The sequence below is a fragment of the Pteropus medius genome, unplaced genomic scaffold (assembly GCF_902729225.1).
Source record: "Pteropus medius unplaced genomic scaffold, Ma_sr-lr_union100, whole genome shotgun sequence".
In the NCBI taxonomy this organism is placed as follows: Eukaryota; Metazoa; Chordata; class Mammalia; order Chiroptera; family Pteropodidae; genus Pteropus; species Pteropus medius.
This window is the reverse complement of record NW_024344378.1, coordinates 31,816,767-32,105,124: the sequence shown is the minus strand read 5'-3', so window position 1 is coordinate 32,105,124 and position 288,358 is coordinate 31,816,767. Positions and strand designations below refer to the sequence as shown.

The 288,358-nt window shown below is 34.2% G+C and overlaps 1 protein-coding gene, 1 long non-coding RNA gene and 2 pseudogenes across 2 annotated transcripts; 2 read left to right on the top strand and 2 right to left on the bottom strand.

The window, feature by feature from the left end:
- The first annotated feature begins 63,841 nt into the window (after positions 1-63,841).
- Positions 63,842-68,377, top strand: LOC120609705 (uncharacterized). The gene is made up of 3 exons (XR_005654817.1): positions 63,842-63,902; positions 65,542-65,648; positions 68,206-68,377. It is a non-coding gene; the product is annotated as an uncharacterized LOC120609705 (long non-coding RNA).
- A 955-nt stretch (positions 68,378-69,332) lies between these two features.
- Positions 69,333-174,931, bottom strand: LOC120608950 (sperm motility kinase-like). Its single transcript, XM_039870911.1, has 3 exons — positions 174,590-174,931; positions 69,881-70,012; positions 69,333-69,635 (listed from the first exon to the last, which is right to left on the bottom strand). Exons 1-3 carry the CDS (start codon positions 174,929-174,931, stop codon positions 69,333-69,335), a joined length of 777 nt encoding a protein of 258 aa, XP_039726845.1.
- On the top strand, positions 97,410-97,527 carry LOC120610151 (uncharacterized; annotated as a pseudogene).
- On the bottom strand, positions 110,600-110,718 carry LOC120609857 (uncharacterized; annotated as a pseudogene).
- Positions 174,932-288,358: the final 113,427 nt, after the last annotated feature.

Genomic DNA, 288,358 nt, shown 5'->3' with positions numbered 1-288,358 from the left:
TGCCTTAAAATTATTTATTATAGATCAGGTTACAGGCAAGTTTAGACAAGAAAGATAAAAAAGAGTGAGAAGACAGGTTTTGTGCCTTAGTAGATACTATGTACTTTACATGTATTTTCCTATTGCATGTCCCTAATAATCTTTTTAAAAAATTGCAACAATTATTTCTGTTATAATGGCTTAAAGACTTTAAGTAAATTGCTTAAAGTAACAGAGCTAGTAAAGGATGAGCTAACTTATAAACTATAGCCTGTTTGACTAAAGGGCATAGAAAGCCAATGTTAGTTGAATGACTAAGTAAATAAATGAAGAAAGGAATATTTGTAACTATAATTCCTTAGTAACTTTATTCCTTATCTCCAAGGAAATTTGTAATAAATTCATCTTGAAAATGCTTCCCTGTACACTTTTTTTTCTGACATATGAAATTATAGGAAAGGTTTCCAACAAAATTAGTGACTTTACAGGATGTTAGCACGTTTCATGGGTTTTGACACAGTTAAAGATTTCATACTACAGTTCTTTGCAAAAATTCTGTTTATCTACTTTGCCTTACCTTTATATATGAACAATTTCTAAGATGTTCTTACATTTGACCTCTTTTGATCTTTCAGGCACTAAGAGCCCTAGAGAAACACGCGAGGGGGCAGTTTGGGCTCCTGAATTAGACTTCACTTCAGAATAACTCAACAAGTCTGGGACATGTGATCCAAACAAAATTGGAATAAATGCTCACACGGAAAAGAAAAACAAACAAGAACTAGCTGATTGTTTTAAAATGTTCTAATGCAATGATCATTCAAAGATAAAAATATTTCATTGGTAATCCCAACATATTGCATGAAGCTGAACTTCGAGGCATGATATAACCCATTCATTACAGTATATATGCCAGATCTAGACTATCTAGGTTTAGATATCTGTATAACCTTGGAAAGTCACCTACCCCATGGGTACCATCTATGGAATGGGAATAATAACAGTATCACACTCATAAAGTCTGAGAGTATTAAATTAGTAAATATAGACTGCTTGATACAGTGACGGGCACTAAGTAAAGCTATATAAATATTTATGATTGCCCATTATATTTTAAGTTTTAAGGTACCTGGATTATCCTGGGCCTTACAATTTAAATAATAATAATGATAATCACAAACATTTACACTCCAAGTTCCAAAAGTGGGATTGGGGCAGTGTTGGCAGAGGAACTGCATTACCTCTTATTTTCTGTAGTATGTGTATGACCCAGTGCCTGAGGGAGAAACAGGTTTATCTAGAAAGTAATTTCCCCAAAGGAGCCCAAATCATACTTCAGGTACTTGAGCTAAATCTTATGGCTTCACTAAATCTTATTTGTTCCTCATAGAAACAGAAGCTTGAATCCAGCAATGCAAACAAAACTCAGAGCCAGTCTCTGGCAGGATGGTTATAACAGAAACACTTCTGCTATTGTTCAGAGGAGCTATCAAAGAAAAAAAATCTCACTAACGAAACTAAGCCCCAGGAAAACATTGCATGCGCCTTAGTTTAGTCCTTGTTCTCAGATTTCTCTTCATATTCAGTAGGTTAGAATTTCAATTTCCCTTGAAAATCTGCTTTTTTGGAGGAAAGTGAAAAATTACTATAAAAGATATATTACCCCTAGTTCAGGCCTTCAGCGAACTAATAGAAGAGATACAGTTAGTGAATTTCTTGACATTTTGCTATAAAATTCTTCTCCAATCTGTCCCAGACTCATGAGGCCAAATGATTTCAAATGAAACAATATAGCAAAAGTATTGAAGTGCAGAGGTAACATATGTTGAAATATTCTTATTCTGGACAGTTTTTCATTATCATATTTCTTCATTAGCATACCTCTTCAGATGTACTAGTAAAATCTGGGGAATAAAGAGCCATTTTATCTGGGATAAATGTTTATACTACCAATTCCTTTTTAAAAATATCAGAGATCTTTTGGGATAAATCTTTAATATTTAAAGTAAAAATCTTTAAAATAACATTTGACTCACAGGTGAAGCAAAATATATAGTGGTGCTACAAAAATTTTTACCAGGATACACCAGTTGTAGAGATGTCCTGCCAAAGGTGATATAAACTTGCTCAATTTTTGCTACGAAAGATAACTATATTTAAAAAAAGTTATAGTATGTAGAATTTGAGAACATATAAGATAGCACTTTATAATAATTGGAGTTTTCCCACAACTAGTAAAAAACTTAGATTTTACTTAACACTTACTATATATTAGATTTGCGTTAAATGTTTTATCATTATCTTGTTCCTATGGAGAAAATGATATATTATCTTCCTTTTACAAAAGAAAAAAAACTAAGGCATGAAAATATTAATAAACTCACTCAAATGTCACATAGTTTTAATAGCTACTTTGCGATGGAGCCAATATTTGAACTAAGCTGATTCCAAGACTAAGCATGACTTTGTCTCTGAGAGCTAACTTTATGTATTAGGCAGAGAAGAGTCACTGAAAACTTCTGAAAAGACAACTAGCAATGAGGAAAAAAGTGTTCTGGAAGGTCAGTGTGCAGGAGAAAATTGAGAAGGAGAAAAAGAGATACATCTTGAGGTCAGGTTGGTCATTACCAAGGCTATGCAATGATGGAGGTTTGAGGGGATATTGAATAATAATAACACTTTATACTCCTACGAGATTTTGATAGCATCTCTTCACAACCACCTTATGTGATAAGTATATTGTTATCCTCACTTCACAGATAAAGAAATTAAAGCTTTTATAAGATTCAGTAGTTATTCAAGGCTGACAGCTAGTTAAGAGATGAAGCTGGATTTTAAAGCCAGGCCTATCTGATTCTAGGGCCTGTGTAAACATCAGGCTATTGATCACATAATTTTATGTACATAAGCTGTTCTGAGTCTCACAACATCTTTGAGGCACACTGAGTGTTGGAGAGGTTAAGGGACAACTCAATGTCATATAACTGGAATTCAAATCTAGGCTTGTTTATGACGATAGATAAAGTTATATAAAATATGCAATTGAGGTAAACAACCTTAAAGGAAATGATTGAGCCAAGAAAGTATCTAACCTTCTGCTTCATGAAAGATCTGTTTCAGTTCTAAGACCAAAAATTCTTTTAGGGTGGTTTCAATAATGAAAGAGTTGTTTTGTTTTTGTTTTTGTACTTGTTTCCCCTTTTAAGACCATTTTCTATTTATCATCTAGAAGTTCTCAGGTACTGCCTATTGTTGAGTTCACTGAGGGTAGAGTTTCTGAAAGGAATTAATCAGCATTGGATCTTTTTGTGTTTTGTTTTGTTTTTTCAATAAAGGAAAAAAAAATGCCACAAAATCTATACTGTATTTCTCATGCTGTTTTTCTATGAATTACAGTTAGGATTTCTATCTAAGAAGCTGCAACATTAAAACCAGCTTACTTAACATGGCATATTTATGCTATCCTTCACACATTGAAAAAGTGAATAACCATGTCATGTTACAGGAAGACCCAGAATCAGTTGATAGATTTACATAAGGGAAAAAGAGAAGTGGGAGCTGAGATTAGAGATCAAGGGTAAATCAATATTAGAAAAAAAAATGACAACGCTTCTGCTTCTTGGATGTTGGTGCTTGACAACTTAGGCCTTTCTTCCTTTTTCTTTCTTTCTTTTTTTTTTTTCTCATGGATTTGGAGTTTGCGTGGCAGTTTCTTCAAGCACACAAGCTGTGGCTAACAGATTGACCTGTCCTTCCATCAGATAATAATGGATTTTGGCTTCCTGCCTACTAACAGCTGCAAGTATAATTTAGAATCTGACCCCAACACTTGACTCCAAGTTTCCTTGATTTACTTTTTCCCAGAACAGTAGAATTTTTTGTTATTCCTAAACTCACATTTCAAATACTCCATTGCAAGGTTAACCAGTTTTAACTTATAACTTTTAAGTCTTGTTGAAAATTGTAGAATGGTTATAAAACTACACATGTATAAAACTTATTGAAATTTCTTTCCATAAATTAGCATTTCTTCTAAATTCCTATTGAGCATGGAAAATACTCTCAAGTTGCTCCTTGCCTTTTTCAAAATTATGTCAGATATCACAATGGATCAGATATCAGTGGTTTTCCTGAGTTTGAACTTGGCAGTCATGTCCAAGTGGCTAATTCTGAATCTATTTATTATTCTTGCCCTAGTTCATAGAACACCCAATACAAATAGCAGACATGATATGGCTAAACTGAAAAATCTCAGGTTCTGAAATCTTGGAGGAAGAGTTAGCTATATAACTAGAATCACAGAGAATCAGTAACTTGTACACCAACATAACCTTTCCTTTTGTGTCAAGACCAAAAACACTCCTAATGATTCTTCCTGATGCAAAATTACCCAGGTATATGGGTTTATTTCTGGATTCTCAATTCTATTGAACTGATTTATACGACTATCCTTATGCAAGCACCACATATTTTATTACAGTTGTTTTTCAGTGTTTTGAAATTGGAAATTGTGAGTCCACCCCTTCAACTTTGATGTTTTTTTTCAAGGTCATTTTGGCTATTCTGGGCCCCTTGCCTTTCTTTATAGATTTTAGGATCAGCCCGTTAATTCCCACATAAAAGCCAGATAGGATTTGTAGCGATCACATTGTGTATTTTCCATTTTATAGATTGCCAGATATGATTTTCAGTTTTTAAAAGTATATTTTTGCATTTATGTTTTGACGTATATTAGTCTGCAGCATCTTTTTCTTTAATTTAGTCTATTGGGTTTTGTTATCATATTCACACAGACCTCATAAAACTTACTGGGATGTATCTCACTTGTATTTTCTAACATTGAGATTGGCAATGTTTCCTATTTTAAATATTTAATAAAATTTATCAACAAAACCACATGGTCTTGGAGACTTTTTAAGAAAAACTTTGACAACAGATTCAAATCACTAATACATAATGGGGTTATTTCAATTTCCTATTTCATCTTGATTTTGTAAGTTATATTTTTCAAGGAATTTGCCCAATGCATTTAATATCTCTATGATCTGTAGTGATGTCCCATGTTATTACTGAAACTGATAATTTATGTATTGAACATTACATCAATGCTTCAATGACTTTTATTAATTTTATTTAGTAATAAAAAATGTTTGGTTTTGCTAATTTTCTCTATTGTTAATCTGTTCTTTAGTTCATCCATTTCTTCTTATATGGTTATTATTTCCTTCTTTCTACTAATTTGGCTTTAATTTGCTTATTATATTTTTAAATCTCAGTGGAGAAGTTTGGATAACTAATTTTAAACCTTTCTTCTTTTCTAATATCATCATAATTTTAAAAGTTTCCTTTAAATACTATTTTATCAGCATCTCCAATATTTTGAAATGTTCCTTTTTTATTTAGAGAACCATTGATTATTCAGACATGTGTTATTTAATTCTCAGTTAGCTGAGGCTTTTATATTTATTTTGTTTTTGTTTATTTCTAATTTCATTCTATTAATTGGTCAGAGATCATCCTCTGTATGTTTTCAAATTTTTAAATTTAATTCTAAAATATATCAGTGTCTATTTCATTAGAAAAAGGATACTCTTACAAACTCACAGTACTTCTATTAACACCCATAAATAACATTGATACAATAATATTATCTAATCTTAAGACTGTATTTATATTTTACCAGTTATCAATTAGTGTCTTATAAAACAAAAAACAAAAAAAAATTGGATGCAATTTCTATCTAGTATCACACATTATAATTAGTTGTCATGACATTTCAAATGACTACATTCAATTATGAATTTTGGGTAAGGAATATCAAAAAAGTGATGTTATCTTTTTCTCAATACATCTCCATCAGCAAGAATACGTTACTTTTATCTTATTACTGAAATGTAATCTTAGCTATTTTTCTAGGTGTATTACCACCTCTATACTAAAGCCCTTTTTAAAATCTCTAGTTATTTCTTTTGATGAACTATGATACTCTCTGAATATTCTTATAAGAATTATTACATAATACTATTATTTGATCAACCACGAAGTCCTATGGTGCTTAGGGAGGCAAAATGTATAGAACTAGTGATTAAGAGAGTGTGGCCTGAAATCAAATTTCTGCGTTCGATCCCAATTAACATGTCTAACTATATATAAAGTCTTGGTTGCTCTTTCACTTCTCTGTGCTTCATGGAAGTTACCTAACATATAATCTTACATCTATTACAAGCATTAGGTTTTAAGAAATCTTTTAAAGAAGTTAGCACAGTATCTAGAATAGAATAAATGCTCAATAAAAATGAACTATAATTTTTATGATTTTTCTGTCTTATTAATACCTTACATGATCTCTCTTCACTACTTTCTCTCTGCTTTCCTATTCTGACTTTCTTATTTGATGATATATTCTCAGCACACTTTTCTGAACCACTTGCTGCCCAAGTTACACTCTAATCTTTACTGATGTTGCATTGGTCTTTCTCAAGTACAAATCTCATCCTCTTTTTCAAGTACTCTCTTGCTTAAAAGCTTTTAGAGCATCTGCATGGCTCATAGAATAAAGTTCAATTTCCTCAGCATGACAAATTATTCTTCCTGTTTTCACTTTGCTTTTTCCTTGTAATTATATTACTGTTGTCCAATTCCTGTATTTTCTATGATGTTTTACGAGACTTATCTTTGCTGATGGATCTATTTGTGCAATGCCATTTTAGAATCATTTTTTCTATCTCTCTCTCCTATTAAATCCAATGGAGGAAGTTTCAATGAAACAGCACCTTCCCAATCATTTCTTTTGAATATGTGAAGCTAATCACTTGTTCATGTTTGCATGCCATACCACACCTCAACTGCTAACAGAGAACCTACGACTTTACTGTTTACTTATCTGTCCATCCTTATTAACTAGTCATATACTTGAAGATAAGAACTGTATCTAATTCAACTTTGTATTCCCTGGTCCTTACTACACTAAATATGGTGGCTTGGCCTGAATGCTCATTAAGAATTTGCTGAATGAATAAATAAATAAATATTATAGCTAATGATGTTATTATTTTTTGGTCAAGATGGACTTAAGAAATTTGATTTTCCTTTGATCAGGAGGGGGATATGCTTGATATCCTCACTTATAGATTCAGGTTATTGAGGTTCCTAGCTCTGAAATATCACTGATTATCAAAGAGGAGGGAGCATGGTAAAATACACATGTGTATTTAAAGGCTGTCAGTGAAGGTCACGGGCATCACAGATGCTCACATGTCACTAGAAGAATGCAGTTCTACTATGTCCCAAAAGGAAGAGAACTAGAATGTTGTAGAACAGAACTATTCACCACAAAATCATCACCAACTCTTTTAGACTGTGAGCTCCTGAAGGGCAAAAAATACATTCCATGAATCAGTGGATATTCTTTTAAATGTTACCCATAGCATTTATGCAGTAAATATTTTTTAAATGAGTAAATAAATGATCTCATACTGATCTTAAAGAGCAATGCAAATAATGATGGTAATTTCAGACAAAAATTTATCAATAAACTAGTTCAGAAGACTTACCTAACTAAAATATTTGACTCACTTAACTTTGATTTCCCATTTAAAAAAAATCTTAGTAGTTTCAAACTAGAAAACATTAATTGTATTATCTAGAACCTATACCCTAGAGTGCAATAAAAATAGTCCCTGGGATTTTACCCAAATTCTTCCTCTGTTATTAATCTTTGAAGAGTTTTACTCTCTATCGTAGAACACTGTCATCTATAGATATTAATCATGTGTGGGGTGGTTTAATAGCACTTACTTTTTCCTGTGAGAAAGTAGGTGTCTTGTTCTCATACCATACTAATTATCTTCAGTATATATGTTTTAATCCTTTTCCATCCTCTCTGAACACAAACCTTCCTCTGATCTAACATTACCTTTGTGCTTTCAATTACATAGCTGTAGAAAACCTACTCTTACTGAATTTCTACTCTGGAATTTTTTCGTGGTTGTCAGTCTTATATTTTTGGCCTCAATGAATGAGTCATGAGTGGGCAGAACCTAAATGAAAGTAGAATGAGAGATTTTTCAAAGTATTAAGCCTAAATATTAATGATGGATAATTGCTGTGTTGTGACAAGGATCGTCTTGGTTTAAAACACTAAAGATATTCAAGTTATTCAGAGGATATGAAAAATACAATAAATGAAGAAAATTACAAGACTTTTCTCAAATGTTACGTGTGTGTCCTACATTAAAATATAGTAATGCAAAGAGAAAACATATCTAAACATTTTTCCTCCAAATTTATAATGCCCTATGAGAGTCTCTTCCCTCTGATATTTTATTTCAGTAATTCAAAATTAAAATGACATACCTGCCACATAATTACTGATTCTGCTACCTAAGTAATCAGGCTATACACAAAACCAGTTATAACTAAAGAATATTATGATTTTTGTCTCTTTACAAATTTATTTTTAAGTATTTGTAGATAAGTTATAGGTAGTTCAGTACATGAAAATTTGAATAATAGAAAGTTCTTCATTCTTTCCGAGTAGCGTCCTCTTCTCCATTCGATGACATTAATACCTTCCTTTTCTTCTGGGGTCTTGTACTCTGCTCCAAGCTCCCATTCGAAATGGGACACAACACAAATCATATACTTGGACAAAAGGACATACATAAAATTTATCTCTCGATATCCAGAGAACAGATATTTTCAAGCAAAATATGACATTTAGAAAAACTGACTTAAGTTGCCCAAAAATGAAACTCATTAAATTTTACTTAACATTACGGACTATTTTCTCCAAATACAATTTTAAAAACTAAAAACTGCAAGTAAGAACATTAATTTTGTGAATCCCTATATATTAGAAACTATAAATGGTATTAATCAGTACCTCTTAAGTTAAAAATCAAAATATTACAGATACTACAATATGATTAAAATTAAATATTAAGGAAAAATTTCAAGCTGAAATCTGTGAGACAGAACAGAATTAATGTTTACATTCCATTCAAATTTACTCCGTTGTACTCATTTATCAGAAAATAAATTATTAAAAAATAAATGAAGAGCTAAGTACTTTTTTCCAGAGCAAGTGGACAAATGTCAAAATCAAGGAAGAAGAAATTAATAAATAGAAAACTTTCATAAAAGAAAGGATAAATAAAAAAGGAAAATACATAATATTTAATAAAGAGAAATAATAAACCAGAGCTGGGTTTTCAAAACGATTAATTAATAACTAATATGGAAAATTCTCTTATCGATCAAAATAAAATATAAATATGCAATAAATTAGTAATGGAAAAAAGAACAAATCCAAAGCTAATAGTCTAACAGAAGAATAAAATATTACCAACTATATACCAGTAAATTTGGTAATATAAAGCCAAATGGATACATTTCTGGAAGAGAATAAAATACTCTGATTTTTAAAGAACTGGGAACTTTTTTAAGAAGACCAATAATCTTTATAGAAATTGAAATCAAAGAATATATCTCTACCTCAAAAAAAAATACAGATAATTTTTCAAAGAGGTTTTCTCGAAAATTCAAGAAATAGGAGCTCTAGATTATAGAAGACATTCCAGGGTACAAAAAAGAGATGAAAAGTTGACCCATTCATTTTATGACTCAAAAATAAAATTATAGCCAATCGGTCTCATGATAATGGATGTAGACATTCTAAATAAAGAGTATTTTTTATAAAATCTAACTGCCTAGTACATTAGAATCAAAATAGTTTCACAGCAGATATATAAGAATGACTCAGTATCAGAGAATCTATCAGTAGAAATCATGTCAATAAAGTAAAAGATAGCATTTATTATCTAATATTTCCTGGAAAATATGCTATAATATTATTTATCTCTTTATGATACAACTTTCAGGAAACTGAAATAATAGGAAAACTCAATAAACTGACAAAACAATTGATACTGCAAACATCCTCATGATAATAGAGAAACTAAACTTATTTCCATTAGCATTCAGGGATGCTATGGTCTAACGTTTGTGCTTCCTACAAATTTGTATGTTGAAATTCTAATCCCCACAGGAGATGGTATTAGTAGGTGCAGCCTTTGGGAGGTGCTTAAGTCATGAGAATGGAACCTCCAGAGAGATCTCTAGCTGCTTTCACCATGTGAAGACACAGAGAGGAAATGTCTGCTATAAGTCACAAAAATGGTCCTCACCTGTTCATGATGGTACCCTGTCTCAGGCATCCAGGTCCCAGAACTGTGAGTAATACATTTCTGCTTTCTATAAGCCACCCAGTCTGGCATTTTATATCAGCAGCCCAAAAGGGCATGACAAGAAGGCTCACTTAAGTATGTGGCTCTACTTTACAACCACGAATGGTTAAAATTAACATAGTAAACATTTTATCCCTACCCCAAATAACTTATAAATTCAATGCAATAACTTTGAAAATCCCAGTGTTCTTTTTAAAATCAACTCAATACAATTTATGAAGAAATAAAGGTCTATAAAGAGATATAATAAAGGTCTAAATGAATAAAGGTCTAAATTTTTCAAATTTCAAATCAAATTTGAAAAAGGGCAAAGAAGAAGAAATGACATATTCTTTTCATATTCAAAAATCCATTGCATTCCTATACACTAACAATGAAATTTCAGAAAAATAAATTTAAGAAATATCCTTTTGCAACTGCAACAAAAAGAATAAAACACCTAGGAATAAAGTTAACAAAGCATGTGAAGAACTTATACACTAAAAAGTATAAGACAATATTAAAAGAAATTGAAGAAGACACAAAAAAATGGAAATATATTCTGTGTTCATGGATTGGAGGAATCAACATACTGAAAATGACCTTACTACCCAAAACAATACATAGATCTAATAAAATCTCCATCAAAATCACAATGGCAAAAAAGTAAATAAATAAATAAATCAGAATTGTATAAAATCACAAAAGATCCCAAATAGCCAAAGCAATCCTGAGGGAAAAGAACAAGTCCAGAGGTATCATACTACCTGACTTCAAATTATAATAAGCAACAATAATTAGAACAGCATAATAGAGGTGGAAAAACTGACACACAGACCAGTGGAACAGAATTGAGAACCCAGAAATAAATCCACATATATATGGGCAAATAATTTTCAATAAAGTAGACAAAGACATACAATGGAGAAAAAAATTCTCTTCAATAAATAAATGATGCTGAGAAAATTGGAATGTCACAAGCAAAAGAATGAAATTGCTGTCACCATACACCAAAATTAACTTAAAATGGATCAAAGACCTAAATATAAGACCTGAAACAAAAACTACATAGAAGAAAACATAGGTACTAAACTCATGCACCTTGGTTTTAGAGAACATTTTATGAATTTCACCTCAACAGTAAGAGAGATAAAAGTAAAGATAAATGAATGGGACTATATCAAACTATAAAGCAAAAGAAACCATAAACGAAACATAAAGGCGACCAACTGGAACGAAAGAAGATATTAGCAAACACGGCCTTTGATAAGGGCCTAATATTTGACACATATAATGAACTCTTATAACTCAACAACAAAAAAACACAATCCAATTAAAAAATGGGCAGAAGATACTTCTCCCAAGAAGATATATAAATGGCCAACATACACATGAAAAGATGCTCAACTTCAATAGCTATTAGGGAAATGCAAATCAAAACTAAAATGAGCTACCACCTCACACCTGTTAGAATGGCTACCATCAATAAGACAAGTCATAAAAAGTGTAGGAGAGTTTGAAAGGGAAAAGGAACATTCATACACTGCTAGTGGGAATGTAAATGGGTATACCACAATGGAAAACAGTATGGAGGTTCCTGAAAAAACTAAGAACAGAATTACCATATGATCCTGTAATCCTTCTTCTGGGTATCTTCCCCCCAAATTTGAAAACATTTATCCATAAAGATATATGCACCCCAACGTTCACTGCAGCATTATTTACAGCAGCCAAGACATGGAAACAACCGAAGCACTCTTTGATAGATGGTTGGATAAAGAAGATGTGGTACATATATATAATGGAATATTACACAGCCATAAAAAATGAAATATTGCCATTTGCGACAACATGGATAGATCTTGAGATTATCATGCTAAGCGAAGTGGCAGTTAAAGATTGAGAAGAATATCTTGGCTGTGGAGGTCCCCCACTGAGGACCGAGGGGTCTTAGTGCCACACCAGGCTCCCCAGACCAGAGTTCCAATGCCAGGAAGAGAAGTTCTCACAACCTGTGATTGTGAAAATCAGTGGAGATTGTGGCTGAGAGATAGAGAGCAGCTGGAATTCCTCTTAAGGGCCACACATGGACTGACTTACTGACAAACTCACTGGCTCTGAGTGCCACCACTGGGGAAGCTGCTCAAAAAGCACCAGGGACATATGGAGAAAAAATGAGTTGTCTGGCTTCAGGGCAGGGACTAGAAGGGCAGCTTTCTCCCAGACTGAAGTGCTGGCAGAACCTATTATTTCTTTCTCAAGGCTTCCCCCTTCCTGGCATGCAGACAGAGGCAGCCGCCATATCTGAGCTCCATTAATCGGCTAACACTGGTCACCCTTCCCTGGTGATTTCCTGAGACCCCACCCTACCCAGCGTGTGGTCCAACCCAAGCCATTTCCAGATACTTTTCCAACCAAACCGTCCGTCTTTGCACAGGCTGCAGACTTTCCTAAAAATCTCTCAAAGGTTCACAAAACCAGTACATGCCCAGTGGCCAGCTTTAAACTGAGCTGGAGCATCACCCAGGGCTGGAGGATAACACATCCCAAGGGCAGACTGGGCAGGCACCTAAGTCCTGTTAAAGTGAATCCTGTTCTATAGAGCCAGCCCTTCACTGGCCAGTCCTCATGACCAATCAGTCTGAGGGTCAATCCCTCCCACTGATGTGCAAACAGCAACCAAGGCTCAACTGCAAGAGAGGAAACATAAAAATAGGTACAGAAAACATAAAAAAGAAACAGTCAGAAATGAAGAATACAATAACTGAAATGAAGAATACTTAAAAGGGAATCAACAGATTAGATGAAGCAGAGGAGCGAATCAGATTTAAAAGATAAGGTAGCAGAAAATACCTAATCAAAACAGCAACAAGAAGAAAGTATCCAAAAAAACGAGGATAGTTTAAGGGGCCTCTGTGACATCAAGCGTACCAACATTTGCATCATAGGGGTACCAGAAGGAGAAGAGAAAGAGCAAAGAATAGAAAACTTATTTGAAGAAATAATGACAGAAAACGTTCCTGGTGAAAAAGTAGACATACAAGCCCAGAAAGTGCAGAGAGTCCCAAACAAGATGAACCCAAAGAGGCCCACACCAAGAAACACCATAATTGAAATGTCAAAGGTTAAAGACAATGAGAGAATCTTAAAAGCTGCAAGAGAAAAGCAGTTACCTACCTACAAGGGAGCTCCCACAAGACTGTCAGTTGATTTCTCAACAGAAACTTTGCAGGCCAGAGGGCTTGACACAAAATATTAAAAGTGATGGAAATCAAGGGCCTACAATCAAGATTATTCTACTGAGCAAAGCATTTATAATTGAAGGACAGATAAAGAGCTTCTCAGACAGGAAAAAGCTAAAGGAGTTCTATTACTTCAAAGAGACATGTGAATCCATTTGTTCATTACAGCATTATTTACAATAGCCAAGATGTGAAGGCAACCTGGGTGTCTATCAATAGATGATTGGATAAAGAAGAAGTGGCACATATATAGAATGAAATAATACTTGGCCATAAAAAAAGAAAATTAAATGTTGCCATCTGCAACAGCATGGATGGACTTAGAGTGTATCGTGCTAAGTGGAATAACTCAGATAGCAAAAAACAAATGGCCATATGATTTCACTTACATATGGAATCTAAAGAACAAAATAAATGAAAGAAAAAAAAGAAAAATAAACTTATAGATACAGAGAATATGTTAAGAGTTGCCAGATGAGAGGGAGATTGGGGGAGCAAAAAAAAAGGGGGGAATTAAGAAGTACAAATTGGTAGTTACAAAACAGTCATGGGGATATAAAGTACAGTATAAGGAATAGAGTCAATAATATTGTAATAACTATGTATGGTGTCAGATGGGCATTAGATTTATTGGGGTGATCACTTTGTAAATTATATAAATGTCTAATCCTTATGGTGTATGCCTGAAACTAATATAATATTGCATGCCAATACTATGTGAAAAATAAAAAATATATATATTTTAAAAAAAAAGAAACAAAGTTTTGCTGACAGAAATGGAATTGTATTGGTAAAGCCATTTTGGAAAGTACTGAAATTCAGGATGCATATACAAAATGAGTCAGGTTGTATATATAAAATGTCTCCTGGGTATAAATATTAGAAATATCCTGCAAAAGTATATAGAAAGACCAATACAGATAAAAATATATCATCAAGACATTATTTTTGATAGCAGATAATTTGATGCAATTTAGTTTGCCATAACTAAGAAATGGATAATAAATAATTATAGCATATGGACTCTATGAAATGCTTCTGTAAAATGCAGCAGTAAAAACAATAAAGAAGTTGTACACACAACAATATCGATAGAGTTTAAAAATAAAGAGCTGAATGGTTAAAAACATATAATCACAAACACCACCACCTAGGCCACAAGAATGTCCTTCCATGCAAGGCATATTTGCAAGCCATTGCAGTGATTTGATCACAGCGGACTGGGTAATGTCTTGGAGAAGGAGCTGTCGTTACCAGGTTGGCATGATTCTGCTCAAGCTACAATCTGTTCCCAGAAATACCAGAGCTATCCGCAAAGGATCCAGGGCTATAGACTGATGAACTAATGTATCCTGGTTCCCAGGCCAGATGGGTTTACCAGACTTACAAACAAACTACAATAGCAATGGCCACTGCTAAGCATAGAAGGCTTTATACATTTCTGTAGCTCCAGCCACTGAAGGATGCTCTAAATAGTACTCAGATTACTCTAACAAAATTTCTCACCAGAGCACAAAAAGCTATACCAAAATCTCACCAAATGAATTCTAATGGAATCTAACTAAACGGATCCTGTATCTACAAATGAAATCCCTACACTACAATCCAACCAAAGTCCTCTTCTACCATCTAGTGACAAAATTGGAGAATGCAGACTTGAATCAACATAAATAGACTGTTTGATAGACTATGTTAAACATGGTATTTTAAAAGTTCAACCCAAAAAGATGCAGTCAGAGATCTTGCAATAATTTTATCTTTAAAATACACAATAAAAATTACTTCTCATAAAATGTTTGCCTAACAATGGATATTCCAGAAATTGTTTACAACAAATCATTGAAAATGCCTGTAGGTACCACAAGAACTGGTTTAGCAAAACAAATCTGGAAGCATAATGGGATACATACACTTTCTTTTCACCCAGTCATTTTTATTTTTCTTATTTTGATTTTTTCTTTTCTTTTCTTTTTTAATAAAATAAGGTCTTGCTGAGGATAAACTGTGCAGAGCACTCTAGTTGATCATTCTCAAATAGGCTAAATCTAGAGCTTTCTTTGCAGTAGTTCTATTGTTCTTGTCAATTCACCCATATCTTCTGAATCTCTATGAAAATGAGTCAGCTCAGATTTTAACCTTTGTCTAAATGGTCGCTCTAATTAAGTGGAGTCCTTTCATCTAATAAGTCTCTATTATTGAATAATAAGTAGTGTGCACTAACATTAATATAGAATGATATTCATCACAATCTTTTTTTGTAATTATAAAAATCTAGAAGCTTAATAAAACATCAGTAGCTGTTAAATAAATTATGCTTTCCATACAATTAATAAAATCATAGAATTGTATATTTTTATGTAACATGGGAAAATTCTATGTACATATAAGTATTTAATATATATTAGATATTTAAACAAGGTGGATTTGCTATATGAATCAATTTTATAATATGCAAAATATATGTATGGAAAATATGTTTATGTTTATCAAATATATGTATGGACTTATATAATGTGTAAAATATAAAATGTAAAATATGTAACTGAGTGCTATACATTTGCATAACATAATAAGGAAAAGTAAACATACAATAATATTAATACACTGATTCTAAGCTGTGTTATTATGAGCGATTTTAGATGTTTTGGTACTTATATTTTCTAGTTTTTCAATAACTGGTATATATTTATTTTAGAACTGGAAAAAAGTAAGGGAACTTAGATGTCATCTTCTGCAATCAATCCATTTCATAGAAGTTAAGGATTAAGGTCCAAAGTCACGTAGACATTTATTGACACAGCCAATGCTTGTATTCAGACCTACTGACACCAGTGCTCTGCAGGATTTTTACAGCCAAAACTGGGCTGTGAAACTCAAAGTTAAAATGTCTGACTTTGTGATCCTCTTCTGCATCCATTGACAATTTGACTTTTTTCCTGAAATATTAACGAATGTTGCTAATTTCTGCATGCAGCGGCTGTTCTTCAGAGGATAGAATAAAAATTGTAACCTTTCGCGAGTCCATCAGTCATCAGACATTGACATCTCTTAGAACTCCTACAAGCTTAAATCATACATAGTCACCTAAAAAGAAGAGCTCCCTGGAGACTTTCTTACAGCTTTGAGATCCATATTTCACAATTATTTGAGGTATTGTTAACTGTAGAGTGCAAAACAGTTGAAAATTCACTTGCTGTTTTCAATATATTATTTATAAAAGACAATGTGTAATTTGAAAAAAGAGAATCAGAAATCTGAATATTTTAATACACATATCTCTGTTAAAATTTTTAAATATATTTTTTTCGCATCTTAACCATTATTAAATTGAGAACTATGAAATGAACTGACAGGGTCGGAAGGACTGGGAAAGGAAACATGTACAAAGACTATTTTATCTTTCTTTGCTCTAAGAAAGAAAATCTCTGTTTTTTTTTTGTTTCAGTACTTTACGCTACTGGTTCTAAATGTATGCTAGTACTTGTGGTACATTTTCAGGAGTTCCTATATTTTGATACAAAATCTTCTCTTATGCTAAGATTATAGATGCTAGAGTTGAGAAGTCCCCCAAAATACAGCCTATTCTCAATTTCTAGTTTAAGGTAATATTATAACATTTTGCAGATGAGGCAACTGTTTTTTTGTTTTGTTTTTTTTTGTTTTGTTTTACAATTATATATTATCCACTTATGGTGGATGTTCTAGTCAAAACAGTCTAAATACTTGACAGTTATGTAGAGATGTGGGTGAAAAACCAGAAGCTGACATAGAGTTTTCCACACTAAAGTGTTCTTAAGGTTTCCAATTGTATCCAGGCTTATAGAGGGAATATGACTGGGATAGAATGATAAAGCAGCAAAAATTATACTTGCATAAATACTGGGATCAAAAGAGGACTTGTGTGGTCATAATCCTGATGCCAAGAACCTGGAGAAAATAGGTGAGAAACAGCTAACTGAAATGACAAAATTTGACCATGAATAAGAATTAACTTTTTCTAGTAGATGCTACAATTATCAATTCTTTGTAATAAGAATGAGAGATGTATTTTCTAATGGAGATATATTATTTAAAACTATCTGCATATGTATCATGTCTACCTATTATAATCTCTGAAGACATGTTTATTTCCTCTAATACTGCTTCAGTACATACTACATACCACCCAGTGTGCCCATCATAGGATATAAAGAGGCAAACAAAACAGTCATAGCTGTTATGTTATGGAACTTAGATTCTAAACAGAGATATATTAAACTAATAATGATACACATGTGTAGTAACACAAAATAAGTACTCTGAAGGGGACACGCCGCTTTCTATGAGAGTGTACAAGACGGAACCCAAATTTAGATTTATAAGTAAGTGTAGGCACCTAAGCATTGAGAAGAAATTAGTTTGAAAAGAGTGTGTGTGTGCATGAGTGTGTGATAGGTTGGGTTGGAACAGTTTGAGCAGAGATAACAGCATTCCGTGAGGATGCCTAGCTCAAGGAGTTGGAACATTGTCTGCTAGGGAAATTAGCTGGAATTCCCAATATCCTGAGGCTGAAATGGGCAGAGACCAAACTGTGCAAGACCTTGTGGACCATAGATAAATTGCTTAATGTTATTCCAATTAAAAAATTTTATTGAAATATTTTTAAAAGGACGGGTTATCATAGGGTAGGTAATTATAGAAGTGCACATACAGACTTATTTTAGAGCAGAATCAAATTCCTTGGTGAGAAAGCAAATCAGGAAGAAGTCTGTAAAATATGCAGTCACCCCCAACTTCACTTAAGGAGAAGGGAACCAACCTAAACCCAGGACACATTTTGTCACTAGCGGCCATCGACCATGCCCCAGGAATCTCTGACTCCCCAGTCATATTAGCAATTGAACTCTGCTGTTCTACTCAGTGTATCTTTTGCCCTGTAGAGATTTTTGCATTTAAAAACCACACTGTTAATAAATATTCTATATCATTTTCAAAAAGACTTTAATTATGACTTTCCCCAGAGCCGATTTGCTAGTCCCCACCATCCTTACTTTATAACCTAGAACCTACAACCTCTTCCTTGAGTTTCAAAATATTTATTTTTCTTTTCTGGAAAACACTGAAAATCCCAGCACATAAAAAATTTCAAAGGTCTGTCAAATGAGATAAGAAAAATTCCTGGAAAATCACGGTATTTGGAAAGTCCTACAACTATATCTGTGACAGATGAATTTTCACAGTTGATAAAAATTGCTCCATCATTTGATTCCATGAAAAATAAAATACAAAATAACTTCTACTAACTCACTCAAGGTACACAATAGTAAAATTGTAAAATACGATTTGCTTTATTAGACTAGAACATTATAAAATATACTATTTTGAGGTAATAAGAGAAGGGTGGATAATCAGATTTTGAATGGTGATTAGGAAACTACTTTTGAGTCACATTTTTAGTAATAAGTAGGATGACCTTTTTTTTTTTGCTTTTAAATTTCAGTCTTTTTTTTTTTTAATTGAAGTATAATAGATTACTCGTTTTGATTTGCTCAAGAAATTCCCAGTTTATGCCTGAGGTCTTGGCATAATTATTAATAAAGCCTTTATTCTCTAAAGTGTTCCAGTTTGCACTATAAATTATATGCTTGCTTTGATGGTGAATTATGTGTCAACTTGGCTAGGCTATAGATATATAGATATAGATATAGAGCTATACAGATAAAGAGATAAATATATAGATATAGGTATATATATATTATATATAGAGAGAGATATAATATGACATAAATGACAAATGACATATTGGTTCTGTATTGGTTCTGTTTATCTGGAGAACCCTGACTACTTACCACAGTTATAACCATATGAGCATTTGGATAATAATAATACTAACTATAACTGTTACTACTAACTGATGATTCTTAGTTGCCAAAGTTTTCATTTACAAAATGATGAAAATAATTCCTACCTCATAGTTTGTTTATTATGAGTGTTAAATTAGATCCATTTTGTGTCTGGCCATTTTATACTAAAAAAAAAAAAAAAAAAAGTTATTCTTAGAAAAAGCCTAAATTAAAAATGGTTCTTTTGCCATTTATATTAAGGCCAGATATACTTCTTTTGGGATCGAAGATCAGCCTTTAGTTTATCCTTCTTACAGGGGCTTTTCTCATAGAAGAGACTGTCTCTTACTTCTGGTGGAAGTGAAGTGGTGCCTTGTGCCTCAGCTTCTCCCCCTAGTTCTCAGGAGAGGGACTTCCGTTCACAGATGTGACTGAGAGGAGGAAAGAGTGAGGACTGTTGAACAATTTCCTGCACATTTCCTCAGGTGTTCCATTCTCTTTGTGCTCCTCAGTTCTAAAAGCATTAGATGCTATACTCGGCCTTAAGAAGCATGTCTCACAAGTGCCGGAGAGGTTCATTTTAGTTCTTAATGGATTTTGAACTAAGAGTAGCAATAAAATCCTCAGCTAAAAGCTCAAACACAAGCCAGAAAACAGTATTTTCTTTAAACCATGTACACTTAAGGCTGTTTCTCCCAAGTCTATTTGTAGAAATTTAGCCAATTGGTGAATTGAATTGTAATTGGTCAATTTCATATAAAATATTTAATTTCAAAATAAGTGCTTATCCTCTACCCTGTAAGAAACACTTTAATACTAAAGAGAAAAAAAACCTCAAGTCATAGTTCTAATTCTGAGCCTTAAGTTCAAATAGGGTCGATAAAGAGTGGTAAAAATCACTGTGAAATGAATGTCATAGGAATTATGAAGATAACATTTAGTGCGGCTGAGTGAAAGAAGAGATTACTTCTTGCTGAAATTTCATTAAGGAGATAGCATTTAAGATGTGCCTTTAAAAAGTGGGTGAATTTTAACACGTGATGATGAAGAAGAAAGGTATCACATTCGGAGGATAATTATAACCAAATCTTGGAGTTGGGAAAATGAAGAGAACTTACTAGAAGAACTGGAAGAAGCTCAGTTTCATTTAGAACTTGGAGTACAAGAAAGTGAGTAGCAGAGCATAAAGATATCTCTGTCCCAGTATAAATTTGCAAGATAAGTCTTCAAGAGGTGATAGAAGTCCATTTGAGTTTTTGCTTTTATTATTGCTAATACTATTTAAGTGACTACAGAAAGGTAAATATGGCAATAGTGTTCAGAATGGTGTAGTCATTTAAGTCTTATTAAAAAATTAATAAATTTTTTTTTTACTATCAGTGTGAGAGAAAAGATAATCTGAAATAGGGAAAAGTCAGTGGAATGGTGAGAAACACAGTGGCTTTTGCAATGTCATAGAGATTAAATGGAAAGGATATGAAAAGAAAGAGAAATTCAAAGATGATTTCAGTGGTTTAAACTTCAACAACTGAAACAATCTTATCTGAAAGAAGGCGATCAGGACAATGAGCAGAGGTCATTTCGTTCAGAGAGCTGGAGAATGCGTTCAGTATTGGACATGTTGTTTGAAATGCTTGTACAAGGAAACTCCAGATGATGCCCTCCAGACTATTTTATTTCTATTTTCTACTTTTATTTTTTTTTTATTATCTAGAAACTCCTAAATGACATTAAATAGCAAAGGTGATAGTAAGATACTTGCCCCACCCCCTCTAAAAAAAAAGAAAAAATATGGTTTGTAAATCATCATTCCTAACAAAGATTTTTATTGATTCTTCTGTAGTACGTTACCATATTTTAATTTTTTCTTTTTATTTTATTTACTTGCTTACTTAGACTTACTTTTTTTAGAAATATATGTGTATGTGGGTCTAGAGTTCTTGGAGTGAGGATATAAGAGTTATTACTTGAAAAAGGGAGTGTTGAACTTATGAGACTAAATGATAGTGAATGAGGCAGAATGTGATCCCTGTGGGGTTATGATGAAGAGAAAAGAAAAGAAAGCCAGGAAAGGCACTTAATCACTGCTTTTACAAAGTGAGAGAGAGAAGAAAATACATATAGTTTCAATAAGATAATTATTTTTTTAAAGAAAGATAATGATCTGTAAATGTCTGGAAGTGGAAAGCTTAAAGAGAAAAACAAGTATCTGCATGTGGTTAAATGAAAAAGGGAGTCATTTGACTATGTTTTTTTAATTTTTTAAAAAAATTTATTTTATTAGCTTTAAGTATACAGTACCTTGGTTAGACAATTATATAGTTTATAAAATGATCCCCCTAATTGCTCTTTCTCTCTTCTGGCTCTCCACCTAGCCATTACATTAATACTAACTGCATTCCCTATGCCGTGCTCCCCACCCCTGTGACCATCTATCGACTACTAATTTGTACTTCTTCAATCCTTTTTACCATATTCTCCCAGCCCCACTACCTCCTCCCCTCTGGCCATCACCAAATTGTCCTGTATATTTGTGAGTCTGCTTTTGATTAGCATGTTCTTTTTGTACCTTAGATACCACATGTAAGTGAAATGATATGGTATTTATCTTTCTCTGACTTATTTCACTCAGCATAATAACCTCTAGGTCTATCCATGTCATTGCAAATGGTAAGATTTTATTTTTTTTAATGGCTGAGTAATATTCCATTGAATACATGAACCATAACTTCTTTATCCAATCGTTTGTTGATAGGCATTTAGGTTGCTCCCATATTTTGGCTATGGTAAATTGTGCTGCCATGAGCGTAGGGGTGAATAGATCTTATGAATTATTGTTTTGGTTTTCTTCGGATAAATATCCAGAGTGCAATTACTGGGTCAAAAGGTATATCCATTTTTAATTTTTTGAGAAACCTCCAGACTGTTTTCCATAGTGGCTGTACCAACTTGCAATCCCACCAACAGTACATGAGCGTTCCCTTTTCTCCATATCCTCATGATTATTTTTTTACTCTTTATTAAATTATTTTGTTAATCAATTGTTTTACAAAATGACTTCCCAACAGTGAATTTATATGAAAATAAGTTCAAGTCATCTAAAAATCTTGAAGTGGCTTTTTAGAAGGTATTATTCTCTTAAATATATTTTAATTTTATATATTAAATTTCAAATATTTCATCATTTCTTGACAAATTATAATCCAGATTAAAATGATCTCTTCAGATGTTTTTAGATATGTAAATGTGGAGAGAGATTTGTCTCTTTTCTCTAATATTTATAGTTTATTTTCATTATATTATCTGGAACTTTCTAAATAATGTTAAATATCAATGGTAATAGTAAGATATTTGCCTTGTTTTTCATTATAATGGTTTGTAAGTAATCATTTGCTACAAAGGTTGCTCATGGCCTTTTTCTAGTTGTCACTAAATTTTAATAATTTTTTCTAGACTTATTTTTTCTAGTGATTTTATTAAAGATTGTTCCTATTTCTTTCAATTCACTCAATATCTGTTAATATATCATGATATATTATTTAATATTAATTATAATAATATTTTGATAGATTTTGGCATATCTTCCCTATACACATAGTTCATGTTACACCATAGTAGTTCCCCCTATTCAGGAAATATCATAGATATTCTAGCTTTACTGCTATAAGGATAAAAGAACCAAATGTAGAAATCAATGACATCAACATTTTGTTCCTGTATTTCAAACATCTAAACTCAAAAGACCCAGGGCATAAGCAATGATTTTTAAAAATTAGACAAAGAAACAAGCTATCTCACTCCATGACTAAACTAAACTCTCTGGAATAAGGGAAGCAAAAGATTTTTCTGGGCAACACTAAAGTGTGCCCTTGGGAGAGGTACCTGACTTATCCTGCTGACTGGGTCCATCGATACATGTATGGGAGGGTAAAGGAGGCTAGAGGACTGCTAGACAGTGAAAAGCCCATAGGGGTTTCAGTTCTACTACAGCAGAGGGAAAGGGTGCCTTCTTTCTCAAAATGTCTCTGAATACATATCTGACTACCTCTGTTTTCTTTTACCAAGTATTCCATAAACAAAAGCGATAAACAACTAACAGTTTACAAAAATTTATGCATATGTGAGAAGAGAAAGTCATTTTATGAATAATCAAAAGGTATCTAGAATTCGATGAGGCAAAGACAAACATTGAACTTTTAAAAGAACCTAGACAGGCAACAGAGGTGAAGTGAAAATGTATAATAAATCTATAAAAAAATATACAACACTGGAAGTGAGGGCAATGTAAATTCATCAACATGAAATATAACTACGGAATCAATACAGATAAAAATAATTTTTTAAAAAGCATAATGAGTTTTACCCCTATTAGAATTGGAGAACAGACACTCCAAAGGCCTTACAAAAAAAAAGATAAACAAACATCAGTGTTGCAATCAGAATATTGAACCTCATGCCAGCTACAAATCAGAGAATTTACACTGAGTTGTTGATATCAGAATTCTGAAAGAGAGTTGATTTGATCCCAGATATCTTGCAAACCCAAATCCCCCTAAGACAAATTTAAATTCTCTGTGAACAAAACGATCCCTTATTTACACTCAATTAAAAGACCAAAAAAAAAAAAAATCACAGAAAAATCTCAATTGAAAGACATTGTGTAAAACAAATGATCAATATTCCTCAAAACTGCCAAGGTCATCAGAAACAAGGAAAGTCTGTGAAATCCCTAGTCATGAAGAGCCTAAGATGTCATGATGGCAGATATAAATATATTGTGGTATCTGGAATGGAGTATTGGATCAGAAAAAGAATACTAGGTAAAAACTAAGAAAGTTAGAAAAGAGCATAGAATTTAATTAATAATAATTTATCAAAATCGGTTCATTTGTACTATACTAATGTTAGATAACCCTTAATAAGAATGTGTGGTACATGAGAACTGTCTGTCTCCTTAATTTTTCTGTAAATTTAAAATTGTTCTAAAGTTTATTTTTAATTACCCACACTTTCTTTTGAATCTATTAAAAAAATAAAATGAGTTCTACTCAATAATTCAGTCACTGATATCATAAATCTATATATGTTTGAAATCTTTGAAATATTATTTTTTTGAACAGTGGATTTCTGGGATATGCAGAAATCCTGGAAAACTCTACAAAGGAATAGTTAGTATCTACTGAAAATATAGGACATATTTTAACAGTAATAGTTTCTCTGCTTTTAGAAGACCTGGAAAGAAAAAAATGGTAATAGCAGTCTGCTCTTTTTTAATAGGAACAAGAGATAATTTTCATGATGAACTCACCAAGTCTCAAGCACTGCCCTACACACATTATCTCATTTAATTCCCACAGCAACTTTATGAGAGTTCATTCATTATTTCTGTCCTTTTATAATGTGGCAACAAAGGCACAGAATTAATGCACACAGAAATTCTCATATCTAAGAAGTGGAGAAGCATGAATTGTAACAAAGTTTGATCTAACTCTCAGGTCATTTGTAGTCTTAATCACATCATTACCAGAAATATAAACACACACACACACACACACACACACACACACACACACACACACGAATGGCAATTTAGCATGTGTTGTAGTTATCTTTTGCTGTATATCAACTTTCTTAAACTTGGTGGCTTAAAAGGAATGTTTTAATGAACACCATAATAATTCTGGAAATATGAGTAAAATCAGCAGTGAAGCCAAGAGAATGACTAGTTTAGGCATACAGTAACAGGGTAATGAAATGTTTACATATAACCAATAAACCATTTATTGTCTACTTGACTTTCCATCAAGTCTGTAGATATCAAATTAGTTCTGCTCTGACTTTGTACAAAGTTAGTTACCAGTGGATTTTTAATTCAAAACCCGTAAAAGAAACTACTTTCTTGGCTTTTATTGCTTTAAAAGCTAATCTAACTTTCCTTGGTTCTTATGCTTCAAAATGTCTAGTTGAAATGACAATAAGGTAAGAGGTGATTCGTTAAGCAATAGTGTTCATTAGTTGCTTAATAATAAGCAGTTTCTTGAAACTAAGCAGTTTTCAGAGGGTGCTCATCAGGGCAGAGAGAATACATCTGGCCAAGAGAGCAGAGAGATGGCTCAAGGAGAAAGAGCTGAAGCATCATATAGCCTGTCTTGTAGAAAAGAACAGATAGCCAGTATGTTAAAAACTATATTGGAAGGAAGCAAGTCCTGCTGAGAAATCAATTTTTCAAGAATGTGCTAAAAGCACTTACTTCAGGTAAGTCCATAACTACTAACGACATTTGACATCTAATAAGACACTAGAAGCAGGTGTTGGTTTTGAGGACAGCTCAAATATGTGGGATGCACAAGAAGATAGAACCCAGTTCAGAGTCAAACATAAATTGCCAAATCAATCTCTAAGAGGTAAAATTCTATTTTGAACAGAGTGGAAAAAAAAAAATCAACAACTTAATTTGTATGACCTATGCTTACTATGGAAAACTTTTAAATGAGGAGACAAAGCAGGGGGAAAAAGTTGCCAGTATATGAAAGGACCTACAGAATCCAGGGAAAAAGCTATTTTCAACTTCTCAGATAAATTATTCTATAGAAATTCAAGGTAATTATAATAGCTATATGTTTCAATTCATTGTATCTCAATAAATAATTTAAAAATTTAAAATTTGTATTCCACCCTTTCATAAACTATTATATTATGGCATTACTTAGTGTTTCTTGCTGTTTACTGCATGTTTTCAAAATTTTCTATCACTAGAGCCCCAAAGTGGAAAATACAATCAAATGTTAGTGAGGTAATCATGTTCTATTGCTGCTATGTTTTCAGAATGTTACCAGATGCACAATCATTCCAAATGACTCTTCAACATGCATTGGGACATTTCACACTTTGTTACAGTGTATTTGTGTTAATCATAAACAGTAGTATCATGTTTAGGCTTCTTGAAAATCCAATTTGTAGTTATTACCTTGTGATGTCTCTCACAGATACAAATAGTATAATTACTCCAGTTAGTCCATGCTGTTTCTTTGTACCATCAAGCACCAAAATGAGCCAGAAACATGTCTCGATTTTTAAAAATAATGTATTCTTACCTTTATGTAAAATGTGAGATATATATTTACCTTTATTAATTTATCATATATAAATGTAGTTCTATGTAGAGTGTGAGAAAATAATAAAACAGAGTTTTGACAGTGCCTAATGATTATTATTATATAAAATATATACATAATTACATAATAATAATGGTTTAATATAATATATAATATTTTTGCATGATTCTAAGCATTTTACATATTTAATGCTTTTAACAAACCTATGATACATGCAATTTTATTTTACCCATTTTACGATGTGGCACTGGAAGCACAGAAAGATTTAATGGCTTGCCCAAGGTCATACAGCCAGTAAGAAACAGAATCAGGATTTACTGAGTCCGTTTGTAGCTGGATCTGTCCTCCCAATTATTACCTTACACTGCCTTCTCTGATGTGATATGCAGTCATTAACTTCCTACACCTGAGATGATATAAATTATCATATTTCCTCTCTAGCAAAATGCCATCAGTTCAAAGGAAAACCATAATTTAATAAGATCTTTCTTTTTAGGCAGGGGAGGGAGAAAAGAGAAGGGAAAAGGAAATGAAAAAGAAGAGAAGAGGAAGAGAAAGAATGACAAGTTTCCTTTGACATCAATTAGGAAATTTAAAAATTGAGTAATTGAATTTAGTTAACTAGTTAATCAAGCTAATTTCTAAATTGAGTATTCTCCTGTGAACTCTAGAGGCCTTCTAAGACACTACAGCAGGAAAAAAAAAAAAAAAAGTATTTGCTGATGAAGCCTAACGTATGGTGAAAAGTATTCTTTGAAATTTCATTCTTTGTTTGGGTAGTCAGCATTCACACATCTAAGGGCCACTGTTTTCATTCACCCAGCATCTATGTTCTCCTGTATTAAGGGTACCTCCAGAGTGTCCTCAGTACTGTCACCTGACACTGAAATTTCCACATGCACATTTTTTTAAAGAATTACTTCTCCTCCATCTCTTATTTCATATCATTTTGATGGAGCTCAATGCACGTCTGTAACAGACTGCAATAATTTCCCCACCTCATATAACTTCACATAAGGAAAGGTTTTCTTCAGTAAAAGAGTGTGAGACAATAGCTAGATAAGAAGAGAGGCAGTGATAATTTCTTAAGTTCCTATTTCATATCATAAATTTTAATCCATCCTTGAATGTCTATAATTACACTGATTTTAACATCTGGCTCCATCACTTACCTGAGGGAGTCATTTATCTCTCTAAATAGCTGAAGTTAACTCATAAAGTTGTTTTGAGTGTTAAATGTGATATTACATATGATGCATATGGTATGTGTATAACTGTTTTTCTATTTTTGTTTTTAGTTCCCTAGAACTTAAAAACTGTCCAGTCCCTCACATTATACCACTATACTGTTACATTTTATTGTAACACTACAAGTTAGTCTGAAGCTAAAACAAATAGGCTTTATATAACTTTAACATATTCTTCATGTGACTATCAACTTAACAGGTACCAACTCTAGCTTCCTAAATTTAAGAGTTGTGACTTGTTCCTTGTTTGCCACCTTAAAGAGGTGTTTCACTGCTGCTTATTAAATATGTAGATCCATATTTAATACTATGCAAAGAGGAAATTTAATAGAAAAGTGTTTAGTGCCAAATTTATTATTAATTTAGAAAATCTAGGAATATATATTTCTTCAATTTATACCTATAAAATATTTTTAAACTCTGATTCAGCTGAATACTACCCCCAATATTTTAATGCTTTTATTTGCTAGAAGTGAAGGGTTTTAATTATATGTTAAAAAACAGATTTATCTGGTGACAGCCAGAGAGAAGGAAAGTGGGGAGGGGGTGCTGGGAGAAAGCAGTGGAGGGTTAAAGAAGTACAAATTAGTTGAAAAATGGTCACAGGAATGGGTAGCACAGCACAGGGAATGCAGTCAGCAGTAATGTAATGGCTATGTGTAGAGCCAGAAAGAAGATAATCAAGGGGATTATTTCATAGACCATATACTGTAAACTTAAAACTAATAATAAAAAATTAATTAATTAAAAACAGATTTATCAATATTTTCTTAAAACTATCATTTTAATGTGGCTATTTGACTGCTGTTATTTTATTTCCATTCTTAATGTTAACGATTATATTAAATCTAATATAAATATAATAGCTCAAAACCTGGATCAAAGCTTAATACAGGCTACTCGAATAGTTTGTCCTTGTAGTCATCCACATGGTTTCATCAATTCAACACTGCTTCAATAGGTGTCACATCACTCAGAGCTGTGCATGTGTGATTCATCCCTAGCGTTATAAGACTCATTTTAAAGGGAGAAAAAAAGTGTTATGTGGTTTTCTTTCCTAATCTGCTAAGCTTGCTCTACAGAACACACTCAAATTAACAATTTATTTTTTTAATTGAAGATTTTCTATAACAATTAAATTTGGAGAGACAAACACTAAACTAATAAACTAAAATTTAAAAAATTAAAAAAAACAAACAAACAACATTTGCTCCTCTGCAGAAGAAGGTCTATTTGTATTGACTACACTACCCATTTAAAATTATTTTTATAAATTCATAAACCTGAAACTCTGCAAAATAACTCATTCCAAAGAAGGTTCTCAAACTCCCAGTTTGGATTCTTTGGTGATCTTAGACTCTTAAAATTTTTTCTTATAAATATGTTTGTTTGCAATATATATTATGTAAATACAGGCCATAGATTATGGAAAGTAGTTTCGCCTGTATTTATCAGTTTATGCATTATTTGACATCTAACCTAAACCCATGCAGACATAAGAAAGAAAGAAAAACTGTGATTAGACTAGAAGAGCTTAAGGCGTCAAGATATTAGAGAAAGAACTATATGAGGAGAGACCATAAAGAGTTGGACTATTGTCAAATGAAATGGATACTGATAAAAGATCAATCCAAAGCCGATAAAGCATGACAATGTAAATATAAATATATGGGTGGTGTGGCCCTGCAAAGACAAAGATTTAGAGTTAGCTTTGGACTTATTGGAGCCAAGTTAGTATTTGGGAGAACACCAATTTAGGAATCATGAGACTGGGATTCTAGGTCTATCGTTAGGACTAATTAGGAGTTTAAGCTAAGCTACTTGTCCAGAATCCACACCCATTAAACAAGTGACTTGCATCTGATATCTTGTTCTGGGATAAAAGGAAAAACCACAGAGTTAAGTGAAGTCTAGTGTGGGGGAAAAAAAAAGCCAACAACTTTCATCAAATTCTAATGGGTCTATGACTCCCTAATGCTTAAGAATCACTTGATACATGATTAAATGGCTTCTTTCGGTCCCCATAGTAGATGAATTGACCTAATGAAAAAAGATCTGATTAATAATATAAAAATATTTAAACTTTTAGCTATATTGGACAATGAAATTCATTGATGATAAATAAACACTGCATCATAAAGAAAAAGCAGGGATGTTTAGATCTTTCATAACCTGTATGTATATTATAAAGGACAATAAATGTGCCATTCTGGAATTGACCCTTTTTTGCTACTCTATGAAACAATTCAGTTCAATAAGTTGTATGTTTTCATTAATAACAGAAAAAATACAAATGCATCATAGATCTGATTAACTTAAAATATGCAAATAATAGGCATACCATGGGGGCCCCAAGAGAACTTTAGTGAAATTTCAGTTTTCAGAAAGCCAAACAGGATTTGTAAATGCCTAAGAGAGTTTAACCAAATCTACACTCGCCAGCATACGAAGAGTCTCTGGCACTGTCCTTAATTTAAGGCATCGATTCTCAAGTGACTCTTCGAATACTGGTTTCTTTTAAGAGGTATTTGACTACTTGGATGAGGCCCCAAATCAATGATGTTCATTTAAGCTTACCTAGTGATTACTTCTAAAGGTAAGAAATTCTGCAAAATTATTTATATGAAAACTACTAGAAAACAATGATTTGTCATTTTTCCTAATTTGTACATAGAATTGACATTAGATCATTTCAGTATAGTTTTCAGATATGACCTCTCACTTTCACATCTTCAAAATTACTTACATTTTTCATATAACTTACAAGACTCAATAAATTATGGAATAGGCTGCTCCCGCAGGTAATAAAAAAAGGAAGGCGTTTGATCGCTCCTACTATTTCACCTTCAGCTTTTCGCATATACATAACCACTAAAATTACTAATTTTTGACAGTAGATAGCATGAAATATATATTCCTCATTTAGATGAAATTTGCCTTTTTATAGTAATCTATATGAGATGGTTTTCCTATGATATCAAAGTGAAACTTTTAATTACTGAACATTGTCTTATTATTTTTCAACTACATTTTAACAAGTACATTAATTATTGCTTAATTGATTGCTATTTTAGTATATTTGCTTCAATCAGAAACAAAGAAATTTCTTTTATCCATAAACTTTCTTTCAGGACATTGGTATTAATAATCTATGTTTTGCCTGGATTACAATATGTGATCCGCTTATTCAAGAGGAAAGCTCACGAATGTCATGCATGGCCACACGCTGGAGAGCTCCATGGCTTAAGAGAAGAGTTGATATAGGTGCCCTCTTTCCAGAACCTTATTATTCATTGGGTACCCACATTTCTCACACTGTGCCAAGACCAATTATGAAACATGTTCTGCAACCAATGACCCTGGTGCAAAAATAACTTTTTGACTATGAATTACTTCATTAGAGCTTTAAGAGCTGTGAAGGTGATTTATTTCAACAGTAAAGGGATTTTTAGTATAGGCTTTGTTTTCTCTCAGAGAATTAAAGAAAGGTACTGAGAGAGAAAAAAGTTAAATGAAGAGAAAATAAAGCATGAAAATGTTGCTTTAAGAATAAAAGGATATTATCCCAGTACAGTGTTTATTAAAATATTTTCCTTCACATTATAATATTCTCTTTATGAATGAAGGAAGTAGTTTCCTCATTGGTTATAATTTGACCTTGTTAACATGTCATTCAAGGTCCTCCAAGAAATGTCCTGATCAGCATCTAGAGTTTCATTTTTTTAAATTTCATACTCGTAAATTGATGTATATATTCTATGCTATGAATGTTCATGTATATGTCTCAGTTTATGGAAAAATAAACAAATTTTTTTTTCAGTTCTTCTGAGCATTTCATGTCTTTCACATACTCAATTTCTTCTCTCTCTACTCGATAAATCTTGAGAAGTCTTCTTCTACCTTGTCTACATGTAAACATGGCCACATGACCACCTTTCAAGACACAGCACAAATGTTACCCTCCCTAGGAATTATTTTTAACCCCTTACCCATTTTTCCCTGAATAAAATGGAAGCACGTATTTATGCATCTTTTTATCACAACATCTGCAATTATTTAGTACATTAATATGCTTCCCCTAACTAGAATATACACTCTTGAAGTCAAATGTACTTCATTATTGTATCTCAGGGCCTATCACAGTGCCTGAAGTAGAGCTGATATTCCATAATTCCAGAATGAATAAGGATAACACGAATGCAATAAAGTCATAAAATGGGCAATTTGGTTTTCTTCATAAATTTTCTTTTTAATATTTCTACAAATTTGGAAAGTCCTACACTTTACATGACATTAAAAAAACTTAGGCTAAAAAAAAGAATTGCCCAAACACAAACCTAGTAATTAACTGTGATTAGAACCTACGATCATTCACTTTCATGTCTATGTTATCTGTAACATTATACTTCCTCTCTACAGGAAAGTACATTTGGATGATCTCTAAAAGGCCATGGCTCTGACAATTCTTTTTATTGTCATTTTGTAGAATAATTCAAATTCTAAAATACAGAATCATCTTTTTTTTTTTTTTTGAGATATTATTGAGTGGTAAGCAACAACCGAATAAACTAAATGTCTTAAGCCTTGGTCTTTAAATACAGGAAAGTTGCCATTCACCCAGTGTAGGATAAATATCCTGCCTTATGGTTTAGATTTCAGTCTCCCTGCCCCTAGCCATACCAATAAAATCTGGAAAGATAATTGGGATATAATTTCTTATAAGGGAATAGTTCACAATACCTGTAGATCAGTCTCAATCATATTCACTTGTAAAGGTTGTTTGCTATTTATCATTGTATATTACACCAATAAAAATATAAAAGTATGGCCATAATGCAAGATTTTGCACAAGAATTTTAAAGTTTCTGTTTTTTCCTAGTTTTTTTATATATATTATGACATTAATATTTCTCTATATTCTACTTTTTGGTTATAGTTTTTGATTTGGTAAAGCTTATTGGGAGATGCTATCAGTGAAAATGCAACTGAAATTAATGTATATTGCCTAAAGTCAGCAGAAGGAAAGAAATAATCAAAATTAGAGCAGAAATAAATGAAATTGAAAACAAACAAACAAACAAATGATAGAAAAAATAAATGCAACAAAGAGCTGGTTCTTTGAGAAGGTTAATGAAATTGACAAACCCCTAGCTAGACTCACTAAAGAAAAAAGAGAAAGGACACAAATAAACAAAATCAGGGATGAAAGAGGGGAAATTACGACTGACATCACAGAAATGCAAAGGATCATGCAAAAATACTATGAAAAAGTAGATAATACCAAATTTAATAACCTAGAAGAAATGGATCAGTACTTAGAAAAATACAACCTTCCTAGACTGAATCAAGAAGAACTAGAAAATCTAAATAAATCAATCTGCAGTATGGAAATTGAAGCAATCATCAAAAATCTACCAAAAAGTAAAAGTCCAGGACCAGATGGCTTCACCAGTGAATTCTTCACCAAACATTCAAAAAAAGATTTAATACCTTTTCTCCTCAAACTCTTCCAAAAATCGAAGAGGAGGAAGTACTTCCCAACTCATTTTATGAGGCCACTGTTACTCTGATACCAAAACTTGGTAAAGATAACACAAAAAAAGAAAACTACAGACCAATATCTCTCATGAACACGGATGCAAAAATCCTAAATAAGATACTAGCAAACCGAATACAGCAACATATTAAAAAGATTATACACCACGATCAAGTAGGCTTCATCCCAGAGGCACAGGGATTGTTCAACATGTGCAAATTGATTAATATGATACACCACATAAACAAATTAAAAAATAAGAATCATATGATCATATCAATAGATGCAGAAAAAGCCTTCAACAAGGTACAGCGTCCATTTATGATCAAAACACTTCACAAAATCTGTATCGAAGGAATGTACCTTAACATAATAAAGGCCATCCATGACAAAGCCTCAGCCAACATTATACTTAATAGAGAAAACTAAAAACCTTCCCTCTAAGATTAGGAACAAGGCAAGGGTGTCCACTATCACTACTGTCATTCAATATAACATTGGAAGTCCTAGCAAGTGCAATCAGGCAAGAGAAATATATGAAAGGCATCCAAATAGGAAACAAAGAAGTCAAATTTTAACTATTTGCAGATCATATGATTCTCTATGTAGAAAACCCTAAAGACTCCACAAGAACACTACTAGAAACAATAAGCGAATACAGTAGTCTCTGTATACAAAATCAACATTCAAAAACTCATAGCTTTCCTATACTCTAATAATGAAGTGTCAGAAAAAGAAATGGAAAAATAATTCCTTTTGCAATTGCAACAAAAAGAATAAAATATCTAGGAATAGATTTAACAAACAAGTGAGGACCCATATAATGAAAACTATAACACCCTATTAAAAGAAATTGAAGCATATACAAAGAAATGGAAAGATATTCCGTGTTCTTGGATTGGAAGAATCAACATAGTTAAAATAACTTTTTACCTAAAGCATTATACAGATTCAATGAACTCTCCATCAAAATCTCGTCAGCATTTTTCAAAGAAATAGTACAAAAAATTATCAAATTTGTATGGAAGCACAAAAGACCCCGAATTGACAAGGCTATCCTGAGAAAAAAGAACGAGACTGGAGGCATCCCTCTGCCTGACTTCAAATTATACTATGTCACTAAAGTGACAGTAATCAAAACGGCATGGTATTGGCAGCAAAACAGACACACGGACTAGTGGAACAGAATCGAGAGTCCAGAAGTAAACTTATATTTATATGGGCAAATAATTTTCAATAAAGAAGCCAAAAACATATGATGGAGAAAGGAAAGACTCTTCAATAAATGGTGCTGGGAAAACTGGAAAGCCACCTGCAAAAGAATGAAACCAGACTGTTGTTTGTAATCATACATCAAAATTAACTCAAAATGGATTAAGGACCTGAATATAAGACCTGAAACAATAAAATGCATAGAAGAAAACATAGGAACTAAACTGAAGGACCTTGACTTAAAGAGGATTTTGTGAATTTGACCATAAAAGCAAGGGAAGTAAAAGCTAAAATAAATAAATGGGACTACATTAAACTAAAAAGCTTCTGCTCAGCAAAAGAAATCGTCAACAAGGTAAAGACAGAACCATCGAATGAGAAAATATATTTGCAAGCAACAACTCCGATAAGGGCCTAATAACCAAAATATACAAAGAACTCATACGACTCAATAACAACAACAAAAAAACAAACGATCCAATCAAAAATATGGGCAGAGGACCTGAACAGACAGTTCTACCTAGAGGACATACAAATAGCCAACAAATATATGAAAAGATGCTCAACATCGCTAGCTATTAGGGAAATGCAAATTAAAACCACAATGAGATACTATCTCATACCTGTTAGAATAGCTAGAATCAACAGGACAAGTAATAACAAATGTTGGAGAAGGTGAGGAGAGAAAGGAAACCTCATACACTGCTGGTGGAACTGCAAATTGGTACAGCCATTATGGAAAACAGTATGGAGGTTCCTCGATAAACTAGGAATGGATCTACCATATGATGCAGCAATCCCTCTATTGGGTATTTACCCCAAAGACGTGAAAACCCATATCCTAAAAGATGTTTGCACATCGATGTTCATAGCAGCATTATTCACAGTGGTCAGGACATGGAAGCAACTGAAGTGTCTTACGATAGATGATTGGCTAAAGAAGCTGTGGAAAACATATACAATGGAATATTACTCAGCCATAAGAAGAAATGAAATACTGCCATTTGCGACAACATGGACGGACCTTGAGATAATTATGCTAAGAGAAATAAGCCAGACAGAAAAAGTTGAAAATCACATGATATCACTTATATGTGGGATATAAACCTAAAAGCAACAAATGAGCAGAATAAACAGAGGTTCATGGACATGGACTATAGGCTAGTGGTTACCAGAGGACTATACTATAGACTAGTGGTTACTAGTGGGGCACAGGAAGAGGGGAGAGATAGGCGGGGTAAAGGGTGTCAAATACAGGGTTTAGGGGGAGGATGAAGTGAATAAAGAGGACCAAATATAGGATAGCTAAAGGAAACTGGACTTTGGGTGGTAAACACACAATAGAATATACAGATGTCAAATGATAATGTACACCTGAAAAATATATAATTGTATTAACCAATGTTACCCCAATAAACTTAATTAAAATAATAAAATAAAATTAATGTATATTTTTGCAAATTTGGAAATTCAGAGTAAGCAAAATTAATTAATCATACTGATTTTTGTTGGTCTGTTCTAGTATTTCATTTACATGCACATTTTCTCAAATGATTTCTTCCAAGGTATTTAGGAAGTAATTAAGTTTATTAACTTAAATCAGCAAATATTACCATAATGTTGATTACAAAATATAGTAATAAATGACTTTCTCTAAGAAACATAAGAAACACAAAAATATACAAATTGGTGAATTATGACCTCCAAACTCTGGAGATATTTGAGACAGTAGTAGCACAAAGAAGAGAATGATGTTGCCAAAATCACTTAGAGGAATAAGATTCATAAGAAAAATAATTGAAATTTGAATTGCATTTTCAAATACTCAGTAAGGTGTATGAAATATATATACATATATATTTATACACACATTTTTATATATTTATACACAAATTTATATACACATAAATTTTAGTATGAAATATGACTATTCTTAAAATGGAGAATAATGTTTTATATCATTCATTTGAAATTACAAATATTGCTTATTTCCTAGGCCATTTCCTTAATATACATATAATGTAATATAAGATAATATAATATGTTTCTGCTGGAATATTGAGAAGCCAATAATCATTGTCTCCTTTTTAAGGAAATTTTATATTTATCCACAGTTGGATTAAAATATCTTGGTTATATATCAGGTTTCTCAAGTACTACCCTCCAATTATAGTCTGGAATATTAATTCAGCTAACTATTCTATAAATTCCTAGTCAATTTAAATTAAAAAGAAAACATAGTTGAAGTGTTTATCTTTTAATACTGTGCAGCCCAATACAGTAGACCTTAGACAAGTGTGGCATTTAACTTTTAATTAAATTAATAAAAATTGAATAAAGTTAAAAATCCATTCTCTGATTTGAATTAGTCACATTTCAAATACAAAGTAGTCACATGTGGGTAGTGACACCATATGGGACAGCACAGATATAGAATATTCCCATCCATTCTATTAGGTAGTTCTGGTCTAATAAGAGAGATGCATGCCAACAACTAATTACAACATAATATGGCATGGATATTACAAACAGGTATAAGTTGCTGAAGTAGAAAAAGGCACTAACTTTGAATAAAGTATATGAATGAAGTCAAGAATAACTTCAGAGATGAGATAAGCTTAAAATTAAAAAAAACAAACACAAATCGCTCTTTGTTTTAGGTTGTATGTTCTTGAGATGGCTAATCATCACTACTCTGTATTGATCTAGATTTTGCTCTTTTAGGAAAAAAGGGCAATCCTGAAGTGGAGAGAAGGAAAATTCATGTAAATTATGCAAAAATTGCACCAACATTGTAACAATAAAATGTGCCATTGGCAGAAGTCTGTTGTCACAGCAACATAACATGAATGGACATTGTTTTGCTCTTTTGTATATGAAACATCTCAAGAGGAAACAGTATGTAAAATTACCAAATCAACAAAAATAACAACAAAAATAAGTTTTTTTTTCCTGGTTTCAAAGTGTTACATAATATACAGGAACTACATATTTTACCTTATATTTCTAAAACCTGCTTTATAGCATCAGCTAGAACCAGAAAAAAAAAGTTCTCTAAAACAAGGTGTTTTAATTATATTTGCTTTGTTAAATATAAAGTGAAAGTAAAAATCATGAATTTTGGGGTTTTTTTTTGATAATTACTTTCTCCTCCACTACACAAAGATTTGTTAAATTGAATGGAATTCTATCTGCTTTTATTTTTCAGAGTACTTGTGTTTTTAAATATGTTCTTCTACCTAATTACACAAAGGTTATAGACGGCCAGGTTCTCTGAGACAAGGGCAAAGTACTGTTTCTGTTTCTTCAAATGTAAAATAAAATGTCATTCTCTGAAGTGATTTCCTTTTCAAAATCATATGAATTTTCCTAATTTTCAATGCCCTATTTCAAATATTCATGAAATCATGAATTTCATTAACAGTTATTAGTCTTCTTAATAACTACCAGGAACACAGTTGGTCATATGAATGCAACATTAGATTGAAAGGCTTGCTCCATATTAAGTGTACCTTATTATTGATTTATAAGAAAAAAGTAAGTAGAAAGATTTAATGTGTAACATGTATTCTGAGTTTGTCCATTTTATTGGTAGATATGTCAGAGCATTATTTTTAAAAAGAATGTATTTCAATTGTAAAAATATCTGAAAAGATATAATCTAAGCTGTTGATTTTTCCACCTGTTGAATGATCGGCACAGTCAAAATCACTTGGAAAAAGCATTTCAATTTTACATGGCAAACAATATAAAGTTTTAAAGGTATCCAATATAGTTGAAATAGATATTAGTTCACTTATTTTTTAATCATAATCCGAATCCTCGCACTTTGTGTGGTCTTAGACAAGTATGTTGGCCACTAATTAATTAATTTCCTCCATTTCCAAAATTGGTGTAATAATGCTTCTTAGACTTACTGAACAAGGACACTGTGGCATTAATATGGTAACACTGTCTTTTTATATTGGAGAAAATCGTTCTAAAAAAAAAAGGCATAACTTCAACTTCTCTTTTCACTCTGGAAAAAACTGGTGAAATTATTTAAAGAAAACTTTTCAGCTACTGTCATTTTTCATAACAGCCCTTTGTAATTATTAGTGTAGGCTTTGACAGACGATAACTTGGAGTGGGTAAAACATGTACCAAGTTCCAAAATATATATAATAGTTTTCCTGGTTTCCCTGTCTGCTCACTCACCAGAACCAAACCCTTCCAAACACTGATGATCTTATCAATCTTGTGCTTCAAACCCTGCCTTCAGAAAAGTATTGCAAAGCCGCATTCTGTTTATTCATGTATTTTATCTTGATACTGTGATGTTGTTTTATAAGCATATGTCTGCCTCCCTAGCTCTATTTCTTTCTCTCTCAGACAATACAGACTATATCTTGTTTTGTTTTGTTGTGTTTAAATTATATTACTTAGCCTAGTATTTACACTAATTAATTGTTCAGTCAATATTTATTGAACTAATTCAGGAATAAGTAACCTTTTACCAAATAATTCCTTTCATTTAGTATCATGGTCTGAAGTTAAAAGAACAATGCTCTAACTACCAGAATAGTAATCAATAGTCATACAACACTCTGTACATTTGTACTCATAAGACAAGCTTTGTCTTACTAATAAAATGTATTCTCTTTGTTGTGGGGAACATATTCACCAGTACTTTATGAGAAAATGTACATGAGAAATTGGGAATGTTTTTGAGACACTGTATGAAAATATCTTCTTTCTGTACTGAACTTAAATACAGTTTATGTTTATGTTAAGGGAACAAGGGCAAATAGCCAAAGAGCTCTCACACTAGACTTGTGGAAGCTCTATTCATTAGGCAAAACTCATGAGGATGAGAGGTTCCATGTAATTCATTGCTTTTTATCTCCACATATAGCAATAAGACTAATGTGGACCTCAGGCTCTGAAAAAAGACTCTGACCCTTTGAGTATGAGGCTTTTAAGCAGCATTATTAGAGAATTATGACTCCACCCACATTGTAATCAAGGTAGGGTAAAGCAGCACAATATGGAATAATCTTGGCTTTATTCCTTTCTGTGTTCATGGAAAAAAGCAGCACTAAACCCTCACATGACAGGATCAGGGCACAGGATTTTAATGTCAATGATTGGCCAAGATTAAGCACTAATCAGTAATACAATGGGTCTTTACTCGAGATCTGGTCCTTTTGGCAGGTGTCAGTTTAAGATTAGGTATAGGTTAGTCCTTATTTCTCCATATTCTTCTATGATCCCAAAAGATGTTCTCTGAGCAAGGTATACAATTTTCAACCTGTAAACATTATTGTGAGAGGAACTGGAAGGTGGATATGGTCAGATTGGCACTGCCTGTGTAAATCATGGTCTATTGAGGCAAATTGGGAGAGAGCTGTTCATAGGAACAGCTATAGAGGCATAAATTGCTCAGTCTGGAAAGTTTTCAGACTGTCATTTATAGCTGCTGTATGGGATCAAGAAAGTCTACAAACAAGAGAATGTTCTTAGGAGACATTAAAATGGCTTCCAGAGCTCCTCCTATACATTTAACTCAGTGGGATATCTATGAATATTAAGAGAGGAAACCATCACCAAGAAAAAATACACTATGTAGTGAAAAATAGCTATATAATGGCCAATAGACATATGAAAAATGCTCAACATCACTAATCATCAGGGAAACTGAAATCAAAATCACGATGAGATACCACTTCATACCAGTCAGAATAGCTATGATCAAAAAGTCAACAAATAACATGTGTTGGAGAGGATGTGGAGAAAAAGGAACTCTTGTGTAATGTTGGTGGGGCTGTAAATTGGTGCAGTCATTATGGAAAACAGTATGGAGATTCTTCAAAAAATTAAAAATAGATGTACCATACAACCTAGTCAGTCATTCCACTTCTGGGTATTTATTCGAAGAAAATGAAAACAATAATTTGAAAAGATATATGCAACCCTATGTTTATTGCAGCACTATTTACAATAGCCAAGATATGGAAGCAACCTAGGTGTCCATCAATAGAGGAATGAATAAAGAAGATATGGTATATATCTTATATCCAGATAGATATAGATATATATATATAGATATAGTGGAATATTACATAGCAATAAAAAGGACTGAAATCTTGCCATTTGCAGCAACATGGGTAGACCTAATGGATATTATGTTAAGTGAAATAAGTCAGGCAGAGAAAGATAAACACTGTATGGTTTCACTTACATGTGGAATCTAAAAAACAAAACAAATGAATAAACAAAACATAAACAGACTCATGGAAATGGAGCCTAAAGGGATGGTTGCCAGAGGGGAGAGATTGGGGAGATGAGTGAAAAGGTGAAGGAGAATATAGTCAATACTATTGTGATAAGTTTGCATGGTGACAGATGATTACTAGAATTGGTGGAGTGATCACATTTTACAATATATAATTGCCAAATCTCTATACGGTACACCTGCAACTAATATGACCAATATGATAATTACAAAGAAAACAATAAAAAATAAATAGCCATCTGAACTCATGAAGAATGACTTACTTTTGCAGTGCAAGTACAGTGAGTGGTATTCTTTGACTATTCCCATGGTGTCTAGATATTCTTCTAACACTAGAACAGTTTGTAAAGGAATCTTCAGTTGGACAGTTAGTGCCTCTGTCTGGGCATTTCAATCAAGAGATGACTGTGAGGTTTCAGGAGAGTGATAGTTCATCCCACCAGAATAACTGTATTATCATCTTAATTTCACTGGGAATGGGTACAGTTTTGAGAACTTCTTCATGTATGTCTTCCAGATAAAATGTGTCCTATCTTAATAGTCTCTCAAACCTATGTTCCAGGTGGTGAGTCTGAATGCACACATTCATAGATAATCATGAGGAGGGCATCCAATATCCTGGGAGTGTGTGTGTGTGTGTGTGTGTGTGTGTGTGTGTTTGAGAGAGGGGAAGGAGGGAGGGAAAGAGAAAGAGGGAGAGAGAGGGAGTTCAGGGGAGGGGAGAGGAAAGAAAGGGGAGGTGAGTGAGATTGATTTTATCATGACGTCTGGTTTACCTTCCTTTGATGGAGGGAATGATTCCATCTCAAGTAGTTTTAAACAAGGAATTTTGTTCCATTTAACTAATTCCCTGGTTCTTGTATTTCTTGAGAACAGTGGAAGCTAATTCCTGTGAACAATGGCTATACACTTAGCATCTAACAGACATTACCAATATCCATTTTTTTTTTTTACTCTGATTCCTTAACTGGTTTTCAGAAGTCTATCTTGGGGTGGATAGCAAAAATCCTTTCTCATTGTGCCAAATGCCATATATAAAAACGTATAGCAATGCATATCAGATGTGCAAGCAGCATTTCTTTTCTCTTCTTTCTTTTTTTTTTACTTTAAATGACACAGTATATCTTTTTAAATTATTTTTTAAATTTATTGGGGTGACATTGGTTAATAAAATTATATAGTTTTCAGGTGTACAATTCTATAATATGTCATCTGTATATTGCATTGTGTGTTCACCACTCAAAGTCAAATCTCCTTCTGTCACCATATATTTGACCCCCTTTACCCTTATCTACCTCTTCCCTTTCTCTCTGGTAACCACTAAACTGTTGCTTGTGTCTACGAGTTTTTGTTTGTTTGAAGCAGCATTTCTTAAACAAAAATTCATAGAGACAGAAGAATGAATAGGTGTATAAGTCTCTAACTGCCCATTGCTTTCCAAGGATCACCCAGGATTTAATCTGGCCTGGACACCAGACATGAAAAAGGGAACCACTCCTTAGGCTGTGGGACTCAAAGTTACATGATTGGGAAACACCAGCCACACATCTGTTGTGATCAGATGCCAGGATACAATAGCAGTGTGATGTGGCTAAACCTTAGCTCTAGGCATATACCGCCAAATGAGCACTCGTGGTTGGTGAAGCATCAGTGTTTCCTCTGATGTAACTGAGAGATGGAGTACAAGTCTTTAGGAAAACTAAGAATCTTAAACCTTGGGCCATGGAGCTTTTCAGGAAGCTTCCCGCCTCTGCACCCCGCCCCCCCGCCCCCCGTCCCTGGTAGGCATGCCATCAGGGGATCAGTTCTGGACAGGTTAATCCTTATTTAGCAGTAGAGAATTATATGTTAGAAGTCATTTTTCCTCAAAAATCCAAAGGCTTTTCCATTGTCTTTTCACAATGTTGCTTTTGAGAAGTCAGAGGCTGTTCCGGTTCTTAATCTTCTTTTATCTGGCTTCCCTTCCTTCTTTTTAAAAGCGTATAAGATAGTTTTCAGAGATACTTTAGTCTCTATTAAGTTTCACAATAACATATTTTACTATAAGCCTATTTTCTACCGATGTGCTGGATAAAAATAACTTTTCAATCTGAAACTCTAGACTTTCAGATTTTAGAATTTTACTTGAATTTTACTTGGATAGTTTCTTTCCCTCTAATTGTTTTCACATCCCCTAATACTCAGTAATTACACACACTGAATTAGTCCTCTCTTATTTTACCTTTTTTTGTCCTATTTTATATCTCTAGATACCCTGAGAGATATTCTCATTTCCTCTTTTAATCTGCATATTGATAATTTCAATTTTGCTCTCATATTTTAATTTTCAAGAACTTTTTTGTTATGTGACTATTTTATACAGAATATAGGTTTTGTTGACTGCAGTTTCTTTTTATGTATATAAACATATTTTGTAAGATTTTCGAAGTTTTCTTTTTCTTACATTATGTCAGTTTCCTCCAAATTGTTATGTCCACTTATCTGTCTTTCTAATTCCATAAATATCTAGTGATCTTAGGTTGTTAGTTCCTATTTAAGAATTGGTTAATTAAAAGTAGTTTGAAATATCTGTGTCATAGGTAGGGCTAACTGGCTGAATGTTCTGTTTCATTGAAGACTCGATATTATTTACTCTCTTCTAGAATAATGAGGTTCACTCCCCTACTTCAATCATCACCAATTTTTTTTTTTCCTTTTCCTACATAGAAGACAAAAGTGTGCACTACAACATTTGGAAACTAAGTGAGAAGAGATAGTGTGAATGTGTCAGGCAAAGGGGAATCTCAATATTCACAATATGAACGTTTGCTTTGTCCTCTGGTTTTCAATGTGGTCTCTCTAACTTCAATCATAACTTCTTTCTCCAGCCCAAGCATCTTATGTTTATGATCTTTAGAAAATAAATCTCCAGTTTTCTGCCAGGTTAAGAAAGAGGCCAACCACAAGGTTCTCAGAGTGCAGAGGGGATCTACGGTTCCATGAGATCTTTAATCAGGCTTTAAAACAATACTCTCTTATCCAACACAGAGATCTTGGATGCCACCGTTTCTGAGCCTTCTGGGAGTTGTATAGTTAACTCACAACTTTGCTCACCACCAGCCTAGAATTCAGCTTTCTTAGGCTGAATCAATCAACACCTGCTTAGCAGTTCCAAAATATTGTTTATAATTCTCTATACATATCTGCACTTTTTGATGAGCTTGTGGTAACTTTTCTCTTGTCAAAATAGATCATAAAAAAGCCCACTTCTCTCACTTTAGTGAGGTAATTGGAGAAAGCCAAGATGAGAGTATCTGTTAAATTCATCACATTTGTCTAAAAATATTACCAAAAAATCCACAGTAACAAGCCTCACAATCTTTACAAAGAAGATTTGAGGCTTAAATCTTTGAAATTATAACAATGTGCATCAGAAAAGCTGCATAGGTGCAACCATGCATTTATCAAAGTATTGCAAAAGAAAGAAGAAATACGATCACTTCTGAAATGTATATGTAAATCTCCCGTTGAAACCATTTTAATCTATCTCTTTCGATCTGTTAATTTGAATGGTTTAATAGAAAGCCTAAAAAATGCAGATACCTAGGTCTCTTCATACTAGCAGAAGTAAGATTATTAGAGAAGAAAACCTGAGTCACAGGAGAAATGTCAAATCCTATAACATATAGTATTGATCTCTTAAAATTAAAATTATGAAGTGCCAGTTGTTACTTCAATTTCTTATAAAATGAAAGAGCATATATTCACAATTTTATAGTACGAAGTGCTATAAAATATAGAAAACAGCTGATAGTGCATAATTCACATGAGTTTTGAATATTTAATTCAGTACAAATTGAAACGTCTTATGAGGTCACATGTTTTGGTCAATATCATTACTTCCGAACTGTATGGTATAGATTCTGAAATAATGTGCTAATAGGACTTTTAACCAAAAAAAAGCAAATATGAAATTGGATTTCAGCTATGTGATCTTTAAAATTCTAGTTAATTCAGTGAAGTAGAAGTGTCAATGAAAATATAAATTTATTTTTCTTGTGTAGCAATTATGCAAAAAATTTAATTTTTTTCATTTTTAATTGATTGCTCTGATTTTGTGAAAACAGCATAACTAGCTTATACAAACTGTAGACTAAAAGATGCTGATGCTTCAAATTACACTTTATTTCTTCTACTATATATCCTATTCATTAGCAACATTCCAAATAACAAAAGGTATGACTTTTTTTTTTTACTGACTATGATTCTGTGATAGGACCTAAGCAAGTATAAATATTTACAAAATACTAAAAAAAAAGATCGATGTATCAAATATTCTTTCATTTACAAAAATTAGTGTCAGTGCAAAGTGAGAAGTCTCAGAAATGGAAAACTTGTCATTTGCTTTTACATGTCTGATATTAAAGTCTATGAAGATAAATAGCAATCCAAGAATTGTATGTAAAACTATAAGAATTTATGAATGTAATCTCCATGGGCCATTTTTTTGTTATCCTTCAATCATGTAGTATTTTGTGATGTACCAACTTGGCTAAGTAGGAACCACATTCCCAAGAATCTCCTCTCCTTTATGTTTTAGGTATTTGACCAAAAACAAAATTTATGAGACTTAGAAGGAGAAAGTGAATTGGTAGATTTTACTCTCTGAATATCATCATGATCAGAGGTGGTAACTGTCAGATGCAGATGCTGGTAAATTCTATTCTGTCCTCACTCTCCCATGCTCCACATTAAACTCTTCTTCCCAACTGTCAACCTGATGACAAAAGTTACCCCAAGCCTATCAAAAAATGCAGAGGCAACAACCTTCTAGAGACTTCACTACTCATTCTTCATATTTCTGTTCTGATATTCAGATGTACCTGGTTTTGGGAGCTCTGCTTAGTTGACTTTCTCTAATTTTCAGATTCCAATTTTGGACCCATGCTCCCTGCTTTTTAACTACAATGCGTCAGCCTCATTCTTAGAATAAATTTATTTTTCCATAATACTCATAATAGTTCTGTTTCTCCAGTAGAAAACTAACAAATACAAATTTTTAAAAAGATCAAAACTATGCTTTACTCTAGTTAGGATTTAAATAAATCATATATTAACAAGTAACATCATCTACAAATATCATGGGGAAAATGTTGTGGTACAGTCTGTAGTGTATAAGTGTAGGACTCTTCAAAAATTTCAGAATAGCAAACATGCTGACCCTATCCTTTTACTAATTATCAATTACCATATATTTTATTTGATCTGTCCTTTATTTGCTTTTATATCTCCATTTTTTGCTACCAAAATGGTCATTCTTTGTTATTAATTTTTTACTGTAAATGCCTATAGCCTCATGTCAATGTTCCTTTAGAAAGGCATTTTCCTTAGAAAGGAATCATGCCATATGATACAGTCAGTTCATATTACCAAGCCAAGTTAATTTTAATATGAATAAAAATATATTAACATAGAAATTTTAGAACACAAAATAAATTACAGGTGTGCAACAAAGCACTATGTTGCCAGAAATCTTCTAAAACCTTTACTACTTAGCTTGCCACACTACTGTTGCTTTGGCTACATTTCCTTGAAATTACTGATTAATATGACAATTACATGGTCTTGCTTTTATTTTTTTTTTCCTCTCTTGCCTTTAACCACTTTCATATTTTGGCATAACTATGATCTTTTCTGAGCCCCTGACCTTCTCTCCTTCATTTCTGTTTAATATTCGAAGAACTATTCCTGCTATATGCTGCACCACTTTATTTCATTATTTTTACAAAGTTTTACATGTCTAAAAGACTCACGTTTCCTAAGATTTTAAAACAAAATTTACATTTAAGTGCAATTCAATAAAAGAAAAAATATTGAAAAAAATACTGATTTGTCTCTAGCCATAAAACTAGAGCTATAAGATTATATTAGGCTCATAAATTAAAGCATTGAAATTAAATACAATAGATTTTTTGTGAAATGTTAGCTATACACAAATAGAAAGTGATTACTTTTAATATATGATATATCAAACTAAGATCACTTTTTTATAAATTATTATCTGTCATAAAAGGAGGAGGGGGAGAACCCACAAAAAATTATACCACATAGAAGATGGACATTATCTTAAACTTTTGAGTTTTTAGGGAAAAAATAAATCTTTTGGATATTATAGATGTAAAATGACTGATTTTTATTCTAATTTTGCCTTTATAATTTGTCAGCGACAGACTCAGAAAATATATGTATGTATACCTACACTTATGGACAGTGGACAGACAAGATGCCACACCACCAACCCTTGATGTTCATGCCTTTGGGTATAAGCCCTCCCATTGAATGTGGATGGGATCTGTGAATTGTTTCTAACTAATAGAAACATGACAAAGAAGTCACTCCCTTGATTATGCTACATGATATAAGACTCTATATTGCTTGTAGACTTACTTTCTTATTCTCCCTCTGGCCTTGAAGAAGAAAGCTGCCGCTGTGAACTGGCTATGGAAAGTCCACATGGCAGAAAACTATAGGCTACCTCTAGGAGTTAAGGGTGACTACTAGTGACAGCCAAGGGAAAAAAAGAAAAAGAAAAAAGAAGAAGCTCTTAGAACTATAGCTGCAAGGAATAAATTCTGCCAATAACTCAAACGATCTAGGAAGCAGATTCTTCTCCAGCTGAGCATCCAAATGAGAATGTATTCTGCCAACACTTTGACTGCAGCCCAGTGAGACTTTGAAGCAGAGACCCAGCTAAGCTGTGCCTGGACTTCTGATGTACAAACTTGAGACGATAAATATTTGTTGTTTTAAGATTTAAGCTTGTAATTTGTGACACAGCAACAGATAACACACTTGTTGCATACACACGTTTCTATTTCTATGCATGAGTTCATATTAATATCTTCTATTCCAATCCAATGAGATATAATATTCTAACCTTTTTCTTTTTCTTAATTGTATTTCCTTTCTTCTATAGTAAGAAATTTGACCCTTATTAAAGCATATTTTATTTGCCCAATTTTATTATACACATGAAGTAGTTTCAGAATGTCTAACAATCAATAATGTAAAATGTAAATTTACTAACTATAATATCTACATATAGTTATTTTTATCTTTTCCTTCAAATATACTATCAAAATACTCTTTTAGGAAGTTTATTGTAATACGTTCTTGCCATTCTGATTAGGATAGAAATTGTGTACCTATATTGTTTTAACTTGTATATTTCTAATTGTGAATGAGTTGAGATTTTTTAATAGGGTTGAGGGACATTTTTATGATTTTTTTAAAGAAATATCTTAAGTATTCTTGCAATTGGGTTTTTGGTCCTTTGTACTTCAATTTTAACATAAAGATAGAAGTATGCACACACATGCACATGTACACACATACACACACATTGATATTGATATTAACCTTAGTCTAAGTTTTATTTTGCAAATTTTTTTCTCCCAGTTCATCAGGTTTGTTTTTTCTTTTGTCTTTTAATTAAGCTGATTTTTTGTTATGCAAAATTTGTGTCACTTTTATGTAATTAATCTTATGTTGACTTAAGATTTTGAGGTATAATAGGCAAGGTTTACAAATACTAAGATTACAGAGAAATTCAGTTTTCCTCTAGAACTTGATGATTTCATATACTAAATTTAAAGACCTACTATATTGTTTATTCTTGTGTATAATATGAAGAATGGAGCTACGTTTATCTTTCCCTGAAAGGTTACTCAGTGTCCCAGCACCATTTTTAAACAGTTCATTGCCTCAGTGTTGGGAGATGCCATATTTATATTAGGATCTACAATTTTCCATCTGTATATTGAGTCTATTTCTTGGCTTTCTTTTCTATTACACTGTTACATTTATCTATTTGTGAAACAGCATCACAATGTTCTAACTACAGGGGTTTATAATATGCTTTAATGTATGGTATGACTAGTCTTTCCATATAATTTATCTTTTCAGTGGTTTCCAAGCTATCTGTACATATTTGTTTTTCCATATGAACTTTTGAATCAACTTGTCTAACTCCATAAAAACTACTTGTGCATACTAATTAAGATTACATTAATAAAAAAAAAGCACTTTTGTGTTTATAATAGTAATTTGTCCTAAAAACAAAGGATATCTTTCCATTATTTAAAATCTAAAGTTTTTCAGTGTGTTGTGAAATTTTCTTCAGATTTTGCAAATTTCTTATTAAATTAATTCTAAAATAGTTAATCTTCTTTGTTGCTATTGAAAATTGGTCATTATCTGTGTAAATAAAGGCTAATGATTTTTTGTTTTTACTTTACCTGCTCACTTACTTAATTCTTTTATTACTGAGGCTAGTTTTACCATTAACATTCTAGGACTTCAGGAGCAATAATTACTCCTCTAATTGATTTATCTTATGTGATTACATTGGTTGATACCTCTGTGAAAATGTTGGTGCTTAGTGGAGAGAGTAGGTGTCCTTTACTTGTCCCCAGTCTTAGTGGCAATACCTCATGCCCCAGTATGTTTCTTCAATTACTAAAATACTAGCTTTGAGAATATATATATATATATATATATATATATATATATATATATATATTTTTATATATATTTATCTTTCGATTCATATTTTGTTGAGTGTTTTTATCAGAAATGGGTGTTGACTTTTATGAATGGCTTTTTAGCTTCTATGGATATAATCATATGAATTTTTTTTAGATCTCTTAATATATGATACCAACTGATTTCCTAATATTAAATACCATTCTAATAATAAATACTACTTGGTCATGATTTATTCTCTTCTTGATGTACTACTGACATATATGTATAGTATTTTATATACTTGATGCACCTATTGCTTTCTAATATCTTATTTAATATTTAAATTGATATATACGAATGATAATTACAGATTTATTTTTATATTGTATTTGGGTAATTGTATTATACGGGTAATTGTATTTGACGAGGTAATTCATTAACAATTTTCTCCTTTTGAAATTAAAAAAAAAAATTCTTCTATGATTATAATATCCTCTCCTCGGGGCTCTGAATACAAGTTATTTAAGGATAATAAAGATATAAAAGGCAATATGTATCACAGATAGTGATGTATTTTTAAATGTTACTTCACTATTATACTGAATTGTTACCTTTACATATAATTAGAGCTAATATATTTTGTCTTTTCTGAAGATAAATTTCTTCTTCATTTAAATATACAACATATAGCATCCTTCATGTATGCTTAGTTTATGAATTTTCAAACTAATCAGTGTTTAGGCTACTAAATCTCTCAATGAGTCCGTTGTTGGCTGTATTCTCAGAGGCTGTCACAGGTAGTCTTGTGGGAGTGTGAGCATAAACAAATGGAGGATGAAGTAGAATGATGAAGAATATGGCATCTGATATTACAACTCAAATTTAAAAAATTGAAAAATATATTTACTATCTCAACCAATCAGTAGGTTGAGTGATCCATTCTTTCAAGCTCAAAAATCTAAGTTCAAACTGAAAAAGTTTTTTATAGATTTGGGCTCCATTTGGAGTGCAAACAGAATATGTTACATTTTTTGGAAGTTGTTGTTGTTATTGTTGTTTTTCTCTCTCTCTACCTGAGAGTATTTCCTTAAGAGCATAAATCACTTAGGATATTATTTTATTTTATTGGAGGAAAAAACAAGATGAATTGCCTATATCTCTTATTTGCAAGTTGATAATGTCAAGCAAATACTAAATTATCTTAGGAAAAAGAAAACATGATCATCATCAGAACAGAATCACTAGGATTATTTACATGAGGCAGTAGCAAAAGGATCTAAGGACAAATTTTTAAAAGTATGCAAATGCTACAGATCATAATAGATGGTGCTAAATGTCAACCACATGATAGGTGAAGATTTCCCAAACTTTACCACTGACTCCTCTTGATAAATACAAAATCTCAATCTCTTGTTATTTAAAATTCTAATCTATATCTTAAAAGCAAAAATAAATAAAAGCAATAAGAGGGATATTATTTTGTTTTCCACCCACATCTTTATGCTATGATTCCCTAGAGCTGAGCATGACCTCATGACTAATATCTGAGATAATGTTGTCTTTATTCATAACAATCACAGAGAGAGAAACGTTTTGGAATTGAGAGAGCTATAAAAGCAAAAGAAGCCAGAGATAGGAGCAATATAGGTTTAGAATTTTCAAACCAAAATACTGTGTTTTATAGGCACTGAAGGAATAATGTTGAAGAACAAACATACTCTGTGTCCCCCACCCCAGATCAGTGAAAGGGCATTGTGATGCGTTGCCACGAAGATCTAAGTCACTAGCATTCCTATTCTTTAGGAACTTTTATTAGAAGGTGTTAACTAAACAAAGTCTACGAACCCCAAACCCACAAATCTCTATCCAAATGTCAAGAGCTTAGAAAGAAGTTAGTTCCTCCTCATCTGCTCACCTGCGTGAATTCAATTTTTTCTAACAAAGATCCTGCCCTCTGAGGAAGTTGTTTTTAGAACTAAGTATAAATAAAATGGAAACATTTAGATAATAGGAGGAAATCAATATAGAGTGCAAGAGATTATGCAAAAACAAACATAAGGAATAAACTGGACAAACATCCTCTACAATAAATGAAGTCATAAGGTATTAATTCTATAAATTGTTTCATCCTTTCATGGAAAGTGAATCAATTACCTGATGAAGTGAGAAGGAAATTTTTAGCATTTGACAAATCTCATTTTAAATCCTGGCTCTTCAACTTAGTAGTTGTTGGCAAATTACTTAACCTGGTTGAGCTTGAGTGTTCTCATCTTAAATTTGAGTTAATGCTTATGTTATAGCGTTATTGCAATGTTTAAATATTAAAGTCCAGACAACTGTTTCACTCTTAATACTATTATTAATGTCCACATTCCTAAGCTTATATGCAGTTTCTACAGTCAGTGAACTTAGTGATTAAAGACAACTTCAAAGAAACAGGCAATATCAAGGTGATTATACATTAGTAAAAGTAAAGAGAAAAAAAATATCTCTATACTTACAATATCATTACTTAAATGTCTATGCTAGGGGATCCAGAAGCAATTTCAATGCTCTCATAAGTATGTTAAAGGGAGAAATGACTTTGAAAGCCATAAAATGAATCTATAAAGTTGTAAAGAGTTCACCCTACAAAAACCCAAAGTTGTCGCTTCTTTGGCTAAGTCCCTAAGCCACCTGATCCCTCTGGCGGTTGTACAGCTGGGATATGGAGGCTGCCACTGGTTCATTTGAGTTGTTGATGTGACAGACACTGAGTCAGTGCAAAATATCATTTTACTACTGCATGTGCCCCCAGTGGCCTCATTATCAATATATGGAATGTCAAAGTAGTTTTTTTTTTTTTCATTCTGTTAAATTTAAAGTAAAAAGCAAACAGGTTGACATTACTATTTGTAATTAGTTCTAAGCTTGTCAAATTTTATCAAACTAGCGTTTCATCATCATGCCAATTTAATTCCTTCCCCAAATACATGATTGATGTCGCAAAAGCAGTTTTTTCTCATGAGTATATGAGAAAATTAAATAGGCATTCAGAATTTTGGCCTTGCTGTTTTAATACCATGCCTCTCTTTAAGCAAATGTAAACTATCATTTGTTTAGTTTTATAATCATAAAATGGCATCCACTCTTGCTAGTTTCTCTAATTATAGTTCATGGTTGATGTGTAATGTGATGCCATTTGAAATACTCTACTGGTTCTTGACTCACTCTCCTAAATCCGAACATCTGTTCATATAGGCCAGTCCTTCCCTTTGAGGCAGCTTGGCTCATTCGTAGATTTATGGTTAAGAAGGCTCTTCCCTTGTTCAAGATTTTACCTCACTCCTGATAATTATTTCCTGTGGTTATTGTTATTCAGCTTTACCTTCAGTATTCTCTAAAACAGTTCTTTATGAACTTAAGTATGCACTCGAATCACTTGCAATTTCTGATTCTTTATGTCTGGGGTGGGACCTGAGTCTGCTCACTTTTAGCAAGCCCCAGATAATTCCAATATTGCCAGTCCAAGGATCGTATTTTGAGAACAAAGCTTTTTCCCTTTGGCCCTTTAAACACCTGGCTGCCTCATGTAAGCTTTTGTTTTCCTAGAATAGTCCCCATTAGACATCTCCCTATTTTAAATGAAATGAAAAGAGAAAAAAAAGACAATATTTTGTTCATTTGGTCCTTTCACTCCCAATTCTGCATTTTCAAGTTCAATATTGTCTTCAAGTCCAGTTAATTCACTTCCAACACCAGTACCTGCATAGCCTTATTCAAGTAAATGAAATTAATTAGGATCTATGAGCTATTAGTTTTAAATCTGAACAAAATTTATATTTTCTCTTTCATGTGTGGTAATATAGAAGGGTAAAGCGTACAAATTTGGGACATTTCATTCCTGACATCACAAAAAATTCAAATATATATTTCCATATATAATGAAATATGAATATTATAATTCCATATATATAATGAAATATGAATATTATAGAATGATTCTATATTAGACAACTCATGAATATTTGAGCTAATTTTTTAAAAATTTAAGTTAGCACAAGCTAATAAATGGTATGGAGTAGATATTTACTTACTTAATTCAGATGTTAGATTGGAAAGTGAATGTAATTTAAAGAATATATAATAAGGGTATAAGCTAAATATTGAGATATCAAGTGACATAGTTCTTATTCTCTCTTCTTACTTACAGACATTAATTCTGGGCTACCTATGACAGAAAACTCCCCAATGACCACCCCAAAATCCTCTCAATTAAGTAAAATTAAGTTTATTAAACTTAATGCAGTAAGGGAGAATACCAGAATGACTGAGTTTTATAAGAAATCAAAATGAATAAATTAGGGAAGAATATTTAAAGGGTCTTAAAGCTTGATGTGGGTAAAACTTAGGCAAGTCTTGCAAGGTAGATGACAGGGCTTAATTTATAACAAAATAGCTCTTGATTGGTAGGCACAGTAGATGAGGGTCTTGAATCAAGCATAATGACCACACTGTTAAGAATATTTTTGTCATAAAATCTTTTAAAAAAAATGTTTCAGTTAATTCTCTTTCTTATATTCCAGGAGCAATTATTTCTTGGAGGAAGTATCTAAGTTATTTTTGTTTGGTCTCAGATTGTTTAACATAAGGATATGAAAGTATGCTTGATATTGTATTATTTAACAGAGGCACGCAAAAATATTTCTGATCTCATTATTGTTAGTTTTTATTATTTGACAGCTTTATGAAGATTTAAATCACATAACATAAAATTATCCTATTTTAATGTGTCCACTTCAATGGTTTGTTGGTCTAGTCATAGGATTGTGTGGCCATTAACACAATTTAACTTTAGAATATTTTATTCACCCTCAGAACAAACCAAATAATGCCTTCGGATAGGGTTTTCCTCCGTCTCTTCTTTGATGTATCATGCTCGTGAGTAAAATTTCTAATGGTAGTCTTTCCAACCTCTTTAAGAATTACATTTTTTTTGCTTTTTATGTTAAAAAATTAATTGTTTGATTTTTGGATGGGTCAGAGATTATGTAATAACATTTGAGATCACACTGAAACATAAAAATACTAAGAAAAAGATTATTTTTAGAGTGTGTAATTCGATTCTAAGCCAGGTGCCTTGAATGAATTATTTAAATTAAGAACAGAATCCCCTCTTCCTCAATATAAACGGGATGCATTTAATATAGGGGTAGTGACCATATTACTATGTTTCATGGCTTCTTCCTAGTTTTTCATTTTTTTTAAAGTAATAATGGTATTAGAAAGGTGTGCAGTGGTTTAAGTACAAAATTTCTCCCCTAAGGCAACATATGTTGCACCTCGAGTGGCCAATATTATATTAAAAGACATTCTACTTTAAATTTCCACCCTTCCAAATTCATAAAACACTCAGGAAAGAAGTTTTATGGTTTTCATAACATGGTTAGCACTCTTGCCATTTTATAAAATATATTGTCCTAATTTGTCATGCTGCTCGTAAAGCATAAAATTAAGAGGCTCCAGGACAAAAGAAAGAAAAACAAAATCCTCCTTAAGGCATTACAGTTATTGCAATTAAATTGTGTGACCCATTTTCTATTCTTGAATTAAATAATCTTGGAATTTCTCTTTTCCAAAGAGGAAAATATGAAGGTCCAAAATATGCCCTAGGTTATATCAGGAACTATCCCAATTATAAGTATTCACCCCTATCTAATTTGTGGGTAGTAGCTAATAGCTTTTTGTACTAAAATGTAAGTATTATCATAACGGAACAAGCAGTCATTTTCAGATTAAAATAACCCTATGCAATTATTAAATAGTGTTGTAATATTTTGCAATGACTCATCGAAAGTGTATTCTAGTATCAGGTAATAAAATATGTAAAAAAGATATCTAATTGGTTAGATATAAAAATATATATATATTTTGGAATTGAGCCTAGATAGTGAGTCTTTATTATAAGATCTATAAAATTGAGAGAGCCTCTGAATATGCTCCATCTGTTTTTCAGTTCTATTTTGGTGAAAGTTTGATTACAATGGCTAGCTGCCAGAAAAGGTCCCCTTGTCCTGTTTATGTGGAAACTATAATCTTTATTTCTACATATGTGATGTTAAAGAGTTTTAGACTTTTTAATATCTGGATTATTGCTTTGTTTAACATCTAAAAAGTAGCTAGTGATTGAGTATAACCACCAATGAAACTAACTGATTACAATAGGGAACTAGTGTCCAAGAAAACTGTATGGTTCTCAATAAATGGTGTTGGGAAAACTGGAAAGCCACCTGCAAAAGAACAAAATTAGACTGTTGTCTATCACCACACACAAAAATGAACTCAAAATGGATTAAGGACCTGAATATAAGACCTGAAACAATAAATTGCATAGAAGAAAACAGGAACTAAACTCATAGACTTAAAAAGGATTTTATGAATTTGACCTCAAAGGCAAGAGAAATAAAAGCTAAAATAAATGAATGGAATTACATCAAACCAAAAAGCGTCTGCACAACAAAAGAAATGGTCAACAAGGTAAAGAGACAACCATCTGAATGGGAAAATATATTTGTAAGCAATACCTCCAGTAAGAGCCAAATATCCAAAATATACAAAGAACTCATACAACTCAACAACAAAAAAAATAAACAATCCAATCAAAAAAATGGGCAGAGGACCTGAACAGACACTTTTCCCAAGAAGACATACAAATGACCAACAAAATGAAAAGATGCTCAACATCACTAGCACATGAAAAGATGCTCAACATCGCTAGCTATTAGGAAAATGCAAATCAAAACCACAATGAGATGCCATTTCACATCTCTTAGAATAGCTATGATCAACAGGACAAGTAATAACAAGCGTTACAGAAGATGCAGAAAAAAGGAACCCTCGTAAACTGCCGGGGACACTGCAAAGTGGTACATCCACTATGGAAAACAGCATGGAGGTTCCTCAAAAAACTAAGACTTGATTTACCATATGATCCAGCAATCCCCCTTCTGGGTGTTTACCCCAAAGACTTGAAAACTCATATCTGAAAAGATATTTGCACACTGATGTTCATAGAAGCATTATTCACGGTGGCCAGGACATGGAAGCAACCAAAGTGTCCTACGATAGATGACTGGCTAAAGAAGCTGTGGTACATATATACAATGGATTATTACTCAGCCATAAGAAGAGATGAAATATTACATTTGTGACATGTATAGACCTTGAAATAATCATGCTAAGTGAAATAAACCAGACAGAAAAAGTTGAAAACCACATGATATCACTTATATGTGGGATATAAACCTAAAATCAATCAAAAAAACAAAAAAAACAAACAAAGAAAAAAACCAAGACAAACAGAGACTTATGAACATGGACAATAGACTAGTGTTTACTCGAATGTTGTGGAGGGAGAGGGGGGACGTAAGTAGGATAAAAAGGCTCAAAAATGTGGTGACAGAAAGAAATCTAATTATGGGCGGTGAACACACAATGCAATATATATATGCCTTGCTATTGAATTGTACACTTGAAACTTATTGGATTTCATTAACCGATGTTACCATTAAAAAAAAAAAATGAGTAAAAACTCAATAGTAGGTTTGATTGTGTATTTTAGCCAAATTGTAAGGAAATTAAAGTCAGGTGTATAATTCCTACCAAGGTGTGACTAGGGGTGCACAAATTAATAATAAAATATTTATAGCTATCATAATTAAAAAGTAACAAATGTCTGTTAACATGTCAAAATTATAAACCAGCAAAGAATAAGGTAAATTTAAAAAGCTAAAAGATAGGCACTATCTTTGGTTATTTGGTTATTGTTTTGTGGGGCCTGGGTGAGAACTATCTACTTCATGTCATTGTCTACTTGATCAAAAAACCTACTAATACTTCTCCACTTGAATTTTCTGGTAAGAAAACTTTTCCAGAGATAGGAATGTTGCAAATCTCTTTAAATGAGAGTCAACATTTTGGAGTTTTACTGTTCTGTCAATTGTTAAGAGTACCTGATAAAATTATTTCCATTGGGGTTTGAGTGATGTCTTTTAATAACGTCTCTAGACATAAGGAGATGACATCCATACCTGTGATTAAGACTAGGTATATTGCCTGAGACTTCTTGCCTTTAACACTGACTGCATACAAAAGCATGGAGTTCAAAATTTAGATAACATCCCTAGATACATGGGCTCACTTGTCATTAACTCATAAGGGGAAAGATGATGAACTATAGAAGGAACTGATTTCTTTGTCTTTAAGCCCAAGGACAAGACTTAAGTTATAAAAATTCAAGTGGTTCTGGTAAAGTATTAGGGGCACAGTATTTTTATTCTTGCACAACTTACTTTCTCTTGGGAGCTTTTCTTTTTTACTGAATAACTCTTGCCTGTCTAGTGTAGGAAAGATCTTTCTTCAAAGTAAATTTCTCAGAGCTAATCAATAGGGGGAGCAGATAACATAAACACATATATTCAGTAACCACTGTATTATATTATAACTGTATTAAACAAAGTTATGTTAATTTTTATTAGGATTTTTTGTAAACTGAAATATCCCAAATTTCATTATGATTATTAAGGAGATGAGAATAAAAGTGTTTCCAAAATATAATGACCATAAAATATTACTTTTCATGGATAATCCTATGAGATATATAGTACATGGAAAAAGATGAGAAAACAGTTTTATAGTTTGATAGATACCTTATCCTTACCTGACCCACCATCAAGGCCAGTCAAAACCTCCTTGAAGTCTTTTTCAGATAATCCTGGTCCACATTGACCTCTCCCTCCTCTAAACTCATCTTACTATTATCACTTAGTTTATTCTTTCCTTGTAATGTTCCTGAACTAATTAACATGTGTTCCACTTGTTGTAAGATCTTTGAGACTATCTTGTATTGTTTAAGATGGTTCTCACTGACCTGGATACCTATGGCACACATTCTACCTCTCTTGTCTTCTGGATTCCTTTATCTGGAATTCCCTATCTCCACATTTACCTTTTTACCCCATCTTTCACCTTTCCATTTTAAGATGTTCAAATTTCATTCATTCTTCAATGCCCAGCAGAAATGTACTTTGTATTTGAAAGTCCCTCTTACCCCCAGAATCTCTATTCAGAAATAAACTCCTCTACCTATGAAATGGCATAGCAGTTTCTTCTTTCTTAGGCACTTCTCATTTTTTCCACTTTCCTTTTTGTTGGATGAACGGAAACTCTCATTAAACATACTTGGAATTTGCAACAAGAGGAAACAGTTTGGCCAACTGCTGTGATTTTATTTTGCTCTGGGCAAAGTCTAAGTTGGTCTGGAATAGAGAATGCATTTGGAGGACCTGGACAGGAGACTGTGTTTAGCTAAGGGGACCAAACCTTGGAGAGAAGACAAATGACTGAGTAGTTTAATTGTCCTATATACATACATATGCCAGATAACATTTTTCTCCATTTCTTCAGGAAAACTGAAGTGAAATCCACCATAATCACTACTGCCTTTGCAATTTGATGTGGACTAGGGGGAAAAGAAATATAGTAAAGTACTGAATCAATCCCCAAGGTTAGTATGAGGCCAAACTAACTGGCTAGTCACATCAAGATTATATGTAATTATTTTTTGTCATCTGTACATAATTTTTTATCATCTGTATATAACTATTTTTTATCATCTGTATATAAAAGTGCTGGAAAGATAAATTTCATGTCTAAAGAAACTTTGAATTCTTCACATCTTTAGCACATTCTTTTAGAAAAAAAACATAATACCTAACATATATTAATACTGAGAGTATGCTAGGTACCATTCTGAATATACTGTATAGATTAGTCATTGAGGTTTGAAATAAAATTTCCCCATTTTACAGAATAAGAAAATAAGGCTATAAATCACTCAAGGTGACTTATCTAGTCAGGAACTGGTGGAACAGGGGTTAAGTACCCAAGGAACCAGAGTTTATCCACTCAACCACTAAGTCATATGGAGACTCACAGTGGGTCATCAGCAGCTAGATAAGTTAAATAAATATATCTAATTTATATAGGTACTTTTAATGAGTATATTAAGGGTTTATCTTTTAGCTTTTGAGCTAAAATCATAGAGAAAAATTGGGACTTCTTCCCAAAACACTTTTATGTCAGAGATAGAACACTGGGCTGGAAAGAGCTATGGGTCAGAAAAAGAATCTTTACATTTATCTTTTGAGCTGGAATTTTGAATTCAGCCTCACCAAAATGACCACATTCACACTCAAGTTGTCACTAACAAGAGGACATAATTAGCAGTGAAAGTGGGGTGATAATTTAGTGTTTGGCCTAAATGAGAGGACTAGAACAAATTCAAAGATTCTGGAATACTGGCAGCACCAGCCTGGACAACAATAATAATTAGGCTGTGTGTTACACTGAGAAAATTGGGTGACAAAACTCTGAGGTATCGGTGATAGGTGTAAATTATCACCTTTCTTTTTCAGTTACACCTACTTAAATATTTCTGAGAAATGAAGTATGAGAGCAGAATGCATCTAATAGACCAAAAAAAAAAAAAAAGTCAGTTTAAGAATAAATCAAATAGAAAAGAAAGCAAAAAATTTGGCAGGGAACAAAAAAAGATTTGGTTTAGGTCTGCAGGACCAAAATTAATTTAATAAATATACAGTTCAACTGGAAACAAAGCCTGCTGCTTTCTCTAATTGAATTACCTAGTCCATAAAAGGCATTATAACAAGAACATTTAAAAAGTTATCTTATTTGGGTCTACTTTAATATGCCTACAGGTAAAAATATAGTTTATTAACAAGCAAAAATATCAAGTCTTAAAATCATGGAATTATATGATCCTGGAAATAAGAATAGAATCTAATAAAATTTAGAACTTACTGAGCCCTACTTTCTAGATTTACATCTATCAGTCTTGTATCCTAATATTTTTCCAGACTTTCATGCTCATTAATGATTCATTTCCAAATGAATAATTTTTATTTTCTTGATGTAAAGTCAAACTATAGCAACAATTTTTGAAACATGTTTTCCATAAAATTCAGAGCCACATATTCAGAGAAGCAGCTATTTGTAGAGAATTCAAAACTGATAGAAATAAGAAAATAATTGACAAGAAATATTAATTATTGATGGCAAAGCATTTTTGTTTCATCTTCCTAAAACTGAGTAATAATAAAGTCTTGTTATGCACTGAGTTATTCAATATAATATACAATACTGAAGGGACAAGAATACAGGCTGGAGGTAATGAGACAGTCTTATTCATGATCAGCCTTAACCAGAAAGACCTGCAAAGTCAGTGGAGTTGGCTTCTTGTGCAGGTTGGCAGAGCTTTCCATTCTCAGGATGCAAGGGACAGGCCCCCGTCACAGCTTGGAGATAATGCGGGGCCTCAGTCACGGTGACAGGAGTTTGGTTTCCTCAGAACCCACTGAGGAGACACCACGGAGGGAGAAAAAGGGGAGGGAGGATAAGCTTACTGTGCTGGCAGAATGCTGAGAGGGGTGAGGGGAGAGGGGGTAGATGGGTATCAGTCTTTAGAGGACCCAGAAAAGGAAGGGCTTGATGTGGAATATTATTGTTTTTTTAAGTAGTTTTTTGTGTGTGTGATATAAGATAGTGCCCAGTGTATTTTTTTTTTCTTTTTTCTTTTTTTTTTCTTTTTGCTGTCCAGTGTTCCCAGCATCGTTTAATCATGCTCGTTTCTGGGCTGTCCATTCTGCTCCATTGATCCATGTATTTGTTTTTATGCCAATATTACACTGTTTTGATTACTATAACTTTATGATACAGTTTGAGGTCAGGGAGCATGATGCCTCCAGTCTTGTTCTTTCTTAAGATTGCTTAGGCTATTCGGGGTCCTTTGTGTTTCCATATAAATGTCAGGACTGTTCTATTTTTGTGAAAATGCCATTGGAATTTTGACAGAGATTTCACTGAATCTCTGGATCATTTCATCTGGAATGGACATTTTAACAATTTGACTGTATTTAATAAATACCAATTCTTTCAAGGGTGCTACTCAATGTTAAGCAAATTCTTGTCATTGTGTCTTTTCTTAATCAATAGGTGGTAAAGATACAAAATACTGTCACAGGGAGATCTGTGAAATGCTGGGGTATTTTAAAGGGGACTCCTGTTTGAAGAGGTTCTGAGTGCATCTGTCATTTGGTGTTACTGACAGGCTTCAGGCACACCCAGGACCACCCCTTCCAGCAGGGCTTGGCCTCACCTTGGTTTTGAAGCTTTCCTCATCATCAAAACTTACTCACTGGTTACCCTGGAAGGCATAGGGCACCTTCTGGTCCTTGATTCTGTGCTCAGCACCTCCCTTCCAGGAGCAGATCTGCAGTAACAGAGGGCAGAGTTGGGGAGGAGGCGAGAGGCACCCCAGGCAGCTATGTTTCCTTACCAAGAACGGACCAGAGATTTTCTTCTAAAATTCCATTCTCTATGTCATTGGCCACTCTGAAATTCCCCAAAAGCTAGAACATGATTTTTGCATCGTATCTTTTTTGCTTGAGAGTGTGAGTGAGTGGAATTCTGACTTGGCTTGGTGTGTACATTTTCACATAAAGTCCTAAGGAAGAAAAACTGTTAAGGAACTTGGGGAATGGGGAGGCAGGTGGGCAGGTGTGAAGCTTCTGGTGAAATGTGAGAGACAGTGTGAAGGGTCACTCTGGAGCACTGTACATATCTTTCAGTGGATACTTTGGAAAATTTTGTGGAGGTTTAAAATTCAATCCAGAATTTCTAGTTCTTCGGGGAACCAGGGGTCAGCAAGCTATGGACTGTGGACTGGCTGGCTGTTTTTGTAAGCAAAGTGATATTGGTGAACAGCCATGTCATTCGTTTACATATTATGGCTGCTTTTGTACTATAGTGACAGAGTTGAGTAGTTTAGAGAGACCTGATGGCCACAAAGTATAATTTACTATCTGGCCCTCTATAGAAAAACTTTGCTGATCTCTGATCTCAACAAGAGTATATGAGGGAAATAAGAGAGAGTCCAAAGAAGGAGGGATAGACTTTTGGCTATTAAAATAATACTCTGTTACTCTAAAGTTTATTTATAGAATGTTAGTAAAAACTTCAAAAGCTTTAAAAACCACATTTTCTCTGAACGCCTACTTCAACTAAACTTGTTAAAGTTATAGAACCCATTTACCCATGATTTCTACCTCCATCTTTTCAGGTAATTACTTTCGTGGCAGGGGAAATGGAGAGAAAACGATGGATTTAAAAGATAGGAGAATCTAATGATGTGCAAAGAGGAGGAGAGATGAGTGACTCTGGCCTGGGCTAAAAATGGAGCTGACTGGGTTTCTCGGGTCTTAGCAGATGCTGGCTCCAGTCTTTTGAAAAGTCCAGCTACTCTGGTCTCTGTTTATCCTTGCATTTCCTCTGTTCTCCTAATAAATCTCTCCTCTTGCTTTAAAAAAAGAGGCATGAGCTAAGTGAAAGAGGGAAAAAATGAATTAATAAGATGATAAGCAGCTGAGGGAACTGATAAATGAGGAACAGAGTGACCAGGGCAATTGATTCATATCCCCAAATGATCAAAGAATGAAGAAAAAGAAAGCCCTCTCCACTGAGCATGCCTCAGAGAGATCTCCCATCCCTACCAACCCCTACCAAGATCACAGGTCTCTGTTATTTTTCCAAGGAGCCAGGACCAATTTTAGCAGCAAGAGAAAGAAAGGGGGTGGGCAGGAGGGAAATAGGGGAGGGAGAAGGAGGCAGAGGATGGATGGGCTCCATGGAAGCTCTACATCATCTTTTCTTCTCCTCTATGTGGCCTCCCTACACTTCCCTTTCAGAGTCCCAACCTCGACTTTCAGTGGTGGGAGGGCTGCGGATTTACAAATATCCCGAAAGAGATTTTCTGTAGCAGCAGTATCAGCACCACTCAAACTAATACTTAGGGTTCTCACTTGCACAGAAAGCTCCAGATCCAACTCTGTCTTTGGCTGACTCACAGCTGGAGAGACATGTTCAAGGCCCAACACAGCATGTCAGAGCTGAAGGGGTTTCAAGATCCTAGCTATCTTCAGTGCCTTGTTTTGCAAATGAAAAGGCAGAAGCCCAGAAAGGAGAAGGTAATCTCTCAGGGCCCCACAGTGAGTTGGCAGAGTAGGACTGGAAGCTACCCCCAGATGTTTGCTCAGACAAAACTCATTTCTTTGGCAGATTCCTGGGCGATGGCCACTATCAGAATAATTGCCAGTCCTGAAACTCACAGTAGCACACAGTCAGTGCTCAGTGGACATTTGTGGACTGAATAAATGAGTATAATAGGACACAAAAAGCAGACCTTGAAGCTGGGAGTAGACCCCAAACCCTGTCCGCAAACAGGAGGTCTCAATCCTTTTCAGTCTGAGTGAAACAGAGCTAGACATGGACCCCTGCTCTCTTGGGCATCACACTATGTCCCACTGCAGAAACAGGGTGAACAGCTCACAGACTTCCTTAGAGAAGGTAGTCACATGACCTTGAGCTGGCCAATCAGCATATTATATTCTCTGCAGCCACAATGATTGGCTCAGGGCTGGGCCCAGGGGTCAGCCCACAGTGTTAGAATCATGGAGCGAAAGAAGTTCTATTTCCGTTGGGATCCTGAGGGGATATAACATCATCCTGTGGCTGTTGGTGGCCATCTTACTTTCATAAAGAGAAAGTCCAACTGAGAACGACAGCAGCACAAAGAGAAGTAAGCAAGAGTCCAGGAGAGATGATGAGAGCTGATGCCATTTAGCATTCAGGTAAAGCCTTGCCTGAAGCTATGTGCCTTTAGACTTCCTGGTTACATAAATTATTTCCTCCTGCTTTGACTGTTTGCTTGACTGTTAAGCCACTTTGGGATTCCTGTTACGGGCTATCAAAAAAATTCAGACTGTTCCTTCCAGCTGGCTAAATGGAGCACCCTTGAACAGCAAGTATATGGATTTAGGCTGGCTTCAAGGAAGGCTTCCAGATAATACTGTAAGACTCCAGTCTAATGAGCAGCTCCATATGAATTGAAGCAGTATTTTTTGAGGGCTAGCTATAGCTACATTACCCCTGTTAAGGTAGCAACTGATGTCCCCATTTTAGAGGGCAAGACTGAGGCTGAGAAAAGGGAGATAACTGGTCCATAGTAAGAAAATGTAGAGCCAGACTGCACACCCAGATTCTGCTGCTTGTACTCTGAGAAGCCGCATGATATATCTTATCCATGTGATGGAGGCTAAGGTACTCAGCTTCACATCTGAGGTATTGTGGGTGCCTGAGACTTGGTAACTGCCATGAGGCCAATAGGAGACTTCCAAAAGCAATTGCCACTGAAGGGACAAAGGAGACTTTCCTTCACCAACATCACTCTACCCTCCCAGCTCCCTCATACCCAGTATCCCTTTCTCTTGCTTTGCTTGGCAATTACGCAGTCCTGTTCAAGTGACCACAAGGGCAGTCTCCCATTCACAGGCTTACACCTAGAGCTCCTACAAGAGCCTTTTCCCCCACTACTCTTGGGGACATCACCTTCCTTTGGGCTTTGGGGGGACCCTACTCTCTACTTGCACACTGCCAGTCCATTTCAGAACATGCAGAAACCTCATTCAGTTTGGAATGGGATATATTCATAACTGCCCTTTCCACAGTTCCCTTGAAACTCAGCTCACATATTCCTTTCTCCAGATGATGGCCTCTTATGGCCACCAAAGGAGAGACTGAGCTGACAATAAATCACCAGCTCAGCACCTGAAGGCACATGTGAGGTGATATCTGAGAGCTGGGACCTCATGCTTCACACTGGAGAGGCTGCAGAAGCCCTCAGGGTCTGGAAGTAGTACTTGGGCCAAAGTGGATCCACAGGCCCTTTGATGGCTGCAGGCTTCTGGCCATAGTGGGGGTGGTAAGAGGTCCCTGAGATGTCCTGAAGGTCCACTGTGTGCAGACTCAGAGTGCACAGAACAGAAAAGGTAGACGACTGCCTCAAGGGTGCTCACAGATCAAAAGACAGACAAGCCAACTGCTTTCATGATTGAAGGATCAGAAGCAGAGACTCAAATCTGCTGGGAACTAGTCAAGGACAGAGAATTTTCAGCTGAGTCTTGAAGGCTGTATCAGATATGTGTTTGACTGGAGAAACAGAAAACCCTATTTAGAGTGGCTTCAATTACAAAGACACCTAATGTTTAATGTTCAAAGATGTGAGAGATGGGAGATCGAGAGGTGATCTGGTGGCCTTGAAATGTCATCAGTGATTCAGATGCCACCTACCTCTTCGCTTCACCATTAACAGAATTTTGGTATCAGTTGCTAATGGTTGCTGCCTCCACTCCAGCCATCACATCTGCATAGTTAGTGCTCAAGCTGGAAGCAAGGCGCCACCTTCTTCCCTGCCCATCTCTTTGTTTTCAGTTACAAAAATCTCTCACAGTTCCCGCCACTTCCTCTGCTTCCCGAACGACTCTGGTGCTTCTCAGTATGGCCCTGTGAAGTGTGTTGTGCTGCCTCCTCTGGAAACTGTGAGTAACAGACTGTCTTCACTGGCAGTCATTTTCTGATCTGTTGGCCTTACTGAACCTCAAATTTTCTATTACTACATTCTATTTTAAACAAGCCCTACAAGATACTATGTAGACACTTAGAGTAAACAAATGGAGAATAAACTATAAACCTTTTTTACAAAATTCTGAACAACTTTAATATTTCAATATATATTAGGGTTCCTTTTTCCCTATTAAAGTGCAGGTTCCACAACAATGAAGTGCACATAGGAAATTATAGAAACAAGACGAGACACCTAGGAAGTCCTAAATATCTGTCTTCCCAAACTGAGAGCTCAGGCCAAAGCTTCACCAAGTCCTATTTTCTGTCTTCATGCTGTGAGTGGAATTTGGCTAGTTTTTGAAATCAAGGTTTTCAACTTGTCAGCTTCGCAGGGAACTTGTCAGTTCCAAACTCACATTTCTAGCAATAATCCTGTTACACCAGGCGTGAGACAACTGGTTCCCTGAGTTATTTAGTATCTGCAGATATTAGCAGGGAGCCAGCAAAACATATTTCTAAAGTAGCTACATCTTTGGGTGTGGGTGGGGAGTGCACAAGTACAGGCAGAAGAACAGACAACATCCTTGGAAGGGTTCACTCCAGACTTGTTTAGTTGGGAGCATCGATCTCTATGTTAGATTTCCAGAGGAACATCAGGAGAAGAGAGTGGGCTGGAGTTGGGCTTGGCTGTCACTCCATGGAAGAGGGGCTGACACTTTCAGACAGCTATGGTTCTTGGAGCAGCCTGACAGAAGGGAACCACACGGAAAAGTTCCCTCCAAGACTACTGTCTTAGTTAGACAGTAAGAAAGGGCTCCACATGAATGTGACAGAAGTTTGCATCTCTCTCCTGCTCTCTGGAGGCAGACAGTCCAGAGCTGGCACAGCTGCTCCAGAAAGCTCCTCTCCCTGATGGCTTGTCATCCCAGGGGAGTTGCCCTTGTTCACACAGGCCAGGATGCAACTGCATTCTCAGAGCTTGTGTTCCCAGCAATAAGACAGAGGGAGAAACAGAAGGACGGGCCTGCTTCTCTCTCCTTAAAACATCCTAGAATTTCCCCAAATTGCTTTCCTTCCCATCCTGGAAAGAGAGCCTGGTAACATTGAGTCTAGCTGCAGAGGAAGCTGGGAACTCTGCAGTCTTAGATGGCCATGTGCCCAGCTATTAAGTCAGGAAATGGGTTGCTCTGAGAGAGAAGTGGACAAGGCTATTGGGAGTCATCTGGATGTCTCTGCCACATCCCTTTAAATGTTCCCTCCTACTACCCAACTACCCCGAGTTACTGCTTTATGAGAAATTGTCCATCGGATAAATTGCATTAAGTAATTCATAATTCCAGAACCAGCTGAAAATCATGGACAAGTGAGTGGTTTTCATTTGATTTGCTGGCAAATCACAGGTGGGACTTCATTACTGACTCTGAGGCTCTCTCCCAATCCAAGCCCACTGTGTACAAGCAGCCAGAGGCCTCTTGTCTAACAGCAGTATATCATGTCCCTCTCTGCTCTTTAGAACAAATCCAGAGCCCTTCCTGTGGAACTGAGCTGGGACTAATGAAGGGAGATCAGTCGCTGGCCCAGTCAGCAAGGCCAGAGCTCACAGGAGGAGAGTCTCCTGAGCAGAGCATTGTCATAAAAGCTGACTGGTGTCCAGGCCCTGAGATGGGGGATGTTTAAGTATAGAGATGCAGAGCAAAATGGACCAGTGGGGGTGGGTCCTGGAAACAAGGAGTACTGGTCCAAACCCCCTTCCCCAGTCTTGCCCCCTATCTTGGTCCTGTGTGTACCTAACACTCCGGCTTCCTCCTGCCCCTGGACCTCCTCTCCATTTCTCAGTCAAACCCATGCATCAGGGCCCCTTCCCGATGGGCCAAAGGCAAGGCCTGGCTTCTATCTTATCATCAGGAAACTCAGCTGCACAAGTAAGTGACCCCTAAGCCACTTTGGGGCCCACAATACCACCACTTCTGATGCTCCACAAAGGCTGGTTCATAGTACTTTGCTATCCTATTATGGACCTCTTGGACCTAATTAACGCAGGCCACAGGACCAAAAGTTCCCCCTTGATCCTTCTGAAAACATGAGGCAATGAATGTAGGAAGGTAACACACTGCCTTTCTGCATTGCAGCATGGTTCACAGGCCTTTCCCCCTTGGAAACATATTCATTGCTATTGGGAGTTGCCAGGATAATTCTCTTCAGTAATATTTCTATCAGTTGTTCTGATAAGTCCCAGTACTATGTCACTACACGCTTGTCAACCTAGAGGATACACACTTCCAATTCTGTGGAGGAGAATGCAAAACAAAGTATCTTATTTATCTGTGCGGAGTATCCAGTTTATTACAGTATTTGGGGAAAGTCAAGTACTTGAATAAGAACTTCCCCCATCCCCACTAACATTAAAGAAGAGAGGAATAGGGGCAGAGAGAACAACCCCAAGAAAAACAGTCTAGTCTCTGAAGTTTCACCCAAGTGGGGACCAAGGGGTGGATCTGCAGTGAGGGTGGCCTTTTCTCTCTTATCCTGCAGAGGGCTCCAGGCTTCCTCCAAGCTCACCTGTACGATGCTTCTGAAGGCCACAGAGATGCCTGGTACCATCCCGATTTGAATCCTGTGCAGAGAACGCTGGAGCAGTTTGCACACCTCCATTGTCCACTGGACCAAGTCCTTCACACAGCGTGTACTCCTTGTACTGCTCCCACCGGCATTGTTTGCGTCCAGTCTCTGGCCGATCTCCCGCACCACACAGCCAGACTTCCTGGAGCTCAGCATTTTCCAGTTCAGCGATTAAAATGCAGGAGAGTGACGTGAGCCCCCAGTCTTTGGCTTCAGCCCTGTTTTGGCTGTCCACAATTTGCTACAATGGCTTCACTTTGCCATGCCACTTTTTAGTGGATGGCCTATTGCAAAGGTGCTGCAATACACAATCCAGAACCTTCTAGCCATGCCTTGATGGCCCCAGCGATGGCCAGAGGAAGAGGCTGAGGTCTCATTGTCAGGCTGCCCAGTATGGAGGCAGTTTTCCTTGGTTACCCCTGGGTCTCCGCTACTGCTGTTGCTGCTGGTGCAGTGGGTGGAGGGGGAGCCCCAAGAGCCATGCCGTGGGGGCTGGACTGAGGGTGGCGGTCCTTGACTCCAGTCCAGCTGCGGGAGTGGTGGTCTTTGAATCCTGTCCGGCTGGGGGAGTGGTGGTCCTTGACTCCAGGCTGGCTGGGGAACTGGCTGGCTCTTTGGCCTTCTGGCCTGATGGCTGATTGCTATGGGTCAAGGAAAGACTTCAGCTGCCAAGGAAGGGCTTTACGGAAGGGAAGGGCCTTACTATGCTGGTGTGGCCCTTCCCCTTAGGTGCTTTGTGGCTCACAATGACGTATGTGGCCATTGCGGCATTGTACTTCTTGCTTCTGACTGCCTCCTCGATTTGTTCCTCTTTAAATCCTAGGTCTGTCATTGCCTGGGTCACCTGGGTTCATGCTGTCACAGGACAGCTCCCTATATGGCCTGAGTTCCTCTTCCTGCTCCATGTTGATCCACTGATCTTTCATCAGTTCTTTGAGAGTTCCTTAGTCTCAGGGGTCCAGAGTCAAAAGTTTTCTTAAGATATTCTCCAACTCAAAGGAGATGAAATAGGGGATATGGTACTGCCCTCTTAGGATCTTTTACCATAGCTCCCTGAAGTCTTCTGGCATAAATGGCAATTTCCCAGTCACCATTTTATACAGGATGACTCCCAGGTTCCACACATCGACTCCGAGGCCATCGTAGCCTTGTTCCAGGAAGACTTCTGGGGCGACATAAGGGAGGCTGCCACAGAAAGTACTCAGCTTATGGCCAACACACTCATTACTGAGCCCAAAGTCTGCAAGCTTTATGTTCAGCTTGGAATCTAAAAGGACGTTCCTTGGCTTCAGGTCTCTATGGATGGCGCCCCTCTGGTGGCAATACTGCACTGCTGATATCAGCTGTTAGAAGACACCTCGAGCCTTGTGCTCCATCACATGGCCATGGTCTTCGAGATAATCAAACAAGTCCCCTCCATCCACATGCTCCATTACGAGGAACAGTGTGTTTTTGGTGTCAATCACTTCAATGTCATGATATTGGGGTGGTTCAAGGTTTTCATAGAGTGGACTTCTCGAAAAAGTCTATAGGAGCCCTGCCGATTAATGACTGACAGCCACCTCTGTCCCAATCAGATGTGCCTCACCAACCTCGCCTTGGCAAAGCTTCCTTCACCATTGGTGTTCAGGAACTCGTAGTGGCCAATACGGCGCTCCTCATCAGTAGGGATGGCTGCAAGGTCATATGACATGGTGACCCACTCACTACACTGATGATGCTAACAATGAAAATTATGCTAGCAAACAATATTATGTGCCCTAATAATTAACAATGCTAACTATGCTCACTAACTGTGCTGCTAATAAATAATACTAATAAACAATGCTAACTACATTAAAAATACCAATACTAACTCTACTAAATATACTAACAATGCTAACAATAACTTTAAAATTTTAAGAAAATAAAAGAACAAAGAAAAGAAAAAAAATATGAGAAAACAAAGGAAAAAATGAGGAAAAGAAAATGAAAAAAAGTGAAAACAAAGATGAATGAGAGCAAAGAAAATAAGAAAAAAATAAAAAAGAAAAAACGAGAATCAGAAAGAGTAAAGACAAAAGGAAAAATAAGCAAAACAACAACAACAAAAGGGAAAAACAAGCTAGCTAGCCCAAGTCCAACAGGTCACCAGAAATCAGCTTCTTGGGCACCGAGAACAAAAACCTCAGCCCAGCCAGGGACTTTTATAGGAATTTTTGGTAATTCCATCAAAATGGTGTCTCATGAGGACAGAGCAAGACATGGACCAAACATGGCTGGGGATACCACAGTGGTTTTCTCATGTCTTTGTCTCAAGACTTCTTTATTGTTAAAAAAAATGGACCCCAAAGAGCTTTTTGTTTATGTAGGATATTGAGGAATAATATTTATTTTATTAGAAATTAAAATCTATAGGATGCTTCAGTACCTTTTCATTTATAATTTGAAAATCTGTAATAATTTTTGTCTTTTAAAGAGAGTGTCTACAGTTAAAATATTCAATTCCTTTTTCTTAAAAATGATGCTGCAAATCAACACAATATTGTAGGAACATGTTCTATTGTGTAAGACAAGACAAGGTACATTATTAACATCTATAAAGCTGAGAGGAGGTAACTTTCATCATATTTTTGCCAATAAGATCATGAGCAGATTTCTCATCGGAAACCTTGGAGACCAGGGGCCAGTAGGTTGATGTATTCAAAGTGCTGAAGGATAAACGCTGTTAACCAAGAATCTTACATCTGTCAAAACTATCCAAAAATGGAACTTTAAGACATTCCCAGATAAACCAATGCTGAGAGCATTCTTTACCACTATACCTGTTCTGCACATAGCACATCCTTCAGGTTGGAATGGAAGACACTGGACAGAGACTCAAAGCCTTATGAAGAAGAAAAATCTCTGCTATAACTCAATGCATGGACAATTATAAAAGCTAGTACTATTGTGACTTTGGTTTGTAGCTCTACTTTATATTTTCTACTTGATTTAAGAGACTAATGTGTTTTTATAAAAAAACGATTTATGTTTTTGGACACATGATGCATAAAGATGTAATTTAGTGACATCAATACCAAGGTGAGGTCAGAGCTGTGAAGGAGCAGAATTTTTATATGTTCTTGAAGTTAAGCTGGTATAGATCCCCATGAGTGTTGTAACTTTAGGATGTTAAGCCATTCAGGTGATCAAAATATATTTCTCATATATATTTGGTCTTCATGTGTTGCTTCTGGCTTATGGCACCCAAAACCCTTGGAATGTCCTAGCAATAAGAGCAATGAGAGCATTTTTAATTATAATGTTGGGTCCTGAAATCATAAAGGTGAAACAAGTTTCTTGTTAATCATAAGCCCCTTTCCACCACAACTGGGTTTCTAGTACCTAAGGATGCAGGCTGGTTGTCAGGGGAACCAGTTACGAATAGAGGGTTGGAATTTTCAGTCCCACTGCTTGACTTCTGGGAGGGGAGAGGGGCTGCGATGGAGGTCAAATCCATCACCAATGGCCTGTGAGTTAATCAACTATACTAATGTAATGAAGCCTCCAAGAAACTCAAAAGAGGAGAGTTTGAGGAGCTTCCATGTCAGGGAACCAGAATGCTTCTATATGCCACAGTGCCAAGCCCCAAACTCCACAGAGACAGAAGCTCCTTTGTCTGGGACCTCGCCCTATGTATCTCTTCATCAGGCTGTTGATTTATAGCCTTGAATATCCTGTATAATGAACTGGTAATTTAGTAAGCTTGTTTCTTGAGTTCTGTGAGCCACTAGCAAATTCATCAAACCCAAGGAGGAGGGCATGAGAACCTCTGATTTACAGCCAGTCCATCAGAAGCCCAGGTGACAATCTGAATTTATGACGAGTGTCTGAAGTGGGGACAGTCTTGAGGGACTAAGCCCTTATAAGATCTGTGGGATCTGAGGCTATCTCCTGGTAGGGAGTGTCTGAATTAGTCGAATTGTACGACAACCAGTAGGTGTCTGAGAACTGTCTGGTGGTGTGGGACTCCCTACCCCCTTCTTGAAAATTGGGTACCAGAATCTTTACCAGGTGAGCTCACAGTGAGAAAACTCACTCTGCCGCACACATAGGACTATTCACTATGTGTGCTTTTGTATAAAGAAATTGAAAAAAAATAATATGAAAACAGGAAGGAGGAAGGGGCACAGATGATATAGTTTAGTGATGAGCTGATAATTATTGAAGTTGGGTACACAGGGCATCATTATACTGTTTTGCCTATTTTTGTGTATGTGTTTGAAGTGTTCCACAAGGAAAAGTTAAAAAAACACAAGAGTAAGTGAATTTGGGTGTATGCATTCCTTGCCACTGGATTACCGTTAAGTGGCAAGCAGGGCACATGATCAACTGTGGTTTCTCTGAGGCTGACCTGGAGACGCTGGGCAAACCGGTCACCTCATGAAGCCACATTACAGGAAAGGGATTCAATTTGGATCTACTGGCATGATCATGGCACCACTTGTCTGGATGAGAGACTCATCAGAGAATCTGATCAAAGCCATGGACCTCATTTCAGAGAAAAGTACACACTCAACTGCAAACTCAGTCACGGAACCCCTATGCACTGGCCACAGAGGAACAAGCCACATACAATGACATTTGAGACAGGTAGCCATGGCTTTTACAGCTTTTTGGTGCTTTTGCCAGGTGTCTTAACTGTTTGGGCTTTTACTGGTTTGGCAATCAAGAGCTGGCTAATATGTGCTTCAAGGGCAAGGTGATATATAGTCTACGAGACGGTGTTAAACATAAAAGGTGGCAATGTTTATGGCAGCACCTGGCTAAGAGAAGATAAGGAGGATGTGAGGAGATGTTGGTCAAAGGGTAAAATGTTGTAGTTATGTAGGATGAGTAAGTCTAGAGAGCTAAGGTACAGCATGGTGACTATAATTAACAATACTGTACCATATACTGGAAATTTGCTGAGAGTAGATTTCGGGTATCTACACCACAAACAACACACAAATGGTAACTATGTGAGGAGATGGATATATTAATAAGCTTGACCATAGTAATCATTTTGCTATGTATGTACATACAAAAACATCATGTCGTACACCTTAAATATATCATTTTTATTAAAAAATAAAAAGAATCTGAAAAGTAACTGAACTTCCAGGGCAATCTTTTTTTACCTCGATAGTCCTGCCTTATTGGGGGGAAATAAAGGGAGCTAGTTAGTCTTTATCCAGCTACATGTTCATGGCTGCTAAACCCATGGAGAAGGCAGGCAGTCCTTGCTGTATAATAGCCATCTACTGTTTTAGTGCTGGATGAAACCAATTGCTTATTACTGGTCTTATACCATCCGTCCCTCCTACCCAAGCTGATTGCAAACCTTATTTCTGTCTGTATTATGACTCCCACATGGTTTACAAAATCTGGAGGCTGTTTCTATCCTGTTATTGTAACCATATTTCTATCCACGTTCTCTGTTCAGTTCAGATGCATGAAAACAAAACTCTGTTTGCCAGGTGGAACACAAATTTGCCCTTGTTTGAAAACCTGGCCTTTCTAGACTTCAGGCTACACACACACACACACACACACACACAAAATCATGTCTCAGTCATTGTTTTGAGCCAATGGAAAAACTGGTACCTTAGCCTTAGTGACAACAAAAGGAGTCCTCTTCAATCAGTAGCATGAGTACTTCAGATAAGCGTTACCAAGCAGTCATCACTCTTGCAGTACTTCATGAGAAGTCACCTGCCTGGTATACATTAAAGATGTGTATTTCTGGGTCTCCACCCAAACCTACCATATCTAAATGGAAATATGGTCAGTTTGTTGGAATTCATGGACAAATTGAACAATTTTGTATTTATGCCTCGACTATAAGCAGGACACTACTGTGTGGAAACAATTGTTTTCTATGAACTGAAGAAATTAAATGATATCCAGGAAAGCATAAAAGAATATCCTCTAACTACACAGGCAATGATATAGATTATTCAACAATACTAATGAAAGAGAGAGAGAATGTACATTCTGAAGGTAGTGACCAGCATAAGGATGGCATACTTGTTAAGAAATAATGCTAATTAGGTAGCATGCTAATCTCCACGGTATGAAAAGAAAAAGACTGAAGACTTGCCATTCAGTTTATCAACTTCCTAAGCCCAAGGCTAAATTTGAATCTGAAGCAAGATCTCAGATTTTGGCTAAAAATATCAAGGCTAACACTCGTTGCTCTCCAAATAATTTATTCAGCTTCCCTTATAACAATGCTAGAGATATTATAGTAAGATAGAGCAGGCCCTTGCTCTCATGGATTATATGATACAGTAGACAAACTATAAATAAATGAAGCAATAATTAACTAATAATTAGCAATACATAAATAATTATAGACTGTGATAAAGGGTAAAATTAAATAAATTGAGTACTGGAATAGAAAATACTTGTGGTTGAGAAACATATTTTGGGTTGGGTGGAGTAAGGGAAGATCTCTCTGAGAAGAAGAGGCCTAAAGGAAAGGCTAAAACCTGAAGAATGAGAAGCCAGCCAGTATTATGGAAAGAAGGTCACAGACTATATATTTTTCAAAAGATAACATGACATTTATTAAAATATCTGCATGTGGAAAAAAATGAGGACAGTATCCTTCAGCCAGAAGCTTAAGAACTTCCATTCCTTACGTATCGCTTTCATGAATTCTCTTGTATACATGAGAGGAGCTCAAGATCCAACCTCACTCACACACTCATCTTTCAAGAAATTACTCTGAAACAAGTAGGCAAGGAGGCTCTCCTACTCTAAAATAAGCTTCTAGAATAATAATCTAAACACATTTACATTCTGTAAACAAGAACAATAAGAGTAAATAAGTTAAAATGTAAATTTTAAAAGATTGAAATATATATTATTCAAAACAGGAGGAGTCACTGTAAATAAGGCATTATGTCTAAAAGAAAATGCAGATAAACATTTGAAAAGTAAGGGATATGTATTTTTAATTCATAGTTTTTAAGTTTTACAAAACCTGGCACATAGTATTTTTAATTATTATTATGGAGGAAGAACTATAATTTTCTTCATCATCCCCATGACTCTCAGGGACATGCATATAAATGTATAAACTTTTACTTATATATTTATATTATTTATATACCTACTTATAAATTTACCAAGCTTTATGTATACATTCTAAGGACTATATGAAAAACTTGGGGTAGAGCAAGGTGTGAGAAGGTAGAGTAGAGGGCTTTTATTCTAGAGAGACTCAAACTACATCTTTGTCTTCTACCATTAATGTTAGCTTAGCAATTTTTCATTTATTACTTGTACTCCTATTGGTATTTTTCCTGTACTCCATGCAATTTTTAAGGATTCTGTTATGGTATTCACTTAGTTTTAACTTCTTCATTTTAACTTCTAGTATAAAGCTGCCATGTTTTGAAAATAGCAGCTCTTTTCTAAACTTTGGCAGTTTTCAGTGGTTTCTAAAATATAGAGAAAAACAAAACTCATCATGTTTTGAGGCAGTAATGTTTTGTTACCCACAGGTTTCTGGCACATGGTGAAGAGCCATCTTGCATGGGGATGCAAGCATACAAGAGAATGATCAAGAGAATTTCACCATGTAAAGAGTTAGGAAACAATTTGAAAATCTAGGGGGAAAAGAAATATCAGTACAGGTCCTGAAGCAAGACAGAAAGTAGCATATTCAACAAAAAAGGACTAGTGTGACTGGAGCACAGTCAGGGAGGTGGAGGCCTGCAAGAGACAGGGCTGTATCTCTTCATTCAGGTTGCGTAGCATGCAGGGCAATGACAAGCCAAAGCCTGATTTTTTCCATTTTCCAATGGAAAGCCAAAGCCTGATTTACACATTAGACGATCCATCTTTATACCCTTTGTGGACTTCACTAAAGGCAGACAAGAGTGGAAGATAGTTGGTGTCATTTTTTTGAAATCTCTCCAATCCCCCACCAGCGGCAGCATCAGCGCCTCACACTACACACACACACACACACACACACACACACACACAAAATAGATCAAGCAGAGTAGCAAAACAAGGCAAAGCAAACAAACATGGGCAACGACAACAAAAATCTAAATGACAAAGATCAACTATGTGACAAGATATGTGACAAAATAGTTTCTCGAATCCCAAAATATGAGCAGGTAAAAGACAAAGAACTTGTGCAGAATCACTACCATCTTCAGGAATTTTTCCTCCTCTTTTTCTTCTACAGGTTGCGTCAGTAAATACCATACCTAGCTAAACATTTACCAGTGATTCTGCAGAATTAACAAGATAAGAGGAGTATAGGGTCTACCAAAGACCTTTCTGCAGAACAGTTTTTGAATATGTCCTTAAACTGGCCCAGAAAACCACCTGAATAGATTGCCTAAAGCCAAACAGACTCAGATGGGGGGGCAGAACATTATCTCTTTACTATAAACCTGAAAAAGAAATCTAAAATCAGTCCTTTAATGCAGTGATCCCCAACCTTTTTGGCACCAGGGACCAGTGTTCCTATGAGAATCTAATGCCTGATGATCTGAGGTGGAGCTGAGGCGGTGATGCTAGTGCTGGGGAGCCAGAGAGCAGCTGCAGATACAGATGAAGCTTAGGTTTCTCATCCGCTGCTCATCTTCTGCTGTGCGGCCTGGTTCCTAACAAGCCAGGACCGGTACTAGTTTGTGGCCCAGAGGTTGGGGGACCCAGCTTTAATGTACTTTCTGGTTCTAGCTGCCTGATTTGAAAGCTCATACCCTAATTGCTTGGAAGAATGAGTCAAGAGCCACGCACTTGGAAAAAATCTCAAAGGGAGGTATTTGCCAGAGGAGAAGGGAAGCTCTCAGGAATGTGGTAAAGGAGGAGGGCAACTTTTCTTTCAGATTTCCTTTCTTTTTATTACCTCCCTATAAATACTTCCCATTTGGTACATTACATAAAGCAAGTTTATCTGATAAAAACATTCCTGTGGAAGATATTTAAAAAGCCCCAACACAAAGGAAAAAATAAGTGAAATTTCTGGCATTTTCTGTAGATATTATTTTTAAATTAAGTATTATCTTTGGCATTAATGACTAAAAATAAAGCTCTTCTGGAATGAAAGAGACCTTCCTATAAATATTAAGAAAAGGGAAAAACAATTTCAGCATCTGGAACTTATCAATGAAAAGTTGTATGTGGTCTACAACTAGACTAAGCAGCATAGTTCTGGGTCTGCTGTGCATTACAGTGGTACTGAATCTATCAGTTTTGTCATCAGTAAAGTCAGAACAATTACAGGATACAATTCATAGTCATTTATGAGGATTAGATGACATCACATTAGTAAAGGGTTTAGAATGGTGATATTGTAGTTAATGGTCATAATATCAACTGAGTGACCTGATGTTGGCTAAAAGAACTAGCATGAGTTTTAGCACCTCAGCAAAACATTTTTTTTCACTTCAATATAAAAGCAATTATCTCAAATACTGCATCTCAGTCATGATTTTCCTATTGAAATTATTAAAAACCATAAAGGAATTTTGCTTACAACACTACCAAATATCCAAAGAACAGTAGAATAAGAATCAGAGACCATAGGTTTTTCAAGCTCTATGCTGATCATCTGTTCTCTCTTGAGCAAAACCTCAGATACCTTACCTGTAAAATAGAAACTAATAATTCTGACCTTCAACTCCCCATAAGACCACCAGAATAACTTGATAGTCAAATAAAGTTGGGTTTATTATCGACTGCAATCAATGGCAGCACTACTTGAACAGAGTCGTAGATTTTAAAAAGGATAGAGGTCAGGGACAGCTAGTTATGAGTTTGAGGACTAGACTCAAATAGTTCAAGTGAGCCTTTCGGTGGGTATCTAATAGGATTTGGCAAAAAATCATGTTATAATAGTTTTAAATTGGTTGACAATGTAAGGTAAAGATCTTGAAATGAGTCTTAATAAGCTAACAGCTTCTTGATAGGCAAGCAGTTTGCCTATTAGAGCAATCTATTGTCCTGAGGAGGAGGCTGTTTGCCCAGATGAACTATTGTCCTAAGAAGAGTACTGCTTAAGCAGTCTATTATCTGTATAAACTGGTTTTTAGCAAGTTCTTGCAGCAAATAAAACATTTACTGGTTTACTATTTTATCTTCTCTGGGAAAGAATTTCCTGAAACAAAGAATAAAGTCACATTGATGAAGGCACCCTTAGTTGTTAGTCTCATAGGTAAGCTGTACAAATGCAGACAGTTTCAACTCTCACTTTTTAAAAAGGAAAATACCTTTAGAAAGCAGAACCATATAAAAAATAATAGCACTGTGTAGTGAAATGGCACTTTAGAAATCCCCTCATTCACATCAGTCTCTTCACTACTCAGCTGATGGATGAAGAAGCTGAAATTCAGAGAAAAAGCAAATGATTTCCCTCATGCTGCCTCTAGAGTGACACAGTCATGTCACCCCTTGGTCAAGACTCTACTGATGGATGCCTGACCTTCTTATCTAAACACATCATCTAAATCCAAGCTCACCACACAATGATGCAGCTCTTAAAGTTTCATCTCTCTCTAATTTCCATCCAGAGACAAGCTTCAAACTATGTAGAAGAGAGCTGACCAAAAGTAAAGGAAAATACACAGCTGTGTGCAAGTGAGGCCATAGGCGTACACACACGCACATTCGTAAACACACAAATTCAAAAAGGCAAACAGAAGGCAAACAGAAATTCAGATTAGTAAAATTTGCCTTCGAATTTAACAGGTCAATATTCTCAAAGTTTTCATCATTTCCTCACCAACTATAGAGAGCTGACAGCATGCAAAAGTGCCGTATATTAAGGAGTTTCCTTTAGCCCCAAATCGCATGCCAAAAAAAAAAAAAAAAAAAAAAAAAAAAGACAAAAAAAAAGTAATCTGCTCTTTAGAAGATTCTTTTACAAAGTCATTACAGCAACTAAAAATTCAAACCACTAAATTATGCACAATAACCTAACAGTTAAGTTCTCATCTTGATGATATTTATGCTGATTATAATTAAGCATCTGCTCTTAAGTGTATATTTAAGGAAAGCCTAGATTTTCTTACATAATTCTGTTATTTAATTAGACCAGAAATGCACTAGATTCTAACCAGTTCTTCCTTAGATTTCTACTTTAGAATCTAACTGTGGTAAATTTTTTTCATCTGAGGTGCTTTTTTTTTTTTTTCTTTTTTTAAACTTTGAGTAGATGATCAGGAAGTATTGAACAAGAACCATCTCATTGATTCTCCCATTGATTCTCCAAGGAGTTCACATACTAGTAGTTACACATGAGACTCTAGAGTCAGTTGGCATGCTGCAATTTTTTTTAATTAGCCAGGTGACCTTGGAGGAGTTAGTTTCTTAGTTTCCTCATTTGTAAAATGAGGCTTCTGTGAAATTTTACATGAGAAAATGCATGAGAAACACCTAGATGCCAAATAAATAAAAATCATTGTTATTATACATATCAAAAGCTTTTGTAGCAAAATGCCAGTAACTCTATGGAAAGCAGCATTCCCTAGTTATACAGCATATTATATGGTAGTACTATAAGTTTCTCTTCTTTTGCAAGGTCTACAACTGTTTCCTATAATAGCCTGCTTCTGATTCCCCACTCATAAATGAAGTACTGACATGTATAATTAAAATTTATTCTACGGGTAGCTATGGATTAAACATAATATCTATTTTGTTGAGTTCTACATATGCTTTCTTAATTGCTTTCTTCATTGTTCAAAGTGTCTGACATCATGGGGGTGCACAGTTTTGACATCACCTACACCTACAAATGCCTAACTTCCTGATGAGCTTGTGGATAAGGGTGAGGTCCCTGGTTTAATGATCTTATAAGGCAGGCTGAACTTTTCATCCAAGCATTACTATGCGGCATATATCAATTATACCTTTTAAATGATTTCAACATAGTATAAACTATAAGAGCACATAAGAATAATAGCTATAAAATATTTTTTTTATAAAATCAGCTAGTCCATTTTAGTTTCTTTTCACTCCATATTTTAGCCTGTGCACTTGGCATACACATACACAAACACACATACACACGCTTTGTCAGATACAGCATTTTTACCCGAAGACATAGAAAAAAAAATAAGCCTTTTCTATTAGAACTATTTATTTTAAGGCAGAAGAGACTATAATACCTTTAAGAAATAATTTAAAGCCTATCATAATCTATTCTCTCACCATCCCTCAACTTTCTCAACAGGACTATAGACATACAGTTTAATATATCCATCAGTACAGTTAGACCATGGATTTTAAAAAGGCCGAGGTTAAAAGCAAATAGAATAAATGCCATCTCTGCAGTAGAATTATTAGGTAGTTGAAGAAGGCTTTCTTTCCTGAGTCTCATATTGTGCCCGAAATTCCAATCACCAGAGTTGTATTCTTTGACATTCTAGATAAAACCATTTTAAATTTCTATACTTCCTTAACTGGTAAGATGTGGTATCATTTTAAATCATTATGTTCTTAGTGGGAATGAGTATAAAATGCTATTTTAAAAGCATTAGAGCAAGCTAAGAAGCAATAGTGTATATGGAGAAATTTAGAAGGCAACTGCTTGCCAAGATCAAAGTATCGCATATGGGGATTTAATTAGGATGAGCGATTTTAGGGGGCAGCCAAAATGGCACTCGCCTGGGATCTAAAATATGTGGATGGAGGCGCTTCCCCAAATGGCCAGATTATTTTAAGGAAAAAGAAAGCAGTAGCCATATACCTACTTTGCCAACTAAACCATTCTGCCTTTCTATGTAATCAGTATAATGTGTATAACTCAGAAAAAAAAAAAAAAAAATCACAGTGATATGTGAATCCTATGCTTCCAGCAGTTTCATAGTCTCATGAGTAGCCTCTGATGGCACAAAAGCACATGTGTAAAGAGAGAATCATTTTTATTATAAGGAATTTATTGTATTGGTATATATATTCTGTAAAAAATAAAAGTTTAAATATCCACATTATGTTTTCCTTAAGGGATATTTCAATTGCCTCTTGAAATGTTTTAAGATTTATAAGATGCCAATAAATGTCAGTCTTCTGGACCTAGGAAGATGCATATTTACATAAGATTTCAAGAAGCTATAACTTTTAAAGACTTAACATCTTTGAGTTTCATTTTAGAAGGAAAATACATTTTCTTGATATGATAAAGTGTTTCAAGGTCTCAGCCATAACACTCAGGATTTAGAAAACACTAGCAGACTCATTTTTAATGGGTTATTTTAGCCCAATTATCTTCCTCTCCTTTTCATTTCCTTGTTGCCCTCCCGCTCATACTAATAATCTAGGACTTCGGTTCTAAAGTTCTCATTTGATTCATGCTAAGAAAATGCAACTTAAGAGAAATACAGCAGGCTCAAAAGACCAACAAGAAAGAATACTTCATACAAAGGCTAAATTACTGGTGATTTTTCAACCATATATTTCATTAAAGAAATATCAACATTATACATGTTTAATATTTACATAAAAAAGTAATCGTGTTTAAAATAAATATTAATTTCCTCATATGAAAACTCAGTTTGTGTCAGATCTATGAATTTGACCAAATGAGAATGCTGAAAAGTTATTGCACCAAAAATAAGTAGACTAAAAACAGCTTATCAAATGGCAATTCCTAATCATTCATAAATGAATATCTTCAATATTTCTATTTTTAGTAGAAAGCACTGCCATTTCAACTGTTTCCAAATGAGTCCCCAAAAGGTAACCATTCATTATCCTTTGATTATATCAAAGGTTCTTTTAACCTGGGTCATTTATTCAAACACATTAAACTCTATTCCTTGATGAGCCAAGTAAGCATTTTTTTGGTAGTATTTTATATTCTATCTGAGGAAAGACTTAACTGAAAAAAAAGGAACAGCTAGGATTTTACCAAAAATGAATATTGCTTTTCCTTTTTCAGGAGTCTTTTATTTTAACCAGTGAGTATGAAACATTTATCTTGAAAAGTTCCAGCTGAGTGGGCTAATCTCTGCTCAGGGGAGAGGAGGTTTCTGTTCAGTGAGAATATCTAGAAAGGATATTACCCCAGAGGAAGAATATTTATTTTATTTGAAACCCTAAAGCCAAAATCCTACCCTAAACAATAACCACAGTTAAAAAACACAGTTATCATCATGATTTCTCAGTTTAAAAACTATTCTTAATCCAGAATTTTAATTTCTTCTTCCATTCTCCAGGTCCCCCATTTTGAATAACGATTTGAATTAGGTCTGAAGATGAATTTGTTCAGAATTCTAGAGCAATCATTTAAAACATACTATAACTTTCCCAAGTGTAAAGCACTATCATTAGTTTCCCTCTGCTCTTAGACTAAAATCTCAATTCCTCCTTACTATAGGAGACAAGGCTTTATGCAACCTGGTTCCAGCCTGCTTCTACAGCCCCATCTCATTCCATCCTCCCTTTAGCTCATGTCCTCCAGCCACACTAACCTTATTTGGTTCTTCAAACATGCCAAACTCATTCCTTTTTAGACCCTTCACATTTTCTATTCTTGTATGAACTTTGGGTAGTTGGCTTTTTCTGACATTGGTAGTTTCAGTTCAAATGCTATATCCTTCAGGGAAGCCTTCCCCAAGAGTCTTCCTACCTAAAGTATTAACTTCATCCTAGTTACTCTGTGATTTTTCCCTTTACAGAACGAATTAGAATCTCAAATTCCCTTGTTTATTGACTTATTTTACCTGTTCATTATGTCCTTTTCAACCTAAACATAATTTCCTTAGGAGCAGTGTGGAGATCTGGTACTTAGCTCTATTGTTCAATGTGACCTCCTGAGCCAGGAATATGAAGTGCCTTCACTAAATATCTGTTGAATGAGTGATGAACTATGTAAGTGAATGAATAAAAGAAATGCTTGAGACTGCACTGAAATCAAAAATCTATGGCCTATATGTTGCATCTGTACACACCAGTTATCTTCACAGTAATATCAAGATAATATACTCCCTTAGACAGATGTTTGTATTAAATGAGGCGAGGTATGTAAAATCCTCACACTGTTATTAACTCACATTGGTCTGAACCAATGAAATGTCATCTAAATTGTTACGATTTCTAAATAATCCTCTCCCTAATAAATAATTGAAAAATTTGATATTGCAAAGGCATAATCCTCATCATTAATTCTACATCACTATTGAAACTCAAGATTAAAAATAAAAATATTGCCAATGTAACAGCCTCTCTTTCCTCAGGAGATCCAGACTGTGAATTGTGCCTACTAAATTCTCAAGTACATAGTGGCAAAGGATTTACCTATTTAATTATTTTAACATTGTTACAATTTCCTCTCTTGCTTTCTCTCCTCTCTTTCTCTGTCTCTTTCTTTTTCTTTCCCTTTATCTCTATCCTTGGTATAACTGTGAAATTCTGCTGCTTTCTTCTCAGTTCTGACATTGCTAACTTCTAAATTTCTATTGTCACTGCCAAAACGATTAAAATGTAGTATTGAAAACTGTGGAGGAGGTAGGCTCACGTGATCACCCTGTGTATATAGTTCCTTAGGGGAACTGAAATAAGGTGTTCGAATTTCCACTGAGTTTGACTGCTTTGCATTTTAAAAATCAGTCTTTAATACAGAACCTCTATTTTAAGAAGATACTAAAGAGAGAAATTAATGGAATAACTCTTCTTTCCCAAGTGGAAGTGTGAATGCATATGCGTGCGTACGCACATGTGCGCACCCGTGCACGCACACACACACACACACACACACACAAACCTTCACATTAGAATAATCTCCTCTTCACTCAAGCTTATCTCTCTCATATCACTACAACTAAAATTATCACTATAAATCCATAAAAGCCAATATGTCAAAGCCCAAATGAACCACATATTTTTCAAGGCAAAATGATCGTGTTTTTCTTTACAGTTCCTAGCTTTTCAAACTAATTATGTATTATAGATGTGCCTGTAGCAAGTTGAACTATAAATAACTCACTTCTTGTAGCTCTCTTTTCATTGCATCCTTTTTCCTGTGAATTATTGTCAAAGTAAAGTCCAAAGAGAAAATGAGTTTATGTATCTGAGAAGAAAGTTAACCACAGCCCATTCTCAATTTTTTAAGGGTCGATTATTAATTTGGGATCATCATAACTTAGGTTTATTTGTATTTATCCTAAAATTGCTCATATTTGGACCATGTTGATAGTCTTAAACCAGTCACATAGTAAGCAGGAGAATAAAAGAAGAAAGAATTTTTTCAAAATGTAAAAAATGTTAAGAGGAATTAAATAAAATTAAGATTTAAAAAGTGATAGAATCTTAACCTATAGTATTTTAGCTCAATCACAAAGTGTGTGGTCTAATCAAAAAATTTACATAATTGTGTCTCAATTTATCTACCAAAAGATACATCCTGCTTCAAATGAAATGGTGTTTATAGAAGTAGTAGAATATAAATAAATTTTTTAATTCTGGACCTACCATTAAAGAAACGTAAACCTAGTATAAATCCTTACTACTCTGAGTTTCAGTCTCTCCATGAAATTACAGAGATATGGATGATCTCTTCCTATTCTAGTGACATTTCTCTAACATGAAAATATAAAGTGTTTGTAAATTATCGATCCAGCTATACTAGACGCTGTCCCTGTTCCCATAAAAGGTCCCTTTTAGAAGAAATGACCTCTCAAGACTTTATTGAAACTGAGGTGTGGCATAGGAAGCCATTTTAAATTATGTGACTCTCAGAACCACAGCTTTTAAAACATGTGGTTCTGCTTTTTGAGCATTCCGTCCATAGTTAGCCAACAGCTATGGCCTGATGAAGATAGATAAATCTAACAAATTCCTTCTCCTAATCATACAATCATAAGATAAAGAATTCTCAATTAAAAGTAGGATAAGAAAAGGAATCACTAGGTTTTCGACTAGACACAATAATGTAACAGTATTAGCATTAAATCTTAATCTTTGCTACTGCAGTATTTTCAATTTCCTCAAATTGAGACCAGCATCCAGCTTTGGTATTTGAGAGATGCATCTTTGTTACATCTCTCTCCTGATTTTCATGAAATTCTGTGGTTATCATTATAGTAAACCCACTTTATTTATCTAGTTTGGTGGGTCTTAGTTATTTGCCATTAAAAGAGCCATAGATTATTCCACAAAAGTAAGCTATTTTCAGGAGCCTGTGTTATTATTTTACATTGAAATGGATATTTGTAATATGAATATAAAGTTATAATTTTTCTTATTTCCTATGTTTTTTCCTCTCCTCAATACATTTGTGCCAAACTCCTTCTCCATTCAAAACAAAATAGTCTCATAACAAAAATTTGGGAGCTTACCTTTTTGAGAATAGAGGTTGGTCAACAAGCCCTCAATGAGGTAAACTATGGAGTCAGTGGTGAACTCTAAGTACTCAGATACAGATGTGGAGGAGAATCATCTTGAACTTTTTATTACTACCACAATTCCCAAGAATATTTCCTTTAATTGAGACTGAAGACATGCTAACTAAAGAGTTAACAGGAATCTCATGAGTGTCTAATAAAGAAAAATGGTGAAATTGGAAAGTAGTTGAGAAAAAAAATACAAGGCACAATTATGGTAGAATTTGGCTAATAATAGTGTTCACAGCAAAAGTGGAAAAAAAACAAAAGCTAATTTCAAACTGAAATTTTTCAATAGAAATAGACACACATACACAGGGGGATCGGTGGGGGGTGTGGGAGAGGAGTTAGGATAGGAGGGGAAAAGAGAGAGAGACGGGGCGGGGGGGTTGGGGAGAGGAGGTATTTCATTCACTATTATAATAAACAGTTGTGTTCTACTAAGAAAAAACTGAAAGGTGCTGAAATTCTCCAGAGAAATAACTAGTGAAGTGGTACATATATTTAGAAGAATATTATATAGTCTGTTCTAAAGGAATTAACATCTCGTCAAATACAAGACATGAAGCCAAACAAATCCAAATTGTACATCTGTCACTAAATAAACATGTGATCACGATCAGTTTATTTACCTTTATGGCTCCTAAATATAAATTAAGAATGAAGTCTATTCCAATGACTATTGTGTCAACAACTGGAAATATTACATAACAAAGCATTAACCTAGGATTCAAAAGACCTGCATTCTAGTCTTCTATACATCTTTATAAGCTATTAAAACTTGGGCAATTAGTTCATCTCTCTAGCCCTTGGGTTCTTTATATATTAAAAAGAATCTACATACCGAACTTTACCTATCTCATGAAATTATTCTCCAAAAATACAGTATAAATTAATGTATGTTATTTTAGATTTAGTTATTATTATTGTTATTGGATTAGAAATTCCTTGAGGGGATGCATTACATGAGTGTTTATTAAGTATGTTTATTAAGAGTGTTTATTAAGACATTTAGCATAATATCTTGATCAATAAAAATGTTTCACATAAGTTTTAAATAAGTTCCAAACAATAATAATAAAATTAAAATACTGAAAATAGAAATTGAGTTGTGTTTAAAAATTAAAAGCCCCATTTCAGGAGCGCTTGAATAAAATTTTAAACACAGAAGGAAAATTAATAAGGTCTCATACGATGATGATATAATACACATGAAATGTTCTGTATTTTAGTAAAATTAAAAATACATTTTTGGAAACAAGACTATCAAAATATTTTAACTAGACCCTTTCTTAAAGATAGTAAAAAGAAAATAATTAAAACAAAGCTGGAAATCATTGTATTCAAAATAAAAGATTTTTTTAATCCTAAATAGTGAAATACATATTCGGTATATTTAAAAACATTCTCAGAAATATGTAGGTAAAAGGTATAGAATATGGTGTTTGTTTTATGTCCCCATAGTTGTCTTTGTAAGTAAATTTTAAGTAGTCTAAAGAATGAGTGCATTTCCTTTCTTAAATATACAAAGGAAAAAAGAAATGCTGCTCCTATCCCAGGCCCAATTCAGCATGCTTCTCCTAAAACTAGAAATATCCTTTGCTGTAGTGAGCAAGATATGGTACTAGTCATAGTAATAAATATGTCCTCTATAGGCTATTTTCCACCATTATGTTACTTAAAATTATTAAACATTTTCTTGGACAATTGTCATTAATTATTTACATCTTATAGATGGAGAAAATGAGATCTTAAGAGATTTAGTAATTTGTCCAAGGTCACATAGCTGGTAAGTGTAAAATTCAGAGTTCAAACTCAGTTCCTCCTCCCCAAAGGTCGTTTACTTCTTAGACCATATCACAACTCAAAGAACAGAAATAAAAGCACATTCCAATGGTGATTCTTTCCTGAATAGTGTTCTAGAATTAAATGAATGGCTCTAGGATCCCAACTAAATATTATATGAACAATTTGCCCAAAGAAAAAGAAAGCTATTCTCTCCAGAGCACTTTTTATTTTATAATTGGAAAGGACAAGCGCACGTTCATGTTAATTATTCTATACTTTGTCAATTCTTAAAAATGCTTTTTGGATTACATTTATACTGAAATTTTACTAAAAGTAGTTCTCATTGGCCTTAAACAAAATAGATTCTTTACGGAGTGGAGCTGGTTTCTTTAAAGAGAATTTTCCAGCCTATTATTTCTGTTCTTTAGTTTTCTGAAAATTGTCTACAGCCAAATAATAATAATAATAATAATAATAATAATAATAATAATAATAATACAACTTATATCCATTCCATCTCTTCATTCCAATACTTGGTTTAAAGGCCTTGTAGGACCATTCACATATGATCACTGAAACACAGAAGTTCATCAGTGATGGGGTCACTTCCAATAAGAAAGCAAATCGCATACAATAAGATATACAATAAAAGTTTTACCCTTGTTGTAGAAAGGAAATAGAAGATAAATAAAACAAATGACACTTCACTCAGGTAAATGCTGGAGAGTACTAATGTCTGTGAGGCTATAGGATAGCATGAGAAAGTACTGTTTTGTCAAAGGGATAAGAGTAACATGGTTCCAAAGACATTGTTCAGCTCAACAAATACTAAATAAGAACATACTTCTTCGCCCATTAAAAGGTAGAGTATTTGCCTTCCCCTTGATTATGGCTGGCCTTGTGACATGCTTTGACCAATAGAATGAAGCAAAAGTGAACAACCTTGAACCACTACTTCAATTGTTTAGCAGGTAACTGTACTTTTCTTTATCTCCTTAACATGTGTTGACTTTATACACAATTCAGCACTTGTGTGATTCATCTTTTCATTTTGAAAATGATAAAAATATCAACAAAAATAGTACTTAAGTTATTACAGATTATTTCCTACTGTATACTTTGCAAGTTCATTTACATATGTAAAAGTTAGAAAAAAGTTAGTTTTATAAACAACAAGTTTTAGAAATTGCTATTTCTCAAACAGAATAAAGAAAACATCTAATTTTTGTGCTATCATGTCGTTACCTTGTTCTCAGAAATGCTTCAAAGAAATATACCAAAAAAGATAACTAAAGTAGAAATAAAAATAAAATAATCAAAAACTCACTTAATAAAATGAGAAGTATCGAAATGAATAATCAGACTTAGAAGAATCAAATAATTAGGATTAGACAACTGATATGCAAACACCTGAAAATGAAAGTAAGTTCACAGATGTCTATCAGGGTATAAAGGACAGCATTTTAATGAATCAAAGGCAAAGTTGAAGAGCTGCAGAGATTAATTAATCTTTTGGAGATCTCAAAATTTTGGAGAAGTAAAACAAAAGTAACCTGCAAACTTAGCTATCTGATGTGTACTCATATTCCACTATCTGCCACCATTATTCCAGAATGATAGAAATTTTTTGATCATATTTTTATTTGCAAATGACTTTTGTATTATTTCTATGCATTACCCAGTTAGTAATCACAAATATTATTTCCATATCACTGATTAGGTACATGAAAAATACTTGTTTATGGGTTCTCTGAATTCCAGTCCTTCAAGCGCTGAGTTCCCTTGGGACCAGAACTCCCCAAGTATAAAGAATATTCTATGTATGGACTATCAGAGCATTATCTGAAACAAATGCTTCAGTTACTTCCAAAAGGCTTAGCTGTAATTTCAACAAAAATAAACACCTCTCAACATTTTCCAAGGATTTGGACCATCTGAATTATCTCTCTGCTTCAATGCCTATCTCTAGCTTCCTTAATAAAGAGAAACTGCTTATTATACAATTCCTGTCCAATGGGCCCCTTATCTGAACTTTATTTTGATTCTCAGCTGAGTTTACTCCAACTCTAAAATAAATCTGTCTTCAGAAGAAGGTTCAGGCAGTTATTTTTGAGTCTACTTTCCATTATTCAGCCTGCAACCACTGTTCAATTTTTTTCTCTTTGTTTATATGCCATAAGGTAAAACTGCATTTTATTCTCTGATTGGCCATACATTTGGTCAAAATGTTCACTATTAATTTTCAAGAATTTTGCTCAAATCCTGTTAATTGGTAGTAAGACTTTCATTCTTCTCCTTTCAAAAAGTCATGTTTCTGTCATAAAAAGCATCACAAAAACTGTCAAGAACTTTAAAGAGTTAGCATTTTACTCCACTTGCAAGTTAGCTCGCCATCCTTTCACGGATGCCGATAAAAAATATTAGACTCTTGGTTCAGAGACAAAACATAGTTGATTCTTTTCAGTGTGTGGTATCTATAGTATTAGTAATAGGTAGCTAGTCAGATATGAGCAACATTGGAACAAAGGAATAGGGATCCAGCCCAGAGACCACCCAAAGAACACTCTATTGGTAATTAGAAAATTCCTCCTGCATCCAGAGACAAAAGACAGGAAGGTCATAGTCTTATCTGGCTTAATTTGGCTACAGAGCCTGCACAGAAGGTACTACTCTAACTTGTCTACAATTTAAACTTCATTATAATACTATGTTTATGCCTGGAATTTCATGAATCTAATTATAACAGACTGAATTCTGGGTAAGTGCATGCTCACTAGGCAAAGTATTATACAGCAGTCAAGGGTCAATCAGAATGACCTCACTAGCCAATCACCTAGGAATGCCTTTGGAAGCACTCATCATGCCCCAAATATAATTCAGACATTCCAGCTTCTAGGTTGTTACAGCTTTCTTCGCTAAAACCATGTTCCTCCTTTGAGCATGCTTTGCCTTTCTAAAATATACTTTTAATAAATCATCTCAAAATCTCACTGACTTGTGAGTCTTCACTGCGTCAGTGAAGAAGAACTAAGGAAAACTGCTAATTATACTTCCGCACCATTATCACCCCGCCTCACCATTGGGGAACTCCGAAGTTCAAATCACCCCCAACAGTAACATTAGCATTACAGAGGAAAACATTATCTCGATTTTTTATGACTATATTTCACTTTACAAGTATCCTTGAAAAGAGAGTTCAAACAAGAGGATATCAATACCTTGCTCAAAAGAGGTCCAGAAATGTGAGAAATCACTGAGAATATATATATAAAACATATATATAATATATATGTTTTATATTTTTTTTCATTACTCAGTAATCACAAATACTATTTCTAAATATATATACTTTTTCTGGGTATATGATCTGGAAAATTAACTTCCACACTTCTGTTTCCTGATTGGTGAAATGAGGATAATAATATTATCTACTTCACTGAGTTACAGTAAGAATAAATGTAATAATGTATATAAAAGTTACACTGGCCCATAGTGAAAACTAATAAATGTTAACTATATTAAGTAATAGTACGAATATTATTGCTGTTATTATTATTCACTTATTACTATTATTTACTTGATGACTGACAAAGAGAAAACAGAAAGAAGCACATATGGTAAAAGTGTCAAATTTAAGAACCTCATACTATTCTCATAACTAATTTAATCATAATGCACATTACTTATTTTGACAAGCAGGTCAAACTCCTTCAATCAATAATTTGAAACCTTTTATGCAACGGTGAAATAATATTGTATACTTTTTGGGTTTTGCATCTATAAAGCTATATGTAACATATATCCACTTTAAAATTTACATTAAAATATAAAATTCACTAAGCCAACAACATTTAAAAGACTTGCTAGAATCCAATTATTCCTTCTGATTTGAAGATATTAAACTCATTATTATAAGCCTTGATCCATTTGTAATAGTATTAGAGAAGTTCAAAATTCTATCCTGAAGCAAAATTCTTCCTGATGACAGTTGAAGTTTATTGAAGTCAAAGAGAGTTGGGTGTGAGTCAAAGCTGTCAGCCTTTGGTCTCAGATAAGATTCCTTCTATTTCCTCTCCATCCAGGAAAGTTTCTTTCCTGCTTTCATCTTAAGGTAGAGTGCTGACTACTGATGAGACAAGTTTTCATCTAACCTCAGTGATTAATGTATAGACAACTCACCTGGATTTTAAACCCAGAGTTTGTATTTCTATGGAGTCAGTTAATCTGTCAAAACTAATAACAATTTTCTCTCCACAGATAGTACAAACCAGGTCCCAACAATTTGCCTTATTGTGACTTGTATATGTTTAATGCTACTTTAACTCCTTTTTATAAAGACTGCATTTTGAAGATGTTGACAAAGAGAAAAGGGACAAAATTGAATATCATTGATGAAGTACAAGGAACAACAATAAATGAAGGTATTATCATACCTGGAGAGGTGGTTTCAGGATGCTTTTTGTCTTATAATTTAGTTTCCTTCATAAACACACGACTCTTACCAATAATGTGGATTTTTTTTTACCTCATTTAATAGAAAATTTCTAAAATTTCCTCTTACATGATTCATATTTTTACAGAGAAATACAGTTACAAGTCTCTAAATAATACTTTGTTGTTGAAAATAGCCAAAAGATAGAAATTTATGGAAAAACTGAACTGCATTTGTGTCCTGCAAGTAAGGTAAGCAGGTGTACTGATGTTTAAGAAATGGATGGAGAAAAAGCAGGGAGAGAATATATGTACCTATATACTCATCTCAAAGGCATAATTTTTCTTCCTTCTTTTTTTTTAATCCTCTGGGTCCCTGAAGTAGTAACATAGGAACCTACTGAGTGCTCATACACATAATCTCCAGAACATTAAACACGATTTCTTCTAGCCATTACCCATTATACCTCAAATGTACTCTGTCACCAAACAATGAATTTCTTAACCCAGGAAGGGAAAAAAAAAGAAAAAGAAAAAGAAAAAGAAAAAGAAAAGAAAGAAAAAGAAAGAAAGAGAGAGAGAGAGAGAGAGAGAGAGAAAAGAAAGAGAAAGAAAGAGAGAGAAAGGAAGGAAACAGAAAAGAAGAAGAGGATAAAAAAAAAATCCTTTTTAATTTTTTTCTTATGGATTTTTTTTCAGTAATACAAGTGCATTGCCCTTGGCCTTCATAAGCCCTGCAGAAAACAGTTATCATGGCATATAGCAGACAACAAAATCTATGCACCTGTGTTAAAGCAGACTGGATATATTTGATGTGTGAAATTTAGGCTCTCTTGCCTTTCACTTAAGGCTCTTGTTTTTATTTGAATTATGAAGAAGCAAATGAAAATTTCAAAAATAGAAAATTAATTACAAAAAAGTTAAATTGCATTTAATAACCAATAATTATTTCCTGTTCATAGCAAGGTAATTTTCAGTTCTATTTCTTCCATTTTGAGATACAACATAATTAGCTAATAGCATTTATATATACTTTATATAACTCAATATTTATGTTTTTATATATAATGTATCCATTATCCAGTAGAATTTCTCTGTAAATAAAAAAGAATGCAAAGAAAAAAATGGTATTCTGTATTTTATATAGAAAAGTATACCCCTTTCAATAAATTTCTTTTTCCAAAAGAAATCACTACAAAATTTTTTCATAATAGAGACAGATGCTGGTGACACCCATAATTAAACAAAGTACAATTATGTGATCTCATATTTCATGGTTGATTCTAGAAATGCCTTTTTTCAAGGAGTCGACAGTCTCAAGAATACTAGATTACAAACTTCTCTAATTAAATGTGTACTTGATTCACAAAGCAGTTCCCATTCAATGGACAGAAATTAAATCCTTCTATAATTTTTATCTTCTTTAAATACTCAGAAAATCTTTGGCCTTAAAAAAAGCTCATTTTTGCTGTGAAGCAAATGTACTATTTATCATACAAATCTAGTTCTAAATCCCAGGCACCTCTGCTTCTCATTGCTCTGCGCCGTGATGTTCTGTACCAAGGGCCAGCATTTCCAAAGGTGTTGGAGAGATAACACTTGGGAACCGCTCAAACTGTTTTTTTTCCTATACTGGGAGATCATCAATACACATCAGCATATAAAAAGCTCTGACCCATTTTAAAGTAAAGGAAGTACTTTATTTAAATCAGGGTTTTCCAAAACTAATTGGCCATGAAAACTTTTCTATACATAATAACTATTCTTATCCTGAAAATTACCATTTTATGGAACACATTTTGTAGAATTATGCTTTCAACTTTACCTTCATTCAATTAAAAAATGCCTGCCTCACACTGAAATGAATGGCTTTTAATGATTTAATACAAAAATGCCCCCAAAGAGATTTGTAAAAATGCCCCCAAAGAGATTTGCAATGGACCAAAGCCTTCTAAAATACAACCCAAAGGATGTACACTTTAATGGCTGAATTTCAGACCCTGGGGCAGGACCATAATTTCATTCTATAAGATGCCTTTCAGTGGTACATCTCAAACTCACTAAATCACAAAAGAAAAAGCATTAACGTTTTGTGCCACCAGCTACTACAAAATATGCAAAACAGATATAAGATGCAAAAAACATTTTTAGAATGAGGTATAAAATTCAAAGTCAAACAAAGTTCTACCTCATTTACAATCATGGAAATATGCAATATCGTTGTGCTAACTTGATATGAATTATCATCCAATCAACAAATCCATATTTCTCAGTCTTCACCCCTCCTTCCTTCCTCCCTCCTCTCTCCCTGCCTCTTTCTCTCCCTCTCTCATTCTCTCTTCCCGCTTCCTTTCTCCTTCCCTCCTTCCTTTTCTTCTTTCTTTCCTGCTTTCCTTTTTCCCTTCCTCTTCCTGTTAACATAAACTATCAGAAGGCAATAATTAAGAAAATAAAATGTAAAAAGAGATAATAAAATAAAATTCTTTGGGGGATCAAAATTTCAAATTGGCATGCAAAGATTCAGGTAGCAATCCAAATAGTGTCCCAAGGAACAAAAGTCAGAAGTTTTTAAAAAGCAGAAGGGAAGGTTTGTAAAGTCATTCACAAAGAATTTTAATTGGTGCTGGTGGCAGAAAGCTAACCTTGGCAAAACATGATTGATGACCAAGTTTATGACTAAGTAAAAGTTTGTCACTGCAACAAATTGCCATAGTTTTTGCAGTGTTCTCAAAATATTTATGGTTTTGTTCAGTTCAAAAGTTTATGTTCTGTCTGACAAAGAGGTGCTAAGACCCACTTCCAGAATGGCCTCCTGGCTCCATTTTAGGGACACACTCCTCCTCTTACCAGATTAAGAGAGGAGAAATTGAGCCAGTATTCTCTGTAACTGGTCTATCTCTGGACTTTGTTGCAGCTTTAGTTCAATTCCATTCACCCCATTTTGAGGGTAGAATTTAGACTTTCCCTTCTTCAGGGCCCAGGATCTAAGCATTGGTGAGGTTCTAGCAATGTGCTTTATGAGGTGTGAGCAATCAGTCCCTGCTTTATAGGCTGATTGACAGCTTTCTTTCTTTCTTTCTTTTTTTTTTTTTTTTAGGTCCCTTGGAAGTTCTCTTTGATCTACACTCCTTGTGCCAACTTTCTGTTCTGTGGGGTGAATGCTCTCTTTGCCCTGCGGTCCCATGCTTGGCCCTGAGAGGGCTGTTGAGACTGTAAAGCAGATCCCACTCCCTGAAGGTAGATATTTCCTTTGAGATGCTCCACTCAGGTAGTTCTTCCCTCTCTCTTCTTTAACTCATAGCCCAGAGTATCTACAGGAATTTCCTTGGGATCTCATTCCCTGCCCCTATGTGAGGGACACCACCCGTCTTCACCCAGCAATCACTGAAACCTGTAGGAAAGTCAAGTGTTGTTTTATGCCCAGCCCTCCTCTGGATTGTTTTCTGTCACACTAGCCCATATGCCAGATTCTCCTTGGTCTGGACTATCTAGATGACTTATCTCTTTGTTTCTGTCAGGACTGAGCATAATAGTGGATTTCTTCTCTCCTGAAAGACTTGTTGCTTACCAAGTTTAGTTCATATAAATTTATTCTTGTCCTCAGCTCTCTGTTGGTTTAAGAATAAACTATCAATCACACCTACTTCTTATGCACATATCAAGATTAAAAATATCTAAAAAATGAGTGCTTTGTGGCTCATGGCAGATTTCCTCAAATTGTGATTTTTGTGTTCAACACTCACTTGAGCTAATGATGAGTTTATTGAAGTAAAAGAATAAAAGGGGATAAGGCAGATAAGGAGGAGAATGGAAAAAAGGAAAGAAAAGAGGAGAAAGAAGTTATGGTTTAACCTATCATAAATTTGGCATAGGTTTTTTTTCTTCTTTTGTATCTTGAGCCTGGGATGAGAATAAAGGCCACGTGCTCAGATGCACATGGTTTCTATTTTACCATATCCATGAAGTATATGACAAGCACTATCATTGATTCATACAATTAAACATATACTTGGCTCTAAGCTTTTATATAGTTTTATATAAACTTTTGACATTCTCACTCTCTGATCTTTAGCAGACCTTTCTGTATTCACAGGATCTAAGTGGGTAGGAAGCAAATCCTTATATTTCATCATTATACCAACTGAAATACATATATGGGAGATAATTTATTGTAGTTACCAACTGAGCCAGAAATACACCAGTGTGACATTTAATGAAATAAATGTTGCCTACAAATGCAGATGGTAGGTGTGAGTCAATTATATATAAAATGGCAGGAATTAGTTTAGAAATGCAATGGTAAAAAAATCAAACTACATCACTCTATGGAGGCAGGCACACAGAAAGGTCCTTTTCCTGCTGTTTCTTGTCAAATGTCAAAAGGTCAATGTGACATTTTACAGCTATATTTTCCTTCTATCACTTATCATTTTTTTCTCCCTTAACTAATATGACTCTTTTTGGAACAATATAAGATGGGAATGGGGCCCACGTCTGACATCCTGACCGTAAAGCTATCTGCCTCACTGCTTTTAGTTCCTATTGTCCAACATAGAAATGTAGATTACTGTTAGTGTCAAAAGATAACTCAGTCACAAGGACACAAATATTTGGGAAAGGGGTAACTCTCTTAGGCCTCAAGTTGGAGAAGCAATCTCAGTTTTCCTTCCATACTATGGAGATTTTTCAGTTTCTCAAGAAATATCTTTAAATTCGGCGAATTGTCTTTGTCTTAATTTTCTATTAACTACAATAAGCTAATTAAGTTAATTCCATATTTTTTCATGGCTTGAGTTCTCATTTTTTTTTTTTTTATCACCGAATAATGTTCCATTATCTGGATGTTACATAGTTTATCCATTCACCTACTGAAGGACAATCTTGGTTACTACCAAGTTTTGGCAATTGTGAATAAAGTCGCTATAAACATCTATGTCTACATTTTTATGTAGACATAAGTTTTCAGCCCAAAGGCGTAAATACCAAGAAGAGAGATTGCTAGATCGTATGATAAGATCACGTTTAATTTGGTAAGAAACTGCGAAATTATCTCCCAAAGTGGCTGTATCATTTTGTATTCTACTAGCAATGAATGAACGTTCTTGTTGCTCCATATCTTTACAAGCATTTGGTTGTCAGGGTTTTGGAGTTTGATCATTCTAATAGAAGTGTAGTGGTATCTCATTGTTGTTTTAATTTGTAATTCCCTAATGACAAATGATGCTGAGTATCTTTACATATACTTATTTGCTGTGTGCATATATTCTTTGGTGAGGTTATTTCTTCGTATCATTTGCCCACTTATTAATTGGTTTGTTAGTTTTACTGTTGAGTTTTAAGAGTTCTTTGTATATTTCAGATAATTGACTTTTATCAGATATTTGTTGTAAATATTTTCCCCCAGTCTATGGCTTGCTTTCTCTTTCTCTGACAATATCTTTTGCAGAGCAAAAGTTAATTTGTGTTGTTTTAAGATATTAAGTTTGTAGTAATTTGTTACAGTAGCAATAAAAAACATAGAGCAAGTGATTATAAAATGACTGAATTAAAAGCCATATATTCTGCACAAGCCTGATCCCCTCTGATCTCAGAAGTTAAGCAGGGATGGGCCTGGTTAGTACTTGGATGGGAGACCACCTAGGAAGACCAGGTGTTGTAGGTGTAAAAAATAAAAAATAAGGGATTGTAAACTGACAAGGTCTTTGCAACCTGTGAGGTCAACCAAGGGTTACCTCGCCTAAAAAAAAAAAAAAAAATATATATATATATATATATATATATATATATATATATATTTAAACACTATAATTACATCAAGTAATAAACTCTTAGCACATCCAGATAAAAATGTCTCCATATTTTTGGTTATTTCTCAGATAATGATGCCGATTTTACAGTAAGATGTTATTTAGAAGGGTAAATGCTTTTTTCATTTATTTCTGTCTTTCCTTTGCTTATCTGGGCTACATTCATAAATCACTGACCTTTGTTTTATTTCCAGTAGTTTTTGGAAGTTCTCACTGAAGATGACACTTTTTAGGTGATATCATTGTTGATATTGTCAAACTCAATTATAGTACAGAGGAGGAGAGTCACCTAGTGACATTTAAAGGTATTTGGATAAACTATTTAGACTGAGCAGGGTCTGTGCACCCTACAAACAGCAGCAAGTGGAAGCTGCATATTCTGTACATATTACAGCCTGAATAAAGAAATTTGGTGTTTGAAAGAAATTAGGTAAAATCAAAAAAGAAAAAAGGCAAATTGGACATTAGGAGACAAAATAGTATGTTGGCCTAAGCAAAAGGGCAGAATTTCCATTGTTTTAAAAATCAAATAGTTCACTAATTTCCATTAAAATTAGGACTAAAGATTACTGAAAATCCAAAAATTATGAAAGATTATTTCATAATTAATTAGTATCCTTTTGAACATTAAATATTCCAGAAAGTTTGGAAGATGAGCCTGAGAAAGACAGTTAGAAAGTTACCAAACACTTCACAAGAAATATGATTTGCTGAATTGTTAACCCTTGGTGGGTTTGGAAGAACCTTATTATCCCCTGTAACTCTATATCTTCACATTCCTGGTTAGGATATGCTGTTTCCTTGGGAAATGAGAAATGTTACAATTTTAGCCAATCTTCTGTAACAAAGATTACATCTCATTTAAGCTGTTCATTTAATCTCTCCTCTCTTTGACTTTATGGAAATGTAAAGGTCATTGGTTAGTTGGAGGATTTTCATTTCATTCAGTCTTTTTACTCACATCTAATTTTCATTTGATTTACACATAATTCTTTCCATTGTTAGTTTAATGGAAATATTGAGAATTTATACAGTAGCTGTTAATCTTTTTGTTTTGTATTTTATTATTATTTTTTCAATTACAGTCATCATACAATATTAGATTACTTTCAGGTGTAATTTTCAAAGTTGTTTTTATCCTCTAATATTCTGCTAAATGTTGAAATCTCCTAAAATGTTGAAGAAATTGTTGCTATTACAGCATGTCCAGATTCAATCTTTCCTTCCAAAATCAACCCCAGTCCATTTCAATCCCCTTTTGAACGATTTTGAGATATCTGAAAAATATTTTGGGCAATGCTTCCATTTTTAAGATGGCATTTATAGTAACAAAATAGTAAAATGGAAATAAACACCTTGTCTCAAAAATTAGACACTTTGTCAAAGTTAGTAGAAAATTAAACCTTCAATCACATTCATTAGTTGTGAAAATACACAGTTCCATTGTTCTATGGAAGTCTTGAGAGTAATTTCAAATAATTCTCTTAGAAAAAATGATATAATCATTAAAATTATTTCATATTTCCCAATTTTTTATGTATCTTAATTGTTCTTAGAAGTTATGTGATTTCCCTTAATAAGTTGTGTGTTCATGTGTGTGAGTGTGTGTGTGTGTATGTTCATCACAAATGAACTGAGTTTAAATTTGCCTGTTAGCCTTTTTTTTTTTTTTAATTAATTTATTTTGTATGACATTGGTTAATGAAATCTGGTAAGTTTCAGCTATACATTTTAACAGTAAGGGATACAAATATTTACATTGTGTGTTCACCTCCCATAGTTAGATTTCTTTCTGTCACCACATATTTGACCCCTTTCACCCTAATTACCTTCCCTTTCCCCTCTTCCATCTGGTAACCACTAGTCTATTGTCCATGAGTCAATGTTTATTTGGCCTGTTCGTTTGTTGCATATCATGTGATCTTCAAACTTTTCTGTCTGGCTTACTTCGCTTAGCATGATTATCTTGAGGTCCATCCATATTGTCGCAAATGGCAGTATTTCATCTCTTCTTATGGCTAAGTAATATTCCATTGTATATATGTGCCACAGCTTCTTTATCCAATCATCTATCCTAGGACATTTTGATTGTTTCCATGTTCTGGCTACTGTGAACATCGGTGTGCAAATATTTTTTCGGATATGAGTTTTCAAGTCTTTGGGGCAAATACCTATTGTAGGATACTCGAACAGAGAGACAGGACACTGAGGCAATAAGCAAGAAGTAATGTTGATTGGTGCTGGCACAAGCTCAATGGATTCACATCCAAAGGCTGAGCCTTGATTGCGACAAGGCTTTTTATTTTATATACATAAGTGTATTTTGATTGGTTGGCGAGCTGTTAGGGGAGTGACCGACAAGGGCCTGTGGTCTGTGTCAGCTGTGACACTGAAAAATCCCTTACCTATTATGGGAAGGGAAGTGAGCTCGGCCTCCACTACCACATACCCATGAGAGGTAACAGACAACCGTCTAGTTCCATTTTTTTACAGGTGGCTTTCCAGATTTCCCAGCACTATTTATTGAAGAGGCTTTCCTTTCTCCACTGTATGTTTTTGGGTTTTTTGTTGAAAATTATTTGCCCATATAAACATGGGTTTACTTCTGGACTCTCGATTCTGTTCCACTGGTCTGTATGGCTGTTTTCCTGCCAATACCATGCCATTTTGATTACTGTCACTTTGCAGTATAATTTGAAGTCAGGCAGAGTGATGCTCCTAACCCTTATTCTTAATCTTTCATTTAGCCTATCTTTTTTCAGTAACCTCTCAGTTAGCTTCCACCACAACAACTGCTCTCAAGTAACAAATAATGGTAGCAATCATTCATATTGCAATTATTATGTGTCAAGAATATGTTTGCTTTACATATATTTACTCACTTAGTCCTCACAACTATTGTAGGTGATGGGTACTTTTATCACCCTCATTTTATAGATGAGGGAAGTAAAGCACAGAGATCTTAAGCAATTTCCTTCCTGAAATTAATCTTTGTTTTACTTTATTTTCTGTCACAGGCAAAGTCTATTCATTATAAACAGGCAAAAAAAAAAATTTCTTTCAAATGGCACTGTCTTTAGTCACAACTGGGCTGATGCAAACATACTGTATTTAATGCTATGATTGTAGTAATACTGATTATCAGTCCTTATGTTTGCTTACATGGATAATCAGAAAGAATTCATGAATTTTTTTAATTACATAGTTTTTAGCCAAAAACTAAATAAGAGCATAGTATCATCAGAAAATATGCTATGACATTTTTTTTTTATCCATGTCAATGTTATATACTAACTTTGAACTTTTCACAATTTACTTTTAGAATTTTCAGGATTTACTTTTATTTCTCAGAATTTACTTTTAGAATTCTCTTTCTTCTAATTCTCAATAAAGATGCCTTTCAATATAACTCCTTAGGAGGCCACTTTCTTATATAGTCTGCACTTTGGGTATTCTATTAACTTAAGAGGTGTTAAACAACAAAATACAACTCTTCATTCTATTCTTCCTTTACTTAAATACATCATCTCCATCTGAGTTCCTGCCATGCCTAACATCAGAAAATGTCTCTATTACTCCCACATTATACTACATTATATTTTAAATATTTCCTCCTTAATGCTCACTCCACTGCTCAAGCTTTTGACTCATCTCTCTAAGGATCCAGGAAACCACTGATCACTGTCACTTATTTCTGACACATATCATTATACAGCTACTAAGGCTGACAAGAACAGAGTTCAAAAAGAAAATAAGCTGAGTCGAAGGGATTCAATTCTGACATCTATATGGCTAGCAACAGGCCCCTCCAAATCAAAGAAAATGTAAGCAATCATCTCCTTTTAATTCGACCCAACAAAAATTCAGTGAGCAAATTCTATGTGTTTTTTTAATAAAGGTATTAAAATGGGATATCAGAAAATTCAACATATCATAAAGAAGCACTCAATTACATTCCAACTCTCTCTTGAAAAAGCCCCACGATTCTCTAAATCTGTTTTCCTTATATAAAATTAAATTATATCATAGAATCCTGAGAGTTAAATGAGATAGAGAAAATTTTACATTTATTCTCTGGTGCACATATAGGCAATCAAAAAAAAAATATATATATATATATATGAAATAAACATAAACAAATTGTAAACTCGCTATTCTCATTCATCTTTTATTTTTCCTCTCACAACACCCTTGATTTAATATACATGTCTTTTCTGCCAGGCCCCAGTATACCAGGTAGCCTCTCTTTTTATTATTGCCATCTGCTAGGAAATTTGGTTAAACTACTAATGAAGGAACTAAAATATGTCAACAGCTCTAATAATCCCAAATGAATAACTTATATTTAGTTAATCTAACTCCAGATTATACATTTAGCAAGTAGTTGAGCTAACGTTCAAAATCAGACAGCCTGGCTTCAAAGTACTCATGCTTTACTACACAATACTGACTTTCTGTAGTGATCTTATGGTCAAAGGGATAAACTCAGAGGAATGTTTACTTTTCAGTGGTTTATATTTACTTAAAAAATAAAACTTGTAGATACTATAATTCTGTAGGAAATTTCTACAGTGAATATATGTTAATCATTTTTCTTATAGAGTTTCTGACTCTTTCCATTAGAAATAATTTATAGAACTGTTATTATTAAATGTTTCCATATCAACTTGATAATTAACTCCAAAATGAAAATTAGGGAGATTTTCTTAACTACAAAAACATGATCGTTGGTGCAAAATGCAAGACGACTCCCCCCCTCGACCCGATTTCTAGCCTTAAAGACATTGAAAGTTGGACAATCATTGATATTGTGCTCTTTAATCCAGAGAACATTTCCTGCCAAACATGACTGAGCTCTCTTTATTACTGATTTTACAGGAACAAACACCTCCTAAAAATTAACATTATTATTAAACCAGGCTGGATTTTTTCTCAAAAAGGTGTAATAGTGACTTGTGGAAATGGAATGAAATTTAAAAATATATCTTTTTGATAAAGTATGAGGCTGTGATGAAGAAGGGGAATAAGTGAGGGTGTACTTTATGCCATCAAATAAATATTAAGGAAAAAAAATACACATACACACATACTGCAATTGACAAGGGCTTCTAAGACATTCATTTTAGGCAGTATATACTTCCTGAAAAGCCCATTTACAAAATGATCTTTACATAGTTTTTACAAAGTTTCCTGGTGCATTCAGAATAAAGTTTGACTTCCATCTGACTTTTCAGAGCAAGGGACTATAATGGAATAAACTCCAGTTAACATAGTTCCTACCACTTATTTGGAAAAGGATTCCTGTTTTAAAATATATTCAAGGAGAAGTTCCTTAATGGTCAGTAGCAAATAGACCTTGGCAGGGCTATCACAGAATTGTATCAGTGTTCTGTCAGGCTCATTACACAAAAACACGAGGGGTGATCTTTGGAAATAAAATATGGACTAATCTTCAGCAATTTAAATAGAGGGGTGGACCTATGGATCAAGAGAGAAACACCCCTCTTCCCTTTCAACTGGCTGTATCTGTGCCCAACCAGATAAGGAGGCTTCCTTGTGGGTCAGCTTTAAGGTTTCTGATCTATTCAGAAAAGCAAATTTGAGGAAAAAAAAAAGGAATAAAAACAGTTTAATTCACATAAAAGAGTCAGGTCACATTGAGAAAAAAATGCACTGATCTCATAAATAGGAACTGATAAGTTCAAAAGGGCTTAGTATCCTCAAATTTGAATCAAGGGAGAATAGCTCACTTTAATGTTAGTAATTTTAAAGCTTTTTATCTAGTAGCTTATAAGATGAGCTTGCTCCAGGATTCTAGATAATCCTGTCCCCTACAATGCCCTTGGAAATGTATGTGGGTTGACTGCAGAATTACATCTGAGATAAAGATGGGTAGAGAAAACTTTGGAAATTATTTCACTGCTACTGCATTCCTGGACAGAATGCCTGGAAAAAGTTTTTACACTCAAAATGGTGAATGTAGGATTGACTATAACTTACTTAAATATTTATGGTTGAGATGTGTTATTTCTTTTTGAGTATGACTGCAGATATTCAATTTTCCCTACCAACTACCCACTAGACTACCCACTAGATTATCATCTAAGTTAATCAATCATACATAGGAAAGCAATGTTATTTTTAACTATTTAGCATAATTCTTTATATCATTTTCAATTCACTTGAAAATGGGGGAACATTAAAATTATAATAAAAATAGTTTTGGATGGAAGCAATTCATATTTAAAATTTTGTATAGAAAAAAGCCTCTGACTTTCATCTGGCCTTGAAATGGCCGATATTTTCAATATTTTTTTTTTTTCCAATTTGCAGGGATCACTCACGACCTTTGAATAACAACTCTCATGTCTTATGCACCATGGGAGTCATACAATAGCATAAAATGCAAGATATTATAATATAGCTGGTAGAAAAAAAATATATATATATATAAACATTTAAAGAGGTAAAAGTTATACAGGCCAAAATCTAGGTCACAGATAGTAAATGTCAAATAAGTGTTAATACCTCATCAGATGGAAGACAGATCAACCCTTTTCTTTGATAGGATATGATTAAGAAAGCCTTCTCAAACTAGTGAGTATGCTTCTGGCCCTTAGAAAACAGAAAATGGTCTGATAAGCAGAGATGTGGAAAAGCAGGTGCCCCCAGACTGAAGCATAGCTTGATAATGGATGTTGTTTATGTCAGAGTAAATGACATTGTAATAGAAGAGCTGAAAATTTCAATGGCAGTACAATAAAGCTTTATTTGTTATTCATATTAAGTCTGATGCAAGTCATGCTACCTTCATTCATATTTTAGCTGTGCTCCTTGGAGCAGATAACTTGGAGCAGAACTTAATTCTCTCTTAAATAGGTGGGCTCTCTTAAAGAGAAATAGAAGAAAGCAAAAAAGGAATATGGATATCAGATTGCAGAGTGCTATGAATATAAGACTGAGAATTCATTTTATCTCACGTACCTATTATGTTCTGCAGACACTAAATCTGAAATATGATCATCCCAAAGATACGATAAAGAAGAAACTTGGGAATGGAAAATAAAAGGATAACAAACGAGTCATTAAAAATGGGAATAAATAAGATGATACAGACAACTACTTATTTATTGCTTCCACAGAATAAAATGTGTATGTTTGGCTGAGTCCCTCCTGCCCGACGCTTGTTTATATGTTACATTCAAAATTCATGAATTGAACAACATATATGTGGGAGGAGGTACTAGGTTCTCAGGATGCTCTAGTGAACAAATGCTCTGCCCACATGGGGCTTACACTCTGCCAAGGAGAAATATTTTGACTTTTTACATTCCTAAACTCTGAAAAAGCCCAAGAAATTAGTCCTTCATATATTGCTTCTTTTAAGAGCAACTTAACCAAATGCCCAAACATATCAAACAACCTTCCCTCAAGGCAGCAAGCACATCCTCTATTCTTAATCCGTGCCCAGGTCCTTTAACAAGTACTTCACTGTAGTACAGAGATCATTGAACTAGTAGAATAAAGGAGTCTCCTGTACCCACAACACTGAGCTGATAGGAGTCAATGTTCCTAACCCACACCTCTATAAGGACCTGGGCAGAACTGCATCTTCTATAGGACTATAGGAATTCACAGTCTCTCAACTCTATTTCTCTACTCCATATCCTTAATATTCGACAGCTTTAAATTCCAGGATGCCAATGTAACTGAAACAAACTGTTTCTTAGACAATTATACAGTTCCCTAGGTACTTCTTAGGCACTTTTAATGCCTGCCCCTACAGTAGTTCTTAATTTTTTTTTAATGTTATAATTGGCTGTGTTTCTCTTCTTCTATACAAGTTTTTATTTTTTTCAGGGAAATTCTCACTTTTGTGTCATCTATGTTACTTATCAAAGTACCTTATAAATTAAGTATTAAAAAATGTCTACTGAATTTTATTTTATTATGCCAGGAAAATAGACAGTTTACAAAAAAAAAAAAAAGTCTTTTACCACCAAATGCATGATTGATCTCAGAGGTTGTTCAGAAATTATCAAGTGCCTTCTGAAACAATTTCAGCCCAAAAATAAACTTCTGGTCATGTTTTTCCAAGGGCTTATTTTCTGTACACAATTGGCCCTAAATCTCTGTGTTGCAGCAGTTATTGATCTCCTATGAAACCCCTGTGGAGAAAATAAATGAAATGGGAAATAGAGACCGTTTTTGTAACTGTGATGAGAAAAAGGTCATGAGACCTCTTGAAGATCTCTGGTCTCTTTGGAAGTAGCTGGGTAAAGACTAGGATGACACAGTGCCCCCTCATCAAATGTGAGAAGAGAGCCATACACCGAAATAAAGAAGAAAATCTGACCAGAAACTTGATAGTGAAGGTCAACAATGACTACAGATTCACAGCTGAAAACATGAGGCTTGCGAGGATAAACACAACAATGTCTATGATGCAGCATTTGTTAAATAGATGCCTACTAAATTTAATTTAATAATACTATAAAAATCTACACTTTACAAAGACAGTAAGTGTTCTTCCACCAAATGTATAAATGATCTCAGAGGACATACCAGTAGCTCTTAATCAAAAATGAAAGATCAGTATTCACTTAAATACAAATTCCATGTGCCTCCTGCCACTAGAGTTAACAGAATCCCTTGAGTAAAAGGATAGATGTTTTTACAAATATAAACAAATTCTGTCATTTAAAAACAGGGAAATAATCACCTCCTGACAACATAACTTTCCTCAAACATATACTCCTCTACAGTTAAAAACGCTACAGTAAAGAAAGAGCACGTAAAGCATAAACCAAAATAGGAGGTTCAGAGTTGACTTCTAGATTCAGACTGATCCAGGCTCCAGTCTCATTCTAACACATGGAGCTGTATGAACTGGGACAAGTTACTTAAACTTTCTGGGACTGATTTTTTATATCTGTAAAATGATGATAGCAATAGTGTCGATTATTATGAGAATTAAATGAGAAAATGACTTTAAAAGACACAGTCCTTGGCATATAGCAATGCTTATATAGCAATCAATATAATCAAGAGTAATAAATATAAATAAAAACAAAGCAGGACAGGGATTTGAGAAAGAGAAGTCAATATTATAAGTAAGAAAAGTTAATACAGAATGAGCATTTTAAAAGTGCCAGGAGTCTTTTCAGAAAACATAAGTCAGACCAATCTGGAGGCCACATAAGAGCAGTAACTCTCTATTTTTCACCACTGTATCCAATACTCTTAGAAAGTACTTAGAAAACATTTGTTAAAAATAAAATATTGGGCCTAGAACAGCCAACCCATTATTTAAGTAGAACAAAGTCAGAGTGCTGACACTATCCAACTTTGCAACTTACTAGTAAAGCTACAGTAACAAAGACAGTATAGTACTGGCAAAGGAAGAGATGAATAAATCAATGGAACAGAATAGAGATTCAGAAATAGTACCACACAAATATAATCAACTGACCTTTGACAAAGGAGCAAAGGCAGTTTAATGGAGAAAGGGTAAACATTTCAACAAATTGTGCTGAAACGACTAGATATATGCATGCAAAAAAACCACAAAAAAAACAAATCTAGATACATATATTACAGCTTTCACAAAAATCAACTCAAATGGATCACAAACTTCAATATAAAATGCAAAACTAAGAAATTTCTAGGAGAAAATATAAGAGAAAATTAGGTGATGTTGTGTTTGGCAATGACCTTAAATATAACATCAAAAGCACAATCCATGAAAAAAAAAATTGATAAATTGGACTTCATTCAAAGTAAAAACTTCTGCTATGTGAAAAACAAAAGAACGAAAAGATAAGCTATAGACTGGGAGAAAATCTTTTCACTCGGTAAATCTGAGAAAGGACTATTTTCCAAAATATAGAAAGAACTCTTAGAGCTCAACAGAAAACAAACAATCTCGTTTTAAAAATGGGCAAAAATCCTAAACAGACATATTATCAAAGAAAATATACAGAAGCAAATAAGCATATGAAAACATGTTAAATATTTGTCATCGGATAATTTAAGTTAAAATGAGATACTGCTGTACATCTATTAGAATGGCTAGACTTCAAAACACTGACACCACCAAATGCTGAGGAGGATGTGAAAAAAAAACAGGAACTCTCATTCATTGCTGGTGAGAATACAAAAGGGACGGCCACTTTGGAAGACAGTTCAGTAGTTTCTTACAAAACTAGACATACCTTTACCATAAAATCTTGTAATCGTGGTCCTTGGTATTTTCACAAGTGAATTGAAAACTTCACTTTCAATTGATCACACAAAACCTGAACATGAATGTTTATATCAGCTCGATTCATAACTGACAAATCTTAGAAACAACCAAGAGTTGTCCTTCAATAGGTCACAGATAAACTGTGGTATACCTAAAAAATGGAATATTATTCAGCACTAAAAAGAAATGAGCTATCAAGCTACAAAGAGACATAGAGAAACATTAAAGCATATTGCTAAGTGACAGAAGCCAAATTAAAAGACTACACACCATCTGATTCTAACTATATGACATCCTAGAAAAGACAAAACTATAGATACAGTAAAAAGATCAGGAGTTGCCAGTGAGAGGTTTGGGGGGAAAGGAGGAAGGATGAATAGGTAGAACATAGAGGAGTGTTAGGGCAGTAAATTGTTCTGTATGATACAGTTAAGTTGAATCTATATCACTATATGTTGTATATAACCCCTTAGAATATACAACACAAAGTATGAACCCTAATGTAAATTATGGACTTTAGTTAATACTGTATCAATATTGGTTCATCAATTACAAGAAATGTTCCACAGTGACAGAAGATACTGGGGAAATACTGGGGAAATTTGGGGGGAGTGGAGGAGAACGGAAGTATATTAGAACTCTCTATATTTTCTAATCAATTTTTCTGTTAATCTAACTTTTTTCTGGAAAAAAGTCTATTAATATAAAAACATTTTAAATTGAAATACGGCACCAGGTCCTACCACTCAGTATCTAATGATGATGCATCAATTTTATTTGAGACAATTCTCAATACGAAACAGAAATCTGTGTTTAAATAAAAAGGGAACATCAGACACAGAGCCATACTCATCGCAGAAAATTACTAGGCGGTGGTCAGAGTAAGGCCTGCTGTCAATAATGAAGACATCTCAGAAAACCATCAGTTTCATCTCTAGCGTTTAGTCAATATACTTATGCTGTTCAATTCCTTCTCTACATGAGGTTTAATGAGGCAAAAACAAATCATTAAATTATTTTTGATTACTTGGACCAGTAGCCAGCAAGTATTCTTAATCAAAAAAATAATAATTCCATAGAGCAGATACTACTTTCAAACATTAATCACAAAGATTTACTAAGTGCTTTTGCCTTGAACCTATTCAGCACCTGACAGAATGTTAAGGGAATTATTAAAACAGTCACGACAGACAAGGATCTATTTCAAAAACAATAATTAAGCTATTTCTAAAACATTACAAATCTCGTTATGTCTTTGAAGGTTTTACTTACAATCTGGAAACATATAACTTCTCTTTGGTTTTTATACAGACTACAAAAGACCTAGTTATAAATGTATAAGTGATTTCTCTAACAAAATATAATGCATAAACTATTGCATGTATTATTTTCATAATCAAATGTTTGACTAAACTGAAGTAATGTCATAATTTGCATTTGGCTTCACACGGGTATCCAGAAAACATGGCTTGCACTTCTCTGATAGTTAAACTTAATTTTGATTGTTGATTATAAATTCTCTTATGAAGAGCCTGTGTTATATTTGTGGATACAGTCGCTTTCACATGTCCTTAGCACACACAGAGTACCCATTAACTTCATTGGGAATTCAGCGTGCTTCAAGGCTGACAGTGCTCTGCAGGAGCCAGAATTGTAGTAAAACTCACTTCAATTCTTCTAATTAATTAGTTATCTAACTCTTAATATTTAAGGTAATTCATGTTGCTTTTCTATGAGGTAGAGTTTTTACAAATGTCTATAAATTCCATGCTTATTATAATGCATATATCTTTCAACAAGGTAATATATATTTCTTAGTATTTGGTTAAATAAATATTAAAAAGGCAGAACACATTTTGTCATATATTCCTTTCATTATTTTTTTAACCTGAGTTTTCAGATGATTCAAGATGCTGGAGATGACTAAATTCTACTGTCTCTTCTCCGTAACAGGGTATGAACAATATTCACAATAAATAAGAACTTGAAATAACTGATGTGACTATAGTTAAGACAACAGTTTTATAAAGGTGATTATACTGAATGTGATTGTATTCTTTATGAAAACTACACATAATAAGTGTGAATGTGGCAACTCAATCAAGGCCTCCCCTTCTAGCCAATATAAACCCGACAGAGAACAGGTTGTTGTCCTAGAGCTGGATTAAGAAACAATTTCAGGTGTTAATTCTCTCGGGGTTATAATACATCCCTGGGTACTAAAACATCACTGGAATAATAATAATAATTGCTGAATCTTAGAAAGAGTTTACTCTGTGTCAGACCTTTTTAAGCACTTCACCTAAAATAAATCATCGCATCATTACAACTGAGCCGTAAGTAGGTACTATTGCCTCCATTTTACATCTGAGGACATTGAAACAAAGACATAGTAGTGCACGAGTAAATGTTTACCAAGCTGCTAAGGGGTGAATGAGACCTAATTTGTAACGTTTGCCAATTTCCATGGTGAAAACATTCCCATCACAATCATCATCAATTTCAAATTACCAACATAACATCACTGAATGTGGAGTTTGAAGAGATGTACAGTGGAACACCATTATATAATTTATACCAGCCAAATTAACAGATAGATTTATGTGTATCTGAACAGCATAGCAATAGTACAAATGATAAAATAATGAGTAAGTGATGATTTTAGAGTATTTATAATTTTTTAATAACAGCACCTGGTATTCTGAGGTGGTCTCCCATCCAAGTACTAACCAGGCCTGACCCTGCTTAGCTTCCGAGATCAGACGAGATCGGGCACGTTCAGGGTGGCATGGCCATAGACTATAAATTCTGTCTTTAATATAACTTATAAATGGCAAATTTGTGCAATTTAATTTTTAATAATGACTCCACTTAAATGAGTTACAAAATCCTTGAAATTTTAACAATCGATTCTCATGTGTTTGTATGAGCTGGTTCTAAACTGGGCAAAGAGGTTAAGAAACTTGTTCAAAGAGAAAACGTAAATAATATGAAGTATGAGCCTGTATTATGTTCATGACAATCCGATGAGACAGATATTATCCCCATAATAGAAATGAGGAAACAGATATGAAAAATTCGCACAGCAAGACCATAACAGTGATGTTATTCAAACCCATGTAGTTCCAGAGTCTTTGCTCCAAGGCACTAGACAAAAATACAACTCAGTATGTCCTAGTTCACCAACAGAACATAAAAATCTTCCTACCTCATTCTAACATACAGCATCTGATTTACTCATTGAAAAAAAAATGGAAAATAAATCTGATATTTTTACCTCAATGCTCTTCTCAAAATGATTTCACAAATATTCAATGCATGGGCCATTTGATTTTAAAAGTACTATTAGTTTGTCCTTGTTTCATAAATGACAAAACTGAGAACTAAGACAATAAGTGCCTCATTCAAGTTTCAGTGAGAAAATGTGAGGCCATAATCCAGCTCTGGATTTATTTAATAAATGTCAATTCCAGAGAAAGAACTTCTCAGTTCTACAACGATGTGTGTTTAAGTCCTGAAGAAATAGTAAAAACTGGTAACAGGATCCAGATCATTCTTTGATGTAGCAGGCCTAAGGCAAGAAATATTCTGTTATTGGCAATGAAACAAGAAACAAGGCAGCAAGAGAGAATCCAAACTACTGCCACCTGAATCTTCATCTCAGACTGCTTCAGGTGCAACTCCTTTGCCTACCCTCCAAGGCTCTGACCCTATTTCTTGTGCAGTGTACTCTCATTAGGACACTTACCCACTTCTACTTACCACCAACCCAATCCTCAGGTAATACAATGTTTTTTTAATAATAGAATCAATTGGAAAACAAAATTTAGTATTTTGAAATTTCAGCATATCCATTTTTATGATTTTACATATATCTTCACTGTTTCTTCTGTCCATCATCTACATTCCACTTTAACTTTATTAGACAGCAAACAAAAATTTCTACATCTAACCAAAGTTTAAGAACTTGATAAGCATAACCAGCTGCAAGTAATACCAAGTCTCACAAAAACCTCAAATGAATCTTATTTTCCTTCTACTAAGAAAGACTTGATGTGGCAAAAAATTTATTAAGAATGTAAACTGCTATAAGATAAGCCCCACAAGGGAAGGAATGCTTGTCTGTTTTGTTAATTGAGAAACACACCATGATGTCTGAAATATCATAGATGTTCAATAATGATTTGTTAAAAATTAATGCTTATTTAATTGCACATCTAAGTTATAAGAATAAAGGCTTTTTCATATCTTATATTGTAGTTTATTAATATGGGAACCCAACAGTGATTCTTTGGAGGTTTTAATATTTTTTAGGCAACAGAGTCCATTTTGAAAGCACATGCACACAAACATAAAGGTATTGATTTGCAGGGAGGAATTTAAAACTTGCTTTTATGTACCTGTTTGTAATTTTACTTGTAATAAAGTAAATAAATTTTAATAGAATCAATTGGAAAACAAAATTTAGTATTTTGAAATTTCAGCATACCCATTTTTATGATTTTACATATATCTTCACTGTTTCTTCTGTCCATCATCTACATTCCACTTTATTAGACAGCAAACAAAAATTTCTACATCTAACCAAAGTTTAAGAACTTGATTTGTCTGTTTGTAATTTTACTTGTAATAAAGTAAATAAATTTTAATTGTAATAAAGACAATTTTTAAAAACCTGAAAGTAAGACATACAGATATTCATTATATATCTGCATCAATTTTAGTTTCAGAATAATTTCCATTTTTATTCTGATTGTAAAATATCCTGATTCACACTTACATATTATGACAAATGGTAAGACTTTTTAACAGTTCATCTTAGACACTTATGATATTTTTAAAAAGTAAAAAAACTAAGAGAATATTGGCTTGGAAGTCAGGTAAAAATATTTTTCATTAAAAATATCTTATACATTGTTAAGCCAAACAAGGTGCTAAAGAGTGTGTACCCAGAGAGGCCTGGATCAGATTCTCCCTCACAGCTCAGAAGGAGCCCACCCTGCCTACACTTTGATCTCAGACTTCTCAGAACTGTGAAATAAGAAATTTCTGTTGCTTAATAATAGCAACAACAAGATTATGTACACTATAAAACAGCTATTTAAAAATTAGTAGCTATCTATATCTATATGCACAAAAGTGGGTATGTTATGTGTATGTTATCTGTTATTGTATGCATAAAATATTTCTAGAAAACTACACAGGACTTACTAACAACAGAGGTTGTCTCCAGGGAGGCGGGAAAACGAAAAGGGTATTCTGAAATAGAACCTTCAATACTTTAAAAACTTTTTGTTATGATTGGATTTTTGCCGTATATCAATGTAGTATGCAGAATGATGGCTCCTCAAAGACTCAAGGTTGCCCATACCCTCGACAGACAAAAGAATTTAGCAGGTATAATTACAATTATAAACCTGAAAATAGATTATCCTAGATTACCTGGGAGGGCCTAATCTCATCAGCAGTCCTTAAAAGTAAAGCACTTTTTCTAAGTGGAGTCAGAGAAACATGGCAGAAGTCAGAAAGATACCAAGCATGTGAAGGAGTCTAGATATTGGCTATTCGATACAGGGGCACATGTGAAGACCACAGTGAAGCTTCTAGAAAATAAAAGGAGCCCACAGCTGACAGCTCGCAAGAAAATAGGGACCTCCATTTACAGCCTCGGAGGACTGAATCTGGCCAGAAAACTGAATGGGCTTGGAAAGGAATACATCTCTAGAACTGTGATGACGCACTACTGAAAAGGTCACAGAAATGTGAAAGGGTTAAAGGATAATTAAAATCTGAAACTGGACACAGGAAGTCTATACCTTAGGCCTAGTTTCTGGAACTCCTAACCGCATTCTGTTAATCATGAAACTTGTAACAATGAGCTCATACGCTAACTGCCAATTTTAGCCTGTGTAACCCTGCTTGCTTGCGTGGCATGAAAAATAATCAATTGTATATAAGCTGAAAATTACTGTTTGGCCATCGCCCATGGGAACACTGGCTATTGCCCATGGGAACATAGGCAATCACCCATAGGAACATAACATTCTAACAACAAGCTTTCTGTTTCTGTACTCCCCGCTTGCACACCTGACCAGTGGGTTGACAGGTAGTGAACAGGAGAAAGATAGACCTTTGTGTTTAAGACAGAATGAGGAATGGGATTTAGGGCTTAAAAACCTTGTATCTTGGCATTTCAGGTTTGCTCCTTTGGAAGGACAGCCGCCGGCTAATAAACTGCCTCTATAATCAAAGCACTCAGATTGAGTCTGGTTATTCCGGTCACAACAAGAACCTCCATTAAGAATACAACTCTGCTAATATCTTGATTTCAGCATTATGAGACTCCAAATACAGGTTAAACCCAGCTAAGCTATGCTATGCCCAGGCTTTGATCTATAGAGATGTCAGGTAATAATAGCAATAGAAAACTAATACGATTTCATAATAGAGTTTAAAAAGAAATCTTTGAATAGAGATGTATACAAATACGTAATTTTTTTTCAAAAATTTAAAAATAAAGAACACACATTTCTTGCATTCTGTTTGTATGCCATTTTTCCCTACTGAAAGAAAAAGTTTCAAATCTGAAAATTTTTAAGGTGACTTTCATTTGAAAACATTATCACTACTCAATAGCGTCAAAACTAAAATCATTACAAATCTAATATCTTAATCTACCCATCTGAAACATCAACATTGTAAATCTTATTAGAATTCTTCCAAAGGAGAAATGAATGATTTTTGTCAAAAGATAAAAATATGGAATTATAAATCAGGCAGGCCACTTCAGTTTTCCAAGCTTTAGTTTTTTTGTCCTGGTTATAATACCTACCTTTCCATATTTCATAAAATAATGCAAATAAAAGTGATTTAAAAACAAAAAAAAACACATTAGATCTTTAAGTACTGTCTTTTTAATAATTTTATCTCCTCATAAGTCAAATCTATAAGTAGTTGCTTCCCAAGTCTTTATTACAGAAATTAAATCCCACAGGTACTTTTTAGAGATAAATATTAATGGAGATTCTTCATAGATTTAATATTTGAAAGAACATTATATTAAGTGTGATTGACCTACTCCATCTTCAGAAGACAGCCTGAGGTTATTCCTTGTACCATTGTCTTTTGAAATTTCTCTCTCTCATACTGCCTCAATGATAGGATTTCAATCAATTCACTCAAAAGTTAAAATTTATTAATAACTCTTAATTTATGGCATTGTTTTTTCAATAATTGGCATAAATTTGCTCTTTTTTTCATTTAACTTACTTACAGTGTTTATGTCCATGTGCCTATTGTTTGCTCAGGATTTATGTTTTGAGAGGCATTATTGCACTAATAACCTTTTCATACAGAGAAAAAATGTATAGTAGTTCTTAAAAGCTCAGATAGCTTACTTCTATTTCAGTGCTATTCTAATATGTAAATTTATCGCTACTAAGATATTTCCTTACTAGTACATGATTATATGTTCTCCAGTTGGCTCTTTTCTTCAATATTTTCCAATTAGCACATTATTTTTAATGACAATCATAATCTATTAAAGGGTATATGTGAAAGGTCTTTGACTCATCTTTAACTCCTAGCTAGCTAGTTTTGAACAGGGAAAATATGTAAATTCATATGCAACATTCTAGGCTCCCTTAGTACAGTCACTGTGGTAGGCAGAATAATGGCCTCTGAGAGATAACCACGTCCTAGTCCCTGGAACCTGCAGATATGTTTTGTCACATACAAGATGGAATTAAGGTTGCAGATAAAATTGAGGTTACTAATTAGCTGACCTTAATATAAGGAGATTATCCCAGATTATCTGGTAGGCCCAATATAATCACAGCATCTGTTAAATATGGAAGAGGGAAGCAAAAAAGTAAGATCCAGAGAGAGATTTGAGTATGCTATGTTGCTGGCTTTAAAAACAGAGGAGTATATCACAGCTTAAGGAATACAGGTGGCCTCTAGAAATTGGAAAAGACAAAGTAATGAATTCTTCCCTAACTCCTTCAGAAAGTAGTCAGCCCTGCTGATACTCTTATTTTAGCCCAGTGAGACCCATTTCATACTTCTGAGCTCCAGAACTGTAAAATAAATTTGTGTTGTTTTAATCACCATTAAGCTTGTGGTGATTTATTATAGCAGGAATAAAAACTAATTCAGTCATTATTAATGCAAAGGACACTGACAAAAAGTCATATATTCTAGAAATACCAGGAAGTCATTAAGTCTGCTCCAGAAAAGATCATCCCTAGGTGAATTTATTAAACCCAGATTTTTCTTCATACACGTGTTCCAAAAAGGGACAATATAGGCATGGATGGTACTGCCTGAACTACAGTGGAGGACCAACGACACAAATGACTGTTTGCAAGAAACAGAGATAATTATCACATCTCCAAACGTGGTTCTCTGATGTTAGTGGCAACCGATGGATTCCTATGGTCTTGCTTCTTAATTGCCTTCCGAATGTGAGAAGGCAAACTAACAGGCAAACAGCAAGCAGCTCCATTCTATCATCCTCCCAAATTTCAACCTTTAATTTTCAGTATTCCTTTTGTTCTTTAAATTCTGCAAAAATTCAAAAATAATTGAAAGTGCTCCATAATTTTTTCCTTTGAAGATACTGATTAATCTAAGTCCAATTTCTTCAAACATCACCAGATATTCTATTATCAGTTATTTTTAAAAGACCTCTTTTTCTGATCAAAATAATACTCTCTAAATGAAACTGAAGTTTCTAGAAGTATAATAAATTGGAGCTATTTTTCTGAAAAGGAGAGCTTACTCCTCAAATACAGGCAATCATTAGCTACTTCTTCAAATTATTTTGCTTATTATTACCCTTAATACTTTTGCAACCAGCACTCAGTCAAGAGGTCTCCTTAGAATCCAGCAACTGACAGAGACTAGCAAAGTCTTGGGCAGCTGGGAAGTTCATTTATCTTTCTTTTCTATTTTCCCTTAGATAGAGTTTATAATTTTTGCCAGGAGTGGAGTGAGAGTTAATTGAGTGTTTAACTGAAGAACTATTTGGATAACCTTTGGAGCACAGTGACATATGTGCTACTAACTTTCAATTCAACTCATTTTTTTTTAACCATATTCCGTGAGTAAGGCAACTCATAGTTCATATATCTATATTTCTATATCTATGTTAATGTCTATATTTATAAATAAATATACTGAACTAAATTGGGATCCAGCTCTATACATTTTTGTCTGAAAAATAAATTTTAATGAAAGTTCTCTTTATAATTTAATGTATTCAATGTTTTTTACATACACACCAAATTTTACTAACACATTAAAGCGACTAAGTAAATAAATGTAACCTTGCCAGCTATTTTTTGCCAAGAAAGCTCAAGCTATTAAAAGATTAATGCTAATAATAATGGTAGTAATTATGACAAAAATAATTAAAATTATCTTCCTTTAGGATACCTTTTTTCTTTAATCATCTATTTTTTCCATAAAATTTATTGAAGTATAAATTATATAGAATAAAATGCACCTATTTAAGTTTTCAGTTTAATAAGTTTTGGCAAATATGTACATCCACATAACCACAACCAAAATTAAGTTATAGAACATTTTTGTAACTCCAAAAGTCCCCTAACTCCTCTTTGCAATAAATTACAACCTCCTTCTCCCACAGGTACCTACTGAGCTTTTTTTTCGGTCACTTTGTCTGTCTTTTTCAGAATGTTACATAAACAAATCATGTAATATGTGCTTTTAGTGTCTGGATTTTTCATTCGCATAACACTTTAGAGATTCATTCATGTTGCTGAAGGTATCAGTTGTATGCCCCTTTTTGCTTCTCAGTAGTATTATGTTGTATAGATATACTATATTGTCTTTATTCATTCACCTGTTATTGGACATTTGAGTTTTTTCCAGTTTGGGGCTAATAAGAATAAAGTTGTTAAAAATATTCCTGTAGAAGTCTTTTCATGGACACGAGTTTTATGGCTCTTGAAAAATAGCTAGAAGTGTAACTGCTAAGTTATATAGTAAGTGCGTATTTAACTTTGCACAATAACACCAAAGTGTAAAGTGTAGCATTTTACATTCTATTCAGATGTGCATGAACATTCCAGTGGCATTATAGACTGGCTAATACTTGATATGGTCAAGCTTTTTAGTTAAAGACACTCAAATGAATGTATATGGTATTTCATTGTGATTTTATTTTAATATTCCCTTATGAGAAATGATTTTTATGTGTTTTGCCCTTCATGTATTTTCTTCTATGAATTGGCTGTTTGAATAGTTTGCCCATCTTTTTAATGAGAAGTTTTGTCATATTATTATTGTTTTAATAGATATTTATATATTTCAAATGTATTTCTTTGTCAAACATGTATTATAAATATTTTTCCCCATCTGTGGCTTACCATTTCAATTTTTATGGAATTTATCATTTCTTTTGTTGTTTCTGCTTTTCGTGTCCTATCTTAGAAATCTTTGCTTAACCCAGGGTAGCAAAACTGCCTTTGTATTATTGTACTGGCTTTTATATTTAGATACAAGATCAGTTTGAGTTAGCACTTGTGTATCATGTGTATCATTTTTTATATGAAAATAAAGTGATATTAGCACCATTTGTTGAAAAGATTATTGTTTCTAGATTGGTTACCTTAAAGCCTTTATCAAAGTTAATTGACCACATATTCTTACACTTTCAGGTCTGTTCCACTGTTTTTTATGTCTATATTTATGTCACTATCACACTGTCTTTATTACTCTAGCCTTATAATAAGTCATAAAATCAGTAGTATAAGTTCTATAACTGTTATTTTTCAAAATTGCTTTTTTCTATTCTAGGTCCTTTACATTTCCTATGCATTTTAGAGCCTATGTGGGTCAGTCAAGGCTTTGGGAAAATTTTATACACAAATTTGGGAGCTTACTCTCTCTATAATTCCCTTTTTCTGAGATCTCCCCTTAAAGTTCAAGCTGCTATGTCAGTCCTGGGCTCTGTCCTATGCCACCTTAAGCCAGTAGGGTTGAGAAAGTCACTGTCATAACAGGCAGTACATTTGCAAGTTCTGTCTTTCAAGAATAGAGTCCCCTCTGGTTTGTGTCTGTTTTTAGATCATGCCTCTGGATTCTCACTAACATGCAAAGCTGAGGCTCAATCAGGAGATTTAGGTAGAAATTATACTCATATTTTGGGTGCCATTCTATCTGTGGATCTCTCACTTTAGGATTTTTCTCTAAATTTCAGTCTTCTCTGATGACCAAGAACTCCGCACTGTGCCACCTCCAGCTTCAAAAGATTTGATTTTCTGTTGACTTAGCTGTGGTGATCGGAGAAGGTCAAGATCTGTCAAGAAAGCCAAAGGTCTTTCAGTTGAATCTTTTAAGCATGAACTTGTCTTCACTTTGTTTTTGGTCAATTTCCAGTGTTTTAAAAATTAAAGTACGCACATTTATATACATATATAATACTTAGATTATATACACATATATGTTTTTATTTTAAAATTATTATGTCAGGGCAAATGGGTAGTGGTGGTAGTGGTGGTGATTCTTTTGACTACTTCATTTTGATATTACCTGAAACTATCTCAAAATATATTTTTATTTTTATGGGTGCAGGCACCATTATTCAGTGCTTTAACTGTACATCCTGATCATTTCAGATCAAATATGAATATTGGAGCAATAGGTGTCAATGAAAATATTCAGGGTTGCACATGTGCCAAAATCTCAATTTCCCCTTTATGATTAAAGAAGTATCAAAATAAGAATAAGTTGAAACCATAGAGAAAATTGATTCTAACACCCTGGGAAATTGAGGCTTGGCAGGATGTTAAGCTTGGTCATAACAGGGCACTGGAGAAGCAGACAATGCAGGAAGAAGGGATTTTCTCCTCTTCGTTAAGGTGTTCCTTTATTGGGCTCCTGAAGCAGATGATCCCACTAATGCCAAACTCCTGAAGCACATGTTATTCCAGAGTCTTTTTCCTGCAGTGAAGTTTCTTCATTACTTGGCTTCTGCACTTGAATCAGCATGCCCAGTAGTCAGCAGCTTCTTCTAGTACTCCTCAGGTGGTTTTATAGGAAATGCCACTAGTAAAACACTTCTCCCTGTAAATCCTCCCCTTAGCCATTCAGTTACTCGCAAGTGACTTCAAGAAGTATGGTACATTCCTGAACTACTTCCATCAGCATTACTGAGGGCAGACTTCTAGGAAATTCTGCCAGCACAGCACTTCAGCAACTTCTTCCTCATCCAGGGAACCAGAGTCACACTCTTTCCAATGAGGTCTGGAGCTCAGCCCTAGGATGAGGACAGTCATTCCTTGGGTGATCTATGTAATCTGTGGATATAATGGCTAGTATTCAAAACATGACCATCAATCAATAGATAATTTCATGCATTGTGAGTCTTTGAGGTAAGTCACAGGACTAATTATTAGGCAGAATGAGCAACAGAATGGTTTCTTCAGGCAAAGGTAGAAAATGCCTTGAATATTCTCTAACAAATTAGTTGTTGTGTTCAACAGTGGCAGTAAGACTTCAGGTACACACTCTTAACCACTCACCATGTGGTGGTGGCTTAGCTTTCAACTCTCACGGAAATTAAATGCCAAATTGTTGGTCAGACTGAGATGACACTTCGATGCAGTCACACATAAAAAAATATAAATAATAAGTACTACATTGATGCTTAACCTGCCCTTCATTAGAGTTTATTCTCTTTCACTCTACCTTCTCTTTTACACTGCCTTCTACAATGTATCATTTTCATCTTGTCTCTCATATATTCTACACAAAGATAATGATTATGTATAACACTGATAAACTTATGTATATTGTAAATGAACAAATGAAGACAAATATTAAACTATATAATCAGCAAATGTGACAATTTTTGCTTTTATTTAATAGTCTACCATCAGGAAAGAAAAAAACATTTAAACATTAGTATAAAAGCTTGTTCTCACAAAGTAAAATTACTACTAAATTGAGAGACACTAAATGTGAGAGATGTTCATGCAGACATTGGAAACAAAAATTGTTTACAAAAGAGAATACATAATGCGTCTCACCATGGTCTAAATGAAAAATCCCTCATAATACTTCACCTTATTTTCACTCTATAATTACTAAGGAACTTTCTATTTATAATTTAATGATGATGAAAGTTATATCCTAACTAGGAAGTCTGAATATTGCTGTTAATGGAGAAGGATATTCGAATATTCTTCACTGTCAATCAATGTATTGACCTTCTTGCTTATTCATCAGGATCTTGTGAGTTTAATATGAGTTGGCATCCCTTACTCCAGTCAACATGGAGTGCCCTAACAGAGACCAAATGCTGGAGTATGGATAAATTATACCAAAATAGTGGTATGCAATGAGATACTTAGTAGCCAGTCATCCAATTATCCTCTCTTGATAAACCAAACTCATTATCGTCGACATAAAATGTTCTATTAAAGTTCAATATATATTTTAAAAAAAGCAAAAAATGACAAACACTGAGTTTGATAAAATTTCACACATTGAATACACCTGTGTAACCTGAAGCCAGGAAGAGAAAACTATGACTGCTTCAAAACTCCTCACCCCCATCCCATTTCTGGCTAAATTCTCAAAAGGTAATCGGAATTTTGACTTAAATATCATTACTTAATTTTGTCTGTTTTTAAACTTTATATAAATAAAGTTATACAGCATATGTTCTTTTGTGTCTAGATTATTCTTGATTATTTCACTCAAAATTGTATTAATCTAATTATCCATATTGTTGTATGCAGGTTCAATTTATTAAAATTATTCAATTTATATATATATATATGTGTGTGTGTGTGTGTGTGTATATATAATATGAATTAACTATATTTTTCCATTATTCTGTTGATAGACATTTGTCATATGTGTGATTTTCAATTTTTGAATACCATGAATAATGCTGCCATAAATATTCTTGTAAAGTCCTTCTTTGAACATATGTATACATTTCTGTTAGTGGAACTTCTGGGTCATAGGATATACACCCAGCCAAACACTTTTCCAAAGTAACTGCGAATTTAGACTCCCAGCAGGAGAGTATGACAGTTCCAGTTACTCCACATCCTTAGCAACTTAATCATTCTTTAATTCACAACAAACATCTTTTTGTGTTTTTCTAGCACATTAATTTCTTATAATATTTTTATTAAAAGTACTTTATGGCACTCATTTTTAAATTAGTCTTTAGCATATGAACTTTATTGATAATGCAATGTATAAAACTAATGGGTAAATGTATCTATTGAAATAATCACCGTAAAATGAAAAGTTCCAAAAATAATTTTCTATCAATTTCAGCTATAATGTAAAATTGGAAATCTAGCAATTTCATTCTTTTCTTCAAAATAGAGGAAATAAATATTACTAGGCTATAAAGGATGAAATCAGCTTTTCAAATATGCTTTCAATAGCTTTGGTTAGAAAATTAGTCTCTGATGAAAATTCATGTACATTGACAGTAATTAGAAGATTGCCTTAATTTTTAGACTACAGCTTTTGAAAAATGAAGATCTCCTAAATTTGAAAATAAATACTAAAGACAATTATGTAAAATCTAGGAAGGGCAAAATACTACTGTTTATCCCATTTTAATAAGACTAAAAATGCATTTCCAAATCAAACTCAGTTTGCATAGCTATGCTCCTATAAATCTTAAAACAAAAACACAACGAACAGTTTCTGAAATTAATCTAACACAACTGTAATTATTATTGTCTGCAACTATTTGCACATTTGGGTTTTTATTGAAAAAATCAGCACCATTACTAAATAGATTTTCTTTGAGCATATACTGTGAAAGACCAATAAGCTTCAAATCAAGACAAGATCTGAAAATAATGTCTGCACGTCTCAAGAAATAGAATATCCAGTAAAGCATGGGAGGAAAAAAAGTATAATAGTGTTAATTTAATAGCGCTTTGCTTTTCCTCTAAGTATTCTTGTAAACCAGCCAAGGGTATTTTACCTCTTCCTCATCTCCACTGACTCTGCATGCATATATGCATCATGGCAAGATTGTATATACCAATAATGCATTGATATGTTAACTTTAAAGGGCATTTTAAGAAATATTTTTACCCACAGAATTAACAATTAGTTTGACTGACTTTTAAGTGGCCCTAGTGAGTTTTAAGCAAAAAAGTTACACAATTCGAGTTTCATTCTTTTAAATTCCCTCTGGCTAATATATTGCATATAGAGCCTATGGAGAGGCTAACGTAGAAGCAAAGATACATTCAAGAAGGCCTCTGCAGTAACACGAGGGAGAGATTATAGTGTTTAACAACTATAGAAGTGAAGGTAATGAATGTGGTCAGATTCTTAATTTACTATGAAAAAAGAGCAAACAAAATTTACTGGCAGATTGAATATGAGGTATGTATTAAAAAATGAAAATTCAATTGAGTCGATTTAAAGATCAAATTGGCTTTATTCAATGATTCATGAATTGGGCAGCATCCCATCCAGCAAATAGAAAGCTGCTCTAGGGAGCTGTATAAAAGTTTTTACAGGTGAAAAGGGGGTGGAAAAAGTAATTAGCAAACAATGCATTGTTTCAGGCAAGGTTGCCCTAAAGGAGAAAAGGGGGGCTTATTGGGTGGGTTATCTCAGTAATATTGGCTGGATAATTTCATATCGGCCAGCTAAAAGTTACATTCCTGGGAAGCTGAACCTAGTACAAGTGACTCCATTTGAGACTCTTGTCTTATTTGTTAACATACCTGAGTACAAAATGACTCTAGGATGACTCTAAACTCTTTCTGAGCAATTGGAACTACAGAACTGCTATTAATTAAAGGCTCTGGCACAGAGGGTAAGAAACAAATTAAGACAGGACAACAGAATTTTAGTTAGGACATATTAAATTTGAGATGATGTTTAGACATCTAAGTGAGGATTTCTGGAAGGCTGTTGTGTGAATAGAGATTGCCAAGGTGAAGTCGTTTATGTCAAGGAAACTAAAATAGAGCCAAGAGGCTGTGAAGACGTTTGTCTTACATACTCTCTACCAAGCACATTTCTCTATGAATTTTTCAACTTTTTAGTTGTGCCTAAACTTTATCCCCAACTTTCCATGACCACCAGACCATCTGGGTTTCTGACTTTAAAAGGAGCCAACCTGTTTTGCCAACTCTCACCCTTCATTTGCATATTGGGTTCAACCAGTTCCTATTAACTTAGCCAGAATCCTTCATTTACATAAAGAAGACCAGATTGAGGGCAGTACACAAAGCCTGAGCCTTTACAAACTGTGCCTTTCTTCATTCTCTTAGGAGCACAATTTAAATTGCTACCCGAATCTGTGCCCAGATTGCAAATTCTCCTTTGTTCAAATAAATGGTTTTTTTTTTATTCTTTATTACAGCCTAAATATTTTTTGTTAACATTTGTATATATAAAATCTGGGCTGGAGATATGCTTTAAAAGTCGTAGTGTATAATTGATATTTGAATCATGATACTGCCTAAAAGTTCCCAAGAGACCAAATGTAAAAAGTGAAAAGACCCGAGGACTAAGATCTGGGTCCTCACAATATAGAAGGATGAAGAGGAGAGGAACGACCAAGGAATATTACGCTGAGAAGGAGCTACTAGCACGTAGAGAGAGAAAACAGAAAGTAGAGTGAACCAGAAGTGTGGTCATGAAAGTGTTTTAAGAAGAAAGAGTAATCATCAGTGTCAAGTCCTACTAATAAATCAAGAAGACGATGAGCAATGATTTATAGATTTAGCACACAGTTTTCTCAGAGTTTTCATTGTGTTCAAAGCATAATTGTAGCAAGTTTAAGAGAGGTTGGGAGGACAAAATAAATTGATAACAGTGAATAAAGTCAAGTATTCTGAGAAATTCTGCTGTCAAGAGAAGCTGAGAAATGGGGCAGTGGTTAGAAAGAAAAGTGAGATTAAGAGTTTTTCGTGTTTTTGTTTTTGTTTGTTTGTTTGTTTGTTTAAGATGGAAAAAAATAAAAGCACATTCATACAGAAGGGAGAAGAGAGAGTGACCGGAGCCAATTTCTTGGATAGGTAAAAATGGAATGTAGTGTCTGTACAAGTGAGGAGATTGACTTTAAATGAGATCGTGGATATTTTGTCCAAAGTAATAAATCATAAACTGTAGGTAAGAATGTAGAAAAGGTATTGAAGATTTGAGAAAAGGAACTATCATAAAGTCATCTAACAGAAGAAAGATATGCACAGAGTGAATAAACCAGTGAAATACAGTAGGATTTTTGCTCAGCACAAAAATAACTCCTCGAGTTTAGTGATAATTGAAGTTAGACAGACAAGACAGCACTTCATGTGAGTTTTTCACTAGTCATGCACAGATGCAAGCACAAGGTAGGTAAATATTTGGATTGAACCATTTTCAGTGCCTTGGACTCATTTATTTTTCTATTTCATTCTAAATTCATCCCTTCAGTACACATTTCATAGTACTAACAACAACAACAAAAAAACATATTTTAAGGTGAAGCATACCACACCTTTAATAAATTGGTTTGTTTTTATATGCAAGGGCTCCTTTTAGGGTACTTTGCCATATTTTGTAGCAATACGTTGTATCTTGAAGCATGTTCAGCTCTCACTTTTTGTTCTTAACTTTTAAATAATTTTTATTTCATTATTCTTATCATATTTCAGTTTCTCGACTTGGTCTTATTTGTTTCCAAGCCAAAAAATAAACTCAAGAAAATGAATATTCCTTCCTTTTTTGATTATTTTAACAAAACCTAAAACACATTATGGGCACCTATAAAGCTAAAGAAATTTTATTTTCAGAATAAAATCCTCAACTCTAATGAAACATATTTATCTTCAAATATTCGTAACAACTACCAGATTGTTATTAATCCAATGGCAATGGGTTAATATACAGCAGGAGGTGGTCTTGTCATTAGGGAACATCAAGGGGAAAATATAATCAAATACACTAAGAACCCAAACATTACTGGGTTTTATGGCTTCCACTCTTTTTCAACAATAATTGTGATCAAAGAGATTCAGAGCTCTTTTTCTCCTATTCAGAATGTATTAAAAACCAAGGTATTCTTGAATTTTAAAGTCATTTTTCAGTTTTCTTTTGAACTTCAAGTTTTAAAAATATGGAAACCGAGTTTCTTTATAATGTGTAATCTATTTTAAATTTATAAGGTTTATAAGTTATATATAATGCTGGAATAAATAAGATTACATAATAAAAGCTTGACTCCAATGAGAAGCCAAAAAAGTATATTTATAAAAAGTATTCACTATATTCGCATTTTTCTTCAAAATTATTTTTGCCTTCATCTTCTGAAGTTAAAAAATTATAGAAACATAATAAATTCCAAAAACTCCTCAAGGCTGGGAAACATAACCCAGGGAAATTATTTTTGCGGGGACAGTCCACATTTGCAATGACAATCAGTTCTCTAATTCTGTAGAATCACATAAACTAAGAACTGGAGTAGGCCACTTCATTTTCCACATTAAGTAATTATTAGATTTACGTTTGCCTTGATTGTCTTCTTGCAAACATATTTAGCTTTGTTAATGTTCCCCCTAAATTTGTTGCACTAAGAACTAGTCACAAATATCCAAGATAACCTATTAAATTTAGTGAGATGAGTGGAATTTAAAAATTCTTTATTCTCAACACTCCGCTTCAATCTAAATAATATCTTTGCTTTCTTTGACAACCACATTACAAGGGGATTCATATTGAACAAGTGTTGCCATTTCGGCATGATTTCTCCAATCTCATATTTCGGTATTTGATTATATGAAGTTGATGTAAGCCATATATATATATATATATATATATATATATATATATATATATATATATATATATATATCTTTATTGCATTTTCTTTTATTAAGAACAACCATTTTTTTCTAAGCTGTAAATATATTTTTAAATTTTAATTTGTTATTCACAAAATTTATCTTAGTTTGGTTTCATTCACACATATACTTTTAAAATTATTTGTTTGTTTATTTTCTTCCAGGTGTTAGGAACAGCTAACCAGCTAGAAAAAAATGCTTCCTGTGACCATATGGGGCTTACTATTTAATAAATTTTAGCTATTCATCTAAGTAGTTAATTTTTAAAAATCCCTAAATGAAGCAGATTCATGAGATATTTCATGCACCAGCTTTTCTGGGCAGTAATCTGTGTCCTCCGGGGCTAAAAAAGTAACCTTCATTGTTGCTCTAACTGCCTAATGTGCTCAGAATTCAGTCCACATTCTGACTTCTACTGCAGAGCACTCAGCCCATATTGCTGATCTTCCTATAATGTGTATCCCAAAGATAGTGAGTTCCTTGAGCATAAGAACTGTGTCTTTTGCATCCCAGCATCTCGTATACTATGCATGGCTTGTATTAATCGCTAAATAAATTCTTGCTGAGCTATTGAACTGTATGTACTCAACAATATATTATGGGCAATTCTCCAGTTTTCTCCTGAACCAACACTGTTTGACTAGAAAATACAGCAACAAGTTCATCAAATTTTGCTGCATTTTACTACTATATATTTTCTCTTCATTAGATCCATAAACGTTTTATAAAGAATACTGATTCTTTCCAAAATCCAGTTCATTGCAACTCTCTTGCTCACTCTAGTCTATAGGCTCTTGCTTATGACCTTCTCTCTTATTCTCCTTGGTTAACTCCTACTATGTCTCTTTTGGTGAGAAGGCTTGATTAACTCCTACTGTGTCTCTTTTGGTGAGAAGGCTTGATCCTTGTTAGACTAGACCAGGCATTTAAGTAAGAAATTCGATGTCCCTGTCATAATACACTGTTTTGCAAATACCTATTAAATTGATTTATGTCCTATAGTCTCAGCTACATTAAGCAATCTCTATGTTTTTCCTCCTTGATTTTATGTCCCCAGTGTCTAACATAGGATGATATTTGCCACAGAGTGCATCCTCCCTGAAAATAATTCAAGTGAACTATTGTTTCACACTACTTAATAAAACAGCAGAGATATGTTTTCTAAATAGATCGTGTCTCTAATTTAGAAGAAAAACTCTTCAATGTTGAATTTGATATAAAAATTTTAATTCATTAAAGGCTATAAGTGTTGGCTTTTTATAGGTTAATTAATGAATACCATAATATCTTCTACGCATTTGTTTCCACATTTTATTTCAATATTTTCCTATATTAACTTATTGCCAAAGAAACAATATGCTGCACATTTTATCATACTCATTTTTCCTTGGATTCTTAAATAAATATGCATATAATTATTTCTTTGTTAGCAATTATTATTGTTTAACTCTTGTGGAATTAAGTTTGTCATCAGTTATGTCAGATCTAACGACTTGAATGAAAGCTCTATGAGGTCAGTGTCCATGGTTTGTTTATCTTCATATGTTATAGCTAGAACTCAGCCAACTGCTCAATGATTAACTGAATTAATTACCTAATTAAAGTTGAAAGATATATTCAAATTATATGTAGATTTTTACTAAATAAGTGTTAGATTTAATTAAGGCACTCTCTTTTTTATAAGTTCCACCTATATTCCATGTTTTGCTCAATTCTACTTTAAATGATTGCTATTCTGAAAGCATTACATCAGCTGTTTTATCTTGTTTAAAATAGAGATTAACATCACCCAAAAGAACTGATAAAAATCTTTGATTCTTCCTGTCATTATTTCCAGCATTTTATTATTCACTAAGATGATTAGTGTTAACATAAAGAATATTACCATGTGGTAGGAGTTGTATATGTAGAACATGCCTATATCAATTATTTTTCGGTTGCTTCTAATTTGTACATCATTGAATGTATTAATAATTCTTTTCTAGATAATCCAAGATAAGGTGGTATGCAAAATAATTAGATAAATTTAAAAATCTGTTGTTAAATATTTAACATGCTTTTATAATATAGTTTACTAATATAATAGATGTGAACATAAATTTAGAAGATATTAAAAACCAGAAATATCATCACATGTTTTGTACAGTCCTAGGAGTTTTAAAATGAAATTTTGTCATGTGATTAACAGCAAAGAACATTTTATATTTATTAACTTGTTTTATCAAGAAAAATAAACTGACCCCTTGTAGGTAACATGTTACCTACTTTCAGATGTGTTATTAGGCTTTAACTGTGGAAATAGAAATGACCTTCATGGCTCTACTTCACTAGTACCGAGGACGAATGCTTATGTACTGTCATAAGTTATATAGGAGTTTGTTGTAACTGCATTGCAGTGCATTTGATGGATTGTAAAGATGGGAATGGATACTGCGAAAATAGATTGTGAATGTACTCATTATAAACTTCCAACTGATACCTCATGGAAATTTCATTTGGTCTCAATGTTTACCTGAGATAGGCCACCATGTAAAATTACACACTGATGAAGCAGCAAAAGTCATGTTCACCTAAACAAGGTGAGAGTTGGCAAAAAAAAGAGGCCATATTTGTAGGTATTTTATCAGTATAGCATTAGTAATGATATTAGTAACTATAGTAGTTGTTATTTATTGAATGTACTGTATGTACCAGGCGTTATTTTATTCAGTATAGTTAATTATCCTGTGAAGTAAAGATTGTTATTAGTATGCTAACAGGAGGACAAAAAGACAAGAACTTTCTTAAGATCTCATCATCTTAATGGCTATGGATTCGAATAAGGACACTAACTCATGTCTGTTATATTTCAAAACCCATAGTTTTAAGTAGTGTTATATGCAACCTATTACTGGGACTTACTGGGACTTACCGTCGTCTTCACTTCTAGAAGCATTTCTTGATAATAGTGATGTAATCTTCACCAGTGCATGGTGGGAACCACAAGTGAAAGCCCATAAGAGGATAGTCTAGAGAAAGTCTATGTTACTTCTGCAATTGGTATACCTCAGCTGGTGTGATTAAGTTAATGATTTTGAGCTAGAGAGATTCAGCTGAATTTTCTGAGTGGGCCCAAGGTAATACCAAGGGTCCTTATAAGTGAAAGAGGAAAGAAGGAAGGTCAGATTTAGAAAGAAATTTGAAGATAATATGCTACTGGCTTCAAAGATGGAGAAAAGAGCAATGAGCAGAGAAATTCAGACTGCCCCTAGAAAAGCTAGAAAAAGAAAGGAAACAAATCTCCCCTAGAGCCTCCAGTAGGAGCATCAATAGGAAACTAACAGAATGACAAGCCTACGTGGTGGTTTCTTAGATGGAATAATAATAAATAATAATAATAATAATAATAATAATAACAACAACAACAACAACAATATAATGATAAATCTCAGAAGAGTGGGTATTTTAATGAAATAAAAATCTTTATTGCAAAGTTATGATAAAATGCAAAAGTAGAAATATCCAATATCTTTGGAAATGTCTAAAACTAAGAAAGCAATGAAGATTCATCCAAAATGTACAATTGTACTTCTCTACTTCCAAATAAATCGATGCTTGTGAAAGCTTGACTACGTTCCAAATTTTATTTTTTAGTAACTACATCATTGTTTCTTGATAATCAACCATATACAGACCACAGTGCTAGTGGTTTGATTTCTGATGGTATGAATCGCATCTAGGGGATGAATTAGTAACATAAATAAATGATAATAATAGCTAATATTTATTGAGTAGTCACTTTGTTCCAAGAACTCTTCCAAGGTTTATAAGAATTTAAAATGTAATCCTACAGCAACTCAATAAAGATATCTGAGGTTTGGAATGGCTAAGTATTGCCCACTTCATATGCCACTACTTGTGGAACCAGAACTTGAATCTAGAGATAGTTTATATCATTGGTTAAATCACCTGTGTACTGTCTTTTGAAGAGACATCCTTATTGTCTGGAGATATTTTTCCAGAAATCAGAGCAGAAGAAGTAGCCATAGTAAAGCCACAACAAAAACTGCTTATCATAATATGAAGAGAATAAAAAGTAAATATTTATAATTGATGAGCAAATAGAAAAAACAAATGCACATAGATTTGACAATTTTTGTGTTGAATAAGGAAATTTATGGAGTACTATTTTAAAAGAAATCTCAGGATCAGGTAAAATATGCTTTAATTCAAGTTATCTTTACATGTTTTTATATAGATGGAAACCCAGTGAGAGAGAACAATTGATACAGTAAAAGAACAAGAGAGATATAGGAGTTTCAGAGGCAGTAAGTGAGAGTCAATCAAAAGCACAGGTGGCATGATTAGAACTGAAGAGTTTCATTTTTTTTTTTTTTCTTTAAGACAGGAGGGAAAAAAAGCAGATAGGAAACAACAAAAAAATATTTGGATGCAGCAAAGATGGCTTATTTGGCAAGCAACAAGGAGTGGAGAGTTGAGGGAGTTCTGTCCAGATAACCTCAATCTGTTCGATAAAATAGGAGGCAAAGTCACATGCTGAGGGTGAAAAGATTTGAGCTTGATTAGATGGGACAGGTTTACAGCAGTCAAGCACATAATGAAATAGGGAGTGAACATGAAATAAATAAGATGATTGCTAAGTAGCAAAGCGGGCAGCAGAGTGTTGTTACTCAATCAAATAATGCAATCTGAGAGCCAAAATGGAAAGAGAGATAATGGAACCTAAGGTCAGAGGAGAGAAGCAAACAAACCAGGGATTCTCTAAAAGGAAGTATTTCTGCAATGTCTAACCACAGGTTTCAGAAAAGGTGGGGAACTCTATTTTAGGTATTCTGCCATGTGCTGTTCCTCCATCATAGTTTTTCTTATACTTCATTGTACTTGCTCCTTTAGTATGTCTTCCTCCACTCATCTGTAGCTCAGTGAGGACACAGACTATAATCCTATTGCTCATTATTGTATTCTCCAGCATACAGAACAATATATGACATATCACAAGTGATCAGTCAATAGTTATTTTGCTGAATGTTGACAGGAACCAGGAAATAGATGATATGGAGAGATGGAGAGATGCAATAATAACAGCAACACAAGACATTCATGATACTTGGAACACAGCAGTTTTCAAAATCTACCTGCCACAAATGCCATAGCCAATAAATTTTCCAACTTTCTTAGGTATATCCAATCAGCATATGCCCTAAATTAGTTAAGGCTAGATACTTTCACTATAGGATCACATAAAATCCTGATGCTTTTCAAAGGGGTGAAAATAGCCCCTGTGTCAAGGTTATTCTGTTATTTCCTCTCCCTACTTGATTCTGCTCCTCCTCTTCAGCCTGGGTGGAGGTTTTAACCAGTGACCTTGTACGTCTTACAGCATTTATGTTGTTCTAGTTCTTACATAATTCTCTCTTTCTATCTTTCGACTTGATGATAGCCCTTACGATCATATCATGACCCTGGACTGCCTAATTTGCTCCACCTGTACCTCTGCAAAAATCATTCCTACTTGAAGAAATCTAACTATGAACCAATCACCTGATTTGTTAACCATTACTCTGGAGTGGCTATTAGTTTCCAGGTCACCCTGCTCCAGCTTACTGACAAATTCATTGTTTCAGGCATTCACTACTAACCAATAAACAATCACAGAGAATATGAATAAATCTGAACCCAATTCAACACAACATAAGAAGAATTTACCATACTGGGGTGTGGATGGAATCAGGGCTTAGAACTGGGAGAGGGGTTCCAAGGGCTGGCATCATAGAATCAGAGGAAGCACTGGTCAAAAATAAGTTAACAGATGAAAGCCAGAAGTTCAAGAAAGAAATCAGAGAAAAAGCAAAGTTGTGAATACTAGGATGGCAATAAAGTAGAAATTTGGTTTTATGATTCAGAGTAGAATTTCCTCATGAAGGGAATTAGTACTCTTATAAAAAGAGACAGGAAAGACATTCTCTCTCTTCTCTCGCTCTCCCTCCCACTCTGCTGTGTAAGGACACAGTGAGAAGATGACCACTGACAAACCAGGAAGAGAACCTTCACCAGACAAATTTGCCAGGATCATGATGTTTAAACCAGTCTATGGTATTTTTGTTATTTCGGTCTTAATTGATTACAATTTCCTATCTTTGAAAATATTGAAATAAAGGCTACAGTGTGGAGGCACATTCGAAAGAGATGATGGGGAGTGAACTGAAAAATTATAATCATTCATTTCTCTTTCAATTTAGACTATATGATTCTTTTTTTCTTTGTGTTCGCATTGCTTAAGAATGTGCTGGGCATATGTTATATTCTTTAAAGTTGCTGACTGACTAATTGTCTACAGCTAAATCTAAAATTATCTCTGAATACCATCTCACCCAGTGAAAGGTGGGGTTTAATTGTCTTCCCTTTGAATCTATGCTGGCTTTTGTGACGTTTCACAAGTAGAATGCAGTGGAAGTGACACTCTGGGACTTAAGGCTATGTGGGAACATGAACTCTTGGAACTCAGTTGTTGGACTACAAGGGAGCCCAAGTGGCTCTGTGGAGAGTCTGACTGGAGACCTCTGGCCCATAGCTCTGGGTGATCTCCCACCTGGCAGCCATCTTGGAAGTGGATCCTCCAGCCTCACTGGAACCACCTCAGCTGATGCTTTGTGGAGAAGAAATGAATGCCCAGCCAAACTCTTACTAAATTCCTGATCCACAAAATCATGAGCAAAATAAAACTTCTGTTTAAAGCCACCAAAAAAAAATTAGCTATGAATGTAATCCTTTAATGAGCAGTCTTTAGACTCCAGGTACTCTTACTTATAAACCAAATTTCTTTTTATAAAAAATACTCATACATTAGAGGCTAAAAATATAAAGCTAAAAATGCAAAAGGAATCTTTAATTAATTCTGGGAATGGAACCTCACTGTGCTTAGATGGTGGAATCCAGGTAGTTATCTTTTACCACTTGCTGTTTCTCATCTAATATAGCTCAATAAAGAAAGGTCTTTGTGGTGGGCAGCCTTTAACATGGCCCCAAATGAGTCTCACCTCCCTTGTGTAAGTTCCTCCTTTTGTGGGCTAGACTAGTGACTCACATCTAACAAATAGAATGTCACAAGTAATGGTATGTCACTTTTAAAATTAAGTCTCAAAACAATGGTGACTTTTGTCTTGCTAATTCTCTCTTGCTCTTTTTGTTGTTTGTTCTGGAGAAACCCAGTTGCCAACTTGTGAGCTGCTCTATGGAGAGGCCCACATGGCAAAGAAATGATGTCTGGTGCCAAAAGACACACGGCTGAGCCTGGAAGTCAATCTTCTGAGCCTGCCAAGAGACCATGTAATTGAGCTTGGAAGGGGACCCAGCCCCATTCAAACCTCTAGATGATTGCAGCTCCAGCTGAAATCTTGATCTGAGCCTGAGAGATTCTAAGCCAGAGGACAAACCAGAAGTCGCTAAGATCCCTGATCCACGAATACCATGAGATAATAAACTGTTGTTTTAAACCATTAAATTGTAAAGTATTTCATTATTCAATAAGAAATAAAGAATACTGCCCTGAAATCTATATTTGTTTTAAAAATTCTTCATTTTATTTTAAGCTAGAATGAATATCCATTAACTGATGTTTGTCAACTACTGGTATATATGTCTTTTTAGTTCTCTAAAAATACATTCCTTTCTTGGCTTTCCTCAACTTTGTATGAATGGCCTCTATAATGTTCTGGAAGTCATATGAGCCAATAGTCTACTGTAAAATCTCCCTAGCTCATTTTATTCAATTTAGGTTTTTCCAATGTTTTACCACCAACTCCATGGAATTGACCTTTGGCCATTTCTCTCATTGCTAATCCATGCTCTGAGAATTTCTTCTTGTATCTCTCTTTTGCATATTGCCCCCCATAAATCTAATTCTTCATACTTCCCCTCACTTTATCTCCTTTAAATGCCTTTATCTACTTTCCAGTAAAACAGTACCAATCACATGCGAAAATCCCTTTAGCTGTCCATATCCTACGCTTAAGTCTTTATTTTTAGTTCTACTTGCCAATCCTTCTTATATTAATTTTATTCATATTTGCCTTTTCTTTAGTTTTCACAGGATAAATTTATGGAATTAAAGAACACAGGCAGAAGCATAGACCCTTCTTCTGATCCCATAGAATTTTTTTTTTTTTTCATTTCATTAGCATGGGCTTACTTTATGGTATTTCAGTTATTTATGGTTTATATATTTTGGAAAATATTTTGACTAATATTATGATTTTTAAAAATGATATCATTTTTGTAATATTAAACCACCATAACATTTAGCTCCCTGAATCACTGTATTGTAGTTTATACTTCCTGTCTCTGTCATCTCCTAAAATCTCAATCTCCCCAGTTATTAGACATTTATAATTTATTAAACCTAGCCTACCTGCTGACGATACCAAGTGTATTAACCTGAAATACATCATTTAAAATTTACAATTGCCAGACGATAGATGCAAAATAATCATCTTCATGCCAACTACAATTGACGATATGCCTTTTGATGGCCATGTCACTATAGGGAGGAATCTTCCCTAGATCTTCTTTGTGTCCTTGGCTGGGTATGAAAAATTAACTGACAAAGACAAATTAACAGGAGAAAATCACACAAATTTATTTATTATATGTTTTATGTGCTATGGGAGACTACATAAGGAAATAAAGACCCAAAGAAACAGATCTGAGTATCTTATGCTAGGTTTGATGAACAGTGCAGTGTGGAGGAATATGATAGGTTAAGGAGTGTAAGCTAATTGTAGTAAACTGGGGCAACTTAGCAAAGCCTGTTGGTTAGGAATCTTTTCCATGTTCCTTTGTCTTTAGACATAAGGATGCTCCTTCCTCAGGATATAGAGGGTACCTCTCACATGCGAGTTTTATGTCCTCTCCCAAGGAAGAAAGGCAAGGAGTTAGGGAGGTTAAAGTGACCTTGTTTCTACCATTTCCTCAAACTCCATCAGTTTAAAATATCCCCAAATGTCATATTTTGGGGTAGCATGTACTGAACCCTATGTTTACAATGTCAAAGCATGTCTAATTTTGAGTCTGCTCTTATTTGCCTTAATGATTCACAATGCTTATACCTTGAAAGGCAGCTATTCAGAAACTACTTTTCTATACAATCAAATATGGCATTTTTGCAAAGTGAACCACTCTGGGATTCTGACGTTCATCTCCACTTATTCCTTATTTAACTAAAATAAAGGCTGAACGAGACAGACAGACAAAAAGTCAGGGGCTGTGGAGTCTTGTGGGGAGAGAGTTGGAAGTCTATGCCTGTACTGAAGTATGTGTCTTCTCAGCTCTGAAAAAGCTTATGGAATAGTAAACAGAGCAAAGCTCTAGGAGATGAAGGAGGATAGTTGTACCAGAATTTTTTTAAAAATTGGTTATCTTTAAAGGAGTCAGAAGAGTCTCACGTACATATTCTGATTCGCAGCAGCCAAGTCAATATTTCCTGTTATTCACCTGCATGGTTCACCACTACCATTTAAATATATTACTCTCCCACGTCTTACATTAATTTTCATGTTACAAACAAACAAACAAACAGAAGGAACTTGAGAATTTGTCTCTTCTTCCTAATGGCCTTTTGAATGACTTACTGCCAGAAGAAATACGCAACTCGATGATCCCAACCTCTACTCAAGTACCCACTGAGGGTCTATACAGGCAAGATCCTTCAGTACATACTGGAGAGAAATACAGAGATATGAAAAAAAAAAAAATCATGTGCCCTGTTTGGTCTTAAATCTAGAGATCTAAATCTAGAGGCTAAATTAAACGTATTTCTATTTCCTGCACTTCATTTGGCAAAACTATCCGATTTCTTGACAAAATCATAGACTTGTAGAAATGAATCGACCTTAGAACTCATCTAATTTAATGCTCTAATTTTATACAAGCAAACATGTAAAACCAGAGAGGTTAAATAGCTCATCCAAGGCAGGCCACAAATTAGATAAAAAAGAAACAGATCCTAGAAGCTATGCCATTTGGTAGTCTGAGTAGTACACATTTTAGGAAAGCACACCTTTAGTTTGAAAAAGCTGGGATTTACACTATAGCTCTGCTCATCAGAATTACTATTTTAAAATCATTTTTGTCATCTGTAAAAAGGGTTAATATTGCTCTATACTTCTGAAAATGCTGTGTGAATTAAATGAGATGATACATAGAACTCTTAGCTAAGCTTGGCACAACACTAGCAGTAAGTAAATGCTGATCGTCATTAGCTCCTAATATTGATTTTCTGACTTGCAGGTTAATTCTTTTCCCAGGAAACAAAAAAATCTGCTGATAACCTTAAATTTGTTCTAGCCCATTTTCCTGTTGATAAAAAAAAAGAATGACTACATCTCTCTTACTGTTCTTCATCAAATTTTTAGTACTTTAGCTAATTTCATAAATTGAATATCTTATTGCTTCAACCATTACATCTCAGAGTGAATTCGCCAGACAAAACATAAAATAGGTAATTAAACTTTAACTTGTTGGAAATTCAAATTTAACTGATTGTCTTTTTTGATTTGCTAAATCTGGAAATATGTCATGGTCTATCATGATTTTGATATAGATTTCCACAATTCTGATATTGCTATATAAGCATAGACAACTTCAGTCAAAAACCAATTAAGATCTACTTCGGTAAAATTATTCAATTTTTAAAGCTAAATGTGCCTCTTGTCAGCAGTTTGACTCAAGAATATCTTTATAAATGACCTGGGACCTATTTCCTTGAAATGTAGCCATCCAGAAAGATAGTAAAAGACAGTCACCGAGAAACTATTCCCATTTTCTGCAGGAGGTAGAAACCTAACTTCAGTCAGTGCCTTGCTCAAACTACCTTCTGTCATAAAGATACGTTTATTTTTCCTTTGGACAGGCCATTTTCAAACACGGATGGTCAACTCAATTACCAAGTAAATTTAGGATGAACTATGTGTGACAAATAGTGCTCTTACTGGAGGACTAATTATTGTTAATCTTAAAAACAAGTGTTTAACAGTTTATATCTGTCTGGTATATTAAAGGGTAAGATGTCTTTCTGTTTTTGTAATCATTTAGCAGATTGTCTGTGATGCACATTATATTCTGGTTTAATGCTCATTCAATAATAAATTGTTCTTTCTTTTCTACATTTGTAGAGAGGTTTTTTTTTAAGTTGAGACACTATTTTGTACTAAATTCTATTTCCCCCTACATTATTTAAATCCAGATATTGGCGAATTTGGCTTATATTTATTTTTAGTATAAAAGTCAAAGGAAAGATGGCCTGTGAAATTAATTTTTTCAAGTGAAAATAATTAAAGAGTTTCCTACAAATCAGTGCTAACTTTCTGTGCTACCCAGTCCTCCACTCTATAGCAATAATATTCTGCCCCATTACTTTCCATCTTCGTTTTGTAATATCATTTCTTAAACTTGGTAAAAAATTATAAAGAAAAAAGTAACTTTTGTTCAATAAGAATCTTTATTTCAATAAAGACTATGTAGCATCACAAATGATTTTGAGATTCATATGTAAATATCTAAAGATAACTAAAATTAGAAAACTTCTTGAACTAGAGTCAAGAACTGTAGAAATTATCTTCAAGGAAGGAAAATAAAAAATAGGACTTATTTAAATTTCTGGACATTTAGAGGTGATTTTTTTTTTTAATTTACCGAAGTTCTTCATTTTAATTGTTTGCTTTACATTCTATTTCACATGTAAAGCAGGCACAACCTTGTTGAGAGCCCATAAATAATACCTATTGATGATAGTCTTAAAAGAATGTTTTAATAATGTTTCATTCAATGATATGCTTTAAAAAAAAAAAAAAAACACAAAGTAATTTCAACAAATTTAATCTGGAATCTTCTAGACTACCTTTTGTTCCCATCATCTTCAAAATAAGTTGAATGAAACTTTTCCTATCTTAAACCAATAGTTTTTTTTGGAAAGTTATTGGTATAGTCAAAAGGGTTGTAATAATAAACTTCAAATTTGCCCATAGGTGTTTCTATTTCTATCTTCAATAATGAAGGGAGAAAAAAAGCCCATTTCTTCACTTTTTCAGCCAGGTCATACCAAATCTTTCTCTATTAGTCTACACTTTAAGCGGTCTTCCATATTAAGTAACATCTGCTTAAAATGTAAAACAACAATCCTTATAAATTGGCAGGATTGTGAAACTAAAGATACAGCATAATTCATCCCCTATAATAACATCATAATAGCTCATAAATTTGGTATATAAATACTTTTTTTTACAAGGGAAGGATATCTATAAATCTATCTATATAGATATATAGAGATATAGAGATATAGAGATATCTTTTCCCAGAAATGAACACTGTGTAATTTTGTTCATTAAGCTTTCATTTTATAAAAGGGTAAAATCAATAATCTATTTATTCAGCCATCTAAAAGGCAGTTTCAAACAATTTCATGTGAGATTGAATTTTTATAGCTTTTTTTTTTTTCCTCCCATAAATTCTAACAAAGAAATAATATCTTCCCAAATGCTAGACAAATATAAAATGTCAACTCTTGGCAGTCTTTCAAATACATGAAATAAAATCTCTTTATAGGTGAATAATTGTCTTACTAAAAATACAGCTTTAAACCTTGAGGCAGTTTTTAGGGCAGTAGATTACTGACTTGCTCTAAAAATGGAAAAGAGGCTTATGTTTTTAAACATTCTATTGTGCTGACCTGAGAATTATGACCATTTTAAGTCTCATCGTATTTCTGTTATTGGCCACTGACATAGAAAAAATGATAGGATTTTTTTCATGTTATCACTGGCTGTATCTAAAGACACTCAAAGAGCTGAACGAATTAAAAATGAAATAATTCAATCGATTAGTAGCTGCAAAACAACTTTTGTTCAGGACAAGTTTAATGAATAGGTCAAACTTCCCCTATAAAAGAATATTTCTGTGAGCCTATTTATAATAAAAATATCATGCACACTGTCCATTTTCAATTGAGAAATCCAAACTATATATGCTTGAGACTGTTCTTACCATGAAGAATGAACATAAATGATACCTTTGAAAGAGAATACTAGATCTAACTGGCAATTCAAACAATCAAGTAAAGAGGTAAAGGTTTTAAACAGAAGCATCAGTGTAGCGCCTCAAAGACGAACACTTTTAAATATTTGTTTCTATTACATGACCTTATACCTCCTTCTTTTCTCTTACTTTTGAACTAATTTTTATTCTTCTATTGGTTAACTTAGTAAAATTAAATAATACTCTTAAACTTTATTTTGCTCTCTGCTTTAGGCAATCATTTCTAGCTGTTCATTTTGTAAATTACTATTTTATTCCTTCTTTTGAAATCTACTAGCCATTTGATTCCTAGTTTCTATCAATTTTGCCTTTATTTTTACATAGCTAAGGTTAACATATACATTTCTTCGTAAACAAAAACACGTTGCATATTTTGAGTAAATATTCATTTTGAAATGAATATTTTAAAATGGTTACATTACATATCAATACCAATAATGATCTCACCAGGGTCAGAGTTTGTCAGCATTGTACGATCTTTTCTAAGGGTCTAAATTCAGGAAGCTAGGCTTTTTGAAGGAAACTGTTCCTACGTGCAAAGTAAAGTGGATCTTATTTTCCACAACTTATCAATTGACCATGCCATATTTTATTTTAGTTCTTACTTGAATCATAACTGAACTGCACATTTCCTCCATTCCTTGTATGTCTCCAATTGCCTTTCATTTTTTTCTTACTGACTAAAGCATAATGTGTTATATCAAATTTTTAAACTTATCACGTTTTTAATACATATATTGTCCCAAATCTCTATTTTCCAATCTTTTGATCAACCATGAAATGACTCTGTTGCCTTGCCAGTTATACACTATAATCCCCTTATAATCTCATAATTTCTATTTAAGCTATTGCTGAATCAGAGACATTATTTCCTACAATCTATATCTTCCCTTCATTGTTTTCTACCTTGCATTTATGGAATCCAACCTCAATTACTTCCTCAGATATTATGTAAGTGAGTTACATTTTCTGAATCCTTTTATCTTCATATTTGATTGAAATTTTTATAAACATATAATTTTAACCTTAAAATAATTTTCCCAAAAAACTTTGAAAGGATTTTTATCACTAAATTCTGAAGATCTGTGTTGTGAGATTATCTTTTCTTTGTGGATGATTTTGTTTTCAAAATTTTTCAGAATTATTTTTTCCTCTTGGAATTTAAAAACTTTATCATATTATGTCTAGAACTGTATTTTGTAGAAATCTTTTTTAGATCTAAAATGTTGTGCCCTTCTTCAGAATGTCCTGTTATTTATTTGAGTAAGTCTTCCCTTTCATTTTTACTGTTCTCTCTTTCAAAATCTCTATTCCGCAATAGATCTCTTGAATTTCTATCTTTCTAAAACTGTCAATTCTTTGTTTTTTGGGTTAACGGTCAGGAAATTTTCCTAAACTTCATTTTCTACTCATGTAATAAATGTTTAAATATTAGCAATTGTATTTGTAATCTTGAAGAAGCATTATGTGTTATTTTTCTACCATAATATGCTTTTTTATTAATACGATATCATCTTAAATAACTCTGAGGGTAGGGATTTTTTTTCTCTTCTCTGTCTTGCATTATATATTCTCTAAGGTAAGTTGTTTGGTACATTAATTTCCATCCTTTTCATCTGCCTGAAGATCTTAAGTTGTTTTTATGCTCAAAAGTTAAACAACAAAAAAAAATTATTCTAGGTATTTGTTTGTGTTTCACTCATTTAGATGTAAATAGCTTTGTTTCTCTGGTTCACCTCTTCCTTAATTGGAAAAGCTAAAGGGAACTTCCAAATTTACATGGGAGGGGCTTGTGGACTGGGAATTTTGCCTTAGATGCAGAATCTGGAAGCCAGCTGAGGAATTTCTCCCCTACAACCTCAGGCATCCCCTGAGGAGCTCTGTACTCTAAAGCAGCACTTCCTACCCTTGTATCTCTAGCTCATCCACAGGAGTTATTTAAATTTCTTTAGAGAGAAACCCCCTGGTTAATTTTCACTTGCTTGTGTTTGTTTTCATTATGTTGATTTTACATTAATGTTAATGTAAAGGCCAGGCTGCATACAGAAAGGAAAAATACATAAGGTGACTGAAGTGCACAGCTATTCTTCAGAGGTCCAGTTAATCCTGTTCATTTGAGTCTTACCTCTTATTTCCATTCTTTGAATCAATTTACACCAAGCCTAGTCTCTGGAGTTTCTGAAGAAGGTGGGTTCCCATGCAGCATCCTCATACATACTTCCAGCTATTTCATTTATTAACTCATCTTCACACGATTTCTTACTTGAGAAATTTTGTTGACATCATTCTGCAGTATTAAACTCCCTCCTTTCTCTTTACTATTAAAAATTTTTGTATTCATTCTACTGGAGCCTTAAATACATGAAATACTCCTTTTAGAAAACTTAACAACACCTGAATAGCCAATGTTTTTGTGTTACAGTGGGGCCTTTGAACTAGGTACACAAGCCAACTAATGGCCCAACTGACATTTTGTTGACATTACTATTGAAATATGTGATTAGGCAGGAGGCTCCATCATAGAATTAGGTACAGAAACTGAGCTAATTGTCCCTTAGAGGTTAGTAATTGATGCATTCATTCAACAAATATTTTAAGATACTATTATATAACAGACATTATTTTAAATGTTAGCAATAGAGAAATGGCAAAAAAATACAAAAATTATACTATGCCCTCGTATTTTTATTCAAATAACATTATATTAACATAACTAAAGGGCATACTGAAATGGGAAAAAAATCAAAAAAGCACAGTTTTAGGGGTTAAGTGGAAAAACAGGGATGGACCTCTAAGACAGTTTCTTCCTAACAAAGTCTGTAGGAGAAAAAATTTCTAGGGTTGTTTATATATAAATGTATTTATATATAAACACACACACAGGCAATCTTAGAATAGTCAGAGATCCTTCACTTTTTAAAAGAAGCTCTGGCAAGACAACTAGGCATCCTGAGTTCTCACCTGCAAAGGGTGCTACTCTTTATATTAATAACATTTTAGAAAGAAAACAACACAACATTTTAGAAAGAAAACAACACAACATTTCATTTCTGAGCTCTAAACGGCATTGGGCCCATGGTCTGATTCTATCGCTTAATCATGGTGTAATATTGGGTAAATTTCATAGCCCCTATAAGCCTAAATTTTATATATAAGGTTAATAATGATATATACTTCACAGCCTGATTGAGATTGAAATAATAAAATGCATGTAAAAGTCATAGCAAATGCTTAATAAATGTATTATAATAGTATCTTTGTTGTCATTATCATCTATTGTGCCTCATTTTTTCCCCCAAAGGATCTGCTGTTTTCAACTATCTTACATTGAAATTTGAGAAGTGTAATGAATTTTAAACATTCTTATCATTTTAGAAGACTTTCCATTTTAAAGTGTTTCTAATTTATTATAAAGAAAGTATTTAACCTCATTGTGCTAAACTCTGCTCCCTAAGCTTCAAACCATACATTATGATATATTTACCACACAAACCTGAAGGTTTGCTTTATTTGTTTCTCTTCAGTTAGAAAAAAGAACTACAAGTTCAATAAATGTCCATCATTTAGAGAAAAGTTTCTCAAATTATCAAATAAATACCTACCTGAATCAGCAATGTAACTGAAACGTTAAATGTACTGCTCAGAAAATTGCACTTTCTCACCTGCTTCATATTCAAGTTCATTTGGAATCAACAGAGAAAATGGGCCTCATAGTGACAAGAAGTCTGCGAGAATATAAATCTGAAGAGGAAGCCTTTACAGAAAGGAGAAAGTTTGCATTGAAGCAGATACATGAGGTTATGTTTGGTTACAACCAAAAAACTTCTCAGTGAATTATGTTACAGGTACATTTTTGAGCCAGCTAAAATTCTGCTCCATATGGTCTTCATTCCTGGATTCAGTCAGTCAAAGCATATTCTATCTGTAGTATTGCTAGTCCTGGGATAGCAGGAAAAAAGGAACATGGGAGACCAGGTGCTAGCTTTCAGTTTCTCCAAAGTGACACATATCACCTAGATTCTTATGCATAGGCCAAAGCAATCACTTGGCAAAGACTAATAGCAATGAGTGATGAAGTATAATTTTCACCCGGAGAACAGAAGCAAATATTTCTGAATAATAATATGGTTTACTATATGGGATGCAGCAAGAGTATTTTAAAGGTATGTCACAGCTTTGCTTTGTATATATACTATATTTTATATATGCATTATGTATTTTATCCTTAAAATAATTCTGTGAAATAAATAGCTATTGTTAACTCTATTTTCAAAGTAAGGAAGTTGATTCAAAAGAACAAATTGAAAAAAGAATTCTTAAGACTCAGAGTTGTCTAAAACCAGTTTGAGTTCACTGGGTCACACTGAGTTCCCTATAACTAAAATATTTAAGCAAAAGCAGAATGACCACTCTGTGAGAGTACTGAAAAAAAAAAAAAAAAAGATCTATGAACTCTTGAATAACTGAGTAATATAACCTTTAAAATTCCTTTTATCTCTGAGATTCTATAAATCTACAAGTTGTCCAAGGTTGCATAGTTAATAAGAGGCTATTAAAATCAAAATATTGTTGCTGAAGAAATGACCTCATTTACAGGGAGAGAAAAATTGACTCCAATGTGATTTTATAAGCTAGTGCTCAGATGCCATTATTGTGAAACTCAAATGTTTAAAAAGTTTTATTACAGATCACTTCTCAATCAGTATGCAGAAAGAATTTGTTCATTTGGTAACTGCAATGCTATAGATTATTACTGGTATAATATCAAATTTTCCAAATACCCTGGAAATTGTTGTACTGATACATTTATGCATAAAAGATAAGCAATAGCATTTCTACCATTCCCCAGAAAGAAACATTTTCTTGAGTTGAATAATAAACAAATGTTCTAATAGAGAATGAAAAACAAGCACATCCTAGGTCATTATTTTAAATAAGATTCTCTTTGAACTGATGAGCTATACTGAAGTTTTACATTCTAAGGATATTTTGAGAAATTTCATAAATAAACAGTTCACATACTGACTATCCATTCTCACCACATGTTCCTAAGAGTTTTACAGCTTTAATAACTATAGTGTTGTGGTTCTAACATAATTATTTCACACAGTGATTTGAATTTTTACCATTTGTCAAGTGAAAATGTAATAATAAAATAAACAGAAATTAAACATAAATTTAATAATTAAAGTTAGTGTGCTTTTTAAAAATCTATCATTTTAATTTAATTGTCTACAATTAAGCTATGTCAGTGCAAAAAATATAAAGAGTAATATGTATTTGCTTATTTAAAATGCATTTATTCATTCGTTATTCATATTGGAAGAAAAGGAGAAAAGACTAGCACTAATAAATTTGCATTTTGAATATATCTTACAAATAAATAAAGTAGCATTCTCATCTTCTACTACAAATTGAGATTTGGCAATTCAAGTACCACAGATTTGACAATTAAGCAGAAGCTCATCTAGGGCAGCTCACCCATGACATCTCAAGACATCAATTCATACCACAGGGTAATCAAATTAAATTTTTTCTAGCTGGTAATTAGCCAGTGTCCCAGTAAATAACCTTTTTAAAACCAAGATTATCCCAAACATTTAAAATATATTCGGGGGAGAAACACATCAAAATGGTAGAATAAGGACTTCTGAAAATCTGTTCCTACATAAAAGTAATGATGTAGTAGAAAACTTGGAAAAAAGCTTACAAAAATTAAAGCAGCATTTATTCAAGCAAAATAACTGCATTTCATTAAAAACAGTCAACTCTGTGGCATTTTAACTAGTCTTATTCCTTTTTCCTTCTCCATAGATCTGTGGTAGCTTTGAAAGTGAACGGACTCACAATTATCAAAACTGAGAAACTGAGCATTCGAACGAACGCTAGAGTGGGAAGAACAGGATTAGAATACACCAAAAAAGGTCCATCCCCAGAGAATTCTATTTCACATGTCTGGAAGTTCCCTGAAAGGCTTCATTATCAGGATTTATCTTTACTTCAACCCAATCGGAGCTCACTCTCTTCAAATGGTCTATCCTGGAGCATTTATCATAAACAATCGGCTTCAATTTTTTAACACCACGACTTCCTAAGGTAGTTATATCAGTAGAGCTAAAAATTGGCTGACCAAGAAACTTAAAGAAAAAACTGGATAATGTGAGGTCAATATGAGGCTTTGAAGAACTCTGATATTTTCTTAAGGATCAAAAAGGTCATAAAATGAAGATAAATATGTGCATACTAAAGAAAGACATAAAAGGCCATAATCTCTTATTTCTACCTGGCCTGATAAATCTGCAAAAGCAGAAAGTGAAGGCACAGAATTGTAAACAGCCAGCCAGAGTGTTGAAAGCTTGCCTTACACACAGAACCCAGTGGCAAATCTGGGAGACTTACTGCTTCAAATAAATTAAGAAAATATCTGCCCAAGCATTAACTGATGACCATGTAAACTGATCAGAGATTTCGGTGACTACATACAACAAAGAATACAGAATTTATAGATTAGTCTGGAAAATTAAATAAACAACAATGAAAAGAAAGCAACGACACATCTAAAGTAGGTTTCTGATTTTGGGTGTTGGCATATAATATATTAAAATTTTCAACAAAATATGAGGTACAAAAAAACAAAAACATATGATTCATACTCATAGGAAAAAAAGCAGTCACTAAAACCTGTCTCTCTGACAACCTAGATATAAAATCTATTAGATAAAGACTTTAAAACTGAACTATATATTTAAAGTATAAATATTTTCAAATAATAAAGAAATCGTGTCTCAATAATTAAAGGAAATATGGAAAAATCTCACCAAATACAAAATGTCAATAATGACATAGAAATTATAAAAGAGAACCAAATAGAAATTCTTAAAAGAATACAATCTAAAATTAAAAAAAAAAAAAAAAAAAAACTCACTACCAGGTTCAACAACATATTTGACCTGGCAGAGGCATCAATGACCTTTGACATAGATCAATTAATATTATTTAATAAGAGAATGCTTCCCCCCAAAAACAAGAAAAATGAAAACAGCCTCAATGACATCATTAAACATAATGACATATATATCATAGAGGTCCCAAAAGGAGAGGTGCAAGAAATAATGGCAGAAAGATTAAGTAAAGAAATAATGACTGAAACCTTTCCAAATCTGATTTAAAAATAAACATTAATCTACATATGCAAGAATCAGAGAACTTCAAGTAAGATAAACTCAAATACATCCAAATCAAGAATTCTATAACTGTTAAGATTATCTTCCAAAAACGAAGGAGAAATTGAGATTTATGCAAATGTTTCCAAATAGACAAAAATAGAGAAATTGGTCCCTAGCAGACCTGCCCTACAAGAAACACTAAAGGAATTCCATCAGAATGAAATGAAAGGACACTATACAGTAACTTAATTCCACATAAAGAAATGAAAAGCATTTTCTCTATCTGCATATTCACTCGCTCATAAAGCCAAACCTGAATCCAGGATTTATTTTGCAAGTTTCTGAAGATGAAGTTGATGGGCTGCACCTTCATCTTCTGCTCTTGTTGACCATAGTCATGGTGTACCATGGTGGTTACAAAGACCACAACCTGAATATACTGCTTTACATTCTTCAAACTCATCCTCAGACCTTCCACCCTTCCTCTTTTTATTTCACAGTCTTTTTTTTTTCTTTTGATGTGTTCATTTCGACACAGAATCATTAACAAGAGATAGGGCTCCATAACCTTGATGAAAACAGCTCAAAATTTTAACAGTCTGCAGCCTTTTCTCATTTTAAGCCATTTCAGTATAAATTTTGAAAATCTTCTTGTTTTTTTCTACAAGATAATTTGCTTATTATTTAAAAAGCTTTTTATCAAATAATAAAATTACACATATACTTTTTCATATATTTCACATAGAAAATTCAAATAAAAATTAACATACATACACTCTCTCTATATATATTATAATATACGCCTATTATTACAATGTAATAACATAAATTCCTATGGTTGAAAAGATTAGGATAAAGAGAATTTTTTTCATTTTTATTCTATAAATTTCTGCATATAATTTTTACTTTGAGATTTGTGTGTTTAATAGAGAAGAAAATTCCATCAGCAATTTTGTGTCAAGTTTGAAAATTAATGACGTATAAAAAGCTAGTACTAAAACCAGGAGAAAAGATTTATAAGTAAGAGAAAGTTCCAAATTCATAAATGTTTAGAAAGCTCAACATTAAGCACCAAAAGGATTGCTATTATGTCATCACTTATTAGCATTACATTAAATCTCAATAGTAAGCTTTTAACTTGAATTATCTCTCTTAATCTTCACAATATAGGCTAGGAGCTATTATCACTTTCAAATAAATGGAGCCTTGGAGGAGTTAAATAATTAAAGTTCATACCATTGGTAAAGGTTAGTGTCTTTATTCAAATGCTGCCCTTCTCGGTCTAGGGCCTGAGCTTTTAAACACTAAATGAAAGTAGCATCTTTGACAACCTGGCATAGGAAAAAGCACCAAAAATATGAATTGAGAAAGTCCAGCTGTGAATCTCAGATTTTCCACATAGAAACTGAATGTTCATGAGCAACTCATTTATGCCAGATCTAAATTTTCTTCACTCATAAAATAGTATAACATGAAATTAGTTATGAGGGAGTCTATTCCTAAAGGTAACTCTGACTGTCGTAACAGACTCTGAAGAGTCAGTGATGTAACACAATAAAAATTTATTCCTCAGACCTTGAAATCTAAACAGGTATACCTGAATGATGGCCAGTTCTCCCCCAAGTCCAGATTAGTAACCCAGAGTCATTCTACCCCATGATTCCATCATCCTCAATTCATGATTCACAACATAGCCCTGAACTTTGTCTCCATTTTAGATAGCCAAAACTGTGAGGTCAAATGTCTACAATTTACATGAGAGAGACTAGAAAATAATGCTAAATGGTCCAGCTTCAGCTCAGAAAGATAACTCCTGAATGTTTTTGTAAGGTATTTTATACTCTATCCTCAAAAATCTCCTATAATCTCATCTTTTCTCTATTAGCATAACTAAATTATAGTCCAATGGATTTTTTTATTTAAATGTTTCAAGTCTGGCTTTTAGGATACTTTACATTTTGGACCCTTTTTGGGGTGTGGGGGAACTCTCAGGTATATTATGGAAAGAGTGGATCTTGCAGGTCCCCTTCTGAGTCAATACAATCAACTTTTGCTATCTAGATTTAGCCTTTGAGTTTCTGACCAACAAATTAATATAGATTAGATAACTCCAGGTTATGTGCATTGAAAATAATTCTAGATTTTTCTATAAACATTTTCTGATATTTTGGGGGTTTAGAGAAATCTTTAAGTATAGCTTTTATTTCAGCTCAAATCCAAGATTTAAATTCTACATTTGCCTTTGTACCTGGATTATGGAAGAGATGGATCTTTAGAGATAATTGGCATTTGGGGGTTTTAAGAGAGTTGTTGGTTAAAGGTAATGGATCTGGACAAGGGAAAGAGGAGGGGGAAGTCAACTGAGGTACAGGAAAGATATCAGAAGGATGGAAGAAAAGAAAAAGCTGGGTACAGAAAGGCAACTGAAGGGCACAGAGGGGGTGGGTTTTCTAGAGAAAGAGTCTACTTTGATAATTACTAATTAGCTTTGAGCATAGAATCTTTTAGTGAAGGAATTTGTGATTCAAAATTTCATTCAGAGTCCTCTGCATACAAATCAAAACTACTGCTCAACTGGTCCTGAGAAATCTTATTCCTTTACTTTTCTAAGGAACAAAAAAAGGAACAATTTTGTTCAAGTCAAATGTTCCCCAGAGTGGCCACTGAAGACTCAAATTGTTCTTAGTGAAGTTATGCCATTTAGAAAGAGAAGCTCAAGAATTAGTGTTGTATATATAAGGAGTTTTTTCCTGGAAGAGGAGAAGATTCAAACTTAGAAGATCCATGAGAGCTGGCAACCATCACTAGGAATATGATGCTTGTGCACTTTGTGTCTCAGGTCTCCAATCTTATAGTTGGCCATTTCTGACCATAGACCTGACAATGTGTGTCCCCCAGCAGGCAGAGAACTAGAGAGAACACTCTCTCTAGATCAAAGCCAACGTCTCAAGACAAAAACTCAAGATGTAAAGAGAACCATATCTGGTGTTATTGATGACTCACAGCAAAATCTGTTCAAATGGACATAAATTCAGGCAGAAAAGCAAACTCACCAGTCTGTGAGACCAGCTTAAACAGGCTTATAGGGCCTATGCCAATGTTCTACATTGTGATTCTGTTCATGACAAAATCTTTTAAATAGCACAACATGAAACTAACACAAAAGGGAACAAAGAGGTAAAAAGAAATGCCTGATTCCACAAAGGATGCCAAACAAACAGGAACCAATAACAAAACTCAGGGATCAAATGGCAAATTGACCACAGGTTATTGATAAGGGAATTCAATGCAAAGAAAGAGGAGTTCAGAGACAGTGCTGACTTACCATGTTGGGTGCAGACTCAATAAGCCACTAACAGCAAGGCAGAAGGGGCCTCTGTAGGTATCACACCTGGCGGAAGGCAAATGTAGTGCAGATGGTATCTTGGTGGAACCTCCAGGAAAACTGTGGAAATTAACAAAGATAACCAAATGAGGTTATTAACTCAGAGCTCACTATAACAAAGGTGTCAGCCACCATCAGTTGCATTTAGCACAGACTTAAAGACAGGCAGGGGAGTAAAAAAGCTTTATAATGGAAAAAAAGGAAGGCTCAGGTATGCTTTCACTTGAAGTTGTTGGCATAGAGAAGCTAGTGGCAAGCTAACTAGAAATGGGGCATCCTATGCGATCGATTTGGGGAACATATTTGGCTTTCTCCAGTTGGTGCTGAGTTAGACATAGGTGCAAAAATGAGGGAAGCTGGCAGTTATGGACCAAGTCCTGACCACTTCTGGCTTATTTTTACATGGGTCATGGTTTGGCTTTCTGTACTGGCTGCTGCAGCGGTTGTATGAGTATGAGTTCTGTTTTTATATATGGTCTGGCCAGTGTCCATTTGTATATTCAGTATCTCAACTACAAAACTTCTAGGGGAAAATACATGAGAAAATATTTTTCCTTGAGTTCAGCAAACATTTCTTAGAGATAACATAAAATCCACAATATATAAAATTTAAAAAAATGATATATCAGACTTTTAGAACTTGTCCTTTTTAAAAGACACTGTTAAGAGAGTAAAAATACAAGCTCCTGACCAGAAGACAATATCTGCAAATGATATATCTGATAAAGAATTTGTATCAAGATTATATACAGAACTCGTAGAAGGTAATAATCAGAAAATAAACCCAGTCAAAAAAAGATAAAATATTTGAACAGATACTTCACCAAAGAAGATATATGGATAGCAAATAAACATACAAAATGGTGTGCAACATCATTAGTCATTAGGGAAGTACCAATAAAAACTACAATGAGATAACATTATATACCTATTAAAATGGCTAAAATGACTAACCATATCCAGATGTTGGTGAGGATGTGAAGGAAAGGAAACTCTCATATACTACAGGTAGAAACATAAAGCACAACCATTTTGGGGAAGAATATGGTTCTTTCACTTACCATATGACCCAGATATCACACTCCTAACTGTGTGTGTATGCAATTATGACGTATGATATGAAAAGTGTAGAAGATCCCTGTTAGTAGGAATATATCAGGCATAGAAAAGCTTTTAAAAGATAGAGTTATAGGGAAACAACAGTAGATTAGATAAAGCAGAGAACTGATATCAGCAGTTTGGAAAATAAGGTAATAGAAAACACCCAATCAGAACAACAAGAAAAAAGAATCTAAAAAAATAAAGATAGTTGAAGGGGCCTCTGGGACAATATCAAGTGTACTAACATTCTCATATAATATGGAGTACCAGAAAGAGAAGAGAGAGAGCAAGAAATTGAAAACCTATTTGAAGACATAGTGATGAAAAACTTCCATAATTTGGCAAAGAAAACAGACAAACAACCCCAGGAAGTCCCAAACAGGATCAATCCAAAGAGGTCCACACCAAGACGCATGGTAATTAAAATGCCAAAGGTTAAATACAAAGAATATTAAAAGTGGCAAGAGAAAGGCAGTTAGTTACATCCAAGGAAGCTGCCATAAGACTGTCAGCTGATTTCTCAACAGAAATTTTACAGGCCAGAAGGGATTGGCACGAAATATTCAAAGTGATAAAAAGCAAGGACCTACAACCTAGATTACTTTATCCAGCAAAGCTATCATTTAGAATTGACGGACAAATAAAGAACTTCCTAGACAAGAAAAAGCTAAAAGAATTCATCATTGCCAAACCAATATTATAAGAAATGTTAAAGGGATTTCTTTAAGAAGTAGGAAAAAAAAAAGATCAAAAATATGAATAATAAAATGGAAATAACTACATATCTATTAACAATTACTTTAAATGCAAATGGACTAAATGTTCCAATCAAAACGCAGAGTGCCTGAATATATAAGAAAACACAACCCTTATGAGAGACTCATTTCACATCAAAAAGACACACACAGACTGAAAGTAAAGGCATGATAAAAGATATTTAATGAAAATGGAACAAAAAAGCTGGGTAGTAATACTTATATCAAACAGATGAAATAGATTCTAAAACAAACTATCTCAAGAGACAAAGAAGGATGCAATATTCTCACTTCTGGGTATTTATCCAAAGAAACCCCAAACACTACTTCAAAGGGACATGTAAATCCATATGTTCATTGCAGCATTATTTACAATAGCCAAGATGTGGAGGCAACCTGGGTGTCCATCAGTAGATGACTGGATAAAGAAGAGGTTATACATATATATAATGGAATATTACTCAGCCATAAAAAAAGACTGGAATCTTGCCATCTGCAACAACATGGATGGTCCCAGAGGGTGTTGTGCTGAATGAAGTAAGTCAGAAGGAAAAAGACAAATGTCATATGATTTCACTTACATGTGGAATCTAAAGAACACAAGAAACAAACAAAACAAAAACAAACTCATAGATACAGAAAATATTTTGATGGTTTCCACATGGGAGCAGGGTTGAAGGGGTAGGTGATAGAAGGGAAGGAATTAGAAGCACAAATTAATAGCTACAAAATAGTCATGGGGATATAAAGTATAGCATAAGGAATACAATCAATAATATGGTAATAACTATGTATGGCGTCAGATGATTTACCAAGATTATCACTTCATAAGTTCTATAAATGTCTAATTACTATGCTGTACACCTGAAACAAATGTAATGTTATATCCAACTGTAACTGAAAAATAAAAACAATATTTTTAAAAAAGAAGTAATCAATTTGCTGTTGATTAAAGTTAGCCAGGTCACGGTCATTAAGCTGTTCTAGATATATTATCTTTAATTTATAAAGACATATAAATGTGCTAAACATAATCTAACCTACTGTAGAGTTTAGAATTTCACTTTGAAATCTGAAAGTTTGCAAATTTGGAATTTTGGCTTCTGTGGAACATAATTAAAGAAGTTGTTCTTTATGAGCTCTCAGATTTACACTGTAGAAGTCTATATACTGTACAGTGAATCATCAAAGTGAACATACCTAATGTCCCCATTTCTATTATAATAGCAGATTCAAACCAACTCTAACAATTCAATGCATTTAGTTTTAAGTAAAGCCAACTACTATATTCAATTTTATTAGTTGAAATCATTCATTGGTTTTACACTGACTTCTTAATAGCAGCAACTACAAAACTCGTAACAGTATGTCTATGCTTCTAATTGTTTCTCCTTACCTGTGATTATCAGCAGAGTGGTGACTAGTACAGGATGGCAAAAGTTTATTTCACTCATGTAAGCAACATCTGAACCATACATTATTCATAATAGCATATTATATATGCAATTTTGAAGCATTTAACTTTACATAACTGAGCAGTAAATGTAAAGTGGCTACAAAGACCAACTCTCTCATCTTTAATTCTATGAATTACAGCTTCATTTCAGGGCTCAGAAAAATGCATTTACTCTTTCTGATATCCTGGAGAAAATGATCTAGCCTCTGGCAAGGACCAAGATTTTAAATTTCATGAGCTGTATAAAAGGCAAACATTTAAAAAATTACTCCATATAGCAATTCTGCATATCACAAAGTAAAGACTAGCTTCCCCTTGATTTACTTCTATAAAGCATGCCAAGCAGTGTATTATATAAGATATTGGTTTCTAAATATTCCATATAGAATGTATTCATTCTGCATAGATGTATTTCCTTTGAATGGTACCAGTTTTAGTCAGAAAAGTGAAACATGTTCTTCAACTGGCTGAAGAGGAGGCCATACATTATACTACAGAGTAAGAGATGAACAGGACTTAATAGTCTTTCCTGCTACAGCATTGCTTTTTGCCAGGTTTGCATAGGGTCAAGGTTCTTTTCCTCTCACAAGATGTACTGATAAACCTCAAATCTTTGAACAGAGAAGGGGTCTACTGGGAGCACTGGAAGTTTTAAGGTCCTATTATTTTAAAATAAAATAATGAATACTGTCAATGGGAAGACATTGTGGCAGTAAGTTTTTCTATAGTACCTGAAATTATCATTAAAATAATGTGAAGATTTTTTTGGTTACAAATCTATCTTGAACCAACTTAAGTAATTAATTTAAGGATACTAAAGTACCTTAGAAAACTGAAGCCAACAAATGGGACTGGGCCTTAGAATCAAGCTAGAAAACAAAGCTCAAAACATCATTATGACTATTTTGCTGTCTTATGTGTACCTAACTCTAAATCTCTTTAGCTCCTCATCCATTCCTCCCTCCTACCTGCCACTCTCAGGCCAGCTATTATTCTAAAAAATGCAACTCCTTATATAAGCAATTGACTTTGAAGCCCAAAAAGGGGAAATGACCTAAACTATTAGTCACTCCCTGATTCCCAAATTTGAAAGCTAGGACTGAGAATGAAAGGTCAATATATCTTATAGTTGCCATATAAAACAAATAAAAATACAGAGTTTCCAATCACATTTGAATTTCAGATAAACAACAAATAATTGTCAACACATATTTACACTAAAACTTTTTCACTGTTTATCTGATATTTGAATGTAACTAAGTGTCCTGTAATTTTATCTGGCAACTCTAGTATCTTTTCATCATGCTGGAATATGAAATATTTAGGAGACTGTCAGCTGCTAATGGCCACTCTATACAAAAGATTCACTGGTCATCATCTTACATTACTTCCTTGCAGAATTTAAGGTGGTAAATACGACCTTCCCCTTGAAATATTCCAATTCTTTTTATAAAGTAAATTTAACATAAAAAAAAATGCTCAAAACAATGAACAGCTGTTTTATATTTGGTGACCTACACATATAGATTTTAAAGGAATAGAAAATGTAGAGTACCTTAACATTTCTAATTTCTGTGAATATCTCTTCTTTCCAACTCTACAGGAAAGCATAAAACCACAGAAATCACTTAGAAAAATGTTTAAAGAAATTTTAAGAAACATATTTCCAAAGCTTATGTCCTAATTCTAGTTCAGAGAATCATAATGATAACATTCAAGAAAAGACAACTATCTTAGTCTACTCGGATAAACACAAAAATAACACTAAAAACTGAAAATTTGTTACAAAATTTCAATAGGAATGTTTAACTGGCTTTGGAAATAAACATTAATTATAATGTGTAATTGGTCTCACTACCGGTTTGAGTTATTGGCCTTTCCCTGAATGCCTTTCATAAAAATCCAGTAAATATACATTAGCTAAAAGCAAATATCCTAGGATTATCCAATGTTAACAACAAAAAAATCCTAAAGGTTAAAATAACTTTTACAGGCTTTTGCTCAGCAATTTCCAAGTTTATTAATTAATAGTATCACCAAGATACTCCACATAAAAATATCCAGTATTGCCATTTATAAAATTACTGCTTCTTTATATCAAATATGAGTGTTATCTATAATATAACTTTTAGTTATTAATAACTTAGAAAAAATTTAAATATACAAAGCATTTGCCTAAAACTTGTTAACTCATAAAGCCGGGGGCAGAGTTAATCCTTTCAGAAGATTCCTTAAGAAAGGTACAATGTAAGTAAGTACATAATTTAAAAAAATATTAAGACATTTGAAACATTTACATAACCAATGAGGTTGAAAACAATGTATTTTGCTAAACAAATTTTATTCAGAAATCAGAAGCATTATTAATCTCTTGAAAAGCAGTTAAGAACAATCAGCAGAATACTGAATCGATGAACTCTGTCTTGTTCCATCCTAAAAACGATGTACAATAAAAGTTTAACCTTGAAAATATTAAAAATATAAGAATTTTCATTGACTGACAAGTTAGTTAACTTCATTGTTTTAAGCATAATTCTAATAAAATAGGATTCTAACCAAAGTACATATGTGGATATAAAAATCAAGAACCATAGATTTGATTCACAGTGCCTAGACAAGATTTTGGTCATGCCCTTGTCAAAATGAGTAACCTTAAGCAATTCACTTATGTCTTCAGTTCATCTGTCAAATGTGATTATAATACACACAGCAAATTAACTGCTATATTATGAGGCTCAAATAAATGATCAGTAACAAGATTATTCAGATCCTCATATTTATCTCATGTGCATCAGCATGTTGCTGTCTCTATTTTGGCCATGTTTTCCAAACTCCAAACTCCATTTCTCTATCATCACGGGCTCACAGCTTGACTACACTTCATGGCCTTCACTGTATAGGAGCATTGCCAGAAGTGATAAATGCTGCACCCAGGCCTGGCCTTTCAAAACCTGCATGATCACCTATAATGTCTTTCCTCTCCTCTTAGACAATCAAATGCAGAGAACCCAAAGGAGGAGTCCAGACTTTAGGCGCTTGTGGAGCCACCAGCCAGAAGCAGCACCAGTTTCTGAGTGACTGCATGATGGTGAGCCCCTGCAAACTTACATTCTAGAAATAAAATTGCATTACGTCCAGTGAGTGAGGTGGGGAGGTTATAGCCAACAGTTGGCCAATATGATTAATATATAAGCAAACAATAATTCACAGATTCAGCTGTTTTCAAGTAAATGTATGTAACAGACACCAATACCATAAATGTTAAGATGATTACAAGCATAGACTCAACTGCCGTAGGGGCATTAATATCATTGACATATGCTGACTTTTTATATAAAATGATATAATAAAATAATAGCTAACATTTATTGAACTTAGATTTTATGCCAACCACTATGTCAAGGATATCACGTGATTGATCTCCGTTAATACGTCAAACCTCTGAGGCAGCATTACCATTTTCTCTGTTTTACAGATGAAATTTTGGGGCTCAGAGTGCTTATATAACTTACTATATTCATCCAGCTGATAAGCAGTAGAAAGATTCTGAACCATGTCTAACAACTAGTCCTGTAGAGTTAACCATTTCACTAACTATAATATGCAGAAGAGAGCTGGAAAGACAGCCAGGACTCCAGGAACCAAAACCCAGCCCCGACACTAATATGTACTGTGTGATAATGAGCAAATGATTCCAACCATTTGTGCTTCAGATTTCTATGGTAATTTTTAAAAATTTTTGTCCAAATTTTAAATTGCTCAGAGATTAATCACTTTCTAAAACACCTTTGCTCATGCTTACATGCTTATCTCCTGAAAAGAAGATATTTCTTAAAATTCTAACCTTGTGACATCAGATGAAAAATGTAAAGCAGCTGTCCATCTGTGTTTGAGAATTTTCCTATTCTGAATACCATTATAATGTGCTTCCCTTGGGAAAAGAGGGCATGGGGCAGGGGAGCTGCCTAATTAGAGAAATGACTTGTTTTGTAGGTAGGGTTGCGAGGTGTCCTGTATATACAGAACATCTCCTATAATTAATGATTTTGTCCTGTATGCTATGTTGACTTATATATATGTGTGTGTGTGTGTGTGTGTGTATACACACACACACACACACAATCAGCAATTAGAATTATTTTTAGTTTATAGTTATTAATACTTAAATCACTAAATGGCAACACTAGGTAAAAATAATAATACCACAAATTAAAATTTGGATAATCTTTATGGTCCTTCCTGCGGATTTGGCTAAAAGACCAAAATGGGAGAACGAGAATTAAACTTACTTACTTATTTTTCATATTCAAGCAAGGCCAAGAGTGTACTTTGGCTAAAATCACGGTGCTGAACAATTAACTATAACCATCTTTAGAGAACTTAGATCAGTATACCTTCTGCAAATGTCAGCCAATCAGTAACAGCTCCTCGCTTCTAGATTAACAAACAATCGACAAGTGGTTTGCTCCAGCGCCATGTTTTCTGAAAGGTACGTCCATAGAGCCTTATTCTCAAAACCACTCTAACACAGATGCAAAACTGTCAATTATCAAACATTTCACCAGTCCCTGTATGCCAGGCTTCCCAAAACTTTATGAAGATCACATGCTGTGCCTTCCAAGTACTCTGTCCCTTGAAAGTAAATGGAAAGTTCATTTTTTTTTATATGTGTTGAGCATCATTTATCAATTTTCATGTTCCCCAGTCTTTCAATAGTTCAACACCTACTTATAGTTAGTTATGATTTCAAACTTGTGAAAGGCAGATATACCCATTAACTATGAGATAATCAAATCCAATCTACAATTCTTCTGGTGATTGTTATTATCTTTTTATTATTATTTTGTGTATGTTTGAAACCCAAAATGTCAAAACACCTGGTAGTGTATATTTTGGATTTTCTGAACAGTGAACATTTATTTAATAAGAAAAAAAGTCCTTCTGAAGTAATTTGTATGCTATACAACTACTTATTCAATATCAAAAACAGTGGAAAGATAGATATAAGCCAGAATATATTAAGAGATAAGCATGTCAGATATATGATTTATTCAATTAGTAGCAAAGAAAGTAACAAAAAAAAATTAATGGAGAAATTCATATGAAGGTAATTTAAAAAGAAGTTGCAATAACCTTCAGCACTATATATTATCAGTCTTTTAGCTCATAACTGTTTAAAAGTACTATTACCAGAAGTTATTTTCAGATTCCAGAACTGCAAGCAAATTTTCAATTTCCAGGAAAAAATCTAGAGTAAAAAAATATATATAATTGATTTTTACATTACAGTTATTATCAAAGATCTAAATGTCTTGTTTTTTTTTTTATGGTATAGTTAAGCATATAAGTAATAATAATGCAGAAGTAATTCTTTCTTTTGCTACTATAATATTTTTTTCTTGTAAAAATGTCTCCCTTTTATAAGGTATTGTGAATAAAATATTATCCAGATGAGACTTCAGAAGTATTTGCAGAGTCCCATATTAAGTTAGAGTTAATAAGAAAATTTGTATTGTTTCTGGTGAAGATAATACACATTTCAGTGACTGTTTCATGTGAAGGTGCAGACATGTTTATACAAAGCTGAAGCAAAGCATGATTGATTGGAAGGTGTTGAGTACTCTACTTATATTCTGCATAATGTTCAAAGAGTATCTGATGTCCTTTCTATTTGCACTGAAGTCATTTTCATGAAATTGTTTTCTTCCTTCAGTAATTATACTGTTTGAACCGAGCAACTGAAGTATTTTTATAATTTTTTTAACCAGTAAGTATTTTAGTTCTCTTACATTCAAAAAACCATTTTCTCTTTAACAAATGCAGTTGAGAAATGTCTGAGGTTACTTGCAGCACCAAAATTATACTTCACTTCTGAAGACAAAAAAATCTTGACTTTTTTAATAGTCTACTCAGTGGGGCCTACTTATTTCTTGTTCATAGTTTCCAAAAATCTCTTTAATAGTATAATTATTCAACTTGAGAGAAATGTGAAAGTGTTTTTAAAGTATTGTGATGCTTAATGAAATTTTCTGAGTACATTAAAGAAAGAATTAATAAACTTTGCATACCTTTAAGTGTCAAGGCTATATTTAAAAAGAACAACATCGCTTATTAATAGGAAAAGAAATTCCAATTTTAAGTGGATAATTATTATGTCATGAAAGATGGTATCATATGCTTCAACAGATCAAATTTATAGAGCAGTTCTAAGAGTGGTTAACTTTAGACCAGTACATTTTAGTATACTGGTTCAAAATACTAATGATAATTGCATTTTCTCTTAAAAAAATATTCAGGGGACAAAGGAATGAAGTAAGTTAAATGCAACCACTATAGAAGCTATGTTAAGATGTAAATGGAATATATAATGTAACTACATGAAATTTTATTGGCAAGTTTTACAAAACAAGAAATTGTTAAGAAGAGACAAATCATCTACAAAATGTAATTTAAAAAGGTATATAATTTAGAGACATAATTTATTTCATATTAACATTATTTTAGTATAAATGTGGCTCATGCAATAGTTTTTATTTTATCTCAATGAACATATGCATAGGCAATTAGGAATAATTCAAATTTAACTGGGCATTCTGTACATTTTTGCTAAATCTGGTAACTTTCTTTGTAAGATTTTTTTTTTAATGTCAAATTAAGCAATTGAGCAACTCTAGGTCTTAAGAGAAACTACCCTTTCAATAACAAGTCTGCTTTTAAAGTAAGAATGTTAGAAAGAACAAATCAAGAAAATGATTATCTTTGCTGAATGGTATAAGAGTGAAGTGTTACCCCTTGAGGCTTCTTTAGGGAATATCTTGATTTTGAGAGGATTTTTCATCAGTTTTGAGACACTTTTTCCTAAAAAAACAAGTTTAACAATTAGGTCCTCAAGATTCATCCTTCGAACTCGTAGACATCTTATGAAAAAAATTCTCTTCCTGAAAAAATGCCCTACCTGGACAAGAGGTAAAAGAACAGGGAGATGAACGATTGATGATACATCATCTTCTCTTTACCCCTATAATATACAATAAATTGCCTTTCTTTCCATTGTTAGTAATTTGTATTCTGATTCTGTCATGCAGGTAGGAAAATAAAAAAATGAAATAGTCTGTTTGTAATACTATTAAGATAATGCAAACCAATTCCAAAATTATACCTTAAGATAATTCAAAACTGGGAAAAAGAATCCCTTACCATGCACAGACCTTTCATACCTAATAAATTCTTACAATTTCAAGATCATACACAATATAATTTCCCTTGTTTGTTTGCTAATCGTGTAGGCAAAACCCTTTTCTCTATAAACCACTTTCTCTATCACATACCTCTGCCTTCAGCCTGGAGTTTACATATTCAGTCTAAACTGACATTTATGCTTCCTTTACAATTTAACATTCCCATTTTATAGTTTAACTTGACCTCAAATCATCTATGGGTTAGCGGCTATGTGAAATAGTAAATGGCTTATTCCAGTATTTTAGAGGTTCCTATTTGAACAGTGTGAGTGCTTTCAAAATGTAGCTTTAACAAATCATTTTGAATTTTTTTATAATTTATCTTTACTGGGCATTTACATATATTAAAAAAAACCTGCTCTTACATATTTATCATCCATCACTAACTGTGCTTATGAATGTATGTGGATTATCAAAGAAATGATCTTGCTATATTTGCATCACAGGTATAGGTGCTGAGGAAGAAAGAAAAGAAAGAGAGAAATGGAGGGAAGGAGAAACAGACTACTGAGACTGTAAGAATACAGTGTATAAGGGGACTCTCAGAGGACATTACTGTGTTGTATATTCACCTTACAGACCAAATACTTCTAAACTATGAACAGCTTTATCCAACTTCAGCCTGGAACTATAAACACACCCCAATACAGCTGAGATATTTTCCAATAATGTTACTATCAAGAATATGAGATAAGAAACCCATATAAAAGCTGTGCCAAATCTGCCTTATCAAGTTGAGTTATGGTTACTCCTTACTGTGGGGGGAAAAAAATGAGAACAGACTGTATCTTTCTTAATTAGTTTAAATCCAAAGGGTAAAATAGTTCTGCATCTTGTCTACCATGACTTTTAGAGCTGCTCAAGCTATAACATTGCCATCGTCACTCAAGCTCGGCCCCCAGCTTCACTAGTATCTGGTCAGTGCTCAGTTATAGTGGTAGTGCTTTCTTGCTTACAGAAACTATATGAAAATACTTTCTAAGATCCATAGTTTTGCCCAGTGGGGAATGTTTCACAGTCAGCTCCTCATTATGCTCACATACATGTATCTTGGCTTCAGGTATGACTTAATTCTCTGTATTAACATTTTAAAGATCAATTCTCAGGGAACTGATGAACCAATCATTCATAAATTCTTGCCATAAACTTTATCAGCCTCGTAATAAATGTTTTTTATCTTTAAATATTATTTTTATGCCTATGTCTTTCTTCCTTAGAAAAAGATATATGTATTACCTCTGGAAAATTCTAAGCTTATTTGGGTTTTGCCTCTTTATTCTGAACTTCTTATATTTTTTTTTACCCAACTTTAATATCTACCTTTACTCCTCAGTCTACCTACCTACATATGCAATATAAACATTTTATTGCTTCCTCTTACATTTTTTTTTTGTATCTGCTTAGTCTTAATGTTTTTACAGATATTTCTCCATCTTCAGGACCTCCTGTTATCAAAGATGAAGACTTCTCTCCTTTAAATAGGTCCAACAGAACTCTCATCATCCTATTCCTCATCTAATGAACAAGTCAAGTAAGCCTCTGCCCAGTCCCTCTTCAAAAAAGTAAAAAGATATTAGGATTAAATAATATACTTAATTACTGGACTGTGAGCAAACCTTACTTAAGTACCTAACACCATACTATGGCTAAGCCAGCATTCCCTATTAACCATAGTTGATTAGGTATGAAGATGGTTTCTCTCTCTTTTTTTTTTTTTTTGATAAATAGCACTGTGTTTATGAACTAGATCTTCTCAAGTACCTGTTATATATAAATTCAAGAATAAGCAGACAAAAGTAGCTACTAAATAAGACCACTGCAAAGCCTGCTCTAGTGACATTAAATAACATGTTCTGATCAAAGAAACTTTTTAGATACATTTATATGGCTAATTTTTTTTCATAATTTGAATAACTGGAATATCTATCAACAATGGGCTTCTTTCTCACATAGCTTTATCCACATCACCACAATCCCCACTAGTCCCCACTATTCTCTCTATACTAAAACCTAGTGTTGATTGGGATGTTATCTTTATTTTCATAATAGAATTAAGTGGAAAATAATTTAAAATTTCTTGCGTCCAACTCTTTCAGAAATCAGAAAATATATGAGATATGTTTAGGAAAAACAGAAGAGCACATATTCTTCTGATAGAAGTCAACCTCTTTAATATACACACAGAGTCATCACGTGGAAGAAATGCACCTGGCTTGCTGTACTCACGCCACCCATCTAGCCACTGTGAGTACTGCTGTTACTAGCCTTTACTATAGAACAAGAGATTGTGAACTATGGCTTGCTGTCTAAATCAAGCTCATTGCCTGTTTTTGTAAATAAGGTTTCAGTGGAACATAGCCATGCTTATTCACTTATATATTGTCTTTGCTTTCACATACAATGTAAAAGTTGAACAGCTGCAATGGATCTATATGATCCCCAAAACATTTACTATTTGACCCTACATAGAAAGTTTGTTGATTCATGCTAGCCAGAGTCCCCAGGAAAAAGCTGGCAGCCCCAAATTTGATGGATCTTAAAACCAAAACCGATGACCAGCAATAATGCAATTCAGGATATAATCAAATATTAAATTTCCTGAGAAACACTTAAAGTATGCTATAACTTAGGAAAAGTGAGAGGTTAATATTAACTAAACAGTTTCAGTAAAAATTCATAAGGGATATATTGTTGAGAACAGATGCTGAATGTATTTTAAGGATATTTTACAAAACAAATAGTATTGAAAATATGTCCAATTTGCCTAGGTTATAAAGTTCTTGTATAAAGCCCTTGCCTAGTAACAAAGAAGAAAACAGTATTGTTAATTATATTTTTGTGGAACACTTATGAAGACAGATCACATTGGTAAAGTGAAAGACACAGAAGGAAGAAAAGGTGTACCTAGAAACAAAGAATTTGTTGGTGGCCAAGGCATGAAAACATCCAAAGATTCCTTAGATAGATGACTGAATAAAGAAGATGTCACACAATGGAATATTACTCAGCCATAAGAAAAGATGAAATTCCGCCATTTGTGACAACATGAATGGATCTTGAGATTATCATTTTAAGCAAAAAAAGTAATACAGAAGAAGTTGAGAATGATATGATTTGACTCATATGTAGGATATAAAACTGAAAGCAACAAATGAACAAGACAGTTTTACCAGAGGGAAAGGGGGAGAGGGGAGTTAGATAAGGGTAAAGGGAGTCAAACACACGGTGACGGAAATTTGACTTTGGGTGGTGAACACACACTGTAATATACAGGTTATGTATTATTGAATTGTACACTTGAAAACTATGTAATCTTATTAACCAGTGTCACCCCAATAAATTTAATAATAATAAAATAACTCGTATATTTTTATTTTTATATTTTCCAATGGAATATGAATATATTGACTTTTAAAATTTGATAACTGAAAATAAGATATTGTCTCAATGTCAAAAGTTACTGACAAAGATGTTAATATATTCTCTATGTATATATTTTTGTCAAAATGAAATCTTTTTATGGCATTTTTAGTAAAATTCTTCATTTTTTTCTAATAATTTCAAAATATTGCCATGATCAAGTAAAAAAGTTTTACCAGAGAGAAATTATAATTGTGAGAAAAGCACTTATGAGCAGCTCCCACTTACAATATGCTAATATACTATTATATCTATTAGATTTTATGTTGAATCAACAACATGGTATACAGATTCTTTCTTTTCTAACTATGAGAAAAAAAAGATTTTTTTCAAGAAAAAGAGATCATTTTGAAAGAAACTGTGTTATGATTTGCTTTATAAATTTTACAGTATCAAATTTCAAAAATATACATTAGAGTCTATTCCCTAAAGGGCCATCAATTCTACAAGATACTAAAGAGTTGTGAATCTCTTAAATGAAGTGAAACAGCAGTCATTGTATTTGAGTCAACTCTATGGAAAATTGTGCATAAATCAATACATAATGACATTTGAACACCATTCATCTCTTTACATGACATGAAAGAAATTCAGTCACATAATTATATTATCTATGAACCGTTGAGAGGGCAGAATAAGGAGAACTTGTTATTTGAGATTGAAGGGGAGACAAAGAATTAGTACATGCCAGGCTGGAAAGGTGCTGATCCTAAACTGGATCTTGTCATAGAAGAGATGGTTGAAGAAAAAATATTTCTCAAGAAAAGGTTAACATCTATCAATGTAACCTATGAATATAAAGAAGCTCGGGTCTTCTTATGTTTGCAACTCATCTTTTTGATTTGTTAACTCTTTAGTTTCAGAAATATATGAACAATAGGAGTTGCAATTACAAACAGTGTACCGCCCGTCTATTTTCAAGAAATAAAAAAAAAGCACTAAGGAGCAGCATCTTATTCATCTAGGTCACAGAGGATTTCTTGGACAAAAAGACATCTATCCCAGTCCTAAAAATGAGTAGTAGTTATCCAGTTGAGATGGTGCTAGAGATGATGGAATAAAAGGGGGGAGTGTTGGAGATATAAATCAAGGAAAGCAGTAAATAAAGAATACTGTCATCCACTTAGTCACAAAACCTGAAAATGAAAAGTTATCTTTACCACCAAGATTTCCTCATCATGTTCTCAATTCCTTAAATGCATTCTATTTTTTCATTTATGTGCCTATTTTTTTTTATTTATGTGCCCTTAACTCTTTGTGTAGCAAGCACAGTGTTCAGAACAGTTCTTAGAACAGAGATGTCCAATCATCTTTAATTAAAAATAAATAGATAGATAGATAGATAGATAGATAGATAGATAGATAGATAGATAGATGATAGATAAATGCTTATGCTGAAAAGTATTTTCAGGTATTTATATTACTTCTTGCCTTATTTATTACAATCAATTTCTAAATAGTTCCCTTGCCTACTATTTCATTCCTCTCCTCCAAACTGTGAATAAGATTATAACATTTTTTATAGTACAAAAAGGAATTTTTTATAATGTTTTCTTTTTATACTCTTTTAATGATTATTCTCCAATAACTATGATACATTGCTGTGAAAATATAAAAAGAGTGTAAACCACTAGAAAAGCAATTTTATACTGCAAAGTAAGTGCTTTCTTTCATTGATTCTACTCCTAGAAATCTGTTTCCTTAAAAACATAAATATAAAAGAGTAAAGATAGGCCCAAAAATGTCCATTACAATAAAACTTACAGAAGTAAAAAATTCAAATAAACTAAATATATAACAATAAATGACCTATTTAAAATCTGGCATTTTCTCTTAATACAATAGTAGTACAAACAGTAAAAATGATAACTATCAATGCTATATACTATAAAGATAAGTTAAAAAAGAATTAAACTTTTTATAAACAGGTACTATGCATACCTAAAATTTTATATATTTACAAAAAATTATATATACTTACATATAATATTATATATGTATATATGTATGTGTGTATATATATATATAACAAGGTTATATATGTGTACAGAAAAATGTGAAAAGAATACAACTGAAACTTTTAACTTTTTCTTCAGAAGTGAGAAATTTGGAGAAAAGTTTTCCAGTCTTAGTCTTATATAGTTAAGGCTTGTTTGAATTATTTTAATGAATGTTTATTTTAATAATAATTAAAAAAACTAAAGACAAAAAATATACACATAAAATATTGAAAAGATACTTCAAAATGGGGAAAGTCTTTATGTGGTGGTGGTAGTATATTTTGTATTTACCTCTAATATTTTGTATTTACCTTCTATATTTTGTATTTACCTCTAGTAAGCATTATTAATAATAAAATGTAATCAACACTTTTTTCTTTTTCGACTAAAAATTGTGAAATTGCTATAAATAAATTTATACTTTATGTTTACGTGAATTCAGTGGTTTGTTTTGTCAGGGTTAGGATGTTTATTGCATAAAATATATTAAATATGACTTACAATTAGGTGGGAAAATAAATTAAGGCCTAGTTTGTGGATTGCCATTTCTAATGATGTCTTTTCTTTTCTCAGAGTTTAAACCATATAAAAATGAAGAGAAAAGGTATATTTGAGGTTAGAGACCTAAGTTGTATTAGTTGGTATTTGTACTTATTTCAGATCTTATTTTCATAAATTGTTGGGTTTTTATTGGTATAGTGCCTCAGCCAGACCCCAACCAGCCCAAGTCTGAAGAGGGCAGATTGAACCCTGTGAAGGAAGAGCTCGAAGGAGCTATCTGTAACTGGCTTTCTGCTTTTGAGTCTGCCCTGCAGCACTGTCACCAAACTAGCAAAATGTCCTTATATAACTGTTCTGAGACCAACGAGGAAACCAGCTTATACTCCTACATTAGGTGAGTTTACAAAATTCTAACTCCTTCCTTTTCTCCTAATAGTTCTTCAGATAATCATGGGTAGTATTTTTATCTTGATATTTAACAGTTGCTGGTCATTGTGTTTAAACAAACCTGTTTAAATTGTTCTAAGTACAGCTATTGTCCAAATATTTTCATTTGCTAGAGTAACATTTGCAAACCAGATAATGTTTAGAAGAGCAAAAAGAAGAAAGCCTTTGTAGATCTACTGATGTTTTAACATTAAGAGAGGATTTTAAAAAGACTTTTGTGCAGGATTAATGATGTATGGTAAAAATCAGATATTTTATCTAAAAAATGAAACTGTTTACTTTTTGGATCTTTGTAATTTACTTTTTTCAGCCTCTTGATTATTAATAGCCACAAAATTACATAATAAAGAAAAATCAGTACTTTTCCATAGAGTTTTTCCATCCAAGCTAAGGTTTTTATTTTATTTTTTCCATCTTTTTAAAATTTAGATATAATTGACATATATTAGAATATATTTTTCATGAGCAGTCTGATTCACTACTTCATGTATTTCTTATTAACCTATTTATTTCTTCCCTCACATTTAATATTATCCAGGCAGTAGAGAATGGTTTTAAACCAATGGCATTGCTTTCAGTGACCCGTCCATCTTCCTGCTCTCCCCACGGTGTATCCAACGTCCTACCTTTCATAAACTCAGTAAATAGCTCACACAATCCTTGTATGCAATAATGTGCTTCCTTGCTTACTAATTCTATTTCTTTAAAATCTATTTATTTGAATTCTGCAAACAAAATAAAAATAAAAATTTTTAAATCGTCTTATCTTTGGCATGATAATCTTGCTCTGTTCAGTTCCACAATATTCCCAGAATGCTAGAAGATGTCATCCTGTGGTAAATGTGCGCTGTCATAAGCACTCAGCTCTCAAGGCTCACTGTTTATGAGACAGGAGGAATTTACTGCTTTATACATCGTCTCCAGTCATGGGATTATCGCTTACAGTGTTGACCTGTTTGAAAAGGAGAGTTGTGACTCTTCCTAACCACAGGTGGGTACTTTTCTCAGCAACAAGAGGAATTCATTACATAGAAAGAGGATAAAAGCCTTATGCCAAAACATTAACTTGGTTTTATCACTAGCCTCAGAGAAAATATTTTTTATTGAGATAGTAAATATGAGATGTAATAAGAAAACACATTTAAATACACGACTGAGGAGTTATAAATATTTTATAGGAACATATATAAAAATTTATATTTAAATTTTTTTCCAACATATGCCTACTTAAATATAGTCTATTTGAGACTTCTTGGTTGTTTGAAAGCTAGTGTATCTGTATGTAATCAAGAGATTTCAGTGCATGTGTATAAGTGAATTTTTTAGGCTGAATTTTCAGAGTACATTCTTTGCATGAGATAGATGGTGGTGACGTTTGCACGATAATGTGAATGCATTTAATGTCACTAAAATATACACTTAAAATGATAAGTTTTCCATTTTATAAATATTCTTCCACAATAAAAAAATGCTAAAGTATAAAAAAGATAAGAAATATAGAATATCAGTCCAAGAGGTCTAATGCCCAATAATAAAATTTGAGGGAAAAAAAAGAGGAAACACTTCTCAACTCATTCTATGGAGCCAATATTATCGTAATATTAAAGCTAGAGAAAAAAATTTAAAGAAATAAAAATCACAGAAAAATATTTTTCATAAATACATACACATATAATCAGAACATTTTTTTTTTTAAATCCACCAACATAAAAAAAGTACACATCATGACCAGTGTTATTTATCTCAGAAAAGTAAGGTTGATCTAACATCAAAAATCAATTAATTTAATCTACTATATTAATAGAATCAATGGTAAAAATCACAAGTTCATCTCAATAAATGCATAGAAAGCATTTGACAAAATCCAATATCTATTCATGGTAAACTCTCTCAATAAACTAGGAACAGAAGAAACTTCTTCAACTTATTAAAGGGCATCTACAAAAGAAGAAACAAAACCTACAGTTAAAATCATACAGAATAGAGAGAGAGAAAAATGGCATAGATGATAGAGGTTCTGTTCATCCCTCTGGTGACCAAATCAAAGTTGTGATGGAAACAAGGAGCAGCAAGAAAAAATCACCTGGGATCTAGATGAGCAAGCCATAGAACTAGGGATGAATCCAAGAAAGCACCCTGCAACACAGAAGGTAGGTCAGGGCGAGGACGCAGGGCTGCCTAGTCCTAGCAGCTGAGTGAGACGGAGGCTGCCACAGCAGCAGCAGCAGAAGCCTCTTAAAAGGGGTCATATCTGCAAGCAGATTTTCATGATGACAGACCTGCTTGCTCTGAGCACCAGTGCCGATTAAGCTGCACTCAGGGGACACCAGGGAGGCATTGTTGGAGTGAGGACCAAGACGAGATGCTCTGTACAGAAGTGCCGGTGGTATCCATTGTTCCCTGTTAAGCCCCCCCACTCCCAGTGCAGGGACACAGCACTGCCATAGCAGTGACATCATCAAACTGGATAAGGGAGGTTGCTTCACCTAGATGATTCCCTGAAAACCTGCCTTCCCCAGCCAGGGTCCCGCCCCCCGACCCCCAAGCCACATCCAGGTGTATTCTCAGTGAGTCCGGTGTTCCAGCTGGCCTCAGTTTCTGGTGTGGCCTTTTGAGGCAACTATAAGCACAGCATCTGTGGATTGCCTGCTGAATCTTGACAGGTGGCCCCAGAGGGGTAGAGGCTTGGGCTAAGTTTAGCCTGCCGCTGAACCCCTCTAAGGACTGTGCCACTGGACACCTACTTCACAAATCCACACTAATAAGACCAAGAGACTTAGAAGCTTTGCTTAGAACATAGAAATAGACCCAGAAAGGCAGCCGAAATGAGAAGACAAAGAAGCAGAAACCAAATGAGAGAACAGGACAGAGATCCAGATATAATGGAGTCAAGTAATCTAACAGATGCAGGGTTTAAAACACTGGTTATAAAGATGCTAAATGATCTTTTGGGAAGTGTAGATAAATTCAGTGACAACTTCAACAAAAAAATAAAAAACATAAAAATGGAGATGGAAGTTATAAAAGGGAACCAGTCTGAAATGAAGAGCACATTATCTGAGATGAGAAGTATATTACATGGAATAAACAAAAGAATAAACAAAATGAATAAAGAAGAGGATCAAATGCCCTATCTAGAAGTCAGGAAAGCCAATCAGAACACCCAATCAGAATAGCAAGAAAAAAGATGCCAAGACTATAAAAATAATTTAAGGAGGATATGGGACATGATTAAGGCTCCAAATATTTGTCTGATCGGCATAACTGAAGAAAATCAAGATGCTGAACAGCTGTTTGAAGAAATAATGATAACCTGGTGAAGGAAATGGACATAAATAAATAAATCAGGGATCCAAAGAGGCCCACACCAAGACATATCATAATTAAAATGCCAAAGGTTAAATACAAAGAAAGAATATTAAAAGCAGCAAGAGAAAAACAAATTATTACATATAAGGGAATACCCATATGACTGGCAACTGATTTCTCAAAAGAAACTATAGAAGACAGAAGGCCTTGGCAAAAAATATGTGACAGTATGAAGACCCAGGATATACAACCAAGAATAATTTATCCAGCAAAGTTATCATTTAGAGTTGAAGGACAGATAAAGAGCTTCCCAGACAAAAATAAGCTAAACAAATTTATCGCCACCAAGCCAGTATTACAGGAAATGTTGGAGGGACTTCTTTAAGAAAAAAAAAAAACATGTATCAAAAACAGGAATAAAGAATGGTAACAACTACATTCCTATCAATAAATATCTTCAATGGAAAATAATTAAGTGCTCCAACCAAAAGATAGAGTGGCTGAAAGGAAAAGAAAACAAGACTCCTACATATGAAAAGGAAGGGGATGGAAAAAGATATTGCTTTGATGGACTTAGAAAGTATTTAAGTCAGATAGAGAAAGATAAACACTATTATGATTTCACTTATATTCAAAATCTAAGAAATAAAAAGAACAAACTAATCAAAAACAGACTCACAAATATAGTGGACAATTTGGTGTCGGACAGAGGGGAAGGGTTTGCGGGGGCTGGGAGAATGGGGTGAAGGGCTAAAGAAGTACAAATTAGTAGCTGATGGATGGTCACGGGGATGGGGAGCATGTCATAGGCAATGCAGTTAGCATTAATATATTGGCTAGGTGGAAGGTTGGGAGGGAGGGTGCAATTGAGGGGATTGTTTTATGAACTATATAGATATCTAACCAATGTACTGTATACTTGAAACTAAATAAAAAATATATTTTTTTAAAAATTACACAGAATAAAAGACTAAATTTTTGCCCTAAAATGGAGAAGATAAGTATATCCATCTTCACTACTACTATTCAACATTTTACTGAGTTTTCAGTCAGTACAATGAAGCAAGAAATAGAAATTAAAGTCATTAGATCAAAAAGGAAGAAGTATAAATTTCTTTATTTGCAAAGGACATGATTCCAAATGTAGAAAATACTCAGGAGTCTACAAAATAACACTATTATAAATAAATAATTTTACAAGTTTGCAAGGTATAAGAACAATACACAAAACCAATTTATTTCTATATATTAGAAACAATACAAAACTGAAATTAAGAAAACAATAACAAGTCAACAAATACTTAACAAGGAAACCAAGAATACTCCATGGGGAAAAGGTAGTCTTTTCAGTAAATGGTGTCTCCCACATATCTGGTTTTGATTTGCATTCCTTGATGATTAGCGATGTTGAACATCTTTTCAGGTACCTGTTGGCCATTTGTATGTCTTTGAAAAAATGTCCAGTCACATTCTCTGCCCATTTTTTCAATGCGTTATCTATTTTATTTTTGTTTTGTTTTGTTTTGCTATGGAGTTATATGAGTTCCTCATTTATTTTGAACATTAACCTTTTATCTGATATATGGTTTGCAAATATTTTCTCCCATTCCATTGATCATCTTTTCATTCTGTTGATTGTTTCTTTTGCTGTACAGAAGCTTTTTAGTCTGATGTCTCACTTGTTTATTTTTGTTTTTACTGCTTATACTTTTGGTGTCACATCCAAGAAATCCTTGCCAAGACCAACATCAAGGAACTTATTCACTGTTTTCTTTCAGAGATTTAGCAGAACTTATATTTAAGTATTTAACCCATTTCAAGTTAATATTTATGAGTTGTACAGAATAGGGATCTAATTTCATTCTTTTGCATGTGAATATCCAATTTTCCCAGCACCATTTATTGAATCATAATTTGCACCTAGAGTACCCTGTATCAAATCAAACAATAACACTTTTCACCATAGATAAAGAGTTTATGAGGGTATGTTTATATATTATTGGTATGATAGTAAACCAGAAAGCAGTCTCTTAGACATTTGACTTCTGCGTCATATGCGTGTTATATATGTTTGTCACATATCTAGGTATGCAGATATAGGATTTATGGTTGGCTCTTTATATCCAGATATTTTGCATCACAAGGAAACATTAGATAGTCATTCTCTGATGTTCTGGTGGTTTCTGAAATATTAAACAAAAACATTGCAATATGATTGCTTCATAACAAGAAATGCATGGGCTTATATATGCCTACTGGGGCCCAATGCACAAATAGTTGAGTCTGAGTAGAATACTGATATTAGATCTGAGACCTTGGCTGGCTTTTCATTCATTTCTGAGAATGAATACCCTAAGAGAAGGTAGACATAGGACCACATGGCATATACATGAAATTTTAAGAAGCTTTTACAAACTTGATCATGTATTTTTTTTCTCTCCCAACAGAATTTGTTTTTGTTTGTTTCTCTGTTTATTTTAGGGACTCTTTTTTATTATGCAAAACAAAAGCAGAAAAATAACTAGCAGTTATACCTTCCAAAGCTGGAAAGCATATATGTTACAATGTATTCATAACTATTATTCTTAAGAGTTTCGAACACAAAAAAGTGCTTGTCGTATATAAGTTCTTAATAAATACTTGACTTGGTGAAACCTTGAAATAGACTCTTGAAAATTCTACTAATAGCCAATGAGAAGGAACTGTTAGGATATAAATTTCTGGTGAAGCAAACAAAAGCATATTATTGACTTAGAGGACAATGGAAGGTATATACATAACTTTAACTTCTTATTCTATTGCTTACCCTATACAGACTTGTGTATAAAGTCTTCTCATATATTAATAAGAGCCTGAGAGATATGCATATCAGTTCTCATCATTCTTTTTATAAGAAACTTCAGGTTTGGCTAGTTAAGTAAAATGAAAAATTGTACTTTATATGAGAAAGTTAAGTAACTGATCAAAAGCAGCACTTCTACAGAGTAACAAATCTGATATCAAAACCTCAGTCACTAATTACAAACACAGAGCCTTCCCCTCAAATGTCTGGCTAGAAAAGAAAATAACATGGATGAATAACTACTGTTTCCTCATCAAACATTGATATTCCCGTGTAACATTCTCCAGACTTCCTTACACTGATCCTCAAAAACAAATTCTACAAAGATCTCTGAGGCTCTCATTAAAATATATGCTTAAACATTTTGTAATGTTTTAGAAACATCTTTTCTTCTGCCTGTGATTATTGCTTATGACTATAATGAACATTCATCCTTGTTTTTAGGAAATGGTATGGTCTTTGCATTTAGTGATCTCTTTTATGTCTGTCAATTAAAAAGCTGCAGAGATAAAGGATAATCCCACTAACTGCTACTGGCAGTTTGCCCACATTGGAACAACTCTCCTCTTATTCTCTCTGATTCTTTGATGAGCTAGCACTGGCCCAGCACAGTGAGGCAGCTTTGCCCAGCTCCAGATGGTGAAGAAAAGGCATGACAGACTCAATTGTTAGTAATTTGCTCCTAAGAACCCAAGGTGAACCTCTGTAAAGATGTCACAAATAACAGATCTCCTCCTCTGAAGTACTATTTGAAAAAAGTAGCTGTTCACACAATAAAATTTACTTATTCTTTTTTGCAACATTTTGTAACGTTTGATTCTTAAAAAGTTACTAGAAATCTCAGTTTTCTTCAGGAATATAGGCTCTTTGTACCTTATATTTATTTTAATATTAATAAAATCATTGAAATTATATTTTTACCAATAATTAAAGATATTTAAGCTGTTGAGCACATTTATGTTCCAAAAGATATTTTAAAATCTATTTTTAAGATATTAATTTAAAATTGTTTCATGACAAATATTAAAAGTTACTTTTTTACTTTTTTTTGTAAAGAAAAAATATTTTTTTTTAAGTGGGTTCTGGGAACAGAGGGATAGTCCATTCGGGCCTTCAGTATCTTGGTGGTGATTTTGTCCTCCTCACTGATATGGACGATGACTCCCATGCCTGACTCTACATCCTGGTCCATGGCATTCGGCATGACTTGTGAGATGGCTTCAAACAGGTGTTCTGGATCCATGCTGATCTCCCAGATGGACTTGCACATCATGTACTTTTGTTTAGTGTAAGTGCCCCTGACCACAAAGTTGTCAGTCACCATAGGGCAGCCAATGAGGTCTAGAGAGCAAATGAAGGGCTTAAAGCTCTTCGGGTCCAAGCCACAAATGACTGGCTCAGTGTAGTAGGGGCCAAAGCATTTCTCATACAAAAATTTTGCCACCACACTCATGAGGGTGTAAGGCTTAACCTACTGATCTTCCTTCAGTTCAGCAGGAACTTGAAATTCTGGGCACATGATGGCAGTGTACTAAGACCTCCAATTGCCACAATTCCTTAATTTTTTTAAAGCTTTTAAACATACTTTACTTCGAATTGCACTTCTGGATATTTATCTAAAGAAAACCAAAACAATAATTTGTAAAGGTCCATGCATCTCTATGTTCATGGCAGCACTATTTACAATAGTCAATATATGGAAGCAACCTAACTGCCCATCAACAGACAACTGGATAAAGAATTTATGGTTCATATATACAATGGAATATTATTCAGCCATAAAAAAAATAAAATCCTACTATTTGCAATAACATGGATGGACCTAGAGGTTACTATGCTCAACAAAATAAGTCAGACAGAGAAAGATAAATACCATATGATTTCACTTATATGAGGAATCTAAGGAACAAAAAGAACGAACTAATTGAAAAAAGTTTCACAAATATAGAGGACGATCTGTCGACAGCCAGAGGGGAAAAAGGTGGAGGGCTGGGAGAAATCAATGGACGGTTAAAGAAGTACAAATTAGTAGTTGATAGGTGGTCACAGGGTTGGAGGGCACAGCATAGGAGGTGCATTCATTCAGCAGTAATGTAATGGCTAGGTGTAGAGCCAGAGGGAAGATAGAGTAATCAGAAAGAATAAACTATATACACTATGTAGAAGATAGAGTAAACTACATAAAAGTCTAACCAATGTATTATATATATGAAACTAATAATAAAAGAAAATTTTAAAAAATATACTTTACTTTCCTATAAAAACAACTTACAAGCATGATTTCCTAGAATGATAAAAATATGTATACTACAAGACTGCTTTATGCTCCTCTGAAAATTTTTATTCACTATATCTATCTTCTATATATAATACTTTTATTAAAATAAAATATTTACTATGATAGAATGTGTTATGTGTAAAATAAAATTACCGAAATTTACTTCTGTAAAATATTGGATGGATTTAATTATGTACTCATCCCTAAACCAGGTTTTATCTTGGTATAATTACAGGGAGGAAGCAAAAATTAAAATGAAATGTGTGGTAACATTCCTTAAAGATCTTACCTGTCTTATTAAAGATAAGATTAAAAGCACATGAAGAAATTGAAGAATTACACAAGACAGTAATGTAAACAATATATTTTGGTTTGTAAATGACAGACACCTAAATCAGACAAGCCTAAGCAGATAGTTATACCAACTCATATAATTGGAATGTCCATGGTCATAAAGTGAGTCTTACCTTTATTTTCTCACTTCATCCCCACTTTCTTCTTTCTCCAACTCCCTCATCTCTCTTTGCCCAAGTTTCTTCCTCTTTACTTCTCTCACTATTTATCCAGACCTCAACCACTCTCTCCGCCTACCTCTCTTATTCTCCAGGCTCCTATATCTTTCTTAAGCTATTTTTCTATTTTTCTAACCCTTTCCTGTTCTCTTCCCCTTCTCTTTCTAAGAGTTGCATATGACAGAGAGTAATGGAAAAATAAATTTACAGAACGTTAAACAAGATCAAAATTAAATGTAGGTTTGACAACATTAAAACACCAGAGACCAAAGCTAATTATCTTTTTCTGCTACTTGAGCACATGGATTCTCTCTTCAAATCTGACTCATGGTCCAAGATGTCTGCTAGAGCTCCAGCCATTACAAATCTGTTCCAGGAAGAAAGAGGGTGGGGCAATGGTATTGAAAAAAAAAAAAAGAGGGAGAGGTGAGTCTATGCCAGAAAAATAATCCTCCTTTAAAAAGATTTCTGAGAAGGCTTTCACAGTGATTTTTCTACTGGCTGGAGATGTGTCATTTGGCCATCACTAACTATAAGGAAGGCTAGCCGATTTTCTCTTCTTTTTATTAGTGAAGAAAAGAGGGGACTTAATGGAGGCAGCTAGAAATTTCTGCCATTCACTGTCTTTGCCCATTCTGTCTCTCTAAGAGAAAGCAATGCCAACCCCTGGTCTACAGGATTAAGAAGTTTCTAAAAATAATTACTGAAATTTCTGAATATCAGTTATTTTCCTATTATTGCCTTTTCTATGTTAGAGAGCCTAAAGGAATTCTGTATAGCTGCAACTATTCTCCAAATTCAATTCTAAACTTGCCTGTGAGAAAAACTCTTCTTTATAATTTGATGCATTTATCTCCTGAAATACCTCTGGGAGGTAGAATCTATAAGTCTGGAATAAAGCAAGGAATAAAGGAGTATGTAGCGGGACTGGTCTGCCCCAGGGAATGCCTGAAAAACATCTGTTTACCACCTGCTCAAACTGCAAACTGCAAATCCATGAAGGGTGGTTTTCGTTCTTTGTGCTGCTATAATAAGAAATCAAATAATTTGATTCTGAGAGGAAATGCAAATATTTAAAACCAGCTACTTCTTTTTAGTACTTAGTATATATTAGGCATCACGTTAAACATTTTAAATAATTTCCATACCTCCTTAATATATCAAGACCAGTCTGTAAGAGTATTATGTACTCACTCCATAGACAATAAAATCAATTGTCTCTCTCACAAAATAAATTTCTCATATTTCAAAGCATTTCCTAAATTCAATACTCCTTTTGGTATTCCGTGCTGTTTCCCACTTGTGAAAGAAAATGATTTTGAAAACAAGCATTATTACAGAGTAGGATAAAGTGAATGCACTGGACATCGTGGACAGGACACCTCGGCTGCATTACCAGTTCTACAACTAAAGGTTCTGTGGCCTTGGGAAAGTCACAGATTTATGATTTTTGCACTGATTTCAGCAGTAGAACTATTTCTTTATCACTACAAGTATTTTAGGTCTGTTCCAAAATGAGAACAGTATGTAGTCATTTCAAGCACAATGTAAGAAGTAAATCATTTATATTCTAAGAGATAGACCAGAGACATTTAACCTCTGTACGGATCATTGAGTTATGGACTCCTGATTCAGGAAAAGCCAGGTACACAAAGAATTGGCGACCTTCCACATCCTTTTCCTACTGCACCCTCTGCAATGCTCAGAATGTTGTTACCTGGTAGTCAGTTTGAGCAGGAATTAATCCAGCCTGACATTCTTCTTTTCTCTCTTTGGATCTTTCCTGGATCTATCTGGCAATCCTTCTCACATATACACACATCTTTTTGAATGTTTGTTCTCTATTTCCTAACTCTTATTAATTTCTTCATTAAATCAATCTCCCATCTCTCTCTGCTTGCCTACCTCTCAACACTGTATCCCAGCTTTCTGTTTCTGCTTATCTCTAGTATCTTTTCTGTTGAGTTTATGGCTCTCATTATGGTCGCTTAGTGTCATAGCAACTGCTACTTTTGCACATAGGTAAAAGAGAACTGTATATTTTGAAGTGACAGACTGAAGGGAAGCCAGCATCTTTGAAGAAACTGAAGTCTTTTTCAAAATCTTAGAAAATTACAGTCATTTTCCAATTAATATTCTTTCTTCAAGCTCTTGTACTTATAAAAATTAAATTATTGAACATTATGACAGTGTTCTCTTTTATAACAGCATTTTTTTTATTTCGAGTGAATATTTTTTTATTGTACTATACAGTAAGTAGCATTTCTAGACTAGTTGAAAACATAATCTCTAAGATTTCATCTATTTGTATATATCAAGATTCTGTTGATAAAACAAATTTTAGAAATGTAGCTAATCTGTTAGTAGCAAGAGAGATGCCTGATTTCAGTGACTTAGACATTACACTCCCCATCTCCTTCCATTCTCTCCACCTTACCTTATTTAGGCAAGCCACTTAAATGTCCAAAGTCTCCATTTCTTGATGTTTAAACAAATATATCTAAATAAACTTATCTAAAGAATCGCTAGGTCATTTATAAAGACAGAGAAATATATTTTCTTCTTCCCATCAAAATATTTTTAAAATCATATAAATTTTTACATTTGATAAAACACCATTAAAACTCCTACAACTATCTCATCTACTTAGAAGAAATCTCCATGAGAGAATATATAAATTATACTTACATCAAAAATATATCATTATGAACATTAAGTGGAAATCATTTTTAAAAGAGCAATATTAGAAGATTCTTTTATAGGATTCATAAAAAACTTTGAAATATGATGCTAAAATGACCTCGAAAATTACTTTCAAAGAAGTTGATTTTAATTAGCATCAACTCAGGAGTCAGAAGATTCTTCATCTTATCTGGGATGTATATATTTATATATATAAATATAAATACATGTTTCTGGCCATTTTTTTGTACTATTTTTTAAACTTATTTTCAAAATTTGCAAAGAGTTCATTTAAAATCAGATAACTGAAAAAGCAATAATAACACATAAGAACAATTATAATATAAGCCAAAATTGTTTAAAAGCTTACTATGTGTTGAGAAATGTTATGTGCATAGCATATATCATTTACTTATTTCAAGGACCTGTGAAAATAATATTCTATTTTGTCCAAGATCAAACTATTAGTAATAACAAACTTGAGGTGACCTCTGTTTCACTCTAAAGTTCCTATTTCTGTGTTTACTACCTCTCTGAGCTTTAATTTCTTCATTTACAGCAGAAGCTATTCAACTATTAGGTAGTATACATCTCCAAGAATATCCAACATCTTTAGTTGAAGATATCATTGCATCAGCATCTCCTGGATAACATACATTCCAAGCTCTATCTAAAACCTATTCATTTGGAATTTCCTGAGCTACTAGCTCAGGACAAAAAGTGTAGTAAATTCTTTGGGAAATCCTAACGTTTAACCCTATTTGAAAACCACTAAACTAGATTAAAAACATTTTTTCAATTGGAAATCAGCATCCATTACAGAGAAAATAGACAATGCCGTAATACCCAGAAAAGAGCTAAAAATAAATAAATAAATAAAGCCCTGAAATGTTTGCAATTAAGAGAGATTTATGAATTTGAAATGTAGGATTTTTAAGATTTCAAGTTTTAAGTTCTACTCTATATATTTCCAATAGTTTGAGGCCTATATCAAATTAACTGGTTCTCATTATAGACTCTGTTCAATGATTCTTGATGATTCTCAATTAATACCTTGTGATTACTAAAGTTCCAAGTTAAAAAATTACTTCAAAGAATTAGTGTTGTTGTCAAAACCTGATTAATCAAATGGGGTAATTATAACAAGATAATGGCATACAGATCGGACAGATCTAGCTGTCAGGACATTTTTAATAGATGCTGCTTTGTCAGAGAAAAAAAGGGTGGGGGGGAGTCTTATTATAGTCTGTGTATTATAGTTGTCTTTAGATAAATTCTAAATAATTCTTCCATAAAATCAGAGGATGTGAATAAACTAAAAGAGAATTCATCAAATCACAAATTCCTCAAAAAAAGACATTTTCTTAATATATGTATACCAAAATGTGTACATGATTTCTGAAGTGGTTGTTAGTATTATCTACAAATACTTTGGTTCTTCTGGGCACATGGCAAGATTGAACTTTCTTTTGTTTACTTGAATTCTGGCGTGGGCATGCAACTCTCTTTGGCCAATGACAATGAGTCCTGTATCACTACCAAAAGAAAAGCTATTTCCTTTTTCTCTGATACAACTTGAAATGTTTCAGATGATTATGACATCATCCTGAGTCCTGGAGTGAGGAGGACATAAAGCAGAGCTCTCAGGTAGTCCATGATGGATATACTATGTGGAAAAAAAATAAACCTCTGTTATTTTAAGCCCCTAAGATCTTGGGTTGTTTAGTACCACAGTATTGGCTAATTTATTATGCCTGACTCATTTGCATATCACAAGATCTCATGTCTTTTCTGAAAATATATACTAACACCAATATGGCCCTTATTAAGTCCCACTTAATAATTTAAAACTAATTTTGGAAAAAAAATACCAACTACAATAATAATCCATAAAGAAAATTCAAGTTTCTCTATATTGTGTAATTCCTAAACAACTACAAAGGGCAACATCAAGAAGAAAAATAATCGGCTTTCAGGAGTGAATGGTAGTGAGTTATGCCAAAAAAAAAAAAAAAAAAAAAAAAAAGTGAAATTTAGCCTTGTTAACAATACACAGCAATGGCCTTAAGACTTTTGAAAACAAAGGGCAAATCCTTCAGGCTGCAATCAATAGCTAGTGTCAGCAAAGGAGCTATTATGCGTTTTCAGGTAAAAGACTAATTGCTCTTTTATTGACAACCATTCTCTTCTGTGACCTGTCTGAATGACTAAAAGGAACCAGAAGGGGTTCAAAATTAGCAGAAAAACATTCATCTCAGAAGAAAAACATGCCAAGTTACAAATATTTTTCTTCTGAAATAAATGGTTATAAAAACACCTGATAATCAACACTCTCTTCACAACAGGTTAATTCCAAAATTATGAACCCCTTTATATATTACTGGACTAGAAGAGTCACTGTAGCAGTGTTATCTTACTTTAATCACCGAGGACTTTTTTGACATGAGATTAATTTTGATGTAAGATTAATTTTGCTTTACCTTTCTTTAAACTTAATTTTCTCATCTTTGGAAGCATTTTCTTATTAACTTTTGAAGTTTAGGAGGTTCTGACGTGGAGTTTGCTCATATGGAATAAAAATTGTGAGTCAAGATACTCATTTTTAAATTCAGGTCATGGAAACTTACCAATTTCTTCTAAATAATCTTTGAAAAATTTTACTACAGCACCCTGCACACTGTCTGGAACATAATAGTCACTCTGCCCTCTTCTCAAACATAAAGAAAATGCAATCCATCTTAATTCATAATTTCATATTTTAGGCTTTGCTATAAAGCACTATTGGTTTGACATAAATTATAAATGTTTAGGGGGCGCAGCCACTAGTATTATCTTCGTTTCATGTGTCAGATCACATTTCTCCCATATGCAAGATTTATGTTCAAATTCAGTGAAAATGAGAAACAGATTTCTTGAAACATTTTATAAGCCACAATCTTGCCTCACACAAAATATTCAACTAAATCAGACAAAATGTATCCTCTAACAACACCTATTTTAACCAAAATAAATGTCTGACTTTACTATTAAAACATGCATTCTACCAATCACAGTTTACTATTATAATACCATAAGAATGATATGGAAGTCTCATATAAAGTATACCAATAAAGCACACAAAATGCTTCCTTTATTTTTATCATGCAGAATGAGTAGTAATTCACAGCACCTATTTTTCCAATCTACAAACTCAAACTAATATACATACTTTATAGGAGGCAAATTCCTCTTTCTAAAGTCATAGGCCTGAGAAGATAAATGATGATGATGATAGATGAACAGATAGTTGGATGGAGAGAGAAACAGAAAGAGAGAGATGTGCATTATAGAGTGCAGCTCTTCTGAGCTAGTTCTTTAGAAAAAAAAAGATGACAGATGACATATTTCCTAGGTACTTTTGTCACCAATAAAATAAATTCTGAACTATATGAGACTGCACCACAAACCATAACACATATTTATTCATTCAATAAATACTGCATAAATGTTTTATGCATAAGAGGGAAATAAACATATATAAAGTGAGTCAGAATCTGCATTCCAACTCGGGTTGCTATACTTACTAGCTATGTGACCTACAGGAAAGTCTCAATGACATAATTAATAACTATGCTACACAGTTGTTATAAGAATGAAAAGAAATAATGTACATAAGTCTCCTAGCACTGAACATGGCACAAGTAGGAAAACTCAATAAATCTTAGTTCATTGGGTAGACTTTACTAGTGATGACCAATATCCAGGTTCTTTTCATTCCAGAAACATAGACGATTATACACTCCAGCCCCTTTACAGTCATGCATCACTATGTGACTAGTTATAACCAATGTGCTCTGACCAAAAGTGCTAGCCAATGTTAAAAAGGAAAAAAGACAGAGACTTCATATTTCGCATAGTAAAACTACAAGATCAAGAAGGGGTTCAGAAAAGGCCTCTCCAAAATGTGCCACTTTGGCCTGTAGATATTTTGAGATGAAGACAATTGAGACCCTGGGGGCTCAAGAGAGATGTTAACTTCTCCCTTAAGGAATTTAAATTGGGGGCCTTGCCCACTATAAGAGTTATTACCAGAAATAACTTTTTATAATCTACCTATATGGAAGGACAAACATTTAACTAATGAACATGTGGAGTTCCCTTACATATGTATGTAATTAAATTTGGTTACTTTCTCTTATTAATATGTCTCAGGTTGATTTAATTATTAGACCTGCCAAAAAAGAAAACTTAAAAAAAGGAGAGAAAAATTTCTTCCTCTCCAACATTGTCATCACCGTAGTTTCCTGAATAACTATGTTTAACAGAACTACACTCCAAACGAAACCACGTGTGAGAAATAAATGTTCATTGTGTTAAGCCAGAAATTGGTATCAAGAGTGGTTTGCTGTTATGAATAAAACCTAAAATAAGCAGCATTGTATAAAGAATTAGATATTAGATAAAAGGTTAAAAAAAAAAAAAACTTCAATTGGAGAATGCAGTAGGGAAATTGTTCCCAAAGTAAATTGGGAGGCAGATCATGAAACTAATGAACTTGTTCTCAGAAAAAAAGAGCAGAAAACAGGATTGTTAGTTAGCTTTTATTTCACTGATACTGGCAACATTTTGAAAGACAGTACAAGAAGTGGATGAGCTCAGGAATAAATTACTGAAATTATAGCTAGAAATAAATGGGAATAGAGAGATGTGTGCTTCTGCCTAAAGAACAAGCTTGTATTAGATAGGCTCTTTGCCACAAATAAACAAAGGTCATCAGAGAGCAACAGGATACTATCTAAGAAGATAAATGCCTTGTCATAAATTCAGTATTCTGCATTGCTTTCATCTATATTTGTCAACTTATAATCAGTGTAGACCAAAAAAAAAAAAAAAGAAGAAGAAGAAAAAGAAAAAAGCTAAGAAGCTGAGTAAATGACTAAAAAGCAAAAACTAAAAGGCATATAAGTTAAGCAAAATTTTAACAGTCTCACAAAATTTGGAATGGAAAAAAATAATTAAGTTCAAGGTACAAATGAAGCTGGAATTAAGGAACCAATTTTCAGGAAAAAAGTAATGAAGTGAGGCTGACAGTATTAACTTAACCTTAAGGAGTTTGCTGATTTATCAGTAGAATGAGAACAAAAAGTCTTGGCCCCACTTTCAAGTGGAAAATTGATGCTAAAAGGAAGAGAACGAACCACAACTTTCTGTAGTCTCACAGTATGGGTGTACACAGGTGTCCCCAAGACCACACTCAGGCTCAATGAATCACTAGAATGAATCACAGGACTTGGAAGCTATTATACTCACAGTTATGGTTTATTACAGCAAAGATATAAGTTAGAATCAGCAAAAGGGAAATGGAGAATGAGGAGAAGTCCAGGAGAAACCAGAAGCAAGTCTTCAAGTGTCCTCTCTAGTGGAGTCACATTGAGACTTTGTTAATTCTCTAAGCAACAATGTGTGGTAACATGATCAAAGTGTCATCAACCAGGAAAGTTCACCTGAGTCTTAAGAACAAGGTTTTTATTTAGGGTTAGTCACAAAGCCACATAGTACCTACATGACTGACCTCAGTTACTCATATCCCAGACCCCCAGAGCAAACACAGGCTTCTCATAAATCACATTGTTAGGAAAATTTTATCCAGCGTAGTCTAAGGTCTCAGGCATATAAAAACATTTGTATCACGCAGACCATTCAACAGCTCAAAGATTATTTCCCAAGGGCCAGGACAAGGGCCAATCTTGAAAACAAGACTTTCCTTGGAATGTACAGGGTACGAGCAACCATTGTCTATTAACCTTTTCCTAAATAATTATGAAAATAAAAATTGAAACTGAAATGTCCCCACAAGGATGAAAGATCTAGATAATCATCATAAACTTTTAGTAGGAGACCCAGAATGACAGATTAATGGTCCCCTAAAGATGTCTAAATTCTTATCCCTAGAACCATTAAATATGTTAGGTTACATGGAAAAGAGTAATTAATAATGTAATGGAATTAAGGTTGCTAATCAACTGACCTTCAAATGGGGACATTATGGCCCAATGTAAAGGTCCTTAGAAGTGGAACATTAAGGCAGAAGAGAGAGTACTAGAGAGAGAAGAGGGTGTGTTGAAGGAAGCAAAGTTTGGCGTAATATGTGTGCAGGCTTTAAAGTTGAAAATCTTGGAAGGCGGATAATAAGCCAAGGAAAAAGGCAGCCTCTAGAAGCTGGAAAAGCCAAGGAAATAGCTTTTCTCTTAGTGCCTCCAGAAGAAACATATCTCTGCCAAAACCTTGATTTTAGTCAAGTAACACACTCATTTCAGGTAGTTGATCTCTAGAGCTACAAGATAATTAGTTTGTGCTGTTTTCAACCAGTCTGTGCTAATTTGTTTCATTAGTCAGAGAAAACTAATATATGCTGTATAATAGGATGTTAAGAGCAATCACAAAATCAATCCTTTCTTTTCTTTTCTTTTTTTTTGTGTGTGTGATGAAGTCTAACATACATTGAATAGGTTCAATACCTTATTGGATTAAAGTAGCCATGTATGACAAAGCTTCCATCCAAACCATAGAAGATGTAATTAGTGTACCTATACTAATAGAACACAAAGTAGTCTTTAAAGCAATGAGTACCACAAAAAATAAAGTTATAGGGACCAAGCGACAAGGAAGATTTAACAATCTCAAATATGTATGCACATAATAACATAACCTCAAACATATAAACTAAAATTAATAAATTTTTTAAAAGACAAATTTATAATTAATGTATGATATATTAATACTCCTTAGAGCTAACCAACAAGTAAGTAAACACTGAACAATTCTCAAAATTAACATATTCTAGGCAAGTGTCAAAAAGGTTTAAAGAAATGATAAAAAATGCTTTAAGTTCTCTGATCACAGTGCATGTATGTTAGTTATCCATATATGTTAGGAAATTAAATGACTAATCAAAAACTCATAGGTAAAAGGAGAAATTAAAATATATAAATATTTTAACAAAATATTACATATAAAATTGTGTAGGAAGCAGTTAAAGCCCTGTAGATACAGAGTATCATTATAAGTATAGTCACGTTCTACATAATGACATTTCAGTCAATGGCAGACTATACATACGATAGTGGTCTCATAAGATTATAATGGACCTAAAAAATTCCTATCACCTAGTGATGTTGTAGCCATAGCAACATCACAGCACAATGTATTACTCACATGTTTGTGGTGATGCTAGTGTAGACAAAATGAACGACTGCACTGCCAGTCACATAAAGTATAGCACATACAATTAGTACAGTACATAATACTTGATAATAAACAACTATGTTTCTGGTTCATGTACTTTCTATACTATAATTTTTATCATTATTTTAGAGTGTTCATTTTTCTTATTAAAAAATAAAAGTTTTCTCTTAACGAGTATGTGTGTTATGCCAGCAGCAGTGCCATTCTTCTCGTGTTTACATCTCTTAACTGCATCATTTTCTTTTGTGCTTCATTTAATCTTGTGTCTTTGTGAAGTAACATACTGTGCAGGCTTATAGCCTAGAAGCAATAGGTTATACCATAAAGCCTAGGTGTGTAGTAGGTTATACCATCAAGATTTGTGTAAGTGACTCTACAATGCTCGCATAACAACAAAATCACCTAAGGACAAATTTCTCAGAACATACTTATCATTAAGCAGAGCATGACTATATATTAAAAAAGAGGAGAGGCTGAAATCTAATTATTTAAACATTCATCTCCAAAGATAACAGTGTTAAATCCAAAATAATTAGAATAAAATTAAGAACATAAATTAATAAAATATAAAATAAACATGGACACTGAGTGTACTTGATCAGAATGGGCTGAAAAGTAATTGGGAAATTTCCTATTTATATCTCTTTATTTCTATCTTTTCAATAATACAAGGAAATAATAACTATTTTGCTGTTTAGAAGACAGATTTCCTCAGCTAATATGTTTATGTTCAAACAAGTCAAATGTCAAAAATCCTTTTTTATAATTATAAGTCTGTATAAGATAAGGGAATAAGTTTTTATGTTGGAAGACTCCCAATTTCAAATAATTTTTGTCATTTAATGGTTTGTGTGACATTGGGCATTTAATTTATTATCTTTGGCATCAAATTTTATCATCTGTATGATGAGAATGATACTTAAAACTAACTTTGAGTTCATTATGAGGAATAAATGTAAAGCCACATAGTACCTGACATATAATAAATATTCAGTACATGACAACTGTTATATTTATAACAGCATCAACTTTTTATCTAGAACTTAAAATCTTACAGCCTATGGGTAATACAGCTAAGGGATGTCATGTGACCTTGTTTTTATGAACCATAAATCACATAATATTTCAAAAATTTCTTTTAAATTTCATAAAAGATCAACATAATTTTATTTGGACTACTTAAGATATATTCTCACTTTTATGTGTAGAGGGATCAATAAGATCTAAGACCTATATATGTTTTCTCTTTTTAAGCAGAATACAAAAATACTGATTGTCTACCATTATACTAACATTAAACTTCTTTATACAATAGAGATGTACTTAAACCTTATCAGCATGTTTTCCTTCCTCCTTGACATACTTTGATAGTTCTACAAAAGTCACAGGCAAAATTTGAATTGTCAAATTAACAGTTAACACTTTCATCATTGAAAGAAACCAGAAATACACCTCGAGTACTTTGGTGTCATCAAAAATCCACTGAAGAAGAAACAGATCTCAGAGATGGGAAGAAAATATTTATGTGATTCAGGAGAGGTTAAGGTCGGTGGAGAGCTGAAATGTATTTGCTGCTTCAATGAGCCAGCATGAATTCACCAGTCTTGATGGAGGTAAATGACCTCTAAAAATGTTTTCTTAAAGTTTCCCCCCTTACATGTTGCTTTATTTTCCGATCATATTCTTAGCAGATGCAATATTCGGAGTTCAAATTCCAAGCATTTTATAAACATGTAGTATAATTATCAGACTTTAAGAGAGGTTATATAGGTGCCTTGGGTAAATGGAAAAGTATAATTTATCTCAAACCAACCAGCCACTGCGTCAAGAGTAAACTAGTCTAGATATATTCAGTCTAGAAACTAGATCATTGGGCAAAATAACAGATTTATGGAAAATAATATATTGTAGATGAGAAAAATTTTTCATCATATGCAACATTCTACCATGCTTAACAGATATATAAAAATAGGGAATTATTATTCCTATTTTTCAGAGGATGAGTCACAGAAATACAATAGAACTTATATAAGTACCTGAAATATAATTTATTTTTCTCAATTTCTAGTCCTCTGACATTCACTAGTACACTAATCTCCAAAGTAGAAGATTCCCATTTTCAAGGCACAGCCTAGCAGCTTTTTAAAGTTTTTAAGCCAGAATTTATTTCTATTTAAAAATGTTTAAGAGACTTTAAAAAGGCCGAAAGGCCCAACGATGCTCAGGCTTAATATAAGATCATACTCAGGTGGTGTCTGTTGGTTCCTGCATTATTAAGGTATTAATTTGATACTGGTTAATAAAACACCGTGATAATTCTCCTAGTTACATAGTTGCGATTTCCTCTGACTTTTCGAATCTTTCATAAATGGCCATCAACTTCACAAACAATGAAAAATATAATACCAGAAATAATTACGAAATGTGTGCAGATTCTACTTGCATGTTCATTCTGCATTATTCTTTGAAACCAGATCTAATGGTCGTCAATTTGAGTAGCAGAGATCAATGAGTCATCTGCAAAGATGGGTATTAAATGTAGCTCTTCCAGAACAGAAACCAGCAAACACCCTTCAAGATGAAACAAATTTTAAGAGGAAATAAGACAGAAATTAAGTACATATCAATTAGCTGGATCTTGTTTTGAGTTAGTACACCACTGAGTCACTATAAAAATTAGGTCAAAATTAGGTCATAATTAGGACCATTTTCTACAAGAAGTTTCCAAATTTGGATGTAGACTTTTTTCTTCTTGTCCACAAAATAGTCCTAAATTTTTCATAGGCATAAAAGCTGGAGAAGCAACACATTGAAAAACATATAGACTATGCAGTTGCTCTATATGGGTAGGTCTGTACTCAGCTCTAGTATGCAGTCCTTTGTTCCTCTACTCAGAAAGTATAATAGAAGAAAGTGACACTCAGCACAATTTTAAATTTTAAGAGATTTGATGTTGATGTTTTTCCTACTGTTACTCTTAATTTCTCCAATACCCTGTGTTACTTCCCAAGAATCCAATTTCCTCATACTAATGTCTGTTAGATTTCTTACTGAAGGTCTTCTAAACTTGACTTATCTCACAATGTCACAAGCTTCAAAGTTACATCTCTTCTTTCTTTTTCAAAAGGCTACTTATTCCACAAAAGAATCTAAATTAGACACCAGGAAAAAAAAATCCAATTGAATTAAGTCACCCTAAATAGAAACCTTCTTGGTAAAACAACACTTTGTTTGCCTTAATTTCTTAACCTTTCTAGATACATTCTCATTTTAATTGCAATAACTTTCAGATCATATCAATCTCAATAGTAAGATATTTGGCAACAGATTCATTTTTAAGCAAGTGGTTTTCAAATATACGTACTTTTTAACTTAAAGAATATATTCTTGAATGTTCTGGCTGGTTGTACGATTATAAACTGCAGCTATAATCCATGTAATAAGTACAGAGACATTTGCTTCTAGCCAAGATGGAGTAACAGAGACTACTTTTGCCCTCCTACCAAAAACCACCAAATAACCAGAAAAAACATATAAAATTTTGTTTTCCAAATCCTCAGTATAAGACAAATATATATGTTTATATCTATATTTATATGTATATGGCAAATATATACATATAAATATATACATATATATACACACATATATATGTGCATATATATATTAGTGCCCGAAAGACAAGAAACAAATGAGATAATACTTACGCTTACCCTAGTAAACTGTCTTGAGAGGGTTTCAAGACCATAGCAAGCAGGAGGGAGGGAATTTAGGCAGAAGCAAGTAGACTCAGGTTGAGGTGATATTGCTGAGCCTGCAGAGTAAACAAGAAAGAGTTCTAAAAACAAAGTACCAGAGAGGAAAGAGTTGGAAACAAGGAGAGTGTTGAAGATATGCAGTTTTTCCCCTGAGAATTCAACTGAGTACTGAATAGAGCATATGTGTAAGAAAACTAGCAGAGATTTAAAAAAAAAGCTACCCAAAGAATGAGAAGGTATGGTACACTGTAGCAAAGGATAGCCAGGTTTAGTGCTTATTCCACTACATACATTAGTGTATTTCATAATTTAAGGAGAATTAGGTCAGAGTAAGAAGAAGGCTCTTGCCTTAGTAGTGGAGAATAGTTAGCCCTATAATAAACACTGTCCTGGTCTTCTGTGACAAACTTTAAAAGCAAGCCTCAAAAGATCAAACTATTTTCCAAATAACTTATCTTTATCCTATAACAAAGTTCAAGGATATTTATAGAAAAACAAAAATGCCCAGCGTCTAAAGGGGTAAAATTCATTATGGCCGACGTCCAATAAAAAATTACCATACACGGACAAGAAACAAGAAAACATAACCCATAATTATCAGGGAAAAAGTCAATCAACTGCAACTGAATAAGAACTGACAAAGATATTATTTAGAATTTGCAGATGAGGATTTTATAAACAGTTATTGTCATAATTGTATTGCATATGTTCGTAATTTAATAAGAGAGATGTGGAAAATAGAAAAAAGACCCAAATCAAATGTATAGAATTGAAAACAATGTCTGAAATGAAAAATACACTGAATGGGTGATGACATCTTACATTTTAAAAGAGTAGTGAATTTGAAGTGAATAGAAATTGTGCAAAATAAAACACAGATTTTTAAAAAAGAAAGAACATCAGTCAGCTGTAGAATAACTTTAAGCACTGAATAGACGTAGTAACTGAAATTCTCGAAAGAGACAAAAGTGGGAAAAAAATACTTGAAATACTATCTGAAAATGTTCCAAATTTGAGAAAAGTTATATAAATCAACACATTCAATAAATGGAACAATATCAATGCAAAAGAATTATTAAAAATGACACCAAGTCACAGTCGAATTCCTCAAAATTAGTAATAAAAAGAAAATCTTAAAAACAGCCAGAAAATTAAAGTCATGTTACTTATGGTAAAATAAAGATACAGATAACAGATTTCTTGTCTAAAAAAAAAAAAAAAATCTAGTGAAAGACAGCAGAAGACCCTTAAAATATTGAAGGAATACAGCTATCAATCTAGATATATTTATTCAGTGAAAATACCTTTAAAAAGAATGTGAGTAAAGATATTTTCATATGTATAAAACATGAAAAAAAAAATAATAATCACCAAAAGGCGAGCACCAGAAATGTTAAAGGAATCCATCAGAAAGAAAGAAAATGATTCCAGATGGAACTATGGAGATACTCAAAGGAATGAAGAGAAACATGGCAATTGTTTAATTACAATTAAAATATATGGATTTTATTTTATTTAAATATATTGAAAAGTTAATTGATTGTTTAAACAAAAATAATAACAATATAGAGTGCAGGGTTCATAACATATGTGTAAGTAAAACATGTGATAAAAATAGCATAATGTTATGCATGACCAAAATAAAGAAATAAATAAAACATCAGGAGAAAATAGACAGTAATCTTCATACACTGTAAGTTAAGTGGTAAAATATCACTTGAATGTTGACTATGATAATTTAAACGTGTTTAAATAATAAGCATCCATTAAAATTACACAACAAAATACTTATCTATCTTTGCATGTCATGATACTTTTGTAACACCAGATGATAAAATATCCAAGAAGACCAAGAAAACTCAGCTTTCTCAGTTTCCATGTAACAACTTCCTGCTTGGACCTGCTGCTCATTCTTCCTACTGGACCCACAGAAACCTGCCTTTCTACAGCCTATCTTCTTCCCAGCAGACCCAGTTTGAGTTTTGTTATTGGGTAATTCTGGATGCTTACTTTAACGCTTGCTGGGTGGTCTTGGTCCCCAGAATCCTATTTTTTCTACTTTTGAGAAGGAATTCTTTAGCCTCAGCTCATCCTAAGAATCTTTTCAGAACAGCTGCTTCACCTTCTGGAAGATGGGGTAAGATAAAATTATCTTCACTGGAAACTGAAAGTGTGAATTATTATTATTTTAATTCCAACTTTTGTCCCTATGTCTATTTTCTTTGTGGCACAATAATGTACCTATTCAGGTCTTTATTTATTCATGGGTCAGTTGTAGGACATATTGGCAATCATCGGCTTCCATTTCCCTTAAATCAGAGGTAGGCTCTGACTCCAAACGGTGGAATAGGAAAGAGAGTCTGTCCCCAGGTCTCAATAAAAGTGGACATTAAAAGCTAATGTACATTTTTTATGATTCCTGTGGGCCATGGAAGTAGTAGAAAAGAAATTAAAAGCAACACTGAGGAACTATATATTCCAAGGGCAGGGCTGAGACATTGTTAATGCAGGAAATATTTCTAAATATGAACTAAAAGCATATAGACTCTTAAAATTCTAATGTTTGTCCTTGAAAAAGAAATACTTATTAAATAGGTCAGTATTTATTATGTGATAGTAAAGGACCAGCAGGCTGTACTGGAAGGAATATTGAAAAAGAAACTTAAAAGGAAAGTATTTCTCTGGCCAACGGGAGTGGCCCAGGTCCTACAGCACCTCCACACTTACCGAACCTCCCAAGGTACTTGTGAAACTAAAAGCTAATAATCATTAGTGTTCGGTCTATCTTGAAATGGTACCACCCAACCCAGAGTGGAGGATGGCACAGGGGAACAGTGGAAAAAAACAGAAAGCAAGCTCTCGCTGTGGGAAAAGATCTGAGTTTTAGACGGAGGGGCTTAATAAACAGGCATCTTAGAAAACTCATGTCAACCTGAAGTCAACAAACTCAGGTTATAAGTGAGGGGAGATGCTTACTGGGACTCTCTTCCTGAGGCCCAAAGAAAGACCAAGTTTAGTGGAACTTTAACCTTTAACTTCATATACTGTAATTTCCTTCATAAATTACCATGAGCCTTTGGCAAAGAAATGTGTATATTAAAAATTGAACAAATAAACCTTTTAGATACACGATAAATAGCCGGGTGTTAGAATTGCAATTTATCCAAAGCCAAGACTTTGGATATACTGGCTGAATATCACCACCATCGGATGAATATTTGAGATATAGAAATAAAGTTAAAAATGCATGTCAAAATTGTAGAATTGTAACTATAATTTTTAAAAGGATAGTATCATGATTTTTTGAGGGGGGTTACATTTTGGCTTTACAGGAAAAATAATTCTCAGCACTATCACTTGCTAATTCTTCCTTCAGATACTACATTGAATATCTGTAATATAGAATAGAGGCTCACTTTTAACTGAGATCAGTGAAGGAACAAGATATATTTTGATTCAGCTAAACCTCAGCAGGTTATAGTCAAAAGAGATATTGCCAAAACTTCTTAAGTTTTCTTTTATAGCTAATAATACCCAACTAAAGGCTGCTCTTCTTTAGATTTGAAGATTTGGTTGATGCTGACACTGAAATTTCACTGAAGCAATCCCACAAACTGAAACTTTGTATACAACTTGAGGAAGAATCTTTCTGAGTATTTACAAAACTGGAGTTATTGCCCTTCATCTAATTTTTATTTCTGATTTTTGTTTGCATTCATAATGTATAACCCAATCACTTAAAGAAAATGCCCTTAAATCACGGATCTATAAATGTTGCAATGTAGCTATATAACTGACTTTCATGGTAACAAAATTGCCTCTGAATTCCCATCTGCATCACAGATTTAATTTCATGTCTACTAATTTTAGTAAATTTTTCCCACAGAGAAGACACAATCATCATGAAAGAAATACCCGAGTATAGGAGAGAGCAGCTTGATTGTATGGTTCAGTGCTTTCCAGTAAACTCTTCTCTATAGCAATCATGGGTTATTAGTAAGTCTACGTTAGCATTAGTATGCTACTTTTTTATATACACTTAAGTATTTGTGTTGGCAAAGTATAATATTAAAGCTTTTTTTCCCCAAGAGATCATTTAAGCATGTAATCGCTGCTCTTCAATTATCTGAACTATTTTAAAAGAACATGATAAAGTATTTCCAATATTTTTTGTATATTGTACAGATTTTCCATAGTGGAAGAAGGATAAAAGTTCTCACTTTGCTACACTGAATAATTCTGTGACATCTTGCGCTACAACACAAAACTAGTATTTATGAGTAAACCAAGATACGCTTCTAAAATCATTGATAGCATTTCTGTTTGCTCCATTCATGATAATATTTGCATGATATTAAAGTAGATACTCCGCTATTGTTACCAAAAGCCAAAACCTACTGGCAAGTAGCTGACTTTGGCCCTGTGCCATGACATTAGCCAAATTTTGTTGCATCCCTACTATAAACCTGTGCACACTGGGATTTCAGCCTTATAAGGACTGAGGGATACAGGAGAAAGGGAAAGGAAAACATATCCACTCCGTCTTGGCTACAATGGAGAGAGAGTACTTGCATCGTGAGTAAATAGGTGCTCAAAATTCCAGGTGGTGATCATTGTCACCAGAAGGTGACTGATGGCAAAACCAATAGCAGCACTGCTCTGCAAATGAATTCTAGGCAGTATGTGTGTAAAATGAAATGAATAAAAAATCTTCTGATTAGACCACAGATTAGAGAAATTGCTTCCTTTGAAGGGAAAAGAAAGAAGCAGCAAACAATTAGATAAAAGACTTAATTACTTTGGTTTTATTTGACTGAAATCCTAACTGTTGAATATATCGCATATGGATATAGCTTATAAATTGGTACATTAAAAAAACAGTATAAATACTAACATCAAGTCCTTATTTTTCTCTCCTTTTACTTTGGTTTGGAAAGAAAAACTTCTGCCTACTTAATTAAAAATCTATGATATCCTCTTATAATAGGAATCAAGTTTTCTAATGGTAAAATTCTTGTTACCTTGTATTAACATGGCTGGAGAAACAAGCAAATATTGAACATCAAGACATAAAAATAAGTGGAGGATGAAAGTGTTTAACCAACTACATCATTTAAATAAGATATAAAGAGTTATATTTCAGAGTTGAACTCATTTCATTTCAGACATTTCAGACATTCACTTTACATTTTTATGCTTTTATGGGCTTTGTGATATGACTTTTTAGGTGAATTTGTTACAACATCCAACAGTTCTAACAATAGCACAGCTCATATCACTGAGAGAGTATCACAACTCATAACTACTTTCTTTTTTTAACATAAATAAATTTTCAAATCAGATATATGTAGATTAGAGATCTTAACCAGTGTTATGGACTCAATTGTGTCCCCTGAAAACTCATATGTTGAAGTCCTAACCCCTAGTACTTTAGAATGTGACTGTATTTGGAGGTAGGACCTGTAAAGAGGAAATTAAGGTTAAATGAGTAATATTGATGGGCCCTAATCCATTGTGACTGATATCCTAATTAGAAAAGGAAGAGACAGGACAACAGGGGGAAAAAGTCCAAGCAAGGACACACTGAAGTATCCATCCACACCCCAAGTAGAGAGGTCTCAGGAAAAATCAAAGCTGCCAATGCTTTGATCTTGAACTTCTACCTTACAGAACTGTGAAAAAATAAATTTCTGATGTTTAAGCCACCCAGTATGTAGTATTCTGTTGTCAGTCCTAGCCAACTAATGCACTCACTGAAAGTGCACCCTGGACTGTGTATAAGAACAAAGGTGTGACTATGTTGTTCTCTATCTAGGAACATTTCCTGCACTCTTCCAGGATTGGGGGTATCTCTTCATGCTGGATGTGAATCAAGTGTTTGAAGATTATCTATCATCCATCTATCTATCTATCTATCTATCTATCTATCTATCTATTATATGTCTATCCATCTATCTATCTATCTATCTATCTATCTATTATATGTCTATCCATCCATCCATCATCTATCCATCTATTTATCTTATTTTATCTTGTAACATTGCCTCTGACCAAAAGCTAGCTACTTCCTCTGTACTACAGAATTATGAGAAAATGAATTTCTGTTGCATAATTCACTCTGTGATATTGTGTTATGGCAGCCCTAGCAAACTAATACACCAAGAATCAAACTTTATTAATATTTTAAAAAATATAAGCAAGAGGCTCAAGAAAAGCAGGGAGAGATCTAGTACATCCTACATGGCTCTCTAGGCCCTCCTTCCTTCATTAATATATACTTCCTGGCCAGAATAATAGTAAGATCTCTAAATGAGAGATGGATTTTCTCTCAAAATGGGGGAGGGGGGTTAAATTATGAAACATCTACATTTTATATCCCTAAGAGTTATATAGCTTATGTGACATTCTCCAGGAAGCTATGCTTCATAAATATGTACTTTGTAGGTTTCATAAGAAAACGCAAAACTGAGACATCCAGCTCAAAGCACTTTATAGATAAGAATTCACCTCCTAGAAAATAGTGGTATATTTGCCCATGTTTACAAAAAGAAAATACCATTTATTTGCCTTGTTTTCTTTCCTCCTGCAACACTCTGTAATAATCCTGGGAGAAATAGGTCACAGGCCAGCTGCTTTAACTCCTTCCTTCCCATATTCTCTCCCCTAAATATTCTGGCAATATCATAAGTGACTCTGAAGCTTTTGGCAAGAAAAATTACTAATTCTATCCAAACTGTAGCTGAAGTAGAATGAACTTGAATTTAAATTTTCCTGGGATCTATTTCAGAATCTTCATATTTAATTTTTGCATATAAATTTTATTATTTTTACTGATTTATATAATAAATACATGTTCATTGGGGAAATTAGAAAACATAATTAGCTAAGCAAAAACATAAGCAATAAGTACTATTATATTATTCCAATATTTTCCATATATATGGACACAAGATTTATTTACAAAAATTAAACATTTTAAGTTTTATAATCTGCTTTTTAAAATTAACCACATATTGTAAACTCATCTCCAGTCTATTAAATATTTTTTACTAAATCATTTTAATGGGCATAAAGCATATGTTTATACTATACCATGATATATACCAAAAAAATATATATATTTTGATGTGATGGAACATAATGCTTCATCGATTAATAAAGTGCATATTGAATGCAGTTGATCATATCTCTTTTGATTTAAAAAAAGTCATATAATACATTCACCCAGTGATAGAGATTTCATTTGTCCATTAAAATGTATCCTCCCTTTCTTCCTGGACACACAAACCATGACCATTTGACTAAATTCTCACCAAAAATAAAATAAAGTGAGAAGAAATAGTGTATGCTACTTCTGTCGCACATGTATATATATACTCCTATCTACTCATCTTTCTTCCCCACCATCTGAAAACCAGATATGGCAGTAGCCTAGTTTTGATCACGCAGATGACCACAATGACCTAGGATAAAGCAATGACTTAAAAGAAACTGGGGTTCTCAAATATCTAAAAGGGCAGAGTTGCTCCAATGACCTAAGCCATTCACTTATAGTGATTATATTATTGGATCGATCTTGCCTTACTCTAACTAATACACTTCCTTTTAATGACATGAGAATCACCTACAGCAAAATTGTAATTTTGCACTACTGCATCTCTGCAATGCACATTTGAACTTCCTTTTTCTGATATCGTTAAGTTTATGCTTCAGGAACAAACACACTTTAATTTCCATTTCCAGATCTCTGAAAATCACAAGGAGATATGGACATTCTTCATTCATTTTGTATATAGCGTCAGAAGAGCTCTCAATTTTTTTTCTTATTCTGAAGTTACTGAAACATGGCAAAACAAATCAATTTTCAACCTCTATCCAATAGGAGCCCCACTTCTCCAGCTAATTTCTCAGCCCTATGACTGATGTCAAGGAACTTTTCACATCAACATATAGTTTTGCTACTCAAGTCCTTATAAATCATTGAGTTAGGTTTCTTCTCTTTATAGATGCAGAAATGAATGTTTAAAGTAGTTAGGAAACTTTTCCAAAATCACAAAGGTAACTACTTACAAAACTGGGATCAGAACTCAGAAATCCTATTTCCTAGCTAAGTACCCTTTCATTGACTCTAAAATGCAAGCACAGAAAGAAAGAAGGAATTCTATCCTAACAATTCTGACCTTGAATTAATTACTTTTTTAATTACATATTTTATGTCTAACTTATTCCAATGCATATAACTCATTCCCTTTACCCAGGGTAAATTTTAATTGTTCATCCATTTGACCAACAGTACATCTCAAGAATGCATCAATTACAGTGCCTAGTGCTATAGATGAATAGTGAGCAGGATATAGTTCTTGCCCTAAAAGAAATCATCTTTAATAAATAGCCAGTCAAAGTATTCTAAGCAGGACGTACATTGTATGGCAGAGATAAAAACAAGATACTATGGATTTGCATGCTTCTTAAAATATCTTAAAGGTCAAAGAGCTTCCTGGAAAAAAGTGATATCAAAGGTAAAATAGTGAGATAAAGAGGGTTGGGGACAGTAGGGAAAACCATAACTATCAAATATAATGAAACTTTTGAGAAACCCTAATCGCCCAGCTGTCTCTAACTCCTCAGGCCCATTGCTTACTCTTACCTTCCTCATACGCTCTTTCTCCTAAAGAACATAGTAATGCTTTTACAGCCATTGTAAACATTAAAACCCTATTAAATCAAAGAAAATAACTGGAAAAACCTTTTACTCTCTATTTACATTTCTTCTTTACCATAACATTATTCTCTACAAAATGTAATTGTAGGATGCTTAAAATATTTAGGTTTATTGTGCATGATGGATCATGATTTTAAAACACTGCTGGATAGATTCTTAAAGATTAATGAGGCATTCAAAACTCTGTATAAATTTGAGTGTAAAAAAACTGAGGAAGTAAATAGGCCTGCAGTGTGGTCTCTGGGTCATGAATAATCTTCTCTATAGGTGTCTACAGTTAAATAAAGAATATCTCTGATTGACAAGATAAGGGCAAATTATTTCACATACTGCTGGCCTTTGGGGGAAAAAATTAACTCTTAAATATAGATATTCAAATTGACTGCATTTTACTAAATGTTTAAATGATTTTAAAGATTTACATTCCATGTTTTACAATGAAAAACAAACTTATATCTCATGTACATTAAAATAGTTCTATAAAATTTAAAATAATTTTATATAAATTAGGAATGAACATAAGATGCATATTTTAAATCTATATAGTGTGAAAAATAATTCACAAAGCACTTAATGTGTTAATAAAATACAATCTTTCTTTAAAAGGTACTCAGATATAATGCCGATATTTCACTAACCAAATATGCTGTTCTCAAAACATTTCAAATTGGCATAACAAAGTTTCCACCAAAGTTTATTAGAGAAAATAATATGACAGATCTAATTATTTTCTGCCTATTATTATGTTAAGAAAAAAAAGTGCATTATTAATGAAGTTAAAGGACTTGTGATAAGAACAGATATAGGCAAATTACTAAAAAAAGAAAACTATTATTATTAGGAGAAAATTCTTGTTCTGAATAATTTAAAATTTAATATTAGATCAAGGGGTCATTTTTAGGTAGTTCAATTTTAAAATAAAAATTATAAAATACCAAAGTCTCATTAAAAATGTTTGTGTTTAATTAAAAATCAATATATAGTAAACACAATGATATACACTAGTCTTTTAAATAGAACAATCTCCATTTTCTGGATAATCACAGGTTTAAAGTTTTAGCTTTTAAAAAGACATCTTAACTATAAAAGACTTGTTAAGTAGCAAAAGCTCTAAAGATTTGCTGTTTCCATTGTTATATAACATTAAAGACATGCTACTGTACACAAGGGGCAGTTTCAACTCTTCATTGAGGTCTGCTTTTCTTTCAGTTTACTGTTGCCAGCAGATTAACAGACATCTAGATTGATAAACATAGTAAATACACAAGTTTAAGATTAGAATGTTAATAATATTCCTATTCTCAGTGTTTTTATATAACGCCGTATAATACATGTAAAACAAAGTTAATTCACTTTTAAATATATGATAAAATAAGTAAATAAAAGGAAAAGAAACTTCTAATTACAGATATGAACTATGAAATATCTTACTTGGGTTGAAATAGCTACTATTAGAAAGCATTTTCAACTATGATGAAATTCAAATTCAAGTATTCCAACTTCATCTAATGATGTGTTTACAAGCATATTATTATCTTCCAGCAAATATCCCCAGGTATTTGAAGAGCTCAACTCCAATGCAGCACACACAAAAAAAGTTCCTTGTTAACACCAAGGAGGTACTTCTACCTCCTGAATTAAATTCAGAGAGTTCTAGAAACAGAGTCATATTTTTTTTCTTACTCACCATATACAAATCCTTAATATATTAAATTTAAAAGGCTGGAATATCCTGCCACACAGCGATATTTCCTGGTTGCACTTTGCAAACTCTCTTTAAAAGTTAGATTTGAGCAAAAACTCTTTCCATTGTGTATTTCGACCCACTGGGAACTATGTGATTTACTGCCAAGTCATCTGTAACTGTGGTGTGGTTTACTTCCTTTCCTTCCTCAACAATCCAGTAACCAATGGCACCCTTGTCTATACTAATGTCAGTTCTTTCTTAACTTGCTTTCATCATGTCTATCCTGGTCAAGAATCCTGACTGGATCCTTTCTCCTACTAGCCAGGTGGCACCTCTGGCCAGTCTGCTTATTCTGATTACCCCAATGCTAAACCCTCTTTCTTGATTTGACTCAACATTCTTATTCCAAGTTCTTGACTCAAATTTAACTGGTCTCTTAGCTATTTCAGGTACCAACAGATTCTTTTATTAGCCAGACCATCCAACAATATGTGTATTCCTTATTGAAGAACTCCCGTGCATCTAATCTTCTTCTTATTATGACCCCATTATATTTCTGCAATTTTACCTGGAGCTAAATAGCACAATAATTTAAGAAATTTTTTGTGAGCAAACACTTTATTATTTATTTTTCTCATTGTTGCTCAATATGTCAGATTCCAAAGCTCACATTTTCATATGTCATGATACTACATGAAGTTGAGCTCCAATGAAACAATCTTACATATAACCAAAGATGAGAAGATGAAAGATATATGGGTACCTAAACATTCCCTTAAATCACAGCTATGGCACATTAGGCTATAAATGAAAAGGAATGAAAGTCCTAACTTAAAGCCAGGTGAACTCTGTCTACAACAGGCTCTAATTAGTCTCTAATCACAGCAGGATGGAAAGAACTGCTTCTAAAATAAGATACATCCTTATATCTTTTCCTGCAGCATTTGCCATCATGGAAGGTACTAGTCCACTTCTCTCCATTTTGTCTGCTACTATCCCCTGCAGATCAGCATCATATCTCATCTCGATTAATACTGTAGTCTCCAAACTGGCTTCTGTGTAATATAAACAATTCTATGTTCATCTTGCCTGACAATCTATCATTGCAGACATCTCGTCTAGCATTCCCTTAAAATATGTTCTCTCAGCTTTGTTCACACATCTCCAGTAAAAGAGAGCTCAGTCCCACACATTTAATTGCCATTTATTTTTCACTCAATTAAATGTGTTTCAAAGATTTAGCGAAATCTGCCTCTCGGTAATTTTGTGTATTAATTTTAGTTCTGTTCAGTGGAGTTCACACAGATTAAAGTGAAAACATGGCTTCTTGGTATCTCTTTTATCTTTCGGTTTTCCTAAATATTACTCGTATGGCCTGGTTTTCAGACCCATTCACAATCCCTTGTCTTCTTCTAAGCACATTGCACTTGCCAATATCTCAATTTACACATGACAACTAAAGACACAACTTCTGGAATAGCAGCATGAGAAGCTCTACACTCTCTCTCCAGTGAAACAATTGTAAATGGTGAAAAGCATTAAAACTTGCATGCAACTGAAATCTCTGTAAATCATCCTAAGGGCATACAGCAAATGAAGATACATTTATTCAAGAAAATCTACTAAACCTCAGTAAGAATAGCAAGAGTCAATGATATTTAATCCACAATCCACTTCCTCCTTGTTCTCTCCATCTCCGCATAATAGAAACTCTACCTCTACTGGTATGCCCAGGAACACAGAACTCCCCTCTGTCTCCAGTGCCTAGACTAGGGCGAAGGCTCCTTTCTGGAAGGCGCAGGCCACCAACATTTATGACACACACCTAGCTCTGTGTTGCAAAAGCTCTACTCCAGGCAAGAGCACTTGAGGGATTTGGAGCTATCTTTCTTCACCTAGTCTCCATTCATAGGACAGAAAAACACCAAGTGTTGACAGACCAAGAATACTGGTGACCCTATTGCCCTTTTCCAGCACCCCACTTGTAAAGTTAAGGTATTATTCTAAGATAAGGGGGTAATTGTCCTGGTATTTCCTTGAAAGTTCATGACTAGTACTATTATCCTGGAAAATAGTTCATCTGAACCTGTTGATGCAAACTCATTTAATAGTTAAAATTAACTCTCATGATTTAAATGCTTCTTAAGTATTCTTACTTTTCTAGGTTACACATCGTTTTTTCACCTAACCAAGTAAACTTTTACTCCTCCTCTCCCATATTTTTGGTGCATATTTAATCAACCTAAGTGATGTTTCTCATCTTTCTTCTCTTCTCCCTATTCCTAGTGCTGACATCATTGTCCAGATGCTCATCGCCTCTTACCTTGGTAACAATGATATCCTAACTTCAGTTTCTGCTCTAATAGATTATAGATATCTCTGTCAAATTAATCTGTCAGAGTTCATAGGAAGTCACTTTCCTACTAAGAAGTCTTCAAATATTCTTTACTGCCTACAGAATAAAATTCTTACCCTCATTTTCATCTTCTCCATTGTCTGGACTAAACTTTCTTCTCTGACCTAATTCCTCACTGCTTCCTGAATTACACTCTAGGACTGAGTAAAGAACTACTTCAAGAAATGATGTCTAACCAATCACACTTAGATAAGTTATTAAAGATTTTTTTTTTTAAGCTGAGAATGACATGGTTAAATGCTTAATCAATTCAATAAAAATGTCAAATGATCAAATTGTTGCTATTTATTCAATTATTGAAATTCCTGTTTACCAAAGTGATGAAGAGAAATTTCCTTTTTGCTTAATTCAACCCATGTTACTAAAAACATTTATGAAATATTGAAGACATTACACAACATATTTCTAAAAAAGTTTCCTATATAGCAATATTTTACATATTATTTTTGTCAAAATGCATTTTGTTACAATTGGAAATTTGTTTTGGGGGGACAGAAAAGGGTAATTGCAAAATGACTTAAACTTTTTTAAACCCCAAGAAATTTTAAGACTCAAATGTTTAAAGAGATAAAATTATAGTTTCAGGTATAATAAAAATACTCTGACTCATAAAAGATCATGACAAATTAACATGTTATTTTTATACTGAGAACAGTATCTTAAAGGTGTAAAGAAGAAACAATCACAGTTTAGCTCAAAAGACATGTCTGTACTGAATATTCATCACTCCATTATTTCAATAACTATATAAAATGAAGTCATACGCTATTATGAACAAAGGCAATATAAATTAAGTTATAATTATCTAATTTAGTTTAAAAAATAAAAGTAAAATATAAATAAAGCAGAACTTTCCACTCCAAAATGATCTGGTATTATTTCAGGGCCTTAATTTCTTTCTCTCTAACATGAAAGGGTTGGTCACAAAAATTTCTGAAGTCTCCCAAGCCATTTTTCATTTACAGTAGTTGTGGGATCAAATGAGATAATATAATAATAATAACAGCATTATGAATAGCTAATATATGTTGGGTCCTGAAAATACACCAAGGCTTATGCTAAATGCTGTATATGAAGCATCTTATTTAATCCGTTCAACAAACTTATGGAATATTTTTATTTCACTTATTATATGGGAGAGGGGAGGAGGGCACAGAAAGTTTAAGTAACTTTCTAAGCCGTCTGATGAGGAATGCAGAGTCCTGAATAATAGGTTATGTTTCTTCATAAAAGCACCATGCTTGGAATATCTTTGTAAATTATAAGTATGCAATTACTCCTACATAGACTACCACATGTGATATCTATATGGTCCATGGAAGGAGAAGGTCATGTTTTATGCTTAATAAGGAAACTATGGGCCAGAGGGGAGGGGAGTGAGGAGGTAGGGAGAAAGTGGTGAAGGGTTAAAGAAGTAGAAATCAGTAGTTGAGAGATGGTCACAGGGATGGGGAGCACGGCAGAAGGAATGCAGTCAGCAGTAATGTGATGGCTATGTGTAGAACCAGAGAGAAGATAGAGCAATCAGGGGGATCATTTCATAAACTATATAAATGCCTAACCAATGTACTGTATACTTAAAACTAATTTAAAAAATCTTAAAAAAGAAAATTGTGGTGAAATGTAAAGTGCATGGGAAGAAAAACTTAAGTTTGAATCCCAATTCTGCCAGTTATCAACAACATGATCTTTGACCTGTTACCTAACCTCTCTGAGTCATGTTTCCTCAACCAAAAAATGAGAATAATAATACTTACTGAATTAGTTTGCTAGGGCTGCCATATCAAAATATCACAGACTAAAAGGTAGCTTAAACAACAAAATCTATTTTCTCACAATGCTGGAGACTAGAAGCCCAAGATCAAGGTGTGAGCAGATGTGGTTTCTTCTGAGACCTCTCTCCTTGGCTTGCAGAGGGCAACCTTCTCACTTTGTCCTCATATGGTCATCCCTTGGTCTATGTCGTCTGTGTTCTAATCTCCTCTTCTTATAAGGACAGCAGTCATATTAGATTAGAGCCCACCTATATGACCTAATTTTTCCTTAATTGCCTCTTTAAAGGCCCTATCTCCAAATACAGTCACATTCTGAGGTATTGAGGATGACGGCTTCAAGTTCTGAATTTGGGGAGGGACACAATTCGGCCCATTACATATACCTTTTAGAGCTACAGTAAGATTAGAAAAATGTAAATCACTTCTCTAGAATTAGGAAGGCTTTATATTCTAATATCACTATTACATGTCAGTAAAGCCAATGTAATTTGGGTAGCTATCACCTTTTCCTATCAGTATAAATTGGTAGACATACACATATATTTCAAATGCTGATGAGACGAGAGTTAACACGTGCACAAATTTTGATTCTTAGACTAGTACTATTTAAATTCAACTACTTAACGTTGTCTTTCATTTTGTTAAAGGTTGTTATCCTTTCATTATGTTTCTAAAAGAAGTAGAAAATAAACATCCTTACTGATAGTAAATGCTTACTTCTACATACACATCAAATCACAGCATATGCAACTCAATGGGATTTTATAAACTGTCTCCATTACATTTATCTAAAGATGAGGAAGGTAAGCCTGACACTGGTAAAGTGACTTGTCCAAGGTCATACATAAAGTTAGTTCCTGGCAGAGCAAGTGCTAATCCCTAATTCATTGCTCTGTCCCCTATGGCAATTGTCTCCTGGGGTTTTCACAGGATCACAGGCTTAACTGTTTCCTGGAGTGATTATTTACTTTAGTAATAACACTTATTTCATGTCTGGAGAGTTTCACAAGTAGCTAGCTGCCTTATTATTTGGCTACTTATTTTAACCTAAATCTAATTTAAGCTAAACCTGATTTTTTTGTAAATCTGTGACCTCATCTCACAAAATATTTTTTAAGTCCTCATGAGTACCTGTAGACAAAAATCTTACCTCTCAAATAATATGATTTTTTCTAGTTGAAACACATAATGAAATATGTATTAACCTGACAAGATTAACTATATCTCAAATTATGTAGTGTATGCACACATTTTTCTAAAACTATTGCATGTTTCTCAAATGTTGCTTGATCAAACAGCAGGTCTCAGCCTTCCAAAATGCTTCAACATTATGCATATCTGTCTTAACATTATTAAGTAAAATGAGGAGCAATTCAATTACAAAATTTGGGGGAGTCTTTGATCTAAGAAAAATACATTTAAAGAGCGATGCACTTTAATAACTTACTTCCAAAGTTCTTCCAATAAGAAATTTGCCCAGAATTAATGCCATCTTTCACAAAAGCTATTGATATGATCAAAGTCACACTTCTTCCCTTGTGGATTCTCCTCTACCAGAGAGAGTCAGGAATGGGAATGGAAGCATGAAACTTTGGTGTAATCTCACCTGGAAGAAGCAGGAGCAACAGGAACAGCACATTTTAGATTTAAAGACAGAGCATTCAAATAGAGGAAATGTTTATCATTGAATTTAGAAAAACAATAACTCAAGGACCCACCCGCAGCCTTAATTCTTTGTTTCTTTTTTTAAAGAAGCTATCTCAAAGAAGCGACAAAATGCAATGTCCAGTCTACATTTCATCTATTCACTCTTAGATGTGGAGCCAGCGAAAGAGATTTCAAGTAAGTTCAAGGTGATTCTCGGCAGAAGACTGTTTTGCTCAAAGTGCTCAGTAAGAGATGCAGACTCACTAGTGTGTGAAGCAAGGAGGATAAAAAGGAGATCTGATGAAAGGGGAGACAGCACATGACGGATGGTAAAAATCATTGTTTGTACCCTCACTCACTCATTATTACAGCTTTCTGGTCTTATCAGCCAGAAGCTGAAAACATGGAGCATCACATTTTTGGTTATATTGTGGCAGCCTGACCCTGCCTGGCCATTTCCTGCTCAAACAAGTGTTTGTTCCTGACTGCTCTCCCACTTCCCAGGACTCTCTGGCTTACATCGGTTTTCTCATAGCTTGCCAACCAATCAATGTTCTCCTTCCTTATATTTGTAGCTGGAAGCACGAGGCTATATAAAACTGCCTGTTATATTACAATTGGCTCTCAGCCTTTGGATAAGAATCTGCTGAGCTGGTGCCGGCATCAATAAACGCTGCTTCCTTCTTATAGCTTTGGTGCCTCGTTTCTCCATTCGAGAATCCCGCAACGATATAGCATGTATTTTCCCCATTACTCTTTGCCCACACACTGTACTGGCTTTGAGGGACATTTGAGAGTCAAAACACCAAATAGTATGAAACTGAACCTTAAAGTGTAATCAAAACTTTGGGCGAGCTACTTAACATTTTAGAACCTCAGTTTTTCCCATCAGGAAAACTACAATGTTATGCAAAATGTCTAGCTGGGCAAAGTGAGTGCTGATTAAATGCTAATTAGTAGTAGTATTACTACCTACACACAACATTTTTGTGAGGATTACATAAAAAAAATTATGAACGTACTTAACAAAACCTAACACATAGTGAAAAACATTAGCTGTTTCAATTTGTGTAACAACTTGGTCATTAAGTCTTAAAAGCTGCTTATTGAAAGCAGGGCTGCTTACTGAGTTAAAAATGGTTGTACAATATAAATCTCTAAGTTGCAGGTCAAACTTCTTGGAGTGTTGCCATAATAAATATGAATGAATAAAATGACCCTGAGATAATCAGAACTCTCTCCCAGAGGTACAGGAATTAACTATGTTGATTTAGGTCTTGAAACAGTTCTTGTAAATTGATTATGCATTTGACCAACGTATTGTGGTGTTATCAGGGAGATTAAATGTAAACAGGCTCAATATGTACAAGGAAATGCAACGTAAAGGTAATACTGGAATTCATTAGTAAGGATTTGTTTACATTTAGCACCAAGTGTTTTCTTCTGAAAATAGAATTTCAAAACCATGAGTTTATTATTATGAGCGGGAAATAATTCAACACCACAAAATTGTAATAAAGTCATCTAATTTGGAATAAATTTTATCTTCAAATTGCAGAGGAAGAGGCATTCTTCACTTCTGTGAGAAAATACATGCTTTTATATCTAAGTGAAGTAAAAAAAAAGTGGCATAAAGTAACAATCTAATTATTTCTATGTTCCTTTGCACTCCAAAACCATTATCTTACAGGGTTGTTAAGATTAGTTTGAAGAGATGCAGGATGATCTGCCTGCTGGAAAAAAAGAGGACTGTGTCCTTTGATCCAAGTCAGTTCCCCTCGCTATTGACTAGCAACAAGTAATCCAGGTCCAAATGAGAAAATACCAAATACCAGGTTACCTCACACAAGAAAAATACAATATTAAAGCATACAATTGAAAAGAGAAAAGAGCAGATTTACCACATGCTGCTTTTTTAAAATAGAATCATATAAACTTCAAATTTTATATTATTTACTTATTTATATGTGTATTATATAAATTTATCTATTCTGTAAATTTTACTTAATAAGCATTTTGTGTACTTATAGTTATTCTGTAAATGTTTATGTACTCTATAAAACTATGCATTTATATATTCTATTACTTCTATATGTTTATAGAGATTCTTTAAATGTATGTGTGTGTATATGTTTATAAATGAACAGGATTTCCCATAATCTTCTGAAGATGCCTCGTCTCTTCTTTTGAGATATTTTTTGTACATATGCCATTGCTACAGACATTTGAAATTTAAATGATCAAAGCTTCATACATATTTTGTTGTTTAACTTTTCCTTTGAATGCTTCATATGACCCTCTCTATGCTATAACAGAGTTTTCCCACCAAAAGGTCATCAGTAACCTTTACTCTGAAATTCCAACCCATCATCTTTCTTCAGGCTCATTTAGGCCTCCTTGCTCCCTCTCTCTCTCCTTGACTTGAAAGGCTAACAGGAAGAAAATCATAATTAGCAGATATGTCTGGTCAGCAAAGTCCATTCTCAGACCCAATGGTCAACGATATTTAAATGAAAATCAAAAGCAAATCTTTACTTGACAGAGTTGGGCGATTCACTCTCTGTGATCTTAGCTATCTATCCGATTTGGTATCAGTGAGACTGCTCCTCCCTTTCTGCTCATTGCCAGCTCACTTGCTGAATGTGGATCATGGTCACCCTCTCGACAAACTACAAGAGTGGGAATAACTACAAGTTTCACTGCTGTTGACTCACTAAGTCCTTTTTTTTTCCTTTAAGACACTTATCCTGACAGATTCAAGAGAATAGATTCTCTGAAAAACAGCTTATACCTAAGGGCAAATTTATCCATAATTCTTACTGAAAAGTAAATTATATGACCATTTCTGAAAATAAAAACTCTGTAGTGGTTATTACTGGCAGTTGTATCTTGAGTGAAAAATATATCAGACAGCTCAATTGCTTAGGCCCCACAATTCTTTAGTGTACAGTTCTATTTAGGAAAATTGCCCTTGTCCATTACATGAATTTTTTCATCCTAAAAGTAAGACATTCTTTTCTTTAAACCTCTACTATAGCATCTACCCAATAAGCTCTATCTAATTCTAGTTCTAAAAGGCTCATCATTTTTTTTTCAAGTAACTCAAACCAACCTCTCATTTTCTTTTCTGATATAATAAATTGATATTACGTTTCTGGCATATTGATTTATTTCACTTAAGTGTCCTTTATTTTCATCCAAACTGCACAGACAACAAATAGGTGTGAATGATAGAATACTGACATTCAAAACTTGTGTGGCCTTCATCTTTCATACATGAGCTGAGTGTTATAACCAACAGTGTATTTTTAAGTAAAAGGATAAGATTACAGGAAAATGGTTGGAGAATCACTTTACACATCCTAATTCTGACCATGAGGGCAGTGTCTGGGCCTTATTCCACTCTGCCTCTACTCAACCAGGCCCTCAACACAGTTAGCTCTATATGAGAGGCTATGGAATTAGCTGAGTTATCTGAAGCTCTGACTCACTTGGTTGTCATGATTTGTAGTTTTAAACATTTAAGATTAATAAAATATGTACACTAAGATATTTTGGCAATTACAATGTTGTCTCACCTAGAATGAAAGAAATTTATAGCTGGAAAAAATTGGGGATTTCTCGGTCTAGACAAACATAACAAAATACATGTAAGAAGATTAACTTTAACCCAAAGAGGTAAGTGATTACTGAAAACCACAGTTACCTGAAAAACAAAGACTAAAAACCAGGGCTGCTGGTGTATAAGCTATCATTTCTACCAACAGAGTTCTCCCATTCTACCCTTACTTCCTTTCCTACACTAGGAACATTCCATCACAATAAGAGTTAACAGTAACGATAAAAAGAATAACAACAGCAGTAAAAGTAGCCTTCTATCAAGCACTTAACTATAAACTAGACAATCTGTTACATGTTTTGCATTTATATATCTCCTTACTTAATCATACAAGAGTATAAGGGAGGTACAGCTACCAGTATGAGGAAGGTATGGCTGTCCCCATTTTACTAATGAGAAAACTTAGGCTGAGAAAGATTAAAATATTTACTCAAGGCACACATCAAGAAAATGCCAGTTAACTGTGTTTAAGGAACAATCTATGCTCCTGACTACTGTATTAGCATTGTCATTCCTATCTGATGAAGACATTCTTTCTATCTTTCATCTGTGGTAACTAATATACCAACTATCGGAATATATCCTAACAGCTTCTCAAGATTTGTGCTATTTCAACCAGCAAATAATATCCTGATTCCCTTGGAGTCATTTCCCAATGTAAATGACAAAAAATTTAAAGTCACATAAACCAACTCTGTTAATATATATATATATATAAAAAAAAAAAAATATATATATATATATATATATATATATATATTTTTTTTTACTTGAACATATTACTTATATGCCCAGACAAAAAATTCAGTGTTGTGTCACAAAAGGTATTTGCCATACCAGGAAAAAGACGCAAATCACAAATTATTTCATTAGGCAATGATGCAAGATCATATTTAATCCTGAAACAAAAAGCAGTTCCCCTGAACGTCATAACAATGATGATAACCAATATTCAGTAATGCTAAGTTCATTCCCTTGGAATGCCAGTCAGTAGAGCAAGATTCACTTTCTTAAGGATATAAATTGACATTTAACTTAAGACACAAACAAAATAAGCCACAAAATGGTCAGAGGAAAAAGACTGTGTTAAATTCTCAAGGTTAATGTCAGGCAAGCTGCAAAAAATTACTGCTTGATGCTGAAGGTCATTAACACAGAACTACTCTAATGACTATTAAGAGACATAGATTACTATCCTAGACAGAAACACTTAAAAAGATGTTGATCTTTAACTGGTATTGACTCTCATTATTTAATATAAGCTGCTTATTATATGCTACCTGACACTTTCTTGAATCCTTCAACTCCACTCTACCTTTGCATAGACCAGATATAAACAAATTTATTCCCACCTTAAAATTTAGACTTTTACAAAGGCTATATTAAAAAGTAATGTTTTATAAAGCTTTCTAGAATTGCTCATAAATATTCAATTACATGCATCAGATAAATAATTTACAGTCAATTGCTTATGATAAAAGAGTACCTGAGAAAATAAAGGGACCAGAGACATTTAGGCAAAACCAACCATAGACACTCAGCTTTTGATTGTAATTTAGAGGTCATTGAATTGAATTCCCAACCTCATATCAGATCTCTTTCATATAATCATTACATAACTATTTCTAGTCATGAGGAGACACCTGGTTCGTTTAATTTTTCATTAACCCAAATTATTAGAAAGTTTTTCTTTATTTTATGGAGAATCCTTGGGAAAAATCCTCTCATAAGGCACAAGATCATCTAATATCAAGTAACAGGGTTTTTTTTTGTTGTTGTTGTTGTTCTCATGGCAACCAGAATAAGATTTTTACCTATGGGTTTTAAACAAGTCATGAAAATATACATGTGCCCCTTCCCAGATCTTAGACTACTTACATACAACTAAGAAGTCAGAATCTGAAAATCTCATGCTTCCAGCCCTTTCTTTATAACTCATATGTGCTTTATCTTTAGATTTCAGTGTCCCAAAGAATGAGTTTGAGTTGGGCTTAGATATGGCCACAAGGGCTCAGTTTCTGCCCAGAGAGAAACAATTGCTTCAGTGATTTCCACTCCCACCTCTTCTGGAATGATTGATTGACCAATGCTGGAAAAGGCCCAGCTGTGTAGTGGTTTCACAATAACTTATCTATCTGTTCCTTGAGCTATGCCAGCTCTGGGGCTCAGAACAAGTTAGCCAGTTGAAGAGTGCCACCTTCATGCAGTGGATACGATAAGAGTAGGTGATAACTATTTTTTGCTGGGCACAATATTTGATATAAATGTAAACAATAAAATATTTTGGCCAATCTCTATTTTTTTAGTGCCTTGAAATTTCCATTACAATCAAAATAATAAAAATGTTGTCTTTTGCCCAAATATCAAATTATACACATTAAATATGTAAAATTATGCCTCAATAAAGTTTTTTTTTAAAAGAAAGTGGAAACAGTTATCTGAATAAGTTATGCTGCAATAGTAAATAAACCCCAAATCCCAGTTGCTTAACTCAACAAAGACTTATTTCACACTATACATATATTATGAGTTAGCACAGTTACTCAGAGACCCAAGCTAATGGAAAATTCATTCCCTATACTGAATTTATGGACAAAAAAAGTGTATACCACTTGCATTGCTGACGCATTTTGCCTTTTCTTAGTCAAATGACCTAGAGTGTTTTCCTGTTTTTCTTTCTTTTTATTGATATTTTACACCACATGCAAAACTATCCATTTTTCTTTTCATGGGCTCAAGGTTTATATCATTTTGAATATTGATTCTGACATAAAGCACACTAGCCATCTTTTCAATCCAACTCTGACTCTTTTGCATGCCATCAACATATTCATATAAGTCATCTACACAAGCCTTGAATCAATTCAGGGCAAAGTGCCAAGCCAAAGAACACACATAAAAGTTTCCTCCAAGAAGATGTAATGGCATTCATCAGTATATTTCGGGAATTTTCACCTTTGTATATCTATCATATTTGTAACTGTCCTTGTTTATCTTCTTAACATGGAGTAACCTTCTCTCTTCTTCTATAATTAGTGGCTCTTTTCTTTCAAATAAAGTCTTTAAAAGTCCCATGTCCAAAGTCAATATGATTACCTCTGAGATCACTGATTCCTATTCTGATAATGCTTTCTTTAAATTTGCTTGATTGTTTTTCTAACTTCCTAAGCCTAAAATACACTTTTAATAGTAATGTTTTTATGACAGCTCTCCCAACATAAAGAATGTCAAGTAAGATACCTAATATCTCTGGGATTTATTTTCTTCAAGAAAAAGGGGAGGGGAGGGAACAAGGGGTAAGATTGGCTAAGTGATCTTCAAGTTCCTTACAACTTAAAAACTGCATGATTCATTGACTTTAGCTAAACTTTTTCTTCCAAGCAGTTCAAGAAATTCATTGATGAAACTGTACTGATTTGCTGAAGAAAATAAAGCCCAAACTGGTCATGGAGTTTTTATATTAATATCCATGGTTCAGTGTAGAACTAGAAAGATAACTCCACAATATTTATATTCCCTCTGAAAAACAGCAATCTTCTTCCTTACCAAGCATTAAAATGGCCCATGTGCCACATAACAGTAATAGTTCTTTAATTTTGGTTAATGCCTCCTATCAGTTCACTACATTGGCTGTTTGCTACAGAAGTATAAACACGTCCAAAGATATTACAAGGTTAAGTGTGCAAGATTCAATAAAATATATTCTAATAAATGTTATAAGACTACAGAATAAGAAAAAACAAAGATGTCATACACTTGAGTATATTATAAATGTTTAGGCAGATAAGTATAGCTATAACCAACAGGCTACCCATGTGTGAAATACCTATCCCAGATAACCAATGCCTTCTATCAAGCCCTGAAACTGCCCATTTGGTATTAAAGTACAAAGTTTGCAGTATCACCCTTCTTCTCTCATTGAGGTCATGCCTAATCACATAATACACCAGAACAGTCTCCTATTTAAACTATCCAAAAGCCATTTTACAGTTACAGGAGAATGCCTTAATTTCAGGATGGAAAAGTCATTGATTTTACTTTGCCTCATTGAAAAGCATAGGTACACCATATAAAATGAAAGATAACATGGCTTTAAATGTATTTCAGAATATAGTCCTTATTAAGGAATCATTAAAGCTATAAATAAACCTCAGTCCAATCGAATACGCAGTGCCTCTAGATAAAATATAAGTTGTTTCTAGAGCAAACTTTAATTGATCAATATTTCATTCCTCTTGCTTGACCTTACACAAACATTACTTATAAGGATAATCTCCAAGGGAAATCTATAGACTTTGGTTAATTTAATTTCATTTAAAAATAAGTAAATGCAATCTTATCATTGGTCTATTTTTAAAGAAGATTTGCCCCAAGATGCAAGATTGAGTCAAGTTTTGATTTTTGTTGTTGTTTGTTTATATTTGTTTTAAACAGATTTTCTTTGAGTCCTTCTGGTTTAGAAATCTAAGACAATGTAAAGCAAGTCAGTCATCAAACTTATCAGCCTGCAAGTAAATTCTTTTGGAGGTTTGCCACTTCCTTCAAAAGGAATGGGTATTCCTTACTTACTAAGCAGAAATAAAAATCTTTCAATATCATTTTTATCAATTAATAAGGCATCAGTGGTTTTCAGATGATAGGTACTTCAATAAATAGTTGTAAATGCATTGGCTTAAGAATATTTAATCAGAAACTACATTGTTTCCAGCACTAAAGCAAATTACTTTAAAGAGTATGTGAGACATCAGAAAAATGGTAGGGGACATTCCAAGGGCCTCTCCCTCCAGAAATACACACACACACAGCCAAAACTCTCAAAATTAACTTTGTTGGAACTCTGAAAATTAGTTGAAGGTTTATAGCAACCAAGCTAACAATGAATTGAGAAAAAAGTGACTTACACACGTGTGTGTGTGTAGGAGAATTCTTTGGCATTTTGACTTGCTCAAGCCCCTACGCCCTCCATGAAATCTGTGAAGGTCTTAAGGCAAAAGAGCCCACATTCTCAGCATGGGTTCCTAAATTCAGAGGAAGGAGAGTAAACCTTATTCTAAAGGAATTATTTTTGTCTGTTTTGATCTATCTGAAAGCTTCCTGATAAACTTATGCAAGAGACTTTGTTTTGTTTAACCCAGAACTCTCTCAAGGTTCTGGCAATACTGATGGCATTCCTTGATAATGCTGAAAGCTATATCAAATCATTGCCAACTGGAGGGAAAGATGACAGTTGGGGCAAACAATATAGACATCAAAAGCCTGAGAAAAACTGCTGATCAGAGAGATACTTTGGGTAACAAGTGCTCAGAGAAGTTTCTGTTTACAATGGGGAATCTAGAAAGCCACATACATACCCAAGGCACAATGCATTAGAAAAAAGCTTTCCTCTCAGGCTGATCTTTTGTCTCAGGGTAGCAGAAAGTGAAAGCTAAGGCAAAGCTGTAATCAGCATAGTAAAACATAGGAATAAGCCAACACAGAGCCAACTTGCAAGACCAAGAGAATATTTATTTATTTCTCATGTGATTCCAAGCATCTAAGGGAATTTCTATCAAACCAATAGCTGATCGCCAGCTAAAGGAACAGGAACTTCAAAGATTACACTTGACAAAGAATACAATATTTACAAAGATATTTTAGAAAAGTCACAAAAGAAACAAGCAACTCTAATCCACAGCAAACAACAGCAACAAATCCTGAAGAGGGGGAATTCTAAAGCTCAGAGTTATCACATTATAATATTTAAAAGGTCCACTTTACTACAAAAAGGATCAATCATGCAAAGAAAAAAGAAAATATGACCAATTCACAGGAAAAAAAATGTTAATATAAACTGTTCCCAAAGAAGCACAGACATTAGACTAGAAAAATACTTTAACTGTCTTAAATATGCTAAAAAAAAAAACTAGAAGAAATCATGGACAAAGAACAAAAGAAACCAAAGAATGATGTTTAGATAATTAGAGAATATTAACAAATACATAAAAATTATTAAAATTAACCAAATAGGATTTTTTTTACTATGAAGTATGTGAAATGAGAAATTCACTAGAAGCATTCAACAGCATATTGAGCAGGCTGAAAAAAGATTTGGTAAACTTCAAGATCAGTCAATCCTAATTATTCAGTCTAAGTAGCAGAAAGAAAGAAGAATGAAGATAAATAAGCAGAGCCTAAAACACCTGAGGGATACAATCAAGAAGAATAACATATACATAATAGAAATTCCAGAAAAAGAGGCAAAGAGAAAGAAAAATAAAGAATATCTAAAGAAATATGGTCAAAAAATTTCCAAACTGGATAAAATACATGAACCTACACATCCAAGTATCTCAGCAAATTCCAAGAAGGATATATTCAAGTAGATACACATCGAGACACATTTTAATCAAAATGTTTAAAAATAGCAACAAAGAGAAAATCTTGGAAGCAGCAAGAAAGAAGTCACTCATTATTTACAAGGGATTCTCAGTAAGATTACGAAAAATTTGTTATTGGAAACCATGCAAGTCAGAAGGTAATAAAATAACAAAATGCTGAAAGATTAAAAAAAATTGTCAAAAAATTTGAATTCTATATCCAGCAACACTATTTTTCAAAATGAAGATGAATTTAAGACATTCCCAAATAAAAGCCAAATGAGTTCATTATTAGCACACCTGCTCTACAAGAAATGCTAAAGGGATGTCTTCAGGCTGAAATGAAAGTCACTAAAGTGTAACTTAAAGCCATATAAATAAATAAAAAATATCAGTAAAAATAACACATAGGTAAAAACAAAAACCAGCATTACTACATATTTGGTTTAACTCCTCTTTTGTTTCCTATATTATTTAAAAGAGAAATGAAATAATAATTATAAATATGTCAATGGCACGAATCTATAAAGCTATAATAATGACAATAAAAACATAAATGGAGAGGGGTAAAGCTGCATAAGGTTAGAGTTTTGTATACCACTGAAGCTAAGTTACTATTAATTTAAACTAGACTGTTGTAAACATAAGATGTTAAGTGTAATACTGAGAGTAACCACTAAAGAAAATAACAAAAATGAACACAGAAAAGGAAGAAGGGAATAAAAATAGTACACTGAAAAAAATCGATTAAACATAAAGTAAGGCAGTAATGGAGGAATTGAGGAGCAAAAACAATATGACTTTTTACTATTTACAAATAAGTCTCTCCTTATCAGTAATTACTTTAATATAAATATCTTAAAGGCTCTAATTAAAAGGCAGAAGTTGCAAGAATGGATAAAAAGTATAATCCAACTATATGCTGCCTTAATGAGACTCACTTAGATCCAAAATTAAAAATAGGTTAACAGTGAAAAAAACAGAAAAAAAACATTCCATGCAAATAATAACCAAGGGAGAAATGAAGGATAACAGGGGTGGCTGTATAGTCTGTTGACAAAAGAGACTTTAATCAAAAATTGTTATAAGACACAAAAAAGGACTTTATTTACTGATAAAAGGGCCAATACATTAATAATATATAATAATTATAAACAGAGAAGCACCTAAAACAGAGCTCTAAAATATATGAAACAAAATTCACAAAAGAAAGAATAGAGAGTTCTATAGTAGTTGGAAACTTCAATATTCCACTTTCAATAATAAATAGAACAAACAGAAGATCAAGAAGAAAATAGAGTACATGAGCAACACTATAAATAAACTAGATCTAGCAGACATATATAGAACCTTTCACTAACATCAGAGAAATACACATTCTTCACAAGTGTACATGGACTATTCTCTTGGATAGACTACATGTTAGGCCACAAAGGAAGTCCCAATCAATTTAAAAGATTGAAATCATACAAAGTATCTTTTCTAAACACAATGGGATGAAGCTATAAATCAATGAAAGAAGAAAAACTGGAGAATTCACAAATTGTGGAAATTAAATAACTATTAAAATAACTAACAGGTAAAAGAAGAAATCCCTAGGGAAATTATAAAATACTCTGAAATTAATAAAAGCAAACACACGGAAAATCAAAACTTATGGGATGCAGCAAAAGCAATGCCCAGAGAGAAATTTATAAACAACTACACCAAAATTCAGGAGGATCTCAAATCAATGTCATCACACTTTAGAAACTAGGGGGAAAAAAAAAAAAGCTGAAAGCTACCAGAAGGAAGGATATAATAAAGATTAGAGCAAAAATAAATGAAATAGAAGATAGAAAAAAAGTTCAGAAAAACAACAGAACTTAAACTTGGGTATTTGAAAAGATCAACAAAATTATCAAATATTTAGCTAGACTGATTAAGAAAAACACAAGACTCAAAATACTAGGATCAGAAATGAACACAGAGAATGTTACTACTGACCTTATAGCAATAAAATCATATGACACTACTATAAACAACTGTACACTAACAAATTAGATAACTTAGAAAATATGGACCAATTCCTAGAAACACACAAACTACCGAAATGACTCAAGAACAAGTTATTTCTTCTTCAGAAGAAGAAAATCTGAGGACACCTATAGCAAGTAAAGTGACTGAATCAGTAACCAAAACCCCCCAAAGAAATGGTGAGGACCAAATAGTTTCATTGATGAATTCTACCAAACATTTAAAAAAGAATTAACACCAATCCTTCCTAAATTCTTCCAAAGAAGCAGAAAAGGAGACAACACTTCCTAACCCATTCTATGAGGCCAGAATTACCTTGATACCAAAACCAGATAAAGATACCACAAAAAAAGGAGTCTACAGTCTAACATCCCTTGTGAATATAGACAGACTATAACAAACTAAAAGCAAATTAAATCCAACAGCATAGTCAAAAAAATTACACACCATATCCCAGTAATGAAAGAGTAGTTCAACATATGAAAAGCAATGTAATACACTATATAAACAGAATGAAGGAAAAACTACCACATGACTTTTTCAATGGGCAAAGGAAGCATTTGCCTAAATCCAACACTTTTTCATGATAAAAATACTCAACAGGCTAGGAATAGAAGAAAATTGTCTCAATCTAATTAAGAGTATTTATGAAAAAAAACACAACTTGCATAATACTCAATAAAGATTGAATATTTTACTCTTAAGATCCAAAAAAAAGATGAAGATGCTTGCTTTCTCATTTTTACTCAATATTGTGCCAGAAACTCTAGAACAATTTATACATGAAACAAAAGTCATCCAAATAGAAAAGGAAATACTAAAATTATTTATATTAATTTTTTGATTTTATTTATATTATTTATATTAATAGATGACATATTATATAGAGAAAATACTAAAGAATAATTTTTAAAACTCACAAGCTATTAGGGCTAATATATAAATTTAGCAATGTTGCAGGGTATAAGATAAACATGGAAAAATTAATTACATTTCTATCCGCCAGCAATGAACAATATAAAATTGGTATTAAGAACACAATTCCACTTAAGACAGTATCAAAAGGGAATATATTTGACAAAGGAGGTATAAGTTTGTACACTGAAAACTGTAAAAGATGGCTGAAAGAAATTAAAGAAGACTCAAGTAAATGAAAAGATATCCTGTGTTCACGAATTAGAAGACATTAACATGGCAATATTTCTCAAAGCAATCTATAGATTCAATTCAATCCTATAAAAATTCTAATGGCCTTTTTTTACAGAAACAGAAAAACTAACCCTAAAGTTCATATGGACTTGCAAGGGACCTCAAATAGCCAAAATGATCTTGAATATGAACAAAGTGGGAGCTTCACTTTCTGATTTCAAAACTTGCTACACTGTGGTACAGGCATGAGGCTGTACATACAGACCAATGGTGGAGAATTTAGTTCAGATTTAAACCTATGTATTTATGGACAATTAAATTTTGACAAGAATGCATGACCATTCAATTGGAAAAGAGTAGTGTTTTAACAAATGGTGCCAAAAAAACTGGATATTCACATCCAAATGAAGTTGGACCCTTACCTCACACTCTAGGCAAGCACTAATTCAAAATAGATTAAAGACCTAAATTTCAGAGATCAGAATATAATACACTGAAAAGAAAATGTAGGGGTAAATTTTTATGATATCCAATTTGGCAATAGATTCTTAGATGTGACACTAAAAGTATGAGCAAAAAGAGGGAAAAAATAAATAAACTTGTAATCATCAAGATTAAAAACTTTTGTGCATGAAAGAATACTATCAGGGAAATGGGAAACAACTTACAGAATGGGAGTAAATGTTTGCAAATCATATCTATGATAATATTTTACTTATAGAATATATAAAGAACTGTTACAACTCAATAATACAAACAATCCAATTTAAAAAGACAAAAATCTTAAGTAGATACTTTCCCAAAGAAGATATACAAATGGGCAAGAAGCACATGAAAAGATGTTTGAAATTATTAGTCATTAGGAAAATGCAAATTAAAAATCACAATGAAATGTCACCTTACACACACTAGAAAAGCTAGAATTTTTTAAAAAGCAGAGAGATAAATAACAAATGTTGGCCAGGATACAGAGAATTTGAAGCCATCATACATAGCTAGTAAAAATGTAAAATGACGCAGCTGTTTTAGAAGACAGTGAGGTGGTTTTTCAAAAAGTTTAAGACAGAATTACCACATGACCCAGCAACTGCATTCCTCAATATACACCCAAAGGAACTGAAAACAAGTATTCAAACAAATATTTGTTCACAATATTCATAGGAAATAGCCAAAACGACCACTATTCACAGACAAAAGGGAAAAATCACCCAAACGGCCATCAAAGGTGACAAAATAAAATGTGATACATCCATAAAAGGAATATTATTCAGTTATGAAAAGGAATGAAGAACTAATACATCCATGCTACAACATGGATGAACCTCAAAAATATTATTATAAGTAAAAGAAGCCACACCATATAGCAAATGCACTACATGAAATATCCAGCATAAGTAGACAGAAAGCAGGTTAGTGGTTGTCAGGAGCTGGGGGAAGGGGTGGGAATGGGGAGTGATTGCTCAATGGGTACAGAGTCTCCACAGGGTTTGATGAAAATGCTTTGGAACTAGATAGAAGTGATGGTTGCACAACATAGTGAATGTACTAAATGGATTGCACCATTTAAAATGGTTAATTTTATATGTGAATTAAATTAACAATAAAAATGTTTATGATACAGCATGAGTCTGTATAAAGTATATCTTGGGAGAGGACTGACATATGTAATAAAATTGGCAAACAACATAAGAAAACACATACGATAAAATGTATTAAAACCTTCAAATCTTTGTACAGTTTGGAAAAGAGAAAGACCGACCAGAGCTAGAGTTTATACTGAGTTTTATTTTTCAAAAACAAAATAGATATTGATCTTCTATTAGCTCACAATAGGTTATGCTGTGATTAAAAAAATATGTATCTCAGTGGCTTACTATGACAATACTTCTTCCTCACATATCTGTCAGCTGATATTTGACTTCAGGTTGACTCCATGTCATTTTTATTCCATGACTGAAGCTGAAGAGGTAACTTCTACTGCCATCTCTTTCCAAAGGAAAACAGAAATAGTGGAGCCAATTCTAGGCTTTTAAACTTCTGCCCAGGAGTGGCATATAACACCTCCCCTCACATTCTTCTGGCCAAAGCAAGTCATTCAAGCCAGGAATGATGTCAATGGGGTGAGAAGGTTATTCTTCTTCTGGGAGAGGTGCTACAGAACACACATGAATGAATGAGGATGTATAATCCTATTACAAGGACAGATAACTGGAAATTACCTATAATCCATCATTTTAAAGAATAAACAGTAGAAAGAAGAATTTCCTGCTAATATACACAACAGGCATCTCCAGGTCCAAGAATATGGATTCTTATTTTTCAGTCTGATATTCCCAAATTGTCCTCTAAATATGCTGAATAACTTACTTACCCATCAGAAATGCATGTAAAGAAAGACTTTTCCAATGCTGGCATTATCGAACGTTAAATATTGTCAATCTGACTTAAAAAAAATTTTTTTCATCACTCTTTTTTTTTTTGATTGTGAGAAAAGTTGAAAATTTTATGTTTGCTGGGCATTTATTTTTCCTAATCTATGCACTACATGTTTAGATAATTTAAGAATAAAGTTTTCGTATGAACAGAGAACTGAATCAAGTTGTTAAAATTTTTTATTATCTAGTAAAAGCCAGATTTGAGGCTTAGCTAATGTGGCTAAGCCATAGGCTAAGTAAAATAAAAGGTTTCTGGATTCAGGGCTTATGCTTGACACAGCATGTGCTAGTGTTTCTTGTCTCTTTAATTACAATATTTTTAAGTACCATTCCAGCAAAGACTTACTTTTCAATAATGTAAAGAATTCACTCTGGAGAATATCCTAGGTTTTATAGATTTCTAAATACTAAATGATGGGCTTATAGTAATACTGCTGACCCCTGAGCAAATGTAAAGATCTCCTGGTCTTGTGCTAGTGTAATACATATTTCCTATGTCTCAGAAAATATAAACCATTCTGCAGCATTCTTCCCAACATTCCTCCATATTGTTTCTACTGCTACAACATTTCCAAAATTGGATCTCATGGAATGTCAATGTCAAAAGATGTCACAAAGAAAAAGGGATGGGCAAAGGATGTGGTCAAATAGGTTTGTAAAATACTATACTCTGGATCCTGACCTCAAAGAATGAATGACTTGCTAGCTGTGTAAACTTGGCAAGTTACGGAACCTCCCTCCGACCCTGGTTAATAATTCACCTCACAGAGTTGTTGTGAGTCTTAAATAAGTTAATGCAGGCAAAGCCTTTACAATAGTGCCTGAGGCACAGTGGCATTCAATAAATTTCAGTTTTTATTTTCATGGTTGTTAAATTCATATTTAAAGTCTCTAAAAACTGCATTATATAAATCTGTTTGACACTATCCAGCCAGTTTTCTTAAAATAATTTTGATACCGGAACAATTGTTTCTTCACTCACTATCTTGCACTTTCAGAAATCCTATACCATTTACCTCTTTTTGCTTAATGCCAGAATCAGAAAATAAGACAGAAATAGGAATGAGGTGGGAGAATAACCAAGCTTCAGGCTGGTAAGGGAATCATGTTGTTCTGTTATTTCAAGTTCTCCCTTAAGCATCAGCCTGGAAAACTGCTGTGACTCTTGTACTAGATCTCACCATAAACACTTGATTTAACCTGTCCAAATGCAATGTCAAACATTATCATTGCCTCTGTCTGCTTTGAGGTAGTATAAGAAAAAAATCAAACACTCTATTTCTTATATTCTATGTTCTTCTTATTATACCCAGAGATATTTTTATTTTCTGTGCACACTTTTGAATAAGAAATAAACCTGCTGAAAGATTTCAAGGGGATGAAGTCAATGCTTTCTCTTGTTATCCTCTCCATGATAAATAAGGCAAAGATTTCTATTTTCCAAGAGTAAAGTCCAACTTTCCTATATGTAGAATCAAGGGTAGGCTGAAATCTACTATGTATTTATTTGGTATTAATAAACTACTTTGTGGGAATTCTTGAGTAAGATACAGAATAGCCTTCCCTAGTGCTATAGCTGAGATGATTTACCAGTGTTAGCTGAATAAAGATCTAACAAGGTCTGTCCTTAGTAAGAAGAAGAGCACCCCAGAAACTCCTCAGATGAGCAAGCAGCCTATGAACGTCTAATGCTTTCTGTATCATAAAGCTAACCTCATTTCTAAGAGTTTCTCCACTTTTCACCAAAAACAGAAAGTATTAAATACTTAGCACTTTGAGACAATTATGTTACCCAGAGTAGATAAACAGAAAAACTGCATTTGGTATTTAATCAGAAAACACATGAAATGCAAATTAATTTAATAAAGGATTTTAATCTATCCACACTATAAAAATATCTAGCAAGTGAATTTTTTTTTAATCTGAATATTTAATAGTAAGTCAAGATTCGAGTCACATTAAGCAGTGAAGTCCAGAAAACTATCTGCTTAACAGCTTTCAATATTCTTCAAAGGTAAAGATGCCCTGTTATAACACTGATGATCATCTACTTCAAAAATATGAATTAGAGTAGTAGTAATTTGAAAATAGACAATGCATACAACTCTGACAGTTAAGAAAACACACCTGCTTCAGTTTTTTAATGAAAAAGACCACAGGCCTGTTTAACCTACAGGCCACACACATCCTGTCATTTCTGCTTCATTCACACTGAGAATCTTTTTTCGCTTCCCCCTGCTGATGCTATTGCCTGAGTTCAGGAACTACTCAGGGCTCATTTTGCTCATGGTAGCAGCCTCCTAACTAGTATCTGTTCTTCAGCCTGTTCTCCCCACCAGCAATTCAGCCCAGCTTACCCATGACTCCCAGAACAAGCTTTCTAAAATCCAACTACATAAAAACCCTCATTGTCTCTCTATTACTTTCCGGGTAAAATTCATACTGCTTATTTTCCATGCAAGGTGTTTTGCGACCACTCGCCCTCTTTTTACCTCCCAGCCTCATCACGCAGCACTTTTCTCTAGCATTCTCCTTTTCCCTGGCTCTTTGCTTCCCCTGGAATGTTCTCTCTCTCCTACTTCTTCCTACAGCTAATTTCTACTTACCTTCCCGGATTCAGCTCAGATCACCTCCTTCGGAATGACCATCTCATATACACACTCACACATGCAATCATTCCAGATTGGGTGCCCTTTCTCTGAGGTCCCTTAGTGCCAAATACCAATATGAATCTTGGTAGTTATTGTACATTGCAATCGTCTTACCCGCTCTCCCTTTCCTGCATCCTTGACTTCCACCTCTCTCCTTCCCTCCCTATTAGATTATCGGCTTCTACAGATTGGAGACTAAATCTTTTAAATCCTATCTTCTGGCACAGATATAGACAGTAATGGTTTCCTATGTAAAGTCATGAATTTCATTCTGAATACTGATTCAGTCAGTATTTCTTTATCACTTTTGTAACCAATATAATGCATAGTATTAAAAAATAACAAAAGAAAAATAATCAAATAATATACAAAAGGCAAGAAATAAACTAGCCTTTGAATGAATAAACCTTTCTTCCATTAACACCATTCAGTTAAGGAGCCCTCCAAATACTGTAATAGACAATGTTCCTGTGTGCTACAAACCAAAATACCACAAACTGTAACATAGGCCTTGCCTCTCTTCTAGCCAACCCAGAGTAAATCTGGGCTGCCTCAGCATTGCACTAGTGGTAGCTGTGGTCATTACATTAGAAAGACTATGTGTTTCTTTCACTAAGACATGCCATGAAGCCGCAAAAGAAACTGTTGAGAAATCAAGGCTTGATGAGCTTCTGATATTTCTAATGTCACACTGTTGGGAACTCCATCAGAGATGACCCTCCTATAGGTCCAAACTGCCATCTGCACTCTAGATCTTGTCTCACAGCTCTGTGACTTCACTTTATTTACTTTGTGGCAGTGACCATAATACTGAAATTTCAGTACTATGGCCTCATTAAAAGAGAACTATAAAAATACATTCTTATGGTACTAGCATTAATGTCTATCAGAGAAGAGAGGTAACATATAGCTCGTCAAAAAAATCAGCAATTAATTTAAAATAATAAAATGTTTATTAAAATTTGTAAAATGGATGAGCAAAAAGAAAAAATGATAATGACCATCATAACAAAGAAAAGATGCAGGAAAAGGAAACGGGATATACTCCCAGGTGTTGGTGGAGAAGAATGTTGATGCTTACTAAAAGAGAAACTCCTTTGAGAATGATGACTTTTTCTTTATGACTCTTTTAACCCAAATCTTCAGAAAATTCTTGGCATATAGACGGCACTCAAAAAGATATTTAATGATTAAATCAATGAATGAACAAATGAGAATATGATTTTATTGAGTAACTAAAATGTAGACTGGCTAATAAAAGAGAAATAGCCTACATTTTTATGGAAGATATTAAATTTTGCTAAGGAGAAACAATAGGTTTGACAAAGACCTCAAAGTGACCCCTTTTGTAAAATGGTCACCTAAGACTACTTGTTATCAGAACTATTTCAAAAGAGTTTCATTCATGATGAGTTAAATTTTCTCCACTTCTCTGGAATTGCTTTTTACCTGGAAGCAAAAAAGAGACTCTTCGGAAATCTTAACCATATGCTTTTCCAGAGCTGAGCTGAGCTGAGATCGGGGCAGAATCAGGGCCTTCCTTGTACCAACAATTGGGGGAGCCCCAAAATCATGCTCCCCAACATCCAGCCACTAGATCAAGTGGGAAGGGAATGGCCATTAAGAAAGCTGAGTTCTGCTTTCCCACGCCCCATAGGCCCTCAGAACACTGCAAAGTCTTCAATTACCAGTTTGGACATAAGGGAAACAACACTTCTGAAGCACAAGGTCTTGGAGTCAAACTATCTTAAATTGGTACCTAAATAGATACCAGGCCAACTGTGGAGTCTTACACAAGCTACTCAAATGTGCTCAATCTCAGTACTTACACAGATATAATGTAGGAAACTGCTAACATCTACCTCATCGTTCTATTATAGGGTTTATGTAAGTAGTGGGAATTCTTTAGAACTGCAATACTAGGACAAAATAAGTGCCCATTAACCCATTGCTAATGTTGTTATTTAAATGATCTCAAACTTCTTGTGGAATAAAGTGACAAAGAAAAGATACAACCACCTTTATTTTCTACTGCTGCATTACAAATTACTCTGTGTGTGTGTCTATATCCAAATCTCCCCTTTGCATAAGACATCAATCATATTCACTTTGGTATAACCTCATCTCAACCAATCACACCAGTAAAACCCCTACTTCCGAATAAGGTCACATTTCCCATTAATTAGAATTTATAATATTTTGCCATGTAAATATGGCTTCCTGTTCAGACACTGCTGTAGGCAGCGTGTTACCTATCCATAAAAAAGGAAATGTAATACTTAGTATAATAATAATCACTACCATTTATAAAGTACTAGCTGTGTACCAGGAACAGAGCTGAGCACTTTACAGGCATTATTTCACAGCTCACATTGTAGCCCTGTGATCTAGGCTTTATTACATCTCCATTTTACAGAGGCTTAAGTGACTTGCCCAAAGTCACACTGCTAGCAAGTGAAAAAGCTAGAACTCAAAGACAGACTTTTTGACTCAAGCCCAAAAGATTAACCACCACCTTGCTGTCAGGCAGTGTGCTACAGAGAATCACAGATCCATGGGTGGGTGTCAGTCTTTCTGACTGTAACCGCCCTCTGTGTCTATACAATACCCTGCTATGTAGTTCATATTCACTAAGTATGAAATGGATAGATTATGTTATCTAAAAATGTATTCTTCCAAATTGGTATATACTTTGCATTATAATCTTGTTGCATTATTAATTTCCTTATCTTTTTTTTTATAGTTAATTCAACGATGTATTGAAGGGAGAAGTGTGAACATAACTAAAAATTCCAATTCCTTGAATGCCTATGCACTGTTAGGAAGGCTGGAGGGAGCCTCTAAGCCTGGGATTTACTATTTGTACCAATTTTGCTGCAAGTTTAGATTGTTTCCTTTGGATGGAAATTTAAAAGCCATGTAGTCCAACAACCCAGGAGGCAGGCCAACCACTGTTATTTTGAAGAAAAAAGCTTCTGAGATGGAAAGCTCAGCTGCCAGTTTGTCCACTCGGCTGTTCAAACTGAATTGTGATTTGCTTATACAACAGGCATCATTTCAGGCCATAATGGTCTCCAGTATCTTACCTATGAAAATAATGATGTACCTCAATTTATAACATTTTCTTTCTTCTTATCTTGATGGTAAGAGTGTATTTTCTATTACATCCTATTTCAAAGCCTGTCGTAAACTTGGTTTGAAGCTTCTACTCACAACATTCCCAAATGCCTTTCAGTTACCATTCTTTAATAAAATCCACTTTTTCCTCCCTCTTGATGATTAACTGTTTTTGGCACCAGAAATAATAAATAATTAGGAACTTCCTGAATTCTCTCAGCTACACATGTTCTGAGTGGAAAGACTAGGATCTGGCCTTGATTCAGGGTGACATCTGACTTTAAGAAAGGCAGTGCCAATGTGGAGAATTCAATGGCAGAAACACAGTCCTTGGCTTCCTCTACACTCACTTGGCAAAGTACAAAAGTATAAATGTACCACATCAAAGAATGTCAGTTTCAAAAAAAAAAGATTTACTTCAAGATAACAGTCTATTTAAGATGGCCCTGAAGCAAGTAAGGAAAATCAAAAATGCTTTTTCATGTATCTTTAAGAAGCATTTTATTCCCTTAGGATAGATGGTTAGCAATGAGTGAAATTAATGACCATTAATAGCCATGATACAGAAATGGACAGGAGTATGCCCACAAATAATGATAATTTCTTTATTAAACTAGGTACAATTGCATATTAATTGCCAAATGACTAGAGTGACAGTGAAATAAGAATTAATTGAAGAACCACACTAAATCTCCTTCCCTGAAATCCCCCTCACTTCAATCAATCCTCACAGAAAAAAAGCATCTTCTTCCCTCATCACCTGTCAAGTTTGCCATTCTCCTCAGAACAGTCTATATAACAGACTGTAGGTTAAGGCTGACTCCTCCAACTTAGCCAGGATTTCCGTCTCCCTGGTTTGTGTCTGCAGCATTTACTACCACCCAAGCACTGGAAACCCAGCAAAAAAATGTCCAATTTAAAAAATGAACTAAAAGTTCTAAAGAAATGTTTGTTCATCAATGTGATTACTTGAAGGTGTTACTATAGGAGTTACTATTGAGCTTGGTGTTGACTTGGGATTGGCAGAGTTCAGATTGATATAAAAGTCCTTACCTATGTCTGATGCAAAATTTTTTATCCTTTAAATATAAATAGGCTCCTGATAACTGCAGAATGGGGAGCGCTACACGAGCCTGTTTACTTCCTGCTCACATGAGTGGGCTCCAGTATTAACCAAAAACGCCCTATCTGAGGAGGAGGAGGTTGCTCTGCTCTGTGCCCTCACCACTGCTATCCATTCTCCAGCAGCCCCAGCACTAGATGATCTCCTTAGAGGTCATCTCAGCTCATCTCCTCTTTGATTTTTTAAGAGCAAGCTCTGTGGCTTACCTTAGAACAGCCCTCCATTTTCTCAATGAGACAGAACGTTGACTTGACCTGTAATGATATTGATTGTGATCTACACAGAGTAAGTTCTTCATTAAAATTTGATATTTTGAATTGAGCACCAAATGATTGCTCCCAGGTTCCACCTAAAAAGTTAAATATATCAAGAAGACACAAAAACTTAAAAAAAAAAACAAAACAGAAACGCCAAGATCTCTTGAATATTTGATAAAAACCAATTGAACACTTAATTCATTTTATAAAATTTTTAATTTAAAAAAGCCAGTGAAGTTACACGACTTGCCTAATATTAAACATGTAGATATTAGCAAACCTACCAAAGACTTTCTATCTCTAAGTATCTGTAATTAATAAATGAGTACTATTAGACAGTGTACTAGGTGGTAAAGTAATAATAGACCATTTCCCACTTCTAACCCAGTCCTAGCATGATAATTCTTCATTAAACTGCGATTGTAATAGAAAGGGCTTTAATAAAGACAAGATTGGATTACAGTAGGCCTCAGGGAAGTGCTAAGGTTGGACATATTTCAGAACCCTGCAAATAACATTGAGCAAAAAGTCAACCTTGACCAAGCAACAAGGAGCCCAAATAAGACAGTTATTCCATATTGTCACAATGAATTTTAACAAGACACAAAATTGTCCTAAAATGTCAAAACATTACTTACAATCCCCAATATGTTTGTTACAGTTCGTGAACCAAAATCTAATGAAATACCTATAAATTATGTTGTTCTCCCAAATCCCAATGAATCCTGAAATTTCCTTCACCTTCCTGAAAATGTTTATTCCTCTTTTATCCATCACCCCAAGACACAATTCAGTCAGCAGGGAAAACTTGAACACAGAAAATACTTACATATTATAAGAAACAAATGTGACTTTGTTTCACCTACAACTTTTTTTGGTGCTATCACCCACATGAGTAAACTGGCCAAAAAAAAAATCACTTGGCAAGAGATTTTTCAGCCCTAAGATGTTCCACATGTTAATTAAGGGCTCTGTTAGGGGCCTGGCCTTCAATGATGAGATGCTTATTAAACCCCTTCGGTTTCTACCACAGTCTGTGACAGGATTTGATAAAAATCTTATTTCAATATTAATAAGAAATTATTTTAGCTCAGAACTTTGATGTTGCATGTGCACTGTGGATATGAGATTCTAACTTAATACATAATTAATAGGTTGCCCCCCTCACCTGCCCCCCAAAATAGATTAAACTTTTAAAAAAATTTTTCTTAATAAAACTTTCTATCTTGGCTTTAAGCAGATTTAACTCATTTTCTTATAACAAAGTAAATTTTCTTTTTTGCATATGATTTAGGTAAATATAGAACTATTAGGATCTAAGCTGGATGACCTGGAGGGTTAGATGATCAGTTATAATAAAAGCACCAAAAGTTGTTAAAGCCAGAAAATAAGAAAATAAACATCAGCAAGCACACAAAAACTTCATTATTAAGTAATAAAAGTATAGGCATGGCATTTCTCCAGACTTCTGAGAATCATCGACATCAGAATCACCTGTGCTTATTTTTTGTCAACTATAGCTACCTGGACCCCACCCTCCATGTCTTACATCTCTGTCTTGGTAGTCTACATTTTAATAATTTCTCCCCAAATTAAGAACCACTGTTTTTGACAACCACTATTACAAAGGGGCACAGAGCATTATTTCCCTATCTACCCAAGTATATGCAATCTTAATTGCCAATAAATGATTTTGCCCTTGAAGGGGGAAAAAAAAACTATTTTATCCAATCACTTTACAATATATTCATGTTCAAAATGAGTCAATATTCTAGTAAAGAAATTTTAATACTTTCCATAATTTCTAGTGCATCACTTTGTTCATTTCTTTATTTAGCAGTGTAAAACAATGAAAGAAGGGAAACTACCTTTATTTACTTTTTTACCTATATCAAACTTAAGGGCTCCTAGAGGAACAGATGACTACCATACAAGAATATGTTTTATAACATAAGCCAAAAGCTCAGAGAGATGAAATAAGTGTTCCAATTAGTCTGGCCAAAAATACAGATAGATGAAATAAGTGTTCCAAGTAATCTGGAGTTCTTGAAACCACTTTTCCTAATACTTAATATGATAACGGCTTATTATGATGGAATATGGAGAAATCAGTGGTGGAATAAGTGGAGAGGTACCAGGACACTATCTCCCCTTTGGAATACTAAAGACCTCAAATTTAACTCCAGCAGTAAATGGCATGCTCTACCAATGTGTCCCCAGTACATATTTGTTCTGCAAGGTATCAAATTTGAAATATACACCCTGAAAGGGAAGATCTTAAATGAAATATTGTGCTTCAAGAGGTTGATTTTGGTTCTCAACAGACTATTACACACATATTCTTGGTCTAGAAAAACTTACTTGCATTTAGTTGTATAAATAGAAAACCTCTGCAAATGAATATTTACAAAATAATTATAGAATAATTACAGTAAAGTTAAGAACTAATTTAATAAATATGGTAGCATCGGCACCAGGGTTTTTTTTTCCCCCCTTATTGAGAAGATAGTTAAAAATAATTTTGCATTTATGCCAACAGGTAATGAAATAAAAATGTTACATTAATGTTATAATGTGATTTTTTATAAGCGGACAGTCAGAGTAATATACTATAAAATAAGTTCCTCATCAACTTCAGCCCCTAAATAACAAGTTACTACTTCTGTTCACCAAACACACATAAGTACATCTGGAAAAGTTAGATTATCTTGTAAAAATTTATGTCATTAAATTGATCCAATAAAGTAAATACTAAAGCATAACTCTTCTTTAGTCAAACACAATTTTAAGTTGGTATTTTACTCATTTAGAAAGGAATACACAACAAGGAGCTGCTGATTTAAATAAATTATACTTGATATTAATACAACTGCAAATTGTTGTGACTTATCACTCTTGGAAAGCTTTCATGAAAAGGAAATCTTTATGTGGAAAATTTGCTTCTCTCAGAGGCTCATTTTTTTTTTTTTTTTTTTTTTTTTTGTGGGAATTGAGGGATGAGTTAAGAATGGAAGGAGACCACAAAGAAGAAAGTTTATCATTATGACATTGTCTGCCAAAGTTCCCTCATAGTGAAAAAAGTTGTCCTTTGAGAAATATGGCAAGCAGATCAAACAGCAAAAATCCAGAATTCAAAATCAGTAAGGGTGCCTCTGCATGAATGCAGCTATCTAATAGATTGCGCTTTCTTTGTGATTGAAAAAAAAAAAGAATGAAAAATAAATTTCCATATTTTAGCTATCGTAAATAATGTTAAAATAAATTTTAGAGTGCATATATCTCTTCAAGATCTTGTTTTCATTTCCTTTGGGCATATCCCCAGAAAGGAATTACTAAATAATATAATAGTTCTATTTTTAATTTTTTGAAGAACCTCCATATTGGACGTTCTCATGGTGGCTGAACCAATTTATACCCCCCACCAACAGTGTACAAGGGTTCCCTTTTCACTATCAACACTTACCTCTAGTCTTTTTGATTATAGCCCTTCTAATAGATCTGAGGTGATATCTCATCGTGGTTTTATTTGCATTTCCCTGATGATTAGAGATGTTAATGTACCTGTTGGCCATTTGGATGTCTTTGGGAAAATGTCTACTCAGATCCTCTGTGCATTTATAATTGAATTACTATGTTGGTATTGTTATTATTATTGAGTTTTAAACGTTCTTAATATAATTTGGATATTAATCCTTTATTGGATATATGGTTCACAAAAATTTTCTTCCATTCCGCTGGTTGCCTTTTCATTGTGGATTGTTTCTTTTGCTGTGCAGAAGCTTTTAAGTGGGATGTGGCCCCACTTGTTGATTTTTGTTTTTGTTGTTTATGCTTTTGATGTTATATCCAAAAAATAAAAATAAAATAAATCACTGCCAGGTAAAACTGTCATTATTTGCGGATGATATAATTTTATATAGACAAAATCCCAAAGACTCAACCAAAAAACTATTGAAACTTATCAATGATTTAAGTAAAGCTATAGGACATAAAATAAACATAGAGAAATCAGTTGCATTTGTGTATACTATTCCATTCACAATAGCATCAAAAACAATAAAATGCTCAGCAATAAATTTAACCAAGGAAATAAAAGATCTGTACAATAAAAGCCACAAGACTTTGTTTAAAGAAATCACAGAAGACACAACCAATGGAAAGATACTCCACATTCATAGATCAGAATTAATATTGTTAAAGTGTCCATAATACCCAAAGCCATCTCTAGATTCAGTGGAATCTCTGAATTGAGTCCAAAGGCATTCTTCATAGAAATATAAAAAACAATCCAAAAATTGTATGGAACCACAAAAAAATCATGAATAGCCAAAGCAATCCTGAGAAAAAAGAATAAAGCCTGAGGCATCACATTTTCAGATTTCAAAATATATTAGAAAGCTACAGGAATTAAAATAGTATAATACTGGCATAAATAGACACATAGAATAGAATAGAACAGAGCCCAGAATTAAACCCCTTGCAGCCAACTAATATTCACAAGAAAGCCAAGAACACTCAATAGAGAAATGGTAGTCTCTTCAATAAACGATGTTGGGAAAACTGAAAAAACATGTGCAGAAAAATGAAATTGGACCCCATCTTGAACACATTCACAAAAATTAACTTGAAATGGACCAAATATTAAAATATAAGACTTGATACTATAAAACTCCTAGAAGAAAATGTAGGAATGAAGCTAGATTCAACATCCAGAAATAAATACTTTCCATTTAAAAATAAATAAACAAAGCAAGTCATTTAATGGAGAACAGAGCTACAGAAATTAAATAGTTCCATTTTTAAAATGCAGAGAAGTTAAAGAATAACCAAAGTTCAATAACTTTATCCCCACTCAATCATTTCAGGATCTACACTGTGATATGTAAACAACCAAGTGGTTTAACACAGAAATATTTACCCTGTGAATAGTATAAAAGATTATTCTATTAAGCAATCCTACACATATGGTGGAGAAATAAAGATTTGTTTCTCTACCATTTGTTTATCCCATCTCTTCACTATTACAATTGCTTTAAAAATTTAAAGAGTAAATGTTTATCTTCTGAAATTTGGCTAAAATTTTAAGTATAATTTAAACCTCTTTTTAAAAGCAGTAGAGGAAAACATCTAGCTATCTGTTTATTATAAGTTCTAAATGGCCTATTAAATAATCATATGAATAAACACAGTTAACAAAATAAAATTACTCTCGGTCTTTTATACTGTACTATTCTGTAATTATTTTTTTCATGGTAATCTTTTTTTGAATCATACTCAAATAGATTCTTAAGATGAAACTCAGTAAGAGGAAAAGCTACAGAAGAAAGAATGCGACCAAGTCTAAAAATACCCCGCAATTCACTGTCCTTTCTCTTCCCCAATTCCACCACTTTGTTTTTAGGATTGCCACTTCTAAGAGCTGAGGCAAGCACGTGGAGTGTGGTCACGCTTAGAAATGCTGTGTCGGGAAAGAGACTTAATTCACTCAGCCTTGTAGGAAACCTTCAGTAACACAGTTATGTGGCTTAATATTGATCATTTGCACCTGGCAGAGGTAGGCATCTAGACACTCTCCAGAACAGTCAGAAGGGATCAGAGGCATAAAAAGATCCCATGAGCATGGAAGGAGTTTCTTGCACCCACCATTAATGAAACTCTATATGGGTCCACAACCCATCATTTATAACTCTAAAATTTGAAAAGTTCTGAAAAACAAAACATTTTTTTTTCAAATTTCACTTGACAGCAAAATGTGACCTAAGGTCTTTATCCTGCTTAGTGTGAATATTCTTAAATTTCCCTAAAGAAATATTAATAAGTTTGATTATGGGATATTGTTCTAGATCTAGATGGCAAAGCTACATAATATAATATTGTGTAGGCATCATGACCCCGCTCTAAAATTGGAATAATTTCTGAAAAGTATCAAATTCTGAAATATTTCTGACTCCAAGAGTTCCAAGTAAAAAATTGTGAACCTATATCTTTACTTGGATCTGTAGTTGTCTTTCTATCAACCAAATCATCCTGAAGCTTACTTTCGTAAGAAGGGAGTAGGTGGGTAATTAAAAAATAACATTTACAATAATTTCAGATTGTGACAGTCCCGTGAAAGAAAATGCTGAGGGATCCTGTAGATGGGGTGATCAGAGAAGGCCTCTCCAAAATAACATTTAATGTGAGACCTGAAATGAGAAGTCATACTTTTCTCTCAATAAACAGACATGAACATCCCAAGCAGAAAAGATGACAGCAAGTTAGGTCCAATGGTGAGAACAATTTTGACATGTGCAATCATGAAGACCGTGGAGCACAGTGAGCAGGGTTGAGGTGGGTAAGAAATGAGTCCAAGAAGATAAGCAGGGACATAGTCCAGGGTAAAGAAGTTGCTAGGTGCATTGAAAAAATAATGGAGTTACTTAAATGAGGAGAAGAACATGGCCAGATGTATAATTTTAATAGATGACTTTGGGATATTAAAAGACATGGCATAAATTTAAATGCATATTACTAAGTGAAAGAAGCCAATCTGAAAAAGCTATATACTGTATGATTCCAACTATGTGATATTCTACACAAGGCAAAACTGAGGAGACAAGTAAAAGATCCGTGGTTGCCAGGAGTTAGCAGGGGAGGAAGGGTGAATAAGTGGAGCACAGGGAATTTTTAGAGCAATGAAAATGTTCTGTTCAATACATTTATGGTGGCTATATGTCATTATACATTTGTCCAAACCCATAGAATATACCATACCAAGAATGAATCCTAAAGTAAACTATGGACTTCGGACGATAATGTGTTAATGTAATTTCATCAACTGGAACAAATGCACTACTCTCTTGAGGAATGTTGATAATGAGGGGAGGCTACGTATGTGTAGGGGCTGGGGATATATGGGAAATCTCAACATTGGTATGAACCTAAGACTTTTCTTTAAAAGTGAAGTCTTAAAAAAAAAAAGATAACTTTGATCTGTAATAAATAGGCTATAAGGGAGCAAAAGAAGACCAGCTTGGCGGTCTTTTAAGCAGAACAGGAAAGAAGGGATGATGAACTATACTAGGGCAGTAGGTAAGAACGCAAGTTAACATTTGAGAGGGTTAATCAGCAAAACTTAATGGATTATATGGCAGTGAAAGCCGTGAGGGACAGAGATAAGTGTAGGAATGCTTAGGATGGAATCATAAATTCTACTTTAGCTATTACAAGTTAGATATGCTTTGATCAAAACAGAGATGTCAGTAGGCATTTGAACACAAAAATCTGGAGTCCAAAGAGATCAGGAAGGGAAGATAAATTTGGGAGTCACAAGCTGATGGGTGGTAGTTAAAGCCATGATGATGTAGAGAACTTACAAGATGACTCAGAGAAAGAGTGTAAACAGAGAAATGAGGTTGCCTAGGATCAAGACCCAGAGGACTTTAAACTTTAGAAGTCAAACAAAGGTTAATGAGAAAGAGAAGCCAATAAGAGGGAAAATAGCACTGTTGTGGAAACAATGAGATAAAAGTATTTATTGCACAAAGGTCAATGCTGTCTTGTGCTTTATCCAATAAGAATAGGACAATGAAGTGTCTAAACATTTTAACAACCTTTACTATCATTTCAGGTGTGCTGGCATGTCCATGAAAGGAGGAAATGCAATTAATTCTACCACAATTATAAGCTAATTTAAGTTCAGCTGGTAAGCAGCACAGAGTTCAAAGCAAAATCCTGACACTTGTTCCTTCTCCTCCCAGTGTTCTCCACATAACAAACCCCACACTCCTCTCAGCCTCAGCTTGAACAGCCTCTGAGAAGCCCATCCTAACCAGCCAGAGGCCAGCAGGTCCTTTGTCATATGAGACTGTACTTCTCCTTTCTGTCATCGCGTTTCATTTATTCGTTCAGTTAGCTGCAATTTCCTTCTAGGGTTTAATTCGGTGCCAGGAATAGGGAGGGCTGTATCTCTGCATCCACTATCTCCATACTAGAAACATGACAAATGTTCGAGAAATGTCTATGGAAACAATATCATTCTTTTAATGTGTGAAAACTTTGCTGTGACTGACAGCAAGTGGAATTTGCTGTAAAACCAGACTAAAATAATTTCATAATTATTGAATGGTTTTATGCAAAAAAACACTACATTTAGATTAAAAATAATCCCTTTTCCTAAATTATATGTAATATGATTTGAAAATTGCAAACTAAGGCCTCCTACCTATTTACTTGTCTTGTCACAGGGCTAAAAATTCCCCTAATATTAACTTATTTTGTTTTAAAATCCTTCGACTTGTACAACTATTCCTTGAGAGGATTCATATTTAATCACTATCAACCATGCTCACTTTAGTTGAAATTAGAATAATCAGCATCCAGCAGTCATAAGAGAACATGACCCAGAACTGGTAAGTTTTGGAGCCAAGAGTACGTGTTCTGGCTACCAGGACCCTCCCCCTCTTACAGCCATGGCTCTAGAGTCCTGGGAATAAAATAAAACATAAAAGAAGCAAAGGTCATTTTTCTTCCCTTTCCATAGGAGTCAAGCACTGTTTCAGAGACAGAAAAACTGGCTTAAACAATAGTAAGCTCCAATATTGACAACTTCCCCTACCCCACTATGGACACACAGCTAATAAGCATCCCGGTCAGGATTCAAAACAAGGACTATCTGGCACGAAAGTGCAAGCTCTTTTCACTGCTCCTTGCTTTCTCCAACCCCTAAGAATCTATTCAGATGACTACCCACTGAGGGAGTATTCCTCCTTTCCTCTTAATTTACACCCCAGCCCAGTAACTTAATATTTGTACATTAAAAGGCTCATATAAAAGATAACTAAAGGACAAATTAATGGTATTTACATATTCAAACCAAGGACCCAGGTCTGCACTGCCAAAGACCTCAGTGTTAACACTGTTTCTGGCCTGGTCAGAAATTCACATAAATTTAATGCCTACTATGTGTTAGAAGCTCAGTTCTTACAGATATACTACTGCATTTATCTTCCACAGCAACCCAGAGAAAGTATGTTAATTCTCTATGCTTCTTAGGTTAGGAGACTGCAGTTCAAATAGAGAAAATGATTTAGATAAGGTTGAATAGCTGAGAGGTAACTAACAGATTTGCTTCCATGTAAGCAAAGCAATTAGCAATTATTCCCAGGCACAGGCTCTCTAGCTCTGAATCAAAATTCAACAATTTTTAAAATGTTTTGGACTTCAAACAGTTAATGTTTTTCCAGGACAATCTAAGTAAATTATTAAAGAAGTTCATTAAATGGTCCCCTGGTCCACTCTCAGTCAGCATTAGCAAGTTCCAGCATCAATGTTTCCTTAAGCATCAAAATGGCCCAGAACCAATGGTGACACAACATACTTCTTTCTCCCAATTGTGCCAACAGGGCACAGATATACTCTGGATGCAAGGCAAAACATTCAGTCTGAACCCAGAGGGTTTTGGCTTCTGTGATGCCAAATAGCTAGTGTGATTTTCTCTTTCCGCACGTATCAACCCCCAATGGAATTGTCTAGCTTTCGTGACCGCAAATAAATGAGTCCTCATGCACTCGGACATTCACTTTAGGTGCAAACAACTCTGTGGACCATAAAACACATTGCCAGCCCTCTGTGAAATAAATGATATGCTACCAAATGTCAAAAAAAAAAATTATGAAATTACCTTCCTCTCATAAGTATCTCATCTAATAAGCCATATTACTCCTTCTAAAGTCCTTTTTGGTCTGTACATGCTTCTAGGTGAATATCCTCTTTCCACAAAAATGAAAGTTTCCCAGAGACAGTTGGGTTCTAGACAAATGAGCCTTTCAATGACTTCAAGCCAGTGACAGCAGAATTGGTATATTCCTGATCAATTTAACCCGAATTTATACAATTTTTCAACTTTTCTATTTTTATGAGATCTTTATTAAAATTTTAGCTCTTTCATTTGCATCACCTAAGATAGGCATTTCTTTTAGGACTACATCTTAGCATTTCTCATAAGAATCATATTTCATGTCTAGTAAGAATCCTATGACATAGGCACCTCAAATAGACAGAAACTGAGTACCGACTAGCTTCCCCCAGATTCTCTCAGCTTGTGGGTGATAGAAACAGAATGAAACCTTCCACTACCAAATCCTCTGCAATTCCCAGAAGCACTCAGCCCAAAGACTCCCAGACACAATAGGTTCTCACATAGAGAGATAACAAAGAGAGGACTAAATTCAGAAGGGCTCACTTGGCTCCTCTCTGATTGTATCAGCTTGGGCGACTCACTGAGCATCCCCACACCCCAGACTCTAAAACTGAAGATGAGAATGGCCAGGACCTTCCCCTGGATCACTGCAGAATCCTCCAATTGGTCTTCGTGCTGCTACTCTTGCCACACACAGCTCATTCACCAATCCTACTGGCACCGTCCAAGGCTTTGACTTTGTACATTGAACACTGAAGTTTTTTTACTATAATTTATAACTCCCTATGTGAGCTAGTCTATGTTGCCACTTTAATTTTGTGTCATACCACTCTTTACCCAGTCACTGTGCTACAGCCATACTGGCATTTTCATATTCCTCAAATGAACTGAGTTTGGCTTTGCTTTAGGACATTAACTCTGCAGCTCTGCCTGGAATGTTATTCCAGCTCTCCTGAGGAGTCCATTCTTTTTTACTGTTCAGGCCTCAGCTTGAAAGTCATCCCCACAGAGAGGCCGTCCGTGTTCTATCTAAAGGAGCTCTATGTGTGTCCTTTATCATCACCTTGACCCATCACCCCATTTCTTTATCTTCATAGCACTTATCACCACCTAAAAATATCTTGTTTTTTTTTCAATTTGTTTTTTATTTATTTTCCTTCTGCCCACTCCTCAGTCCTTAACTACAAGTTATGTTCCATGCAAGCAGAGACTTTGTCTTATTCACCACTGCATCTCTATTCTCCATTGTGTCCCTAGTACCTAAAACAGTGTCTGCACATGGTAGCAGTACAAAAAACCTTGGTTAAATGACAAATAAGTATGTCACCAGTAAAATATATATATATATATATGATATCATCATTAGAAATTCAGATCCTGAATTTGTGAACATTTGCTTTGAATTGAGGCCAAAATTTATTGTCCAACTGTCTAAAAAATAGTTTATCAAGCAAATTTTAAAGGAAAAGAAATCATTTTGGAGAAAATTCTTTTTAAGTATTATAGCAGCAACTGAGGTCAAATACACCATCTATGGGAAACCAGTGAGTCCTGACACTGAAGTACAACCTGTAAGACCTCTGTTTGGTCACAGTGCATAGTTAATAGATTACAATTTTATATTTACGCTAAGGTGATGAAACAATATGTAATTTTTCTTCCTGTTTCTCTAATTCAGACTTGATTTAGAGAACCTACAGGTATACAGAAATTTCCTACTACCGCCTCTCCATCTTGCTTACCTTGTCCTTTCTGAAAACTCTTCAGGATTCTAAATAATTTTACTCCATTGCCTTAGGCAAGAGATAAGGAGACTTAGCCCTAGAAAGAAAAAGTCTCCCTTCTCTCTGGAGGTGAAATGGAAACTATTCATAAGATATACTGAGCTGCCCAAGATGACTCCAACTCAAGGAGATTTTTCTTTTCTTTAAATTCCATGTAGACTCACAGTCAGGGCCAGCCAATTAATTTTCAATGATTTTGTTCATCGACACAATTTTATAAACACAACTAAGTTGTAGGCACCTTTGAACAAGGGCTAAATCTGATATTTCATTCTTACCTCCCAAAGCATAAAACCTAGCAAATGTCCAGTAAATATCTATAATGAATTCCTATCAATCAATATGAATTAAGGATAGCTTATCATATTTACCTTCTTTGATATTTCCCACATTTCCCATAACTGCATTTGGCCCACAAAGAGAAGAACAAGTACTGGCACATAAATTACTAAAATGCAGAAAAGATTCTTTAAAAAAATAAATACAAACTGCTTTATGCACAGTTGGTAACCTGAACATTAATGCAAATATGCTGGCATACATTTTAATGTTTTTATTTTCAAGTTCATTTAACAAGTTTTGATCTCACTTATTTTTCTGAAGAAACATTTTCTTCATGCTTGTGTTAATTTGTTTATTATTTTAACATTTACATTCACTTAATTATTTTCCATAAGAGGTTTCTAGACTTTATACCCCCTGAACAGCTCAGAGAGTAACTTTATCAGAAAGTAAGGGATATAAGAATAAAGTAATAGGAAGGAAAGGGAAGAATCATTCATTAACAATACTTAGGAAATATAATATTTTATATTACTTTTTAAAAACTAATTTCTTAGGGTTTTAATTAATCAAATCACAGAAGATGAAGAGATGATTATAAGAGATTATTACTTCAACCACCCTCCTACTTCTTGGTGTTAGTCACCAAAAAATGTGATTTATTCCTTTTCATCTCCACCTACCCACTTCCCTGAGGAAATTCCCCATGTGAAGAATTCTCATTTTTAAAACATTCCTTCCTTCACATAACTTTGTAATATTTAAAGAAACTCTTGAGAAAATCATCCCTAAGTGCATGACAAATGGTTTTTAACCTCAAATGCTTTACTTTCTGAGCACGGCTTGTGAGCTAAGAAAAAGCAAGAAGTTAAAAAAGACCCCTTCAACAGGAGAAATCAGGAACCAGTCATGCTTCATTGTTTTCATAGCTTCTTCTATTTCTACTGCCAGACTGAGCTTTGAAATTGACAATGCTATAGCCAGAAAGCCTAAAAACTAACAAGGAAACTAACCAACTATTACTTGACAGCTTTGGCCTTATTTTAAAAAATAAAACATTTAAACTGATTTCAAAACATGTTCTTTGATGGTATTTTTTTCTTGAATATTCATAGAAAAATTAACCTTTTTCTCAACTAGCCAATCTATCTAACTGTATTCAAAGAATTATTACCTACTCTTCATTAAGTAAATAAAATATCCCTTTGATACTCACTCTGAAGGACATCACATAAGGTTGCCCATGTGAGAAGCATCTCAATTACAAATCATACCTTCATTAATCATACCTGCTCTTGTGACTCTTGATTTGAGGTCCTCAACTTAAATTTTGCTTTATTAAAATGTCATCCCATGTCAGTCTATTAAACTGCTACCATTTGCTCACTATTTTTGTTTCAGTGATTGCTTTTTCAGGTTTTCAGATATTCCCCAGATATCATAAGCAACCAATTCAAATATCACCTTTAAAGTGATATAAAATTGGAGTCCCTATTCAACTTGAAATCTCTAGAATTCATAGTTGACAAAGATAAAAAGAGTGAGCATCCAGAACGTTTCGATGGATAATCATAACTAAATCTGCTGAACTATTTATAAGTACTGAGGTCTTCAGTCCCATCTTGTAGAGGCACAAAAGAATTTGTGTTAGAACAAGTACATGCAGCCATGAATATTTTTCCCAAGGAACTGAAATTATGATATTCTATTCTACGCAATAAGTATTTTGCTTTCATTTTGAACAGATGTCTGTACCACTACTTTTTTCAAACAACACATCCTTCTTTGTACAGAGGACATTAATAGTCAATAGTCAATCAGTGAATCCCCATTCTTTTTTCTGGGTTCAGATTTTATGATTGGTAAATCATCTGGTATCAAGTTTTTCATTATGATCACATAAAAAATTCAGAAACTTCCAGTGAAGAAGGCAGATTGAGTAGAAACACAATTCTCATTTCCAAACATTAAGAAATATTGTTTGCAATTTTAAAAACAAACCTTCAAAATCCATATTAAACTCAAAAGCAAGAAAGGGAACTCTTTGGCAGAAAATGGAACTAAAGACCACAGCATTGAGTATGAGTGAAGCTGCAGAAGTTTTTGATGGTACCTGAACCTGATATTATGTGAGGGACTAGGATTTCAGCACTGAATCTTCCACTGGTTTTGAGGCCATATTTGGTGGAATGGCAAAAACCTAGAAGCCAAAGACAGAAGACTGTCCCATTCAGAACGGAAGCTTAAGCAAACAAAATACCTCTGTCTACTTTCTCCAAGGCTTAAATTGGAAGCAGACACTCCTTCTGAGTTGTGGGTAAGGAGTAATTATTAAATATGTGGAACTCCAAACCTGCCCTATTTGTAAGTGTGAAGCCCACATTCTTAGTATTCATTTGGTATAAAAATCCAGCAGGAAAAGCTAATGTAAAAACTGTCTGGTCATCATTGAAAATCCTGTCCAAACAGACTATGAAAGAAGACAATGACTACAAAAATGAGCTCACACATCAAGACACAAAGCACTAGAGGAAACTGGCCAAAATGACAGCTGACTGGCCAATGCACCCTAGGAGCGATTTCCCACCCAAAGGAATAGTAATAATACTTAATATGCTAAGCATGACCAGGGGGAAAAAAAGAACATCTAGAAAAAAAAAAACAGTTATTAAATCAAGAAATTAATGAAACTGTCAGATGGTAAACTATACAATTCAAAGGACAGAATTTGTGATTCGAAAGATCTACCTGAATAAATTACCCTGAGTGAAGCACAGAAAAATGAAGCAGCAGTACAGTGACAGATTTGGGGGAGCTTTTAATATCAAATAGAGTATGAAAACAAAGATCAATAACCTGGAAAAAGAATATTGATGTCAAGGGATATCAATATTGATGTCGTTTGCTAGTCAAACAACCTAAGGTTTAACGTCTGCCCTGTGCGGGCTGGTCCCTGAGGGTTCCATTTCCAGTTGAACTTGATGGTCTCGCCAACCAACTGCATTACTCAGACTCCAGGAGGCCCACCCCACATACTCGCCTGCCTCCTCTTGTCTATGCTATTAGCTCCAACCGTGCTCTCTGTTTAGTATTTTAAATTCCAATCCTGTAAGTTTGGATAAGGAATACATGGATACAAAATAGCTTCCCCTTAAATTTTCTTAGGACAGATTTCCCCTGGCTACCTTAAACATGTCCTGGCAAACTTAACTTCAGGGCTGAATTAAAGGCACCTTGCTCTTAAAATTCGCATAACCCTAGGATCTTCTGATTTAAAGTTGGCAAATATTTATCTGACACAGAGACTTTCAATGGTTTAGTTGTAATCTGAATCAACTCCCAAATGTCTAACTATCTGATGCATATATTTTACTCTAGTCAGTGAGACTCAAAATTTCTATACAGACTTACTTCTCTCTAAAAAATTTGTGTCTGAGACCCTTGTCTTTAAAGAGCACACAAAGCACGGAATCAGACGGCCACTGAGGAAGGATCTGGGCCACACTTTGACAGACAAATTAAAGGAAACCAAGAGGCAGCATCTGGCATTTGTCAGTCAGCTTGCCAGGAGGAAGCAAAAGGTCTACCAAGGAGTTGCTGAGATGCCAGGAAAATCTGCATTAGAACAGAAGACTGATTTTGGATGTATTGAAGCAACTAGACTAGTAACAAGAAGACAGAGATAAAGATCTCCATCACCTCCGTACAGGTCAGTATGACCTAAATAAGATTCTATAAATATCTGACACTCTACTAGTATATTTCACTCTCTTGGCAATGACAAACATTAATAAATACATCAAAACATTATTACCTCATACCAGTAAAAATGATCTGTGGAAGATGAGGAGTGGTAAACAAGCAAAGTGTGTTTAAGTGTTATTTACGATGATGGGCTACACAGCGAGAGAACATTAGTTCACAACAGTGCTCTAGGAAGTATATGGGATGAAACTTATTAACTAGAATCTAGACTGTAAACTGATAAAGTAGAAGTATAGCAAGCATACTTGGCCCCAGATGGGCTACCAATAGAAAAATCAAATAAAAGACAAGTTAGGGTCAATGGCAAAGGTAGATTTATAAAAGACAGTCATCCCTTATTTCAAAATCATCTCCCATACATTTTCTCATTTGACCATTTCAACCACTCTGAGCCTCAGGAGGTACTATTATGTCATTTACTAATGTATAAAACAAAGATTAGAGAGATTCAATGACAGGTAAATCATTGTTTTGGACTTAATAAATGGCTGAAAAGAAAGGTTACTGTCAAGAGTGATAAGGTTATATGTCGGCTACTCTTGACAAGCCAAAAGAAAGAGATTGTAACTAATATTTACTTATTATTCTCTCAATTCATTTGAGGCTCTATTTAAATCTTTCCTCAGTAGAAACACCTCAGCTAAAATGACACCGAATGCCATGTCCCTCTATATCCTTACTACCTCCTCTTTTTCTTCACTGCCTTTATTGTAAATGTCTGATTTATTCATTCATTAACTCTTTACCTTCTGTGATCCTCACTAGAAAGTAAACTACATGAGAGCAGTGATGACTGTGTTGTTTACTGTTGTGTCTCCAATACCTAGGGGATATAATATGAAGTTAATAAATATTTATGAACATACAAAATGATGATAAATGAACTGCAGGTCTCTTATATGTTAGCTATTTTACAGATCATCTTACTAACTGGAACTAGACCTTTGAAATACCAAGATATGATGCCAGACTGACGAGTTAAGTGATATGATGCCAGACATATCAAAAAAAAAGCAGAGATTCTAACTAGAGATTATTAACCACTGAACTTTTACATCCACATACCAAGAGATTATCTGTTGAAAAGCACCATGGAATAGTGGAGAAGGTACATGTGTGGAAACAAAGGGTCTTCGTGGACCTGAGAATCCAACCTCATATCTCTACTTAGGCCTAGCTGTGTGACCTTGGGTCATTCACTTTACATCTTTGAGCCTCTATTCTTCCTTTGGAAAATGGCAATATGAAGGTCTTCTCACAGGGATGCTGTAAGGGCTAAATGAAATTCTGTCTGTGAGGATGGTGTGATTACTAAAAATTCATTTTATCAATAAAATTTATGCTTATTCATTTGGAATCGAAGAATAATAAATCAATTGATTTGATTTATGGCAGAAAGTTGAATTTCATTCCAAAGGGAGAATTTACTATATATATATATATATATATATATATATATATATATATATATATATATTTTAGACAAGACAAAAACAAAAAAACATTTTTGAAACAACATCTTTTCATTAAAAAGTTCTAAATACCTGCACAGTGTCCCCCAAAATAGGATAGCTGTCCGAGTTCTACCGCGGCCTCTCCCGGAGCCTTTGCAAATCAAGGATTCTCGTCCTTACAAACATGTTTCAGAATACAGAAAGCACCTGTTCCTGGGCTTCAGAAACACTCAATTTTGAGGTAGTTCCTTTGAAAGATATCAAAGCAGACATTTAATTAACATGAATTAAAAAAAAAGAAGTTTGGAGCATGGTTTCTACAAAATTAGCAGCTCTTTTTCACATATTGAGAGTCCCTCCAGTGTAGGTCCAAGAAAGAACCACTGTTCCTTAAAGCTTAAATTGGACAAAAGTTAAAAGCACATCCCTATCGGATTTAGAAAAAGGGAGATGGCCAGAGGCAGGGCTGACGTCGTGGGCTCTGGGGCTGAGATTGGAGTGCAGTTACCCGGGTCTCCACAGTTAGCAAGACCAGACTAATTTAATGCTCTGCTGTCGCAGTCTTGAAATTCTTGAATTTTTAACAAGCGGCTCACAATTTCATTTTTCTCTGGGTCTTGAAAATCCAGAATCCTCTAGCCTCCGCATGAAACATTGACTGAAAGCGGGGGAGAAAACCACAACTAAGTCTGTTTCCATCCTGATTCCCCGGGACGCAACTAACAGCTCTGGGGTCTCCCGTCCTAAACGTGTATGAGCCACTGCGACCCCACCTGCCCCACCTGAGGGTCCCTGGAAGCCTCCGACCAGCCAGCTATGCCACGTGCAGAACTGGCAGTGACGGTGCGTTTTTGTCCTGCGCGCGCGGGCGTGCGGGGCGGGACGCGCGCTCTGAGCCTCAGGCCCGGGCCTCCCTCGGCGCGGGACCGTCACCGGCCGCAGAGGGCGCCGTGTCCCATCGCCCCCGGCCGAGGGACCTGAGCGCCGCCAGCTCCTCCTCCGACCCCGCTCCCGACAGCGTCTGCTCAGGTGGGGAGACCCAGAGACCCCTGGCCTGGGGTTTCTGCTCCTGGACCCCAAACCTGAATGAACCCCGCCCACCAATGTGCGCAAGCTCAGTTCCCCATTAGCCCCGGGTTCAAACTGTGCGCACCTGCGCTCCTGTGCGCACCTGCGCTCCTCCAACCGCCTTCTGACAACTCTGTTTCTGCATTCGCAGAAGCGCGGCCGTAGAGGAAAGGAGGCACTTGTAAAAGTGACAAATTTGGATGAAACTTTCTGAATTCTTTTTCCCACCTGCCAAGCCCTCTTAGACACCCCTCGGCTGCACACACAACCCCTAAATGGACACCAGTCTCCTGGGAGCTCACGTGCGTCCCCCCAGCGCCACCCCAACCCAACCCCCACCCTCTGGGGCGTGAATCCTGGTTATTCTAAATTTTCAACAGCAGGCATTTGGAACCGAGAGAATCCAGCACCTTCTAAAACTTTCCATTTATTTCTTTTGAACTACATTTTTTTCCCCTTTAAAACGAGGGAGCAAAAAGAGGAAAGAACAACAAAGAGCAGGAAATTCTGTCTGTTTTCGCCCAAGCTGCCTGGAGGAAGGTGTTGAGGGTGAAATAACTGCACAATTCGCGCCCCAAGGAAATCACAACCTAGGTAGAAATGTGCGCGGTCCCACAGTGCCATCTATGGGCTAACTAGTGAAACGACTGCCTCCTAATCCCTTTTCTGATGACATTTGTTATCTGCAAAATGCATGCAGGTCACAGGACACGTTTGTACACTCTCTTCTGAAATCGGCTGGTCTCAACATTCATGACTAAGGAATGGGAACTCATCGAGAGATTAAGATAGAATAATTTAATGATATAATGTGTCACATTAAAAGAATTCCTCCAGGTACTATGTACAAATTAACCTTAGAGGTAGAGGGCTGGAGAACAGGTAGGAAACTAGTGAAAGAGTGTAAACAGAAAATGGTGGCGATGAGGCCTAGGGTAGAGCTGGCAAGAAATGGCCCAGTGTGGTAGTATTTGGAAGGATTTCCTGAAGAATTGGATTCAGGGCATGGAACAAAGATAGGTATCAAGGATAACTTAAAAGATTTTACCTGAACAACTAAAACAACTGAGTTGTCTTTTACTAAGTTAGGCAAGGCCAGAAGAAACCCAGTCCAAGGGCTCCCCATAGCTCCATACAGATAAAATCCCAAGTGGATAAAATCCCATGTGAGGTAAGGAAAAGAAGAGAACCACACCTCACACCCCCATTCCATGACTGAATATGTTCCCTTTTTGTCAGACCTGAGCTGAGGAGGAGAAGCCTTAATGTGGAACAAGCTCAAAGTTTATACTCTAACATGGGAATGTTAGGTAGCTAGTCAGCTATGAGTGACAGGAGAACAGCCTAGAGACCACCCAAAGAACACCCCAATAGTAGAATTCTGGGTATGCACATGTGCAATAGGCAGAGTATATAACAGCTGGATATCTGTCAAAATGACCTCACTTGACAATCACCTAGGAACGTTTTTGGAACCACCCATCACGGCCCAGATATAATGCAGACATCCCCACTTAGAGCCTTTTTTGCCCTTCTGGGTTCTCTTTCTTTTTGGTGGACGTTTGTGGCCTTCTGGCTCTTTTGCGACCCTTTTGGCCCATTTGTATTGGTTACTGTGCTGGGACCATGTGCCTCCTTGGGTCATTCTTTGTCTTTCTAAAATATATTTTTAATGAAACTATTAAATCTAGATGACCTGTGATTCTTCACTGAGGTTATTTAGGGGAAGAACCAAGGGAAAATGCTAATTACACTTTTCTGTGCTGTCATTATCCCTCTCCCACCCCCTTGCCATTGGGCGACCAAACTCTGATCTGCCTCAATGGTGACAAGACTGAAGATGCTGTTTATAACTCAGTATTTGTCTTACGAAATCGCAGTCAGGAAAGCCATGGGGTAAATGAAGACATATCCCAACAGAAAGGATTTAAAAGGGAGAATGGTAGATAAAAAAGTTGTTCGATACTTATCTCCCGTGAGTCAGTCTTTTTCAAGATTAATTATATAAAAATTCGAGAATCGTTAGCTATTTTTTTTAATCGTCAACAACTGCTCAGAACTGCTATGAGTTTGTTGATGTGCCCAGAAGTTCTGGAGATAAAGATAAACAAGACATGGCCTCTGTCCTCAAGGACACATAAACCTAATGAATGATATCAACAGCATACTCTGAGTGCCACCGAAACTCAAGAAAGATTGTCTGGGAAAGCTGGGAAGGGATCCAGAAAGAGAGATATTTAAGCTGCTGAAGAAATATGTGTTATCTTTAATGTGTGGTCCTATTTTTACTTAATAAAAATATTTAAATTTAGGAGAGGCAGCAGTATCAGATTTTCAGGCCAGAGAAATTTCCATGAACAAGAATGAGTTGCTCTCTTAACGTTTGGAGAGTGCGGATGTGCCCCAGACATGAGTCAAATGCTGGAGAGCAGTTGTTTTCTCCCAAAAAGCACTTTTTACCCCGAAAGACTGGCTATTGGGTTGAACTCCAGGTATCCTTGTCATATTTCTTTCCAGTCTTCCTGATAAACTTCCCATCTCAGTTTACCGGTGTTTGAAATTCTACAGCAAGTAATCCATGTCTTAATCTTTAAGGTTTAGCCCCAGTTACAATGTGAATGCCTCTGAATAGAGAGTGTACTATGTTGGGGAAATAAAATTTAAAACAAAACTTCTTCCCAACCCAGAAAACCTCTCCATAAAGGTAAAAAGAAAACAATTGTATTATTGAATAAGCATTAAACCAGAATGTATGCACATTACAGGTAGTCCATGAAGAGATCACAAAGAATGAAATCTTAGCCTAAGATAACCAGTAACTAGTCCTCAAGTAGAAGCACCATTTGCCACACATAGTTCATCTTAAATGCACCTGGTAATTGCTATGACCATCTGTGTTTACTAATTGGTTTTGCCCAAAGGGAAAATAAACTTCTCATACCTTTATGAAAGAAAGTAGTTTTATAATCTGAAATGAGGCACCCACCATAGTTAGGCTCCACCCCACCCTTCAACAGACACTGGGAGAAGGTGTGTTATCTTTCTTGATTGATTCTATTTGAAAAAGACAGTTCCCAGGTCCTTGAGAGAGACATTCCTGGCAAGAGGCTTATTTAGCTTTAAAAAGATTTACATACATTTCAAAGAGATGGGAAAAAGAATTTACAATTACAAGGTTTCTAAAGTTAATGCTCTAGGAAAAAGGAAAGGAGAGAAATCCCTTCCCTTATTTTCAACTGGGAGAGTTAAGCCTCGTATTTACAATCTGCATTTGCCTGTAAACTACTGGTCAATCACAATTTAGCAGATGGAATTTTATAGGCAGCTGTCTAAGGGCAAGTCCACACAGAAAAAGGAAGGGACTGCAAAAGTACCAAGGGCCCTCTCTGTACCTGAGCATAGAAGGGCTTCTCTCAATCTGGATAGCAATCAGAGAAAGGAGATAGGGGCCGAAGGCTAAACACTTCCCCTATTCCATTATTTTAGTCTGTAATTTACTTCTGAAACTCCTTCCAACTGTAACCATCTGTCTATCTTTCCTCCAGTTCTGGAATACCCAAGCTTCTGCCCCTAAAACAACTAAGAAATTATGCTAACAGATGTAAGAAGCTGCTCTGACTCAGTTTGCCCAGTGAGATCAGTCTTCCAGTGCTGAAAGACAAAATGACTCTGAAACACTACAAATCAAAGAACGACAATTTTTAGTGCCATCTGCTCAGAAGTACACTTCTGAGGACTGTCCCAGAACATGTCAGATGTTTTTAGTTCAAAGAAAATGCTCTCATACGTACATGCACTATACGACCAGTATGCCTCAGAGGTCACTACATCTAGAACTTTAGGTCCCTGAGATTTGCTAAAGGGTTTCATAGGCCAGAATTACCCATTTTCGCTTTACTATTCTCTAGCAGCAGAGAATTTATAATGGCTCTTCTGGACCTATGTCTAAGGAAATGATATTGAAAGTCCTCTTCATGGCTAAACACTACTTGTACTGATTTTTTTCATTCAGTCAATATTTCCTCAGGTATATGCCAGCAAATGTTCTCAGCCCTGGGAATAGGAAATGAAGGAGATGCAGCCCCTCCCTTTAGGTAACTCAAAATATCCTCACATCCAAGTAGAGAAAGGACTACACATTATTGGTCAGTGAACTAACTACCAATTACCACAGGCTTAGTAAAGATGGAATTTTCAAAAGGCTGAATAATAGACCAGGTGCAGGATGAAACAAAGGCTATGTGAGGAGTCCAGATTGGGGGTACTTTCTTCCAGGTCAAGGCATTTCAAAGAGAAGAGAAATCAAAGGGAAGCTACAAGAAGCATTTCCCAAAAAGAAATCTGAGATAGGTAGATTTTCTTCTGCTGAAACTTTCTTGAGTTTTAAGTGCACAGGTTTCAAAACCCAGCTTTGGTATCTATTAACTGAGTGATCTTCAGAAATTTATCCTCTCTTGACCACAGTTTTTTCATATATCAAGTGTGACGATAATAATACCCATCTCAGAGGGTTGTAATAGATACTAAATGAGGTACTTTCAGCTTAGAATTTAGCATATGTCTTGCTACATGGCAAAGACAGCTATTATTCAAATTATGATTACTAGTATTCTCATTGGTCATAATCCAAGTAAGACACATTCAGTTTTCCCTTATAAGTAATCTTCAACTTTTATTCAAAATATATTTTAAAATTCTAGATAGGGGATTTAAGTAAATTAATTTCTATATATTGATATCTCTGGAAGACACCTAAGAAATGAAATAATGGTTACCTGAGAAAGCAGACTGGGACACAAGGGCAGAGATAGAAAGGAGACTTCCCATTATATATATTTTAGTTTTGTGTAAGTTTTTTAGCATGTGAACATATTATCTATTCAAGCAAATATATTAGAAAGAGCAATTGTTTTGCTATATGGGAAAAACTTATAAATGATAGCCAGATCTTTACATGAAAGTGAGAGTGACAATTATAATAACAGTTAACATTCATCAAAAGCTTTTTATATGCCTGACACTTTTGAAAACTATTTTACATGTATTTACTCATTCAGTCCTCACAAACGATAAGAGAGGAATTATCAATTTCTACCAATTAAAGATGAGACATAAGGAGGCTTCCTAACATGCCCAAGATTACTCAACTAGTAAATAGCAGAACTGAGATTTGGATCCAGACAGTCTAGTTCTGTGTGTACACACACACACACTCACATACACACACATAAACCAGGTCTCTCTGTGATTACAGTTGAATGTGCCTACAGCAATGGCCAGGGCCTATACAAAGTCGATACCCTGTTCCTACACTTCACTAGCCCAACTCTGTAACTGGCCACACTAACAACCTGTTAATACCCATGACTCTTAAATGGATTCCACAGAGTGAAGTTATTCTGCAGAAGAAGGAAGAAAAAAAATTAAAGAATTGAAAAAAAAAAAATCTCTGGTACCTGAATATATTGGAACTACTGAGTCATCCCCATAACCAAATTGAATGTCAGAATTCAAAAGCGAATAAAAAAAATCAGTGAGTTTTTTTCTTTGCTCTTCCAGGAACCTACACATTTTTTTATTTTTTTTATTTTTTAAGATCTGCCTGCTCTGTACCTGCCAAGTAAATTATTAAATTTGTGTGGGTGAAGCTGAGCCAGAGCTACTGATCAGTGAAATTGGGTGCAACTGAGTGGAAGAGCTGCACTGCTGAGAACTCCAGCAAATGGCAACATCACTCAACGTGTGCAGGATTCTGCTGTGAAAATATTACTCAGATGCATGCACTTGGATGCCTGGATGCCAGCGGCTCAGGGGAGAGGTTACTTTATGAGCCTTGTAAAACTTCCGTACAATTCTGGGCCAATTGCTCCTCAAAGTAATAAGATTAGAGCGTAGGAGAAGGCTGGCTCAGCTCTGAAACTAGCCTTTGTTTATCAAGATGTTGTTAAAACCCATCTTTTAGAAAACACCTTATAAAATAGCTTTTATTTACTGCTTGAGAACTAACTAATCTCCTCAACTTAAATTTATTACTCTTTAATTACTTGTTCACAGCTTACATGTGGCATTTTCATATTTTTCTATTTGTTGTCAAAGAGTCTAAAAGGATAGTGGAAACAAAATGTGATTATAGTGGATATGATAAGTGGTGATAAAAAAAATGGGCTTTCCAAAAATCTGGAGAGTTGCAAGTAAACACATTACTCACAGACACCTAAGCATAAACTCTGCTTCCTCCTCCTGAGGAATGAGAATGTGATCATGTCACTGTCCTTTCTGAGTGCCAGGAATAGGATAAACTGTCCTCACACTGACCATGTGATTGCCAGAGTTGATTCTTTTTAAATGGAGAGGAAAGATCCTAAGTTTAAATGAGCAATGGAATACAGCATCCCAACTTGGCAAGGCCCCACCTTGCAGGATGTCATCACTGGTGCTCAAACTTGCCAGTGGTTTGCCAGTTTATTGGCCAGGTCTAAGCATGTTCTGAATGAGGTCCTATGACTTACCCGGCATCAACCTCTTTTGCTTCACTGGCCACTCTGCAACACATGCTCAGCTGTACTGAAATCCACATCCTGGTCCAAAACAAAACAAGACAAACAACAAAAGAAGTTCATTAATGAAAAAGAGATCTCTGCCAAGGTAGTCATCACTCTGGTGTAATTAGGGGCATAAAACCTATGTTTATGAAGGAGGGTGACTTTTCTAAACCCTCGGTTAAACCCAGGCCATTTAATTTCCATTATAAATTAATTTTTAAGCTTTATACAAAAGAAAAAATGGCCTGTAAGTGGTCATTTTTTCTTTCTCTCAAGAATTTCAATGAGGACTAACATTTTTCTTACACGTCAGGAAGTTTTAGACTCACTCCTTCATCTGTTCATAGAATCTCTGCAATGCACGAGTGGAGATTTGGATGCATTTTTAGAAATAGGAAACTCCTATTACCAAGATAATCTCTAACATTAGATGTTCTAGAGTCACCAGTGTATAAACATGAATGGAGTCTGCTCTCATTGATAAAACATCTGGAACAGCTGATAAATCACATAATCTTACTTACACAGATCAGTGTAAGCAGAGTTGGCCCTTCAGGCCATAATGTCTGAATACAGATTTTAATGTGTAGAGTGCTAGTTTAGCTTAAATTTAATTTCTTCCACACACACACACAAAATCCAATTCTTCAAAAAGGAATTTCAAAATCCATGTGGCTAAGAAAGCATATGACATTTATAGCGCTACTAATGTGAGAGTGGCCAGCCATGGAGAAACAAACACAGTAGAACTGCTAAAGTCTTAACTGACAAGCTGAATTCTAGGACAACTGCCATCGCCTTTAATTAATTGACATTAATAAGTGACTATGAGTCATAGATGTTAACAAGTACTTTGACTAGAGCAAAAGAAACAGTAGTGGCTGGCTACCTTCTTGACCCCCCTTCTAGCCTGACCTTCATTGAATTGTGTCAGCTAAGCAAACTAAGCTCCTAAAAGGTGAAATAGTTCAAGGAGGCATGATAAAAATTTCAGATAGTGTTTTGAAAACACCATCCATTGAATTGTCATAAGTTTGAAATAAATAGATAAGAACAGTCTAAACTACTACTCTCACTTCTGAGTTTGTCTCCTACTATCTCAATGGCCCAAAAGTTGCAGAGTACTTGGGTTGAATCCACTCATAGAATGAGAAGTGTAGATATAACGTATAAAAATAAATTAGCCCCACATTAAAAATGGCTCTGTGGTCATAGACTCATTAATACATCTGCTTGTAATTAGAAATAATAAACTGTTACATGTTGTTGAAGTTAAATCAAGATAATTAAATGAGGGCCCCACCACTGGTAGTAATTAGAGTGTAGATAGCCCTGGCACAAGGTAGCAGTTCAACTCTTAAAATATCTACAGGCAGTGAATGGAAATGGCACACCAACAGAAGGAGATGAATTAGCAGGTAATATATGATACCTTCAGCATTTGAGAAATATAGAGGAAATAGTAACCATAAGAGCAATGGAATTGTTTGATTCTAACTAAACTCTATTGAAGCTCCACAAAAAGATAAAGAGAACTGACTGTGATTAATTGGTAATTAAAAGCTACAGGTGAAAGTCTGAGACCCCCCCCCAGACCATCTAGAAAAATCTCATTCTCTGCAGTGAGAAAGCAGAGAAAGCCGAAGAGAGGGCTGAGGAAGTAATTTTAAGAACAGCCACACTCCACATAACAGCACTATTCACAGAAGCCAGGACATGGAAGCAACCAAAGTGTCCTACAATAGATGATTGGATAAAGAAGCTATGGTACATATATACAATGGAATGTTAGTCAGCCATGAGAAGAAATGAAATACTGCCATTTGTGACAACATGAATAGACCTCGAGATAATCATGCCAAGCGAAATAAGCCAGACAGAAAAAATTGAAAATCACATGATATCACTTATATGTGGGATATAAACCTAAAAGCAACAAATGAACAGGACAAACAAACAGAGACTCATGGACATGGACTATAAACTAGTGGTTACCAGAGGGTAAGGGGTGGGGGAGAAGTGGGGAGGTAGATGGTTAAAGGGGGTCAAATATAGGGAGGTAAGGGTAGGGTGAAGTGGGTAAAGAAGATCAAATATATGACAGCTGAAGGAAATTGAAGTTGGGTGGTGAACACACAATAGAATATACACATGTCAAATTATAATGTACACCTGAAAAATATATAATCGTATTAAGCAATGTTACCTCAATAAACTTAAAAAAAAGGATAGCCACACTCCAGAGGAAGGTTAACTCTCAAAGAATCAGCTCTGTTACGCCAAGGAGAGAGTTCTGGTTGACAAAGAATGGGGTCTGTCAAAGAATTCACTGGTACTGCATTGCACCTTAACTTCTTCCCGCTCATCCTGCTTCCTTTCTCACCCTTCCACAAATGTGCTTCCCCCAATTTGCCCTTATAAATGTCCTGTACTATAGTCTCCATCTGGGGGTAGGGGGCAAACAGCAGAAAGTATGTATAAAAATTGTTCGAACTTACAAAAAGTGGTACGTATTATTCTGAGAAGAAATATATACAACAAGGTTAGAAAATAGGCCTAGAAATGGGAAATACCAACTTGGGTACAGAGGTTAACTCTGGGGAGGAAATGAGGGGAATAGAATCAGGGAGAGGTACACAGAGGCCTCTATTCCTATCTGCAATGTGCTATTTATTTTAAAAAAGGAAGAGGAAAAAGGAATGGGAAGGAGGGAAAGAGGGAGAGAAGGAGAGACGGAATGGGAAGGAGGGTGGGAGGAAGGATGGGATCAAGGAAGAGGAAGGAAGGAAAAGAAGTGTGAAAGAATGAGGAAAGGAAGGAGTCAAAAGAGGGTAGGAAGGAAGAATGAGGGATGAAGAGAGGGAAGATGGAGGGAAAGAGGGAAGGAAGAAGGGAAGGACCGAAGAGAAGTATAGTATAGCAAAATGTTAAGATTTGACCAAGCTGGGTGATGGCTACACTGACATTTTATTTTACCCTAAAGGATTTCATTTTTAAAAATTAGCAGAAGTCCAATATTTGAAACATATAAAAAGTAGACCAGTGCAGATAGTAGGAGCTTGAGAGCAGAACCCTCTTCGCCCAACACCAGACCTGTGACCTTCATGAGGGCTTCATGAATACACTGTATAAAGGACTCAACTAAAGGATCAGTGGTCAGAACATTAGCTTCTCCATGGCATGTCATAGAAAGAACACAGAAAAGACATCTAGGGACTTACGTTTTAGTTTTGGCTCTGACACAAGCCACCTATGTGACCTCAAGCAATAAATTTAACTTCTCAGAGTTTAAATGATCTCTAAAGTACTCCACTTCCTCTAATTAAGAGTCCTTAATTGAGTAGTCTCTTCTGCTATGAGGCTTCCTACTGCTCATTGCACTAGGTAATAAAATTGTGATCTAGATCCTAGTAATTATTCAGTAGCATCAACAACACCTTTGAAAGCTGTGTAAACTCTCACACTGGCACTATGGCAGATGCTGAATAAAGACATGCTAAATAAGAAGAGAGAATGCTTGTGATCACAGAAGCCACTAAAAGATATGGCTTGTGGCCCAGCTAAACAATTAATCTGCTCTGTTCCCTTAATACAGTAATGTGGGAGCTCTATGGATAACACTCATCTGATTTAACTCAGCCCTATCTTGTTCCTTTTAGGTTGTGTCCCCCTTAATGAGATTATAAACTCTCTAAGGCAGAGGTGGAAACAGCATCCCACAAATCTATTCTAGCCTGTAGACTTTTTTTTATTTTAAGCTGGCTTATTGTATTCATAAAGTTTGAATTTGAATATATTAAATGCTCCAATCGAAAGACAGGGTGACAGAAGGCATTTTTAAAAAATTACCCATCTCTATGCTTCTTAGAAGAGACTCATTTCAGATCAAAAGACACACAAGGGTCTAAAAGTGAAGGGATCTCGGAGAAAGATATTCCATGCAAATAGAAATGAAAAAACAGCTGGAGTAGCAATATTCATATCAGACAAAATAGACTTCAAGACAAATGATGTAAAAAGAGACGAAGAAGACATTACATAATTTTAAAGGGGTCAGTCTAAGAAGAGGACATAACAATTGTAAACATTTATGTACCCAAAATACGAGTACCTAAGTATACAAAGCACATGTTAGTGAACATAAAGGCAGAAATTAACAGTAATACAATAATAATTAGGGACTTTAATGCTCCACTTACTTCAAAGAATAGGTCATCCAGACAGAAAATTAATAAGGAAATAATGGCCTTAAATGTCACATTAAACCAGTTTGACTTGAATTTCTTTACATGAAACCAAGATTTCTGCAATCACCATAATACTCTTCCCACACCGGGCCCTTCCTTAGTGCTTATACTCAATCTAATTATCTATACTGATGTTATCTCCCTGGCCCTAGAAGTTTATGACTTATGTCTAAAGGCAGTGATTATGCCTTCATTCATTTATTTCTTAATCAATAAAATCACTAAATGCCAGGCACTGGGCTATTTCCTGGGACTAAAAAAAAAAAAAGTCTGTGCCTACATTGGAGCTCACAACCCATTAGAGAGACAGACAAACATTACAGAGTTATACTTGTTAAAGTTACAGTTATAATTAGAAGCACGTGTAAGGCATCTAAGCTGAGATTGGAAGGCAAGGAAGAGGCTATCAGGACAGCTTTCCAAGATGATTTCCTAAACTGCAATTAGATAATAGATTCTCAGGAAATAGAAGGAAAGTAGGCATTCCTGGTAGACAGCATGGAACATTGTTTCTAAAACCACACAGGCAGGAAATGCAAAGCTAGTCAGCATGGGGAACAGGTCAAGTGTCAGAGAATGATAAGCTAAATCCTGCATGTATAACATTTACTAGATGGGTAACCTTGGACACTTTGCTCAACCTCAGGTATGAAATGCAGATAACACTTCCCTCATGGTGTGCTAGTAAGGACTTAACACGATGACATTTATTAATGTCTTTAGCACAGCCTCTGGCATGTGGGATGCACACAAATGTCCATTTAACCTGATTCCCACGGCAAAGCCCTGGGCAGTCTGGTCACCTTCTATGGACTTTCTAAGGATCTCCATTATAGCATTCCTACAGGCCATGCGATAATATAGTTGAGGAAACTATGGTTTTGCAAGATAATGTATTCAATCTGCTTTCTAGTATCGTCTTTGGTAATTTAGGCATACTACATTTGTCAACCTTTTTTCGGTCATTAGAGCACATAGTAGCTAATCTGCAAAGATAGCCACTAATAAGCCATGCCTCCTGATAGTCACACTTTTGTGTAGGCTCCTTCCACAGAGAATCTGGACATGTGACTCACTTTAACCAAAGTATGCAGCAGAAGTGACAATCTGCTAGTTCTAGACCTAAGCTTTAAGAAGGTGCAGTAGCTTCTGCTTCCATGTTCCGAGCCTTGAGTGACATGTAATAAGTCTAGCTCTTCTGCTGGAGTGACTACATCTGTAGAGATAGAGGCCCTGAAACTGGATGGAGGGAGACAGGAGCTTGACATCCAGCATCTCAGCTGAGCCTCAGCTTCTAGTCATCCCTACCAAGGCACTACGAATATGAGGGAAGCTATCCTTTCTGGACACAGCTACCACCTAACTGCAGCTTCAGGAGATCCAAGGACAGCCAAGAAAAAAAAAACAATCAGCCAAAGTCTTGTAAACCCATTTATGAATACGTACTAACAAATTAGTTGTTATTAAAAGGTCGCTTAGTTTTGGAATTATATATTCCACAGCAATAGTTAGCTGAGATAGAGCAGAACTCAGCTTTGACTTTTGCTGGAGGACTGGAGAAATAGAAATATCTGTATACATGGGCAAATATAAGTTGATTTTTCTATGTCTACGTTTAAGTGACCTCATTCAGTGTCTTGATTTAAATATCTATAACACGGTATTTTAGCTGTTCTCCAAGTAAAAGAAACACCATTTTTTTTTTAATCTAGTATAAGGCATTCTGAATAAATACTACATTTCTAAGCTCCCTGGCATTCAGGTGTATCCAAATGACCGAGTCCTGCCTAGTAGTCAGTCTATCATTGAAATGTCACATGCAGCCTTTAGATAGAGTTCTTAAAGGGAGAGAGCACATCCCTTTTTATTCTTTCCTCCTTCTTCTGGTATGAATAGAAATATAAAGGCTGGAGTTCAGGCAGCCACACTGTGCCATGAGATCAAAGTCACATATTTAGGATAGCAAAGCAACAAGATAGAAAATGTCTAGGTCTCTAATGATTGTGGAGTCATGCTCTTGAACTGCTCACCTACAGACTTTTTGCATAATGGAAATGCAAACTCCTATTTAATTTAAACCAATGTGATTTTGCTATTCTAGCATTTGCAACCAAATCTAATTCTAACAGATAAACCATTGTTAAGCTGAGAACCTCCAAATTTGTAACTTCTGTTCCAACCTCTCTCCTGAACTCTAATTCATATACCTATCAGGCTACATATTTCCACTTGGTTTTCTTTAATTTAATGTGTCTAAAATCAAATCCCTAATTTCAATCACCTTCAACCTGCCTCTTCAACTTTCTTTCCCATCTTATTAAATGAATATTCCATTCTGTCAGTTACTCAAGCCAACAACCCTGGAACCATCTTCCTTCTTATTTTTCTATCATACCTCATTCAGTCCATCAGCAAATCCCATTGGCTCGACCATCGAAAACTGACAGTTTTTCACCACCTTCATTTAATCTACCTCAACTCTCACCTAGATATTTACAATATCCTCTACTCTTATTCTCTCCCAGCGGTCAGTGTGTTCTTCTTAAAATATGTCAGATGATATCATTAATTTTTTCAAAACCTTCCTATGGCTTCACATATCAGCTCAGAATCAATCCAAAATCCTTCCTTTTTCCTGCAAATTCCTACATGGTCTCACCAATACCCCTGCAATACCTCCCTGACCTCATTTCCTACTACTGTGGAGTTGTTTATGAGCACTGAATTCATTATTTTGCAGACTTCGCAGAATCTCCTGTGGAATTTTCTTGCATTTAGGTCACCATTCAAAAAATCTAAGGCAGTAGGTCTGAGGTGGAGCCCACACACACACATTATATACTTATTTTTAGTTCCAGAGATATCACAGATGCTCAGTCAAGGTCGAAACAAACACCCTAATCTACGCAAGGCTAAGAGTTGAGCTCTGTGGAAGATTCAGAAGTAAGTAATGCGTGATTTCTGAAGCCAAGGAATATACAAATTACGTTTTAGTTATCTCAGGACATTAGGGTTGTGGTGGAAATTATTTATGTTCCTTTTGCTCTTCAGTATAAATTTTCAATAATCTGTATGTATTATTTGGGGATGGAATGAAACAAAACTTTGTTGTTTAATAGAAGAGCCTGAGATCTTTCTGTCTTCCTCTATTTGCTTTATATATAAATCAGAAAACATATCCACTGATATCTGTGATTAACAGTGTATAGAGAATGTTGTACATAACTGCTATAGACAATGGTGTGCTATATTTTAAGAACACATGGATATCTAGAAGAATGAAGGCTGAGTTTGTAAAACCTATGAAAAAGGTAATGGACTAAACAGGAGGAGCTGTCTTTGCCTGCACCAAAAGAGATTGTAACATTCCTCCCATGCTGGTCTGTCCACAATGAGAGTTAATCCATTAATAGTTATTCTTATGGACAGAAGTTGTACTACTAAACAGTCCTATTAAGTAAAGTGGAAGCCTGGCCTCCTGGGTCAAGTCCCCTCTACTTCCCCCCGACCTTGCTGGACTGAGAAAGGTCCTCACCAAGGTCTCTTTATGATCACTAGTTCTTTTCTCTCTGCCAGTGGAGATCTCTACCATATCTTCCTCTTGCCTGGCGAGTTCTCTGACTTTAGTTTTCAAACCCTGAAAGGGAAATTTTTTTCAGAGTTAGAGCCAGGAAAATATTTGCGACTGACCTTCACTGCTAAGATCAGCAGGGCCATCTTTTTATGTTAGCAAAAGCAAAACACAATCATTCGCAAAATCTTTGCTACTGAGTCAATGCATCACCCGGTCCTGCAGCCAGAGGACCACCAGAGGACAAACCTGAGAGGAGTCCTCCGGAGCGCCACCTAGCATGAGCGCGGTCAGTTCATGCAAGCACATGAGTATCTGGTAGTTATTACTCTGGGTCAGGAAAAGGGTTCAGCAGCCGCCCAGCCGACTTCTTCCAGCTGTCTTGCATGGTGGGGTCACACGGCCCTCATCACTCCTTGGGATGGGCGGACCCACAGCTCCCGAGATTGGTTTTCCTCTTCCTTTCCCTTTGATATTCATTCGTCACTGTGGGCATTTGGCTGGCTGGAATTTTGGCTCAGTTCACATGCAGCTGCCCCTGAGTGGAACTGAGACACATATTTCTGCCCAGATATATTCACCGTACTCAATGCGACTGCAGTAAAACTACTTACAAGAGCTTAGAATTTTCTGTTCTTACCACGTTAAAGCTGTTGGGGATCGGAGGTGGCTGGAGACAAAATGAAAGTGATTTAAAGAAAAGAAACCAAAACAAATTACCATAAGCCTTCGAATCTAATTCCAACGTTAATCCCAAATTGTGATAAAACGTTTTATTTTTGACTTTTACTTTGATCAAAGACCTAGCTAAATATTCTGTAATGTTTTATCATATTATGTGAAATATATTGTTTGTCCATTTTTGACTTATTATTTTTTAAAGGAGTTTCTTTGTGACTGCAAGTGTATATGCATCTTTCCAAGACCTTTCCTTGAAAATATGCTTGTAAAGTAGGAAGACAATTTTTTCACTTTTGGACTTAAATCCTGAAAATGACAAAGAACTTACTCCTGTCAATAGAAGTGTCTAGAGGGAGAGAGATCTGATTGAGATCTGATATATCTAGAGGACCCCAAAACAGGCACTTATTCCAAGTAACCTAGAAGTGGAGGAGTGGAATCTAATATCTGCGAGGAGTGGACTTGAAACTGTTGTGTAGCACTGAGTGATTATTTTTATTTTTCACCCAATGTTTTTAGTCTCCTATAGATTTATCTGCAAGGATCTTCAAACTATCCAGTAACATTTTGTTTCACTTTGTTGCTTAAAAGTTTTCAACAATAATTACAAAGATAGTAACTAACTCTCATTGTGTGCTATGAGCCAGACGCAATTCTTTTCATGTAATAACTCATTTATTCTTACAATGACTCAATGAAGCAGGTGGTTTTGTTATTCCCAAGTATATGTCAGAGAACCAAGGCAAAGAAAAAGTGACTTACCGAAGGTCACATTGGAATTTAAGCCCAAATAATGCTTATCAATATTCTTTGTGTGTGTATTTATGTATGTATGCATGTACTTTATTTTCCAATTATAATTAACATATAATATTATATTATCCACTGTTATTGTTGTCCACAATTCTCCATTATTATAGAATAAAAACAAAACTCCTTAACATTGTATAGACGATCTTTTATAAACTGGCCCGTTTAATGGTTTCATGAGCTCTTATTCATTCTCCAAGGGTCAATATATCTATTTTCTTCTTCTTTTTTCTCTCCCACAAATCCCCACCCCATCACTGGTGATTCATTCCTATTTATCCTTTAAGACCCAACTGAGGTTAACTCTTCATGCAGAGTTTCCTAACTCACATAAAAAATTTCTCCATACTAGAATATTCATGTTATACATTATTCTATTAGCACCTATAATATTATATTTTAAGTATTCATGTGCATGTTTTCCTCTCTGGGATCAGAATAGAAAATTTCACATAGTTAGAAACTCAATATTGATTCATAAAACTATTGTTTCATAGTGTATGTGTGCTTGTGTGCTATTATGAGTTGACTTGTGTATCCCCCAAAATACACACACACACACACACACACACACATGTATGTATGTATGTATGTATGTATGTATGTATGTATGTGTGTAAGTATGTATTGAAGTTCTAAATTCCAGTACATCAGGATGAACCTTATTCGGAAATAATGTCATTGCAGCTCTAATTAGTTAAGTAAAAATCAGGTGAGCCCTACTCCAATATGACTGTTACTTTTTATCAGAAAAAGACAAGTACAGAGAGAGAAGACACAAAGGGGAGAATGCCATGTGATGATTTAGGCAGAGATTAAAACACTGCAGCAATAAGCCAAGGAATGCCAGGATTTCCAGCAAACCACCAGGAGCTAGAAAGAAGCAAGGAAGGATTCTCGCCTATGGATTTTTGAGCGAGCACGGTCTCCTGCAATCACTTTGATATTAGACTTCCAGCTTCCAGGAAGTGAGAGAAGAGAGACTTCTGTTGTTTTCAGCCGCTCAGTTTGTGGTACTTTGTTAGAGCAGCCCTAGCAAACTAATATACATCTGTCTATGCGTACTGCATTGCAAGTTAAAGTATACTTCTTACTGTGGGCCTAGCCAAAAAAAGTTTGAAACCATTTTTTCTGGATTGTGTATAATTCAAAGTTAGCGATTATATCTTATCCGTTTTTGTGCCTCTATACTATGTTCCATATTTGGCACATAAGAGCTTAATAAATGTTTGAGATTAAAAAAGGGGAAAGTGATAGGTGGGAAAAAAGGAAAAGGGTGGGAGGAGGGAGAGAGGAAAAGAGGCAGAAAGAGAGGAGCAAAAGAAGGGAGGAAGAAGAGAAAGAGTGTAAGTAGTCTCTCTTTATTCCAGGGCGACACACTCCAAAACTCCAGTGGATGCTTGAAGCTATGGATAGTAATGAACCCTATATATACTATGTTTTGTTCCTACATACAAACCTATAATAAAGTTTAATTTATAAATTAGGTATAGTACGAGGTTAATAACAATAAATAATAAAATGAAACAATTATAACAATATACTGTAATAAAAGTTATGTGAATGGTTTTGAGGCCATCATTAAGTAAAATAAAGGCTATCTGAATACCAGCACTGAAATACAGTCAATATGATAACCCAGGAGGCCACTAAGTAAGGGGCATGGGTAGAATATACAGTGTAAATACATGCCAATTGGGATGGAGCAGGAAAGGACAAATTTAATCATGCTACTCAGAACAGCATCCAATTGAAAATTTATGAGTTGTTTATTTATGAAATATTCCATTTAATAATTTTGGATGGTAACTGAAACTGAGGGAAGTGAAACTGAGGATAAGGGAGGATTACTGTAGAAGAATGAGGGAAGAAAGGTGGATTCTATGCTGGCTTCAAGTTTTGGCACACTGTGGGGTTGAAATAGACAATGAAAGTCTGATTTAGAACAGATTCCAATGATGAAAGGACTTTGGTGATTTCCTACTTCTTGTTGCAGCATTAGAAGAGATACTACAATTGAGAACAAATATAGGTTTTTATGAAAATTGTGGAAAAAGTTAAAAATTCTGCCCCATGCAAAAATGGTTTACTTTTTCACCCTCCAACCAATTCCAGAAAGTGTTTTTATAATAAAGGAGTAATATTTAAAAGTTCTTTAAGACAGCATCCTCGTATTGAGTGAGACCAGAGAACACACAGATGAAGTGTTGCACAACCAACAAGGCCTTAGCATTTCCAGCTGCCTAAAGATGAACTTTCACATATTTTCTTTGAAATATATTATTTCTCCCTTGTCATATTTGCCTTTATTTTTAATCCTTCCCTTTTTAAAAATAATTCTTCACTGATTCAGAAGACGTGTAGGCAGAAACTAAAAAAAAAAATAAAGTAAATGCTTCACAGTCAATAAGCTTTCTGACTTCTGAGTTTATTCATAGGAAAATTGTTATGCGGGTAAAAAGAATAATGTAAATCACATTTAACCATTTGCATTTAACAATTTTCTTATTGAAACAGCGGCTATCTGAACATTTAGGATATGTATTGTCTGAAGCCATACAAGCCCTGTGCTGACCTCCCACCCTGGAGTCTGTGATTTACACAGTTAAGATCAATTATCAGCCAAAAGAAGTTTAGGGATTGTCATTACTCTCAGGAATGCATTTCTCTGTGCCTTCAGTCTCAGGTCAAACCCAACTCTAAGAAATCAGCTTTTAAAAATTTTATAAACTCTACAATCATAATTCTAGAAGGTCTAGCATAGTATAACCATCTATAGTAAAGTAGATAAGTAATATTTAAGGAGAAAGACAGACAATTGCTGGTTTACTTCTTTGTGCTAAAATTCCTTTCTCATGTCTTAATAGTCCAAATAAACCAACTCCTGGGTGACCAAACCTCAAAATTCCTAATATCTCAGTGAACTGGGAGGGCAATGTGATACAGTATCTTGTGTTGGATTCTGATCTAGGACTAGATTGCAAGAGCATTCAGTGATTTCATAGTGCTGTTAAGAGTCTCATTTTATCAATTTCTCCTTAGATATAAAGACCAACGGTGAATCTCTCAGAGGGCCAGCAAGAAAACTGAAATGATTGATTTTTCTAATTTCATTTCAGCCTCCAAGGCTGCCAAGATCATATGTCAAAAATCAGAACATGTAAAATTTATAGAATTATTTAATAACATTAGCCCAAAAAGATGTTCTTCTAGTTAAAATGTCCTTCCAACCAGGTTTTTCTTTTCTAGATTTTTCACCATAATAGTCCCATTTGTTTCCTACCTAAATAAATGCTGATTTAATGTTCACATGCATCAGAAAACAAATACAGAAACTATTTTTTCTACTTTTCAGAAATAGCCAACAAAGTTATAGGAAAGTACTGCCTCTACCACTAAGAGTTCTCCTTGGGAAAACAACTGGGGAATCACAGAAATCATTTGAACATTAGTCACATGACTATTAACAAGGTTTCGAAACTTGAAGGGAGCCAAGATAGTCACAAAGTGATTCAGTACTAAGTTTGGGTCTTAGAATCTAAGTGAAAACAAGGTGCTTTACCCAAGGCAGTAAGAAGAAGGAAAGGCCAGAGGAACAGAGCCTCTGGGCCAGCAAGGGAGACTAAGAGCAACTATTATACCAAATAGTATCTATAGGAGAAAAATGTTAAGGCCAAGTGCCAGGCAGAAGGAGAACATGGTTTAGAACTAGAGTTAAGAGAAAGGTAAGAACTGTCCTGGGCAACTGTTTTCAATGAAACTAAAAGGTCCTAAATATGAATAAGCCAAGATGCCTTAAAGGAGGTCAAATAAGATTGTGAAGATATTTGAAATATCATTCTTTATCCAGATGGCTATTTGAAATGCGAAGAGTATTTACAGACTATCAAAAAGGTAATCTCAAAGACAAGTACTATACCTCTCTGAATATTCACAGTTCTTAATGATTGCATAATATAAATATGCCTGGTCCCCAGAAGGGCTATTCAAAGTACCTTATGACCTTCTAATCCTGATCATGACTTACTGGACCAGTAGTAAACAGTTCACCCAATACTAGGGAATTCATTTTCTAGTCAGCAGCCAATATTATTATTTTCAAGAATTTCTATTAAGACTAACTGTATTCAGTAGGTGAAACACTCGAGCTGAAAGGTCCTGTGGATTCTTGAATATAGAAATTTTAAAATATAGAGATGAGTTTAAATAGGAAAATCTCATCCTCAGAAAAGGAAAATGGAGGAAAAGTGAGGAAATAAGCAGACACTTGAGAATTGGGGCTACAGAAAGAGAGAAAAAGAGTAGGATCGGTTGAGTTAACTTTACCCATTGAAAATCATGACTTAGAATTATTTTCCATTCCATTGATATTCATATCCTTTTTCTTATGTCTTCCTTGTTCTCTAAAATAATAAAGTATATTCTATATAATACTGAAGAGAAAAACAAGGATGTTTATTTCTTCATGTCACAAGATGAATTCTATCTTGGTTATGAAAAAAAAGTTAAGCGGAAAAAAGAACAATTACTTTTTTCACAATGAAAGAAAAAAAAATGATCATTTTGCTCCTGAATTTTCAGGGGATTACAGATCCAAAGGAAAAATATTTCCTGTCTAAAAGAAAAATCTTTTAATGATCTTGGGCTTCAATGTACAAAAATCACAAAGAAAGAGAGAAGACCTAGTTTATCAAACAGTCATTTCCAGGTTCCCCATAAAGGCACAGAGATAAGCAATCAAATGAAGCCATATTTAAATGATATACTTGGCAATTGATTATTTTTTTTTTCCTTTTCAATAAAGTAAATAATAAGAAATCATTCTTCTTACTTAGTGAGAGATAAAATTTTTAGAGGAAAATGATGACCAAAAACTGGGCAGCATTCTATATAAAAGAGCAGCAGGCTACCTGGCTATCATCGCTGACATGGCACTAACAGTGCCATCACAATGATTTTAATAAAACCAGTTCTTTTCAGAGAACACAAAGGACAATTCATATCAGCTTGAAAGAACCAAGAAAAAAAAGAACTAAAAATGTTCAATGTATTCTCATCTCAAAAGTTTCTTGCATTGCTTCAACAAAACTGATCTCTGTCTTCGTAGTTGTCTACATACTTAACATTCATAGGGTTTTGTCAGTGAATGAAGAGGAGTTTTAAATTATCATAATAGGTACAATGCAATACAAGTAGAATGACAAGAAAGAATTAACTATTATCAACAGAGATTTCTGTAAAAGGGGACAATTCATGCTAAATCTAGATACCAACACTGACCAGAATAGTCTATTTGGTAGAGATGTCTATTCATAAATATACATGGATGGGTGGGTTTTATATCTGCATTTTATTTTAACTTTTAAAAGATTTTTGGGAAGGTCCGAACATAATGCTGACATGACTATTGTGTACATTTTAAAGTACATTAACTTAAGCATACATGTATATAACTCAAGGAAATATTATTGAGTAGATTCACATTGAGTAGCTAAGACAATTCTGTAGAGGTTAAGATAGCCAAATTTAGACACAGATTTGTTGAGTAACATACTAGAGCATGACCTTCGACAACACAGTCTGCCTTCCTAATTTCCTGGTCTATAGAATAAAAATAATAAGAGTACTTACCTCATACTCTTGTTGAGAAAATTATGTAAAATAAACTAATTGGCATAAACTAATTCACACTAGGTACTCAGAACAGTGGAGTGATGATGGTAATGATCATGACTATCACAATGATATGAATATCTAGCTCTTCCTCATGGTGGATCTGCTCTGAATATTTTTTATAACATTACCAATTTTCAACAGCCCCTGTCATTCAAGTAGTTTCCCTACCTCCAACTGTTGTAGAACCAAATAATTGTCATAGAGATGAAATTATTTGGTGAGACTAAGCATGTTTTTCCTTAAAATACACTTAGAAAGGTCTTCCCAAGGAGTTCTACCAGAATGACAACAAAAAATGTTTTTAAGCATGGTCCTGAATATTAACATTCTGAATATAAATGAGCTCCCTTACTCTATTTCCTATAGGAAAAATTGTCAAACTACACACAATAGAGAAATGCAGGAGAGAGAAGCAGTTTTCGTAGGAGATCCCAAAGAGTGATTTTAAATCTCTCAAGGCTCCCGCTTCTCTCTTTGAAAATAGGGTAAATAAAGATATTTTAAAACTCATCCACTTCCAAAATTTGAAAACATTTATTCATAAAGAAAAATGCACTCTGATGTTCATTGCAGCATTATTCACAGTGGCCATGACATGGAAAAAACTGAAGTGCCCTTTGATAGATGATAGAAAGGATGAAAAACTGCCATTTGCAACAACATGGATGGATCTCGATATTATCATACTAAGCGAAATAAGCCAGACAGAAAAAGGTGAGAACCGTATGATTTCACTTCCATATGGGATATAAAACAAAGCAACAAATGAACAAGACAAACAAACAAAAACCTATAGACACAGACAACAGTTTAGAGGTTACCAATAGAGAAGTGGGGAAGAGGTAGAAAAGGGTAAAAGGGGTCAAATACATGGTGACAGAAGAAGATTTGACTTTGGGTGATGAACACACAATGCAACATACAGACGATGTATTATCGAATTGTATACTTGAAACCTATATGTTTATTAACCAATGTCACCCCAATAAAGTTAATAATAAAAAATTTACCTATATTTTCCCATTGAATAACCGTATTTGACCATTTAAAAGATGTCGATCTTTCCCCCACTGTAAATGTAGCATTAGCCTGCATTAAAGGTATGGCATTTACAAGAAGGATTTATACTTGCATTAACCCTCTGAAATAAATAGATAGCGCTCCCCCCAAAAAGAGAATCCTATTAATAATTAACCTTTTGCATTTAATACCTTATAGCAAGGAGTCTTACAGTAAGCAAAACAGTTGATTTTACCTTGAGGTTCATAAAATTATAAAGCTGAATAAAGCTGAACTAATGACATCTTCATCACTATGCATTTGTTTAATACCTAAAATGTTTGCTTTATCCTCTAAGCTATAAAGTCTACCAAGAGCCACATTTCTATTTGGCCACATTCTTTGCTATTATTATTTATTAAATGTGTTACAAATGATTTTTAGATGACTAGCTAGAAAGCCACTAGTCCTATTCACTCAAAATATATTGTGGCATGAAAGCTCTCAAGACAAAAGCAAAGGAGCATTATTACTTGATTCTAAATGTTGGTGAATAAAATGGAATAGAGTGAAAAGAAGAAAATTACCCTCTAGCTTCATTGGTGAGACAGAGGGATTGTTAAAGGAGGGGGTTTTTTTTAAAGTAATATAAGGACTCACATATAGTTATAAAATGAACGCATGGTGATGATTTTATTTCATTCAATGTTAAATGAGAGAATCACAAGTGTTTTACAAACAGTTCAAAGGAAAATCCAAAGACAGGCACATTCATAAACCAGGAATATTGACACGAATTTACAGATGGATTCAAAGTTGGCTTTTCCACAGAGGGGCTATATTCGTCCCTTCTTTGGACCAAATTATTTGCTTTTTTATAGACAGAAATTATTTACATTGCTACCTAAAATTTAAAGAGTTGTAAAATAGCTCAAGTAAAATGAAAGGCACAGAGCTTCCGTATAATCAGAATCAGATAACCAGGAAGGTTATGCTATAACAATTCATAGTATTCACGGAAACACACATTTTCCCCTACAATCTAATAGAATACTTTTTAAAAGAAATCTATGTGCAAAATTAGTTCATTCAAGAGGATAAGACAGTAGAAATGATAGAACACTAAGTTGAAATGTCCGCTGAGATATAGGTTAAATACATACCACTGCTTCTAGCAAATACCAGAGTCACAATCAGTGATAGGAAGGCAAATATCAGAGACACAATCAGTGATAGGAAGGCAAACAAATACCTTACTGCATGATATCCATTAATATGAGACTTGCTTCTGATTGAAAGAAATTTGTAGGAATGGGTGAGAGGAAATAAAAGTACATCTCATTTTGATAACAGAACAGTATCAGGAAAGCTACCTGGAGAAGTTACGGCCTTACTTTTATGGTATATGAACATTACGGTCATTGCAATTCTGTTATAATTCTAAGAGATTTTAAATCCCACTACTTTAGATTCTAACTCTTGGCTGATAACAGCTTGTAAAGCACCAGCATAGATTTTACACACGGAGATCACATAACCCCGAATGCTATAAGGGGAAATCGAACAGGTTTGTCTTCTTAACTCTATATTTGAAGTACAAAATGTTAGACAATATTTTTCAAAGAAGAAACAAGTTACTCTGTTGTGCAGTAAACAAAGAAGGACTGAAATGTAATTATCTTAAATAAATAAGGATGAAAGAGAATGGATGCTTTAGCAATATAAATTCTGCCACCGATTTTCCTGATTTTTTTGATTAATTAGTAAGCACATACACAATATAATAAATGAATGAATTAGAGATTCCTACGCTCTGGCAGCTCACCATCAATTTAAGGAGAGACACTTGAGAAAAACAATAATTAGAAATGAGAGAAGAAGCAATACAAGTGCTCTCTGAGAGACACGTGGATCACTATATAGTGTCATTAATTATGGTGTCCTCACTTAATGGTTATCTGCAACGGTCAGCCCAGGGTCTAACAAGGTCATATTTCATTGGTGACAATTTTTACACATGCAAGAGCAGAGACAGAAAATAAGTAGAGAGCAGTATTAGGTAATCAGGACTTTGGAATATTCTGGAAATCTGCATGTGTCATAAACAAAGAGTCTGTTTCTATAGGAACACACACATTTAAACTTGTTCAGGAAAACAAAGGAAATGGTCACATTCACAGCAAGGCACAGCTCTCTGTATTACCTGAAATAGCTGTAAAGTTTGCCTTCATTTCCTTACCTGCCCCATTGCTTCTCTCTTCTCTTCTCTTGACTCTTGAATTAATTCCTGTAAAAATACAAGAGCCAGCACCTAACACCAGTTTTCCAACCAATATTTTTCCTTAGTAGTGCCTGCTGAGTATAATCTGGAGAAGTCTCCAAAAGTCCCCACCTCATAGTCCTCTACCCTCTTACATCCCCCACTAATTTAGACTACCCACCACTCCTACCACAAGATTAGTAAACCCTGAAACTTGACAATCCTACTCAGAATCTTTTTTGGGAAGTAAGATTGTGTGTCTCTGCTCATGCTCGTTATGTTGTGTGATATATACAAGTATTAGCACTGCTTGCTTACTCTTTCTTTTATTCTTCCCTTTTTCATTGGCCTATGCCCTTTTCCCCCTCTTCACTATTTGTTCTTCTATTATTTTTATACAGTCAAAGTGTAAATGTAGAGAAAGAATAAATATTGAAACAGTAATATTAGGCTTCATTTATCACTCAACATGTCATAGATGTCCATCCTTCCTTAACTCCTCTGAGCTTGTTTCCTGCTCTACAAATTAAAGGTAATGATATCTATCCCAACGAGTTGTGAAAATTAAATACTGTTCATACATATAAGGTACTCTCTAGTATTTATTGCCTAGTATGCACCCCCAAAATGGTGGCTATTTATTATTACTATCATTAAAAATGTTTCCTACACTTTCTGGGCCTTCTGTCTTTTCCCCCATAGTACAATCTTTTAAACTTTCTTGATTCACACAAATTTACATCATCTAGAATTGATGATGATGATAAAGAAGAAGATAATGAAATGAATAGTAGAAATATAATAATGAATATAAAGATCATGAAGAAAGAGGAAGAAGAGAAGAAAGAGGAGATACATTTAGTTCATTTTGTTATCACTTTGGGCCACTTTAGCATCATCCCCAATCTTCCGACAAAGAAATGGAGGGTTGACCAAGTTCACATGGATATTAAATGGCAGAGCCACATTTTGAACGAAGTCTATGCTGTTAATCACTACACTACTTTTCTTTCGAAGATTGAATGATAATCTGAGGACTTTGCCTCATGATAAAGGCTACTTCCCCTTACTTTTAGAGAGAGTGTATTTTTCTCTGGGTTGGAGATGAGAAAGGAAATGCTCAAAAAGTGAGGTGTGGGGGAGACAGTTTATCACATGGCAGTTCAGGTGCTTGATTGATTTGTGGTTTCAGCAACTGTGCTGTCCAGTGCAGAAATCAAAGAATGCTCATTGCTCATCACTATTCCCTGTCCCCTGACTTTTCTTTTATCTCAAATAATGGAGAATCCTGTTATGGATTAGCCGGATCACTGACCCACAGTTCTAGGAGTGGAGCTTTAACAGAGATTAAAATTTAAGTGCAAATGGGCACTGCTACAGACTGTGTCCCCTCAAAATTCATATGTGAAAACCCTAATCACCAATGTAATGGTATTTGGAGGTGGGGCCTTTGGAGCCTCTTAAATGGGATTAGTGATCTTATAAGAAGAGACAGGATGATCTCCCCCTCTCTCCCTACCACGTGATACTACAGCAAGAAGACAAACCAAAAAGAGAGATCGCACTGGGAACTGAATCAGTGGGCACCATTATCTTGGACTTTTCAGCCTTTAGAACGGTGGCAAATAAATTTTTGTTGTTTAAGGCACCCAGTCTATGGTATTATTGTTATAGCAGACTGTTATTTCAGATTACATGAAATCCAAGAAGGAACCAAGGACAGTGTTTGAGTGGAGGTAATCTTAAAAAAAAGCTGGATTAGTTATACATGTAGTGCTGGAGGATTCTACTCTAGGAGAAAGAATTGAAAGCCTAGGAAATTCCACAGCAGGAGTCAGCACCAAGAAAGCCTATGAACTCTATCTATGGAGGAATCTGCTAGAAATGTAGAATTAAAGCTTCATTCCTAGATGGAAATTCTCTTTATTAATTAATTAATATAGCACTAGAATGTCAGAAATGCAGGGAGTAGAGAGGAATTGGAAAGAATAGAAGTTTTACATATACAAAATGAACACAAAAAGGAAAAAAAAAGGCAAATCAGAAAAGTTCTGAAGATTAGCAATTCTACTATAGCAGATTTTAAATATTAAAAAAAGAAACTATTGTGCTCTTATTAACTTGTTCTAAATTTTAGAAGATTTCTTCCAATTTCTTTCCATCCACAGGTACTAGACTCAGGAAAATTATTATATTGGTAAAGATGAAGTTGTATACACACACACTCTTCTGATTCCTCTATACATGATTTTTCTCCAAAATAAAATTCTGGCATCGTCTATAGCAACAATGCAGATATAAAATGAAATTATTTGCCATGTTCTGGGATTATTTAGTTTGGGATATACTACTACGTAGGGAAACTTTTTCTTAGGTCAAGAGTTACTGTAGCAAAAATATCTGGTCCTAAAATTCTTATGTGTGTATATCCTCTAAGGTTTTGGAAAAATAAAATGTATAAGAGAGTTTGAGCTGTGTTTTTTTTCCAATTTCACAGATACTTTATTTAATAATGCTGAGGAGCAACATCAATTCCAGGGGAAGACAACTCGGCTGAGGCTGCTGCAAGAGAAAGCCACACTTCCAACAAGTCCCTCATGCCTGGCACTGAGCCCACTAGGAAGAAATGGGACTAGGAGTGTCCTTTGTACATATTCTAGGCCTTCAACTTTTCCATCAACAAAGGAATAGATGATTTATTTATTATAAGTTTAATTTTAGTTTTGAAACACAAACTTGACATAAAAAGGTAATTTATCTTTAATATTTCATAAGTTGTTCAATTTAGGGTATTTTATGTCGTATCTTAATGAAACAGTTTTTAAGACTGTGGGCTACAAAATCAGAAAAGAGTTATTCTTCCATTTTATTTTTTGATCCATGTGAATTTTAGAAAGTTATTTGACACCTCTGCCCTGTTTCCCCACCTGTAAAGTTGATATATTGATAGTATCTACCTCATAATATAACTATAGGATTAAATGAAAAGCTATGTGAACAGTGCCTAGCCCAAGATATGTATTTAGTAAATATTAGCTAATCACTGCTGTTGTTATTAATATGTTGTCTTTGTTATTTTTTTATTGTATGCATTATGATACTATTTGGTGATCTGGGTTTGAGAAAGTAGGACAAGAAGAGGAGAAATATTTACAATTAACAAGGTACTTAGTGTGTACTATGCTCTGAGCTGAGCACTATCACCCAGTCTCTCACTTATTGCTCACTAGAATCCTATTGCTGACACTAAAATTGTACAGATAAGAAAACTATGGTTCAGATAAATCAAATAACTTCCCAAAGATCAACACATTAACTGGAGAATCTAAGGTCGATGCTCTATAAAGAACACTATTTTGCCTCACATAAGATATAGCTGAAAATTTTTCAGGAAAAGTAAAATTAGAAATTGAGTGAGCTGAAAATTTTTCAGGAAAAGTAAAATTAGAAATTGAGTGGCTTCTTAGTGTATAGCGTGGCTGTGGAGTCAGTCTTTAAAAAGCTTCCACAGCAGGATCAAAACTTCTCATTAAAGCTTTTGGGAACTGACCAGCCCATCTTACCTCTAACAGGTACACAGACAGGAATTGAACCAATGGTCCATGAAATGGAGTCAAGGTTTCTGTGATGCTCTCACAGATTTCTCCTCTTCTTGTCCTACTTTCTCAAACCCAGATTACCAATATATCAGTGGTGGGCAGGAAACACCTCGTTCGGACTCACGAGAACTGACCACTTGAGTTTTTGGAATTTTAAGAGCCAATTGTTAAACATAAACATTATTAAAATTTTAATTATATAAACATATCAAATCAATTTTATTAAAAACTAAGGTAATAAATACTAACACTCATCACTTCATAATTAGATTACTATATCTTACTATTATCTATGCTCTTGTGATTAATTGCTTTCATTGTATCTCTATGGTAGAAATGCTATAACATAGTGTGGCACTGCGCATCTCTTCTTAAATGCATGTTCAGTGATGTCATGTTGATAGCCTAATATCAGCCTTGGTGATAGCATTTACAGCATGGAAATTATCAAATGAAAAAACTCAAAGCTTGATTTATCATTTTGTTGATTGTCTACAACTAAGAAAGTGATGAAAAAGATGTTAATAATGAAGTTTAAAGTTTAAAATGTGTTCTATCTGTAGCTGTTACATTGTGAATAGCACAAAAAATGGAGGCTGTAGCTTTCCAGTATTCAAAAATTATATTTCGATTATATTTAGCAAAGTCATTTCACTGATTCATCATCCTTGTTTTATTTTCATCTTACTCCTTAATGTAAATGAAAATACAAATCAATATTCATGTCAGAGCTACATTTATCTATTAGTTACAATAGTGGTTTGATTACGGATACATGAGTTTGGCAAAAATTGATGCAAGCTTTCTAGAAGAATCAATTGGTGATGTGGAATTTACAATGAAAATTATTGACATTTTATTATTATTTCTAAATTAAGTGCTATACATACTTTATATTAATAAAATTGGTAATGAGCTTATGTGCATATACATTATTGTTTTGCATTGATTTGCAGAACCTGCACTCAACTCATCCTCAAGGGGAGGAATATGCCTATGGATCAGATTATTGTCCTTGGATGTACATCTTTCAAAAGAGTTAAAGATTATACACATAGATATCCGTCTGTCTTCTGGTACTCTTGTTTCATGAAACCTGGTCATCTCTGTTTTACTTGGCTGCCTTCTCCCTTTCTAGACTGACTTCATTCCACTTACTGAGAACTACTACAACTGCTGTTTCTAGTTGCCTCTAACCCTTGCCATTAAAGCAGGAAGCTATGAGGCACAGGGGTGGGGTTGAGGGGAAGGAAGTAGATGAGATTACACATACCGCATTGGTGAGAGACCTCAAAGCCAGCTCTTGGTGTAGGCAGATCAATTCTCTGCATCTAATAAAGTTCTAGTTTGTGTTTTGGGGCCAAGCCTACAGCGTAATGAAAAATGCTCTTTTATCCATCATTTTACTCTGGCAATATATATTCCCTTTGGAAACTTGGAGTACCTTAACCCATTTTTTTTTTTCAAATAGATTTTGTACCAGTATAGTGTTCACAAATTACAGAAACAGCATCTCTCTCTGATTACAATGGTACCCATCACCTTTCCCTCAACTTGAGTCCTTAGCAACATTCGAATTAGAAGACAAAACCTAATTGGTTCCAGGATCTATATGATCATAACATGGTTCCTTGGAACAATAGGAAAGAAAGGTAAAAAATCATGAAACATTGCAGAGGTTAAAAAAGTTGTTTTTTTTTTTTCTGTTAGCTTTGTAACTTGTGAAACAAATTCATGGTGCTAATCGTTCTACTACATGATGAAAAATCACAGATTGTCTTTGTCAAGATAGAGAATTAAAAAAGAAAAACTAAGCATTCTGGGAGAGGTTTGGTAGTTGTCACCTGTACTTCCTATAGTTAGGAAAAACAACTGTGTCCCTGACAGTCCATGAGGGATCAGTGACACAAAAGTTACACATGGGATGAGGAAGAAGCCTTGAGATGTAGAGCACAGTGGCCAGAAGCTGCTTTTGAATGTGGATATTTCTGCTCATAGATGAGTAAATGGAAGGAATCTATAAAAATAGATTTCACAAGAGAATCCCATGACTGTTTCTGGAAAAAAAAATCCTCTCACTCTGGCTTTTATTTGCCCACTTTTGATGAGCAATTTTTACAAACAATATTTTCTTTTCCTTTTAGTTCTACTATAACAAAAGCAACTGCAAGCACGATTATAAAGGACAACTAACACAATCTCATTAGAGAAAAAAATAGCAAAGGGAGACTAGAGAACTGTTTCTCTGTCTAAATGTGGCAGCTGATATTTAATTCCAAACAACTGTTGTCCATAGAAATACAGAGCCTGTGTTGCCAGATCTTTCAATGTTTTACAGAAGTCAGAAATATGAATTTTATTAAAAATATCAAAATTTAAACATTGAGAATTACCAATAATTAAAAAAAATCTTAGTAAACCAGAAACATGCAGGGTAAACAAATTGTATCTGAAGGTCAATTTTGAGACATTAATGTGCAACTGCTACCAGAAATTCACAAGGTAACTAAAAGGACATGAGGCTTTTTATCTTATTTTACTACAAAAACTAAACACAAATTAGCTTCTAAGTACAATACTATGCTATAACTTACGGATGATTACAAGGAGTGAGAGGGCTCTTTACTATGTAAAATCACCTCTCTACTTCCAAGTTAGATGATGTTTGTAATTTTTTATTATTCCAAAATGCCTAATGACCTGAATAGTACGCATGAATCAGCCAAAGCAGTGATTTGATTACCTGATAATGCATGATTTAGCTGCACATTTGCATAGAGTTCATGCACTCCGTTGACATTTTAATTACAAATTTGACAAATCGATTTATTGACACACCAGATAAAGGCATTCACACTTAACAGGCAAAATCATAGAGTTATATAAATTCATCTTGTGGTATTTCAGGCAGCCAGTCTATGTAAATATGTTTCATTCAGAAACGAATTTTTATTGTGAAGGCCTTAAGTAAAAAGCTTTCTTATACGATTGATGATTAGCCTATAAGAAATCTCATATTGCCTTATTTATTTATAACTGATTAGTTAATAAAAAATGAGTTCAAAATTTTTCTTTCTGAATAAAGCAAATCTTTGTTTTTAGTACAAACAAATCGTTAACCAAATAGTAAATAGATAAGGGTCTAATGATTGTAAACTTCCAGTAACTATACTACCAAACTTACAAGCCAGTTTTCAAAAGCAACTCATTGCCACTTCCATACTATTTAATGAGCCTTTTTATAATGTTCTCATTCAATGAGAATAAGAAGCAAAAAATGTAGAACAATGTTGTGATTGTCAGGGAGAGCATTATTCAACACTTATGGCAAATATATTTACATGTTGCCAGCAACTCCATCTCCGAGCTAAAGCTATAAATGTTTGACTAACTTCCAATGAAATATTTATGACAGTTTCTCCTGAGAAATAATTGCTATCTCCATAATACCTGCAATAGGAAAACGTAGTTTGGAAAATGCATGTTTCTTTATGGTTCGGCAGAAGTTCAGAATCAAAGGATCAGTGAACAAGGAGATTTGGTCACTCCAGTCCCATACCTTGCATAGTAGTCATATGCAAAACTTGAAGATTCATAAATATATTTTTTGGTGATCTTATGCTTCTTAAGATCAGGAAAATATATTTTCCTGTTGATCTTATGCTTCTTATTGTTGCTGAATTCTAACCATCACACTTGAACTGGATCAAGATCACCATAAATATTGGAAGACTGATTGTGATTCCAGACTTAGAAATGTAACTCAAAGGTGAAAGTCTGCATTTCGGAATCACTGTACAGCTTTTCAAATATACACGTTTCCTGGATTCTGACCCCTGGCTGGGGTAGTGTCCAGAAACTTGCATTTGTTTAAAGCAATACCGATTTTTGAGGCATGTATTTATGACATTGATTAAACAGGGAATACTAAGTGTCACTAAGTGGCACTTATATTTCTTATATTTCTTGAGTTCAGTGTTTCTTATATTTCTTGAATTCAGTGTTTACTTTCCTTGAGATTATAATGGATGTATTATTAAAACGGCAAGAGAGAGAGAAATGCTGGTAAAATTTAATAGAAAGCCAAGGAGTGGTTGGCTAATCCAGAGTTAATAAATAAAATGTTTTCCCCCAAATGGAAAATGTTGTTTCTCTGGATATTTTTCAATAACTGAGGCTAGCTAGGGCTATCTTGCTATCACATGTACTCAAGAAGTAAAAGCTAAATGAATCAAAGGAGTTTTTGGTATATCATGTTATCAAATTTTAAGTTCAATTGATATTTTTTTCACTAGACTAGTTGTTGCACATGATTTACTTAAATAAAGTACTTAAATGTAGTGTACCTACATTACACTAAAATATAACTCAAAGAGGAATGTAAAATCAAATGGATTGTGTTCACACTCATTTTGCTGATTCATAATACTTTTCACTTTTTAACCTTCCATTGCAGTGCTTTAGGGACACAGTCTCAGCAGCAACTACATAAAACCCCAAGATTCATTCTCAAAGAAAAGTGAGTGTTCAGGATGAAAAGACACGACTTTTTCCTCTATGACTGCCCAGGGATTAAAAGCGCTATTGAGAGGATTTCATTCAGCATCTCTATTCCCGCCCTGAGGAGAAATATATCCTTATAATTGACTCCTGCATACTAAGCAGAGAGCTTAGCTAGCCCAAGGCAAAGTTCAGAAAAGACCAAGATAGGTTTGGGGACCCTTCAAACCCTGATAACTACCGCTGACTTCCAATGCTGCCTTTAGGATGACTAGTGACTTCAGAACCATACCTAATTCAGGCCAGTATTTCTCAAAGAGGGTTCGAGATCTAAAACTTTTCTCAATCCTGATAAAACCAGCAGTGCTTTAGGTCAGCACTTTACTGACTGCTTTTGAAAACCTACTAAACTATTTGAATCTATAAAACTAGAGTCCATTAATGACTTACATCCCATATGACTGTTTCCAAATGGAGTCTTTCACCCACAAGTCTTTGACACAAAAAAATAAACATTGGGGAGACCTTCCCATTTACTGTTAGGCCTAGAGAGAAAATGGATTTGGAGATGAGGTCCTTTGAGCGCTCTTGAAGTCTGGCGTGGTATGAGGTTAACACATATAGGGATGATTGTGATTCCAGAGTTACAAATGTAACTCAAAGGTGAAAGTCTGCATTTTGGAATCACTGTACAGCTTTTGAAATATACACGTTTCCTGGATTCTGACCCCTGGCTGGAGTAGTGTCCAGAAACTTGCATTTGTTTAAAGCAATACAGATACTGAAACACAGTTAGAGTTGAGTGCCACTTGGAACTAGATTCTGGTTATTAGATCATTACTAAGGTCCATTCCGTAATTAAAGTTCTTTCTCCTGGACCTGAGAGAGAACAATGTAGTCAATTGCTTTTTTTTCCTGTCAATCCTTTTTGGGACACCAAGACTTACAAGCAGAGGTTCTCAATAGAAAACATGTTCTGTCAGGGTGTAAATCCAGGTTTTATTTTTCTCTGAATACTCGCCTTTGATGAATGAGCAGCAAACGCCCTAGATGACTACACTCTATTACTGAAATCAATAGGCAGGACTCATAAAAAGCATTTCTACTCAAGCCATCGATTTTATAAAAACAAATTCCACGTGGATTGCAAAATACATGTCTCTTTTAATCAGAATATCCTGTGTGGGCTTCATGTGTATGGGTGACTGTTTAATTAAGAGAGCTTATCATTGCTGTTAGAATAAAGGTGATCTCTGAGACAGTTCAGCAAATCTTAACAAGAGTACTTCCGCCATCTAGTGTTCAAAGACTGCAAAATACTCTCAGCATTTGGAGAGAAACAGCTCTTCTCAATTGACCTAATTGTTTTTACTTTCCATGGCCAAGGTTAATTCAGGGTTGCTTGAGAGTAATATAATACAGTAGCATTTCTGGAAATAACCATACAAATATGTCCATTATGACTCATTTAAAAACCAACTTGGTTTCTAATAAAGTAAATTAATGTCACGATTCATTTGTGTGACCCACATTCTGATTAAATTTGGCTCCATAAAATAGGCTACCAGAAACCAAATGTCGTTAGAGCTCCACCTATACTATAAGCAGCAGTATGTGATTTCCACATGACGTTTATAAACTGGAGAAGTTTTGCTCTGATTTGGAGGATGGTAGAATCTGGCCAGTTACAATAATATTATTCAACTTTCAACAAGAGGCTAACAGTGAAGACATCCATATTTTGGTGCCAAAATTCATTTTTTATAATATACAATTCATATAAAAACGTTCTACTCCTACAAAATACCTTGGGCTTACAGCTCAGTGGGCTGAGCATCCCTATCTCTCTATGTGATAATGACAAAGACATTTAATCTCTCACCTTGGGTTGCTCAACTGAAAAATGATAAACCTGAACTTACTCTAAAAATCAAGGAAGTGGTGTGAAAAAGCAACTACACACCATACATCTTGTATTAAAAAAAATATGAATATATTGTGGGCTGAACCAATGCCAAGAGTAGGAGATGTGAAGAGTTTGGGAAAATAGAGATAGTTTACTGGATAAGGAATTCAAAGAAAGAAGTTTAAAGCGACCAGGGCTTTCCCTTGACTCATACAATTGCACTCTTCTTTGTCAAAGATTTAAAAAAAAATAATTATAGGTAATGACCAACTGTCATCATGAGAATTTGCCCAAATCATCATTATGGTCATAGTCTACACCGATCCTTCCCCTTGCCACCATCATTTGCAAACAAAGGAAACTAAATAATTGAGCCTCTATTATATGCCAAGCATTTTGCATATCTATATATCTCATTTGATACAATAACATATTATATTCTTAACAGTCAAAAAAAAATCTGCACCTCAATTCAGACTACTGTATTAGCTTGTTTATAATTTAGAGTCCATAGTCTCAACTAATTTCAGGGGGACATCAGTGGCAAAGAGAGAAACCCTTTGAAAGTCAGTATTCCTTTGGAGGATCTGAGGCTGCCTCAACAAGAGAATTTCATAATAACTCTTACTGATTAAATGGTTTTATTTGGGCCTTTTTAGGCATAGGACAACATCACAGGATTTTCCTGTTAAAGACAAGAAACTGTACTATATAAAAGGAAAAAGGCATGGATTTTGAAACGAGGAACTATAGGTTTGATACAAACTCCAGCACACATTAAATGTGTGATCTTTGGCAAATTGTTTACAGTCTTATGCATTGATATGTGGATATATTGACAAAAATTAGAAAATAACTTTACTTCTAGGATTGTGGTTATGATTAATTGAGATAAAGCATATGAAATGTCTACTACAGTGCCTAGATCACAATGTACCTTTGAAAATACAAGTTACCTTTTTTTTCTACAAGTATTTTCTGGTCACCCTCACTAGGCTTTCAGTCAGGTAAATATATGTTAAATTGGAACATGAAGTCGCATAAACAATGCCTAGCTCTGAGTAGATGCTTAATAAATATTATGCTATATGGAATATAAATGGGATCTCTGCTCTATCAGAGCCTATAGTTTAATGGAAACAAATATGTACATACATGAAAATACGCTCTACAAATGAGCAAGAAGAGAGTTAGAGCTATAAGATGTTAGCATATATACAATGTTAGCATATATACAATAAAGAGCCAACATGATAAAAGCCTCAAAAAAGAGGTGAGCTAAGGCTGAGATGCTATGGGGAGCATCTGAACACACATACAAGGTGGGGAAGATTATTCTATATTTGGGGAATTTCTTAAGCAAAGGAGCAGAGAAGAGTAAGCAAGAAGATGTTCTGATGAATTGAAAAGAAAGAGACTGATTAGAGAGGAGTAGCTGTCTGCTAGGAATAAGTTGCTTTGGGGATGGCCTCAAATGCTTAGTTAAGCAGTTTAGATTTTATTCTAAACCGCAGGAAAATATCGAAGGTTTTGGAACATTTAAGTGACAGATGGAATAAGTGTTTTAGAAAATGAGTTGGGCAGAATTTGTTGTGCTGAATTCCTAATACGTATGTGTTAGGATGACCTTGATAAAATCCTGGCATTAGCTAAAAATATTTTGAACATTTTCTTGTTAAGATGTGTTTAAATCAGGAATGCATTGTTTCTTGTCATTATACACAATAGAAAGAGTCTAATGTTCGAGACATTGATTAACTTGGGGTTTTTCGAAACTATCTCTAGCAGCTAGAGCTAGGGAGCTCATGGTGCAAAAAATGAATAGAGTTTGAAGAACAGGAAGGAGCTAGGACTTCAGATGCCCTTATTCTCCATGACTACAAGGATTTCCTGGATGTTGGAAAACTATGAGGTTTAGAAAAGAGTCTTGGAATCAAACAGATTGATTTCTGTGGATTTAATTAATTTATACAATACTTTTTACCCATTGGACAATTTCTTCCCAGCAAATCTCTAATCAAAGGTTAAATTCTAATTAATTTCACTAAGGATCGAAAATAGGGTAAATACACAGGGTAGGGATGTCCACACCACAGTATTGTGTAGATTCCTTTGAACCTAGTCTCATCACCATGAAAGGTTTGTTTCTTTCCCTCTGCCTGGCTCTGTGTCCTGTGTGGGCTGCTTTCTAGCCCTCTGGCTTCTTGTTGGGTTCACCTTATAGGGTGCATTGGTACAGATCTTAAAGCAGAAGGAAAAAGTCAGAGTGGGATCATCACCATTTCACTCCCCACTCCCAATCCCAACACACACACCTGAACTCACTCCCTTCTTGCTCACCTGAAGTTTGGTGGGTGGAGGCAGCTCACACCAGGTGACCCTGCTTCCAAGGCTCTAAGCCCTCTCACCTTGCCCTGTACCCCTGGTCCTGAAGGTTGAGTGCCTCACAACAGCCTTGTGCATCTCTCAACGCCTGGCTTCACCTCTATTTACAGCCTTTCTTCAATAAAACACTCTGGACTTAAACCTTCTAAGTGAGCCATCTGTTTTCTCCCAGGCCCCTGACTGGTTTACATAATTAGAACAGCCATTGTTACTTTACTTTGGCTCTTCCTATGACTTCAAATTTATACCCAAAATCTGAAATGCAAACATGTATAACTCATGTTTTTACAACCCAAATTTATTGCCTAAACCCCACAGACTAGTTCCACAGTCCTGATGCAAAAGTATTTTTCTTAAAGAGTAATATTTTAGTACTTAATCAAAGATAATCTCTGCTTTTCTGCCTGTAAATAACGACCAACACAATTTTCTGTCTTGGAATCATAGACATCCACACCTAACTCAATCGCAAGAGATATTTCTTGCACTTTTATTTACTAAGAGAGAGACTGGAAGAAATAGCCCAACACACGTGCGTAAAATGTACAATGTAAATAATAAATTGAAACCAAAGAAAAACCACTTGATAGTCATTGTCTTTTAAACTTTTTAAATTACTTAGTATAGCTTACTTAGTAAGCTATAAATATTTACAAATGTTGTAATCAGTGTGTCCTTAAGGACTGAATATTTTTCCTTTGCTAGTTTTGTTACTTTTTGGGCCTCTGTCTTCATGGTTTCTTTGGAATTAGTTTCAAATATGTCTTCTACGGCAATAAAACACTTTGGTTCTAGGTCATTTAGTTTGTTTCTCTGGGCCAGGTGGTTTGGGGAAGGGGAAGAATTGAGAGAGGTTGTGGTTGAGAGTGGAACAGCCTGCATCAGTGTTAGTGTGATAGTGAACACTTTGATAAAATAGCAACTGTTAAGTAATTACTAAATGTTAATTATTTCTCTCAAAACATTTTACATTTTTAACATATTTAATCCTCATAACAACATGAGATATCATAATTCATATTTCACAGGTGAGATAATAAAAGTACAAAGAGGATAAAGAACTTGTCCAGGGTTCTACAGCAGTGAGTGTCAGAACTAGGACTTGAACCAGGCAGCGTGAGGTCCAGTGTAGAATCCAGGCTGTCAATCACACTGCCCCTTTATTCATACTGTAATACTCAGCTTCTTCCCTGACTGTTTGCTCATCTCAGCACAACAGGAAGTAAAAATAAATAAAGACATCTTTTCATGATACTTGTTAAACTTGAAGCAAAATGAAATATATCTCTGAAAAAGAAAGTCATTTTAGCAATGTCTGACCCCATCCAAATGGTGGCATAAATGCTCATGACAGCTGATTTCTGAAAGCTTGGGTCACTTCCATGGTGGGGAATAAAAGGCCCCAAACCATCCCTGGGCTACTGCTGACATCAGCAAGTCTAGGTTGGTCATGTTGGCTATAAAAATGTGTATAGACCACTGTCTCTTACCCACAATCCTTTTCCTGGTTTCCAGATATTACCATTGTATAATAACTACAGTCCCTTTCTACTCGTTTAGATAAAACTTATAATAATAAATCTCAAAGTTGTTGCAACATTTGTAAATATAGCTTACAAGAAATTTAATGTAAACGTTTAAAAGTGATTAATCTGTATTAAATGATTAACCTAACTTTTTTTTTTTTATGCTTTCAGTGTATTTACATTGTACTCTTTAACTCACATGGGTTGGACTATTTCTACCTAGCAGACAAGATGTATCCCTGCTACGCAGGGTCCTTGATGGAACTTTAGGACAGCCAACAAGGCCCCAGGGTTTAGGTCAGAGGTTCCCAAACCTGGCTAATCCTGAACCATCTGGTCAGAGTTCCACAGATGCAAGTTCCCAGGCTCTGCCCTGGAGTTTCTGATTGTGATTCTAACAAGGATCCAAAATTTGCATTGCTGTCTCCCCAAATGTTTATGATGGTTTGCCAGTGCAAAGATTTCACCAGTTTATATATCTCAAGAGGCTATGGACCTCCAATTGGCTGGCCAGGAAAATATCTGTTGTTATACTCTTTCAAAAGATCAGATCATTGAAAGTACTTACCAGACTTCACAGAGTATATTTAATACTTACCTAAAGCTTTTAGTATAAACAAAGGATACTGTGCAGGAGAAACAGAGACTGCAGGCCGACATCAGGGCTCTCAGACCCTCCCAGGCACAGCTCTGCTTAAATCTTTTTCCCTGGAGAGTAGGCCTTGGTTACAGAGAACAAATGGGGTGTATTTCAAAATGGTTACTTTCTCCAACCCCTGACAAAGACACAGGTGATTTTTCTTTGCTACTTACCATGAGAACTTGGTAGAATTCCTGGATGTAAAACCCTCAAATATGCAGAGGCTCTCCTAAAACTGTGGCTCTAATGATTTTATTTCAATCTATAACTCAGCCTCCAGCAAGTCATCAAAATTACCATGTAAGTCTTCCTACCAGTTTCTAGTTTCATGATTTCTATTCCAGATATGGTAGTTTCAGCTGTGTCTCTCCGTATTCATCTGTCACAATAGATTTCAAATGGCAGTTTGCCCTGTGATTTCAATTCTCTGATGGGTTCAGGAAGTTGATTTTCAGTGTGTTCAAGCTTTTTTTTCTTATTATAAAGGTGGGAGTAATGACTTCCAAGCTTTTTATATGTCAGAGTTGAAAACTGAAATCTAAGAATGTTTTGGGTTAACCAAAAAAGTACAGTTGTAATAAAAAATAAAAACAAAAAAGGATTTATTTGACCAGAGAAGGGATTGCAATTTTGAAGGCACAGATCAGGCAACAATCTGAATTGTGCTTCAAAAAGAACAAAGAAAGACAGATTTTATAAAGGCAAAACCAAGAGAAGCCATTCTCGTTTAGGTCTCTCATATAAATGAGGGGTGTTCACTACGTGAGTTGCAATTGGTAAGGCCAATGGATAATGCTGGTTGTCAAAATGGGTTGGTTCCCTTAAAGGTGAGACTGCAGATTTTCTGGTCATCAAGATGAGGAGAAAGTAAAGTCCAGATATGTCCATGTAGCAATCATTGATCCAAGATGTTTGCTGTTCAGCTTTGAGATGAATTTAGCAACAGTCCAGCAACTTAACCATGGTTCCAAGAAGTGAGACATGAGATGTTATAGGCTCCACTTCCTCAATGGCCTCCAGACTCCTTTTTAAGTGACTCTCTTAGCAGTGCTTATTGCATTTTATTATTTTTGTTATGATTTTATAAAGAAATTCTGAGTCTACTTTAGAACATAAAAGAGAGGACATAAAAGAACATCCAAATGAGTAGCATTGATCATCTGTAAAGGATGGTTCAGAGAAAAAAAAAATGATCATGATTTAATTAGCATAGAGAACCATTCTAAAGTAAAGCAAAGTTCTGAAATCTTTCACCTCTTACCACTTTCTAAGTATTCACTCATATACAAAGAACACAAATTAGGCTGGTATTTTCATGAACTTTTCTATTCCTTATAATTTAGCAATCTAAGTAGCTTTGAATGTAAGGTAACCACTAAAATAAGCATATTATCTTACTCACTTTTGCTACTAATTTACATTGGTTATTCAAGTCAGTTCATCTATATCATCCATATCATAAAGCTGTAGTTATTGAAAACTAAAAACTGCATCTAGTATGTATTCTATAGAACTATTTAATGTTATGAATTATGAGTTCTTTTATATTTTCTTTTGAACAAGAGTGATGATACATTCTCTACTCTGCTCCTAATATTTGAAAAGAAGTTACTACATTGCATTTGGGACTACACATGTACACGGAAACACATACAAATAATATTTAGAGTCACAAAGGATTTTATACTGCTATTTTTCATATGCTTCGCAGCAAAAATGTTGAAATTTCTAACTTTTCTTGCATAACGATATGCCAAACAAGGAATGATTCAATCAGGCATTCAGAAATCATCCCGTTTTATGTATATGTAATCAGGGAAAACAGATTAATTGGAAAAGAAAATTTATTGTCACTAAAAAGAATATTGATTTTATCATATAGATAAAAGTTAACTGCTATACTTATCTATGGAAAATAGCATGTTTGTCCCCATAGGGTTTATTTTGTTCTATAATTTCAAGTATTTGAAAGTTATATTCCTTCTGCAAGTTACAAAATTATTCTTACGTAAAAATTGATTTTTTAATATGAGTCCCCCATGTCAGTACAAATTAGTCATTGCTAAATGGCTTCATGAGACT

Bases quoted from the DNA above. Each gene is read 5' to 3' on its own strand.
- LOC120608950 (XM_039870911.1), bottom strand. From the start codon at position 174,931: ATGAGTGTGGTGGCAAAATTTTTGTATGAGAAATGCTTTGGCCCCTAC. The intron at 70,013-174,589 runs GCCCGAATGGAC...TTTCATTGTTAG, and splicing joins TCACCACCAAGATACTGAAG to CATCATCAGTGTAGTGAGTG. The intron at 69,636-69,880 runs GTGAGGCACATC...GTCTTCTAACAG, and splicing joins GCTTTGCCAAGGCGAGGTTG to CTGATATCAGCAGTGCAGTA.